Here is a 288,358-nt window from a genome sequence, read left to right as displayed (position 1 = left end):
TGAGGATTATACAAAGTCAATTGCATCACTGTGGGCCAGAAGTCACATATAGACCCTGACCAGATAAGAATAGCAGATTTATTTTCCTAAATAGCATCAGTAAATCAGATCAGAGTTTACAACAATCAGGGCATTTCATGATTAGCATTAGTAGTACTGTGTTTAATTGCTGATTTATTTAATTAGTTGAATTTAAATTTCCCAGGTGCCTGGGTAGGTTTTGTACTCGTGCCTCTTGACTAGTGACCCAGGACGTTGGATTACCAGACCAGGAATGAAACCACTATGTTAGAATGGGGAACAGGATGTGCTGCTCTGTAGAGTGGAGAATAATATCTAAAATAAATCCTTGGAATCAAAGCTGGGGAGGCAGAACTACATTTGAACAATGGGAAGTAATTAAAGTGAAGATGTTTCAGCAATAATCTAGGTATTTACCCATGAAGAAACAGAGGAGGGGAATTAAAACCAGAGCTCCTTGAACAGCCAGAAAGAGAGTAAAACGAAGTACATGTACAGTATATGAGAGTGCCAGGTTACAAACATATGAAAGACAGTCTGATTATGCGAGCTAAGAAGGGAAGCCAAGAATAAAGGAAATGAGAGCAAAGAGTAAGACTGGCAGCAAATATAAAAGGGGACCTAAAGATATTTTATGATCAGGATAGTAGTTGGAAAATGAGATACGGGACCAATCAGAGACTAAAGAGGAAATCTACTCATGAAGCAGAGGTCATAGCTAAGATACTAATAAAAGTGCTTTGCATTAGTCTTCACCAAGAAAGATGATGAACTACTTGGTACACCGTAAAGAAGATGTTGTCAAGATTCTGTATCAGCTAAAGATGCAATTTAGAGGAAGTACTGGAGAGTTTAGCTACATTTAATGGACAGATCACCAGTTCCATCTGGAATACATCCTTTGTTGCAGAGGGAAGGAAGAGAGAACGTTGCAGAGGGAAGGAAGAGAGAACATTGCAGAAACCATGCCCATAATCTTCCAAATATTTATAGATTCAGGGGTAGTGCCTGAGGACTGGAAATGTGCAGAAGTTACATCTTATTCAAAAATCCAATAACTACAGACCACTCTATTTCACTGGTGGTAGGGACAGATCTGAAAACAATAATTAGGGACAGAAAATTAACAGTTATTTAAACAAATGTAGATTGATTAGAGAAAACTGGAATGGATTTATTAAAACTAAATTATCTATAACTGACCGTGTAAGTTTTCTTTGACAAAGTTACAGAGAGAAATGATGTGTCGATTGTTATAAGAACATAAGAAATAGGAGCAGGAGTAGGCCATTCAATAAGATCTTTTGGAAATTATGATTTCCAAAAGATGTTTGATAGGATTGTCAAAGTTGAAAGTTCAAAGTAAACTTATTATCAAAGGTTGTCACCATATACAAGCATGAAATTCATTTTCTTGCGAGGATTCATAGTAAATACTGTGCAAGAAACACATAGATTCAATGAAAGACCACACCAACAGGACAGACAACAATCAGAATAAGAATCAAATCAGAATCGGGTTTAATATCACTGACATATGTTGTGGAATTTGTTGTTTTGCGGCAGCAGTACAGTGCAGACAACAACAACAAACTGTGCAAATACAAAAAGAAAGAGAATAAGTAACTAAATAAATAAACAGTAAATATCGAGAACATGAGATAAAGAGTCCTTGAAAGTGAGTCCGTAGATTGTGGAAAAAGGTCATTGTTGGGGTGAGTGAAGTTATCCCCTCTGGTTCAGGAGCCTGATGGTTGAGAGGTAATAACTGTTCCTGAACCTGGTGGTGTGGGTCCATAAGGATCCTGTACCTCTTTCTGAATGGCAGCTGTGAGATGAGAACATGACCTGGGTGGTGGGGGTCCTTGATGATGGATGCTGCTTTCCTGCAACAACACTCCATGTAGATGTGCTCAATGATGGGAAGGACTTGTCATGAAGATTCTAGCCATGGAATAAACATAGAAAACATAGAAAATAGGTGCAGGAGTAGGCCATTCGGCCCTTCAAGCCTGCACCGCCATTCAGTATGATCATGGCTGATCATCCAACTCAGAACCCTGTACCAGCCTTCCCCCCATACCCCCGATCCCTTTAGCCACAAGGGCCATATCTAACTCCCTCTTAAATATAGCCAATGAACTGGCCCCAACTGTTTCCTGTGGCAGAGAATTCCACAGATTCACCACTCTCTGTGTGAAGAAGTTTTTCCTAATCTCGGTCCTAAAAGGCTTCCCTTTTATCCTGAAACTGTGACCCCTCGTTCTGGACTTCCCCAACATCGGGAACAATCTTCCTGCATCTAGCCTGTCCAATTCCTTTAGGATTTTATACGTTTCAATAAGATCCCCCCTCAATCTTCTAAATTCCAACGAGTATAAGCCTAGTCAATCCAGTCTTTCATCATATGAAAGTCCTGCCATCCCAGGAATCAATCTGGTGAACCTTCTTTGTACTCCCTCTATGGCAAGGATGTCTTTCCTCAGATTAGGGGACCAAAACTGCACACAGTACTCCAGGTGTGGTCTCACCAAGGCCTTGTACAACTGCAGTAGTACCTCCCTGCTCTTGTACTCGAATCCTCTTGCTATGAATGCCAGCATACCGTTCGCCTTTTTCACTGCCTGCTGTACCTGCATGCCCACTTTCAATGACTGGTGTATAATGACACCCAGATCTCGTTGCATCTCCCCTTTTCCTAATCGGCCACCATTCAGATAATAATCTGTTTTCCTGTTTTTGCCACCAAAGTGGATAACCTCACATTTATCCACATTAAATTGCATCTGCCATGAATTTGCCCACTCAACTAACCTATCTAAGTCACCCTGCATCCTCTTAGCATCCTCCTCACAGCTAACACTGCCGCCCAGCTTCGTGTCATCCGCAAACTTGGAGATGCTGCATTTAATTCCCTCATCCAAGTCATTAATATATATTGTAAACAACCGGGGTCCCAGCACTGAGCCTTGCAGTACCCCACTGGTCACTGCCTGCCAATCTGAAAAGGTCCCGTTTATTCCCACTCTTTGCTTCCTGTCTGCCAACCAATTCTTTATCCATATCAATACCTTACCCCCAATACAGTGTGCTTTAAGTTTGCACACTAATCTCCTGTGTGGGACCTTGTCAAAAGCCTTTTGAAAATCCAAATATACCACATCCACTGGTTCTCCCCTATCCACTCTACTAGTTACATCCTCAAAAAATTCTATGAAATTCGTCAGACATGATTTTCCTTTCACAAATCCATGCTGACTTTGTCCGATCATTTCACCGCTTTCCAAATGTGCTGTTATCACATCTTTGATAACTGACTCCAGCAGTTTCCCCACCACCGATGTTAGGCTAACCGGTCTATAATTCCCCGGTTTCTCTCTCCCTCCTTTTTTAAAAAGTGGGGTCACATTAGCCACCCTCCAATCCTCAGGAACTAGTCCAGAATCTAACGAGTTTTGAAAAATTATCACTAATGCATCCAATATTTCTTGGGCTACTTCCTTAAGCACTCTGCGATGCAGACCATCTGGCCCTGGGGATTTATCTGCCTTTAATACCTTCAATTTACCTAACACCACTTCCCTACTAATATGTATTTCCCTCAGTTCCTCCACCTCACTGGACCCTCTGTCCCCTACTATTTCCGGAAGATTATTTATGTCCTCCTTAGTGAAGACAGAACCAAAGTAGTTATTCAATTGGTCTGCTATGTCCTTGCTCCCCATAATCAATTCACCTGTTTCTGTCTGTAGGGGACCTACATTTGTCTTAACCAATCTTTTTCTTTTCACATAACTATAAAAGCTTTTACAGTCAGTTTTTATGTTCCCTGCCAGTTTTCTCTCGTAATCTTTTTTCCCTTTCCTAATTCAGCCCTTTTTCCTCCTCTGCTGGACTCTAAACTTCTCCCAGTCCTCAGGTGAGCCACTTTTTCTGGCTAATTTGTATGCTTCTTCTTTGGAATTGATACTATCCCTAATTTCCCTTGTCAGGGGCTGTAGCAGCAAAAACAAAGTAATAGGAAACAGTCATAGTGAGAAGTTGTTTTTTGGACTGGAGGGCAGTGGAGTTCCACAGGGGTCAGTTCTAGGACCACCACTTTTCTTAATATAATGATTTGGACATTGGGTACAGCATTTTCCAAATTTGTATATGATACTTGGAGGAGTAAAGCACTGTGAGGATAGGAATGTGTGTCAGGGAAATATAGAAAGACTGGTGGATAGGGCAAACAGATACAGATGAACGTTATTGCTGAGAAATTCAGGGCATGGAATGAAGGTGAAGGTGTAAGACAAAAGAACCAAAAGTGACACAAGGAAATCTTTTTAAAAATCTTTTTTTACGTAGCAAGTGGATTGGTGTCTGGAATCTATTGCTAGGTTCAGTAGTGAAGTCATATTCAATTGTAACATTCAAAAGGAAGCTGGATAAGGATTTTAAAGGGAGGAATTTGCCAAGATTTGGGGAGAAGGCGGAGGAATAGGGATTACCCTTACTTAGAACTGGGAGAAACTCAACAGGCTGAATAACCTCCTTCCCGGCTGTAATTATTCTGTGGTCCTGTGAACTGACAAATATGTAAATGAAAGAGTGGGGCAGAGAATATAAATTAATGGATGAGGACAATGTGAATTAAAGAGTGCAGTCAACATTGAAATTAAAGGATAGATAGCAAACATGTGAAAAATGTTCTGAGTGTCGTGTGTTTTTGGTCAGTTGGTGGTATGTAGAAAAGCTAACTTTCCTCCCATGATTTTGTTGAGAGCACGTATATGTCTGGCACAAATGATCCATGCATGTTAATGTAGGTCTTTGCTAGAATGGCTTTGGAGCTGCAGAATTAGCTAAGAACCATGGACTGTAATTTGTGGTGAATGATGGTTTATGAAACTGGAGGAAGTTTCCCAGAGCGACATTTGGTTCACTTCTCCTTTTGATCTATATTAGTGATCTGGGTTGAGTTATTGGAAGCAAAATGTTAAAGTTTATAGACAACTCAAAACTTGGAAATGCGGTAAACTGTAAGAAGGTTAGTTCCAGACTTCAGGAGGGTATACACAAACCACTGAAGCACACAGTGTTTTCAGATTTTTTTTGTCCAAGACAGATGTCTAGGAGAGCAGGGGACAAGCTATTCAAGCACAAAGCTTTAAGGATGTCTACATATTTGTTTAGCAACATTAAGCATGTAGATATTTAAATTTTCATTCTTAATTTCAGTCACACACTCAGAGATTCAAGAACAGCTTCTTCCCCTCTGCCATCCGATTCCTAAATGGACATTGAACCCATGAACACTACCTCACTTTTATATATTATTTGTTTTTTTGCACTATTTTTAATTTAACAATATACACACACACACACATATATATATGTATATACTTGATTTATTTTTATTTATGTCTATATTTATCGTGTATTGCATTGTACTGCTGCCATTAAGTTAACAAATTTCATGACATATGCCAGTGATATTAAACTTGATTCTGATTTATTTTCTGTCTGTCTTGCACAAATGAAAAAATCTGTCTGGTCTTTTTCTGGCTGATAAGAAAATAACCAACATATGACAATGCAAAGAAAGCATCTGAAATATTATAAACAAGCAAAAAAATGTATACTTTGAAATATGTATAGTATCTGAAGGAATGATAATCCACAGATATAACTAAATACTTAAGGTCAGAGAGTTTGCTGAACTGCAATTGTAGCTTAGTACGCCATTAAAAACATACTTCATGCTACTAAGGACAACAGTAAGAGTACCCGACACACTCATCAGATCATTGATTTAGACCATAAGACCATATGACATAGGAGCAAAATTAGCACATTGAGTCTGCTCCACTGTTCAATCATAGCTGATGCATTTTCCTTCTCAACCCCATACTCCCACCATCTCCTCAAAAGCTTTGACGCCTTGATAAATCAAGAACCTATCAACCTCTACTTTAAATATACTTAATGCCTCCACAGTCATCCATGGCAATGAATTCCACAGATCCATTGCCCTCAGTCTAAAGAAATTCCTCCTCATCTCTGTTCTAAATGAACGTCCCTCTATTCTGAGGCTTTACCCTCTGGTCCTAGACACTCCCACTATCAGAAACATCCTCTCCACTTCCACTCTATCTAGGCCTTTCAATATTTGTTCGCTGTCAATGAGATTCCCCCCGACCCCATTCCTCTAAAGTCCAATGAGTACAGGTCCAGAGCCATCAAGTGTTAAAACATTAACCTTTTCATTCCTGGTATCATTCTCATAGATCTCCTCTGGACCCTCTCCAATGCCAGCACATCCTTTCTTAGATATGTGGCCCAAAGCTGCTCACAAATGTTCCAAGTGAGGTCTGATCAATCCCATCTAAAACCTCCACATTACATCCTTTCTGGAAATTGCACTGGAGTAGAATGCAAAAATTGTGAAAGAACAAGAAGTCATTGACAGCACCTTCAGGATTTTCATGTTCATCTGATTTTCACATTTTACTGTATGTGGAGACTGAAGATGATGTCAGTTTTGTGGGATAATGTCAGAGGGGTAGCAGTTGTACTGATATTGGTTATTTGAATAGTTTTTGGCTAGGGTAACTCAAGAACTGCCCCTACTATTCTCATGGTATCATTAGATGATTTACATCCACCTAACCAGGTAGACATGCTCATTGGCTTAACATCACATTTTAAAGTTTCACTTTAAACTGTGCAGTACTCTGCTGGGGCCTTAGCCTGGATTAAGAACTCAAATTTCTGGACATGTGTTTGAACTCACAATCTATTGATCGAGATATGGCTAACATTTTAGCACTGTAGAATGGGGTTTGATGTGTTTTTTTTCCTGATTGTTTGTCAATTCCTTGCTATTTTTTTCAATTTCTTGATTACTTGAGCTAGTTAGACTTAACAATGTCTATGAATCTGCCATATTTCATTGCCACAGTTCACTTCTATGTACTGTAATAAATCTGGATATTGTAGCCCGGGCCAACATCTGATACTAAACATAACGAAGAGATAGAATGTAACCAGTAACCAATGGTAATTCAAAATTGCCTGATTATTGGGATAGTAAATGTTATGCCTGGAACTCAGCAATTGAGGAATTGCCCATAACAGTGGTATGAGACCTTGAATTAGGGGTGAAAATATCACAATTTTATTACATTACAGAAACAGGAAGTGCTGGAAGCACTTGGCAGGTCAAACAGCATCAATGAAGAGAGGAAAAGCCCTCCCTACCATTGAGCACATCTACAAGGAGTACTGCACAAGGAAACAACATCCATGATCAAGGGCCCCTGCCGTCCAGGCCATGCTCTCTTCTTGCTGCTGCCATCAGGAAGGAGGTACAGGAGCCTCAGGTCCGACACCACCAGGTTCAGGGACAGTTATTACCCCTCAACCATCAGGCTCCTGAACCGGTGTGAATAACTTCACTCCCCTCAACACTGAACTGAACACCTGTTCTACTATGGATGCCTGCAAGAAAAATGATTCCCAGGGCATTTTATGGTGACAGATACGTACTTTGATAATAAATTTACCTTGAACTTTGAGAAACAGAGTCAATGATTCAAGTCCCTTCATTGGAACCAGAAAAATGAGAGAAGTGTATTTAAGTTGTACAGAGGGACTGGGTAAGGAAATTAGAGGGAAAGGCTGTGAGCAGGTGCGACCAAAGTCAAAATTACAACACTAAAGAATAGCAGTTAGAAACAAAAAGAAACACTTTGAAACAGAGAAATACAGCCACATACTGTACATGGAAAGAAAGAAACGTAATAATCTGAAATAGTTAAAATCAGTACTGAATATTTATCATCACAGGGTTTGCCTGTTTTACCCACTTGTACTGATTGCAATGACCACTTTTTCATTATTGCCCTGCTATCTACTGGGCCACTCTGCCTTAAACCATCTGGAGGAAAAACCTGTAGGGCAGTTAAAATACGAGGGGTGATTGATATGCTGCTTTCATCCGGGAAACGGTACCGCAGCGTAAAAGCCAGGACAGCTTCTTCCACCCGACCATCAGGCTGATTAATTCATGCTGACACAACCGTATTTCTATGTTATGACTGTCCTGTTGTACCTAATATTTATTACAAATTACTATACATTGCACATTTAGACAGGGACGTAACATAGAGATTTTTACTCATGTATATGAAGGATGTAAGCAATAAAGTCATTTCAATTCATTTCATTGGTGAATCTTTTTTCAAACTGAAGTTCTTTTTTTGTGTAGGATTTGAACTTGAATCCTCTGGATTAGTAAACCATTTACATAATTGCTTTGCTGTCATGCTTTCAAATGCAATCCAAGTGTGCATTTATAGACTGATAATAGTTTTGGAGTCTGTAGTGATAACCGTCACCCTAAATGCCCCACCTTTCCCTTCCAACACCACTCAACCATGAGATAAAAGGGACGGTGATAGAGGCAAATTCAAAGGGGAACTGCATGTGTAGAGCGCCATAGCTCTGATGAAAGAGCAGAGGAGTGGGATAAATTTGGATAGCTCTGTCTGAGATTTCAAGAGATGGTAATTAAATTAAATGACGCTTACTTCTGAAGGGGGCAGCAATGGCAAATTTAGATAAAATACTGAAGAGCAGAGACATAACATTGTCTATGAAGATCCGTATAGTCAAGTCTATGGTATTTCCAGTTGTGATGTATGACTGTGAGAGCTGGACTATTTGTAAGGCTGAATACAAAAGAATTGACGCCCTTGAACTTGGATGCTGGAGTGAAGTGTTAAGAAGAAGATCCAACAAGTCAATACTTGAAGAAATACAGCCAGACTGCTCACTAGGAGGTTTGATTATGAGACAAAAGCTCAAATATTTTGGCCACATCGTGAGAAGACAGGATTCCTTGGAGAAGGCCCTCATGTTAGGTAAAACAAGGTAAAAGAAGGAGAAAACAACAGAGGCTACAATGGATAGATAATATTACTCAGACAATGCGTATGACCTTGGGGAATCTTAGAGAGGCAGTTTCCAACAAGAAGGCCTGGTGTGCAGGAGTTCATGACGTCACGAAGAGTCGAACCGACTTAATGACTGAACAACAACAACAATTCTGAGACCCAACACAGGCAAGATGGGCCAAATAAACTCCTTATCTACACTCCACAGCATTTTTCACAATCACAGATGTCCCCAAAGCACTTTCAGCCAGTAAAAGAGTTTTATGTCTTGTTGCCAATATAACGTGAAAAATGCAGCTACTAACTTGCACAGCTCCCACAAACAGCAATGAGGTTAATTATTTTGGCAATTTTAGTTGAGGGATAATTATTGATCTTGGGGACATGGGAGAAGCCTTCCATTGTTCAAAATATGTGATGTGATATTTTACATTCATATGAGAGAGCAGGCAAGGTCTCAGATTAGCATCTCACACAAAGAACAGTACCTTCAAACATACAGCAATTCCACAGTACTGTCCTACTATTAGATCACCTTCTGGAGCTTACATTTTTGGACTGAGATTTGAATGAATTCTACTACTGTGTCAGAGTAGTCTACTGAAAAGGTTTTAGTCACTGAAGAGTGCTGTAGTGAAAGTTTCCTGATTTTGCTCACCTCTTTCAACCTCCCCTTTATTGCTGGAGGTTTTACCTAACCTTTCATCTCTCCCAGAAGATTACATAGTTCTCAGCTGGATGTAAAGCCCAAGTCAGGATATGATGGAGTACATTCCACTACCTTGGATAAATGTGGTTACAACAGCTCTCAAGAGACTCAGTAAAACCCTAAGACATAGGAGCAGTATTGGGCCATTTGGCCCATTGAGTCTGCTCTGCTATTCCATTATGGCTGATTGATTATCCCTCTCGATCCCATTCTCCTGACTTCTCCCCATAACCTTTGATGCCCTGACTAATCAAGAACCTATCAAATTCCACTTTAAACATACCCAATGACTTGGCCTCCACATCAGTTTGTGAATGAATTCCACAGATTCAGCACTCTCTGGCTAAAGAAATTCCTCCTCATCTTTATTCTAAACAGATGCCCATCTATTTTGGGCTTTTCCCTCTGGTCCTAAACTCCCCCACGAGAGGAAACATCCTCTCCACATCTATCTAGGCCTTTCAATATTCGATAGGTTTCAATGAGATTTCCCCCCACCATTCTTCAAAACTCCAGTGAGTACAGGCCCAGAGCCATTAAAAAGTTCCTCATACATTAACCCTTTCATTTCAGGAATAATTCTCATGAACCTCCTCTGGGCCCTCTCCAATGCCAGCACATTCTTTCTTAGACAAGGAGCCCATAACTGCTCACAATACTCCAAGTGCGGTCTGACCAATGCCTTATAAAAGCTCAGCGTTATATCCTTGCTCTTCTATTCTGGACCTCTTGAAATGAATGATAACATTGCATATGCCTTCCTTATCACTGATTCAATCTGTAAATTAACCTCTAGAGAACCCTGCACAAGGATTCCCGAGTCCCTTTGCATCTCTGATTTCTGAATTTTCTCCTTGTTTAGAAAGTAATTTATTCCTTTATTCCTTCCCAAAGTGCATGACCATATACTGTACTTCCCTACACAATATTTCATCTGCCACTTCTTTGTCCATTCTCCCAATCTGTCCAAGTCCTTTTGCTGACTCCCTGCTTCATCAACACTACCTGCCCATCCACCTAGCTTCGTATCGTTCACAAATTTGGCCATAAAGCCATCAATTCTGTCATCCAAATCATGTGACAAGAAGCAGTCCCAACACCAGCCGAGGAATACCCGTAGACACCAGCAACCAACCAGAAAAGGCCCCTTTTATTCCCATTCTTTGCCTCCTGCCAGTAAGCCAATCTTCTATTCATGCTAGTATCTTTCCTGTAATACCATGGACTCTTATCTTGCTAAGCAGCCTCATGTATGACTCCCTGTCAAAAGCCTTCTGAAAATCCAAGTAAACAACATCCATTGACTCTCTTTTATCTGCCCTGCCTGTTATTTACTCAAAGAATTCCAACAGATTTGTCAGGCAAGATTTCCCCTTCAGGAAACCATGCTGACTTCAGTCTATTTTATCTTGTGCCTCTAAGTACCCCAGAACCTCATCCTTAATAATGGACTCCAATGTCTTCTCAACCACTGAAGTCAGGCCACCCGGCCTATAATTTCCTTTTTTCTGCCTCCCTCCCTTGACAGAGTGGAGTGACATTTGCAATTTTTCAGTCCTCCAGAACCATTCCTGAATCTAACAATTCTTGAAAGATCATTACTAACAGCCCCACAATCTCTTCAGCCATGTCTTTCAGAATCCTGACATGTAGTTTATCTAGTTCAGAACCCTGGGGTGTATTCCATCAGGTCCAGGTGACTTATCTACCTTCGAACCTTTCAGTTTCCCAGGCATCTTTTTAGTAATAGCAACCGCACCACTTCAGCCCCCGGCACTCTCAAATTTCTGGCATACTGCTAGTGTCTTCCACAGTGCAGAATGACACAAAATACTTATTAAATTGGTCCGCCATTTCTTTGTCCTCCATTACTACCTCTCCAAAGTCATTTTCCAACAGTGTAATATCCACTCTGGCCTCTATATATGTGAAAAAAACTTTTGGTATCCTCTATTATAATAATGGCCAGCTTACCTTCATATGTCATCTTCTCTATCCTTATGGCTTTTTTGTTGCTTTCTGCTGGTTTTTAAAAGCCTCGAAATTTTCTAGCTTTCCACTAATTATTGCTCTATTACATGCCCTCTCTTTTGCTTTTATGCTGTCTTTGACTTCCCCTGTCAGACATGATTGCCTTCCCTTTGGAATACTTTCTCTTCTTTGGGTTGTGTCTATTCTGCGCCTTCTGAATTGCTCCCAGAAACTCCAGCCATTGTTGCTCTGCCATCATCCCTGCTGGTGTCCCCTTCCATTCAAATTTGGCCAGCTCCCATCTCATCCCTCTGTCATTCCCTTTACTCCACTGTAATACTGATACTGTACACCTGTTTAATTTCGCCTTCTCAAATTGTAGGATAAATTCTATCATATTATGTTCACTATATTATGATCACTGCCTCCTAAGGGTTCATTTACCTGAAGCTCCCCAAATCAAATCTGGTTCATTACACAACATCCAATCCAGAACTGCCTTTTCCCTTGAGAGCTCAACTACAAGCTGCTCTAAAAAGCTATCTCGTAGACATTCTACAAAAACCCTCTCTGGGGATCCAACACTAACCTGATTTATCCAATCTACCTGCACATTTCTCTGACTATCATAACATTGCCTTTTCTATCTCCACTGTAATTTGTACCCCACACCCTGGTTTACTACCCTGGCCTGCATATAATTCCCATCAGGATCTTTTTCCCTTGCAGTTTCTTAACTCTACCCACAAGGATTCTACATCTTCTGATCCTATGTCACCTCTTTCCAAGGATTTGATTTCATTTTTTACCAACAGAGCCACCCCGTCTCCTCTGCCTACCTGCCTGTCCTTTCAATACAACGTGTATCCTTGGATGTTAAGCTCCCAACTATGATCTTCTTTCAGCCACGACTCAGTGACACCCACAACATTATATCTATCTCTCTATCTCCCCCCTCTCTCTCCCCTCCCCCTCTCAGCTCTCAGACTCTCCCTCTCTCACTCTGTCTCTGTCTCACTCTCACTCTCTCTCTCTCTTTCTCTCACTCTCCCTCTCCCTCTCACTCACTCATTCTCACTTGTCCATTATCCCCAAATGGAGATTTTCCCCTCTTGGGCCTCTCAACTTCTCAATGAAGCCAAGCTGGAGTCGTGTTTCTGCCCATTGTGCAGGGGTTGAGTCACAGTGGCTTGCTGGTAATCATATGACTGTCTAGCTGAAATAAATTACAACCAGCACTCAGAATTTAAACCGGTAGCAGCCTGTACCACCCATTCTGCCTCCAGTCCTCCGCTCGCCATAGTCACAATGCCATGTTTTCCGCTGATATGAGCACTCAGCTTGATGCCTGAGAGCAGCAGTAGAACAAGCAGGATATTCGACAATGTTTAGAGCTACTTTCAGTAATTCTATCCTAGTAGAAGAAGTTTAAAGAAAGTTTGCAAATAATTGATGAGAAAACTCACTTTTACTTGCTGGAGTCACCACTGAGGGTCTGATATATTTGAGCACATAGTGAGTGTGACACTCCAGGTCAGTCCTGTGCTTACTAACCTGAACAGGAAGAAGGTTTGGACTCAGGCTTCCCACTGCCAGGATGGAGAGGAATTGGTGTCAGGAAGGATCAGTGTAAGTAGCTATTGATATCTGGTACTAAAGCAGAAGGAGAAAACAATATAGAGAGTTAGCATGTTAGAAACACAAAAGACAAAATACCTTTAAATAAAGTTTTCTTCATCTAGGTCAGGCTAGCAGAAAGGAGAAGGGAGGAAGTTGTGACTGGTGGTGAGATCCTGTTAGAGATGGTAGAAATGGTGGGGTGAAAGGCGAGGACCAGGGGAGCTCAATTTCAAATTCAAGTTTATTGTCATCTGACTGTAGATATATACAACCAAACAAAACAATGTCCCTCCAGACACAGTGCAGCCACACAATATATATTGTAAAATATTACCACAAGTAAGTTAATAAAATATCATTCAAAATGCACGTGAAGTGCTCAGCACAGGTAAACTGTAAACAGCTCGATATCCTATGATGAGGCCGTGGTGGCAGGGTATTCATTAGTCTCACAGTCTGAGGGAAGAAGCTGTCACCCAGTCTGGAAGTCCTAGTCCTGACGCTAGTGGGTCAAAGGGATTGTAGGGTGTGTGGTAGGGATCCTCAACAATGCCTCTGTCCCTTCGTGTACAACACTCACGGTAAATGTCTACAAATAGAGGGGAGGGAGGCCCTAACTTTGTTCTGTCTGCAGAGAGGGAAGGTGAGAGCAGATATGTGGGAAGTGAAGAGGAAGTGAGAAAATGCGCACCTGTTCCTCCCCCTCATTCCTGTATACATAGGCTTAAAATAATTGGTAAAGGAAGATTTTTTTTTTATTCAGAGCGTGCACTACATCTCGAATTCACTGGTTGAAATGGAGCTGGAACTGAAACCGTCAATCATTTGCCACTGCATATGGGTCATACTTTGGGTTAGCAGTATTGCCAAGGCCCATTACTTGAGCTTCAGGCTCTCACCAGAAAAATGCAGCAGAGCTGTTACCAGTCAAATGTTGTCAGCCGGACTCCATGCTGGGGAAAGCAGAATAACTATTAAAGCTAATTTAAGGATGTGGACTCGGCAGTGAGTTTTCCTGCATCATTTTCCATGAAGTGTAATTGATGTGTTATCCCAAATCACTAGCAAGGACGAGATTTATTAGCAATGGTAAACACAAGAGATTCTACAGTTGCTGGCAGTCCTGATGAAGGGTCCCAGCCTGAAACGTTGACTGTTTGTTCATTTCCATAGATGCCACCTGAACCGCTGAGTTCCTCCAGCATTTTGTGTGTGTTATTAGCATTGGTGTTTGGCGTTTTAAGAGCTCCCTCCTGTGAACAAATATGTCAATGTTACTTCCATAAGCACATTTTGATGGATAAAACCTATTGGGTACTTTTAAATATTTATGCAATTTCTTGTTAGCAGGTTTTTAAAGGCTTGATTTTATTCCCTTTTTTAAGTGTCTGGTTAGAGAGTAGAGTTGATACGCAGATACTCTGTCCCTCTGCAAGCAAACTGCTGCATATCTTTTCCCGCTCGGATTTCCAGCATGTTCTACTGTCACCGGGTCAAAATCCTGGAACTCTTCCCGGAGTGCGGTGTGGGTGCATCCGCACCTAAACGAAGGCAGCTAGAGACCGGCAATCAAATGCTGGTTCAGCCTGGGAAGCCTCTGAATGAATTAACGCATGCTCTGCCTGGGTCTCAGATCACATTGCTTTATGAAATTAACTGCCAAACCAAATGATTTGATCATTATTTACATTGCCGTTTGAAGGAGCTTACTGTTCACAATTTGAGGAGTGTGTGTCCTACTTTACACCAGTGGCCACGATGCAAGACAGCTTCTTTACAGGAGCTGTAAAGTACATTGGTATGACCTGAGATCTTGAAAGGCAAGAGGAAGACATGAGACTAGATGCTGGAACTCAGAGCAACAGACATACAACAGGTAAAAACAAAATGTTAAAGTATTCAATTTTTGTTCTCATTAAGAAATACTAGCACTTCACAATTTTCACTCCCATTTCAGAATGTCCCAAGTGCTTTACAGTTTACGAAACACTTTGGAAGTGTAGTCACTTCCATGTATGAAGCAAGACAGTTTGCACAGAGCAATTTACTACAAGCATCAGGGTGATAATGACCAGATAATTGCCAACAAATTAGATGGTGCAATGCTGCACAATACAATCTAATTTCTATGACGATAAAACATGAAGAAGAAACAGCTACTCACAGTTTGAATTGCAAAATATCTAACTTTTTAGCGACTGTTTTTATTGTGTTATCTACATAAAGCAAAGACAACCTAGACATGTACAAGGGGTGTTCAACAGCATTCATCATCAGTTCCAAGGCTTTCATTTACACTGGAATGGCTCGTGCTGTTCACAAGCCCCTTCTGCAGAAGCAGGCTTCCAAATGCCTTCTGTGTGATTTAAGCAGAATGTTCCTGAGGGGATTCCAGCCCTTTGCTGAGCATCTGACTCAGGTAGTTCCCATTAAAATATTTACTTATTGGTCTTCCTTCAGGCCCACGTGTGTACCATGTGCTGAGGTTCTACCTAATGTTGCAGAAGATGGGTCTGGCCCCTCTACCGCGCAATGCTCCTGTTGCTGTACTACCTGTCCTTTCTGGAAGAGTTCTTCCAAGTAAACACAGTTGACCACAAGTCCATCAGGCAGTGGCCAGCACAAAATGTACCACTATGCATTCTATGGGTTTGTTCTCCGAGCAACCAGTTCAAATATCATGGCCGAATGTTAGATCTCACTCCAAACTCACCCAGCTGACTGTCTCCCTCGCCATCTGTCAGTGGATCACAAGCTTCCTGACTGACAGGGTGCAGCAAGTGAGGCTGGGGAGCATCATTTCTAGCACCTGGACAATCAGTACCGGTTTCCCCCCAGGGATGTGTGCTCTCCCCACTGCTCTTCTCCCTTTACACTAATGACTGCACCTCACAGGATCCATCTGTTAAACTCCTGAAGTTTGCAGACGACACAGTTATCATTGGCCTTATCCGAGACGGTGATGAGTCTGCATACAGACGGGTGGTGGAACGGCTGGCCCTCTGGTGTGGTCAGAACAACCTGGAGCTAAATATGCTCAAGACTGTGGAGATGACAGTGGACTTCAGGAGGAGCCCCCCAGTACTCCCCCCACTCACTATACTCAACAGTATTGTGTCTGCTGTGGAGACCTTCTGGTTTCTGGGTGTCACAATCTCCCAGGACCTGAAGTGAACACCCAACACGGACACTCTTATCAAAAAGGCTCAGCAGAGGTTGTATTTCCTACGTCAACTCAGGAAGTACAACCTGCCTCAGGAGCTGCTGATTCAACTCTATTCAGGAATAATCCAGTCTGTTCTCTGTTCATCCATCACTGTCTGGTTTGGATCAGCTACCAAACAAGACAAGAATAGACTCCAAAGAACCGTCAGGGCTGCGGAAAGGATTATTGGTGTGAAGCTGCCCTCGATCTAGGACTTATATAAATCTAGAGTCAGGAAGTGAGCAAGCAGCATCATTGTAGACTCATCACACCCTGGACATCACCTGTTCCAACTCCTTCCTTCTGGTAGGCGCTTTAGATCACTGTATGCCAGGACAAATAGGTACAAGAACAGTTTCTTTCCGTATGCCATCAGTCTTATGAACACTTGAATTTTAGTCTATTGTAAACCAAGTCCACCTGTACATACATAGGTATATCTCGTTGTATATAGTTCACGATTATTTGCACTATTGTTTTGTTTGCTTTTTGATTCTGTACAGCGGGAGCTCAGGGAAACCAGCATCAAATTCACTGTATGTGTCCACCTACTTGGTGATAATAAAGGATTCTGATTCCGATTCTGATTCTGGGCAACAAGCACCAAGACCTCACTTGGATGGTGGCAAGAGGTGCCCTGCCAGTCAGAATTTTCCTCTATAGATGCCATCAACCCCCTCAGTGTGCTGCCCTTGGGATGGCTAATGGCTGCAGTAGGGAAGAAATGGTCACCCACATCTTCGCAGACTGTGTACTTACTAAGAGGGTGTGGGGATGGGTGCAAGGGTCTGTGTCCTGGTTCATCCCCAGTAGTTGCGTAATGGAAACACAGGAGATTCTGCAGATGCTGGAAATCCAGAGCAACACACACAAAATGCTGGAGGAACTCAGCAGGTCAGGCAGCATCTATGACCTCCACGTTTTGGGCCGAGACCCTTCATCAAGGGGACTCTCTGATCTATGGGCAGTTCCCGGGACACACACTAAGACAGGAATCAAATGCTGCTGAAAGGTCATCAACTCAGTGAAGGATATTCTTTGTTGATGGTCTTCCAGCAAAGCGAAATGCCTGTGAGGGAATGCTGCAGATTGGCTAAGTCCAGGCTCGGGTGTATGTACTGAGGGGCACACTGAAACTTGGTGCTGTTGGCCATGAAGGAATTAAAGTATGTAAGAAATCATCAAACTCGAATGGGTCAAGGGCAGTGGAAGTAAACAAACCAACTGTCTTTGTTCTTACCATGTGCTTGAAGGAATAGGGGCTGCCATTTTTTGAAGCTGCTCTGTAACCACCATTTTGTGAGCTGTCTTGTGAACTGGTTTTGCTCAGCAATAGCTCTATCAAAGTGCTTTAAATTTGACACAGTGATGCTCCTGATAATCTGCTGAACTAGAGATAATTTCCAAATAAGAAGTTATATGTAAGGTTCCTTTGGTATTTTAGAACATGGGGGTTTATGAGTCTGTGTCTGACCTGAATAACTCAAGCCGAGTAAGTGGTTGATTCAGAACAAAGAGGTATTAATTTCAAGTCGTAACTTGGAGAAGGGCAGTAAACTGATGCTGGCTTATGGGACTCTGACACAGGTTAGTCAGATGACCTCAAGCCAATGAGATTGAAATGCAACATTTGAACTGATAAGGAAAGAGTATAACAATGAGGGGCTTTGAATGCAAAGAGGCGAGAACTCCAGAGACTAATCATTGGAAGGAAGGCCCCCATGCCAGGGGGTGGGAGAAGAAGGATCAATAGTTTGGCCAATGGGAGAGCCCCTATTTCGGTGTTAAAAACTGGAGAAGTGGTCTGAATGAGTACTGATCCAGAGGAAACAGCAGAATTCATGTTTAAGTTGGTGGCCTGCGGTCAACATAGTTGTTTGTCCAGAGATAATAAAGTGCAAGCTTTGATTAATTAAGAGTTGTTTAGTAAATCAGTTAATAATAGTCAACTGTGCAGCCAACGTTAAGCCCCTCTGGGGAAGGACCACAGTATAGGCTCTTCCGCTATCACACTCGGAGGAGCAGGATTGAGTGGGGAAGCCCCTCAAACATTGAAAGGGATGTTACTTCCCAGGAGCCATGTGATGGCAATGGTGATAGGCATGTTCTCTCTCTCCCTCTCTCTCTTTAACATTTACACTACATATTGTACTGACCAAGAATGTGAAGGTTTTACTACTTCTTGCTTTTGTATATATTTTTTTCCAATCATGAGTGAAGTCTATTGTGGAAATTTAAAAAACATTCTCCACCTTCACTTCCCCAATTTGACAAAGCTGATTCCACCCTCACTGATCGCCCTTTTACCCAACACCGCTGATTGCTAATACTGATCCACCAGTTAGCACCATCCACCAGTTTCCATCATCATCATTGGACCTCAAGCACTACTGAATTTCTGAATGACAAATCCACAATCACGATGGTCATTGGTGGCTGCACCCTAACCATCTATAACACACCCCTGTAAGTGTTGCAGAACTTCCAGAGCAATCTATTTCTAGAGATGTTGAGTGAAGCTTATTGATTGTTCCGGAAGCAGAATTTTGGCTCCTCGGCTCTAAAATAGCAGAGTAGGATCTCTTATGGCACCTTAGATTAACCTCATTAGCAAAATGATATTTCCCTCAGTGTGGTTCCTCCAACTGTACGGCACGGCCTCAGCACTGCCCTTCCAAAAACACAATGCTAGCTCAGTACTGCCCCTCTGACAATGAGGCATTCCTTGAATCTGACCCTCCAGCATTGCTTGTCTCCTGCCTTGGCCATCCCACAACTTAGTGCTCCTTCAGCACTGCCCCCCGTTGTGCACTGTCCTTTCTAACAATGTGATGCTCTCTCGGCATTGCCCCTCTATCAGTGCAGCACTCCCTCAGTCCTGCCATCCCCAACAGATCGGTGCTCCCTGGGTGCTGTATGAAGTGTCAGGTTAGATTTTGTGTTCCACTTGCTGAGCTGGTCTTGAACCCTCAACTTTTGGGCACAACAGCTGCCCTTTGGGCCACAGCTATTCTTCGATATTTGTCTTCCTTCTGTTTTCCTCTTTTAATTATGTATTTGTAGATTTTATTTCCATTTTCCCTCAAATACATTCTCAGTTTGATGTAGGGACTCTGAGTGTGGGGATGAGTTGCTGTTTGGCTCAATGAGTTGGAAATCTATTCAGAATATAATTGAGTTTTGTAAGGTTATTGAGAGAATTGAGTGTTTTTAATTTGACAGATTGGTTCAACCAATACATTAGAGAGAGCCAACCATAGAGTCATAGAAAATTACAGCACAGAAAAAGGTTCTTCAGCCCATCTAGTTCATGCAGAACAATTTAAACTGCCTACTCCCATCAACCTGCACCGGGACCATAGTCCTATACACCCCAACCATCCACGTGCCTATCCAAACTTCTCTTAAAACATTGAAATCGAGCTCGCATGCAGCACTTGTGCTGGCAGCTTGTTCCACACTCTCCTGACCCTCTGAGTGAAGTAATTTCCCCTCATGTTCCCCTTAAACTTCTCACCTTGCACCCTTAACCCATGACTTCTAGTTGTAGTCCCTCCCAACCTCAATGGAAAAAAGCCTGCTTGCATTTATCCTATCTTTACCCCTCAGAATTTTGTATATCTCTATTAAATCTCCCCTCAATCTCCCACGTTCCAAGGAATAAAGCCTTTTCCTGTTAAATCTTTCCTTATAACTCAGGTCCTGCAGTCCCAGCAACATCCTTGTTTATTTTCTCAGCACTCTTTCAGTCTCGTTTATATCTTTCCTGTATGGAGGTGACAAAAACTGCACGTAATACTCCAAATTAGGCCTCACCAACATCTTATACAATTTCAACATTACATCCCATCTCCAGTACTCAGTACTTTGATTTATGAAGACCAATGTGCCAAGAACTTCTTTTACGACTCTATCTCCCTGTGATGCCACTTTCAACGAATTATGGACCTGTATTCCCAGATCCCTTTGTTTTACTACACTCCTCAGTGTCCTACTGTTCACTGTGTAAGACCTACAATGGTTAGTCCTCCCAAAGTGCAACACCTCACTCTTGTTGGCATTAAATTCCATCAGCCATTTTTCAACCCATTTTTTCAACTGGTCTAGATCCTGCTACAAGCTCTGATAGTCTTCCTCACTGTCCACTACACCCGCAATCTTGGTGTCATCCACAAACTTGCTGATCCAGTTAACCACATTATCATCCAGATCATTGATACAGATGACAAACAACAATGGACCCAGCACTGATCCCTGCATCACACCACTAGTCACAGGCCTCCAGTCAGACAAGCAACCATCTACTACCACTCCCTGTCTTCTCCCACAAAGCCAATGTCTCATCTAATTTACTACCTCATCCTGAATGCCGAGCGACTGAACCTTCCTGACCAACCTTCCACATGGGACCTTGTCAAATGCCTTGCAGACAACATCCACTGTCTTGTCTTCATCAACTTTCATAGAAACATAGAAAACCTACAGCACAATACAGGCCCTTCAGCCCACAAAGCTGTGCTGAACATGTCCTCACCTTAGAAATTACCTAGGGTTACCTATAGCCCTCTATTTTTCTAAGCTCCATGTATCTATCCAGGAGTCTCTTTAAACACCCTACGTATCCACCTCCACCACCATTGCCAGCAGCCCATTCCACGCACTCACAACTCTCTGCATAAAAAAAAACTTACCCCTGACCTCTCCTCTGCACCTACTTCCAAGCACCTTAAAACCGTGCCCTGTCGTGTTAGCCATTTCAGTCCTGGGAAAAAGCCCCTGACTATCCACACGATCAATGCCTCTCATTATCTTATACACCTCTATCAGGTCACCTCTCATCCTCCATCACTCCAAGGAGAAAAGGCCAAGTTCACTCAACCTATTCTCATAAGGCATGCTCCCCAATCCAGGCAACAACCTTGTAAATATCCTCTGCACCCTTTCTATAGTTTCCACATCCTTCCTGTAGTGAGGCGACCAGAACTGAGCACAGTACTCCAAGTGGGGTCTGACCAGGGTCCAATATAGCTGCAACATTACCTCTCAGCTTCTAAACTCAATCCCACGATTGATGAAGGCCAATGCAGCATATGCCTTCTTAACCACAGAATCAACCTGCGCAGCAGCTTTGAGTGTCCTATGGACTCGGACCCCAAGATCCCTCTGATCCTCCACACTGCCAAGAGTCTTACCATTAATACTATATTCTGCCATCATATTTGACCTACCAAAATGAACCACTTCACACTTATCTGGGTTGAACTCCATCTGCCACTTCTCAGCCCAGTTTTGCATCCAATCAATATCCCATTGTAACATCTGACAGCCCTCCACACTATTCACAACACCCCTAACCTTTGTGTCATCAGCAAATTTACTAACCTATCCTTCCACTTCTTCATCCAGGTCATTTATAAAAATCATGAAGGGTAGGGGTCCCACAACAGATCCCTGAGACACACCACTGGTCACCGGCCTCCATGCAGGATATGACCCGTCTACAACCACTCTTTGCCTTCTGTGGGTAAGCCAGTTCTGGATCCACAAAGCAAGGTCCCCTTGGATCCCATGCCTCCTTACTTTCTCAATAAGCCTTGCATGGGGTACCTTGTCAAATGCTTGCTGAAATCCATATACGCTATATCTACTGCTCTACCTTCATCAATGTGCTTAGCCACATCCTCAAAAAATTCAATCAGGCTCGTAAGGCGTGACCTGTCTTTGACAGGTCTATGCTGACTATTCCTAATCGTATTATGCCTCTCCAAATGTTCTTAAATCCTGCCTCTCAGGATCTTCTCCATCAACTTACCAACCACTGAAGTAAGACTCACTGGTCTTTAATTTCCTGGGCTATCTCTACTCCCTTTCTAGAATAATGGAACAACATCTGCAACCCTCCAATCCTCTGGAACCTCTCCTGTCCCCATTGATGATGCAAAGATCGTTGCCAGAGGCTCAGCAATCTCCTCCCTCGCCTCCCACAGTAGCCTGGGGTACATCTTGTCCGGTCCCAGTGACTTATCCAACTTGATGCTTTCCAAAAGCTCCAGCACATCCTCTTTATTCATATCTACATGCTCAAGCTTTTCAGTTCACTGTAAGTCATCCCTACAATTGCCAAGATCCTTTTCCGTTGTGAATACTGAAGTAAAGTATTCATTAAGTACCTCTGCTATCTCCTTTGGTTCCATACACACTTTTCCACTGTCATACTTGATTGGTCCTATTCTCTCACGTCTTATCCTCTTGCTCTTCACATACTTGTAGAATGCCTTGGGGTTTTCCTTAATCTTGTCCACCAAGGCCTTCTCATGGCCCCTTCTGGCTCTCCTAATTTCATTCTTTGTCAGTACCTCCAGTTGAACTCTGTCTTGTTGTGTGTTTTCCCCCTAGCTGTCAGTCTGTGGTTTTGTATTTCCATGTGCTCCTGTCCCCACTCCTACTCTACTCCAGCCCCTGTATTACTGAGTACTCCATCTCTCATCTGTTTCTCATTAACACCTGTGTCGCTGCCACCTGTGTCTCATTGTGCTCCACCTATCATCTGCCTCTCTGTATATTGCTCAGTGTATTTCAGTCCTGTGTTTTCCTCTGTTTGTTGCCAGATTGTGCCAGTGAATTTTCCTGAGCCTTGCCAGCATTTGTATCAGTACTCTGTCTGTCTGAATATCGACTCTGCCTGTTTCCTGATTCTGGTTTTTGGATTTCTCTGGATGTTTTGACCTCTGCCTGAACTTTGATGCTGACTTTGTTTGCACCTTGGGATTTGTTACTCAATTAATATCACTGTGGGCACAGTACTCAGTCTGCGATTGGATCCCTGCTCCAGCGTCCTGACATTCTTAAGCTCCTTCCTGCTAGCCTTATAATCTTCTAGATCTCTATCATTATCTAGTTTTTTTTTAACCTTTTGTAAGCTTTTCTTTTCTTGACTAGACTTACAACAGCCTTTGTACACCACGGTTCCTCTACCCTACCATCCTTTCCCTGTCTCATTGGAATGTACCTAAGCAGAACTCCATGCAAATATCCCCTGAAGAAATGTGGCAAATGTTCCATACATTTCCCTGAGAACATCTGTTCCCAATTTACACTTCCAAGTTCCTGCCTGATAGCCTCGTATTTCCCCTTACTCCAATTAAACACTTTCCTAACTTGTCTGTTCCTATCTCTCTCCAATGCTATTGTAAAGGAGATAGAATTGTAATCACTATCTCCAAAATGCTCTCCCACTGAGAGATCTGACACCTGACCAGGTTCATTTCCCAATACCAGATCAAGTACAGCCTCTCCTCTTGTAAGCTTATCTACATATCGTGTCAAGAAACCTTCATGAACACACCTAACAATCTCCACCCCATCTAAACCCCTCGCTCTAGGGAGATGCCATTCGATATTCGGGAAATTAAAATCTCCCACCACGACAACCCTGTTGTTATTACACCTTTCCAGAATCTGTCTCCCTACCTGCTCCTTGATGTTCCTGTTACTATTGGGTGGTCTATAAAAACACCCAGTAGAGTTATTGACCCCTTCCTGTTCCTAACTTCCACACACAGAGACTCAGTAGACAATCCCTCCATGACTTCCTCCTTTTCTGCAGCCGTGACACTATCTCTGATCAGCAGTGCCACGCCCCACCTCTTTTGCTTTCCTCCCTATCCTTTCTGAAACATCTAAAGCCTGGCACCGAAGTAACCATTCCTGCCCCTGAGCCATCCAAGTCTCTGTAACGGCCACCACGTCATAGCTCCAAGTACTGATCCACGTTCTAAGCTCATCGGCTTTGTTCATAATACTCCTTGCATTAAAATATCAATCTGAGTGCGTCCCTTCTCTATCACCTGCCTATCCTCCCTCTCGCACTGTCTCCAAGCTTTCCCTATCTGTGAGCCAACCTCCTTTTCCTCCGTCACTTCAGTTCGGTTCCCACCCCCTAGCCATTCTAGTTTAAACTCTCCCCAATAACCTTAGCAAACCCTCCCACCAGGATATTGGTCCTCCTGGGATTCAGGTGCAACCCAACGTTTTTGTACAGGTCACGCCTGCCCCAGAAGGGGTCCCAGTGATCCAGAAATCTGAATCCCTGCCCCCTGCTCCAATCCCTCAGCCACACATTTATCCTCCACCTCATTCTATTCCTATTCTTACTGTCACGTGGCACAGACAGTAATCCCGAGATTACTACCTTTGTGGTCCTGCTTCTCAACTTCCTTCCTAACTCCTTGTAGTCTGCTTTCAGGACCTCCTCCCTTTTCCTGCCCATGTCATCAGTACCATTATGTACCACAACCTCTGGCTGTTCTCCCTCCCACTTCAGGATATCGTGGACACGATCAGAAACATCCCGGACCCTGGCACCTGGGAGACAAAGTACCATCTGTGTTTCTTTCCTGCGTCCACAGAATCATCTGTCTGCCCCCCTAACTATAGAATCCCCTATCACTGCTGCCATCCTCTTCCTTTCCCTTCTCTTCTGAGCCACAGGGCCAGACTCTGTGCCAGAGGCGCGACCACTGTTGCTTCCCCCAGGCAGGCCATCTCCCCCAACAGTACTCAAACAGGAGTACTTATTGTCAAGGGGAACAGCCACAGGGGTGCCCTCTAGCATCTGACTTTTGCCCTTCCCTCTCCTGACTGTTACCCACTCATCTGTCTCCCCAGGCCCCAGTGTGACTACTTGCCTATAGCTCCTCTCTATCACCTCCTCACTTTCCCTAACCAGACGAAGGTCATCGAGCTGCATCTCCAGTTCCCTAACGCGGTCCCTAAGGAGCTGCAGCTCGACACACCTGGCACAGATGTGGCCGTCCGGGATGCTGGGAGTCTCCCAGATTTCCCACATCTGACACCCAGGACAGAACACCAACCTCACACACATACTTCCTGTCTGTATTCTACACAGGCAACCTAGCTCGCCTCAACCCGCTATCACCAAAGCCCCGTTGAGCCAAAGCCTGGTAACTTCCTCAAAAAAAATTCAAGATTGGTTAGATATGACCTACCGTACTATGCTAAATATTCTTAATCAGTCCATGTCTATCCAAATACTTGTATCCGGTCCCTTTGAATACCTTGTCAGGCTCACTGGTCTATAATTTCCTTGTTTATTTTTAGATCCTTTCTTAAACAGCAGAACACCATTAGCTATTCTCCAATCCTCTGGCACCTCACCTGTCGCTAAGAATGTTTTAAATATCTCTGCTAGGGCCCTTGAAATGTCTGCACTGGTCTCCCACAGGGTCCGAGAAAACACCTTGTCAGGCCCTGGGGATTAATCCATCCTGATTTGCCTCAGGGTAGCAAACACCTCTTCTGTAATCCGTATAGAGTCCATAAAGTTGATGCTGCTTTGCCTCACTTCTATAGACTGTGTCCATTTCCTGAGGAAATGCAGATGCACAAAATCCATTTAAGATCTCTGCCATCTCTTTTGTCTCCACGCATAGATTACCATTCTGATCTTCCAGAGGACCAACTGTCATCCTTTTGCTCTTAACACATCTGTAGAATCCCTTAGGATTCTCCTTCACCTTGTCTGCTACAGCAACCTCATGCCTTCTTCTAGCCCTCTTGATTTTGGTTGCATTTCTTGTACTTCCTAAGTACTTCATTTGTTCCTACGTGCCTAGACCTGCTATGCATCTCCTTCCCTACCCCCCAACTAGGGCTACAATTGAAGTTCCCTAAACCTGTTATCTTTACACAGTGATAGACATGGGTTGAACATTAGGACCTACATTCTCTGACCAGTTGCCTCATTACTGCTTGTGGTAGCTTGTTGTGCTAAAGTAGACAGCCTCATTTTCTGCATTACAGTAGTGACTCCTCTCAAAGTATTTCACTGACTATGAAGGACTATGGAATGTCCTGAGATTATGAAGGGAATCATTGAAATGGTACCTTGTCTATCTTTCTTTAAAATTTAATTATTTTTCACGCAGAGCCCTCGGGGGAGAATTGAATGTGGAAAGAGCTTGTCTGTAGGTTGAAAACTCCAATATCTGTAAATCCTTTTTCCAGGAACAACGCAAATCAAGTACTGTGCTGCCCACCGGAGGAAGCGGAAGCCTGTTGACGTACTCTGACTAATCAGATAGAATTTTCCCTTCAGGGCAGAATGTGCGTTCAATCATAATGCACTGTACTGCATTTGCTTAGATTAATCAAAGGAAGACAGAACTTGTATTCGTAACACCTGTCCCATCTTTGAATATTATCCAAGCAATCAGAAAATTTTGTGGTGCAGTCAAGTTCGTTTAATTATCACTCAAACACACATGAACACAGGCAAATGAACAGTGCTCCTCCAAGGCTGAGGTGTAAAACACAGTACCAACAGCACACTGCACATAGCACACGTAGTCACAATTTCAGAAAATTACAGTCGCAAAGAACAAAAGATATAATATAGCCCAAGTCCCTGAGTGGTGTAACTATAGAATTGATGGGAAGTTGTCCTGGTCCAGCTTGTTCTGCCACTGAGTGAACACTGAAGAGCAGCACCGACGGGAGAGGCCAGACCCCGACCCAAGTACAGATTCCAGCGCATGGGCCCTGCCACACAGCCTTGGCATCTCCTCTCCCAGGCAGCCTAATCCTCACCAAAACCAAGGCAATGCAGCTCGCTCACTGTCAGTTTTGCCAATGATCCAGTGAAGCGGACTTGCAGTATTCTACACTACCAATGTCCAACAGGCTCTTGCGATCATAATAAAAATATCCGAGACAATTACTCACACTGCGTACCATTCAACAGCACACAACAAGTGCAAGTGTATCTACAAGTTGACGGTGCCTGGAGGTTTATGGCAGGGAGTTTCTCCCTTTTGCCGCCTGCTATCGGGGACTCGGGACTTTGAGACTTTTTTTTTACTGTGCCCATGGTCTGTTCTTCATCAAATTATGGTATTGTTTTGCACTGCTGTAACTATATGTTATAATTATGTGCTTCTGTCAGTGTTAGTCTTTGGTCTGTCCTGTTTTCTGTGATATCACTCCAGAGAAACATTGTATAATTTCTTTATGCATATATGCATTTCTAAATGACAATAAAAGAGGACTGAGTGTTCTCATAATCTAAAAAGTGACAACCCACTAAGGGTATGCATTAAGTCTAACTCGGTCTCTATCAAGCAACTCACTGATGGGGTAGTCCTGCAGTACTCGATGTTCTTAGTATCCAGCAATGACTTGTGATCGTAAAAAAGGCACGCAAGACAAACAATGCACCTTTGATTGGACCCAGAGTGGCCGTTGCAGCAAGTGTGCTGCCATCTTAGTGGAAGGAATTGAGCAACTTAGCCAAACACATCAGGCAATGTGCGCCTAATGAAATTCTACAAGGTGCACAAAGGTTGTGTTTTTATAGAGCAACAAGCAATGTGTGGGAGGAAAGGAATTGTTGACATTTTGGATTGAAACCCTGCATTGGGACATCAGGAGTTTTATGGGCTTTTTGTGGAGAATTTTTGTCCTAGGCCTCTGGGACTCTGAGATCATTTGACACACCATCCAAAACTTGATCAGAATGGTTTCCAAGTGTCCAGTTACTTATGTGTTCGGTTCAACTCGGGGCATAACTTTCCCATATGAACTTCAGTTGCTGATAGTTTCAGCTATTATGCATACTCAGTCAAATGTCCTGCCGGTACACATTGTCTGTACTCACCCAGAAAGAACTACATGGATGAGGTGGTGAAGAGGCTTTTAGAGTCTCGTGTTGATCACTGGACATTTTCTCTCCTGGTTTTAGCTGGGTTATTCAGTGATCTACCTAAAGGTGCTCTGGCTGTTCCACATCTAGAGAATCAAATGTGGGGTTGGAGCACAGTCAGATTTTGGTGCAATTCCTGAATGACAGTTCCTCCTTTACTTAGTATGAACACCATCCATTTCCTCTATTGCTTTTTGTTCCCCTTTACGTTTGATTGTTTCCACTATCTGACAAAACCCATTCTTAGTATCAGACTGCTCCTTTCAACCTCCCAGATCAAGAACAGACACTTGAATTTACTGAGATCTTTATTACACTTCTTATAAATTTGTCTTCTACAAACTTTTAAATATAAGCTTGAAAATGTTAGAAACAGTTATAATCATTAATACACTGTAACAAACGCTAGCAAGATTAAAGCTTGAAGCACATTGGTATTAAATAGTTTAAATATATATCAAATTTGTTGTTGAAAATAAATATCTAGATATTCTTACAGTACCTCAAGCTGTCCAATCTCATTTGTTAAACTGATGAGATGAAACAAGTACAAAGACTGTGTGAATATGAGAGCAAAACGTAGAACCAGAGCTCAAAGCAGAAATGTTTTCTTAATTTCTTGCTTAAAAGGCTTTATAATTAATTACCTTCTGGGATCACATAAATATGTTAAATGGGAAGTTAGAAAATGGTGGGTGAAATCAGATAAAAAATAATATTCTTATAAGACCATCAAGCAAAACAATCCAGAATTATCATATCATTGAAATACTATTGATTTAGAAATATGAGATGTATTATAGTGTCACTGACATTCGTACTTGGGAAGGGCTATTCTGTTTCAACCAGATTTTAAAAAACACTGAAAAGAGCCTAATCAAAATATTCAGGTCTGAAATTATGGGGTCAAGAGAGGACAATTTGTGTGCATTTCAATTAACTGGCATTTCCCCATCATATGAAAATATCAACTCAGTTTTGCAAGATAGATGTATGCACAAGTGCACACATGCATCAAAGTGCAAAGGTTTAACATTTGTTTTTCTGAAAAAAGTCAATGCTCAAGGTTTTCACATGCATTTGATTACTTTCCCCTTGCTCACAGGATGTTGGTATCAGTGGCAAGGTCAGAATTTACTGAGTTGCCTAAAAGAGCTGGTGGTTCTTGAATGATTTTCTAAGCAGGGGAGACTGATACAGGAATTAAGTCACATAAAAGCCTATCTTTTTCCTAAAGGGTACTAAGTGAACCAGTTGAGTTTTAACTAACAATTTCATGGTTTGCTTTGCTGAGATGTATTTTTTCCCAAAAAAATATGAATGCAAATGCCAGGATGTGAACTCCTAATTCACTGGATTAATCAAATAGTAACCACTATACTGCCACATGCATTCAAGATGATTATTTATAAAGCAAATTGGTATTGGAAAATTTAGGTACCTTGTATTTCAAATATTTGTGTATAAAAGGGACTGTTCAACACAAACTGGACATTGTCTATTTTTCAGGATGATTCCTGACCCACCTGGTGCCTTAACTATACTCAATAGTTGCCTGTATTAAAATGATTCGAAGGGTTTCCTGTAGGATGTCCAAAGACACGGGCTACCAAAGATGAAAATGACTGAAATCTCCGCAAAGTAACAAACATTGTGCAGTTCAATATCCAATCATTGATCTGGTGCACATCTGTGACATCGCTGTTGGTGACCTTGCTGTCCGTGGCATCAGTGCTGTTATCTGAGGTCTGAAACATAAACGTATCAACCATTAACCAGGTTACAAAATTGCCCTTCTAATACAGCAGCTTGGTGTCTCACATATTGTATTCATTTTTCAAAGTAAGGGTGTTGTGGACATTCATTGCCCATCACCAGTTGCTCTTGAGAAGATGGTTGTAAGGATATCTTCTTGATTAACTGCAGCCCTTGTGGTGAAGGTGCATCCCCAACGTACCATTCAAGAGGACTGCTTTGTCCTCAATGATCTTGAGCATTTTGTTGGTGCTGTACCTATCCTGGTGTGTTCCTTCACACTCCTTCCTGACTTGTACCTTATGGATGGTCAGAGGTTCTGGGGTGCTAGAAGGCAAATCACTCACCACGTGAGCTGGATATTTACCTAGCTGGTGCAACTAAGTTTCTGTTCAATGGTGACCCCAGGATGTTGATAATGAGAGGCTCAACAATGGTGATGCCTTGTAACATCATGGGTAGGTGGTTTAACTCTCTTTTGTTGGAGATGGTCATTGCCTGGCACTTTTGTAGTGAAAGTGTTATTTCTACTTCTCAGCTCAGACCTGAATGTTGTCTAGGTATTACCGCATAATATGAACAGACTGATTAATTTTATAATATTCCATTGTATTCACAACCCGGACAATCATCAGTAAGCATTCCTACTTCTGACCTTGTAATGAAAGAAAGCACATTGATGAAACAGATAAAAATGGTTGGGTTGAGGACATTGCTCTGAGAAACCCCTGTAGCTCTGACCCAGGACTGAGATGACTGGAAGCTGGAAGGTGCAATCGGTTAATACAGTCCTTGCATCTCTGGAAATTGATTTTAAATCTAATGCACAAGTCACAGCATAAAAATCAATCCAAAAACACTGACATTGCAAATCGTTCCTTTTCGCATGCAACCCTCTTAACCCTCTGGCTCACAGCAACACATCAAGCAAGCATGAAACATTTGTGGGTGGAGTATATACAAAAATACTTTATATACTGAAATATAGTTTAAACGGTTGGTTCAACTAGACACAAGCTAGTTTTCAATTTCCATATTGTTCAGGGTTTATGAAGATCCATTTTGAAACAATGCTCCTTCATACATCCATTTTTCCTATCAAGGTACAATATGTTAACAAAGGTAAGACCTCATGACATATTTTTCCTGATTCCTTTAAGAACAGTCCGTTCCTTTAACAAGTTATGACTGTTTACTCCAAAGCTGCATCCCTTAAATAAGACTACTTGGTCCAACTGGTTCCATGCTGTTGCAGGAAGGTTTTATTAGCTTTCTATAATTAATGTTTCCCTTTATCTATGTTTATTTCCACAGCTGCTAAAGTTGGATCTTTATCACCCACAGCTGCCTTCATGGCACTTACTTCCTTGCTTGTGAATCTTCCAGCACAAAAGCAATACACAAACCAGGCATCCTGATTAGCTTTGAAAATCTGTTGCTCTAAGCTATTAAAAAAAAGTTCATTTATTAAGCATCGCTCCCCAGATAATTGACTCTACTCTCTTGGAGTGGAGTCAGTACTATTGACCAATCCTTCAAGCCTTGCAAAGTACCATCCCATCTCCAAACTTCTTATTTGTACAACTATGTATTACCTTGATTGTCTTGAGAAGATCCAAGATCATTTTTGAAAGATTATCTGCAAATGTCCAAACATCGCTGCCATGTTTTGACACACTCACTTTTACCAGTTGGTTAAACTGATTGTGATAGTATAACAAGCCTTCCTTAATTTTCTTCAGGCATGTCTGGAAGAGTCCAAAGGGATATTACCATAAGTAAAACCAATGTGTGCAGTGTTTACCTGTGTCCATGTTAATATCCAGTCCCATTTAGGTTGCTACAATTCAGTGCTTTGCGTCCTGGTCTTCAACGTAATTGGCATCCCTCGTGTTGCGTCTGATGATTGGCAGCACTGGGGTAAGATAATATCTCTGGCGAAAACCACCATAAAACCAGAAAGACCTTTTAGTCATGCTGGGGTCAGATTTATAAGCCCCATGAACTCTCTGACAGCTCTCAGGTGTGTGTGGTTAGGCAGTGAGCAATGCTAGACTATGGTTTCGTGGACAATATCGCAGCCATATTGAAACCCATTCTCACCCAAGATCAAAGCACTCTTTACCAAGGCCCCTGAATAACAATAGGCTGTGTTTTTCAGTCCAAGAGCATTGTAGCAAATAACATGACAGCCAATTGTGGTCATTCTCAAGACATGAACAATGCCTGTTTTTAATTTCTCTGAATAACCAAGTGTGAGCTGTCTACTTGCATCTCTGATAGTGGACTGGTTTAACTCAGCAGGCCACCTTCAGAGAGCAGTTAGGTACTAGGATGAACATGGACTGAGGCAGAGGAATTCTTCACCTGTAGAAATCAACACAGTGGGGCCATATGCAGAGTATTACTGCAGGTATTTCTGTAAACATGGGGTGCCCATGCATGTGAAGTTCAACCCCTCCAGAGGCCAGACAAAGAAATATTGAAGGTCAGCAAAATCAGGAAATGCCTATAAAAGTCTACAAGTTTAATGCAGTGCTACATGGTGAGAAGGTTACACACTGGTCCAAAGGAAAGAAAAGCAGTTCAGAGCATTGGAGAAGGGGAGGGAAAATGGGACTAAAACTCACTGGGTTAGTAGGAGAATTACATTGAATATACAAGTTCAGCCCATCACTTCCAGATCCATCTGCCTGAACATGGGCTATATCCCTCTAATCCTTGCCTCTTCATGTCTCAATGCCTCTTAAATGTTGCTGATATTTGGTACTACCACCTCTCCAGCACCTACCACCTCTTGTGTTTCATAAAAAAGCTTGCCTCATAAATCTCCTTTAAACATTCCCCCTCACCTTCAACCTATATCCTCCCATATTTGACATTTCCACCCTAGAAAAAGACTTTATTTATCCTATCTAATAATGTTATGTGCTTCTCTCATTATTTTGTATACTTCTGAGGTTGCCTCTCAGCCTCCGATGTTCCTGAGAAAACAATCGAAGTTTGCAAGCAATCTCTCCTTATAACAAATATATTCCAAGCAATATCCTGGTGAATTTCTTCTAGACACTCTCCAAAGCCTCCACATCCTTCCTACAGCGGAGACCAGAACGGGAGACAATACTCTAAAATGTAGCCTGATTAAAGTTTTATACAGATTTAACTTTCTTCCTGGTTTATACTCAGTACCCTCGCCAATGAAGGAAAGCATGCTTATACACTTCCTTTACCACCCGATCCAGTTATGTCGCCACTCTCAGCGAGGAATGGACTTGCACCTCTGTATGTCAGTGCTCTTCAGGGTTTTGCTGTTTTCTCTCCATTCTTATACTGGACCTCCAAACGTGCATCAACTTACACTTGTCTTTATTAAATTCCATCTGCCATTTCTCCTTCTAAATGTCCAACTGACCGCTTCCAAGAGCGACCAGAGCAACCTAGGGTGTAATGGGACTGGAGTCATATCTAAGCCTAGACTAGCTAAGGACGTCAGGTGGATTTTCCAACCATTCGACGTGGTCGCGGTCACTTATATGGATTTTAACTTGTCTTTAAAAATAATCATTTATACCACAGAGGCATTTGGTCACAATTTCTGTCATGATTCCAGGAACGTAACCAATCCACCGCTTTACCCTGCCAGCTGAAGCTTACCTCCGGTAAGGTCTTGAGCGTGTCGGGGTCACAGTTGTCACTGACTTCTATGCGTGGAATATTTTCACTGCCATTCAGCTGAAGATTTTCCAAGCAACCCTCCTGCCGGAAAAAAGAAATCGAAGTTCTTGTTACGGTGTTTGTGATTTGAACACCCCATAAGTTGTTCGTTGTATTATTGTGGTTGACGCAGGTAGTGCTCAGCCCTGATTGTCACAACCTGGCCGTAGCGCCGGGTCTGAACTTCCTCGCATCCAGGGGCTATTGAGAATTTCTTCTTTGTCATTCTGTCGCATTCATTACTACCCCATCCTCCGCCTCCCACCGCATCAATCTCCGTCGCACAGACCTCAGCGCAACAATTGATCTTTTAAAGGACCTACAGTTGTCAAACAAAAGAGCTAGATCAGGTGATGTTGGGGAAGGTATCAAATGTTGGGTCGCAGAGAAGAAAAAACTGCAGATGCTGGAAATCGGAAATGAAGACAGAAGCTATTGGAAATACTCAGCAGGTCGGGCAATATGTGTGTGTGTGTGAAGACAGAGAGAGGTGAGAAAGCCCGCTAATATGGGGCGGTGGAGTGAATGTACTTTTGATCTTTCGAACCAAAGCCCTGCGTTAGGGTTAGGGTGATAATATCTGTAGGGAGAGAATGAGGAGAGTCCAAAATTTTGCGGGCATTTATTCGAATTCGATTGAGTTCTGTTGAGGTTTCAGTGAGCATATGCAGACTACCTCCGTTTAGGTTGCGAGGGAATCTTAGTTTATTCCACACCATTGGTACATTTATCTTCGAAACTAATCGTCTGAAGATTTGAGAATTACCATAGGAAATAAGTTATCCCAATATACCATTATTTTGTAATCAGTTTAAATTAATAGTTTTGTATGGATTTGAAAGCTTCATACGTACAAAGCAAGTTCAAAATTATTGAAAGTGATTTAAACCTTACCTAAATTATTGTAAAATTGAACTAATTAAGCTCTAAATAATAACAAATATAATAATGGAAATACATTATTGCGAAGTTTTTTTTGTATATTTAGTTCATTTTCTAAACAATTAAACGCTTAAAGATGCAGTGTAAGTTTGCTTTACAGCACTTAATTGAGAAATATCGATTTCTTCTAGTGCAAACTTTCTTTGTAGTGGGATTACTTATCGATTAAGCCTTAAACAAATTGGGCAAATAATATTTAATTTGCAGCAACTCACCGGTCTATGTGTGTAGTTAAAAATCTTTGAAGTGAGATTCCTGGAAAGAGTTCGACAGGATATCCAACTGGGCCGCTGATCTGATTCTGATTCCGCGACGCCGGCCACGCCGAGTAGCCAGACCAGCGCTAGCACCCCGAAGCATCCCTCCATCACTCCTTGAAAAAAAATCACAGCTAAACACTGAAGCACAGCAGATTGTCGAACACAATCCAATGCAAGGCACAGCAGATCCCGCCTTTATACTGACCTTCACGTTAGAGCGGAATTTCCCAGTTCAAGTTCGGAAAGCGCGGTTTCTTTACAAATAACGTACCTACACCAATGTACCTGTCTCACTCATGTCCACCGCATCCTGAAAAAAAACACCCAACCCACAATTTCCACTGGATAGTCATATGTTTTAAAAAAGATTAGTTGATTGTATTTGGTTATTCGAGCTTGCATCAGCAACTGGATTACGAATTCCTCTAGTCTTTATTGCTTAAGAAATTTCGGTGAGCGATAATTTCCTGCGGACGTTTTATTTCCCTCATCTGCATAAAATTGTCATGGTCTGGATTGGGTTCCCTTTAAATTTACTTTGTTTGTATTATGATCCGGACCGTTGACTCCCTGTTTCCCTTTGATTCCCTGTTTTCCCGTGTCCCTCGGGCTTGGTGATTAGAGGCAATTTACTCTCGGCTGAACCGACAGTTTATAAGTCTCCGGCTTTCAGCTACTCGGGGCCAGAGCGTTAACGAAGTCACCGAAGGTAGTGCGAGTCAGTGTCATCTGACCGGAGCCAACTAAGTTTCTTGCTGGAGCAAGTGCCAGCAAGCCGCCTTCCCTTGTCAGTACGGGTCAAAGTTAACCCGCTGGAGGTGAGTCAGGAGCTCGCCGCGGCTTGGAGCGTACTTGGGCCCAGTTATAGTTCTGTCCATTGTTGTGTGGTCTCCGTATCCATGTCCTGCGTCTAAAAGGGGTCCCGGCCCTGTACCCTGGAAAGGTCCTGACCCTGTGTCAAGAAGAGTCCCAACTCCATCCTGTGTCTAAGGAGGATTCCCGGCTCAGTGTTTTATGTCCTGTGTCTGAGTCTGTCCAATGAATAAGAGGCCCTGGCTCTTGGGGTTTCAAGTATCGAGCCCTGACACTGGAGATCCGTGTTCCGAGTCTTAAGCCCAGACTCTTAGTCCCAGCCGAGTCCAGGGCCTGAGTTCTTGTCCATTACGCTACTCCCGCTTCTGCCTTGCTCTCCTTGTAACGAGCAATAAACTCAATTTAGTTAACCTCACAAGACGTGTTAGTGTCTTGCATTTGGGTCCACCCTTGCTCCCCACCTTGTGACAAAAATAGTTGTCAATTTAAGGGCAAAAGGGAAATCTGATGACAAAGTGTAAAATCTGGAGTTTTGGCGGGAAATTATTTCCTTCTCCAAATTAATAAGTACTTCAAACGAGTTGAGGGTGTTCAAGTGAACATGAAGAATGTGACAATATCCTAATCGTGTGTGAGGAAACTAACATTTCTCTTGAAATGTCATGCATTTTTCTAAAGAAGAGTTTCATCAGAATATTTGCCCGTTTTCTGGAGAAATTAAAAATGCTCTAAATACTGGGAGTCAGATGGAGATTTCACTGAATTTAATTACTGATTTAACTAATTTTACCTTTCACCTTTTAGCTATGAGTATCAAATCATAGGGAAGAAAGCTGAGTAAATTCAATTAAGGTGAAGATCTGCCATCTTTAGCCCCCTTTTTCAGTCTGTAGTTCCATGAGTATCTCTTTCAATGTTTTATTACAACCTGCTGGTGTATAAGCGGCTGAATTTGGGCTGGGTGATCTGTGGTGAAATTTTGAGGATTGAGCAACAGAAAGCTTCACAAAGAAGAGCCGTGGTGAAGAAAGATGAGGTTACTGGACTGGTAATTTGATTCAAAGGCATTCATGGGTAGGCAAGATAAATGCTGACCTTGCCAGCTATGCCCACAGGCTATGAACAAATAAAAAGGAACTGAAAGGGGTTGAAATAAAGCAATTTTGTCAGATTAAAAACAGCATGTAAAAACAGAAAAGGAACTTCTCCCACTTAGAGGCTCCAGCCCATTTTAGATGGACAGATCACCTGTAGACACTTGCAATTTCAGGCACTAACAGTCTTTCCTCTTTTAACATATGAGGGGACATGCAGAAGAGAATAGGCAACTATCCACTGTTGATAGCTGAGCATAGTTAACATTTCCTGTATGTGTTGCTGAGATGGCACAATATGAGCAGGACAGGTTACAGCTCTGAGGTTGAATGATATTTGAGTTGATGCTTTCATGATCTCAGCTAGTCTATTCCTTACAGTAGCAGAGAGCTGGATATTTCCTTATTGGGAAAAGGACTGCAGCATGCTCTCCTGATAACTGCTATGTACCACTCACATACCACAAAATCATGAAATTCCTGAACAATGGAATTCTCTCCCATGCACTCTCTGACTTAGTTATAGTCCAAGGACCAGATAAGTTCCTTAAAAAGACCAAAAATATTTCACCTTGGAAAATTACACATTTCTATGTTCTAAAATTCAAGACAGTAGTACGGTAAGAAGGAAGGTTGTTTGAGACTAGAAGCAAAGAAGTTTTAAGAGTTTATCGGTTTCCACAAAAAAAATACCCAATGAGATTTACCTATAGGATTCCCAATTTATTCTAATTTCTCCTGGCCCTTCATGGAGCTAGGTCTGTGCAAATTTCCTCCATTCAGACTTTTCAACCCAAATTATAAACATTGTTTAAAGCATACTTTCTTTGAGTTTTAAGGAGATTCTGCAGATCATTGAGGACATTGCAAAGCTTCTACTGATGTGCCATAGAAAACATTTTGACTGCTTGCTTCATGGCTTGGTCTGGAAACTACAATGCACAGGAATGCAGGGAGAGTACAGAGAGTGGTGGACTTGGCCAGCTCCATCTCATGTACAGATCTCCTCACCAACAAGGACATCTACAAGAGTTGATGCCTCAGGAATATGACATCATGTCCTCTTCTCCTTGCAGCCATCAGACAGGAGGTACAGGAACCTCACGCCTTAAGGTTCAACAATAGTTTCTTCCCTTATGCCATGAGGTTCTTGAACTGACCTGAAAATTCTTAACACTACCTTGGAATATATTTCTTTCTCTTTTCCTCAACATTCATTAATGTTGTATTTATTTTGTCATCTAATTTATATATAATTTATGTTAACTTCAGTTTACACTAATTCATGTTTGTCATGTACTACGCTGCTGCAAAAAAGATCATTTTCATGGCATTGAGTATGTATGCCTAAGAAAACCAACTTAAACTTGAATAACTAAAAATAAAACAAGAAACTGCAAATCCTGGAGATCTGGAAAAAAAAACAGGAAATCTGAATCAAAAACCGAAAATGCTGCAAAACTCAACAAATCAAGCAGCAACTGTGGACAAGAAAACTAAACGATCGCAAGCAGAAAGATTGACTCTTTCTCAACATTAAGACATGTTCAAAACTATTTGTGGAAATAATGAAGCATGCTACCACACAACAGGAAATTCTGGGACCCCTTTTTTACTTCCTGATATCATCTCTCAGTCCTCTCATTTGCAGTGAGAAAGTGGTCAATTCATATGATTGTTTCCCCATAATCCAATTGTGCATTCCCTGAGTGATTCTGGTCACTTACCTAGATCTCATCAGGAGCTGCAATCTTTTTTGCACTGCTAATGAATTTTCAGTGATTCAGGAATAGCTTCTTCCCCTCTGCTATCCAATTCCTAAATGAACATTGACCCCATGAACACTACCTCACTTTTTAAATATATGTTATTTCTGTTATTGCACAATTTATATTCTGTTCAATATACATAGACTGTAATTTATTTATCATTTTTTGTCTTCTATATTATGTATTGCATTGAACTGCTGCTGCTAAGTTAACAAATTTCACATCACATGCTAGTGATAATAAACTTGATTCTGATCCTAAGTGTGGATCCCTGACTTTTCTCATGTTCCATCCATATTAGTTTCTTTCAAATTAAGTAATGCTCTTTTCTTGGGTGGTTTTCTCCTCGTGTAGAGTGAACTTCATCTGCCACCGGTCTGTCCAATTCCAAAGTATATTCAAACCAATCCTGCTTTGGAATCTATTGCCCTTTATTAGCTTTGTATCATCTGAAAAGTTAGATATTGCACTTGTGCTTGGTATCTTCAGATAATTTACAAAGTTATTAATCCAAATGCATTTCTGCCGATGTGTCACAGGCTTGCTCTTTCCTGGTTTCATAGAAACTTAAAAATTACTGATATAGTAATAAATCATTCAGCTCTTCTAGTTCATGCCTCTTCATCCCACTCATCCTCTTTGTTTCTTAATATCACTACAAAGCTTTCTATTATACTTCCCTTCTCTCATCATATTTGATTCAAGAATTTCTTTCACAGTGCAGAAGTGACATTTAGTAGTAAATCAATCTCACTCTGTGTCATTTTCCTTCATCACCTATAAAGTTTTTGTCTTCCTCTTTATGAGTTTCATGACTGTTCCATAGTTCTTCCAAGCTCCCAGGCATATCCATGTCTCCAAGGACATTTAGATTTGATAAACACTTCAAATTGGCCCTTTGGAAATCTGACAGTTTTGTTTGGGTTTTAGTGATGTCTCCAGTGCCAGATGCACTCATATTCACCAGTACTAAAGCTTCACCTATATCAAACAGAGTGTATGTCATTCTTAAAGAATAGTTTAGACAAGCATTTGGTATAAGGATAACTATTTGGCTGGAAAGGTTGGTTAGTTAATTAGCCACAGTAAACTGTCCATAGTATGTAGGTGAGTGATAAAATCTGTTGGTGGGAATGTGGGAAGAATTAAAACTGGAATTAATGTAATGGTAATTGGATGGCTGATGGCTGGCACAGACTTGGATAGCTGTGCTCTATCTCTACATAACTATAAAACATCAACATGATCAGATTGTTTGGGTGTTTATGTGCTCTATTATAGGTGACAATAGCAGCTTGATTGTAGTACTTCTATCTCTAAGACACAGGCTTGTAGCTTCAAATCCACTTCTGAGACTTGAGCACATATTCCAGGATGGCATCCATGACTGTTGGAGGTGCCATCTTTCAGATGAGACATTAACCCAAAGTCTTGTCCTCTCTCTCAGATGGATGTAATCAATCTCAAGGCATGATTAAAATGTTGTCCTAGTCAATATTTATGACTTCAGGAAGGATGGGTGGGGGGAGGGTGCACATGCTCCTGTCTACATCAACAATACTGAGGCTGAGAGGGTTGAGAACTTCAATTTTCCAAGTGTGAACATCACCAATATGCTGCCCTGGTCCAACCACATTCCAGAAAGCTCACCAAGAAGACTGTTCAGCCTTACCGGTTGTTATCAATTCACCATAGAAAGCATTCTGTCTGGATGCATAATGGCTTAGTATGGAAACTGCTCTGCCTGTGACTGCAATAAACTGCAGAGAGTTGTAGACACAACTCAGCACATCACGGAAACGAGCTTCCCGTCTATGGACTTCTATACTTCTCACTGCCTCAGTAAAGCAGTCAACATAAACAGAGATCCCACCCAGCCCGAACATTCTCTCTTCATCTCTCTCCTATCGGGCTGAAGATACAAAAGCCTGAAAGCAGGTACCACCAGGCTCAAGGACAGCTCCTATCCCACTGTTATCAGACACCTGAACAAACCTCTTGCATGATAAGATAGACTATTGGCCTTGTTGTGATCTTGCTCTTTATTGTTTACCTACATTGCACTTTTTGGTAGCTTTTGCACTTTATCCTGCATTGTTATTGTTTTGCCTTGTTCTACCTAAATGCACTGTTTAATGATCTGATCTGAATGGACCGTATGCAAGACAGGCTTTTCACTGTATCTTGGTACACGTGACAGTAATAAACCAATTCCAATAACTTTGACCAAGATCAATAAATCTAATTTATCTGATCGTTTTTGCATTGATATTAGTGGGAACTTGCTGTACAGATTAGTAGCTATCTCTCCTGCAGTACAACAATGCAGTCATGAAAGGTGCTATAGAAAGTCTTGCTTTTTTAACTAATTGTAAAATCTGCCCCCAATCATCCACAGAAATGGTAAGCCCCAATTCCTGTTCCCAATCTACCCTAATCTTATCAAATGGAGCTTTCCTAAGTTTCATAATAATATTATAAATCATAGCCGATGCACCTTTCTGACATGGATTAAGGTTAATTATCGAATCTAAAATATATATAGGAGGAAGCATTGGAAAGGAAGAAAGTATAGTACTTAGGAAATTTCTAACTTGTAAATATCTAAAAAAATGTATTCTTGATAAGTTATATTTATTAGATAATTGTTCAAAAGACATAAGGGAACCATCTAAAAATAAATCCAAAAACCGTAAAATACCCTTAGTCTTCCAAGTTTGAAAAGCGCGATCCGTAAAAGAGGGAGGAAAAAATATGTTACCTAAAATAGGAATCGCTAACCCGAATTGATTAAGATCAAAAAATTTTCTGAATTGAAACCAAATACGCAAAGCATATTTAACGATCGGGTTAGAGACCTGCTTAAGGCGTTTCGAATCAAAAGGAAGAGATGAACCTAAAATAGAACCAAGTGTATAACCCTGAACAGATTGCATTTCTTACTTTAATGGCGAAAAGATGTATTTTACAACATTGGAAAGAGCTTAATGCTCCAACTACCTTTTTTTGGTTTTCTCAGACGATTTTATGTTTGAATCTGGAGAAAATTAGAAGTAACCTTTATGATTCTTCATTTAAATTTGAACAGATTTGGGGACCTTTTATTCGATATTTTCATTTAATGTAATATTTACCCTTCTTGTTTTTTCTTCACTGTTTTAATGGAGGTCGGGATTGAGGACGTGATTTTAAGTTTAACTCTGTTTGGTTTCAAGTTAGCCCATTGCTTTGCTTTGCTTTTAGTTAGTTGCACGGTGGGTTTTTTTTGGGGGTTTTTTTTTTCTTTTTTTTCCATTGATATATATAAAATCTAGTATACTATTATGTTATCTTGGTTTCTTATGCTTAAATTACATTGTTTGTAGTATTTTCTTTTTGGTATTGTTATCTTTTGGAATTTTATTATACTTTAACATTGTATTAATGTTTATATGGCTTACCTTTTTTGTATACTTACTCAATAAAAAGATTTAAAAAGAAAGAAAGAAAGAAAGTCTTGCTTTTTTAAGGTCAAGAAATACAACATTTTGTATGCTATGTGATACTGTAGAATGTAATTTTAAAACTGGATTGCAATCCAAGGGTTTATTGTGTAGTTCCCATTGGGATGTCAAGTAGCTTTCCGGTCCTCCGTGCATACTGCAGGCTCACTCACAGAGGTACAGGGCAAAACTGGGTACTGAGACAGAATCAGATCTCCACGATGTGATGCTGTTTTGTCACCATGGAGCTCAATACCTGGATCTCCTTGCCAGTAGGCCACCTTGAAAGATTCAACTCACACATTGCATCAAAATCACCCCCATCCCCACCACCTTGGGTCTCCTATGGACTCCCCTTCACCAGACCCTCCAAAATTCTGAACCTCATCTGCTTCTTTGTGACTCCAAAACCTCCACATACCCACCACAATGAGGCACAGAACAAAGCTCAAAGGTGTTTTTGAATGTTAGCTTTCTTGAAGCCATTGGTCATTCCTTAGCATCTTCCAAATGTTATAGCAACAGCCTTTAAATAGACTAAAAAATAAGCTGCTGAAGGAACTCAGTGGGTCAGATTGTGGGTGTTAAGTTTAAGGCCCATCACTCATTTGCTTTAGTGAACAAGTCAACAATGTCCTGGAGCTCCATTTTCAAGTGTGTCAAGACACAAGTATCAACTGCATACTGCAGGAATCTGACAAATATGGGTCTAGGAGGGAAGGGGGATCACTGGAAGCATCTCTTTATTGAGCATAATAGACCCTATATCCTATTACACTGCAAATTTCTGTGAGCATCCCTTTAATTCCTTTATAAGTATTCATTTTAATTTCATAATAAGAATGGTCTGGGGATTGCTGGCAGACTTATTGCTGAAGTTTGATTCACCAAACGATCTTGTAAATCTGCTATGGATGGAACCCATCTTTATCATTTACAACCATGTGCAAATTAGAATGCTTGCTGGCTGCTGAGGGATTTCATAAACCCTTTCTCGCTTAGCCACCACAAGACAAGATCAGTACACTATTAGTTGGCGGTTCACTTTAAAATCATGACTTACAATATCCAAATTTAAACAGCATGTACATAAACAGTTGTTGATGGATACTAATGAAGAGAGGGCTAACTAAAGTATGTGGGTAGATTGTCTGAGTAGTTCAGTGAATCAGTGGTTCTGAAGTTACTATCAGTGTATGAGACCAATATAGTTAAGTAAATTAGTTCAAAGTTTGGCTGTCAAGAGAAGTGAAGAGCATAATATCACTAATTTTCATAAACTTGTTCTGATAATCTGAGTGGTTGAGTTGATGTTTTGCCTCTCCTGTACCTCTCCTTGCCTCTCCAGCATTATAGTGCATCAATTAGTTATGCTAAGCCACAGCTCCAGGGAACCAGGTTTGATCCTGACATGCAGTGCTCTGTGTGTGTGTGTGTATATGTATGTATATATGTGTATGCATGTGTGTGTGTATATATATATATTCTCCCTGTGACAGTGTGGGTTGCTCGGGTTTCCAATCTCAAAGCGGCCCTGATGCTTGAACTGGCTACTATAAATTATCCCATCATGAAGGTAAAAGAATCCCATGGGGTGTTGATGAAGAGAGAATGAGTTAACGGAAAATGGAAAACAATGCGAGGGGAGGGGAAATGGGATAATAGGATTGTTCTACTGGGAGCCAGCATAATCTGAATGGTATCCTTCTGTGTTGTTATAATCTCTATATCTTTTGCGTTGGCAGTCATGCCTTGACTGTTTAGACCAGGGATTCCCACCATGGACCAATACCATCAAGCAAGGGGTCCGTGCATCCCTGGTTGGGACCCCTGGTTTGGATGCAGAATGGAACGTACAGTGCTTACCAACCTTCCCCCCCCCCCCCAAACTTCCTGCTTCACTCACCTTCTGAAGACTCTCACTAAAGCCCACTGCTTTTGGCCACCTGTCCTAATACCTCCTCCTCTGGCTCAGCGTTAGATCTCATTGATTTACCCTGTTTAAGATGTAATGGTTGTTGTAGCATTTTCATTACTAAGAACACTTTACAGTCAACAAAATACTTCCAAAGTGTAGTTTCTGTAGTTATCTTGAAAACGTAGAAGCCAATTATCTACAGTAAGCTCCCAGCAAATGCAATGTGATAATGACCTAAAAATCTGTTTCAGTTGCAGTATGTTGGCAGAGGTTTAAACATTGGCTCTAGAATATTGTTTTATAAAAAAAAAACCCTTTCTCACTTATATAGTGCTGTAGGATCTTTTATCTCGGGCTGAGAGATTGGTCTGGACTTTGGTCCAACACTTCATCTGAAAGACATCACCAGTTCATAAACTCCACTGCATGGCAAAGGAATAATGGCTGTTAGCAGCACTGGTCACAGCACGCTGGAGGAACTCAGCAGGTCAGGCAGTATCTGTGGAAAAGATCGGTCGACGTTTCAGGCCGGAACCCTTCGTCAGGACTGGTAATCTAGATGCCTGGATTAATGGTCCAGAGACATGAGTTCACATACCATCATAGAATTTAAATTTGGTTGATAATCTGGTTAAAAATAAACAATTAGTATTAATAATACTGACCATGTAACATCCAGATTTTCACAAAAGCCAATCTGGTTCAGTAATGTCCTTCAAAGAAGGAAATCTGTCATCCTTATCTGGTTGAACCTATACCTGGCTCTGGAATGACAACAATAGGCTTGGCCCTTTGAAATAGCCCAGCAAGTCTCTCAGTTGTACCATGGTGGTGGCATCCGTTAGTCTCGCGACACCATGAGTCTGCACCTGGAAAGTCTTGCTCCAGTCTGTGTTGGTAGAGCAGCGTCTGTTGTGGCTGTAGAGGCCCACACGGGAGTGACAGTCTCGGCTGCAGCAACTACACTTGAAGGTGCTGTCCTCCAGCGTTGTCTTGGTGCTGTTTTTCCGACGAGTGCGCTTTTCTTCAGCAGCAAGCCTCAGCTTCTCTTCTCTTTTTAGACCTCTGCATAGTTCCAGCCTCCAGCGAGAGCAATCGCTTGCAATGTCCTCCCACCTCTTGACATTCATGTTCAGTGACTTCATGTCTCTCTTGCAGAAATCTTTGTAACCCTGAGTATTTCTACCAGCTAAGGACACAAATCAAAGGTGGTGGTGAATCAGCATAAAGGAGGGAGATTGAAAATCTGACTGAGTGACGCCACAACAACAACCTCTTGCTCAATGTCAACAAGTCCAAAGAGCAGATTATTGACTTCAGGAGGAGGAAACTGGAGGAAGAAGGTACGGGAGCCTCAGGACTCACACCACCAGGTTCAGGAACAGATATTACCCCTCAACCATTGGGCTCTTGAACCAAAGGGGATAACTTCACTCAACTTCATTCACCCCATTACTGAAATGTTCCCACAACCTATGGACTTACTTCCAAGGACTCTTCATTTCATCTTCTCGATATTTATTGCTTGTTTATTTGTTGTCATTATTATTATTTCTTTCTTTTTGTATTTGCAGTTTGTTGTCTCTTGCACGCTGGTTAAACACCCAAGTTGGTGCATTCTTTCACTGATTCTATTGTTATTCTATTCTGAAATGAATCTCAGGGTTGTATATGGTGACATATATGTACTTTTATAACAAATATAATTTGAACTTGGGAGCATGATAGAATACTCTTCATTTGCCTAGACATACAGCAACTATCAAGAAGCTTGGCACCATCTAAGACAAAGTATGCAGCCCATTTGATTGACATTTATCCATCACACTAAACAATCACTTGCTCCACCACTGGTGCACCATGATTTAGTGGAATCACTATGGAACCATCTACAAAATGCACCCTGATTGCATCTCTCAAACCCATGACCTCTATAGCCAAGAAGGACAAAGGCAGCAGATGCACAGCAATACCACAACCTGCAGGTCCCCCTTCAAGTCACACACTATACTGTCTTGGAAATATTTCACTGTTGCTTCATCACTGCTGGATCTAAATACTGGAATTCCTTGCCCAACAGCACTGCAGGAATACCTTCACCAGGAGTGCAACAGTTGCAAAAGACTGCTCACCTCCTCCTTCTCAAGGATAGTTAGGGTAGCCTTGCTAGCAAACCGGAGAATCCAAAAAATTAATTTTGAAATGTTCCAACACAGTAACAGGATACCTAATTATGGGCAGAATGGAGTAGTCCTGGGAGTCCTCAACATTAATGCCCACACCCCATGAAGTCTTATAGCATTTGTACAAACACGGGCAAGGAAATCTCCTCATGACTGCAAGTTACCGTTCTTATTCATCTGATGAATCAGTGCCCCTCCAGGATGAATAGCACTCAGAGAAAAGCACCAAGGTAGCAAGGGCACAGAATGTCCTTTGGGCATGGACTTCAATGTCCATCACTAAGAGTAGTTTGGTTACACCAGCACTGACTGAACCAGACAAGTCCTGGAGGACATACTTGCCAAAATTTCTACAGCAGAAGGTGAGTGAACAACATTAGGGATAAACCTGCTTGGTGCCCGGATCAAAGGCACCACCTGTAGTTGTGAATGGTAGAAGACAATTATATAGCTCGTTGCAAGAGGAAGATCTAGAAATATCCCCACCTCAATAATAGCCCTACACGTGAGTGTTAACAACAAGACTGAAGCATTCAGTCTTGTGAATCCATCTTTGCCTCCTCCTGAGACCTCACCATTACAGAAGCCAGTCTTCACCAAATTTGCTTCACTCCATGTAATATCAACGTAAAACTGTGAGCACTGGATTATGGGGTAAAGTATGAGGTAGTAAATTGGATTGGATGAGAAAGTGGTAAACTGGATCAGCAAATTTGCAGATGGCACCAAGGTTGAGGGTGTAGTGGACAGCAAGGAAGGCCCTCATGGCTTGCCTCCTGAAATGCCAAGATATGACTATTTCCAACAAGAGGCAGTCTAACCAATTGTTCAATGATATTACCATTGCTAGGTCCTTAACTATCAACATCCTGTGTGGTTATCATTGACCAGATATTCTTGGAGCAAGTAACTCACCTTTTGACACTCCAAATCCTTTCCATGCCTACCTATGAGACACATGTCAGGAATGTGATGGAATACTTTCCACTTGGCTGAATGAATGCAATTCCAGAAGTATTCAGGATAAACCAGCTGGCTTGATTGGCAGCCACTCAAAACATTCATTCCCTCACAGTGGCTGCAGTATATACCATCTACAAAATGCACTACAGATGCTCATCTAGGCTACCCTGGCTGTCATTGCCAGAATTAGGTTATTTGGCCCATTAAATCTATTCCAACATTTCATCATGGCTGATTTATTTTCCCACTCAATCCCATTCTTCCACCTGCTCTCCGTAACCTTTTATGCTCTTACTAATCAATAACCTATCAACCTCTGCTTTAAATGTACCCAGTGATCTGGCCTCCACAGATGTCCGTGTCAATGAATTCCACATTTCACCACCCTCTGGCTAAAGAAATCCTCCTCAAATTCTGTTCTAAAGGGGCGTCCTTTTATTCTGAGGCTGTGCCCTCCAGTTCAAGACTCTCCCACTGTTGAAAACATTCTCTCCATGTACACTCTAGCTAGGCCTTTCAGTATACAGAAGCTTCCAATAATATTGCCCCTCGTACTTTTAAACTTCAGTGAGTACAGGCCCAGAGCCATAAAATACTCCTCATTCCAGGGATCATTCTCGTGAACCTCCTCTGGACCCTCTCCAACACTAGCACATTTTTGCTTAGATAAGGGGCCCAAAACTGCTGTAATACCAAAGTCTTATAAAGCTTCAATATTACATCCGTACTGTTATATTCTAGTCGTCAAGAAGGCAGCTCATTGCCACCTTCTCAGGAGCATTAAGGGATGAATAATACGTACTGGCCTCACCAGCAACAACCAAATCCCAAAAAATGAACAATTAAAACAAAAATAATCAATTTTAACCTAAAATGACATATTTACGTGTGGACACAGTGATTTTCCAATGAATGGTAGCCAGAAGCATGAATCTTGGCTAACTTGATCCTCCCTAGCTTTGTGATACTGAGTCCAGTTGTGAACCTACCACTGCTGCACTGGTGAGATCAGCTAAGTGAGCTCAGACCAAGACCCAGTACTGGGAATTGCCTACTCTGTATGACTTAATATATTCACCTTTTGCAATGGGATATGAGGTAGTGATGGTGGGGAGGATATTGTGATAAATTTTCTTGTGATAAGGTGGAAATTCCTCCTGAATTTGCTCCTCAGAAAACAGGTTTAAACAGCATATGTTGGTTTTTACTTCCCATACATTTGAAGTGACTGCATTTGACTGAAGTTTCACAGTCAATTTTAGGGGAAGTGGTTACTGAGTATGATCGAGCAGGAAATAAATTTCAACAATGTGAAAAATAATCCAATCTGGCGAGTGAGCTCACTACCTCTTGTACTGACCTCTTATCAGGGAATCTCAAATTCTGTTCTCTGACATAAAAACTTAATAGACAATTTTTTCAAGCAATATAACCCTCTTCATCTCAAATTGGATTAAATTCAGTAAAACACAGTTCTTTCCCTTCTTTGTCAGGGAAAATATATCAAAATTCCATAAGAATCATGTAACGCTTGTTTCAACAACGCTATAAGGAACAAGTTGGCAGATCTGGTTAATGTTTGTTCAACTATGTTAATCCGGGAAGCATTTTGTTTGGAAGAGCATGATATTTTTTTATATACCAGAATAGGGTTTTACACAGCCTAGGATGTAGATCCATTCAACACTCTCCAACTATATTAACACATGCTGGATTTGTAAAAAAAAGTATGATTTATCAAACTCAAATTTCATCCTGATGCATTTCTGCTGTCTGAGTAAGTCTTTAGAATTAGCAAGCCAAGTAACAGAATGTTAATATATAAACACCTAAATAACTTTACAGGAAACGTTAACTACCTCTAGTCTGAAATGAAGCAACTGCTAAAGTCTGCTGAGGTTAGATCCTGAGTCAATTTGTTCGAATTGTCAGTTTCAATAGTCTCTCCAAATGATTTATGTATCAACAGCTCCTGCACTGAACATTACCCCCAAAATATTCAGAATATAAGAGGATTCAAATAATTAAGGATGTCTCAACAATTTTTTCTGGGAGTTAGTCTGAAGGAGAGGCTGTCTTGATTCTGTCAAGGTAGAACTAGTTCAGTTACTATGGCAACTCAGCTTCTAGTTGCTTTGTGATCTCTCTCAGTGACAGAGGACCCAGGACAAATTCAAACCCCTAAGGTTGTTGCCTGGAGTCCAAATTACTACTTGCGAGCCTCAATTTTGCATGAAGAACCTGAAGGTAGTAAAAGCTCTGGTGCCCAAATAATAAATCATTTCACTCAAGGTCCAAAGGCAAAACTGGAACTGTTTGTTCGGGCAAGCATCTTTCATTTTGCCTTTCTGAAGAAAGATAACTGATGGGTAGAATTGTGGTGATTACGTGAATGAGGTAACTCAAATCTATCACAAGACTAGCTTTATTTGTTACAAGCACATCAAAACATATAGTGAAATGCCTTGTTTGCATCAACCACCAACACAGTCTGAGGATGTGCTGGGGGTGGGGGGGGGCAGCCCGCAAGAGTCACCATGCTTCCAGAGCCATCGTAGCATACCCACAACTTACTAACCCTTACTAACCCATATGTCTTTGTAATATGGGAGGAAACCAACCTCATTAAGACCATTATTAAGGATGAGGTTTTGGGATACTTGGAAGCACACAATAAATAGAATATCAATTTCCCCCGGGATCAATGAAGTATGACTATGACTATCAACTGAGTCTACCTGGTTAAATCTCAGTTCCTCCTATCAGTTTATACTTTCCAATACATATCCAATCCTCCTCTGCCTCAAGTAGTATGTCACCGGATACTACTATAATCCAAGTATATGGACTAATAATCCAAACCAAAATAAGTTCAACCCAACCACAATAGTTTGAGAATTTAAAATAGATGTTTAAAAATCTGGAACTAAAAAAGTTAGTGATCATAAAGTGATCATTAGATGGTGATTAAAACCCAATTGGTTGACTAATGTCCTGTAAAGAAGGGAAAGCTCCATCCTTACTCAGTCAGGACCTACACATGATTTGAGACACTCCTCCACACAGCTGACCTTCAACTGGCCCTGAAGTCAGTCCAGCAAGCCTGAGTTGTGTCACCATTCAGTTAAGAAAATTGGTTTCCACTTCCCCTTTCAAAATCTACAATGGATCCTGTTTCCTTCGTCGTTTCTACTCGGGCATTCCGTCCTCTTAAAAAATCTTACAACAGAAAAACTCCCCAAACCTGTCCCCTTGTGTTCTTTTGGTGGTGATCTTAAACTTAAACTCTTGAATACTGACTCACCAACCAATGGGAATAGTATTCATTTTCCCAATGCACCTTATTAAAACCTCACATTACATACTTCCCACAGCTTTCAACTCAATTTTGATTTAATTGTATGGCAACAGAGCAACAATATTCAAAACACAATCTGTGGTCATTACAATAAAAATTTGCATTTATATAGGACCTTTAACAAAATTCTCCGCAAAGAGCAATGAGATAAATTATCAACTAATCTGTTTATTGAAGTTGGCTGAGGGAAACAGTTTATCACCACAGGAAACTCCCTTACTTATCTTGTGGTGCCACCCAAAAGAGCAAATTCAATCTAAAAGCCAACACCTCTGCAGCACCCCCTCAGCATTCCTGGATTGTGGTTTTAAATTCAAAACCCTTCAGTTTAGTGGTGAGAATCAGAGAGGTATTCAGCATCAAGGCTCAAATTATAAATGGGCTGGACAAAATTTGTATATTATTTTTTAAATCAGTGTTTATTTAGGTTCTTAATCTATTTGAATGTTCCTGATTGCAGACCATTAGACAGGTGTGTGAGGACAGACAATAATTTATCCATAAAGCCTGATTTATACTTCTGCGTACAGGCTAAGCCGTAGGCCTGATTTATACTTCTGCGTAGCTCTATGCCGTAACGAGAATGCGTTGATGTGTCTGCGTCGCTCTGCAATTCACCGCCAAAACGCTAGTTGGCGGTGGGGTTTCTATGCCACTGTGTTGAGTTTCTTCGTGACAGACATGGACGAGGAAATGCATTTCAAATATTTTCGGATGTCGACAGGTAGATTTGACGATTTGGTTCATCGTCTCCAACCATTTATTTCACTTCAGACATGACGGAGAAAAGCAACCGGAAATGCAATGCTACCAAGCGGACCAATCACAGTTGTTGCGGTCTGCATCACCGTGACACGTGAATTACTTTTTTGGGGAGGTGCACGTCACCCTACAGCGTAGGGTACGCAGTACCTATGGCGTAGATTTGATGCAGAAGTATAAATCAGGTTTAACAGTGTATAATAAAAAGCTTCATATAAATTGTCAGCATAAAATATCTACATTAACCAGTGCTTTTTTGGTTCTGTTCGTTTGGCAGTAATGTTACATTCATAATTAAAAATTGAAAACTAGAATAAGAATCTCAGGTCTTTTGTTACATTTACTGGAAGGCACACATGAATGAATTTTGGTTAAGTTTTTTTTGTTGATCTGTGATTGTGGGGTGAAAAATGGAATCCTATTAAGTACAAGTCATATCAGTTTATTGTCAGATTCACAAGTATGTTGAGATACAGATACAATGAAAAACATGTTTGCAGCATCATCACAGGTAAGTAGGTTCAGTCAACACACACAACGTGTACAAGATGATAAGAAGCAAAGGTCGAGTAGACAGCCAGAGACTTTTTCTCAGAGTAGAAATAGCTAATATGAGGGGGGGATAATTTTAAGGTGATCAGAGGAGAGTAAAGGGGGAGGTGTCAGAGGTAAATTTTTTATACAGAGTGTTGAGTGCATGAGCAGAGGCAGCTACATTAGGGACACCTAAGAAACTCTTTGGTAGGCACATAGATGATTGAAAAATGTAGGCCTATGTAGGAGGGAAGGGTTAGATTGGTCTTAAAGGCAGTTAAAAAGTCAGCACAGTATCGTGGGCCAAATAGCCTGTACTGTGCTCTAATGTTCTATGTTAATATAAATTATACATGCATCATGCATAAATTTTACAAGATAGTGAAAGAAAAACACTGTGTAAAGCAAGCCATTAGTGCAAAAATAAAACAAATTAGAGACAAGTCCGTGGTAGTGCGAGAGAGTGTTCCATTGTTGAGGTAGGATTAGGGCTGTGCAGATCAATTCAAGAACTTGATGATGTAAGAAAGTATCTGTTCCTGAACCTGGTGGTATGAGACTTCAGACAAGTGTACCTTCTGCCTAATGGTAGCAGCGAGTAGAGGGCATGAACCCATCTATCATCAAGGTGGCGGTCCCTGATCACAGATACTGACTTCTTGAGGTTGTCCCTTCTGTGATGCTATCTATAGTGGAGAGGGCTGTGCCTGTGTCCACTACGCTCTGAGGCCTCTTCCATTTTATGTTCTTACATTTATAGTACATTACTACCATCAGGCCGGCTGGTGGTGTAGTGGCATCAGCACTGGACTTCGAGGCGGATGGTCCTGAGTTCAAACCCAGCCGGATCCCAACCTGGGCAGCAGCAGTATCTGCGCAGAAGAAAGGCCTGGCAATCTACTTCCGTAGTCAGACTCAACTTAACAACTGAACAACAACAAAACTACCATCGGAGAGGAAGTACAGGAGCCTGAAGATACACACTCAATGTTCTAGGAACAGCTTCTACTCCTCTGCCGTTAGATTTCAGACATTCAATGAATCTATGGACATGTTCTCCTTTGGCACAATTTTTAAAAATATTTATATTTTTCCTTTTATAATTTATAGTAAATTTTATGTATTGCACATAAAACAACTGCTGCTGTAAAATGACAAATTTCATGACATATGTAAGTCATAATAAACCTGATAAACTGTATTCTGATTGTTGTGCATTGGAATTACCATACCAGGCCATGATGCAATCATAAACAAGAGAAAATCTGCAGAAGCTGGAGATCCAGAACAACACACAAAATGCCGAAGGAACTCAGCAGGTCAGGCAGCATCAATGGAAGTAAATAGATAGTCAACGTTTCGGGCCAAGACCCTTCTTCAGGACTGAGAAGGGAAGGGAAAGATGCCAGAATAAAAAAGGTGGGGGGAGGGGAGAGGCTAGCTGGAGGGAGATAGGTGAAGCCAGATGGGTGGGAAAGGGGGAAGTAATAGGCAGGTGAGAAGAGGTAAAAGGTCAGACTGGGGAATAGTGGGGGAATTTGTTTAATAGAAGGAGAAATTAATATTAGGTTGGAGAGTAGCCAGATGGAATATAAGATGTTGCTCCTCCACCCTGTGGACCAGCACATCAGAATGGGAATGGGATGGAAATTAAAATACTTGGTCACCGGGAAGTTCCGCCTGTGGCAGATGGAGCAGAGGTGCTCGACGAAGTGATCCCCCAATTTACGACGGGTCTCACCAGTGTAGAGGCGACCACATTGGGAGCACCGGACACAATAGATTCACAATTGCAGTGTTGCCTCACCTGGGAGGATTGTTTGGGCCCTGAATGGAGGAGAGGGAGGAGGTGAATGGGCAGGTGTAGCACTCTGGCTGCCTGCAGGGTTAAGTGCCGGGAGGGAGATTAGTGGGGAGGGATGAATGGACAAGAGAACTGCAGTGGGAGCGATCCCTACAGAAAGTGGAGGGGGTGGGGAAGATGTGTTTGGTGGTAGGATTCCTTTTGTGACGGTGGAAGTTGCGGAGGATAATGTGTTGTATGCAGAGGCTGATGGGGGATGTGGTAGGTAAGTACAAGAGGGACTCTGTCACTATTATGATGGTGGGAAGATGGGGTGAGCAGGGATGTACAGGAGGACATCTCTGATGTCCTGCAATGAAAAGCTGCATCCTGGGAACAGATGGGGTGGAGGTGAAGAAACTTGAGAAAAGGGAACAGCATCTTTACAGGCGACAGGGTGGGAAGAGGCACACTCGAGATAACTGTGGGAATCAGTAGATTTATTAAAGATGTCAGTTGACATTTTGTCTCCAGAGATGGAGAGAGAGTGATCGAGAAAGGAGAGAGGGGTGTCAGAGATGGACCAAGTGAACTTAAGGGCAGGGTGGAAGTTAGAGGCAATCAGGATACTTCGAACAGTGCATCTATAGAAGTGCATCTTTAGCATTTCTCTTGATGACATGCTAAGTATCCCCAAGCTTCTAAGAAAGTAAAGGTGCAAGCATAGAACCAAAAGGGATATCAACAGAAGGAAGGCAACATGTGCTTGTGCAGTTGGACTGCAGCGAATGGTCAGCAGCTTCAGGAGAGAAAAGGTTAGAGGATAAAAATACAAAGGAAACATTTAAATGACACAAATCATTAAGCAAATGTCACCTCATAGTACCCATTGAAGTGGAAGAGCTTACATCACACCACCAGAGGGTGATTCCATGATTTGTACAGTAACACGGAAATGCTAATCGTTTACATTTTTCCCAAGTATTACAGGTAAATGACTGGGGAAGTCTCATTACCAGTAACTTTGCACCAGGTGTGAAACAAGTTATGTCAAACATATTTAGTAGGCGTTGCTTCTCTTTACAACAGATTTCTGTGAACTGGAGCTTGGCTTGAAAAGAGCCAGAGGAGATGAATGTTTGCTGGTGTGTGGTCACATATTTCAGTTTGGTTCCCTTGCCAAAGGAAAAGATTTGATAATTAAATCGTTGTAACTCTCAAATGCTTTACGCACATTGGATTCTTCTGACGTGCTGTAACCACACTCTGTTGCTATACCTTACGTTTGGTTAGATTCCATTTTGATTAAACGTTGATAAAGGTCACCTCACAGTCACAGATCAACAACAAAAAATTCCATCCTGGGTAACTGAAATTCATTATTAATATGTGTCTTCCATTAATAATAAGATAGGATCTGAGATTTTTTTGTACTTTTCAACTTTTTTCTTAACATACAACATTAAACTAAACAAGTTAAAGCAAGTATGATTTGTTGATTTATGTATAATGTTCCCTCTAACTTTTTTACATTGCTCTGAGCAGAAATTTTTTCATGGCCTGAAAACTACACAGCACTTTAAATTTTTTTTGTAATATGCATACTATGAAAATTTAGAATGAAAACTGAAAAATCACATACTTTTTATTTTATTTATTATTTGAGGGTACAACAACGAAAATCTTTAACATTTTGTAAACTTTTAAACTTAGATGATGCCAGCGTTCGGTGGGCCAACAGTTTATTAACAATGAGTTATGGACTTCCATTCTGTGTTTATTGTTACAATTTGTAACAGTGTTGCAACTTAAAAAAACACTGACAATATAAATACATTGAAGCACTAAAATGTTTCAAAGTGAATGTTGTACGTTTATTATTTAGAAAATTTATGGATTATATTCATTAACACACAATTAATTACAGGGTATTTCACAATTATATGAACATAGATTTCAAAATTATATTAGCATAATATCAAGATTATATTAACATTGTATAAAAAATTCCCACTTCATGGCAACAAAGGCTATATGCGTGGGAGCATTTCAGTTACTGCGCAGCTTAGAGGGAACAATGTTTATGTGTATTTACATTTTTTTATAATCTGCCAGGCAATAACGTAACTCTTTTAATGGTATATTGTCATAGATAAATTACCTGTCCCCATACTTAATTTTTACACTGACCTGATAGTTAAAGTGAAAATGAGGTGACCATTTTTTGCACATTCAGATCTTACAACTGATGTGATTGGCCAGTAAATCTGCTATTAGAGGGAGGAAAATAATGGGATAATAAAATTGTTATAGTACAGAAGGAGGCTATTCAGCCCATCAAGGCTGGAACTACTTCTAGTTGAGCAATCCCTTCAGGTCTTGGCCACAGCCCAACAAATTATTGCCTTTCAACTGCCTTTCTAATTTCCTTTAATTTTAAGATGGACATCATTATTTTTAAATAGTGTCAGACCTGCCTTGATCACAGAATCACAAAATGAATTTGACAATGAATAAGGTTGACTAATGATGCTTTAGGTTCAGTCTCTCTCACCTTGAAACCATTCCTTGCTTTGTGATTATGGGCTTGCAGTGGAAAAGTACCTGCTGTGGCTGCTAATTGAAAATGTGTTCATTTGGATGTTGGAATAAGCTTGCAGTGCAATATAATTTCACATTCCTCCAACCATTTTTTCTGATAAGTGAAAAATATGCAATAAGTGAAAATCAAAGAAGAGCTGCAGATGCTGGAAATTTGAAATAAAAACAGAAAATGTTGGAAAACTTAGCAGATTAGGCACCATCTGTGGAGAGAGAAACAGAGTGCTCCTGTTTCAGAGTGTTTTCAGCAATTTCTATTTTTTGGAACTTTAGCATATTTCTATGTTTAATTTACATTTACATTTCTACAGGTTTCACGTTGTCAATATTCATATAGTTGATGACAATCTCAACACCATATATATGAACCTGAATAATGAGTGACAATCAGCTACCCTGATGAGGTATCAAATCTTAACAGAGCCAAGGAAAAGCCTCCTTGAGTTCTCCTTTTAGCCACATAATATAACAATGTTAAATAACCATAACACTGAATTGTAATCATTAAATCTTCAACCAATTCAGATATGAAGAGAGGAAATCCTTGTTGTAGAAAGTTTAGAGAACCAGACTTCCAAAGTCCTCATTCATCCCAAACGTGCTATGGCTAAGCTCCTCTTGTTTGCAGATGACACAAAGGTTGGTGGAGTTGTGGATCATGTGGAGAGATGTTGTAGGTTGCAATGGAACATTGACAGGACACAGAGCTGGGCTGAGAAGTGGCAGATGGAGTTCAATCTGGAAAAGTGTGAACTAATACATTTTGGAAGGTCAAACTTGAAGGTAGGGTACAGGGTCAAGGACAGGATTCTTAGCAGTGTGAAGGAACAGAGGGATCTTGGGGCTCACATCTATAGATCCCTTAACGTTGCCGCACAATTTGATAGGATGGTTAAGAAGGTGTGTGGTGTGTTGGCCTTCATTAGTCAGGGGGCTGAATTCAAGAACCACAAGGTAACATTGCAGCTTGATCAAACTGATTAGACTACACTGTAAAGTGGATAGCCAGAGACTTTCTTCCCCAGGCCGGAAATGACTAATACAAGAGGGCATAATTTTAAGGTGATTGGAGAAAAGTACAGGGGGAATGTCAGAGGCAAGTTCTTTACACAGAGTGCTGGGTGTGTGGAACGCCCTGCCAGGGTGTATAAAGGCAGCATAGAGGCAGGGGCATTTAAGAAACTCTTAGATAGACATGGATAATAGAAAGCTAAAGGGTTATGTAGGAAGGAAGGGTCCAAAAGTTGGCACAGCATCCTGGTGTAAATGGTCTGTACTGTACTGTGCTGTACTATTCTATGTTTAATCAGCCTCCACAGTCCAGTAACGGTGATCAAATGTGGACACATTTGCTGATGCTTAGTTCACTGAGTTAGGGATCTCGAGGCAAATAGTGACATTTCAATCAGTGCCCTGCCTACAGCTGTTTAATAAGCTAGCTCGCCACAACTTTCTTGAGGGTAATAAATACCGGGCTTGCCTGCAGCAGCCGCGTCTCAAAGAATGAATTAATTCAAGTCAAACAGACAAAAATTTGAATCCAAATCTTTCTTGTTACAGTGGCTCACTCACTTGCAGTCACTTCAGATTTTAACTATGGATGCGTTTATATAATTAGATCCACTGGGTGTTTCTATAAACCGATACACAAAACTTAATTATTCATAGTGCCTATTTGGCAATAATGCTGGAAATCCCTCAAATGACTAAGTAATTGGATCATTGCTTTGTGAGCATTTCTCACTGTGACTGAGCTCTGGCTCGTGAAATAATTTGCTGCAATCTTTTACACAAATAAATTGTTGTCAGTTGGTACCCACACCCTCAGGCCCACTTTCCTCATCACTAAGTTATATTATGGAATCGTATAGTACAAAGGGAGGCCAATAACCTAACAGTGCTTGTGTTGGCTCCTCATAGAACTATCTAATCAGTCTCACTTCCCAGTTCTTCCCCATCAAATTGCTTCTTTTCAAGTATTTCTCCATTAACCTATGAACGCTCCTATTGAATCTGCTTTCACTGTCCTTTCAGGCAACGTGTTCTATCAGAGTAACGTGATATATGGAAACATTCTTCAGAATCAAGTTTATTTTCACTGACATAGATCATGAAATTTGTTGTTTTTCAGCAGCTGTACAGTGCAATACATGACATATACTATTAATTATAATAAGAACTATGATATATATATATATATGAGAAGTGAGACTGATATATATAAAACCAAATTCAATAAGCAGTGCAAGAGGAGTACAAAAATAGTGAGGTAGTGTTCATGGGTTCATTGTTCATTCAGAAATCGGATGGTGGCGGGGAAGAAGCTGTTGCTAAAACATTGAGTGTGTGTCTTCAGGCTCCTGTACCTCCTGCCCAATAGTAGCAATGAGAAGAGGGCATATCCTGGGTGGTGGGGGTCCTTAACAATGGAGGACACCTTTTTGAGGCATCACCTTTTGAAGGTGTCGTGGATGCTGGGGAGGCTGGTGCTCAGGATGGAGCTGACTAGGTTGGCAACTTTCTGCAGCTTTTTCCGATTCTGTGCAGTGGCCCCTCCATACCAGATGGTGATGCAACCAGTTACAGATGCTGTCCGCGGTACATCTGTAGAAATTTAGTGACATACAAAATCTCCTCAAGCTTCTAATGAAATATAGCTGCTTGTGTGCCTTCTTTATAATAGATAGGTCCAGGATAGATCTTCAGAGATGGTGACAGCCAGGAACTTGAAACTGCTTGCCCTTTCCACTGCTGATCCCTCACTGAGGACTGGTGTGTGTTCACTCAACTTCCTCTTCCTGAAGCCCACAATCAATTTCTTGGTCTTACTGATGTTGAGTGCAAAGTTGTAGTTGTGACATCACTCAACCAGTTGATCTGTCTCCGTCCTGTACACCCCCTCGTCACCAAATGAGATTCTGCCGACACCAGTAGTGTAATCAGTGAATTTATAGATGGCCCACTCTCACTTCCTACTCTCTATCCTGGTCTTTTGCCAATTATCTTCGTTGGTGGCTTCTAGCCACAGTGACTGAATTTTGAACGTCACTGGTTTCCAATCATGTGAGCCCTATTTGACCTAACTCGGCAGCAGGATCACCTCCAGGTCAGAATGTTGTAGGTCTAAGACCTAGGTTTTGCTCGTAATCTGGAGCTGACACTTCAGGCATTGCAAAAGGACTGATCCTTTAGGGATTACATTAAACTGGAAGATGACAGTATCTGAACAAGATAGAGAAAGTTCTTTCTACCAAAACGTATTGATACTATTAGAATCTGGTTTGCACTCACTAAACAGACTCTTCCCAAACTGTTGTTGCAGCTCACTATTTCAGGCACAGAACAGGTGTTCCTTTTGCTCATATAACAGCCATGACATGTAAATACAAGAATTACCATTTCACCACAAAAAGACTCCACCAATGATTCTCCCATACTTTTTCTCCATTTCCTGTGCAATCATCCAGTCTTGGACTCAATGCTTCCACCTCATGATCAAGCTGGCATGAGGGATTCACACAGGTTATTTCCTGACTCTAGCTGCAAACTTGCGGCAATCTGGCTGGAATAAAAGCAGAACATACTGTAAAAACTCAGAAAAATCTGTGCAAAGAGGGTCAGAGTTAACATTTTCAACCAAGACTCTTTGTCATGACTCTTGCTGGATCCATCAACACTTCCTTATTCTCAGCTGAGGAATTCCAGCCTCCCAGTTCCCTTGTCAGTTTGGATGTCGCTAGAACATGGCTCAGTCGCTTTGCCTCCTCAATAGATTGAAGAGAGACAATTGCAGATCCTTTGGGTATACTACCTTTGGTATTTTGATCAGTCAGCCATTTTCAAAAAATTCAGTAGCAGAATGTACTGGGCTGTTTAACATGAAAGCATTGGAATAGTGTTTGCTGTTCATTTGCATCGAATTGTCTATGCTTTTCACTGAAGTAAACAATGATGGATGAATCCCTTTAATGCTCTGTTCCCACAGCATCTTTGTCTTCACATTCAATTGACACAGTGCCTTGTCTTGCTGAACCATCTCAAGAGACAAGAATCTGCTGCCAGTACTTATTTTGTGGATACACTGTGCTATCTGATTTGCAAGGTGTTCTGCAATTCTTTTCTTCCCTGGATTGTTTCCCTAGCGATATGTTTTGCCAACTTTGAATGCATGCCCCACCAGTTTACTCCCTTTGAGCTCCCATGGACGTTCCAGATGTTCAAAATATACATGGTCAATTATTTTCTTTGGCTTAATTTGGACATCAGTACTGGAGGATCCCTTGCAGTCATTAAGGCATTCAAAGAAAGTCAAACAAACAAACTGCAGATGCAAAAAATGTGCAGCGAAAAACTGAAAATGCTGGGAACACTGAGCAGCCAGGCAGTATCTGCAGAAAGAAATGGTTAACTCTTCATCTGGAAGATCCTTCATCAGAACGGGCGGAGAGAGAAAATGTGTTAGTTTTCAGTAGCAGAGAAGGCGGTAGAGGGATGGCTAGGTCAATGTGATTGTTTCATGGTGATAATCCTAAATGAGCTCATCCAGTTGATAAATTATTAGAGAGAATGAACAAAGGAACATAAATTCTATGAAATGCAGAGTTGTAGGAAATACACAATGGGACTAATGGTGCTAATAAAGCAAAGAGTATGTGGGTCCCAGGATGAAGGGAAAGAAAGAGGTAAAGAGGACAGATCTTACGTATCCTGTGGCTGCATGTAACAGTGTGTGAGCAGGGGAATGATTGGTGAATACAAAACAGCAGAGCAGTGAGTTGCAAAGGAAAGTAGCCGTTCAGAACAAAGGAGAGGAAGACGTTTCTGGTGGAGGAACCTTGTTGAATGTGGTGGGGATTGTGAAAGATGTTTGATTGAATGCAAAGTCCAATGGGGGTGGAAAGTGAGGACTAGGGGAACTTTATCCTTGCTCTGTCCAGGAGATGGAGTGAGAGCATATGTAGGAAATTGGTGAGATGTGTTCAAGGATTCTGCCATTGTGAAAATGGGAAATCACAATTCAGGAAGAAGGTACACACTCGAGAAACAACTGTGTGGAAAGCCTTGTCATCTGAGCACATATGATGGAGACGGAGGAACCGGGAGAATAAAACCAAGTCCTATGGGAAGCAGGAAGTATGGTCACAATAGCTGTGGGAATCTGAGGGCTTGTATTGGACATCTGTTACTAACCTATACCTTGAGATGAAGATAGAGAAATCCAACGTAAGCTTGAAGAATGGCAGGTAACTCGTGTTTCCTGCTTGTATCAGAAGCGACTGATCTGTTGTAGATCATCAGTCTGTAATATTAGCAGTTTTGTTTTCTCTCTCTTAGCAATGACCCAACCTATTGGATGGCACAGTAGTGTAGCAGATAGATTAACACTTTACAGTGCCAGTGATTGAGGTTCAATTCCCGCCACTGTCTGTAAGGAGTTTGTACGTTCTCCCCGTGATTGCACGAGTTTCCTCCAGGTGCTCTGGTTTTCTCCCACATTCCAAAAACATGCGGATTAGGGTTAGTGAGTTTCCGGCATATTATGTTGGCGCAGGAAGCATGGCAACACTTGTGGGCTGCCCCCAGCACACCCTCAGATTGTGTTGTGATTCAAACAACACATTTCACTGCCTGTTTTAATGTCAAAGTTAATCTTTATTATTTCCTGCAGCTCAGTATTTCACAGTTTTTATGTTCCTTTGTTTGTGGTCTTGTTAACTGCCCTCATTTCATAGCATTGATGGTACTATATTCATGTCCGCTTTCTCTGTCATTAGCCTATCAATCAGATGATTCCATCTACAGCTTATCCCCAAGGCAACCTTGGCCTCACCCTATCAGAGATATTCCTTTTGTCCTATTCACCCTTTCCCCACACTCTCTACAATTTAAATCTAACCTATCCCAGTTCTGATGAACAATCTTTAACGTGAAATTAATGACTTCTCTTTCCACAGATGCTGCCTAACTTATTGAGTGCTTCCAGCAGTTTCAGTTTTATAACTTAATCAAATGTCTTCTTGAAACTTCTTTTCAAAGTTCACGTTGCCAACAAATAGCAAAAGGGCATGACCTCTGGCTATTGTACTGGAGTCACTATTTTCTATGACTCTCAAGCTTTCATTGGTTTAGCTTCATATCAGTCTTTTTTTGCCGACGCAACTTTGATTTTATTTAGAGATAGAGCTTGGTAACGGCCCAATTACACCCATGTGACTAATTAACTTACTAACCTATACTTCTTTGGAATGCTGGGGGAAACTGGAGTACCCAGAGGAAACTCTTGTGGTCATGGGGAGAACGTACAAACTCCTTACAGACAGCAGCGGATCAACTTCCTCTTTGTCTCTTCCTTGCCCTGTATTATGAGGGCATGCGAGCAGCGTCAGTGATTACTGTCGGGGCGGTTACATGTCCTAAGAGGGCGTTAGGGAAAATAGTGATCAAGGGAGGGGGTGATGTTCCAACATTCTTGGGGGACAGTAAGTGGCACCCTAACTTGAGGCCTGAGACCTGACCGACTGTGTCAACTCCCTGCTATTGTCAACATCTGATAGGCATTCCCAGTTTGTGCTAATTTTTAATTTTAATTTAAATGATGGATAAATACATACGACACAATCTCTGTGACTCTGAAGGCAGTGAAGCCTTGAATTCTAATCCTGCTAAGAAGCAGAAACTGCAGAAAGTGCGTCAACACAACGTTACGTACCTGGAGTATGGTTTTATTCCACATCCATCTGATCAGCGACACCCCATGTGTCTTATTTGTAATACTGTACTGTCTAATGAAGCCATGAAACCATCAGGATTGCAGCAACACTTCTGTAAAAGACACCCCGAAAAGACTACTTATGGTATTACTCAGTTCCAGAAGATTAAAGAAGCATTTGAAAAGTGTTGCACACTCAAGTCTTTTGCCAAGGAAGCTAAAAATGACGTTGACCTTCATTGCTTCTTATAACATTTCCAAAATGATAGCAAAGTGTGGAAAATCTCATACAATTGTGAAAGATTGGTAATGCCTGCTGTATCAGAAATGCTCTCCACTGTTCTCAAAATGGATACCAGTATTTTAAAATCAGTTCCTCTGAGTAATAACTCTGTAGCTCATCATATTGATGAAATGAGTGACAATATTGAGTATCAACTATGCACAGAGCTACAAAAAACAGAATTTGTGATGCAACTGGATGAGTCGACTGTGAGAGACAACAAGGCTAATGGTATACTTACAGTGTATCAAAAACTGAAAGGTTTATGGGGAGATTCTCTTTTGTAAAATGTTCAAAACAAATATTAATCTACTACGAGCTCAAAATGTATATTGAGGATAAAAGTACTCTGATTAGAAACATGATTTCTTGTGCAACAGATGGGACACCATATATGACAAGTCACCATGCTGATTTAGTGGCATTTATGAAAAAAGAAATTCCAAGTCTATTTGCAATCCATAGAGAAATTCATCATCAACATCTCATAGCCAAAGACCTCAGCCAGTGACTTTTTTCGAGCATGACTTTTGCAATATCTGCTATCAACATAATTAAAGCTCATCCATTAAAGAGCAGAATATTTCACCAGTTATGCCAAGATAACAATGGAGAGTTTGAATGCTTGCTTCTTCACACTGAAGTGTGTTGGCTATCAAAATGCTGCTGCTTAAGACATTTCTTTGATCTTTTTAACACTGTGGTTGAATTTTTGCTCAAAGTCAATAACAGCTTGGGAAACAAGATTGAACTTTTACGTGGACATGTGGCATACCTAGCCGATCTGTATGACAAAATGAACATTCTAAATATGAAATTGTAAGGTGAGAATTCCAATTTAATCCAGGCAAAAAGTACAGTGTCCACTTTTATCAGAATATTGGAAATATATAAGCAGAACATTGGGAGAAGGATTTTCTCACAGTTTCCCTGCATGGAATGTATGGCACTCTCATTCACAGACAGTGATTTGCAAGAGTACTGCTTACATCTGTAGTCACTGAAGAAGGATTTTCTGAATCAAATCAAAGATTTGAGTGATCTGGAAATTTCAGATTGGGTAATTAACTCATTTCTTTGCAAGATGGAAGAACAGGAAGAGGACTTGCAAGAAGAAATTATCGAAATTCAGAATGATGAAATAGCAAAAATGCTTTTCAAAAATGCCAACTTTTGTGGTATGTGGCTACACCGTCATACAAAGCTTCCTGGTCTTTAGAGAAGAGCCAAACTGTTCTTCATTGCATTTCTATCCTCCTACCTTGTTGAAAGAGGCTTCAATGCAGTGAACCAAGCACTCACAAAAAATAGAAACCACTTGGACATTGTTGCGCATGAGGACTTGAGGCTTTTGCTGTCACAACTTGAACCAGATATTTCAATTCTTGCTAAAAACCATCAAGCTGATATTGATCACATTGAATTGCTGTACAGGACACAGGTAGTGAGTAAAATAGGCTTAAAGACATAAAAATTTAAAGCAGAATACCTTTTCTCATGTTAGCATATGGTAGACATGTTTTTACACTATGGGGGCACAGGAAATTATATTATGCCTAAGACGGGCATTAGGAAGTATGAAGGTGCTTTAGGAAGGTGTTGGCAAGTATAAAAATGCTTTTGGGGTTCAACGGGCTAAAAAGGTTTGGGAAACACTGCTCCGCACATAAATCCAACACCATGACTAGCAGCTTATCTTCACCATGGAAGTACAGTCTTCTTAGGCACTTCATATGGAATGAGGATGACTTGCTTTCACTACGTTTCTGAAGTTAGAGCAACATGGGAGTTTCAAACTCTGTCACTGTTGGGATGGAATCCTGCTGAACAGTTTATTCTACACATCAGTAAGACAAAAGAGCTGATTGTGGACTTCAGGAAGGGTAAGATGAAGGAACCAATCCTCATAGAGGGATCAGAAATGGAGAGAGTGAGCAGTTTCAAGTTCCTGGGTGTCCAGATCTCTGAGGATCTAACCTGATCCCAACATATCGATGTAGTTATAAAGAAGGCAAGACAATGACTATACTTCATTAGGAGTTTAAAGAGATTTGGTATGTCAACAAATACACTCGAAATCTTCTATAACACTTGGCTCGATCAACTCACGTTTGTCTAGGGGAAGCTGCTGTCTGCCCGCCAAACTGTGTCTCACGTTTGCGTAGATACTGTGTAATGCAACCCGGTACAAACCTGCATTGTAAAACATCAGACAGTACACAATATGTGATTAAATAATTGCACTTTATAACTCTTATTTGGTGAAGTGGTTAGTAGAAAAGCAAAATAGTAAAGAAAAAGGTGCCACTGTAGTTAATTTTAATGAGTCTGTGCGCAAGTAAATTTGTTGGAGCTCATGGAACCAGGTCTCCTTTCCACCAATCGTTCTTCTCCGAACTCCGTCGCCCCTCAGATGGGACCACCCCCGGTGATCTACCAGAGCGCTCCACACGCGTTCTTCCTCTTCTCTTCTCCTCGACGAAAAGCCCGCGCACTAACTCCAGTTCCCACAGATACAAGATACAAACGTTTGTAGAATAACATGACTTCCATTGGTTAGTTCCCTGTTATCTGTAGTTATAACCCAAACATCACAGCTACAGAGGAACATTACCTCATCAGTTAACATTACAGAGAAGCCATTTCATTATAACACTACAGAGAAGCCGTTTTATTATTAGCATTAACATTACTGAGAACCCCCCATACACTTCTATAGATATACTGTGGAGAACATTCTGACAGGTTGTCAGGCTGCATCACTGTCTGGTAATGGGAGGGGGGTTGGCGCTACTGCACAGGACTGAAAGAAGCTGCAGAGGGTTGTGAATCTAGTCAGCTGCATCTTGGGTACTAGCCTACAAAGTACCCAGGACATCTTCAAGGAGCGTTGTCTCAGAAAGGCAGCGTCCATTATTAAGGACCTTCAGCAGCCAGGGCATGCCCTTTTCTCACTGTTACCATCAGGTAGGAGTTACAGAAGCCTGAAGGTACACACTCAGCGATTCAGGAACAGCTTCTTCCCCTCTGCCATCCAGTTCCGAAATGGACATTGAATCTTTGGACACTACCTCACTTTTTTAATATATATTATTTCTGTTTTTTGCACAATTTTAATCTATTCAATATACATACACTGTAATTGATTTACTTATTTATTATTGTTATTTTTTTTCTTCTATATTATGTACTGCATTGAACCGCTGCTAAGTTAACAAATTCACAACACATGCCGGTGATAATAAACCTGATTCTGATTCTCTTTCCAAACTTATATCTAAATTGTGGAAAAAATACTTTCATAGTGATCTTAAAATTGCAACTATTTGGGTATGGCCTGTTAAAAAAAATACGCACATTTCAGAATCAGAAGCAGGTTTAATATCATTGGTGTATGTCATGAAATTAGTTTTGCGGCAGCAGTTCAATTATTTAATTATTTTGCAATACGGCATGGAGCTGTGCAGCCCAGAAACCCCACACCCAGGACAATTTATAATGACCAATTCACCTACCCGGAGTGTCTTTAGACTGTGGGAGGAAACCGGAGCAGCCGGGGAAAATCCATGCATTCCCCGGGGAGGACGGCACCGAAAATTGAACTCCGAACTCCGGAACACCGCGAGCTGTAATAGTGTCACGTTAACTGTAACGCCCTAACATTACAATACATAATCAACTATAAATTACAATATATCTAATTATGTTAAATAAGTAGTGCAAAGTGAAAGAGAAAATATTTGTAAGAAGGTGTACTAGTGTAGTGTAGATATTTACCTCAGTAAGGTGCAGAGCTTCTTCATAACCATATCTGGATTCTTGAGGACTACCATTGTCCATTTTCATATTGATGTGTGCAGTCAAAGTGTTTCAGAAGAACATAAGAACATAAGAAATAGGAGCAGGAGTCGGCCATCTGGCCCGTTGAGCCTGCTCCGCCATTCAACAAGATCATGGCTGATCTGACCATGGACTCATCTCCACCTACCCGCCTTTTCCCCATAACCCTTAATTCCCCTACTATGCAAAAATCTATCCAACCTTGTCTTAAATATATTTAGTGAGATAGCCTCCACTTTTTCATTGGATAGAGAATTCCACAGATGCACAACTCTCTGGGAAAAGCAGTTCCTCCTCATCTCTGTCCCAAATCTATTCCCCCGAATCTTGAGGCTATGTCCCCTAGTTCTAGTCTCATCCACCAGTGGAAACAACTTTCCTGCCTCTGTCTTACCTATCCCTTTCATAATTTTATGTGTTTCTATACGATCTCCTCTCATTCTTCTGATTTCCAGTGAGTACAGTCCCAGACGACTCAATCTCTCCTCATAGTCTAAGCTCTTCATCTCTGGAATCAACCTGGTGAACCTCCTCTGCACCGCCTCCAAAGCCAGTATATCCTTCCTCAAGTAAGGAGACCAGATCTGCACACAGTACTCCTGGTGCAGCCTCACCAGTACCCTGTACAGTTACAGCATAACCTCCCTGTTCTTCAATTCAATACCTCTAGCAATGAAGGCCAACATTCCATTTACCTTCTTGATAGCCTGCTGCAACTGCAAACCAACCTTATGTGATTCATGCACAAGCACTCCCAAGTCCTTCTGCATAGCAGCATGCTGCAATCTTTTACCATTTAAATAATAATCTGCTCTTCCATTTTTCCTTCCAAAGTGGATGACCTCGCATTTACCAACATTGTACTCCATCTGCCGGTCCTTTGCCCACTCACTTAACCTATCTGTATCTCTCTGCAGACTCTCCGTATCTTCTGCACAATTTGCTTTTCCACTCAATTTAGTATCATCAGAAAACTTAGATACACTACACTCGATCCCCGCTTCCAGATTGTTAATGTATATTGTGAACAGTTGCGGGCCCAGCACTGACCCCTGTGGCACACCGCTCAACACTGATTGCCAACCAGAGTAACAGCCATGTATCCCAACTCCCTGTTTTCTATTGGTTAACTAATCCTCTATCCATGCTAATACATCACCCCTAACTCTATGCGTCCTTATCTTATACATAAGTCTTTTATGCGGCTCCTTATCAAATGCCTTTTGGAAATCCAAGTAAATAATGTCCATCTGCTCCCCTCTATCCACTGTGCTTTTTTATATCCTCAAAGAACTCCAGTGTTTTTCAAACAGGACCTTTCACCCATTTCACCTTTTACCTTAACCCATGACCTCTAGTTGTAGTCTCACCTGACCTCGGTGGGAAAAAAACACAAGAAAATCTGCAGATGCTGGAAATACAAGCAAAACACACAAAATGCCATCACCCCAAACTCTATGCATCCTTATCTTATGGATAAGTCTTTTATTCGGCACCTTATTGAATGCCTCCTGGAAATCCAAGTAAATACCGTCCATCTGTTCCCCTCTATAAGATCTATAAGACCTCCTCTCATCTTTCTGAATTCCAGCAAGTACAGTCCCAGGTGACTCAATGTGTCCTCACAGTCACAGTCTAACCCCTTCATTTCTGGAATCAACCTGGTGAACCTCCTCTGCACGTGGGCACGTGTCCAAGTGGTTAAGGCATTGGACTAGCGACCTGAAAGGTATGAGTTCGAGCCCCAGCTGAGGCAACATGTGTTGTGTCCTTGAGCAAGATACTTAACCACACATTGCTCTGCAACGACTCTGGTGCCAAGCTGTATGGGTCCTAATGCCCTTCCCTTGGACAACATTGGTGTTGTGGAGAGGGGAGACTTGCAGCATGGGCAGCTGCTGGTCTTCCACACAACCTTGCCCAGGCCTGCACCCTGGAGAGTGAAGACTTTCCAGAGTCAGATCCATGGTCTCGCAAGACTAATGAATGCCTTTAGTTCCCTTCTATCCACTGTGCTCGTTATATCCTCAAAGAACTCCAGTAAGTTTGTCAAACAGAACCGGCCTTTGCTGAATCCATGCTGTGTCTGTCTAATGGATCCTTTTCTTTCCAGATGCCTTGCTATTCCTTCTTTAATGATGCCTTCAAGTATTTTCCCAACTACAGCTGTTAAACTAACTTGCCTATAGTTACCTGCCTTTTGCCTACATCCTTTATTGAACAGTGGAGTGACATTTGCCTTCTTCCAATCCACTGGGACATGCCCTGAGTCTAGAAAATTTTTGTAAATTATGACCAAAGCCTCAGCTATAACCTCTCAAACACGAGAAAATCTGCAGATGCTGGAATTTCAAGCAACACACACAAAATGCTGGTGGAACGCAGCAAGCCAGGCAGCATCTATAGGAGGAAGTAAAGTTGATGTTTTGGGCTGAGACCCTTCGTCAGAACTAACGGAAAAAGAGATAGTAAGAGATTTGAAAGGGGGAGGGGGAGACCCAAAATGATAGGAGAAGACAGGAGGGGGAGGGATGAAGCCAAGAGCTGGGGTTGATTGGCAAAAGGGATACAAGGCTGGAGAAGGGGGAGTATCATGGGACGGGAGGCCTTGGAAGAAAGAAAGGGGGAGTGGAGCACCAGAGGAAGATGGAGAACAGGCTCTTGGCTCCATCCCTCCCCCTCCTGTCTTCTCCTATCATTTTGGGTCTCCCCCTCCCACTTTCAAATCTATTATTATTGCTCGCTTAGTGGTACTTTGTTGCTTTTTAAAGTTTTCCCAATCTTCCAGTTTCCCACGACGCTTGGTGACTTTGTATGCATGAGCTTTTAGTTTGATGCCTTCCTTTATTTCCTTAGCTATCCATAGCTGGCTCCTCCCACATTACTGTCCTTGCTTTTATCTGGAATATACTTTTGTTGAGCACTCTGAAAAATCTCTTTGAAAGTCTTCCACTGTTGCTCAACTGTCCCATATAGCCTGTGTTCCCGTCTATGCTAGCCAAATCATCTCTCATCCCATTGTAGTCTCCATGGTTTAGGCACAATACACTGGTTTCAGATCAAGATATTTCACCCTCCATTTGTATGAGAAACTCAGTCACACTGTGATCACTCTTTCCAAGAGGATACCCAACTACAAGATCACTAATTTTACCTGTCTCATTGCACAGGACCAGATCTAAGATAACACATTCCCTTGTAGGTTCAGTAACATGCTGTTGAAGAAAACCATCATGGATGCATTCTATAAAGTCCTCCTCAAGACTGATTGTAGCAAAAATACACTTATATCTGGAAGGTCCAAGTCAGGCTGTCCTCAAAAACTGAGTGACCATGCAAGAAAGGGATGATTGAGGGAGGTCTCCAAGAGACCTATGACAACTCTGGAGGAGTTACAAGCTGCAGTGGCTGAGATGGGAGAGACTATGCATACAACAACTGTTGCCCGGGTGCTTTATGGGAGAGTGGCAAAGAGAAAGCCACTGTTGAAAAAAACTCACATGAAATCTCAGCTAGAGTTTGACAGAAGGCATGTGGGAAACTGTCAGCAGAAGGAAGGTTCTATGGTCTGATGAAACCAAAATTGAGCTATTTGGCCATCAGACTAAACACTATGTTTGACGTAAGCCAAACACCGCACATCATCAAAAACACACCATCCCTGCTGTGAAGCATGGTGGTGGCTGCATCATGCTGTGGGGACGCTTCACTGCACCAGGTCCTAGAAGGCTTGTGAATGCAGCAAAATGCAGGGAAATCCTGGAGGAAAACCTGATGCAGTCTGCAAGAGAACTGTGACTTGGGAGAAAATTTGTTTTCTGGCAAGACAATGACCCCAAGCATAAAGCCAAGACTACGCAGGAATGGCCTAAAAACAACAAAGTAAATTTTCTGGAGTGGCCAAGTAAGAGTATAGACCTCAATCCAATTGAGAATTTGTGGCTGGACTTGAAAAGGTCTGTTCACTCACAATCCCCATGCAATCTGACCGAGCTTGAGCAGTCTTGTAAAGAAGAATGGGGAAAAATTGCAGTGTCCAGATGTGCAAAGCTGATCAAGACCTACGCACACAGACTCGAGGATGTAATTGTTGCTAAAGGTGCATCTACTAAATATTGACTTGACGGGGTTGAGTAATTACACAATCAATGATTTTGTGTTTAATAATTGTAATAAATTTAGACCAATTTGCAGAAATTTGCTTTTGCTTTGAAATGAGAGTTACTTTTCTGTTGATCAGTGTCAAAAAAAGCCAAATTAAACCCACTGTGATTCAATGTTGTAAAACAATAAAACATGAAAACTTCCAAGGGAATGGGGTGAATACTTTTTATAGACACTGCAAGTGCGAGGTCCAGGACAGATCCTCTGAAATAGTAACACCAAGGAATTTAAAGTTGCTGATCCTCTTCGCCTCTGTTCCTCCAATGATGACTGGCTCTGGTTTCCCTCTCCTGCAGTCTATAATCAGTTCCTTGGTCCTGCTGACATTGAGTAAGAGGTTGTTATGGCACCACTCAGCCAGATTTTCAATCTCCCTCCTATATGCTGATTCGTCACCACCTTTGATTCGGCCAATGACAGTGTTGCCATCATCAAGCTTGAATATGGCATTGAAGCTGTGCTTAGTCGCACAGTCAAAGGGGGAGTGGATTAGTGGGAGGGGAGGAAAAATGAAAAAAGAGGGAGGAGGGGGAACGAGAGGGGGGGGAGGTGGGAAAGGGGAGCGGAGGGGAAAAGAGGGAGGAAAAGGGACTGGAGGGGGAAAGAGGAGTGGAGGGGGGATGGAGGAAGGTCATGTTTTTTGACTTCTCCAGTGCGTTCAACACCATCCGCCCTGCTCTGCTGGGGGAGAAGCTGACAGCGATGCAGGTGGATGCTTCCCTGGTATCATGGATTCTTGATTACCTGACTGGCAGACCACAGTACGTGTGCTTGCAACACTGTGTCCGACAGAGTGATCAGCAGCATTGGGGCTCCACAGGGGACTGTCTTGTCTCCCTTTCTCTTCACCATTTACACCTCGGACTTCAACTACTGCACAGAGTCTTGTCATCTTCAGAAGTTTTCTGATGACTGCCATAGTTGGATGCATCAGCAAGGGAGATGAGGCTGAGTACAGGGCTACGGTGGGAAACTTTGTCACATGGTGTGAGCAGAATTATCTGCAGCTTAATGTGAAAAAGACTAAGGAGCTGGTGGTAGACCTGAGGAGAGCTAAGGTGTTTCCATCCAGGGGGTCATTGTGGACATGGTGGAGGATTACAAATACCTGGGGATACGAATTGACAATAAACTGGACTGGTCAAAGAACACTGAGGCTGTCTACAAGAAGGGTCAGAGCCGTCTCTATTTCCTGAGGAAACTGAGGTCCTTTAACATCTGCCGGATGATACTGAGGATGTTCTATGAGTCTGTGGTGGCCAGTGCTATCATGTTTGCTGTTGTGTGCTGGGGCAGCAGGCTGAGGGTAGCAGACACCAACAGAAGCAACAAACTCATCTGTAAGGCCAGTGATGTTGTGGGGATGGAACTGGACTCTCTGACGGTGGTGTCTGAAAAGAGGATGCTGTCCAAGTTGCATGCATCTTGGTCAATGTCTCCCATCCACTACATAATGTACTGGTTGGGCACAGGAGTACATTCAGCCAGAAACTCATTCCACCGAGATGCAGCACAGAGCGTCATAGGAAGTCATTCCTGCCTGTGGCCATCAAACTTTACAACTCCTCCCTTGGAGGGTCAGACACCCTGAGCCAATAGGCTGGTCCTGGATTTATTGCATAATTTACATATTACTATTTAACTATTTATGGTTCTATTACTATTTATTGTTTATGGTGCAACTGTAACGAAAACCAATTTCCCCCGGGATCAATAAAGTATGACTATGACTAAGAGAATGAGGTTAAGAGAGATAATAAATCAGCCATGATGGAACGGGGGAAGCAGACTCGATAGGCTGAATGGCCTAATTCTGCTCTCTCTCCATTCCCCGATTCCCTATTCATTTTCCTATCTCCGTTATCTTTTTGCCCGACAACTATATTTTGAGCTAAATTCCGGAAACGCGAGACTCATCCTTTATGCGGTATCCGTATACGGAGTAAGGTAAACCCCGCCCTTATCTTACGTCTCATATAAACAATAATGGTTTGCCACCGTTGATTGGCTGAGAGGTTGCTCAAGGCAGCCGCGTTTGTGGGGCCTGGGTAGTATTTGGTTTTGACGCTGCGGCCTGTGGCGCCTCTGCCATATTTTTCATTTTTATTTAGTGCGTTATGATAATTGTTAAAGAGAAAGTACTGGTAGGTTTAATATTGAAACGCATTACGTGGGTTTCCAAAATAGATTTTAGCAAGAACCAACCGGGAAGACGCTTCATTAATGTGGTTGGGCCTGGCTGTCATTTTAGCTTGGGTCTTTCTTTGTCGTTGAATGTCGTTGAAAACATAGGCCATATATTTTTGAGATCTAAAAGTAAGAATACTGGAAAAAATCTGTTTAACTTTAATGAAGTTCAATTGTGAAATACTAAATATTCCGGCATCTCTGCTGGTTCTATGCATGGTAGAAGATTTGATGGGGGGCGGGGGGAATGGGTATTTCTAAGTTTCTACCTGTTTGACGGCCCATGAGAATTGATGTATTTTTCCTTTGTAGCTCTTTCTCAATGGGTGTCACTCTTACCTGTAGATTCTTAGTTCAGGCGCCTCGTCGAGAACACGAATCTGGGCTGACATTGGTGCTGAGGCAACCGCACATTGTCACAGGGACTATCCTTGGGATAGGGTTTTAAATCCGCCCAATTTGGTGCAGTCTTTCATTTGTTCTGTTATTTTTATTATGGATTTATTGAGTATGTCCGCAAGAAAATAAACTTCAGTGTTGTGTATGGTGAGATATGTACTTTGATAATAAATTTACTTTGAACTTTAAATCCTGTTTGCTTTTTTGGGTGGACTTAAAGGTTCCTTTATTTTGAAGAACAGGGGTGTTATAATCTCAAGTATTGGAGCCAATATGTGCCCTTAAATTAACACTTCTTAATTTAATCTGGCAAATAGCTTCTAGTGGGAGCTTGCTGTCACCTGCTATGTTTCCTTGCATTGTAAAAGGAATTATGCAATTCTCTATTTTCCGTAGCTTTTCCCAGTTGAGCTCCTCCTTGAGCAAATGCAGCAAGTTGTCAAATTTCTGTGCACATTTGCCCATTTTTGTCTATTTAATTTCCTGTACCTAAAATACATAAGATTTGAATAGATGAAAATGTCAGTTACTACATTTAAATGTGACAGAGCATTTGGATGTCCATGATTTCTTAGTATTTGTCTCTGTGGTCTTTGCAGTGGGTATTTTATAAATGAATGGCCTGTTCTTCCTGAATCATTACAATGCTTCTTCCATTTAAGGAATTTTTCGTTCTCTTATGAGACTTAAATTAATGGCAAATTGAAGTTGTTGATTTTCGCCTAGTTTCCTGAAGCAGTTTAGAGGCACTTCATTTTGAACCCTGTCTCATTCATTTCCTGAATCTTTTTATTCTGCTTTCAGTTGTATGCTTTAATTGAAGTTATTTTACTTTAAACAATTCCTTATAACTTGTTTATGCAGCAAACTAGTAACAGAGGTAGTAAGTTGACATCGGTGAGCTTATCTCAGGCAGTATAGCAGTGTTCAAGAATTTGGTTCAATGTCATTGTGTTCAAAATTGACAACTTGGTTAGAGTTTCCACTCCTGCCTACTATCTAGTAACCTGCCCCTAAAAAGATATGCAAGTTAGGCTGTTCAAAAGTTAAAAGATTAGTTTAAAAAGTTAAGATAAAAAGATAGGCTATGATGCTCTCTGTTAAATTCCTTTTCTTTTACAAATGCATTCTGGTCACTTGATCAGGAAGCACCAATTGCACAGTAGCATTACTTGGGAAAGTCAAGTCACTTTTTATTGTCATTTTGACCAGAACTGCTGGTACAGTACACAGTAAAAATGAGACAGTGTTTTTCAGGACCATGATGCTACATGAAACAATACAAAATCTACACTGAACTACGTAAAAACAACACAAAACTACACTAGACTACAGACCTACCCAGGACTGCATAAAGTGCACAAAACCGTGCAGGCATTACAATAAATAATAAACAAGACAGTAGGCACAATAGAGGGTACAATAGGTTGGTGTCAGTCCAGGCTCTGGGTATTGAGGAGTCTGATGGCTTGGGGGAAGAAACTGTTACATAGTCTGGTCGTGAGAGCCTGAATGCTTCGGTGCCTTTTGCCAGATGGCAGGAGGGAGAAAAAGGGAAAATGCTAGACTTGTGTTTTCATATTGTATTGAGGAAATGTGCACATTATATGGACATGTTTCTTCTCTAGAATAGTTTTCAGGTGATCACCTTTTAATAAGAAATTGTTGTAATATGGAATGATTTTTATTCCTGCTATTCAAAATGCTTTTGAGCACTTGTCTGCACCTTGCCCGTTTGAACTCCTCGTCTCTGGTAGGGTTATGGTGGTTTTATGTTCAAGTATTTTCCATAGTGGATTATGACTCACATTTTACTTTGTAATTCATGCATCATTTGTGTTTTGTTGCATAATATATACAAACACTTTCACTTTTTAAAATGTGAAAACTTCTGAAGTTAACATCTCCCAGTGCTTGGCAGATGTGTGAGTGAAAGAGTCCATCCTTTGTCTGGTCTGCATACAGTCCAGTAATGCAATTTTATAGCTTTGGAGCTTGTAGGGCAAGGTATTGTCAGATAAGAAAACTTGGTGCTCCTTTTACTTATGCATGCCTATTCTAGTTTATAAGACTGAAAATCTGTTATCTTTTCTTGAGTTGCTTCCTATTCTATGTGCCTTTTACTTTTCATCCGCAGAGTAAACCATGAATTTTAATGGTCTTGATTCTGGTCTTGGAGAATACGCGTCGCCCCTGCACCCTGGCATCAGTGCTTCCCTGGAACGCTCGATTGAGCATTCACTCGATCCCAGGCTTGACGCGGCGTTGTTGCAGAATATGGACTTGGAAGCCAGTGGGGTGCAGTTAGATGGCATGTCTGAATCTGTACATCTTCTGGAAGACATGTATTCCGAGCTGCACACAGTTGTGGCAGAAGTTGGAGTCCCTGTAACGACTGCGCATTTTGACATTCAGGATGAAATGCTTTGGGTGGGAAGTCATGGGGTAAGTACTGCTTCTGCAACTAAGAAAGATTGCTCATACCTACTTTAGAATGGAGATTTTGGTGGTCTGTGCTAGATAAGGGGTTGCCATCTTGTGCTTCCATTGTGTAGCTGGGATGATTGCTCATCACAAGATGACAATTTGCAATGCTGTATTATTACAAATTTGTCACCTGCTTGTTCTTGTCTGAAGCAGCAAATTTAGGTAGTTTGAGAGTCAAGAACAAGAAAAGAATGATTAGATAACACAGTTCAGAATCAGGTTTAATATCACTGGCATATGTCAAGAAATTTGTAATGCAGCCGTACAAAGTAATACAAACAGGCTCTAGGTATTGAAGAAATGATGTATTACATATCAGCTGTTTAGAAATTGGAATTTCCCCTTTAAGTAATTAATTGAGTTGATTACTTCCCAGTACTTGGATAGCACTTTGCCTGGTTACATCCCTAAATGTTTGAAATGTTATTTGACATGGAAACAAAACGCTTAATCCCAGGATGCCCCAATACCGATGCACGAGTGGCTGTGTAGAGATCAAAAGTAAAGTACCTTTTTTTCCACCCTGCCAAAAAATAATTTTCTTCCTTTTTATTAAGGAAATCCCCAAATCCCATTCAACTTCTTCCCACAGCAGCTTGTGTGTGACATGGGGATGTTATTGGCTCTGTTTTTCAGAAAAGGTGTTTCCTTGCATTTTCCCTTGTTTTCCCACCCTTAATCTATTTCCTGTTACCCCTATTAGTGGAAGGTTCAAGAACAACTTCTCAAAGTTAACATGGAATATTACAACACAGTATAGGTCCTTTGGCCTGTAGTGTGCTGACCTCTTAACCTACTCTTAAGATCTGTCTGTCCGTTCCCTCTATTTTTCTGTCATTCTTGTGCCTATCTAAGATTTTCTTAAAAGTTGCTAATATATTTGCCTCTACCACCATCCTTCACACTGCCACTGCCCAGAAGACAGCAATGGCAAACTACTTCTGTAGGAAAAATTTGCCAAGAACATTCATGGTTGTGAAAAGACCATGACTGGCCATGTCACATGACAAGGCACATAATGAATGAGCGAACCACCACCCTTGGTAGCACATACCATTGATGCACCATTCTGTGTCAAAACTTGCCTCTGACATCTCTCTACAACCCCCTCCCCATATTTTTCTCCAATTACCTCAATTGTGTCCCTTTGATTTCGTCATTTCCACTCCAGGGGCAAAAGTCTCTAGCTATCCACTCGATCTATGTCTCTTATCTTGTACACCTCTATCAAGTCGTGTCTCATCTCCTTTTCTCTAAAGAGAAAACCCCTTGGCTTGCTCCACCTATCCTCGTATAACATGCTCTCTAATCCAGGCAGCATTATGATAAGTCTGCTGTAAGCTATGACAACCTTGTACACTACCACCTCTGCTTTCTGTGGGCAAGCCAGTTCTGTATCCACACAACCAAGTTTTCTTGTATTCCATGCCTCCTGACTTTCTGAGCAACCTACCATGGGGCCTTACTAAAATCCATATACAGTCGGCCCTCCTTATCCGCAAGGGATTGGTTCCGGGACCCCTTGCGGATACCAAAAAACACGGATGCTCAAGTCCCTTATTCAACCTGTCTAAATGCAGCGGACCTTATGACCCAGCGCAACCCCGGACTTTATTTAACCTGTCTCAGTGCGGTGAGCGGAGCTCTGGATCCGCAACACACACAAAAGTTGCTGGTGAACGCAGCAGGCCAGGCAGCATCTATAGGGAGAGGTACAGTCGACATTTCGGGCCGAGACCCTTCGTCAGGACTAACTGAAAGAAGAGCTGGTAACGGCCCAAAATGTCGACTGTACCGTACAGTCGACGTTTTGGGCCGTTACTAGCTCTTCTTTCAGTTAGTCCTGATGAAGGGTCTCGGCCCGAAACATCGACTGTACCTCTTCCTATAGATGCTGCCTGGCCTGCTGCATTCACCAGCAGCTTTTATGTGTGTGGCTTGAAATTCCAGCATCTGCAGATTTCCTCGTGTTTGCGCTCTGAATCCGCAGTGTTTCTGTTCACGAAAATAATCACGATCACGATTTAAAATAAAGTGGAAATAATAAAGCGATCAGAAAGAGGTGAAACATCATTGGAAAAGCATTAGGCTACAGTTGGTCAATGATCAGAACAATTTTAAAGGATAAAATGAGAAAAGCCCTGCCCTGATTAAAGCTACAATTATTACTAAGCAACGCAGTGGTTTAATTATTGGGTTTTGGGGTTTTGGGTTTTGGGTTTTTGATGCTCCACATCAACCCGGCAGGGATGGAGAGCGCGCTCGGGAGCGATTTGTCACTGGATTGAACTTGGGAATTTCCGTTCCCAAGCCCGGCGCTGAAACATGCGTTTTTTAAGTGTTTTATATGCATAGAAAGGTAAAATATATACTATATACTAAGACAAACGTTTGACTAACTGACGCTAAATAATACCGGATGTACCTGTTCTGACTTACTTAGTAAGAGAACTTCTGGTTTTTTTCCGATCTCGATCCACGATAACCTACGCACATCCTCCCATATACTTTAAATCATCTCTAGATTACTTATAATACCTAATACAATGTAATTGCTATGTAAAATAGTTGTTATACTGCATTGTTTAGGGAATAATGACAAGAAAAGTCAGTCTGTACATGCTTGAACAACAAGTGCTGGAAGAGCACTTCCGGGTTTTCTCGATTCGCGATTGGTTGAATTCGCGCTTGCGGAACTCGCGGATAAGGAGGGCCAACTGTACACCACATCCACTGTCTACCTTCAATGTGCTTTGTTGCTTTCTCAAAGAATTCAGACAGGCTCGTATGACCTGATTTTCAAAGCCATGTTGACTATCCTAATCAAACTGTGCATCTCCAAATGCTCATAAATCCTCTCCCTAAATCTTTCCCAATAACTTGCCCAGCACTGAAATAAGGCTCACTGGTCTATAATTCCCAGGGTTATCCCTACCTCCTCCTTTCTACAAGAAAATTTAATGTTTCTCCTAAATCAATTGCCTGTTCTATAAGGTCCCTTCAACCCATTAAGAATAACAAGAACTTCAAACAGATCTAGGAATGTTTTGCAATTTAATAATCTATAAGCACTCAAAGCTGCATTAAGACAATTTGCATAGGATGCCTTAACCTGACTTGCCAAGGCCTTTTCATGCTCTTTCTAGCACTCCCAAGGTGGAAATGGCTAATACAAGGGAAAGAAATTTTAAGGTGATTGGAGGAATGTATAGGGGGAATGTCAGAAGTAAGTTGTTTTTTTTAAACAGTGGGCGGTGCTTGGACCACCCTGCCAAGGATGGTGGTAGAGGCAATTGGTTTAGGGACATTGAAGAAACGGGCACAAGGATGATAGAAAAATGGAGGGCTATAGTGCCTTGAAAAAGTATTCGGCCCCCAATCTTCTGTTCACATAAGTGAGTATTACAGCTGGGGGTTTTGATCAATTTAATTGAGAATTTTTTTTTTTGTAATTTGCATGCTTTTTTTCCCCCCACAATGGAGCCCCAAAAAAGGGGGAAAATAGTAAAGCATGAAAACTAAAAATTCAAAAACCAAAATGTCAGTAGTTCAAGAAAGTATTCATCCCCCTTTGCTCAGTATTTGTTGAACCACTTCTCGCAGCTATTACAGCTAGTAGTCTTTTTGGATAAGTCTCTATTAGCTTTGCACAACATGATGGAGCAAGATTTGCCCATTCCTCCTTATAAGATTGCTCAAGCTGTGTCAGGTTAGTTGGGGAGCGGCAGTGGACAGCAAACTTGAGGTCTTGCCAGAGAAGGTCGATCAGGTTAAGGTCAGGACTCTGACTGGGCCACTGAAAGGACATCAATTTTCTTCATTTGAAGCCACGCCATGGTTGCTCTGGCAGTGTGCTTTGGGTCATTGTCCTACTGAAAGCCTAACTTCTTGCCCAGTTTAAACTTTCTGGCAGAGGCGAGCAGGTTTTCATCCAGGATCTATCTGTATTTAGTGGCATTCATCTTCCCATCAATCCTGACTAGATTTCCAGTCCCTGCTGCTGAAAAACATCTCCACAGCGTGATGCTACCTCCACCGTACTTTACAGAAGGGATGGTGTTACCTGGCTGATGTGCAGTATTAGATTTATACCACACGTACTGCTTAGTGTTGAAGCCAAGTAGTTCCACTTTAGTCTCATCTGACTTTTAGATCTTCCTTCGCGTCTTTACAGTATCTTCTAAGTGATGCTTTGCAAAGTCTTTACGAGCAAGGATGTGTTAGTTGTTTTTTTTTAAAACCAAGGCTTCATCCTTGCCACCCTCCATAAATACCCTTTTTGTGCAAGGCCTTGGAGATTGTGGAGCCATGAACTGCATCTCCAGTTGCAGTCACTGACTTCTGCAGCTCACTCAGTGTGTCTGTTGGCGTCACAGTAGCCTCTCTTACAAGTGCATTCTACTCCAGCGACTAAGTTTAGAAGGGGCGGCCTGACAAGGGAGTGTGGCTGTCGTTTCGCCTTCACGATGGTTTGCACTGAACTCCAGTATATTCAGTGGTTTTCTGCTTCTCTATTATCATTTCCATGACTTGTCTTGAATATGTTTTTGTCTTCATTTTGGTTTGGTCTGTTGAATATCTACTATACTGCTGGACCTTATAGAGAGAGGGGGTATTTATTCTCATGAATTTATTAAAAATAGGTGATCTTCCAATTTTCTACATCCACAAATTGGGTGATTTGGTAAGGTAATACTGTATATTACACCAGAGGAACATTAGTGTAGTAATTGCAAAGGGGGTGAATACTTTTTCAGTCTCTCAATTTTGGTTTTTAATTTAATATTAAATTGTTGACAGGTTTTGGAATTTTTCTGTAGATTTTACATGATGCATAATGTAGATTAGCTCAAAATCCGACATCAATGTATTTTAAATTTAGGAAATGGGGACAGTAAACTGAAAATAGTTGTGGGGGTTGAATACTTTTTCAAGGCACTGTATTTGTAAGGGAAGGGTTAGATTGATCTTTGAGTAGGTTAAAAGTTCGGCACAACATCATGAGCTGAAGGGCCTGTACTGTGCTGTGATGTTCTACATAAATTTGAAATTTCTAAATCTTTTAATTGTCATTGGTGTAAATAAAGTGTTTACTGCTAATCTGTTTACTGTTAGTTGATGTTTCCTTCAAGAGTGAGGGAGCACTTTATCTTCATAGATGCATAACTAAATTTAATTATTTATCTTTTTCTCTAGGGCCATGTAACATCTTTCTTTGGTCCTACCATGGAACGATACTCATCCTTTCGAGTTAACTCTACAGATGATATACGTCAGATACAAACCTTAGAAAGTGGGATTCTCTTTTTGAATAAAAATAACCTGAAGTGTTTTACTCGAGGAGGCCTAATAATGTTTGATTTCGTGTAAGTTTATTTTGTATATTTGGTCTGTTATAGTTTTGAAGTGAATTCAGAGTTGAACAAGTTCATGATGGTTGTGCAGCTGCAGTCTATTACCTTTCTCCCCCTCACTCCAAGTCTTCATCCCCCTTGTGCTGGCGTTAACTAGAATATCTTGGTACTCACTTGAATATCTATTCCTGTGTGCACTTGATTGTGACATTGTCATGTGCCACCATTAATTTGGTTGCATGCCTGCAGACATCTGTCGGGGTCCAAATTAGATGGCTGCAAGACATTCCTGTCAATCTAGTATTGATGAAATTGCTATTTGTCACTACTAAAACTTGTATGAGGAATGGACATTTGGAAAATCTGAGAGAGGCTGAAATAAGGTCAGCGTCAGCAGTCCTCAGTGCATTGTATTCCTAAATGAGTTGGCACCACTAAGGAGGAAGAGAAAACTTCAAGTAAATAAGTGTTGATTTTGATTTTTTTTTTGTTTAATGCCTCTGCTTGTTCAAATACTTAAACTAATGCTTTGTTTCCATGTTTAGTATGGATGAAGCCGAGGATCTGCACAGCCTCCTCCTCACTGACAATAACTCAGTTCTGCTGGGGAGCCTTCAGAATCATGTCAGAGAAATAGACTTGAATGCAATACAAGAAACTGAAAAGGTAAAGCCTAAGAACAAACCTTTAAGGTATTTTCAGGTTTTAAAGAAAATAAATGTATGTTTAAATGCTTTAAAGCTGAACTTCCTACTAATAGCCATTATGGATGAGGTATATTAGAGGATGGAATTACCAATAGCAGGTTTCCAATTGCAGTAATGATAAATCGTAACCCTTGTTTTAGGCACTTGGGGTCTGTCTTTGATTCAATGTTAGAAATAGTTGAGGGTCTGGTTCATGACCATCTCTAAGTGGTTTTGATTTCCTTAGTACAGATAACAGATGAGTGTGGCATTCATATAATACACATCAATTCTCATAATTTGATTTTTTAAAAATATTATTTTGTACATTTTAAATTCTAGTTAGTGTGACTTGAAATCTTCCTTGCTGTTTCTTTCTCATCTTTATTGCCATCTCCATTTTCAGCCTATCACTTTAAATGCAGTTTAAAACTGGATTCCAGAGTTTAGTGTGATTAATCCAGATTTTGTGTCCATAGATCAAGGATTTATAAATATCTTGGATTTTTTTTCTTTTTAACATGTTTTGAATGGCAATGATTTGTATTAATATTTGGAGTTTCATTTTTGTCTCTTTCAGTACATTGTTGAGGTTCCAGGTGTGACAATTATGCGCCAGTCTAACCGCTCCTTCTTTTGTGGACATTCATCAGGAAAGGTATTTGTATATAAAGAAGCTTCTACTGAATATTGAATACTTTCAGAAGCTACTGAATTTAAAATAATTTGTAGCAACAGGAAAAAGACAGAAGCTTGGATATACTAATCTTTTCTAATTGTTGCTACTATCTTGCCATGTCTCTTTTTCCCTTCACAATCCTAAAATGTATATAACTTGTCCATGCAGTATCTTTCAGGTAAATGTGAAATTAGCTACTTGTATTTGGTGTTATTTTAATGATAGACTGGGAAATGTTGATTGTACAAAGAGCTGAGTGTTTCTGTATGTCAGTTCACAGAAATGCAGGTGCAGCAAGCAGCGAAGAGGCAAATGTTGCGTTGGCGTTCATTGCAAATTTTCAGTAAATCAGTAAGGATGTTTTGATACAATTATATAGGGCTCTGGTAAGGCAGTTCTGTCTCCTTGCCTAAGAAAAGATGTCATAGAAGGAGCCTAGCAAAGGTTCACCACACTGATTCCTGCGATTGCAGGACTATGCATGAGGAGAAATTCTGTCAATTTTGCCTATATTCGCTATGGTTTAGAGGATTTGCATGAAACATACAAAATTCTGGCAGAGCTCAACAGGCTGGATGCAGGGTGGATGTGCTTGTAGGGGAAGGTTTTAGAACAAGAGGTCACATGATGTTTGGAGTAACATGAGGAAAACGTTCTTCACTGGTGACCCTGTGGAATCTCCTCATAGAGGCCTGTGGAAGGTCACTATGCTAATGGCTCAAGGGGTCTGGGGAGAGAGTGAATTATGGTATTGTAATAAAGATCAGCAGTGATCATACATGGAATGTAGTTTTCCTTCTTACTTGCATCCATTTTCTACTTTTAATTTATAATTTGTATAACAATAAGTGAATATTGGGGAATGACTTCACTTGGGTTTGATTTAGAAATGAAGTCAGTAAAAATGTTTTGCTACAACTATACAGGGCCCTGAGGAAACCACACCTGTCAGACTGTGTAGTTTTGAAAGGATCTACTTGCTGTTGAGGAATATAGAAAAGACTAACTGTAGTCTATTAAGCAAACATTGCTTTTAAATTTAAATTCAGAGTTAATTTTTTGTTTAATTAGTTCATTACTGAAGGGAAAATGTTTGAGTAGTTAGATACTGATTGCCCCACAAAGTTCTTCCAGCAATCTGTTTATGTTGTGGGAAAATAGCACAATCTGGAAAGACATTGTAATCATGCAATAGTTTTGCTATTGACAATATTGAACATTTTAGTTATTAAATAACTCCCCTGTAGACATTTTGCCTGGTTTCAGAAGAAGGAAGCAACTTTTTCAAAATATTTCTTTATTGGATCACTGGGGAAAGCCCTAAAAGGTTTCAATTCTCGCTGGATTTGATGATCAACAGCTGGGGATTACCTCTGTTATTAGTAAGGTCAGCACAAGCTCTCCTCAAACAACTTTCAAATGTATTGCACTGGAAAGTCAAAAACATTTACTGATACAAGATATAAACATGAGATTCTGCAGATGCTGGAAATCCCAAACAACACACAGAATGCTGGAGGAATTCAGCAGTTCAGGCAGCATTAATGGAAATAAATAGTTGATGTTTCAGACCGAGACCCTTATTCCAGAGACTTGAGTGAAATAATCTAGAATGATTGATTCTTCCAGTGTAGGATAAGGTACTGCCATTTACAAATGGAATATTAAACCTTGACCCCCACCCTCTTTGGTAAATATAAGAGCTCCAGAGGCTCTGTTTGGAAGAAGTGCTGGAGAGTTCTTTCCACTGTCTCAGACAATGTTCCCTCTAATTTATAATGACCAGAGTACACGAAAATGTTGTGCTGTGCAAGTTTTTTGCCCAGTGACAATACGTGCGCACTGAATTTTTAAGTGGAAGTAAACCTGAAGCTATTCCAAAGATAATGAGCCATTCCGATTTAAATGAACTAGCAGTTCTTTTTGCGCTTCACACCCTTTGCTTCTTTGGAATTCAACATAGTGCATCAATAATTTCCTCACAAAAAAAACAGCATAAATAAGCCAGTTCTAAAATCTGCAGACAAATCATCTCAAACTCCAATTTGTCAACACCGTCCACATCAGAAACTAGAAAAGAAAATGTGATTGTGAATAATAGTGAGATATACTTAACATGCCAACAAGGGTAGAGGGTGACAACCTTCTGTGCACAGTTTTAATTCCTTTGTGCGCTAGAAGCAAAAGGTAGGTGTGTGTGTGTGTGCACATGCACACACCCACACCTTAGAGGGAACATTGGTCTCAGCTCAGCATCATTTGACCTATTGAGCCTATGGTGAATTTTGTATAACAATCCAATTAGTCTCATTTCTCTACTTGTATCCCATGGTTTTGCAAATTCATTTCTCTGAATTTCCTATCCTATTTTGAACCTCTGACTGGATTTCATCAGCTATAGGTTGTGAGTTTGGTTTATAACTGCTATACAAATGTATTTTTTTTTTAAAAATCCCACAGCACCTGTATCTTTCCCATTGCTTTGAAACATCTATGTGAGTTCTGAAACCATCTGGCAACAGGAATAGCTTCCCTTTATTTACTCTTTCTAAATACAACATGATCTTGTACAAAAACAACACGGAGAATGTTCAGCAGGTCAGGCGGCATCTTTGGGGGGAAAAGAAATGCTGAATATTTAAGTTCTTGGATTCTTTGTTATAACTGAAAACAATTTTTTTTGTTTCAGATCTTCAACATCAGTTTTTGACTTCAATTACATTGTACAACTCTTGAATTTTCGATTTAACGTGCTGTTTTGCAAGAAACCCTAGTTTCTCTGATCTTATGATTGAAATGCCTCCTTTAACTATTCTGATCAAACCTGAAATAAAACAATACTGGAAATACACAGTACATTGGGCAGCACCTTTTCTGCTCCACCCCATGGCCCGCTCCCTCTCTCCTGTATCCTTGTAGCTAAAATCCTCCAGTTCTGGCAATGCCCTGGTGAACTTCTTCTACACCCTCCCCAAAGTTTCCACACCCTTCATAGTGGAAGATGAGAAGTACTCCAAAAATGGTCGTGCTACAGAATGACTTGCCAATTTTTATTGTCACTGCCCAGGCTGGGGATGGCAACTAATGCACCCACAAGTAATGCACTTGCACCTGAAAATCCCTTGTCATGCTCCTAAGAATCCTGCCGTTTACTGATACTTGACTCTTGCATTTGACCTCCAAACTACATTCCCTTACACTTCTGATGAAACCTCATCTGATATTTCTTTGCCCAAGTTTGCAACTGATCAATGTCTTGCTGTATCCTTTCACAACCATGCATTCTCACCTTCTTCATCAACCCATGCCAAACCTTGCTGAAACTTTTTTTTTGGAAACCAGGTTTTTTTCACCCCCATCTACTCTACCACACTCATCCTCAACAAACTCCAGAGGATTAGTCAAGCATGTTTCCCTTTTCAGATGAAGGGTCTTGACCTGAAATGTTGACTGTCTTGTTTCCTCCATGGATGCTGCCATCCATAGGATCTTCTGTTCCTCCAGCATTTTATGTATTGTTCCATGTTTTTTGTTGTCTGCAAATTTGCTACTTGGGCCACCTGCATTTTCATCTACATCGTTCATGTGTATTAAAACAAGAAGTCTCAGCATCGATCACTACAGCACACAGCTGATCGCAGACCTCCAATCCGTAAAGCATCCCTCAACCACTACCTTTTGTCTTCTATGGCCAGGCCACTTTCGGATTCAGTTTATCAGCTCTCTGAGTCCCATGAAACTTGATCCCCTGGACCAGCCTAGAATGAGGGGTCTTGTCAAATTTAAGTTTGTTAAATTATTTGTCATGTTTGTAATGTACTGTGCTGCTAGTGCAAAAAGTTAATTTTCATGGCATCTATACCCTGTGTACATATTCTTATGACAATAAACTTGAAATAGAACTTGAACTAAAATCCATATAGTCAATATACTGCTAATACCCTTTTCAATTATCTTTTTAAAAAAAAAACATCAATTGAGTTTGAGAGACAGAACTTTCCCTGCATAGAACCATTCATCCAGACCTTAGAGAATGGAGGGTTAGCTTACTCAATCCCTACCCACAATAGACGTTGAATCTTCACTGCACTCCTATGATCAGGGCATTCTTTTTGCATACAACCAACATTGCTCACAGTATTTAGATGTGGTTGAACCAAATTTGTAATAACTGTAGTAAGACATCTTTACTCTTGTATTCAAAACCTTTTGCAGTAAGTGTGCCCTTTGCTTGCATAGTTCCATATTGCACCTGCATGTCAGCTTTCAGTGACCTTTTGTACAAAGGTACCTGTGTCCCTTTGAACACAGTCATTTTCCAGTCTCTCGCCATTTTTAAAAAAAGGATATTCACATTTCTACTTTTCCTTTTGAGGCGGATTGCATGTTCTTACACCTTGTCAGAGCTGTATTTGTCACACTCACAAGTTGCATGTATGCACTAATACAATGAACATTTTACTTGCAACTGCGTCATAGGCACATAGCATCATGTAAGCAAGAAAAACAAATTATACACAATTTTTTGCAACAAAAAACACAATTAGAATAAAGTCCATTGTAGTGCAAAGTGATCATGGTATTGCTAATCTAGTAATTAGGGTTTTGATGGTTGATTCAGGAACCAAATAGTTAAGAGAACTAGCATGTCCTTGAGCCTTGTGGTGTGGGATATCAGGCTTCTGTACTTCCTACCCAACGGTAGTTGCATCTTCCATGTTGTCACCTGCTGACTTGTCTGCATTCCCATGAAGTTTCTTCACATCCCCTCTCCCCAATTAATTTTGTATCATCAGGATTGGAGCTTATGACATTTAGGCCCTTCAGCCAAGTCTTATAGATTATACAAGGTCAAAGCACAAGGACTGGTTCAGGTAATTTGAGAAAAACTAGTTTATTCCTGCTTTGTTTTTATGTGAATCAGTTTGTAATCCGTTACAGTATTTTGCTGTCAATTCCATGCATTCTTACCTTGTTCACCAACCCATATGGAACCTTATTGAAAGCTTTCTGAAAATCCAGGTTCACAATTTCTCCTCCCTGCTGCCCGCCCCCCCCCCCATCTACTCTACCACACAGCTCCTCAACAAACTTCAGTGGATTAGTCAAGCATGTTTTCCTTTTCACAGATCCATGTTTACAATGATCAGCTCGTGATTTCTAAGTGTATAGACATCACATTCTTAATAATAGATTCAAGCATTTTTTCCAATTACTGACATTGGGTGAACAGGTTATTAGTTCCCTGTTTTCATTTTCATTCTCCTTCCTTTCTTAAGTAGGTAGCTCATAATTGGAATTGGTTTATTATTCTCACATGTACTAAGATAGTGAAAAGCTTGTCTTGTATACTATTCATACAGATCAAATCATTACCCAGTTCAAGGTAAACTAATAATGCAGAAGAAAGTGTAAAAACTACACAATGTGCAGTTCAGGTAAACAATAAGGGGCATGATCATAATGAGGTAGATTGTGAGAACAAGAGCCCATCTTGTACGAGGGAACCATTTAATACTCTTATAACGGCTACCCTTAAGTATCCAAGAATCTTTCCCCAATTTATAGAATTTTTATAAGATGATAACCAGGACATCCACTATTTTCATAACCACCTTCTTTGAAAACTCTAGATTCTGTGTCATTAGGATTTATGAATTCTTAAGCTTAATAACTTTACTAGTGGTACTTTATTTCCAAATATGGTTCCTTTTATTTCCTCAGTTGTACTGGACCCTTGGTTTCCAGATTATGAATACAGATGTGAAGCACGTCATTCCTCTGCCACTTTCTTTTACCAACATGTTCTCCCATGTTAGTTCACTAATCCCTTCCTTTTAGCATACCCATCAAAGCTTTTGTAAACACGAGGAAATCTGCAGATGCTGGAATTTCAAGCAACACACATAAAAACTGCTGGTGAACGCAGCAGGCCAGGCAGCATCTCCAGGAAGAGGTACAGTGGATGTTTCGGGCCGAGACCTTTTGTCAGGACTAACTGAAAGAAGAGTTAGTAAGAGATTTGAGAGGGGGAGGGGGAGATCCGAAATGATAGGAGAAGACAGGAGGGGGAGGGATGGAGCCAAGAGCTGGACAGGTGATAGGCAAAAGCGATATGAGGGGATCATGGGATGGGAGGCCTAGGGAGAAAGAAAGGGAGAGGGGGGAAGCCCAGAGGATGGGCAAGGAGTATAGTGAGAGGGACAGAGGGAGAAATAGGAAAGAGAGAAAAAGAAATTTATATATATATATATATATAATTTTTTTTAAATAATGGATGGGGTATGAGGGGGAGGTGGGGCATTACGGAAGTTAGAGAAGTCAATGTTTTTGCCATTTTTTTATTTACTGGTTTAATTTGTATTCTATTTTTCCTTTCTTTATCAATGTCTTTGTCATCCTTGGCTTTAATGTTCTCATGCTTCAGAGTTGTTGCTTTATCTAGCAACTTTTGTATGTCTGTCTTTGCATTAACTACTGTCCTTAATTTCCTCTATAATCCATAGTTGGTCCACTTTTTCTGTCTATCCTGAATCTAGGAACATTCCTTCTGGACCAAATGACTTGTTTTCTTTAAACACAGCCAGTCAACCTTTTGTAATGCCTTTCATCTATCTCTGTTTTGTAGTTACTTCTACTTGTACCTTGCTTAGCATTCAGGATTCATTTGCAGGAATAAGAATGCTAATAGAATCATCACTGAAAGTGGTCATAATAACATGGTATTCAGTGAGATGTGTTACTGATGGTGCTGCTGTGCCAGGAGCCTGCCGCAAATTGATGCTCTTTGCTGAGCTCCTGCAGAAAATAGTTGCCCACAGCTTGATGGGCTGCCAGTTTAAGCTGGATTTTGATGGTCCATATTTGCGCTGTATACTCTTGGGGTCCAGAGAAGGAAAAAATAGTAATGAGACAGATCAATAGACATTTTTAGCAATTTTGTTTTACTAATGATATTTGAAAAAGTTGTAAAAATGCTGTGCCAGAATTTATGAAGTGGTCACAAAAAGATAACAACTTAACAATGCAAATAGATTTGAATGGAAACAATATAATTGCAATTACAAAAAGTGGCAGCATGATAACGAGGGTTGGATAACAGGTTATTTAATAAACACAGGCAATAAGGAAAAGATGGTGATATGGTGCTGTTAATAAAAGGATGAAATCTAAACAATAATGAGAAAGGATATTGTCTCACACAGTCAAAGGGCAGAATCAGTTTCAATGGAGCTCAAGTAAATAGCAGCTGAAGACTTTGGGGCTTTACTGTAAACCTCCAGTTTGTTGTAGTAATGAAGGGGATGACATCAAATAGGATGTTAGAGATGCATACAACAAAGGCATGAATTTAATTGTGGATGATTTTAATCTACATGCAAACACTTCAAACCAAATTAGCAATTATAGAGGCACGTGAATTTCTGGAGCATGTGATGGATTTTATTTTAAATCTGTACATTAAGGCACAGGCTAGGTGGTAGGTTATTGGTTACTCTACAATGAGATCAAGTTAATTTATTATTTGAGGTCCTTTCAGGAAATGTGATCATAACTTATTAAAATTCATTATTGAGAGGGAAAGGGAAGTGGCAATTCTGGTCTTAAATTTAAAGAAACAAAACTACAAAGGTATGAGGTGCAAGTTGCCTATGATAGATCACAGTGTTCCATTGAAAGGAAAGATGAGCAATGACTTGCATGCAAGGAACAAATGTAGAATATAAAAAGATCTGTTCCTTGGAGCATGAAAGCAAAAGGAAAGGCAACCTAATTATTGCTAAGAATAAGAGCTAAGAGCCACATTTTAGATCCAGAGAGTAAGCAAAAAGTAGTGTGTCTGAAGGTTGAGAGCAGTTTAGTCAGTTTAAAAAATGCACCAAGAGATCAAATAGATCATAAGAATAAGGTGCAAGGTGTAATGTAAAAACTTCTACAATAATGTAGGGGAAAAAAATCATCAGGACATGTCAGTTACTTTTGGTCTAAGGAAGGAGAATTTGAGGAACAAAGAAATACTAAAGGAAATTTTTAGAAATTACTTTGAATTGCCAAGAAACTAAGTCTAATGAAAAGGAGAAATTAAATGGAACTATTATAGTATTGGAGAAATTAATAGAATTAAAAGCAAATAAATCTCCGGGGCCTGGTAATTTGCATCAAAATGAACAAGATGAGGAATAGTGGATATAGTAGTGGTCATATCCTGAAGTCCTATAGAGCATGGAATAGTTCCCTCAGATTTAAAGGTATAACAGTGCAGGAACCACAGATGAATTGGTCAGACTGGGAATGAGAATTAAAGTTCTCACATTGGTTTAAAGGAATGTTAGGCCATTCCTCCTTACAAAATTGCTTCAACTCTGGGATGTCAGTGGGCTTCCTTGCATGAGCTGCTTGCTTCGGGTCCTTCCACAACTTTTCTATAGGATTAATGTCAGGATTTTGACTCAGTCAATAGACAATAGGTGCAGGAGTAGGCCATTCAGCCCTTCGAGCTAGCAGCACCATTCACTGTGATCATGGCTGATCATCCACAAACAGTACCCATTTCCTGCCTTCTCCCCATATCCCTTCACTCCGCTATCTTTAAGAGCTCTATCTAACTTTTTTTTTAAATAATCCAGAGAATTGGCCTCCACTGCCTTCTGAGGCAGAGAATTCCACAGAACCACAACCCTCTGTGTGAAAAAGTTTTTCCTCAACTCTGTTCTAAATTGTCTACCCCTTATTCTTAAACTGTGGCCTCTGGTTCTGGACTCCCCCCCCCCCCCCCCCCCAACATCGGGAACATGTTTCCTGCCTCTAACGTGTCCAATCCCTTAATAATCTTATATGTTTCAATCAGATCCCCTCTCATCCTTCTAAATTCCAGTCTATACAGCCCCAGTCGCTCCAATCTTTCAACATATGACAGTCCCGCCATCCCGGGAATTAACCTTGTGAACCTATGCTGCACTCCCTCAATAGCTAGAATGTCCTTCCTCAAATTTGGAGACCAAAATTGTACACAGTATTTCAGGTGTGATCTCACCAGGGCCCTGTACAACTGCAGAATTGTCATTGTTGTGGAGCAATGAAACACAGTTTAGCAGCTCAACATTTTGCAGCATGGCAAAGAATATATACATAAAATAAACTCTAAAACCTCAGGAGTGCAGTCCAAAATTAATAATATATGGATGGGGGGCTAGGACTATTGCACACCTGCCATTCCTAGAAGTGTGATGCATTTAGCTGCCGCCGTCTTAGGAGGGGGACAGGAGAAGGGAAGGGGGTGTTATACATTTCACTGCTTGTGGGTAGAAGCTGTTAAGGAGTCTCTTTGCTCCTATACTCAATTCCCCTTGTTATGAAGGCCAGCATGCCATTAGCTTTCTTCACTGCCTGCTGTACCTGCATGCTTACTGTCAGTGACTGATGAACAAGGACACCTAGATCTCGTTGTATTTCCCCTTTTCCTAACTTGACACCATTCAGATAGTAATCTGCCTTCCTGTTCTTGCCACCAAAGTGGATAACCTCACATTTATCCACATTAAACTGTATCTGCCCACTCACCCAATCTGTCCAAGTCACCCTGCATTCTCGTAACATCCTCCTCACATTTTACACTGCCACCCAACTTTGTGTCATCTGCAAATTTGCTAACGTTACTTTTAATCGCTTCATCTAAATCATTTATGTACATTGTAAATAGCTGCGGTCCCAGCACCGAGCCTTGGGGTACCCCACTAGTCACTGCCTGCCATTCTGAAAAGGACCCATTAGTCCCTACTCTTTATTTCCTGTCTGCCAACCAATTTTCTATCCATGTCAGTATCCTACCCCCAATACCATTTGCTCTGATTTTGCACACTAACCTCCTATGTGGGATCTTATCAAAGGCTTTCTGAAAGTCCAGGTACACTACATCCACTGGCTTTCCCATGTCCATTTTCATAGTCACATTCTCAAAAAATTCCAGAAGATTAGTCATAGTCATAGTCATACTTTATTGATACCAGGGGAAATTGGTTTTCGTTACAGTTGCACCATAATAATAAATAGTAATATAACCATAAATAGTTAAATAGTAATATGTAAATTATGCCAGGAAATAAGTCCAGGACCAGCCTATTGGCTCAGATTGTCTGACCCTCCAAGGGAGGAGTTGTAAAATTTGATGGCCACAGGCAGGAATGACTTCCTATGACGCTCTGTGTTGCATCTCGGTGGAATGAGTCTCTGACTGAATGTACTCCTGTGCCCAACCAGTACATTATGTAGTGGATGGGAAACATTGACCAAGATGGCGTGCAACTTAGACAGCATCCTCTTTTCAGACACCACCGTCAGAGAGTCCAGTTCCATCCCCACAACATCACTGGCCTTACGAATGAGTTTGTTGATTCTGTTGGTGTCTGCTACCCTCAGCCTGCTGCCCCAGCACACAGCAGCAAACATGATAGCACTGGCCACCACAGACTCGTAGAACATCCTCAGCATCGTCCGGCAGATGTTAAAGGACCTCAGTCTCCTCAGGAAATAGAGACGGCTCTGACCCTTCTTGTAGACAGCCTCAGTGTTCTTGACCAGTCCAGTTGATTGTCAGTTCATATCCTCAGGTATTTGTAATCATCCTCCATGTCCACACTGACCCCCTGGATGGAAACAGGGGTCACCGGTAGCTTAGCTCTCCTCAGGTCTACCACCAGCTCCTTAGTTTTTTTCACATTAAGCTGCAGATAATTCTGCTCACACCATGTGACAAAGTTTCCTACCATGGCCCTGTACTCAGCCTCATCTCCCTTGCTGATGCATCCAACTATGGCAGTCATCAGAAAACTTCTGAAGATGACAAGACTCTGTGCAGTAGTTGAAGTCCGAGGTGTAAATGGTGAAGAGAAAGGGAGACAAGACAGTCCCCCGTGGAGCCCCAATGCTGCTGATCACTCTGTCGGACACACAGTGTTGCAAGCACACGTACTGTGGTCTGCCAGTCAGGTAATCAAGAATCCATGACACCAGGAAAGCATTCACCTGCATCGCTGTCAGCTTCTCCCCCAGCAGAGCAGGGCGGATGGTGTCGAACGCACTGGAGAAGTCAAAAAACATGACTTCCCCTTCGTAAATCTATGCTGACTCGGACCTATCCTGCCACTGCTATTATATGCCGCTATTACGTCTTTTATAATTGATTCCAGCATCTTCCCCACCACTGATGTCAGACTAACTCGTCTATAATTGCCTGTTTTCTCTCTCTCTCCTTTCTTAAAAAGTGGGATAACATTAGTTACCCTCCAATCCGCAGGAACTGATCTTGAATCTATAGAACATTGGAAAATGATTACCAATGCGTCCATGATTTCTAGAGCCACCTCCGTAAGTACCCTGGGATGCAGACCATCAGGCCCTGGGGATTTATCAGCCTTCAGTCCCATCAGTTTACCCAACACCATTTTGTGCCTGATGCGAATTTCCTTCAGTTCCTCTGGCCACTATTACATCTGGGAGATTGTTTGTATCTTCCCTAGTGAAGACAGATCCAAAGTACCTGTTCAGCTCGTCTGCCATTTCCTTGTTCCCCATAATAATTTCCCCCATTTCTGTCTTCAAGGGCCCAACTTTGGTCTTAACTAATTTTTTCCTCTTCACAGTCATTCCAAAACACAAATTTTCTTTTTAAACTTCTCTGTTGTTGATTTACTCTTGTCTTTCAGATCAATGTCTTGTTGCATTATCCAATTTCTATTAAGCTTCAGGTGACAAACTGCTACTCTGACATTACCCTGTAAAATGTCTTGATACAATTTTGAATTCATTGTTCCCTCAACAATTGTAAGCTGTCATGGCCCTGAGGCAGTAAAGCAGCCCCAAATCATGATGCTCCTTCCACCATGCTTCACAGTAGGTATGAGGTGTTGGTGTGCCGTGCCCCTATTCTTCCAAACATAGCAATGTGCATTTCTGCCAAAAAGTTCAACTTTTGTCACCTCTGTCCACAGAACATTGTTCCAGAAATGTAGAACATCCAGGTGGTTCTTTGTAAACTTGAGATTTGCAGCAATTTTGGGTTTTTTTTTCCCTCTTTCTTTTGGAGAGCAGTGTTTTTCTTAGAGTGGACACATGAACAGAGACTAGCAATATCTAGAGGTTTCTGCAGGTCTTTTGCTGTTAATCCCTTGGGTTCTTTTTCATCTCCTTCAGCATTGCACTTTGTGCTCTTGGTGTGATCTTTACAGGACACCCACTCCGAGGGAGAATAGCAACAGTACTGAATTTCCTCCATTTGTAGGCATTTTCTCTTACTGTGGACTGATGAACACTCCGGTCTTTAGAAATGCTTTTGTAGGCTTTTCCAGCTTCATGCATCTCTGCAATTCTTCTGAAGTCCTCTGAAAGTTGTTTTGATCGAGGCATGCTGCACATAAATAGATCTTTTTTGAGAAGAGCAGGCTCTGTCAGTAACCTGACTTTGTGTGTCTTTTTTTATATAGGGCAGGGCACCTCTACAATCCATAACTCTAATCTCATTTCATTGGTTGGAACACCTGACTCCAAATAGGCTTTTGTAGAAGGCATTATCCCCAGAGTTTCACATATTTTTTCCAGTAAATACATGTTATATTGGATCATTTTTCTCAATACATGAACAAGTATAATGTTTTTGTTACTTATTTAATTGGGTTCTCTTTATTTAGTTTTTGGACTTGTGTGAAGATCTGATCACTTTTTAGTTCATATTTGTATAGTTCTACATGATACACAAACATAGCAGCACTGTATGGGAAGACCAAAGCTATTGTCTTTAAGACCCCACCACAAGTTCCACTTTCTGGATAACCATGCCACCTGGTAAAACTGAGCTAGAATATGTGCAGCCTCATTATATCTTGGCATCTGATTATTCTTTCACATTTTGTTTTGAAATGTCACTGACCTTTGTGAAATCTAGTTCAAACCACTTGGGATCAAATATTTGTTGTCATTATTTCCACCTCTAACATTATAGATTCTATCTGTGCCTTTGCAACAGATGTGCTTTGAGGTAACAAAGTAATAGAAAGTTATTTCAACAGGAAATGTGCAAAGTACCTCTGGCTGAACTGCACCCTGGCTCCTTTGCAAGTCTAAGCTCATATAGAATTTGGTGATCCATGTCCTAATTTGGACCTGTCTCGCTTGTCTGCACTAACCTACATTGGAAATGAGAAAAACATTATTCTCCCCCAATACCCATGCTAGTATAATTTCTAGCAATAATGGGTGTACTACTGATTTTTTTTTTACTCTTTCCCCTCTTTATCTTCATCCAATTCTGTGTTGAATTGAATATGAAATATTGCCAAGCTTGTGGTTGGAGATGGAGTGGTGCAGTCAATTGGTCACAAACTTTCTACTTCTATGTTCTGGGTTTAAATTTAGCCCAGTACAATGAAAAGCTAGTCTTCCTGGCTGCTTGTATTTCCTGCCGCTTTATTTGTCCTATTTTCCATCCCTATCATTTAGCTATTTTTCAATAATTTCCAATCTTGGGCAGGGACTGGAAATCAAAGGAGGGGCAAAAATCACTTTCCTTCCATCCATACTTCTAGTTTTATCCAAAGAAGTTCCTTTTAGTAGTTTTTTTAATCCTGTTCCTCTGAAGCAGATTTGAGGAAACAGTATTGGTTTTTCTTTATGTAGTTCAGCTGAATCCAATTTTGTGGTTTTGTATTTGATGTTTTCATGGAGGTAGCAGCTCCAAAACCACCAGCATATCCAGGGCAAGTACTTGTAGTTTTCCATGCTGAAGTGAGACTTTTATTTGTATACAGTATATGTTTCCACTTAAGGGTAATGAATCGTGGTAAGGATCACGCAGTCTAGCTGCACCCTGTTGGTCACGACCCACAAGTGAGACCAGTTTGTGGTATTCCAACTGCTAGCATTGAGGCTGGGACTTTCCTGGATTGTGTAACAAATGCCACAGTGGTGATGTGTTAACTATTAGTAAATAAGAATGTGAAAATTGCTTTTATTACATAACGATTCTTTTGTTTTTCAGGTATCTGTCCGAGATTTAAGAAACTTTAAGTTAGAACACGAGTTTGATGCTTACTCTGGAAGCCTCTCTGATTTTGATGTACATGGGAACCTGCTGGTGACATGTGGTTTCTCAAATCGAATAAATGGGCTGTCATGTGACAGATTTCTGATGGTATATGACCTACGCATGATGCGGGCTATTAGCCCCTTGCAGGTTCACGTGGATCCTCTCTTCCTGAGATTTATTCCTACATATACTTCAAGGCTAGCCATCATCTCCCAATCAGGTATCTTACAAAAGGCTAGAATTATAACGCAACTTTATAGTACTATGATGTGCTATACTGAATATTCAGTTGTAATTACCATTTAACACACATTATTATTCTGCTTCTTAGATTAAAGTATGTAACTTGAATGCAAAAATCAGAGGTTAACTAGTGGAGAAAATATATTGTGGTTTGTAGTTGTTAAGAATCCCTAATTTCTCCATAAAATCAGTTGAAACCAGCAGGCAATGAGTAAATTTCCTTCTTTAAAATATATTTTGCATTTGATTCATTGCTAAGTTTTTCTTTATAGTTTAGTTATTGCTCTTTACTTCAACTACACTGAATAATAATGATTGACACTTCATTGAGCACTTACGATTGAAGCTGTTTTTAAGATGTTTGTTTTATCCTTTTTGTTCAAATCCAGTACTGTTTATTCAGTTAAGTTTTTTCCAATTAACATGGCTATATATTAACTCTGTCAAGGTTCAATTAAAACAAAATCGTGGCATCTGGTGAAATTGGATCCATGATTGTAGTAATCTAGCAATATTAAAAAAAAACAGTTAATATAATCAGTCCCAGCAGCAAGTGTTAACATTTGAAAGTTGTCTGTAAATGGGGAAAATGTTTTGGGAATATAAGACTGTTATACACCTGAAAGGTCTGGATAGTGTTTACAAGAAAACTGATCTCTGCTATCAGGGTTTGACATTGTATGAATGTTTAGCATTGTCCTTCTAGTTAAATTGTCAGGTTTTAAAGTTGAATCCTGATAATATTAAAGCTGACTGCATCCTCAAACAAGCTACTGCTTCAGATTGCCATTTAAATAGTAAGTATTTCTGAATTGTGTACTGGGTGGAATATCGGTTAAAGGTAGCAGCCAAGCACATGCTTGTATTGTTGGTAAAAGATCTCATTTGGGCTACAGTTTGTTGCAGCAGTCTTTTTTTTTCCTTATTGCAGGACAATGCCAGTTTTGTGAACCAACAGGCCTCGCAAGTCCTGCAGATATTTTTCACGTAAACACTGTGGGGCAGTTGGTTATGTCATTTGATGTATCTTCTAGCAAGCGAGCATTGCTGTTTGGAGACTCTGGAGGATGTGTGCATCTATGGGCAGACTCACCAAGTGCTACATTCAATGCGTACTCCCGTGAGACTGAATTTCCGATGCCATGCATGGTAGATACACTGCCACATCTGGACTGGAATGATGAGCTCTTGCCTTTATCCCTCATTCCAGTACCTCTCATCACAGATTCTCTGTTGTCTGACTGGCCAACAGCAAATTGTGTTGTCACACCCAGGTAATTAAAAATTTGTAGAATTCTGATAAATGGAGGCACACAAAGTATTGCTTTAATTTATTGAATTTGCTAGTGTGAAATGTGTTTACTCTTCACAACATCTTGACATTTTGATTGCTTTTATTTCAGTGACTTCCATCTGAGCCATTTTCCTCCCATTGTTGATATTCTTGTTTTTTTTCCTCCCAATAGATAAAAACCAAGGCCACTTCATCTCTTCCCCCCCCCCCCCCCGTTTGCTTCTGGGTCTTACTTTTCAGTGTATGGGCTATACCAAATGCAGCACTGTATAATCAAAAGCCATCACATTGTAAAGGGTGTTCACGAGATTGGCATGTTCACAAGACTTTACACAACTGTTCCTCATGATAGCTATATGGACAAGAAAAGAATGGAGGGTTATGGGCTGAGTGCAGGTCGGTGGGACTAGGTGAGAGTAAGAGTTCAGCATGGTCTAGAAGGGCCGAGATGGCCTGTTTCCGTGCTGTAATTGTTATATGGTTATATATCCATTCCTCCTAGATGTGTTTTTTACATTTATTATCCATGAGCATGGTTCCTCCTCTAGTATCCAGGAGATGTATGAGACCATCTTTCTGTGAATCTTCCACTTCCAATCAAGAATTAAAACTACCACATGCAGTATGTTCCCTCTCTATCCTTGATCCTCACACCATCTCTGTACCCAAATGTGCCATGCCATTTGTATGCTCTAACTTTGGAAAAAGCTTTGAATTACTGTTGTATATGATGTGATGTGAGGGGGAATTAAATAGTTTGAACTCATTTGTTACAGATCATATCTGTTTAATGTGGTCGTACTAAAGGTGAAATGAATACAAACACAAAAAAAGATATTTAGTTTGAAGCAATTTTACTATTGTGGCTAGCACAGTATCAGATTCTTTGGTATCTTTGGTATTTTCCTTACAGTTTGTTCATCTAACCTTTTTGGGTGATCATAATGTTGGAGGAAATCTCATATTTTCATATCTATCATGGCATAATATTGCTTGTGCATTAGAATTAGTATCTAATTTAAGGCTGAAGTATTTCTGAAATGGAGGACAAAACAAATCAAAATTGATATAGAGTACTAAAATGCCCTGCTCTCATCTCTTGAAGATGTACAGTTAAATTTGAAGATTTTGTAAACCCCCTCCCCAAGTCAAGTCACTTTTTATTTTCTTTTCAACCATAACTGCTGGTGCAGAACATAGTAAAAATGAGACAATGTTTTCTAGGACCATGGTTCTACATGAAACAATACAAAAACTGCACTGAACTACGTAAGAAAAAACACAGAAACTACACTAGACTACAGACCTACCCATGACTGCATAAAGTGCACAAAACAAAGCAGGCACTACCATAAATAATAAACAAGACAATATGCACAGTAGAGGACAGTAGGTTGGTGTCAAGCCAGGCTCTGGGTATTGAGGAGTCTGATGGCTTGGGGGAAGAAACTGTTGCACAGTCTGGTCGTGAGAGCCCGAATGCTTCGGTGCCTTTTTCCAGATGACAGGAGGGAGGAGAGTTTATATGAGGGGTGCGTGGGGTCCTCCGTGCTGTTTGCTTTGCGGATGCAGCGTGTGGTGTAAATGTCTGTGATAGCGGGAAGAGAGACCCCGATGATCTTCTCAGCTGACCTCACTACCCGCTGCAGGGTTTTGCAATCCGAGATGGTACAATTTCCGAACCAGGCAGTGATGCAGCTGCTCAGGATGCTCTCAGTACAACCTCTGTAGAATGTGGTGAGGATGGGAGAGGTGGGCTTTCTTTACTATGGAGCTGGTGCAGGTGAGATTCTCCACCAGGTGAACACCAAGAAATTTGGTGCTCTTAACGGTCTCTACGGAGGAGTTGTCGTTGTTCAGCGGGGAGTGATCGCTCCGTGTCCTCCTGAAGTCAACAACCATCTCTTTTGTTTTGTTCACATTCAGAGACAGGTTGTTGGAGTCTACCATGTCCTTTTTGTATTAACTCCTCTCCGGTTATTCTTTCAGACGAGCCCCACCTGTTGAGCTTGAGATATTGCGTACAATGAAGAAAGTTGGGTTTATCGGTTATGCCCCGAATCCCAAAACAAGGCTGAGAAATCAGGTAGGAAAGAAAGATTTTAATTTTGTACTTGTAGTTTAGTGATATACTTAAGGTATGTAGGCATGATGATCAGGAGATTCAGAAGTTAATTAAGCACAAGTTCATGGAAACCATTGTGCCTCAAGGTGAACAATAGTTGATTTGGGGGGGGGGAGAAGATAAGGGAGGCAACTCTCTACAGAACCCTGTAATCCTAAGGTACAGCACAATAACTTGTGATTTAAGGAACAATTGATAGGTGGAAAGATCACAGGAGTCTTAACAATTTACTAGTACCAACTGGTGGACAGAATTCACACTGTGATTAAGGGAATAGCATTTTGTCACTTGGAAGTAGTTGAAGAGGACCATTATGATTACTTTCCCTGTGGACAATTGTGAGGGGACCTTTTTATCATGACCACAATCGGATGCTCCTTATCAAGATGGTGGTCATGATCAAAGCATCTTGGATACCCCAGAGTAGAAGAAAGTTGCCCTTGATTCCAAGGTAGTACCCAAGAAGTGTTGAGCATATCAAGTACATTATAAACACGAGAAAATCTGCAGATGCTGGAAATCCAGAGTAGTGCACACAAAATGCTGGAGGAACTCAGCAGGACAGGCAGCATCTATGGAAATAAATAAACAGTCAATATTTTGGGCTGGGACCCTTCTTTGGGACTGGAAAGAAAAGGGGAAGATGCCAGAATAAAAAGGTGGGAAGGGAAGGAGGAGATGGGTGAAGTCAGGTGGGTGGGAAAAGTAAATGGCTGGAGAAGGAATCTGATGAGAAAGGGAGGGAAGAGGGGCACCTAGGGAGGTGATAGGTAGGTGAGAACAGGTAAGAGGCCAGAGTGGGGAATAGAATTGGGAAGGGGGAGGGGTAAAAATTACTGGAAGGAGAAATTGATGTTCATGCCAGCAGGTTGGAGGCTACATAGACGGAATATGAGATGTTGCTCTTCCACTCTTCATGGCAAAAGAAGAAGCCGTAGACTGACGTGTCGGAACGGGATTGGGGATAGGAATTAAAATATTTGGCCACCAGGAAGTTCTGCTTTTGGTTGATGGAGTATAGACACTCAACAAAGTGGTCCCTCAACTTGTACCAGGTCGCACCAGTGTGGAGGAGGCCATATTAGGAGCACTGGATACAATAGATGACCACAATAGATTCACAGGTAAAGTGTTGCCTCACCTTGGAAGGACTGTTGGGGGCCCTGAATGGAGGTGAGAAAGGAGGTCAATGGATGATGTTTGCGGGGATAAATGCTGGGAGGGTGATTAGTGGGGAAGGGTGAATGGACCAGGGAGTCATGGAAGGAGTGATCTCTGCAGAAAGCAGTGAATGGGATGGAGGTAAAGTTGTGTTTGCTGGTAGGATCCCATTTAAGATGGCAGAAGTTGTGGAGTCTCATGGGATAGTAGGTGAGGCTGCGGGAAGATGGGGTGAGTGTAGATGTCTGGAAATAGAGGAGATGGAGGTAGCCTCCAACCTGATGGCCCGAATGTCAGTTTTGCCTTCTGATCTTTAAAAAAAAAACTTCTCCCACCGCCTTTTTCTCACTCTGGCCTCTTGCCTCTTCTCACCTGCTTATCAAGTCCCCCTGGTGCCCCTCCTTCTTCCCTTTCTCCCATGATTCACTCTCCTCTCCTTTCAGATTTCCAACCCTTGACCTTTCTCACCCACCTGACTTCACCTATCACCTTCTCTCGCTGGCCCTCCTTCTCCTCCCCCCCCCCCCACCTTTATATTCTGGCATATTCCCCTTTCCTTTCCAGTCCTGAAGAAAGGTCTTGGCCCACAATGCTGACTGTTTATTCAATTCCATGAATGCTGCCTGACTTACTGAGTTTCTCCAGCATTTTGTGTGTTTATCATGTTCGTTGTTATTATTTAGTAATTTGTAAGCTATGAACTGAATAAACTAACTTCAGTTGAAGCAACAGTCCTAATTTTTAAAAAAAACTGTGCCAAGCTCGCTCAATCCCCTGAGCAGAAAGGACATGATCCACTTTCAGTCTTTTTTATAGAGTTAAAAGAATAAGGGTAAATACAAACCAGAGGAGAGGTTATCTCAAATACATAATTCAATAATAATACAAACAGAGAAAGGAGTATACACTGTCAAAATTATGTATAGTATTAAGCTAATATAAAGAGAAAAGAGAACCACCTCTCCTCTTAACAATTCATGGAGGGGGAAAAAAAAGATTCAAAATTTTCTATTATTGGAGGGAAAAAAAAAACCCACTAAACTAACCTAAAACAAAAAAAAGCAACTGGGCAGTCCATTTTGAGGATACAGCTTAAAAAAAAGGGAAGATCCTTCTGATCAAATCTAAAAATTCACGGAGAAAAAAGAATAATTAACTATAAAAGTATTAAAAATTAGATCATATGAAAATATTGAATAAAAGGTCATCAAGTTTGCTCAAATTTAAAAGATGTATCAAAAGTCCAACTTATTTTCTCCAAAGTTAAACAAGACATAATGAAGGAGAGCCAAAAAAATACAGAAGGTGGATTGGGACCCTTCCAGTACAGTAGAATAGCTCTCCGAGCCAATAAAGTTGAGAAAGCTATCATGCGTTGAGCAGAAGCAGGAACGTTTCCTGCTTCTGTTGGAATAACCCCAAAGATTGCTGTAAGTGAATTAGGTTGTAGGTCCAGACCTATGACTTTTGATAACGTTCTTAAAAAAAAAATCTCTCCAAAGGTTATTTAACTTTATGCAGGACCAAAACATGTGAGTTAAAGTGGCCACCTCAGTGTTACATCTATCACAAGTAGGGTTTATATTAGAAAAAATATGCGCTAGTTTATCTTTTGACATCTGCGCCCTGTGCACTACCTTGAACTGAATCAAAGAGTGACAGGCACAGATAGATGACTTGTTAACTAAATGACAAATTTTATTCCATTGATTATCTGAAAATGGTTCTTGAAGTTCCAATTCCCAAGCACGCTTAACCTTATCACTAGACATCATTCGTAAATTCAATAGCCGTTTATGACGGCTATCAATCCTTTTTGGAATGGTTTAAGCTGAAAGATAACATCTATCATACTTGGTAAATGAGCAAATGGGTAATTTAGTAACAAATCACATTTTAAAAAAAAATTCCTAACTTGTAAATATCTAAAAAATTGTGCATTAGACAAATCATATTTGTCCATTAGCTGAGAAAAAGACATTAAACAATCTTCTAAAAACAAATCTAGAAAAGTTATTATTCCCTTAGTTTTCCATGTTAAAAAGGCCTTGTCTAAACTTGATGGTTTAAAAAATAATAAAAATGGATATTACTAGACAGAACAAAGTTATTTAAGTCAAAAGATCTATGAAACTGAAACCAAATTTTTAATGTATGTCTAACAATGGGACTAAGATCTTGTCTACCAATCTTAGAAAACAAAAAGGGAAGAGGAGCTCCCAGCAAAGAAGCCAAAGAGAACCCCTTTACTGAGTTCTCCTCCAAGTCCAACCATGAAGGACAGTCCTGTATATCTATACAGTGAATCCAAAAAGTAATATAACGAGTATTGATTGCCCAGTAATAGAGCCTAAGGTTTGCTAAGGCCAAGCCACCATCTTTTTTTAATTTTTCCAATGAAGGTTTACTCACTCTGGAGTTTTTATTATTTCAGATATAGTTTAAGATCATAGAATCTATTCTATCAAAAAACGTTTTCGGGACAAAGGATGGAACAGCTTGAAACATATATAAGAATTTTGGTAAAATTGTCATTTTTATAGCACTTATTCAGCCAATTAATGACAACGTCATAGGTGACCATTTGGAAAGCGTTTGTTGTGTATATTCAATTAAAGGAAGAAAATTATATTTGTATAAATCTTTAAAATTTTTAGTAATTTTAATACCAAGAGGTAAAATAATTTTAGCAATATTACAAGGTATTAGATCATATTGATCTGAATAGTTATTAATAGGAAACAATTCACTTTTATATAAATTTAAGTTGTATCCAGAGAAAGTACTAAATTCAGTAAATATGGGTAACATAGAAAGGATAGATTTCCCAGGGCTTGAAATGTAAACTAATAAGTCATCTGCGTACAACGAAACCTTATGTACTTTATCCCCTCTCTTAATACCCGGAACAGAGTTGGAATCTCTAAGAGTGAGAGCAAGTGGTTCTAAAGCCAAATAAAATAATAAAGGACTAAGAGGACAACCCTGACGGGTTCTTCTATATAGTCTAAAATAAGGAGATTGATTGTTAGTTATAACCGCAGCCATCGGGGCTTGATAGATCAGTTTGATCCAGGAGATAAATCCTGGACCAAAGTTAAATCTCTTCAAGACCTGAAATAAATAGGGCCATTCCACCCTATCAAAGGCTTTCTCTGCATCGAGAGAGACATACATTCAGATTCTTTAACTGAGGGAGAATAAATAATATTTAACAATCTTCGAATATCAAAATGTAAATACCTATTTTTAATAAATCCAGTTTGATCATTTGAAATAACAGTAGGTAAAATATTCTCAAGCCTATTAGCCAGAATTTTAGAAAGAATTTTGAAGTCCAAATTCAATTAGGCAATTGGTCTATAGGAGGCGCATTCAGATAGATCTTTTCCTTTTTTTTAGGGATCAATGAGATTGATGCCTCATAAAAAGTTGTCCCAGAGAATATAGAATCAGTGAAAGTTTGACATAGATGTGATGTAAGCATTTCAGTAAAAGTCATATAAAATTCCACTGTATATTCATCTGGTCCCGCAGCTTTTCCTAGTTGCATAGAGGATGTAGCCCTAGCTATTTCCTCTTGTTTAATAGGTGCATCTAATGTGTTAATACCTTGAATAGAAATTTTAGGTATATTTAATTTTTGAAAAAAATCTATTCTTAAAGATAGTATTATCAGAAAATTCAGATTTATAAGGCTTAGAATAGAAATCCATAAATATCGTACTAATTTCATGAGGGTCTGATGTTTGAGTTCTATCTGGTCTACGTTTTTTCAAAATCTGTCTTCTGACCATATTTGCCTTCAACTGACCAGCCACCAATTTACCTGATTTATCACCATGTATGTAAAATTGACTTCTGGATTTAAAAAGTTGCTGCTCAATGGGGAAGGTCAAAAGCAGATCATGCTGTGTTGTTTGGAGTTCAACCCTTATATAGATCTTCACTAGGTCTTACTGAATATGTTTATCAATCTCTTTAATTTTATTAGTAATCACCAAAAGTTCCGCTTTGGTTTTCCTCCTTAAACCTGAATATGAAACTATCTGTCCCCTAAGAAAAGATTTCATCGTATCCCATATAACCAAATTTGGCATACCTTCAGTTGTATTAAGTTCAAAAAATAAAGAAATTTGCTCCTTGATAAAACTAACAAAAGTTGGGTCTTGTAACAATACGGGATTCAATCTCCACTGTGACATTTTCGAAATATTATCAGAAAGCTTCAGAATTAATTTCATTGGTGCGTGGTCCAGCGGCGCAATGATGTCATATGCACAGCCGGCAATGGAATACAACAATCATGTATCCAGAAAAAAATAATCAATTCTTGAAATTTTATGATGTACATGTGGGGGCGGGGGTGGGGGGGGGGGAAGAAGACTCTCTCATTCGGGTTTCTATATCTCCAGATATCCACCAAACCATATTCTAATAGAAAAGAATTAATACAAGTTGCCGCTTTATTAGGAAGCAACGGATTGGTTGATGACCTGTCAATCAACGGGTTAAGACAACAGTTGAAGTCACCACCCATAATCAACTTGTATTCATTTAGATTCCGGAGCGCGGAAAATAGTTTTTTAAATTCAGGACTGTCTGAATTGAGTGCATAAACGCACACCAAAGCCACCTTTTGACCACATAGCAAACCAGTGACAATTAAATATCGTCCAATCAAATCAATAACGGTATTAAAATGTACAAAAGGGATTTTAGAGTTAACAAAAATAGATACCCCTCTAGTTTTATTTATTGATGAAGAATGGTGTAAAGGTCCCTTCCAGAATTTAAAAAAGCAACTTCCATCCTGTCTCCGTACATGAGTTTCTTGCGCGAAGATAATATCCGCATGAAGTGTTTTTAATTTCTTAAAAATCTTTTTGTGCTTAATAGAATGATTCATGTTGTTCAAATTCCAAGAAATTATATTAATTTTATTAACATCCATGTTTAAGATTTAATTTTAAATTTTATAAAGGAAGCTATTGCACAAGCGCAAACTAGATCCAAAGGAAAAAACGGCACTGACTTGACCAGAAGTGATGACATGATTGATACAAGATAAAACCCCTCAGAACTGCCCAGTGGAGAAAAAACTACTCTTAATAGCCCCACCCCCTTCCCCCAAAGAGCAAAAAAAAACACTATCCAGTAAGGGGATAGCATGCTATGACCCTAACCCCAATCTCCATTTTGCAGCTTTGTTAAGAAAGTTGTATACTTACTCCACCGATTGTAGACATAATAAAAGAAATGAACAAATTTCAAATATTGTAATGTTATGTCTAACTATAGTTACATAGAACATAGAATAATACAGCACAGTACAGGCTCTTCGACCCACAATGTTGTGCCGACCCTCAAACCCTGCCTCCCATAGAAGCCCCCACCTTAAATTCCTCCATATACCTGTCTAGTAGTCTCTTAAACTTCACTAGTGTATCTGCCTCCACCACTGACTCAGGCAGCGCATTCCACGCACCAACCAATCTCTGAGTAAAAAAAAAAAAAAATCTTCCTCTAATATCCCACTTGAACTTCCCACCCCTTGCCTTAAAGCCATGTCCTCTTGTATTGAGCAGTGGTGCCCTGGGGAAGAGGCGCTGGCTATCCACTCTATCTATTCCTCTTATTATCTTGTATACCTCTATCATGTATCCTCTCATCATCCTCCTCTCCAAAGAGTAAAGCCCTAGCTCCCTTAATCTCTGATCATAATGCATACTCTCTAAAGCAGGCAGCATTCTGGTAAATCTCCTCTGTACCCTTTCCAATGCTTCCACATCATTCCTATAGTGAGGTGACCAGAACTGGACACAGTACTCCACGTGTGGCCTAACCAGAGTTTTATAGAGCTGCATCATTACATCGCAACTCTTAAATTCTATCCCTCGACTTATGAAAGCTAACACCCCATAAGCTTTCTTAACTACCCTATCCACCTGTGAGGCAACTTTCAGGGATCTGTGGACATGTACCCCCAGATCCCTCTGCTCCTCCACACTACCAAGTATCCTGCCATTTACTTTGTACTCTGCCTTGGAGTTTGTCCTTCCAAAGTGTACTACCTCACACTTCTCCAGGTTGAACCCCATCTGCCACTTCTCAGCCCACTTCTGCATCCTATAGTTAAAACGTAGTTGGGGATGGCCATCTTAAATTCATCTGAAGTATATTAATCGTGTATTCAGAAAAGGGTAAATCCAAGCAAATAATATATTACAACTGAAGTTTTTTTAAAAAAACTTACAAATCATAGGATGTGTGTGTGTGTGTGTGACACACACACACACACACACACACACACACACACACACACACACACACACACACACACACCCACGATATTAATATTAAGGCAAGCAAGAAAAAATTAAATCAACCAGGTCCTGTGCAGACATCCATAAAATGTGAAACAGACTTTCTTCAGAACAACTATAGATATATACTAACTGTTAACAAATAATAAAATAAAATTAAATCAGCCAGATTCTGTACGAACATCCATAAAACGTAGAACAGACTTTCCTCAAGGCATCTATAAACATCTCCCAGCTCAGGATTGTCTACTTAAGTTGCATTCAACATAGACTTAAACTCCTGAATAAATTCCCAACCTTATTCTGGAGAGTTAAACTTTTGTGGCTGAGAGTCAGGTGGAAAAATCATCAAACGTGCCAGATAACAAAGCGACAGACGACAATTCATTTTATATAATTCGGCCATCAATCCCTGGTATTTCCATCTTTCAGCATAGATTTCCAGGGCAAAGTCCTCCACCATATAAATTTCTGTTGAATTGTAGATTAGCTTACCCCTTTTTTCTTGCCTCTTGGAGAATAGCTTCTTTGGTTGTAAAATAATGCAGGGATAGTACCAGTGGTCACGGACGTAGCTTGAATGAGAGCTTGGATCGTGGGATTCGAAAAGCTGTATCGAGTACAGGGTTCGCTTCAAGAATCTCATTAAAAAGTGAATACAGCATATCTGAAAAGAACTTTAACAGGTCACCAGTTTCAGTATTTTCGGGCAAACCCAATGTACGTAAATTCCTCCTGCGCATGCTGCTATCTAAATCGGTCGTTTTTTTCTTCGTTCTTGATAATTCCGAAGTAACTTCATTAAATTTCTTTTCCATAGATGACATCTTCAATTCTTGTTCGTTAATAGTTGCTATTGTAATTTATTTTGACTAGATGGGATAGTTGGCCACTTTGGGATTGAGTAACTTAAATTATTACACATTCATATTAGTCGAATCAAACAATATTTACCGGTTAAAATGTATCGGATTTAAAATTTCCAACAGAACCTAGTGTTCTACTTTGATCTAGAACCAAATGTGCCTCAACTACTCTATTCTCAAGATGGTCAGGGACAACTGTGAATCAGTAAGAAACCCCTGGAACAAACGCCAAATGGCTATTCAAATTTTCATTTAGTGTGAACAAGCAGTATAACTGCCAAACCTGATTGTGTATGCACCTTTCTGGAGAGATCACTGAATAATTAAACTTTTGTCCTTCCCTTATTTAGCTATGATAATTTTAAAGCTGTTCCCAGTTTTGTGTCAAGTGAAGTTGTCAAATACAGCACATCTCCATACACCTGCTTAACTATTGCTTACTAAGCCATTTGCAGATCTTAAAATGCTATATTTTTATACAACATTTTCATTAGATACATCTGCTTTTTTAGGTTCCATATAAATTAAAGGAGATGGATGTAGAATGTGACAACTACAATCAAATCCCAGAGTCTCCTATTGGAAGGGAGGAAGATACTCATCTCTACATGGTCCCAAAGAAATATCGAAAGGTCTGATGCAAGAAAAAGCCATAGAATAGCACAGCACAGTACAGGCCCTTCGGCCCACACTGTTGTGCCGACCCTCAAACCCTGCCTCCCATAGAAGCCTCCACCTTAAATTCCTCCATATACCTGTCTAGTAGTCTCTTAAACTTCACTAGTGTATCTGCCTCCACCACTGACTCAGGCAGTGCATTCCACGCACCAACCACTCTCTGAGTAAAAAACCTTCCTCTAATATCCCCCTTGAACTTCCCACCCCTTGCCTTAAAGCCATGTCCTCTTGTATTGAGCAGTGGTGCCCTGGGGAAGAGGCACTGGCTATCAACTCTATCTATTCCTCTTATTATCTTGTACATCTCTATCATGTCTCCTCTCATCCTCCTTCTCTCCAAAGAGTAAAGCCCTAGCTCCCTTCATCTCTGATCATAATGCATACTCTCTAAAGCAGGCAGTATTCTGGTAAATCTCCTCTGTACCCTTTCCAATGCTTCCACGTCCTTCCTATAGTGAGGTGACCAGAACTGGACACAGTACTCCAAGTGTGGCCTAACCAGAGTTTTATAGAGCTGCATCATTACATCGCAACTCTTAAACTCTATCCCTCGACTTATGAAAGCTAACACCCCATAAGCTTTTGTAACTACCCTATCTACCTGTGAGGCAACTTTCAGGGATCTGTGGACATGTACCCCGAGATCCCCCTGCTCCTCCACACTACCAAGTATCCTGCCATTTACTTTGTACTCTGCCTTGGAGTTTGTCCTTCCAAAGTGTACCACCTCACACTCCTCCGGGTTGAACCCCATCTGCCACTTCTCAGCCCACTACTGCATCCTATCAATGTCTCTCTGCAATCTTTGACAATCCTCTACACTATCTACAACACCACCAACCTTTGTGTCGTCTGCAAACTTGCCAACCCACCCTTCTACCCCCACATCCAGGTCGTTAATAAAAATCACGAAAAGTAGAGGTCCCAGAACAGATCCTTGTGGGACACCACTAGTCACAATCCTTCAATCTGAATGTACTCCCTCCACCATGACCCTCTGCCTTCTGCAGGCAAGCCAATTTTGAATCCACCTGGCCAAACTTCCCTGGATCTCATGCCTTCTAACTTTCTGAATAAGTCTACCATGTGGAACCTTGTCAAATGCCTTACTAAAATCCATATAGATCACATCCACTGCACTACCCTCATCTATATGCCTGGTCACCTCCTCAAAGAACTCTATCAGGCTTGTTAGACATGATCTGCCCTTCACAAAGCCATGCTGACTGTCCTTGATCAGACCATGATTCTCTAAATGCCTGTCGATCCTATCTCTAAGAATCTTTTCCAACAGCTTTCCCACCACAGACGTAAGGCTCACTGGTCTATAATTACCCGGACTATCCCTACTACCTTTTTTGAATAAGGGGACAACATTCGCCTCCCTTCAGTCGTCCGGTACCATTCCCGTGGACAGCGAGGACATAAAGAGCCTAGCCAGAGGCTCAGTAATCTCTTCTCTCGCCTCGTGGAGCAGCCTGGGGAATATTCCGTCAGGCCCCGGGGACTTATCTGTCCTAATGTATTTTAACAACTCCAACACCTCCTCTCCCTTAATATCAACATACTCCAGAACATCAACCTCACTTGTATTGTCCTCACCATCAAGTTTCCTCTCATTGGTGAATACCGAAGAGACTTATTCATTGAGGACCTCGCTCACTTGCACAGCCTCCAGGCACATCTTCCCACCTTTATCTCTAATCGGTCCTACCTTCACTCCTGTCATCCTTTTTTTCTTAACATAATTGAAGAATGCCTTGGGGTTTTCCTTTACCCTACTCGCCAAGGCCTTCTCATGCCCCCTTCTTGCTCTGCTCAGCTCCTTCTTAAGCTCCTTTCTTGCTTCCCTATATTCCTCAATAGCCCCATCTGATCCTTGCTTCCTAAACCTCATGTATGCTGCCTTCTTCCACCTGACTAGATTTTCCACCTCACTTGTCATCCATGGTTCCTTCACCCTACCATTCTTTATCTTCCTCACCTGGACAAATTTATCCGTAACATCCCGCAAGAGATCTCTAAACATCGACCACATGTCCATAGTACATTTACCTGCAAAAACATCATCCCAATTCACACCCACAAGTTCTAGCCTTATAGCCTCATAATTTGCCTTTCCCCAATTAAAAATTTTCCTGTCCTCTCTGATTTCTATCCTTTTCCATGATAATGCTAAAGGCCAGGGAGTGGTGGTCACTGTCCCCCAGATGCTACCCCACTGAGAGATCTGTGACCTGACCCGGTTCATTACCTAGTACTAGATCTAGTATGGCATTCCCCCTGGTCGGCCTGTCCACATATTGTGACAGGAATCCGTCCTGGACACACTTAACAAACTCTGCCCCATCTAAACCCTTGGAACTAATCAGGTGCCAATCAATATTAGGGAAGTTAAAGTCACCCATGATAACAACCCTGTTATTTTTGCACCTTTCCAAAATCTGCCTCCCAATCTGCTCCTCTGTATCTCTGCTGTTACCAGGGGGCCTATAGAATACCCCCAACAGAGTAACGGCTCCCTTCCTGTTCCTGACTTCCACCCATACTGACTCAAAAGAGGATCCTGCTACATTATCCACCCTTTCTGTAGCTGTAATAGTATCCCTGACCAGTAATGCCACCCCTCCTCCCCTTTTTCTGCCCTCTCTATCCCTTTTAAAGCACTGAAATCCAGGAATACTGAGAATCTAGTCCTGCCCTGGTGCCAGCCAAGTCTCTGTAATGGCCACTACATCATAATTCCATGTATGTATCCAAGCTGTCAGTTCATCACCTTTGTTCCTGATGCTTCTTGCATTGAGGTACACACATTTCAGCCCTTCTACCTTACTGTCTTTACACCGTTTATTCTGCTTCTCTTTCCTCAAAGCCATACTTTGAGATAGTTTATCATTCAGCATCTGGCTGTCTTGAGTACTGAGGTTTAAAGTTAAATCAATACTGATATCACCTTAAAGAGAACGAAGATGATGTGATAATTCAGTTTTGAAAGCTAAATTATTTTAATAATAAGAATAGTTTACTAGGATATGTTCCTGTTCCAGCATATTATGCTTTAAGAAATTTGTCACCCTGAAAGTGTGATGTGATTTGACCTGGGCTGCTTTCTAATGCTTGGCAAACTTCTGGCTATTTTGTTTTCCATAAGTCAGCCACCCAGATCTCTTTCTCAGGTTTCCATCGCAGTGTTTGTCGGCCCACTGTCCTGGCATAAGAAGATTGAAGATTATTCAGTGGTGGAAAGCTCACAGACATGGATATGGAACTTTGAGGCATCTTGCGCTGTATTTTGTCAGGGAGAATATATGGATGTGTTGGCCAAGTTTCTGAATTAGCTAGCACTCTGCTTCTTCATTAACCTGGATTTTTTTTTGCCTGATCTTCAACCAGCATCTTTTTCCACTCTTCCCCTTCCTCCTCTCCTATCTTCCCTTCCCTACTCTCCAACTCCAACCCCACCCACCTCCACCACCGTCACTTCCTTTGAGGTAAATATTTTTTCTCTTCCATTATTAATTGGGCAATGCAATAGCTGTATGCATTTTGGTTTTAACTACGAGAATGATTATAAAGAACTCTTGGGCATCTGTCTAAATTATACAACAGTTTGATTGTAAATGTATTTGTTTAGGTTACTATCAAATATTCGAAACTTGGTTTGGAAGACTTTGATTTCAAGCACTACAACAAGACTTTGTTTGCGGGGCTGGAGCCACACATTCCCAATGCTTATTGCAACTGCATGATTCAGGTCAGGGGCATTCTTCCATTCTTTCATGGCCTTCCCATAGTTAGCACTAATACATATTAAATGAAAGTGCATTAACACTCTGGTTATGATAATGGAGGTTGTGATTTTAATGGGGGAAGTTTGCATTCTAGTTTTCTGTTACCGTGGGTTAGTACTCCATTCTGCAATTCATAATATTCTTCCATGAGGCCTTGGCCAAATCATAATTTTTGCAAAATTTACAGATTCTATGATCAACGAATTGCAAGACTTTTACAGCATGGGAAAGGCCATTTGATGTGCTAGTATTGTACTGGCTGTACCCAAGAGCAATCCAGCTAATCCAATTCCCCTATCCTTGCCTCATAGTGCTGTGAATTCTTTCATTTCGGGTAGTTATCCATCTACCTTTTGAAAACTACTACTGAATTTACTTCTGCTATCAGATCATAATTACGTTTTTAAAAGACATTTTCTTTTGCCTTTCATCATTTTTGTTGTTCTTATGTTTTCTTTTTGGTCTTCCACTAGTAAGGCATCTCTTTCTATTTATTCTGTCCCCTTAATGCTTTTAAATACCTTTAATCTCTTTGCAACCGTCTCTCTTTACTTGAACAACCTGAGGTTTCAGTCTCTGCACATAACTAATGTCCCTCATCCCCATAATCAGCTTAGTAAGATTCTTCACCTTCTCAAGTCTTCATATTTAAATATTTGTTGCCCAGAAATTGATGCAATATCAAGTTGTCATAGAGCCAGTGTTTTTTTTTCCCTGAGGAAAAAGCTCTCAGAGGGAGCAGGTCAGGATCAGAAGTCAGTCGAATAGGGGGAAAATGGTGGGTGTGACTATGCGCATGCCTTATCATCACACTTAATTCACTGAGGTGCTCAAATTGAAACAATAGTTAATTTATTGAAATGTAGCACGGAATAGGTCCTTCTGGCCCTTTGAGCCGCGCTGTCCAGCAACCCTAGATTTAATCCTAGCCTAATGACAGGACAATTTACAATGACCAATTAACCTACCAACCAGCACTTCTTCGGACTGGGAAAGGACGTCGGCACACCCAGAGGAAACCCAAATGGTCATGGAGACCGTACAAACTCCTTACAGACAATGGTGGGAATTGAACCTGAAATGCTGGTTCTGTAAAACATTGTGCTACCATGCCACCCCTTTGTAGTGTGTTTGAAGTTCATTTATTTCCCTGTATAGAACTAGTTCATTTGCAAATTCATTCTTTTTTGCTAAATGGACACCACTAGTTTCATTGTGCTTCACTTTGTTGTGCACATATTAATGAGAAATTTATTTGTTTCCACGGCAACTGTTTTTAAAAAATCTTTGCAGTTTGCAAAAGTGAGAGAGTAAGTGGAATTAAAGTATTTACTAATGTAGATGTAGGTAGACTGCTAATTGAATCATTATTGCTGAAAAGTGAGGGATAAGCAAATAAATTGATTTTCTTTTCCCAATCGTGTGTGTGTGTGTACGCTTTATGCAAGTGTGACAAGCCACAAAGGTCAGTTATGGTTTTGTGACCATAATCTCTATGTACTACGCCTTCCCAATTTCCAGTTACCGCTGCCTGGTAGTAAATAAATGGCAGGTCTTTCTCCATAAACAGGAAGAAACAGTAGAAAAAATAAGGAACAAAAGTGTGAGTATGTCATGAAGCCACCTTGGTTTTTACGATTTTGGCTGATCTTGTTCATTTTCCTGTCAAAATCCTTGATTCTCTTATCATTCAAGTATTTATCTTGAATATCTTCAATAACTGCATCCACAGCTCTTGGAGAGAAAATTTCAAAGATTCACAACCCTCAAATGAAGTGCTTCCTTATCCAAATCGGAAATGTCTGAACCCTTGCCCTGAGAGTGTCATGTGTATTTAGCCAGAAGAAAGTGCCTCAGCATCAACCTGTCTGTTCTTTTCAAAATCTTGTTTTATTGCGATAATAATATAGAATAGTACAGCACAGTACAGGCCCTTCGGCCCACAATGTTGTGCCGACCCTCAAACCCTGCCTCCCATAGAAGCCCCCATCTTAAATTCCTCCATATACCTGTCTAGTAGTCTCTTAAACTTCACTAGTGTATCTGCCACCACCACTGATTCGGGCAGTGCATTCCACGCACCAACCACTCTCTGAGTAAAAAACCTTCCTCTAATATCCCCCTTGAACTTCCCACCCCTTGCCTTAAAGCCATGTCCTCTTGTATTGAGCAGTGGTGCCCTGGGGAAGAGGCGCTGGCTATCCACTCTATCTATTCCTCTTATTATCTTGTACATCTCTATCATGTCTCCTCTCATCCTCCTTCTCTCCAAAGAGTAAAGCCCTAGCTCCCTTCATCTCTGATCATAATGCATACTTTCTAAACCAGGCAGCATCCTGGTAAATCTCCTCTGTACCCTTTCCAATGCTTCCACATCCTTCCTATAGTAAGGTGACCAGAACTGGACACAGTACTCCAAGTGTGGCCTAACCAGAGTTTTATAGAGCTGCATCATTACATCGCAACTCTTAAACTCTATCCCTCGACTTATGAAAGCTAACACCCCATAAGCTTTCTTAACTACCCTATCCACCTGTGAGGCAACTTTCAGGGATCTGTGGACATGTACCCCGAGATCCCTCTGCTCCTCCACACTACCAAGTATCCTGCCATTTACTTTGTGCTCTGCCTTGGAGTTTGTCCTTCCAAAGTGTACCACCTCACACTTCTCCGGGTTGAACTCCATCTGCCACTTCTCAGCCCACTTCTGCATCCTATCAATGTCTCTCTGCAATCTTTGACAATCCTCTACACTATCTACAACACCACCAACCTTTGTGTCATCTGCAAACTTGCCAACCCACCCTTCTACCCCCACATCCAGGTCGTTGATAAAAAATCACGAAAAGTAGAGGTCCTAGAACCGATCCTTGTGGGACACCACTAGTCACAATCCTCCAATCTGAATGTACTCCCTCCACCACCACCCTCTGCCTTCTGCAGGCAAGCCAATTCTGAATCCACCTTGGCCAAACTTTCCTGGATCCCATGCCTTCTAACTTTCTGAATAAGCCTACTGTGTGGAACCTTGTCAAATGCCTTACTAAAATCCATATAGATCACATCCACTGCACTACCCTCATCTATATGCCTGGTCACCTCTTCAAAGAACTCTTATCAGGCTTGTTAGACATGATCTGCCCTTCACAAAGCCATGCTGACTGTCCCTGATCAGACCATGATTCTCTAAAGGCCTATAGATCCTATCTCTAAGAATCTTTTCCAAAAGCTTTCCCACCACAGACGTAAGGCTCACTGGTCTATAATTACCCGGACTATCCCTACTACCTTTTTTGAACAAGGGAACAACATTCGCCTCCCTCCAATCTTCCGGTACCATTCCCGTGGACAATGGATAAAGATCCTAGCCAGAGTCTCAGCAATCTCTTCCCTCGCCTCGTGGAGCAGCCTGGGGACTATTCTGTCAGGCCCCGGGGACTTATCTGTCCTAATGTATTTTAACAACTCCAACACCTCCTCTCCCTTAATATCAACATGCTCCAGAACATCAACCTCACTCATATTGTCCTCACCATAATCTCTCATTCTTTTAAACTTCACGGAATTCTGACAACTCTTGCTTGGATTGTCCTCTTCAGATAACTCCTTTATTCTGGGAGGAAAGTAATTAGACTTTGACTTTTCTTTTTGCTGGCTCTGAAGGATCCAACTAAAAGATTTAATTTCATTTCCTTTTGGCTTTGGGTCTAGTCCCACCGTATCAAAATGTTCCAAATTAGATATTTCTGGATGTTGAACTGTCGATCTCATTCCTGCATTGGGGAGATGGGACAATTGAGCTGGTGTAGTAGTGAGTGAGTTGTTTCTTTTTTATTATCCTTGAAGTACATTGTTTGGACAGGGTAGAATGAGCTGTGCTTTCTAACAGAAATAGGGGAACTTTGTGGAAGGCTCTATTTTCCAGGAAAAAAAATCTATTACATCCATGTGAAAGCTTACAATCTAAGATGTATACAATCCAAATTACAAAAATTATTTGTCTTAATTTTTTATGGATTTGTTTTGTTTCCTATAATTTCTTCTCCCATTGGAAGGTGTTGTATTTACTGGAGCCCATCCGCTGCCATGTTCAAAACCATCTGTGTCAGAAGGAGTTTTGCTTGGGATGTGAACTTGGATTTTTATTTCACATGCTCGATCTCTCAAGAGGTGACCCATGTCAGGTAAATGAACATTTGAGCTAGTAAAATAGACCTGACTTGTATTTACTTGATGTGATCATTGGCTGTAATACATATGATGGGGATTGTTTTAAATGCATCGCCTTGGCCAGAATTGCCATCCATATTTTGCATACTATTAGAACCAACAGCTGCTGGAAACACTCTTGGGCAGCATCGATAAAGAACAGGCAAAAGCTGTATGGAAAACACTATCATAAAAATTGTCCAGTCAAAAAATTCCCATCTCATTTTATTAATTCACAGGATGTGGATGTTGGCTGGGAAGGCCAGCGTTTATTGCTCATTCTTAGTTGCCCCTGAGAAGATGATGGTGAGTTAATTTCTTGAACAACTGTAGTCCTTCTGGTGAAGGTGCTTCCACAGTGCTGGTGAAGAGAATTCCATGATTTAGACCCATTGATAATAGAGGAACAGTGGTGTGTCTCTCAAATCGCTTCCTTGGAAATCAGCCTGTCTTTAAGAAGATACTTCTAAAAATTAAAGCTGTCCTGTAACTTTAATGATTAAATCCAATCAAGAATGTATTGTTGAGCTTTAATTTAATTGTACTAGACAAGGTTAGTTCTGAAATGTGGTTTATTCATGATGCGTGAATAGACTTGGAGCAGTGTTTCATGATGGCTGGTGGTAGGCACTACAAGTAGTGTGAATCATTCAGGAAATTCGCATTAAGCTGATAATTTTAGTATAATGAAGTGTATGTTGGTGAATTTAATAATCGTATGAACTTGGATAAAGGTGAAATAACTAATTTCAGTTCTGCAATTTTAAAACAGGAAATGATGAATTTGCAAAGCAGCTGAGTGTCTGAAAGAAGATTTCCATCCACAATGTTAATTTATCTTTCAGATGCTGAATGGTGTGCTTTATATTTCTAGTTTCAATTTTTTTAAACAAATTCCTGATGTCCAATATTTTTGTCACCTTTTTTGCAATTAATTTTTATTTCAAGACCAATCTATCCTTCCTTTGGTCTCTCCCAGTTGCAATTATGTTGTAGGTCAGGGTGCCTTAGATGCTTCCAAGGCAATTCTATCTAGTTTGTTCAGGTTAATCGCACTGATTATTCGATATATTTGCCTGGCTACCTGCTGTGCCAGTGGTGAATTGCTAGCTTTTAGTTGGTGTTTGATTCCTGCTACGATTAGCAGCATCAGGAGTGGGTCTTTAAGTTTGTATTCTACCATTTTTGCCAATATTGTATGTTGCATTTTGCTATTATCAGAACATGAAACTTAAGACACTACAGCAGAGGAACAGGCCCTTCTGTGCCGACCATGATGTCCATCTAACCTGCACATGGTCCATGTCCCTCTACTCCCTCCATGTCTGTTCTGTTCTGTCTGTCTGTATGCCTCTTAAACATTTGTCATATCTGCGTCTTCCACTTCTGCTCAAAGTGTATTCCAGGCACCTGCCTCTCTGTATTCAAATATGGCCTGAGCAATTTTATGCAGCTTCAACATGACTTTCTGACTTTTGTATTTAAGTGCCCCGACCAATGAAGGCAACCATGATGTATCACACAAATACTGGAAAAACTCAGCAGTTCAGGCAGCATCTATGGAGGGGCATAAATGATTGCATTTTGGGCAACAACCCTTCATCTGGACAAGCATGATGTATGCCGCCTTTCACACTATTCACTTGTGTTGCCACTTTCAGAGAGTTATGCTTCCAAGTTCCAAGCTATGTTTCAAAGCTTATTGTGCAGTTTTTTTTAAACAGAAAATGTTCCAAAACTGAAGTGGAATCTTGTGTCTCAATCTAGGGCTCATGCCTAATGCCACTTACCTAATTCGCTAGCTACTAACTGCTTACTCTTGGTCCTAGATGCCAAAATATCTCTAACCAAGATGGCTAAGAAATATGCCCATGTGGTCAACCTGTCTTCCAGAATGCCTAGTGACATCAACTTTAGATTTTCCTCCTGTCTTTATTTTCAAAACTCTGGCACGGAGTTCAATCCATGGGGAAGCTTACCTTAATCCCACTACACTAGCTTAATTACTACTGAGACTTCCTTGTAACTAAAAAAGAAAGACCAAAACAACCTTTTCCAGCTTGGCCTTACAATTTATCATGGGTTCAATATTTTAACATGCCTGTATCCTCGAATGTTGAAACAGGTGAATGTCAGATTTGTGTCCTCTAATTCAGGGGTCCCCAACCTTTTTTGCACTGCGGACCGGTTTAATATTGACAATATTCTTGAGGACCGGCCAAATGGGGGGGGGGGGGAGGAGGAGGGGGGGTGGGGAGTGGGAGGGGTGTTCAAGTAGGGTTGTCAACTTTGTCACTCCCAAATAAGGGACAAAAGTAGCAGTCAAATAGGGGACACTTGTGTTTACCCCGAGAAAGACTACCATGACCATGAAGCCTTGCGCGGGCACCTGTGTGTGCATGCGTGACGTGCGCATGCGTGTACGTGCCGTTTTTTTTTCTCTCTCTCTCTACAAATTGGTTTTGGTGTAATCTTCTCAATTCTGTTAAGTGAAACTACACTGCACATTATTTCTACTTTATATAGGCTGTGTATTTATCATATAATTCCTGCTTTTACTATATGTTAATGTTATTTTAGGTTTATGTTTTATTTGGTATGATTGGGTAGGTTATTTTTTGGGTCTGGGAATGCTCAAATTTTTCGCATATAAATTAATGGTAATTGCTTCTTTGCTTTATGCCATTTTGGCTTACGAACAGTTTCATAGGAACACTCTACCTTAGCGGGGCAAATACAGGACAAGGACGGTCCCATATGGGACAAACCAATTTAGCCCTATATACGGGTTGTTCTGGCTAATACAGGACAGTTGGCAACCTTGTGTTCGTGTTCAAGTTCAACAGTGTGTGACAAGGAATGAGGAAAGGTGCAGCTGACTCATATCGTTTCATATTGCCAAATCATATTGTTTCCTCACGGCCCGGTAGCACATGCTTTGCAGCCCAGTGGTCAGGGACCACTGCTCTAATTGGTCCTTTCCAAATGATCTCTCAAGCCATAAAATGACATGTTAGGAGGTATGCACAAATAATGTTCTTTGTATAGTCTGTTGTTGAAGAGTTCTTCTCTATCTCTGGCACATGCCCTGTCAAAAATAAATAGCAGGCAAAAATCATTGAATTCAAGAAAAAAAAACTGCTACCTACCAGGCTATATAATACTAGTAGTCCCAGCATTACGCAAGGGTTCAATTTCAGTGAACTGTGTAGCAGGGATAATTAGGAAGGCTAACAGAATTTTGCTGTTTATTGCCATAGAATTGAATGTTAAAAATGGGGGCATTATGCTTCAGTTGTATAAGGCATTTTGAGAGATCTTATCAATACTGAATTACAGTATAGGTCTTGTTTAGGGAAGGAATGTAAATGTGTTGGAAGCAGTTCAGCAAATGTTTATTGGGTGAATACCTGGAATGGGGAAGGTTGTGTAATGAGGAAAATTTTGGACTGAGGTTTCTCTCTGGAGTTTGGAGCACAAAGAGGACTTGATTGAAACACAAGATCTTGCAGGGTCTTGACAGGGTCAATATTTCTTGTGGGGGAAAAGTTAGAACTAGGAGTCACTGTTTGAAGATGAGGGGTTGCCTATTTAAAATGGGTAAGACAAATTTATTTTTCGATGGTCATGAATCTTTCAAAAGTGTGTGTATATATTGTATATTATGGTAGATAAGGTTCTTGATAATTAAGTGGGTGAAAAGGTTGCTGTAGATGAATGGTCTCACTGCTGTAAAGAAGTGTGCTAAGGACGCAGGCCCTGTAGACTGCAACTTTGGTGTGCGTCGTCAGCTTTCTGTTCTCGCAGGCTCTCTTTGTCAGCCTGGCGAATGTTGAGGCTGCTCGTCCGATCCGTCTGTTGATCTCAGGGTCTAGGGAGAGGCTGTCCGTGATGGTGGAGCCAAGGTATGTAAACTCTTGAACTACCTCCAGCTCGTAGTTGTCGATGGTAATTGTAGGGGGGTGCTCAATGCCTTGGCCCAACACGTTGGTTTTCTTCAGGCTGATGGTCAAGCTGAAGTCCTGGCAGGCTCTTGAGAAGCTGTCCATGAGGCGTTGCAGTTGCTCTTCAGAGTGTGTTGCCAGTGCCGCATCGTCTGCAAACAACATGTCCCTGATGAGTACTTCACGAACCTTGGTTTTTGCCCTCAGCTGGGACAGACTGAACTGCCTCCCGTCCGATCTGGTGTGGAGGTAGACACCATCAGTTGATGTTCCAAAGGCGTGCTTCAGCATGACTGCGAAGAAGATGCCAGACAGGGTGGGGGCAAGCACACAGCCCTACTTCACACTGCTGCGGGTGTTGAAGGCCTCCGAAGAAGAGCTGTTGAACTGAACAACGCTCTTCATGTCTGTGTAGAATGACTGAACTATCCTGAGGAGCCTCGGGGGACAACCAATCCTGATGAGGATCTTGAACAGGCTGTCTCTGCTCACAAGGTCGTAGGCCTTTGTGAGGTCAATGAAAGCGACGTAGAGTGGTTGTCTTTGCTCTCTGCATTTCTCTTGTAGCTGTCGAAGGGAGAAGATCATGTCAATTGTGGAGCGTTCTGACCTGAAACCGCACTGAGACTCGAGAAATACCCTTTCGGCTATTTTCTGCAGTCTGTTCAGGACCACGCGGGTGAAGACCTTCCCAACGCTGCTCAGCAAGGGGATTCCCCTGTAGCTGTTACAGTCGCTTCTGTCCCCTTTGTTCTTATATATGGTGACAATGTTGCAGTCTCATGTCTTGCGGCATGACCAAGCCTCTGGAGCTTCTACTACAGACAAGAGCGGCGTCTCAATGCCTTCCACCTTCTCAGCCTGAGACGCATCCTGGACATCACGTGGACTGACCAAGTCACCAACAATGAGGTCCTGGCCCGTGCCCAGATACCCAGCCTCTTCACCCTGCTCCAACAACGCCATCTCTGCTGGCTGGGCCATGTACACCGCATGTCAGACGGGAGAATCCCGAAAGACCTGCTGTACAGGGAACTGGCCTCCGGCAAGAGAGCACAAGGGTGGCCCCATCTTCGTTTCAAAGACGTTTGCAAGAGAGACATGAAGTCACTGAAAATGAACGTCGAGAGGTGGGAGGACATCGCAAGCGATCGCTCTCACTGGAGGCTGGAACTATGCAGAGGTCTAAAAAGAGGGGAAGAGAAGCTGAGGCTTGCTGCTGAAGAAAAGCGCACTCGTCGGCAAAACAGCACCAAGACAACGCTGGAGGATAGTGCTTTCAAGTGCAGTCACTGCAGCCGAGACTGTCAATCCCGTGTGGGCCTCCACAGCTACAACAGACGCTGCTCTAACACAGACTGAAGCAAGACTTTCCAGGCGCAGATCCATGGTCTCGTGAGACTAATGGGCATGAATGGGAATGAGGTGTTGAGGTTATAAACCAGGTCACTGAAATCTTGCTGAATGGTGAAGCAGGCTTGAGGGGTCTTCTAGCTTCTCCCAGTTTATACATGTTTGCGTTGGTATGTTTGTTGAATGGTAGACCAAAACTGAGGAAACATTTTGTAATAAGATTGGAAGTAACAAATTGAATATTGAACTCATTGTCAACAGCTAAACCAAGAAAACAGATTGATTGGCCAGAAACACTTCAACTCATTGTGACTCGTCTATCCATCTAGAAATCTGCACGTCATGGGAAGAACTTTGGGGGGGGTGGGGAGGGTGGACATGCGAGAGAAAGCTTCATTTTCCTCCATTGACTTACAAATACTGGAAATGTACAACAGGCTTCTCGTTGGGGGGGTGGGAGAAAAACAAGTGTTTAATATTACGGTTGTAAACCTTTAAAAGGCAGGGAGAAGAAAGGAATTCTGCACTTTGACAGGTTGAGCCACTTTCCTTTGTGTTGATGATTAGTGTGATGGCTTCTCTTGAATAGAGGTAACTCTGTAGAATTAAATGATGATTAACACTACTCTTCTCTGCTGTCAAACATCTTGCACCTAATCTCAAAAACAGATGACCACAGTTGCAGTTAAACTATGGGTGGCTATAAAGTTGGGGATTTTAAAAGTAATTTTTTGTTTCTTTTTATTTTGTCTAATAGGCCAGCAATTTCCTTCGTGCTTTCCGAACTATTCCTGAGGCATCAGCTCTGGGCTTAATCTTGGCGGATTCAGATGAAGCAACTGGAAAGGTGAACCTTGGCAGACTCATACAAAGCTGGAACCGGTTCATATTGACACAGCTGCACCAAGAGACACAAGAGCAGGAAGGACCACAGGCCTATCGGAGTGTCATGGGGAGGTGAGGCAGCACCTTCTGTAAGATAGATTCTAGATTCAGTTACATAATGTCCATGCTTCAGATACATTGCCCTGTGCAATGGGAACTACTTGTACTTCAGGGGAATCTGTCATTGGTATCTTTTCGATTGTTATGAACAGAGCAGCCATTTCTGAAAATCCATTATTTGACAGATTTTTTTTTGTACCACTGCATAGCTGATGTTATGTGTCTTGTATTTGGACTGCTGTAGGTAACACTGTACCTGAGAACCAAAGGAAGATATTTTGATGTGGTTTTGCTTCTATCTTCACTGTTCACTCTACTGCATTCTAAATTGTAATACTGTAGTGAATGGAGAAAAGACTTCATGGTTTGTGATACCCCCTTGTCCTTCATATGCCAAAATTCCTGGTCTGTTTGTATTATGTTGATCATAATGTTCTATTTAAATGCAACACTCTCATGAACAGTTTTGTTTTCAACTTCAGTACATTTGGATCCTCTGGTGAATCTGTAATAGGGAAGCTGTTTGGTTGTGAAGTTGAGAACTGTAGCACTTGCCGTTGTGGGAAGGAAACTGTTCGAGTTTCTTCAAGCCTGCTTTTTACATTGCAGTATCCTGATATAAATATTGTTGGTGAGTAATGCATGAAAACTTTGTTTTGCCATCACTATTACCCCTTTTCACCAGAATAATTGTCTTGTATGAAACTCAGTTCCCTATGACTTTGTGTAGTTTTTGTATTTCATTTACAGAAGTGTCAATTTAACTAGATGTCAGTAACTCATGAAATGCATTTGTCTCAAAATGCTTTGTATGTCAAGAAAGGTTTTTAAAAAATGTTTCAATGTACTCTGCCAGCTTTTCCCATTCATAATTTAGAAATGCTCTATGTAAACTTGCCACATAGTAATTTCAGTGTTCCACTCATATCAGAGCTTTGTGCCTTTCAATCTGTACCATAGAGAAAATCCTAGGTTGGAACCAATTCCCAAATTGCCACATGTTTTAATCAAGAAGTTCAAATTCTGAGAAATCTGTATTGGGTGAAAATGACAATGTTTGACTTGCATTCTTACACCTGGATCCAGTTATCCTCCATTCTCTAACCTTGTTTTACCTGAAGTTTACATTGTCTTGTCTTCCCAAATGGTAATCTACTTGTAATATATTGCTCATTGGGTACAGTGAGCACTCCCTATTGGTCTTTACTTTAATAATCTACCCTTAGAATTGGCTTAAGCTGAAACAATAGTGTATCAGAAGAGGTACAGAACATCTAAATCAAACTGCTGTGGATCCTATGATGATCTTATGAAAGTAACCAATTCTGTAAGACCATCAGATAAACCTATCAACATAACTTTAAAAAAAAATACTAAGCAGATTATGTGAGGAACGGAAGTCATTCCCTATTTCAGATTCAGATTTATTTATCAATATACGTGGAAGCATACAGTGAAATGTGTCATCTGTGTTAACAACCAACACACCTAAGGACATACTTAGCAGCCTGCAATTGTTACGACAGATTACAGCACTAACATAGCATACCTATAATGCTCAGCAAAACAAAACAGAACAGAAGCAACATACCAACACCAAAACAAGCCTTTTTCTCCCTCCCACCCATTCAGTGAGGTTTTGATGAAGAAAAATTTTTTTTAATATTAGAATGTGCTAAATTCATAAATAGAAAGGAGCTGATATGGGGGAGAATTGTCTGCTTTGTATTCTGTGAATTTGCTTCTCAAAAACCCTCTGTATTATACTTAAAGAGGTACCTCTTTTTACTTCAGACAAAACTATGCGACAGTATGAATTTGCTGAAGTGCTGAAAAGAAGTATTTGCCTTGAACAGAACACCCAGGCCTGGTGTGAAAATTGTGAGAAGTACCAGCCCACGGTTTGTATAATTAGATTGGGGAAGGAGCAATTTTGGCAGTGATGTCTTATTATATCTATTTGCAGCTGTGTAGAAAACCAGAATGACACTGACTTTGCACATTGAGAATGATGAGTTGGTTTGGAAAGGAGCAGCCTCGGACCAGGAGATAATTTCTGAGAACTTAAGGAGCTTGTAGTTGAATTGTTCTCAAATATTTAACTTGTAACAGTGCATTGAGCTGTCTAATATCAAACAAGAATTTCAAAGCTACCTTTCATTAATGTATGCAGTTTAGCATGGTCTGACTGGAGATGTTTAAAGATTTCCTGTTAGGATGTCCTCTGCAACATCTGCTGTGTTGTTGTCCTGAACTTCCATCACCTGTTCTTTGACTTAGTAGGTTGCCAAAGTATGGTTAAGTTTTCAATCATGAATTTTGCAGTGCCTGTGAGCAGGACACTCACTTCAGAATGGTCTTGGGACAACCTGTCTCCAGCAAACTTAAAAGCTTATTTCCTAATTCTGTTTCCCTCCCTCTTTCCCCCCCGCCAGCCCCCCCAAAAAAGCTTACTAAATACAGTGATCCAACCTGGAGGATCATCTACCATTTTTTTTGTGTGGATGCTCCAAGGCCAGTACTGAAAAGTTATTGTGTCCAAGGAGATGCAAATCTCTGGAAAAAGCTATTGTACTTGTAACCCATTTTAACAGTTCTAATGCTGGTGAAAATTTGGTTACGTTATGGCAAGCATTTAAAGGTTGCATGGATGAACTATGGCAAGCATTTAAAGGTTGCATGGATGAACTACAACAATTGTTCATCCCAGTTTGGCAAAAGAATAAATCAAGGAAGGTAGTGCACCCGTGGCTGACGAGAAATTAGGGATAGTATCAATTCCAAAGAAGAAGCACACAAATTAGCCAGAGAAAGTGGCTCACCTGAGGACTGGGAGAAATTCAGAGTTCAGCAGAGGAGGACAAAGGGCTTAATTAGGAAGGGGAAAAAAGATTATGAGAGAAAATTGGCAGGGAACATAAAAACGGACTGTAAAAGCTTTTATAGATATGTAAAAAGGAAAAGACTGGTAAAGGCAAATGTAGGTCCCCTGCAGACAGAAACAGGTGAATTGATTATGGGGAGCAAGGACATGGCAAACCAATTGAATAATTACTTTGGTTCTGTCTTCACTAAGGAGGACATAAATAATCTTCTAGAAATAGTAAGGGACAGAGGGTCCAGTGAGATGGAGGAACTGAGCGAAATACATGTTAGTAGGGAAGTGGTGTTAGGTAAATTGAAGGGATTGAAGGCAGATAAATCCCCAGGGCCAGATGGTCTGCATCCTAGAGTGCTTAAGGAAGTAGCCCAAGAAATAGTGGATGCATTAGTGATAATTTTTCAAAACTCGTTAGATTCTGGACTAGTTCCTGAGGATTGGAGGGTGGCTAATGTAACCCCACTTTTTAAAAAAGGAGGGAGAGAGGAACCGGGGAACTATAGACCGGTTAGCCTAACGTCAGTGGTGGGGAAACTGCTGGAGTCAGTTATCAAAGATGTGATAACAGCACATTTGGAAAGCGGTGAAATGATCGGACAAAGTCAGCATGGATTTGTGAAAGGAAAATCATGTCTGACGAATCTCATAGAATTTTTTGAGGATGTAACTAGTAGAGTGGATAGGGGAGAACCAGTGGATGTGGTATATTTGGATTTTCAAAAGGCTTTTGACAAGGTCCCACACAGGAGATTAGTGTGCAAACTTAAAGCACACGGTATTGGGGGTAAGGTATTGGTGTGGGTGGAGAATTGGTTAGCAGACAGGAAGCAAAGAGTGGGAATAAACGGGACCTTTTCAGAATGGCAGGCGGTGACTAGTGGGGTACCGCAAGGCTCAGTGCTGGGACCCCAGTTGTTTACAATATATATTAATGACTTGGATGAGGGAATTAAATGCAGCATCTCCAAGTTTGCGGATGACACGAAGCTGAGTGGCAGTGTTAGCAGTGAGGAGGATGCAAAGAGGATGCAGGGTGACTTGGATAGGTTGGGTGAGTGGGCAGATTCATGGTAGATGCAATTTAATGTGGATAAATGTGAAGTTATCCACTTTGGTGGCAAAAATAGGAAAACAGATTATTATCTGAATGGTGGCCGATTAGGAAAAGGGGAGGTGCAACGAGACCTGGGTGTCATTATACACCAGTCATTGAAAGTGGGCATGCAGGTACAGCAGGCGGTGAAAAAGGCGAATGGTATGCTGGCATTTATAGCGAGAGGATTCGAGTACAGGAGCAGGGAGGTACTACTGCAGTTGTACAAGGCCTTGGTGAGACCACACCTGGAGTATTGTGTGCAGTTTTGGTCCCCTAATCTGAGGAAAGACATCTTTTCCATAGAGGGAGTACAAAGAAGGTTCACCAGATTGATTCCTGGGATGGCAGGACTTTCATATGAAGAAAGACTGGATGAATTGGGCTTGTACTCGTTGGAATTTAGAAGATTGAGGGGGGATCTGATTGAAACGTATAAGATCCTAAAGGGATTGGACAGGCTAGATGCTGGAAGATTGTTCCCGATGTTGGGGAAGTCCAGAACGAGGGGTCACAGTTTGAGGATAGAGGGGAAGCCTTTTAGGACCGAGATTAGGAAAAACTTCTTCACACAGAGAGTGGTGAATCTGTGGAATTCTCTGCCACAGGAAACTGTTGAGGCCAGTTCATTGGCTATATTTAAGAGGGAGTTAGATATGGCCCTTGTGGCTACGGGGGTCAGGGGGTATGGAGGGAAGGCTGGGGCGGGGTTCTGAGTTGGATGATCAACCATGATCATAATAAATGGCGGTGCAGGCTCGAAGGGTCAAATGGCCTACTCCTGCACCTATCTTCTATGTTTCTATGTTATTAACTTAAGTAATTCTAGGACTGTTGACGTCCCATTTTTGTAGCCAATGCAAAAAGTTAAATGCACCAAAATAGGAAACTTGCTGCAAAAAGGTGTGTGTGTGTATGTACGGAGGGAATAAATTAAAAATGAATTATTTTCCCTTGAATTCATTAATTGATAACATCAGAGTGTTTTGTCATGGCACCTGTGAATGTATTTTAGATTTCAATTTAATAGGGCCATGTATAATGGCTATTCTACAGAATATAATTAAATTATTTCAGAAGTGTTTTAAATCAAGGCTTCTGCTTCAATAGCTGTACCCTGAAAAAGTAGCTAACTGTTTTTGGTCTTTGAGCTGAGTGAGTGTTGGTGACTTTCATGTCACTGCATTGCCACCTTTTGGTGCCCTATCAAAATGCTCCACACACTGACTCTATTGAGCTTCCAATGTTGATTAGATATTGTTTTCCTCCAGATTCAAACCAGGAATATTCGATGCTTACCAGATGTTCTTGTTATTAACTGTGAAGTCAATAGCACCAAAGAAGCTGAATTTTGGAAATGCCAAGCAGAGGTCTGTTGTTATTTCAAATATTCATCCTATTAGATATCTGCCAAATGTATTTTCAGGGTTTGCATCCTATTTGCTAAATAGGAAGTTTTCCCTCTTTCAAGAAGATTCTGGAGTTAATTAATAAACAAATTATTTGGTTCAGACAGAAGATAATTTCAGTGATTCCCTGATTTTGAAGAGAAAATTGGTGGTTGTAATTGCCGATTGTTTTAGAATTCTTCTTTAGTGGCTTGAAGTACTATTGAAAGGTGCTAAGAGCAGTTTGCCTGAGTGATGAAATGTGTGATGATCTTAAGTTAACTTCAATAAGAGATGAGATTTGTACTCTGGAAAAATCAAGATTAGTTAGTACTTGAAACACCATTTGAGATTCTGAGTTTGCTTTCAAGTTCAAGTTTATTGTCATCTGAGTATATGTGCAACCAAGCAAAACGAAGTTCCTCCAGACCAAGGTGCACCCAGACAACATGTATCACATATGCACATAAACCAAAATATTATACTATAAGTTAATAAAATATAATTCAAAATACACATGAAGTGCGCAGCCCAGGTAAACAGTAAACAGCAAACAGCTTGCTGTCCTAGTGACGAGACCTCAGTGGTGGCAGGCTATTCATTAGTCTGACAGCCTGATGGAAGAAGTTGTCACATGGTCTGGCAGTCCTAGTCCTGATGCTTCTGTACCTCCTTCCTGATGCTAGTGGGTCAAAGAGATTGTGGGATGGCTGGTGAGAATCCTCAACAAAGCCTTGGGACCTTCATCTACAAATCTCCTGGTAAATGTCACAAATGAGGATGAAGGAGATCTTGATCCTCTTATTAGTTTTTACTATGCTCTGTAGGGCCTTGCTAACCGATGCCTTGCAGTTTCCGAACCACCCAATGATACAGCCAGACAGGACATTCTCAATGGTACTCCTGTAGAAAGTTGTTAGAATGGAGGTGGGGAGCCTTGCACGCTTCAATCGCCTCAAAGTGTAGATGCTGCTGTGCCTTCTTGGCTGGTGAGGAGGTGTTGTGGGTCCAAGTTAGATCGTCTGTTCTGCTCACACCAAGGAACTTTGTGCTCTTCACTCCCTCCATGGCAGAGCCATTGGTGTGCAATGGAGAGTGGTTGACCTGTGCCTTTCTGAAGTCTACAATCATCTCTTTTGTCTTGTCCACGTTAAGAGTCGGGTTGTTGTTCGTGCACCATTTGACAAGCCTCTCTGCCTCCTCCCTGTGTGCCGACTCATCCTTGTTGCTGACGAGGCCAATCGTCAGTGAACTTGATGTGGTTTGAGCCCCCGATCTGAAGGCACCATCCTGATCCCAAAGCAGTGCACGAACCTCTGCAGTCAGTCATGGTTTCTGGTTTGCCCCGGTAGTGTAGTGTCTAATCAGGGTAACGTCCCTGATGCATTTTCCTATGTAGCCAGTCACCGATCCTGTCATCAGTGTTGACGTGATGATTGTAGGTAGCCGCCTCCCTGAACATGCTCCAGTCTGTGCTTTTGAAACAGTCCTGCAGTGGCACCTTCTGACCAGGGTTGAGTGCATTAGGGTTGGGGTGAGCAGCATCAAGGTTGCAGATTGCGCCATAGAACTCTTGCAGTGCTTCCCCAGCACAAGCTCAGGGTGGAGGGGGGATGTAAGTAGCAATATTCATAATGGCAGTGTGATTCTACTTACTCCCTCAATAAGTAGAAGTGCCTGCACTTCACCATTTTAAAAACTACCTGTGGTGAGTAGTGGGCTGAGGCATTCACACACCAGTTCGAGACCAATATATTTTTCTGAGGTTTGGTGCTACAAGTTGTACCATTGAATTGTATTGATGAGGAAAATGTTAAATTTAATATATTAGCTTTGTAACTGGGATAGGAATTGGGGCTGTATTGTTTGTCTGCTTTCTATCCTATCAGCAAGGGGCCCCAGGAAGTGAATATGAAGGCATTGTAAGGTGCTAATGGGCTTGAACTTCACTCTGAAGTCCTTGGCGAGCACTTGTGCATGACTATTTAGCAAGAATAGGCTAGAGCAACACACACAAAAAATGCTGGTGAACGCAGCAGGTCAGGCAGCATCTATAGGAAGGGATACAGCTGATGTTTCGGACCGGGACCCTTCGTCAGGACGAACTGAAAGAAGAGCTAGTAAGAGATTTGAAAGGGGGAGGGGAGATCCGAAATGGTGGGAGAAGGCAGGAGGGGGAGGGATGGAGCCAAGAGCTGGAGAAGGGAGAGGATCATGGGATGGGAAGCCTGGGGAGAAGGAGAAGGGGGAGGGGAGCCCGGAGGGTGGAGAGCAGTCAAGGAGTTATAGTGAGAGGGACAGAGGGAGAAAACATATATAAAAAAAATATATTAAATAAATAAGGGATGGGGTGTGAAGGGGAGGAGGGGCATTAATGGAAGTTAGAGAAGTCAATGTTCGTGCCATCAGATTGGAGGCTACCCCAGACGGAATATAAGGTGTTGTTCCTCCAACCTGAGTGTGGCTTCATCTTGACAGAGAAGGCCATGGATAGACATGTCAGAATGGGAATGGGATGTGGAATTAAGATGAGTGGCCACTGGGAGATCTTGCTTTCTCTGGCGGACAGAGCGTAGGTGTTCAGCGAAACGGTCTCCCAGCCTGCATTGAGTCTCACCAATATATAGAAGGCCGCACCGGACGCAGTATATCACCCCAGCTGACTCACAGGTGAAGTGTCGCCTCACCTGGAAGAACTGTCTGGGGCCCTGAATGGTAGTGAGGGAGGAAGTGTAAGGGCATGTGTAGCACTTGTTCCGCTTACAAGGATAAGTGCCGGGAGGGAGATCGGTGGGAAGGGATGGGGGGACGAATGGACAAGGGAGTCACGTAGGGAGCGATCCTGCGGAAAGCAAAAAAAGGGGGGAGGGAAAGATGAGCTTGGTGGTGGGAGCCCGTTGGAGGTGGCGGAAGTTACGGAGAATTATATGTTGGACCCGGAGGCTGGTGGGGTGGAAGGTTAGGACAAGGGTAACCCTATTCCTAGTGGGGTGGCGGGAGGATGGGGTGAGAGCAGATGTGTGTGAACAGATGAGCAGATGTCCCATGATCCTCTCCCTTCTCCAGCTCTTGGCTCCATCCCTCCCCCTCCTGTCTTCTCCCATCATTTCGGATCTCCCCCTCCCCCTCCCACTTTCAAATCTCTTACTAGCTCTTCCTTCAGTTAGTCCTGACGAAGGGTTCCGGCCCAAAACATCAACTGTACCTCTTTCTAGAGTTGCTGCCTGGCCTGCTGCATTTACCAGCGTTTTGTATGGATTGCTTGAATTTCCAGCATCTGCAGATTTCCTTGTGTCTGAGGTTTTAAGAATAGACTAGAGTTTGGTTGTAAGGTTTTCTATGCCCAAACATTTGACTTGGTTGCATCAATTAAATGAAATGTGAGATATTATGCACGACTCAGCATCAGTGGAGTTGGGGGGTGGTATTCAAATTCAAATCCCACTGTAGCTTTAATTTGTTGCTTTTGAATATTCCAGCAGTAATATATTTTCTATTTATGATAGTACGAATTGCACAACAAAATGAGGAAGGAAGATTTGGAAGCAATAAGAATGAAAGAAAATAATCCAACTGAATGGTAGGGATTTTTAAAACTCACTTTTTGTCAACATGAGGCAAGTTCAGTTCAAGGTTTTATGCAATAACTGTTGTTTTCTCTGTTGTTCCCAACACCTGGTCACGGAACAAAATTTTCTATCCAAAATTCAAACAATTTTAAAAGATGCTTGCAAAGTGACTTAATAGTAAAAGATTGATACCCAAGGGTAGATATTTGTGCTTGTGAACTGAAAATTACTCGGCATGTGCCTTCCATTTGGAGGTTTAAAGATAACAGTGCAGAATAGGCCCTTCCAGCCCTTTGAGCTGTGCTGCCCAGCAACACATGATCTAACCCTAGCCTAATCACAGGACAATTTTCAATGATCAATTAACTTTCTAACCAGTACATCTTTGGACCAAAACACCCAGAGCAAACCCCTACATTCCACAGGTAGGATGTTTAAAATAAATAAATAAATAAATAAATAAATCAGAACTGGAATTGAACTCCGAACTCCAATGCTCAGAGCTGTAATAGCATCGCGCTAGCTGCTGTGCTACCGTGGCGCCCAGGGTAAATTACAGCTTGGGGTGTCAGAGTTCAGAGTTCAATCCCAGCATCCTCTGCAAGGAGTCTCTGTATTTCCATCCTGTGGGATGCGGGGGTTTTCTCCGGGTGTTCTGGTTTCCTCCCACAGTCCAATGACCTACTGGGTAGGTTAATTGATCATTGTAAATCGTCCTGTGATTAAGTTAGGGTTAAATTGGAGTTGTTGGGGGTTGCTGGGCAGCGCGGTTCAAAGGACAAGAAGGGCCTAATCCGCGCTGTGTCTCTAAATAAATAAAAATAAAAATCAATACGATTATACCTGATTTCTTACTTCACCACCACTTTCCTGCGATGCTCCCATATCCTGTGACTACCTAAATATCAAATATCCAGCAATTTTTGTTTTGGGTTTTACAACGAAGGAGATCAATCAGACCATTGAGCTTGCAGAGCAATATCATTAATTCCATTCTCCCACTTGGTTCCTAGTAAACTACTCTCTGTTGTGTATCCATTGCTGCCCCAATCCCCCAATTACATGAGGGGAAAGTTACAGCAGCCAAAGAAACTCCGTGGGATGTGGGAGGAAGCTGGATGTCAGTGCCTACTTGCTAAGTTGAAACACAAATATTTTATGTAATGTTTCCATCAATATACACATTCCTGTATCCTGTTCTTGTCTTTGAATAAACTACAATCACAGGATTTTTGTAAAATGCTGTATCAGTCTGCTGTTCCTGTGGATTCATCAGATGCATGGAGAGGGGGAGCCTGCTACATGGGCAACAATTTTCTCTCCATATCGCACTGCCTTTGTATATCAACTGGCATCACAGCTAGGATGCAACATCCATCGTCAACCCCAACCAATGGAGGTGTTCTCTGGCTTTGAAGTCAAACATTTTCGTATTGGTAATTTTACAATGCTTGATCTTGCAGTCCTGCACTGAAAGGGAAAAACTGACCAATTTTGTCCCGATTTGTTGAGTGATAATCTGTAAAGTTCCATTTAACAGTAGGTGCTTTCATTTTGTGTTATCAGGGAAGCACTTTGTAATGCTGAAGGTCTGAGTTTCTATACATCGATTGAGGAATTGAAAAATATTTGGATACCAGATTCCATCAAGATGAGGCTGACTAAAAACAAGGAGTTGGAAGTCACAAACTGGACTGAAAATGAAGGCGTATGTAATTAAAGTTTTATCTCTTGATGTATCTTTCAAAGCCTTCCCTTAAGAGATTGATTCTGGTGTTTGTAATATTTTCATGAAGATCGTAGAGGCTATCATAATTGAAAAGCATGTGGTGGTTACTGGATCTGTAATCAGGAAGTTCAGATAGCTGGGTTTTATCGTTTGATAGCATTGGGAAGTAGGGGCTAAATAGTTCCCTCTTTAGTTGTGGGGGGGGGAGAGACACCTGTGGATGAACTGCTCAAAGTAGGGATGTGGAAGCAGATAACGTGCTTTCTTGAGGGAGTTGATTTCTCTTGCAAATTACACTTAACTAAAAAAAATTTGAGGACTGTAAACTTAAGGAAAGACAGTTTGGAAATACTGTACCAGCTCACTCTGGGTCCCATATGATCTAACCTTTTTCCAGACAAGTCTACCTTGCCGGACCTTGTCAAATGTCTTTCTAAACTGCATGTAGGCAAGGTCTACCACCCTGTAATGCAATGCTGACCATCAGTAATCAGTCCTTGCCTTTCTAAATGCAGATAAATTGTCTCCCAGAATCCCCTGCAATAACTTTTGCACTATTGTTACTTGGCTTACTGCCGTGTAGTCACTTGCATGTCTTGCAGCCCTTAAAGGCACAACATTAGCCATCCTTCAGTCTTTCAGTTCATAGGGCTAAGGGAGGTACAAAAAATCTCTGCCAGTTCCACGCAGCAGTTTATTTCTCTTGCTTTTTATATGCCCTACGATATACTTGGACATGCCCAAGGATTTATCCATCTTTATGCACCTCAAAACCACTAACATCTCTTTTAGATGTTAAAATGTCCAGACCTAATCAGTTCCCCTCTACCACCACTCTGCTCCGTCTAGCGGAATTAGTCCTTACTCTTAATAATTTCTCCTTTGGCTCCTCCCACTTCCTCCAAACTAAAGGTGTAGCTGTGGGCACCTGTATGGGTCCTAGCTGTGCCTGCCTTTTTGTTGGCTTTGTGGAACAACCTATGTTCGGTACTTATTCTGGTATCTGTCCCCCACTTTTCCTTCGCTACATCGACAACTGAATTGGCGCTGCTTCCTGCATGCATGCTGAGCTCGTTGACTTTATTAACTTTGCCTCCAACTTCCACCCTGCCTTCAAGTTTACCTGGTCCATTTCCGACACCTCCCTCCCCTTCCTAGATCTTTCTGTCTTTGTCTCTGGAGACAGCTTATCCACTGGTGTCTACTATAAACCTACTGACTCACAGCTATCTGGACTATTCCTCTTCTCACCCTGTTTCTTGCAAAAACGCCATCCCCTTCTCGCAATTCCTCCGTCTCCGCCACATCTGCTCTCAGGATGAGGCTTTTCATTCCAGGACGAGGGAGATGTCCTCCTTTTTTAAAGAAAGGGGCTTCCCTTCCTCCACTATCAACTCTGCTCTCAAACGCATCTCCCCCATTTCACGTACATCTGCTCTCACTCCATCCTCCCGCCACTCTACTAGGAATAGGGTTCCCCTGGTCCTCACCTACCACCCCACCAGCCTCCGGGTCCAACATATTATTCTCCGTAACTTCCGCCACCTCCAACGGGATCCCACCACTAAGCACATCTTTCCCTCCCCCCCCCTCTGCTTTCCGCAGGGATCGGTCCCTACGCGACTCCCTTGTCCATTCGTCCCCCCCATCCCTCCCCACTGATCTCCCTCCTGGCACTTATCCTTGCAAGCGGAACAAGTGCTACACATGCCCTTGCACTTCCTCCCTTACCACCATTCAGGGCCCCAGACGGTCCTTCCAGGTGAGGCGACATTTCACCTGTGAGTCGGCTGGGGTGATATACTGCGTCCGGTGCTCCCGATGTGGCCTTCTGTATATTGGCGAGACCTGACGCAGACTGGGAGACCGCTTTGCTGAACACCTACGCTGTGTCTGCCAGAGAAAGCAGGATCTCCCAGTGGCCACGCATTTTAATTCCACATCCCATTCCCATTCTGACATGTCTATCCACGGCCTCCTCTACTGTAAAGATGAAGCCACACTCAGGTTGGAGGAACAACATCTTATATTCCGTCTGGGTAGCCTCCAACCTGATGGCATGAATATTGACTTCTTTAACTTCCGCTAATGCCCCACCTCCCCCTCATACCCCATCCGTTATTTATTTTTATACACATATTCTTTGTCTCTCTCCTTTTTTTTCCCTCTGTCCCTCTGAATATACCCCTTGCCCATCCTCTGGGTTCCCCCCTCCCCCTTTTCCTTCTCCCTGGGCCTCCTGTCCCATGATCCTCTCATATCCCCTTTGCCAATCACCTGTCCAGCTCTTGGCTCCATCCCTCCCCCTCCTGTCTTCTCCTATCATTTTGGATCTCCTCCTCCCCCTCCAACTTACTAACTCTTCCTTCAGTTAGTCCTGAGGAAGGGTCTGGGCCTGAAACGTCAACTGCACCTCTTCCTAGAGATGCTGCCTGGCCTGCTGCGTTCACCAGCAACTTTGATGTGTGTTGCTTGAATTTCCAGCATCTGCAGAATTCCTGTTGTTAACATCCCTTTTAGACCTAATATGAAATTTGAGAGATGCCTTTAGCAGTTAACTATAATCATGCCAGTAACTTGTCCTTGCACAGGAATTGTGAATAGAACTTGAAATATATTAGTAAGTTTAGTTGCTAAAGGAGTATTCTTATTTGCATAATTCTGTGCCAACTGAAATGGCAAAAGCCTGGAATTTGAGTTGGATGCAAGGTGGATTGCTGAAATGTGCTGGAGAATTGAAATGTTCTATTCTGCTCTCCATTGTCCCTTTCTCCTTCAAGACTGACTATATCAGATTTGGGTTTCAAAATTGGCATTCATTAATTATCTGAGTAAGAGACTTGTCTTATCTGAGTAAGAGACTTGGGATTTTAGAACAATGTGTAATAATTCACCGAGTGGTTTGAGGAAGGGAAGGGAAAAGACCTGGGAAACATTAATGATGTTTTGGAAGATGCATGCTATTTCAAGATTCCATTTTTACTTCTAACAGTGAAATTTTATGCTGACAACAAAACTTTTAAGCAGGAGTTTTTTTTTTAACCAATGCTTGTAATAGCACCAGAAAGGATTTTTATTTCTGTGTAAAGCAACAAATTGATATTCATTCAGTATTTATTATATTAAATGCTTTAAGTTCATCAGTTAGTCGTTATGAAGTTATTGAACAATGTTTTTACTGACTTGTTCTGTAGCTGTCCTCTTTAGAAGATGAAGAGAACACCTACCTGTATGATCTGGTGGTGACCGTGGCCCATATTTTAGATCCTCGGACTGGAGGCAGTCTTGTGGCCCACATTAAAGTTGGAGAGACTTATCACCAGCGGAAAGAGGTATGGTATGTCGAAATATGGCTTGATATTGAGGAAACTTAGTGCGTCAATAGTGATAGTATGAAGAACAAAAGCATTGACACTTCAATCTCAGTCTTTGTAATGGACTAGTTCAATTTTTTTTTTAATTTAACATAATCAAGGATTGCTGTTATTGTGTATTCTAATATGCCTAATTGTGTTTGGCAGAGTTTGTTTCAAATTCTATTAAACATTAAAGAAAGCTTTTCAAATGTGCAAATGCTTTCTTTCCCTTCCAACACCAATGATCCACAACACATTTTAAACAAAAAAAATTGTAGAGAACAAAGAATTTCAGTTTTATTTTTACTGACCAGCATCTCAGTCTAAGATCAACATGGAGAGTAATGGAAAAACAAAGTTGTTGCTGTAACCTTCCTTTCCTGTTGCAGTTATTAACTGTAGGCAGATATTTTCTACACATCTAATACCATGGGCTGGTCTGCAGTGAATTATATTTTGTTGGTTTCAAATTGAGCCACAAAATGCAAAGCAACTACAGGTAATGCAAAGTGCATCAATTTAGCATCTTGGCAGATTATCACTTGACCTTAATGCTCTTTTGAAATTAATCTCAGAACCATTCTATACAAGATTTTAGTGAACAAACATTGGAAAGGTTTAGTGATCTGCTTGAGCAGAAGTTATAACCTGACCTGATCATAGACGATCTAAACCCAACCAGAGCTGAAGGGATTTAGATTTTTTTTTCCTCCCTCCCTCATACTCGATACAACTATTTCAGTAGATGGGTTTGTCTATAGTATCCTGTTCTGGGCTCTACGTAGCAGGTAGGCATTGCATAATGCTGGCTAAAATGTGGTTGGTGCATTGCAGTATGGTAAAATTTTGATCTGGAAGTTGAAACATATTAAAATAACACAACTTTCAATCTAGGTTCCGGATTCAAATTTGCAGTACAACATTACTGAAGATATCTTTTTTTTTATTGATATACAGTTTCAGTTTCTTTTCCTTAGTTAATAATCCAAGCAGTCTGTGTGATTAATGGAAGGAAAAACAATGCATAATTTGTCTTTTGTAAATGTGTGATATTTGTAAGATGTCACTAGAGAATTAGTTTGAAAACTGCTGTTTAAAATGTGGTGTAGCATCTGTAACTTATGCAATGTTTTTGTTTTTTAGGGTGTCACTCATAAACAGTGGTATCTGTTTAATGACTTCCTCATAGAACCAATTGACAAGGTAATTGACATTTATTGAGTTGCCACAGTTCTCTATTAGTTTTCAAGAACAATTTAAAATGTGTTCTATGTACATACTTGGCTTAAGTATTGATCAGACATCTGCCTCTAATTGTTGCACAAATAATTTTCCCATTTTTCTCCTGTAAGACTCGCACCCCATGCCTTCCACCCCATCGCAGACTTCTTTGTTCTCTTTTCCTTTGCATCTCATACCTAACACCAACCACACACACCTTTCCCTGCATCTTAAAAATTTGTTTCGTTTCTAGTTTCCCTCATGATTGGTCATTGATTTGAAATGTTAACTGTTTCTCATTCCATGGATGCTGCCTTGACCTACTATATCCAATAGTTTTTTATTTAAGTATGTAGGTATCCTAGTGATTCAAATTCAAAGTACATTTATCAAAGAATGTATAAATTCTTTGTACATGATGTGGGTCAGATTAAGGAAACGTGCTCCTTAGTTCCATATACAGCAATCTCCATGCTTGTTGGTTTGGGATAAGGTGAGGGATTATTGTTGGGCATTACCCAGAAATAGGTTACAGAACAGCATTAGCACAAACCCAGCAGAGTAGTTTATGACTATCATCTTATACCATATTGAGGGGAAAGTGGGGAATTCTTTTAAGTAGGAGACCAGTTAATTAAAAAAAAAAATAATTTTGAAGCAACAAACAGTCTGCTGGAGAAACTCAGCCAACTGAGTAGCATCTATACTAAATTAGAGGGTCTTTTTGATAATGAAGCAGGTTACAGTGAATTACAGAAATATTAGGGAAATGGGCTGAGGAATGGCAAATGGATTTTAACTTGGGTAAGTGTGAGGTGATGTATTTCAGACATTCAAACAAAGATAGACAAGTGTTGTGGAACAGAAGGACTTGGGAATACAAATGTATACTTCACTGAAAGTGGCCTCAAGTAGACAGGGCAGTGAATAAAGCATTTAGCATGCTGCCCTTCATCAGTCAGGGCATGGAGTTTGAGTAGGCCCATTATGTGGCCGTCGTTGGTGAGACCACACTTGGAGTATTGTGTACAGTTTTGGTCACCCTGTTATAGGAAAGACAGTGTCAAACTGGAGGGGATGCAGAAGAGATTTGAGAATGCTGCCTGGACTAGAGGGAGAGGTTAGCTCCAGGGATCTTTATTCTTTGGAGCATAGAATGAGAAGTGACCTCATAGAAGTGTATTAAATCATGCGGGGAATGGATAAGGTGGACAGTCGGTCTTTTCTCCAGGGTTGGGGGAGGACAACACTAAAGGACACAGATACAAGATGAGATGGGAGAGGTTTAAGAGATCTGAGAGGTAACATCTTTACACAGGGTGGTAAGTACCTTGAATGAGCTGCCAGAGGAAGTGATCAGAGTGGGTACAATTGCAGCTTTTAACTGGAATTTGGATGGGTACATGGAGGGGGAGGGGGGAAGGACTTGGAAAGTTTTGTGCTGAATGCGGGCAACTGGGATGAGCAGGGAGGATACCATGGTCAGCATCAACCAGTAGGACTGAAAGGCCTATTTGTGCCTTATTACAGTGTGACTGCGGGAGGAAAGGAATTCACATTTTGGGTTGGAATCCTGCATCAGGACTCTGATTAGAATTTTTTTTGAATATTGTTCAGATTGTGGTGTGTTTAAACAGTTGCATTTTATTTTTGCAGTGTGAAGCTATGCAGTTTGATTTAAATTGGAAGGTCCCCTGCATTCTGTATTATGCTAGACGAAATCTGAATTCCAAGTATGACTTAACCAGTAAGTAACACTTTGTGATTCATGAATTCTGAATGAGGGGTGGCTAAACCGATCTACTCCATCCTCACCACAGGAGAACTGGAACTACACTTTCCTTGCTACAGTTAACTGCCTACTTGCTAATAGTACATGTGTAAATGTGGTAAGAAAAACATCCTGCTATCTAATAGCCATTTTTTTAAAAAGAAGAGGAAGCCTTGTCATGGTTAGGGTAATAAAGGGCTTTGCAAGCCAGGTTTAAACCCACAGATCTGCATTGGTAAGTTGCTAAATAAAGTGGTTTCTCTTGAAACAATAAACTATCTCTTCTGAGATGGTTTTGAATAAACTATTCCCCAAAATCTATTTAAAATGACACAGCTATAAATAATTACAATGTTTTGCTGAATTATGTTAATTGTGTTCCAACCATTCAAGCCAGCAGTAATATAATTTGGACAGTTTGTACAATTTGCTGCTCTATTCTTGGTGTGGAATGACTCAACCTGGCTCATTAGTAATGGTGCCTTCTTGTTAATTCCTGTGAGTAACTTGGGGATATTCCCCCCCCCCCCCCACATAGGTGAGAGATTGTTAATACTTTATGGTCAGTGCACATGCACTGATTAGCTTGCAACATGTATGCATTGTTAATAATCTTTTTTTTCCCCCTCCTTTTCAGTAAAGAATCCAATTGAGGCCAGTGTTTTGCTGGCAGAAGCGTCTCTGGCTAGAAAACAGCGAAAATGTCATGCAACTTTCATTCCACTAATGCTGAATGAGATGCCTCAGCCCAATGATTTAGTGGGTTTGGACGCAGAGTTTGTCACACTAAATCAGGTATGTTTTTTTTCTTGAAATGGAGGAATTGAATTGAAACAAATCTCACATGCATGAGTAAATATCTACATTATGTCTACATCTGAATGTACAATTTATAGTAATTTGTAATAAATATGTACGGTAAGATGTACAACAGAACAGTCAATATAGCAGAAATACAATTGTGTCACTGTGAATTAATCAATCTGATGTCCTGGTGGAAGAAGTTGTCCTGGAGCCTGTTGGTCCTGGCTTTCATGCTGCAGTACCATTTCCCAGACAGTATCAGCTGGAACAGTTTGTGGTTGGGGTGACTCGGGTCCCCAGTGATCCTTTGGGCCTTTTTACACACCTGTCACTGTAAATGTCCTGAATAGTAGGAAGTTCACATCCACAGATGCGCTGGGCTGTCTGTACCACTGTGTCAGGGTGATGACTTCTCTGCAGGGTGCCTTGTTATTATTTGAGATGAGGCCAATTAGTGTAGTATCATCTTATCAGCTGCTAGTGATCTGACAGGAAATCCAGGATCCAGCTGCACAAGGCAGCAACGATGACTTGCTTCCACGTGGATTTTGAGGTGGCTGATGAAATCATTGTAAGACTGTTTCACAGATAGGGGTGGCCATGTTGATAGTTTCTGAGCTGGTGTGCTTTTTTTTTGCCATTTATTCTGGGCTTTTGTGTACTTAAACAAGAGAAAATCTACAGATGCTGGAAATCCAAGCAACACACAAAAAATGCTGGAGTTTACAAGCTGACTGCCAAGTTCCCTGGCCCCCATCAACTTATTTTCACAATGGATGTCCTGTCCCTATACACCCCCATCCCTTACCAGGAAGGCCTCAAAGTGCTCCGTTTCTTTCTGGACACCAGACCCAACCAGTTCCCCTCCACCACCACTCTCCTCTGCCTAGCTGTGCCAGCCTTTTTGTCAGCTACATGGAACAGTCTATGTTCTAAGCCTACACTGGTGCCCGCCCCCCCCCCATTTTTCCTACGCTACAATGACTGCATTGGTGCTGCTTCCTGCACCCATGCTGAGCTTGTTGACTTCAAAAACTTTGCCTCCAACTTCCACCCTGCTTTCAAATTTATCTGGTCCATTTCTGACACCTCCCTTTCCCCAATCTCTGTCTCTATCTCTGGAGACAGCTTATCTACTGACGTCTACTATAAACCCACGGACTGTCACAGCCACCTGGACTATATCTCTTCCCACCCTGTTACTTGTAAAACCGCCATCCCCTTCTCGTAATTCCTCAGTCTCCACCGCACCTGCTCTCAGGATGAGGCTTTTCCTTCGAGAATGAAGGAGAGATGTCCTCCTTTTTCAAAGAAAGGGGCTTCCCTTCCTCCACCATCAATGCTGCCCTCAACTGCATCTCTTCATTTTATGCACATATGCTCTTACCCCGTCCTCCCACCACCCTACCAGGGGTAGGGTTCCTCTTGTCCTCACTTACCACCCCACCAGCCTCCATGTCCAGCGCATAATTCTTTGTAACTTCTGCCACCTCCAACGGGATCCCACTACCAAGCACATCTTTCCTTTTATTTCTCTCTCCTCCCCCCCCCCTTCTGCTTTCTGCAGGTATCTCTCCCTAGTTGACTCCCTTGTTCATTCATCCCTCCTGGCACTTATCCTTGCAAGTTGAACAAGTGCTGCACCTGTCCCTATACCTCCTCCCTCACTACCATGCAGGGCCCTAAACAGTCCTTCCAGGTAAGGTGAGACTTCACCTGTGAGTCTATTAGGGTCACCTACTGTATCTGGTGTGGCCTCTTGTATATCGGTGAGACCTGATGTAGATTGGGAGACCACTTTGCCAAGCACCTACGCGCTGTCTGCCAGAAAAAGTGGCCACCCATTTTAATTCCACTTACCCTTCACCTTCCCATTCCAATACGTCAATCCACGGCCTCCTCTACTGTTGCAATGAAACTACACTCAGGTTGGAGGAACAACACCTTGAATCCTGTCTGGGTACCCTCCAACCTGATGGCACGAACATCGATTTCTCGAGCTTCTGGTAATGCACCTCCCCTCCCCCACCAGTCTCCATTCTGTTTTTCTCTCTTCCCCCCCACCTTATCTCCTTGCCTGGCTATCACCTCCCTCTGGAGCTCCTCCCCCTTTTCTTTCTTCCATGGCCTCCTTTCCTTTCCTATCAGATTTCCCCCTTCTCCAGCCCTGTATCTTTTTCACCAATCAACTTCCCAGCTCTGCTCTTCATCCCCACTCCCTCTCCTGGTTTCACCTATCACCTTGTGTTTCTATCTTCCCTTCTCCCCCCCCCCCCAACCTTTTAACTTCGACTCCTCATCTTTTTTTCCAATCCTGCTGAAGGCTCTCAGCCCAAAACTTGACTGTACTCTTTTTCTTTTACCGTGGATGGTGCCTGGTGTTCTGTGTACTTGGTTCTCATGCCTTATGGAATGTGTCTTCGCTCCTTTAAGTGGTCACAGCCAGGGATTCCCAAGGGTCAATGGAGATGTTAATTTTTTTTCTCTAAGGAGGTTTTGAGCAAATTCTTGATTGATTGATTTATTTATTTACTGGCTTCCTCAGCAATCTCTTTGTTATAGTGTGTCTGTTTCAGGATTAGTATCATGTATATGAGTGATATGGCTTGCTAACTGTAACTAGAACCTTTCTGCTTAGGAGGTTGGCCTGACAGAGGGCACTGATGGTTCACTTATCCTTCCAATTAACTTGGAGAATTTTGTAACAATGGCATTGTTGGCATTTTTCCTTGAGATTTCTTTTTTCTTTCTTTTTAAATCTTTTTATTGAATAAGTATACAAAAAGGTAAGCCATATAGGCACTAATACACTGTTAGAATATAATAAAATTACAGGAGATATAAAAAAAATGATACAAACAATGTAATTTAAACATAACGTACCAAGGTAACATAATAGTATACTAATTTTTATATACATATCAATAGAGAAAAGGAAAAAAAAAACCCACCGTGCAACTAACTAAAAGCAAAGCAATGGGCTAACTTGAAACCAAACAGAGTTAAAAAACTTAAAATCACGTCCTCAATCCCGACCTCCATTAAAAACAGTAAAAAAAAACAAGAGGGGTATATATTACATTAAATGAAAATATTGAATAAAAGATCTCCAGGTCTGTTCAAATTTAAATGAGGAGTCATAAAGATTGCTTCTAATTTTCTCCAAATTCAAGCATAATATCGTCTGAGAAAACCAAAAAAAGGTAGTTGGAGCATTAAGCTCTTTCCAATGTTGTAAGATACATCTTTTCACCATTAAAGTAAGAAATGCAATCATTCTACGGGCTGAAGGAGAAAGATTACTGGAAATTTTAGGTAGTCCAAAGATAGCAGAGGAGAGATATCTATATTCAATACCTTGGAGATAATATGAAAAATGTCTCTCCAAAAAGTTTCCAGAGTAGGACAAGACCAAAACATATGAGTTAAAGAGGCTATCTGCCCCGGACATCTATCACAAAAAGGATTAATATGAAAATAAAAGCGAGCTAATTTATCTTTGGACATATGTGCTCTATGAACAACTTTAAATTGAATTAGGGAATGTTTAGCACAGATAGAGGAAGTATTGACTAATTGTAAAATCTGCCCCCAGTTATCCACGGAAATAATAGATCCCAATTCTTGTTCCCAATCTGACCTAATCTTATCAAATGGAGCTTTCCTAAGTTTCATAATAATATTATAAATAATAGCCGATGCACCTTTCTGACATGGATTAAGGTTAATTATAGTATCTAAAATGTATGTAGGAGGAAGCATTGGAAAGGAAGAAAGTATAGTACTTAGGAAATTTCTAACTTGTAGATATCTAAAAAAAAATGTATTCTTGGTAAATTATATTTATTAGATAATTGTTCAAAAGACATAAGGGAACCATCTAAAAATAAATCCAAAAACCGTGAAATACCCTTAGTCTTCCAAATTTGAAAAGCACGATCCGTAAAAGAGGGAGGAAAAAATGTTACCTAAAATAGAAATCGCTAGCCCAAATTGGTTAAGATCAAAAATTTTCTGAATTGAAACCAAATACGTAAGGTATATTTAACTATCGGGTTAGACACCTGTTTAAGGCGTTTCAAATCAAAAGGAAAAGAGGAACCTAAAATAGAGCCAAGTGTATAGCCCTGAACAGATTGTATTTCCAATGCTACCCATTTAGGAATGGATAGTATATCCTGGTTCAAGTAACCAAAATTTCATATGTTGAATATTAATTGCCCAATAATAAAATCTAAAGTTAGGTAATGCTAAGCCTCCATCTCTCTTAGCTTTCTGTAAATGTATTTTACCCAGTCTCGGGTTTTTAATTTGCCAAATAAATGAAGAAATTTTGGAGTCAACTTTATCAAAAAAAGATTTTGGAACAAAAATTGGTAATGCCTGAAATATATATAAAAATTTTGGCAAAAAAAAATCTTAACTGCATTAATACGACCAAAGTTAAATATAAAGGAAACCATTTAGATGAAAGTTGAATAATATGGTCAATTAAGGGTAAAAAGTTAATCTTAAATAAATCTTTGTATTTACAAGTAATCTTAATCCCAAGATATGAAAAATAATTATTAATCAATTTAAATGGAAAGAGATTTCTACTGCAAATAGTTCAAGTGTCAGAAACGGATAGGCGGGGCCATTATCACTGCTGCCTGGTAGATCATGGGTTCTGTGCCAAATAGTCAAACACACTTCTCAATTTACAAAGGCTTTGCTGGTGCATTGAAGCTGGAGGTTAATTTCATCATCAATTTCTGCCAATGCCAAGAGATGGATCCTGAAATACGGCCAATGGTCTGATTTCCAGGGTCTCGCAGTGATCCCTTGTTGACAGAGGGCAGTGTTAGGCAGTGGGTCAAGATGATAGAGGATCTTGCTTTATGAATGTTGAATGCAAGGCCCATCCTCATGAATGCTTCTGTGAATGCGTCAACAATGGCTTCGAGCTGTGCCTCTGACCGTATGCAAATACAAGTATCATTTGAATTTTTCTCGATTATTGACTTTCAGGTGACTTTGGTTCTGTAGTGCAGGTTGAACAATTTGTGTGATATGTTATGGCACAAAAGATTAAGTAAAGTATTAGAGCAATGACCATTATGCTTGACAATGGTCTTTGCTGAGATTAGCTCTGTGATGACCCTGTAGATTAGAGTTGGGGCTTATATACCGTCATGAAGCAGCCATAAAAATTATATCTAATTTCTGAAGGCAGCCAAATTTTAGGTTCCATGGTCTCTCAATTGATGGACTCAAAAGCTTTAATGCGGCAAGGAAAGGGCATGTGTAGTGGTTGATGGTGCTTGTGTGTGTTGTGGAGTTATTCTGTGGGGGAGTGATGATGTCCACTATGCCTCTAGGTCAGGGGTTCCCAACCTGGTGGGGTCCATGGACCCCTTAATAGTATTGGTCCATGGCATAAAAAGGGTTGGGAACCCCTGATCTCGATGGAGAGTGGTCAACTTGGGAAGCGGCTGTCCTACTGGGAGGAGGCAGTTAAGGACTCTAGTGATGTCTTCGGCAGAAAAAAAATCAACAAATGGTCTCCAGTAATTGCTACAATTAGACTTGTCTCATTACTTGAAGGTGGTCATTAAGAGGACAAGCCCAAAGCCTCCTCGTACTTCCATCTCCTCTTAGATTTGCAGGTTAAGATTGTTCTAAAGCCAGATTTTAGAACTCTTAATGGGTGTAATGTCTGATCCCGAGGGCTTTTTGTTGGATGGGATATGGCCACCTTGTCGGTCAGGAGTGGCCACAAGGCTTGACAAATTTAGTTGCTGTGTGATGGTCAGGAGCAGTTGTATCTGGAGCAGACTCTCAGTTGTCTTCAGAATGTTTCTCCTCATGGGTGTTAACTGACTCTCCCGCTCAATTCTTGGCTCTCTACAGAAAGAGAATTTGTGTGCTTGTGCCATAGATTATCTTGATAGAGCCAAAGAACCCCTTCATGTGATGGCTGTCATTGAGTTGCTGAGCTTCCTGTACACTCCTATATAGAACACAAAACATTGAATAGTACAGCACCGTACAGGCCCTTTTTGCCCACGTTGCCATGCTAACCTTTTAACCTACTAATCTAGACCAATCTACTCCTTCCCTCCTAGACAGACATTTGTGGTCCTTGAATTACGATTTATCTTAACAAGTGCCAATACTTGAACTGAGGTGTCATGAGGTCTTGTGCTTGTCCTTGTGACAAAATAGTGTTAGCAATGACAAGCTTGTCAAAGGTGGTCAAGTTCAAATTTTCCTGGAAAAATGTTCTTGATGCAATTAACTTTAAAACAAAAAAAAAAATTATTCTCATGTTTTAATTTTATTGTACTATTTTTTTTCCCCAAGCAAATGTTTTCAATTTCCCTTGTCCTCATCCTAAAAATCCAGAATCTGAAATAATGTGGGCAGTGAGTTTTCCAAGTAACTATTAGAACCACCAATCTACAATTGGGGTGAAGCAAGCAAAAATGGCTAAATTTGGTTAAATTTTACTAAGTTTAAGTCTATTTATTAATAAACTTGTAATTTATGTAATTAGACCTGATATTTTTCTTTTTGGAAGGAAGTCTACATGCTGTGTTAAATATGTGCATCTTTTTGCTTTCTGTATCCTGTTTGCTGTCAGTTGACATTGTTTCATTTGCTAGTTACATTGTTCATTCACAAACGAGAAAATCTGTAGATGCTGGAAATCCAAGCAACACACAAAATGCTGGAAGAACTCAGCAGGCCAGGCAGCATCTATGGAAAAAAGTCCTGCTGAAGGATCTCAGCCCGAAATGTCAACTGTACTCTTTTCTATAGGTGCTGCCTGGCCTGCTGAGTTCCTCCAGCATTTTGTGTGTGTTATGTACTTAATTTGGTTGATTTTTTTTGAACTGCTTTGTTACTACTTGCTCACAGGAAGAAGCAGAGCTGCGAAGTGATGGGACAAAATCCACCATCAAGCCCAGTCAAATGTCGGTTGCAAGGATCACATGTGTACGAGGTCAGGGACCAAATGAGGGAGTTCCCTTTATTGATGATTACATCTCCACACAGGAGCAGGTAATGCTATGAGTGATAATACCGTGGACTTTACTGCTGAATCTGGGGTCTTCTGTTTTGTGGTTGATCAAATATATAGTTTTTTACCAATGAAAGTTATTGCAGACATAATCAGCTATGAGGTGCTCAGTGCTCATTTCATTCCTGGGTTTTAAGTCCACCATGGTGGTATTAATTTCTCTTTGTTAAGCAGAGGGTACCAGATAGAAATCAAGCATCTTGTCTTGGCAGGTGGGGAAATCCTGGCAGTTTGTTGTAAATCTGGTAATAGGTTGTGCACATTCCAGCTATAGGACCTGCACTGTGTGGGAAGGAGGAAGTAACTCTTCTTTTGGATAAATATTATTTGTAGATTCTACCTGAAAATGATCTTGTGTGCTTATTCCACAAGTTTGTCTTTTGGGAAAAAACAAATAGGTTGTGGATTACCTGACTCAGTATTCTGGAATCAAGCCTGGGGACCTTGACGCCAAAATCTCATCCAAACACCTAACCACCTTGAAGTCAACGTACCTGAAACTAAGGTTCCTCATTGATATTGGAGTGAAGTTCGTGGGACATGGGCTGCAGAAGGACTTCAGAGTCATAAATCTTATGGTAAGTTTAGAAAGTTCACATAAACAAAATGCTTGGGATAAGCAACATACATATTAAAAAAAAATGCTGGTGAACACAGCAAGCCAGGCAGCATCTATAGGAAGAGGTACAGTCGACATTTCGGGCCAAGACCCTTCGTCAGGACTAACTGAAAGAAGAGATAGAAAGAGATTTGAAAGGGGGAGGGGGAGATCTGAAATCTTGGGATAAGTCCTGATTTGTATATATTTCCATTGTCTCTTCCCCTTTTCATCTCCATCCTGTCAAGACTTGCGATATTGGTACCTGGTCACTTTCCTCTATCATAATAACATTGAAAAGGGTCCTTTTCTGATGGGCTGCCGGTGACTAGTGGTGTTCTGCAGGAGTTGGTGTTGGGACCACTTCTTTTTCTGCTGTATGTAAACGATTTAGAAAATGGAATAGATGGCTTTGTTTCAAGTTTGCAGATGATACGAAGATTGGTGGAGGGGCAGGTAGTGTTGAGGAAACAGGTAGGATGCAGAAGGACTTAGAAAAATTAGGAGAATTGGCAAGAAAGTGTCAAATGAAATACAATATTGGAAAATACATGGTCGTGCACTTTGGTAGAAGAAATAAATGTGCAGACTATTTTCTAAACAGAGAGAAAATTTTAAAAATCAGAGATGCAAAGGGACTTGGGAGCCCTTGTGCAGAACACCCTGAATGTTAACTTGCAGGTTGAGTCGGTGGTGAGGAAGGGAAATGCAATGTTAGCATTCATTTCAAGAGGTTTAGAATACAAGAGCAGGGATGTGATGCTGTGGCTTTATAAGACACTGGTGAGGCCTCACCTTGAGTATTGTGAACAGTTTTGGCCCCTCATCTTAGAAAAGATGTGCTGGCATTGGAGACGGTCCAGAGGAGGTTCACAAGGATGATTCCAGGAATGAAAGGGTTATCATACAAGGAACATTTGATGGCTCTGGGCCTGTACTCGATAGAATTTAAAAGAATGAGGGGAGAATCTCATTGAAATCTTTCGAATGTTGAAAGGCCTAGACAGAGTAAATATGAAAAGAATGTTTCTCATGGTGGGGGTGTCTAGGATAAGAGGGCGCAGCCTTAGGATAGAGGGGCATCCATTTAAAATAGATGCGGAGAAATGTCTTTTGCCAGAGGGTGGTGAATTTGTTTCACAGGCAGCTGTGGTGGCCAGGTCATTGGATGTATTAAGGCAGAGATTGATAGGTCCTTGATTGGTCATGGCATCAAAGGCGATGATGAGAAGGCTGGGGAGTGGGGCTGAGGAGGGGAGAAAAGATCAGCCATGATTGATTGGCAGATCAGACTTGATGGACCAAATGTCCTAATTCTACTCCTATGTCCTATGTCTTATGGTCTAAGTAATTAATCTCATTTCCTTTGCAAGTTGAGCTTGATTTGGCAATGGTTTGGGACAGGTTTCCTATCCTTTCTTTTGCTTTCTTTCTTTCTTGATTTCGTGGCTACCCAAAGATAAGAATTTCAGAGTTGTATACTTTGATAATAAATAAATGAATCTTAAGTTTTATCCCCTACCATCCTCAAATGTTTTAACTGATCTTAAGTTGGTGTTGCCTTGTTACTAACTCACTGTTCTCTTTGGCTATGCAGTAGTTTTGCACAATGGTGTTGCTTAGTGTGCAATCTAATCATTGCCAGTCCTTTCTAAATGTTGCAAACCTGCAAGGGTGGCCACTGGTCCTTGATAACTGTCTGATTTTTGCTGCACTACATGAACAAGGTTTTCTTTACAATAACTGCAAGCGTTGAAGCAGGTCTGCCAGCACCAAAAAGATTGAAATATAAAAAGCCCCTGAAACTGTTAACTTAATTAAATGAGAATACCTTGAGTCATATTCCCTTTTCCTAAAGGAGACCCACACACTCTCCCCAACTGTTTCCCTTTCATCTTATAATGACTGGCAAATACCAGGAAAACAAACTGGTAATTTTTAGGGGGAGCCCAACCCACTCCATTCTCAAATGTGGAAGTTAGATAGGTTTCGGTATGATCTGTGTTGTGTTTGATGAATTTGTTATGTCATGATGTGACATAACTTTTGTTTTCATTAGATACAGTGGGAATTATTACCCTGGAGAGTTTGAGTGTCAACCACGTGAAGGCCAGACCAGGGAATGGGTGTTGTCTCCTTCCCTAAAGGCAGTACTGAACCAGGTTTTTTTTTTAAACACAACAATCTGGCAACTTTTGAAATTTTCTTATGCAGATCCACAGATGGTCAAAGTTATTGAATTCCCTCTCACAACTTTATTTGGGGTTTGAAATCTTGGCTTCTGAGATACCAGTCCTGAACCAGTATCACTCAACTATCTTTAAAGTTGAAGTACATTTATTATCAAAGAGTTGCAAGAAAGTTTGTGAACATAAAATGTGGTTTGATCTTCATCAAAGTCACAGTAATAGACAAACTCAATCCACCTAAGCTAACAGCACACAAACAATTGAACTTGTCATGTCTTTATTGAATACATTGTTAAATCATTCATAGTCCACGCTGGAAAAAGTATGTGAACCCTTGTGTTCAATAACTGGTTGAATCTCCTTTAGCAGCAATAACCTCCACCAAAAGTTTCCTATAGCTGCTGATCAGACTTGCACGGTGGTGAGGAGGAATGTTAGACCATTTCTCCATACAAAATTGTTTCAGTTTGCATATATTTCTGGGATATCTTGCATGAACAGCCCTCTTCAGGTCGTGCCACAGCATCTCAATTGGGTTAAAGTCTGGATTCTGACTTGGCCATTCCAAAATACAAATTTTCTTCTTTTTAAACCATTCTGTTGATTTACTTTCTGTTTGTGATCATTGTCTTGTTGCATCATCCAACTTTTATTAAGCTTCAGGTGATGGACCACTACCCTGGCATTCCTTTGTACATGTCTTGATACAATTCTGAATTTATTGTTCCCTCAACAATTGCAAGCTGTCCAGGCCCTGAGGCAGCAAAGCAGCTCCAAAACCATGATGTTCCTTCAACGATGCTTCACAATTGGGATGAGGTTTTGGTGATTGTGTGCAGTCCACTTTTTTTCCCTCCAAACAGTGGTGTGCACTTCCGTCAAAATGTTCAACTTTTGTCTCGTCTGTCCACAGGAGATTGTCCCAGAAGCGTTATGGAACATCCAGGTGGTCTTTTGCAGACTGGAGATGTACAGCAATGTTTTTTTTTGTTCGAGAGCAGTGGTTTCCTCTGTGGAGTCCTTCCATTAACATCATTATTGTTCAGTGTTTTCCTTATAGTGGACACATTAGCAGAGACTTTAGCAAGTTCTAGAGACTTCTGCAGGTCTTTTGCTGTTGCCCTTGGGTTCTTTTTCACCTCCTTCAACATTGCACTTTATGCTCTTGGTGTGATCTTTACAGAACGCCCACTCCTAGGGAGAGTAGCAACAGTACTGAGTTTCCTCCATTTGTAGACAATTTCTCTTACTGTGGACTGATGGACACTCGGGCCTTTAGAAATATGTTGCCGCGCACAGTTCCAATGTGCTGATCAAATTTGCAGGTGACAGGATGTTGATGGGCCTTATTTCCAACAATGGTGAGAGCCTACAGAGGAGCAGTCAATGCCCTGACACAGTGGTGCCAAGAAAACAATCCTGTTAATGTCAAAAAAAAATGGAGCTGATCATGGATTATAGGGAGAATGGAGACAGGCTAGCCCCTATTGACAACGATGGGACTGCAGTCGAGGGGGATGGGTAGTTTCAAGTTCCTTGGTATACATGTCACCGAAGATCTTGCCTGGATTTTGCATACTGGCTGTGAGGTGGAAAAGACTCAACACAGCAGCTCTTTCACCTCAGATGGCTGAAGAAGTTCATCGTGAGTGCCCAGATCCTCAGGACTTTCTACAGGGGCAACATGGAAGGCATCCTGGTTGGCTGTGTCATTGCCTGGTACAGGAACTGGACTACCCTCAGTCACAGGGCACTGCAGAGAGTGGTGTGGACAGCCCAGCGCATCTGAGAGTGTGAACTTTCCTCTATTCAGGACACTTACAGCAGCAGGTGTGTTAAAAGGGCCCAGAGGATCATCAGCAATTCCAGACACTCCAACCACAAACTGTTTCAGCTGCTACCGTCTGGCAAACAGTACCACAGCATTAGGGCAGGACCAACAGGCTCTGGGATAGCTTCTTTCACCAGGCCGTCAGATTGATCAATACACGTTGATCTGATTGTTATCTGACTGTGCATGCATGTAAACAGGGCAATTGAGTGTACGATTTTAGTGTTTGGGTAATATCCTCCCATGTTTCCCCTCTTTATTGCTTGTACATAGTGACGGAGACGCTACATAAAGATTTTTACTCCCTTGGGTGTAATAGATAAAATAAACACAAATAAATGCTTTTGTAGCCTTTTCCAGCTTCATGCATCTTATCTAAGGTCCTCTGAAAGTTGTTTTGATCGAGCTATGGTGCACATAAGCAGATCTTTCTTGAGAAGAGCAGGCTCTGTCAGTAACCTGAAGTTGTGTCTTTTTTTATAGGGCAGGGCACCTCTGCAACCATATCTCCAATCTCATCTCATTGGTTGGTCTCACCTGACTCCAAATGGCTTTTGTAGAAAGCATTACCCCAGAGGTTCACATGCTTTTTTGAACCTAGACGAATGGTATACTCAGTATTGACAAGAAGTACAATTGTTTGTGTTATTAGTTTAGGCAGGTTGTGTTTGTCTATTATTGATTCAGCCCTAACGTGTCACAATGCAACTGTCCTGCACTACCTTTGAGACTTCAGTTGACACTGCAAAAGTGCTAGGTTGTACAGGCAGTTCAAAAGCTTGACTCCAAAAGGGAAGTTGCAAGCTATCGATTGCAGTGATTGTTTACCAGAAAGTGTGATTAATAATTTTGTTTGCTGCCAGTAAGGTGTCGCTGTGTTTCACCAGCACCATCTTGAAGTTGTGTAAGTTGAGTTCATTTGCTTGTTGTGGGACAAGTTGGTTATTTTCTCACCACTCTGCCTCTCAAAGGTGCTGATTCATGTTGCAGTGATGTTCTGTCGGAGCCACTGTGATCTAATTTATCCCTTTTTTTTTCAATAGCAGTGAATGGTAATCAAACTATGCGGGAGGGCATATTGGAAAATGAGGCTGGTCTTGCTTTGCATTCCCTCCACAATTTAGAAGGAACCCTACTTTTAATATATGCTTGTGCAGACAAGCTGAGATGATTCTCATGCTTGAATTGCTTGAGCATTTCACTCCAGCACATTGCAATACTTTTAACTAGATACCCTGGGAGTTTTGGAAGCAGAAATCCTTTTTATGATGAAAATTAGCTGTAGTGAGGCTAGTTTTCTGACCCCACTGCCTATACTTGCACCCACTTGGCTAAACATTTTGTAGTTGCCTGGCTACCAACAGCCTCAAGACTTTGGCTCCTTGATAATCTCATGAACAGAAAAGGCTAAGAGGGCTATGTTGGCCTCTAATAGCTTGTGCTGTTGAAAGCTCTTTCACTGTTTCTAAAGATCCCATTTAAAAAAAAAAATAAAATGAAAATATTTAAAATATTAAATAGAAACATGCATGGGGGGGCGGGGGGTAAAAGTCTCAAAAACTCAATAAACCTGTTAATGAAGATTGGCACTCCTACTTGCATCAATAGGATCTACACCGTGTGCCAGCTGCAGCTTGTTTAAGAACTGGTGCAATCCAAATACATTTGGCTCCTTGGTTCAGTACTTATTGAATGCCTCAATGGTGAGTCCAAGTTTGGCCATGCCTGCATCTGACTTTCAGTACTTTTGCACTGTAGTACGGAGGTATGGAAGTCAGGAATGTACTGGTATGCATGCTGCAGCTGGCTGGCAGTTTCTTCAGTGCCATCTAGCCCATTTTGGACAAATTGTGCTTAGAAAGCGTAACCCAACAGCTTTATTCTTTTGGAGTTGATGTTGCAAGAATTTATTTTCTTTTCAATGGATTTGTGCTCTGTGAATTGTTTATTGTGAGTTAACTGGGCCATGTTTTATTTTGCAGATAAGAGCACCTAAATACAATACTATTACAATGATCATAACATTCTATAAATGGTGTTAACAAAGATTAAAAGAACACAAGTTGAATAAATTCCTCGCAAGTGGGAAGACTTTATATTATAGGTTGCCATGGTCAGGTTATAGATTCATCACCAGATCTATTTAGTAATTCCAGGATTAAAAATTACTTTCAAAAATTTTTTCTATATCTGTTCAGCATGATATAAAATTGATGATCCAGTCCAAGAAAACTGAGTTGGTTATTTTTTTTTAAAAAGTATTTTTTCTTTCTTTTTCCATCTTCAGATTCCAAAGGAGCAAGTGATAGATACAGTATATTTATTTCACATGCCCCGGAAAAGGATGATTTCACTGCGTTTCCTTGCATGGTATTTTCTAGGTTTGTATATGTTATAATTTTAAGATTTTGATATGTTTGATCAGTATGTTTCTTTCAAAATGTGATTTATCATTAAGATTAAGAGATTAAGCTTGCTGATTACATTGAAGTTACAAAGAGTTGGGGGGACATGTTGCAATGAGGATATTTGTATTTTGAAACTATTTCAATACATAGTGAGTTGATGAAAGTTTGGTAAATGGAAATTAATGTGGGGAAAGTGTGCGGTCATGCATTTTAGTAAAAAGACTCAAAAGGCAGACTATTATTTAAATAGAGATTGCATATGCATAGAGTAGAGAAATTGGGTGTGCCTGTGCATGAATCTCAAAAAGATCATAAGACAAGAGCAGAATTGGGCCATTTGGCCCATCTGGTCTGCTCTCCCATTCCGTCATGGCTGATTATCCCTCTCAATCCCATTCTTCTGCCTTCTTTTCATAACGTATGACACCCTGACTAACCAAAAACCTATCAACCTCTGCTTCAAGTATAATGATTTGGCCTCCACAGCCATCTGTGACAATGCATTCCACAAATCCACCAACCTCTGGCTGAAGAAATTCCTTCTCATCTGGTCTAAATGGCTGCTGTCCCTCTATTCTGAGGCTGTTCTAGACTCCCCCACTTTATGAAACATCCTCTCCACACCCACTCTATCTTGGCCTTTCAAAATTCAATAGGTTTCAATGAGGGCCCCCATCATTCTTCTAAGCTCCAGTGGGTACAGGCCCAGAGCCATCAAACACTCTCATATGATGACCCTTTCATTCCCAGAATCATTCTTGTGAACCTCTCTGGACACTCTCTAGTGCCAGTATATTGTTTCTTAGATAAAGGGCTCAAAACTGCTCTTAATACTCCACATGTGGCCTCGCCAGTGCATTATAAAGCCTCAACATTACATCTTTGTTTTTATATTCTAGTCCTCTCAAAATGAATGTTAACATTGTATTTGCCTTCCTCACCACCTACTCAACCTGCAAGTTAACCTTTAGGGAATCCTGCACAAAGACTTCCAGGCCCCTTGGCACCTCTGAATTTCTGAATTTTCTCGCCATTTAGAAAATAGTCTACGTCTTTATTCCTTCTGTCAAAGTGCATGACGTACATTTCCAGAACACTGTATTCTGCCACTTTGCCCTTTCTCCTAACCTCTCCAAGTTCTTCTGCAGACTCCCTGCTTTCACAACACTATCTGCCCCTCCACCTATCTTTTTATTATCTGCAAACTTGACCACAAAGCCATCAATTCCGTCATCCAAATCATTGATATATCATGTGAAAAGTGGTCCCAATTCGGACCCCTGCGGAACACCACTAGTCACCAGCAGCCAACCATAAAAGGCCCCCTTAATTCTGACCCTTTACCTCCTGTCAATCTTCTATCCATGCTAGTATTTGTCCCGTTATACCACTGGGTATTGTAAAGCAGCCTCATGTGCAGCACCTTATCAAATGCTTCTGAAAATCCAAGTACGCAACATCCACTGACTCACCTTTGTCTAGCCTGTCTGTTATTTCCTCAAAGAATTCCAACGGGTTGGTCAGGCAAGATTTCCCCTTTAGGAAGCAGTATTGACTTTGGCTTGCTTTATTATGTGCTTCCAAGAACCCTGAAACTTCATTCTTGATAATGGACCTCAACTCCTTCCCATCCATTAAAGTTGGGTTAACTGATGTATAATTTCCTTTTTTCTGCCTCCCTCTTTCTTGAAGAGTGGAATGACATTTGCAGTTTTTCTGTCGTCTGGAACCATTCCAGAATCTAGTGATTCTTGAATGGCTCCCAAATCTCCTCTGTGATCTCTTGCAGAACCCTTGGGTGTAGTCCATCTGGTCCAGGTAACTTATCTACCTTCAGACCTTTCAGCTTCCCAAGCACCTCCACGCTCAAAAACAACTGCCCTTGACACACTCTAATTTCTGGCATAATGCTAGTGTCTTCCACAGTGAAGACTCACACAAAGTACTTAAGTTCATTTGCAATTATTGTCCCCATTACATTTTTCATTTTTAAAATCTTTTAATTGATATATAATCTTCTACAGCTATAAAATACAAAAGTTCAACAAATTAGTGTGTGTGTATATATATGTGTGTGTGTGTGTGTGTATATATGTATATGAAGGGAAAAAAAACTTGTATGCTAATAGAAAAAAAATTATATAAGAAAAAGAAGGAAAAAAGAGAACCCCAACTGACTTTTTAAAAAAAAACCACTAACTACAAAAGAGAAAAAAATAGGAACCAACTCCTGGAGCAATACGTCTTACAATTTTTTAAATATATATTATAAACAACAACAGCCAAATCACATTTATATAACATAAAATTGGAAGGAAACCATATAAATTAATTCAAATTAAGTGATAATATTTGGCAAAAGAGCCCCACCTTCTCTCAAAATCGAATCGGGGATCAAAAGTTCTTCTAATTTTTTCCAAACTAAGTCATAACATTACTTGGGAAAACCATTGAATTAATGTAGGAGCAGAAGTATCTTTTCACTTCAGTAAAATAGCCCTTCTTGCCAACAATGTAATGAATGCAATTACGTGTTGGTTTGAAAATGAAATACCCTGAATATGTGACAAAGTAGCTACTTCATTTTTACACCTATCGCAATAGTTGTCTATATTAGGAAATATTTTGGAAAGCCTTTTGTTTGTTAAATAATAACGGTGAACAATTTTAAATTGAATTAAACAATAATTGGCACATATTGAAGAATTAGCTATTTTCAGAACTCGCAACCAATCTTCATTAACAAAAGTCCTATTAAGTTCTCTCTCCCAATCTTGTTTAATCTTTAGTGAGAGGTTATCTTTTTGTAGTAAAAATAAATTATAAATTCTGCTCATGGAACCTTTCACTAAAGAATTCATATTCAAAATAGTATCCAACAAATCAGATTCTTGCATATATGGAAACGTAGAAACATTTTTGTAAGAAATGTCTAACCTGAAAATATTGCAAGAAATGTGTATGAGAGAGAATATTTGCTAATTAACTCTTCAAAAGTCATCAATTGACCATCACTAAATAAATCTGCAAAAGAACAGATCCTCTTATTTCTCCATAAAAGAAAAATGGGATCAGTAATTGAAGGTTTAAATAGCAAATTTCGAAATACAGGGCTAGACAATTTAAATTTCTTAAAATTGAAAGAGTTGCGAAACTGAAACTAAATCCATAAGGGCTGTTTAATAACAGGGTAGAGATTTAAATTGGGAATTTTAGCAAGTTGTAAAGGTAATGGAGCTCCTAATAATAAAGTTAAATGAAATTGTTTAATAGATTTTAATTCCTAATCAATCCAAGCTGGTTTTTGGCTCTTATCGAGCCAATATAACCGAAAACATAGTTGTCGAATATTAACAGCCCAATAATACAATCTGAAATTAGGTAGCACAAGTCCACCATCTTTTTTGGATAAATGAAACTTATTAACTCTTGTTCTTTTATTATTCCAAATAAAAGACGAAATAGTAGAATCAGTTTGATCAAAAAATTTTTAGTTAGAAAAATAGGTATATTTTGAAAAATATACAAAAGTCTAGGTAAAATCATCATTTTCACGGCATGAATATGACCTATTAAAGAAAATGTAATAGGATTCCATCTAGAAAATAATTCTTTTATAGAGTCCAATAAAGGAACTACATTAGCTTGCTTTATAAAGATCTTTTTTTTGTAATGATAATACCCAAATATTTAAGAGAATTTGCAATTCTAAATGGAATATCATTATATATAAAAACAGGAACATTTAAAGGGAACAATTCATTTTTATTTAAATTAAGTTTATATCCTGAAAATTTTCCAAAATCATTTAATAATTCCAAAAGATTAGGAATAGATTCTTCAGGATTCGAAATATAAACCAAAAGATCATCTGCATAAAGAGAGATCTTATGTACGGTCCCATTTATAGAGATACCATGAATGTTTTTAGCTTCACGAATTATTATAGCCAAAGGCTTCAATAGAGATTAAATAATAAAGGACTTAATATGCACCCTTGTCGAGTACCTCGTGAGAGTGGGGGGGAAAAAGGGAGACCTGAGATTATTAGTAATAACGGTAGCAATAGGGTTCTTGTATATCATTTGAATCCACTTATTAAAATTATTACCAAAGCCAAATTTCTCTAATACATTAAACAAATAAGTCCATTCAATTCTATCAAATGCCTTTTCTGCATCCAGAGAAATGACACATTGGGGTGTTTTGGATAATGGTGAATATGTAATGTTCATCAATCTCCGAACATTAGAAAAAGAATAATGGCTTCTAATAAAGCCTGTTTGATCCATAGAGATAATTTTAGATAAAATGTTTTCCAAACGATTAGCCATTATCTTAGAAAGAATTTTAGCATCCACATATAATAACGAAATAGGTCTATAAGATGAGCATTCAGTAGGATCTTTATCTTTCTTAAGGATTAAAGAAATAGAAGCTTCATAAAAAGAAGGTAAATTACCTTTCTCAAAAGATTCATGAAATATTTCCTAAAGGTATGGGAAAAGTAATTTTTCAAATTTTTTTTGTAAAATCCTACCAAATAACCATCGAGTCCAGGAGCTTTACCTGATTGCATTGATCATATAGCTTTCTGAATTTCATCCTCAACAATTGGAGCATCAAGGGTCTGTTGATCTTCAACAGTAATTTGAGGAAATTTAATCTTGCATAAAAAAAGCTTATATTTTGGAGGGATCTGCAGGAAACTGAGATTTATAAAGATCCGAATAAAAATCCTGAAAAATGTCTTCATAATTACTTACTATATCTCCATTATCTTTATGAATCTTCAAAATTTGTCTTTTAGCTCTAGCAGCCCTTAATTGGGAAGCTAAGAGCCTACTATTTTTATCCCTAAAAATATAAAACTTTGACTTTTTACTTTAAGCAAATATCCTTCAATAGGATAAGTTAATAATAAATTATATTGTGATTGTAATTCCACTCTTTTAAACAAATCAACATTTGGAAAGATTGCGTTGATATTATCTAAATCTTTAATTTGTTTAGCAATTTTATCTAATTCCTTTCTTGTCTGTTTCCTTAACTTAGCTAAATAAAAAATAATCTGACCACGTAAATAAGCTTTTAACGTATCCCAAATTACTAACTTTAAGATGTTTCCTGTATTATTGAAGAGAAACTCTTATCTGAGTTTCAATAAACTCAAAATCTGAACTTTGTGACAAATGTTCTGGAAAATGCCAAGGTGGTCTTGTAGAAACAACATTTTTCAAATCAAATATTAAATTTAAGGGAGCATGATCAGAAATAACAATTGCATCATATTCACATTTCTGAACATTAAATAAAAGTCGAGGGTCGGCTATAAAATAGTCGATTCTCGAATATTTATTATGAACATGTGGGGGAAAAGAAAAGGAATATTCTCTGTCGCTAGGATGCATATGTCTCCAGACTTCAATTAAACCATAATCAATTAAAAAGGAATTAATAAGTGATGCAGAGCGATTAGGGAGTTGATGTCTAGATGATTTATCTAATAAAGGATTTAAGCAAGTATTAAAATCTCCACCCATTAATAACATATATTCATTTAAATCAGGTAATAGAGAGAAAACATCTTTAAAAAATGAAGGATCACCAGCATTTGGTCCATATATATTAACCAAAACCATTTTCTTATTGTAAATTGTTCCTTTAACAATCAAAAATCTACAAACGTACCATTAATATCAGATATAATATCCTCCTGATTAAAGGAAATATTAGAATCAATAAAAATGGAAACACCCCTAATTTTACTTAGAGAGTTTGCATGAATCTGAGAGACCTTCCAAAATTTAAAAAATCAATTTTTATCGCATAACCTGACATGCGTCTCTTGTACAAAAATTGTATCAGGTTGGAATTGGTTAATAATTTTAAATGTTTTCTTGCGCTTAATAGGATGATTCCAACCACAGACATTCCAACTTAAAACATTTAACTGTTTAAATAACATCATGAAACTTTATATCTAAAGAAAACAATTGGACGCATGTCAGGATAAGATAGTCGTGAATGGGGGTAATAAGCAACAATAATAACAACTTGCGTACGCTCCGTAATTCCATAATGGGAATAAAAAATAGAAATAGAAAAAAGAAAAAAAAAACCACCCAACCTACAAAGCCCAGAAATAAGTCGATATCTATCAACACAAGCCCCAAAGAATGCATAAAAAGCAATTCTGAACTCCACCTGCCTAAATAAAAGGTACAGATGAAAAAGGCATCTGTCTCCCTCTCCCAAGTATACAACTCATTACAGTCGACATACAACCCATTACAATTAAATTTTTAAAAACAGTTAACAGAAACGACCTTCAGTTTAGAAAGTAAGCTTCATAACATTAGATAAAAAAAGCAAGACATCCAAAATTTGAAATATTTGCTCAGAAGAAGAAAACAATCGCCATCTTTAACTTATTACATCTATCTATAAAACGTGAAAAAAAAACCCGAATAGTAAGTTAAAAGTTCTTAAAAAACCTACAAAGCAAAAAAAAACAATTAGTTCATAAATGTAGCAAACAGAAAGAAATTCTAAATGATTTAAAGTTTCTATAGTCTTTTAACAGATCCCATACGATATCTTCTAAAATTAAAACCGTCCAAACCAGTCTATATCAAAGATAAAGGTACATTTTAATACCAAGACTTTCTATACTCCTCAATTCTTCCGATTTCATCATTCCTTATATCACGAAACAATCAAACAATTGTAAATCCTTTAAACTTCAGATTCATCAGGGAGAGAATTAATAAAACGCAATGCATCGGCTGGGTCCTCAAAAATACGAACCCCAGAGTCTTTAGCAAAATGCCTTAATTTAGCTGGATATTGAAGAAAGGGATATATCCGTCTTTGAAAAGCCATATGCATTACGGCAGCGAATCCAGAACGTTTTTGAACAATTTCACGTGGAAAATCTTGAAAGAAACGAATCTCAGAGCCTTGAAATTTAAACAGTCTTTGTTTTCTTGCCAGCTTAATGATACAGTCTTTGTCTCGAAAACAAAGAAAACGTACAATAACTTGTCTATTTTTGCCTTGTCCCGAAGTTCCAACCCTATGAGCTATTTCAATGTCGGGCAATTGTGGTAAAGCCTCAGGAAATAGAGATTGAAACATTTTAGCAAAATAGTGGCAGTGTGTCGGCTGATTCTGATTTCTCTTTCGATCCAACAATTCGAATATTGTTCTGACGAGAGCGAGCTTCCAAATCAACAGTTCATTGTTGAGCCTTTTCCAGACAAGAAGAAATATCAACCGCGTTGCAAGTTACCTCCTTAAGATCCAAGCTCAAAGAATCAATTTTTTCCTCCAAAGGGAGAAGACTTTCTTTTAGTTGAGTTAATTCAGCGACGATAGAACTTATTTGAGTCTCTAATCTATTAACCCAGGCTGGCTTCTCTGCAGCTTCGTCAGTTTTTTTAGGCTTACCATTATCTGTATCGGGATTTCTTTTAGTGCTTCTCAAGGTAGCCATAGCTATAATTATCACTCTGCAAGATCTGACTGAATAAAGTTAAAATTTCAAAGTTTAAGTTGGGAAAGGGAGAAATTAAAGGCAGACAGAAAGACACTATGTCTTACATATCCACAGGCGGAAGGCGGAGTTCGTCCCCCATTGCTACCTCTCTCTCCAGTGTCATTTTCCAAAACCCACTGTCACCTCTTTTACTTGTATATCTGAAGAAACTTTTGTATCCTCTTTAATGTTTTTGACTAGCTTATCTTTATTTCTGCTTTTCTCTTCTTACGGGTTTTTTTAGTTGCCTTCTGTTGGTTTTGTAAAAACTTCCTCATCCTCTAATGTCCCACTGATTTTTACTCTATTATATGCCCTCTTTTGCTTTTATGCTGCCTTTGACTTTCCTTGTCAGTCATACTTGCTTCATCCTCCCTTTAGAATACTTCCTTATCTTTGGGGTGTATCTATTCTGCGCCTTCCGAATTGCCCCCAGAAACCCCAGCCATTGCTGTTCTGCCCTTATCACTGCTAGTGTCCCCTTCCAATCAGCTTTAGCCAACTCTTCTCTCATGCCTCTGTAATGCCCTTTTCTCCACTGTAATATTGATACATCTGACTTTATCTCCTCCACAAATTCTATCATATTATGATCACTGTCTCCTACAGGTTCCTTAACCTTGAGCTCCCTAATCAAATTTGGTTCATTACACAACACCCAATCCAGAATTGCCTTTCCCCTAGTGCAGCGGTCCCCAACCACTGGGCTGCAAAGCATGTGCTACCGGGCAGCGAGGAAACTATATGAGTCAGCTGCACCTTTTCTCATTCCCTGTCACACACACTGTTGAACTTTAACGCACGCGAGGTCATCAGTGACCCAAGACGTGCAAAGGAATGGGTCAGTGACCCATTTGTGAATGTTTTCGGTGAATCTTCCATGTCAGCACGGGAAGAAGATCCAATTCCTCGAGCTTGCAAGTGACGGTGGGCTGAAAAGTATGTTTGTCATAACATCTCTGCCGGCATTCTGGATCAAAGTCAAGGCTGAATGGAGTTATTCCACCAGTGGACACAATTACAAGATAATAGGGTGGTCATTTAAAACTGAATTGCCTGGGAACAACTATTTCTATAGGGTGTTGAATCTCTGGAATTCTCTACTGCAGATGGTTGTGGATGATGGATGATTGAGGTTGCCTGACATGTGGAAGTTGTAGACAGAAGGTCCCATATCTCATTTGTTATATTAACTGATCTTGGCTGGGGCAACAGCAAAGACAACCGTTGGCCTTGATACACTGTCTAACATCCTAACCTGGGAAGTCCAATTGTGGAAGACCAAGCTTAGGCAATGAAATTCTCCCAGTTGAAACCTTCTGCTGATGCTCGCTATTTGGGCTCAAGTGAAAAATGTCTGCTTTGTTAATACGAACTGCTGACAAAGCACAACTGGGAGTCAGTACTTGCAGGATAGGTGGTAAGAATTAGAGTAGGATGTACAAAATGAAAAGCTGATGGAGTAGTGAAGAAGTCTTGCTGGTTAGGCCTCTGCTGGCAGGTGGTGTCTAGCCTTGCAAAATGTGCAACTGATGGTTGCCGTATCTAAAGAGATTGGATTCTTTTTTAGAACTTAAAATGAAGGATAACCTTACTGAAACGCAAGTGGTATGTCAGGGTAGATGTAGTTAAAGGTGGAGAAACTGATTTGGCTTCTACTATTCTCAAACAGAGCTTAAAATTCAGGGTGAAACACATGATAGCATAGAGGATGCACGCACAGCACTGCAGCTGTACCGCAAGTATCTGGAGTTGACAAAGCATGGGATGGATGTTGATGAATTCCGAAAAATACTCAAAGGCCTATATGAGAAAGGCCGAAAGATGGACTGGAAAGTACCGGAGTCTGAAGAAGTCCAGAGTAGTCCCAAAAGTAAGTACCTTGTTTATTTCCTATTTTTGTGCAATGGCATTTTATTGTACAAAGCTAACATTTAAGATGTTATGCTTATCAAAATATTATGCTGAAGCTTTAGAAAATCTTGCAGTTGGACAGCTGGGTGGACATTGACCTTGCCCTGCAGTACACTGCTGAGGTAAAACTGCCTGTTTGACTATGACAGTTTTGTGAGATTTGGATTTGGACTGTGAATCTGAGTATTTTCTGGAAAGTGGGCTCAGGCCAAAATCTTCTGAAATTCAGCACTAATTGGCTTTCTCAATGAGACCACAAGGTGGCCAGAGTAAGGGAAATGTCATGTGGGGAATGTTTTTCAGTGTCTCATTGTGCTTGCTTTATCTTATTGCTTTGGTTTCAGGCACTCTTCATCTTCTGATCATTGATAAAGGTAGAGCAGTGGACGTAACGTGTGTGGATTTCAGTAAGACATTTGCTAAGGCTCCTTCAGAAAGTAAGGAGGCATGGGATCCAAGGACATCTTTCTTTGTGGATCCAGAATTGGCTTGCCCACAGAAGGCAGAGGGTGGTTGTAGATGGTTCATATTCCACATGGAGGTCAGTGACCAGTGATGTTCCACAGGGATCTGTTCTGGGATCCCTCCTCTTTGTGATTTTTATAAATGACCTGGATGAAGAAGTAGAAGGGTGAGTTAGTAAGTTGGCTGATGACCCAAGGTTAGTGGTGTTGTGGATAGTCTGAAGGGTTGTCAGAGGTTACAGCAGGACATCTATAGGATGCAGAACTGGACTGAGAAGTGGCAGATGGACTTCAACCTGGATGAATGTGAAGTGGTTTATTTTGGTAGGCCAAATTTGAAGACTGAATATAATATTAATGGTAAGACTCTTGGCAGTGTGGAGGATCAGAGGGATCTTGGGGTCCATGTCCTTAGGACACTCCAAGCTGCTGCGCAGATTAACAGTGTTGTTAAGAAGGTGTTTGGTGTGTTGGCATTCATCAACCATGGGATTGAGTTTAAGAGCTGTGAGGTAATGTTACAGCTGTATAAGACCTTGGTCAGACCCCACTTGGAATACTGTGTTCAGTTCTGGTCACATCACTACAGGAAGGATGTGGAAACCATAGAAAGGGTGTAGAGGAGATTTACAAGGATGTTGCCTGGATTGGGGAGCATGCCTTATGAGAATAGGTTGAGTGAACTTGCCTTTTCTCCTTGGAGCAACAGAGGATGAGAGGTGAAGTGATAGAGATGTATAAGATGATGAAGGACATTGATCGTGTGGCTAGCCAGAGGCTTTTTCCCAGGGCTGAAATGGCTAGCACGAGAGGGCATAGTTTTAAGGTGCTTGGAAGTAGGTACAGAGGGGTTGTCAGGGCTAAGTGTTTCACACAGAGAGTGGTGGATGCATGGAACGCACTGCCAGCGTCGATGATGGAAGTGGATACAATCGGTTCTTTTAAGAGACTCTTGGATAAGTACATGGAGCTTAGGAAAATAGAGGGCTATACTGTAAGGTAATTCTAGACTGCTTCTAGAGTAGGTTATATGGTCGGCACAACATTGTGGGCTGAATAGCCTGTAATGTGCTGTAGATTTCTATATTCTATGATCTGTTGAGATTTTTTTCTACTGTTGTCAATGCACTTGGAAGTCCCCTCTTAAATACCTCTTAATGCATCACTTTTATGACACCCACTTGCAAATTTTTTCTTTTTGTATCATTGGCTCAAATTAGTGATTTATTTTGTTCCCCGCTTCCTTCCCACCATGCTTTGTCAGAATGTTTTTTATTGCTTATTTAAAAACCCTTCAATGGCTTTTCTAGACATCCTGCTAATGCTAAAACAGAAGATATCCACTTCCCTAGCAATGATACTTGCAGTCCTTTATTTTATTTAGAGAACAAAAACTGAAAGTTTCATAAACTTGAGTGCTTGTTTATTTCATTCTACTTTTAAGATCTACTTTGTTTGAATAATGAGTGCAAGATGGAATGAGTACAAAGATGTAAACAAACTCAAATCTAGCAGTTAATCTGAGATGCAGAATATTTTTGTACAGGTCAACCTTCACTAATCCGGCACCATTGGGACCTGAGGAGTGCCGGATTAGTGAAAATGCGGAATTACAGAAGGATCACATTAAGCATAATCAGTGCCGGATTATCGAAGGAACCGGATTATAGATAGTCGGATTAGTAAAGGTCGACTGTAGTTACTGACAAATGGCTTAAATTTGTATGAGGATAGGATTACTTCAGCCATCTTGATGTTCCAGATAAATAACTGCTCTGAACTAAATCTTCTCAAGACCAAGAGGAGAATAATGCAGATCAGAAGGCTGCAATTTGGGCGATTATGGTGGTTCTAAACAGTATTGTCTTAAATGTTTTTGAGACTCAACATGTGGTTCATTCCTCAAACTTTTTTTATTCTATAAGGAATTTTTGGCATCCAGACTAATCATCAACTTGCCTAGGCTTGAAGTGAAACTCTGTGGATCAAGGCATTTCTTTCCCTGGTAATTCATTCTTGTCATAATCTGTCTGGAGTGATCTTTCATTTATTTTATTGTGTAGTTAGTGAAAGATTTTTACAGTATTGAATGTATATGGTTTTTGAGTAATTATGAAATGCTATTTCAAAATAAAGCATTTTGGCTGGGTTGCAGCATAGAGATGTACTCTAAATTTATGTAATTAACAGCTGGATTTATAGCTAATAATATGCTTAATTACTAGTTCTTCAGTTTTAGTCAGTAGATTGGAGGCTCAAGCCCTGCTTCAGGACTCTAGCTCTCCCAATGTCTTGCTAACTAACATTCCTATAATCTCAAATTGCCTGTTTATAGGACCTTGCGATGCGCAAATCGGTTGCTGTGTTTGCCTGCATACTGTTCTTTGCACTATTGCAGTAATCCCCCACAAAAAAAATTACATGTGCTTTCAAAGAAATCTATGGGACTTTCTGAAAATCTTAAAAGGTGCTACTCGAATGTGCATAGCTTGTTCTTTGGTTAAACATCTTTCAAAACTTTAAATCAATTGTTTCCATTTTCTGAATATCCCCATACCAGCATGTATGCGGCTGAGAGGGCTGGGTGCCGAGCTACAACAACTCTGCTGGGTGGGTAGCTAGCACATGTGTAAGAATGCATGATTATGGTGTCCATTCCTGCAGGAAAGCAACTCGCCTGTTTTGTTGCAAACTTGTAACATGATTAATGAATTTGCATTTGGGTCTGGCTTTGAATCTACTGCTGACTAATGAAATGAAAGTTTCCATTGATAATTCCAGTGAAATTGTTTAGGCTGCCTATAGGACAGCTAGCCATAGTTGGTATCAAATCAGCAATGCTACGCGAGGAGAGAAATGGGTGGCCAGCATAGGAAATGGAAATGTCATGTTATGCACTTAGTGCAAAGTAGAGGGAGCTCTACATTATATTGGGTCTAAAACTTGGAAAATGTTCTATTTCTCAGTATCTCTTTCGTCCTGATGTGCATACAATATTGGAATGCACTTTACATTTTCTTCGTCACCCATGATGGGTTTAATCGTGATGTTTTTTTAAAATGTCGATTCTACACCTTCAAGCTTGTTTTTTCTCTTAAATCAGGCTCCCAATTTTCCCACCTCTGAAGGGTTAAAATGTGAAGACATCTGAATGAACTATCTAACCTAATGAGGAGTGAATCTGCAGCATTTGAGGGGAAAAAAGTTTGTATTTTTCACAGATTCCAGAAGAAACCCGTTTCTAAATGGAGACGGCTTGCACTGGTGCTTGACTGTTGTAGTATTTTAACCATGGAACACTGATCTGACAGGATGAAGAATGGGAAAGGACGACAGAATCTTGAGAAAAGAACTGAGTCACTTTGAGGAAAATGGCAACAAACATGTTAACTAGAGAATGCTGGAAATGCTCAAAACCAGGCAGCCTCTGAGGGGGGAAGTACAGTTGGTATCATCAACCGTTGCGATGATTGCCCGTCACGCGAGGACCTGCATTTTGTCAAGGCTTCCAAATCTCCAGAGGTTTCTTGGTAAACATTCCATGCTTTTTAGTGCTTTTTAGGAAGGGGTTCATATTCTCCCCTCTATTTTCTTAAGTTTCTCCTTCACTTTTTATTTGCTTACTATAAAAACAAGTGCCCACCTGGACAGAATAGCCTTCCTGTGAAGGCAGTATGCTTAATTCAGATAGTGCAGACATGGTTGGTAGAGTTTGGCTGCTCTGAAATTGAATGAAAATCTTTAATATACCCCAGCATTACCCAATATTTTCCTATTCCAGGAAGAAAGCACATAGGGTTAATAAATATGGTAATGGAAATATCATCATACAGTACGTTGTTACCAGGTTGCCAATGCAGTTACTCAGTAAACTCATTGCTTTCTAAGAAATGGTTGTCTTCCCCTTTGTAGATATTGTTTTGTATCCTGTCATGTTGAATAAGGTATTCCACAGTGATTTTAATACTTCAGTTTTTTTAGATTGTTTAATTAAACAATCAGGATATAGGATTGATGTCAGGACGGCAGTGTCATCAAATGTAACAGTCCACATTCTTCCGAGATTGTATTTGTGCTATTCAGTCTTTCCAGACAGCCAGCAGGTTGATGTAGAATCTTCAGTTACACTGCCGAGTTTCCTGAATTTTCAGGTTTTTTGAAACTTAAAAGAAAATGTGGCCTTGAGTTTACAAATCTCCGAATAGCTAGCAATCTTTATTACAGTATTTTACATATGTGTTCATGTGGTGCAAGACACTGTCAATATTCGGCATTATGTTACTCAAGTACCTGCATTGGAAGGAAAAACATTTGCACTTCCTGTATATACTATGTATATACAGTTGTAAGAAAAAGTTTGTGAACCCTTTGCAATTGCCAGATTTTCGGCATTAATTACTCATTAAATATGGTTTAATCTTCCACTAAGTCACAATAATAGACCAACATAATCTGCCTACAATAATAACACACAAACAGTTGTATTTTTTATGTCTTTATTGAACATTGTTTAATTATTCATAGTCCAAGCTGAAAAAAGCATGTGAACCCTTGTGTTTAATAACTGGTAGAACCTCCTTTAGCTGCAGTTACTGTATCGTCACCAAACATTTCTTGTAGCTGCTGATCAGACTTGCAGAATGGCGAAGAGGAATTTTGGACCATTCCTCCATGCAAAACTGTTTCAGTTCATCAATATTTCTGGGATACCTTGCATGAACAGCCCTCTTCAGGTCACACCACAGTACCTCAATTGGGTTAAGGTCTAGACTCTGACGTGGCCATTCCAAAACATTAATTTTCTTCTTTTTAAACTGTTCTGTTGTTGATTTACTCTTGTGTTTCAGATCATTGTCTTGTTGCAATATCCAACGTCTTTTAAGCTTCAGGTGACAGACTGCTACCCTGACATTCCCCTGTAAAATGTCTTGATACAATTTTTGAATTCATTGTTCCTCAATGATTGTAAGCTCTCCAGGACCTGAAGCAAAAAAGCAGCCCCCAAATCATGATGCTTTTTCCACCATGCTTCAGTTGGGATGAGGTTTTGATGTTGATGTGCAGTCCCCTTTTTCCTCCAAACATAGTGGTGTGTATTTCTGCCCAAAAATTCAACTTTTGTCTCATTTGTCAACAGAACATTGTCCAAGAAGCATTGTGGAACGTCCAGGTGGTCTTTTGCAAACTTGAGACATACAGCAATGTTTTTTGTTTTTTTTTGAGAGCAATGGTTTCCTCCATGGTGTCCTTCCATGAACACCATTCTTGTTCATTCTTTTTCTTATAATGGACTCATGAACAGAGACTTTAGCAATTTTTAAAATTATTATTATTAAAGATTTCTGCAGGTTTTTTGCTATTACCCTTGTGTTCTTTTCACCTCCTTCAGCATTTCACATGCTCTTGGTGTGATCTTTGCAGGATGCCCACTCCTAGGGAGAGTAGCGACAGTACTCAATTTCCTCCCTTTGTAGACAATTTCTCTTACTGTGGACTGATGAACACTCAGGTCTTTAGAAGATCAATTGTAGAGATGTATGAAATTGGAAAAGACTGCAAAATCATTTCTAAAGTCTTCAAAGTTGTTTTGATCAAGGCATGGTGCACATAAACAGAACTTTCTTGAAGAGCAGGCTTCATCAGTAACCTGATTTCGTGTCTTTTTTTTCCCATAGAGCAGGGCACCTCTGCAACCCACTCCTCCAATCTCATCGATTGGAACACCTGACTCCAAAAGGCTTTTGTAGAAAGCATTACCCCAGAGGTTCACATACTTTTTTGACCCTTAACTGTGATTGTTTAAATGATATGCTCAGTATTGATGAGAAGTACAATTGTTTGTGTGTTAGTAGTTTAGGCAGATTGTTTGTCTCTTACTGTGACAGATGAAGATCAGACCAAGTTTTGAGTAATAATGCAGAAGACCAGGTAATTGCAAAGGGTTCACAAACTTTTTCTTGCAACTGTATATTTCGAGAGAGAAAATGGAAGCTCTTTTTAAAAAAAAAATCAGTTGAGTAATTTCTCATTTACCTTGCTTTTCTGAAGGTAATAAACTTTATTTTTTAATGAAATTCTTGGTCTGTATTTTTTCCTAATTAACTCCATTCTACTCTTAAAAACAAAAAGAATTGCTGTGATTGAGCCAGCCTGACCTTGTAAACAAAACATTCCACCTTGTTAGTTGACTTGGTTATCCTAGTTCATTGTTTGAAAGTGGTTTAGCCCAGTCCAAAACTAAGGTATGATGATGGGATGGGGCAGAAGTTGACAGCAGTTGATTGGTTAGCTGTATTAAAAGATTACAGTGCATAGGTAACAATACTGAAAAATATTAATGATTTTGCAAAAGCCATGTATTTTGAGGAACAAAAATACAACAGGACGAGGGGTCTGCCTGTAACTAATGGGAGAAATTAAAGATGTTAAATGAAAGGAAGAGGCTTATAAATTTGTCAGAATAGCAGTAGGCCAGAGGATTGAGTGCGTTTTTGATCTTGGCAAAGGCAGCCCAAGAAATTGATAAAGACTGGAAAGGTGGAATGAGAATAGACTAATTAAAGTTATATATAACCTGTGTTGCTGTAGAATGCAGTACCATATTTATAGGATGGCATTGGAGGAAGCTTGGAATCCAGTGATCAAGCATGCCCGGGTGTTAAATACTGCACAGATCAGAAAGATCTCAATATTGGGGTGGGGAGGATTTTTTGCTTGGTATTTGACCTTGGATCATTTTACTTTTGTTAAGAAGATAACTTATTGAATATTTCAAATCTGTATCCTAGGGTTGACCATCAACTGCTATATGACCTCAATAAGATCAGAATTGGAGATGTTTGCTGAAAATTGTTCAGTTTCATGTATAACTCCAGAAGAAGCAGCCATCTATGTTGCACATTTCAGGCATAAACTGGTAGCTGGTGATTAACATGCATCATTTTGTACCTCCTGATTTGTCAAAGCCTTCTAGCTATCCCCATTTGTCTGAATGAGCAGAGCCCCAACAGCACTTGAAGCTTGACCCCATTCAGGACAAAAGGCTGTTTGATTGGCATCCCATCCTCCACCCAAAAGTTGGCAATCCAAGGTAATGAAGGGAGACACCATTGTTCATAGGAGCCATTAAACAGAGGCCCTGCCTGGTTCCTGGAGTAGAGAGGAGTTCTTCGTATCCTGGGCCTCTTGTCTCAGTCAATCTCATTCGAGTGGATTACCCGGTCATGACTGCATCACTGCTCGTGGAAGCTTGTCTACCAAGTTTCATAAGTATTTAATCAGCTATGATGTACTCTAGAACAACTGAGGTGGCAAAGGCATAATATGCTGTAGGTGCTTATTTTTTAGCATACACTTCACCTATCACTTGTGCAGTATGGCTGCAGTGTATGGCATCTGTAAATGCACTCCAACAACTCACCAAGGCTATTTTAACAGCACCTCCCAGGCCCATTATCTCTACTGCACTGAAAAGAGGGCAGAGGGTGCATGGAAATGCCATGCATGCAGGCTCTCCTCCATGTTGCACATCATCCTGCCTTGGAAATAATGTTGTCAGTTCTTCTTCACTGCTGTGTTTAAATTGTGGAAGTCCCCAACAGATTCTTTAGCAGGACTGCAAAAGTTCAAGATGGCTTAGTACCAGCACCACCACCACCTTCAAGGCAGTTAGAGGTGGGCAAAAAATTCTGGCCTTTCCAGTGATGCCCACATCCCATAAGTATTTTCAGAAGATATATCAGTTCGGAAAACTGTTGGTAGTCTGTAATGAGACCTCGAGGCACAACATGATTTTTTTCTTCCTTGCCATGTTAATTTCTAAGAATGCATAGTCATCAAATTTGCTTTGAATGTTGTATGTGAAACCTGATGTGAACCAAATGCTGCTAAGTGTTACTCCCACAGTGACACGAGATAGGAAATTCCAGGATTGAACTTGTCAGTGACTTTAAATAAAAACTCTTAATTATGGCATAAAACATGTACAGGTTTCAAAATGACTTTAGATCATGGAATCAGCAGATAAATAGTCTAGAACTATTTCAAAACTTATTCAATAGCTCATCCTCACCTAAGAATGCATCGTGCAGATGTATAGTCCAAATACCATTGAGGTTGCAAGCTCTGCGCTCCAATTCTGTTGTGTCCTGTCTCCTTTATCAATATTGGAGAAATAGCTATTGTTTGACAAAAGGTCATGCCACTCACAATACAAAGTAAAGCCTGCAGCCAGTTAACCTAAGTAGACTTAACATGCATTCCTGAGTTTAACACACCTTGATTGTTGTCACAACAATGTCTAATCCCTGATCTCACAGCTCTTGTGTTTATTCTATTAGTTCGTTGCACAAAATGCAACACGTTTTAATATTCTGCAAATATAGTCCAAAATATGTGAAGAAATTGATCAGTGGAACTTTCTTATTCCAGTCATCATAGCAGGCAGTATTCCAGTCAGGTGTTCCCAACCTGGAGTCCATGGACTTCTCGATTAAGGGGTCCATGGCAATTAAAAAAAAGTTGGGAACTCCTATGCTAAGTGGTCTATTGTGTCTTCCTTCTCTTCCACCCCCCCCCCCCACGCCCTTGCTTGTATTTATTCTCTTTCACTCAATTCCTCATTTAATTTGGCAGTTATGTGTAAATTGTATTTGGATGTCCTATTTGGATCATCAAATAAAACTAATGTCTTCTGCTCTTCCTGGTGATTTTAAAATATTGATGCTTTATAATTAATTCTTCCCCTCTCTCCCAGGATTTGGATTAGCTGTCTTGCGGGAACCATGTTTTCTTTGTCTTTGCCCTTATCTAGTACTCGAGGCGTAAGCAATAGTGAACAACTCAATTTTTGTTTATTTTTTTGTCCTGATGAAATACCTCAAGCAGCTAAGGCTTTTACCTGGTGAGATTATGATGACTTGCTGTCTGTCTGTCCATGAATTTCTTTCGCTCCCAGTTTGAGGTTGACCATTCCCTCTCAGTTTATACAATATCAGTTTGGTTTTTATGGCTTGGGTCTTCCTGTTGATATTGGCAGTTGTCCATGTGATAAAATTCATGAGGTCAGTAACTATGCAACTTTTGTTTATATCACTTGGAATGTACTTTATGCAATTTGAACAGAGCAAGTTTGGGAGGCCATTCTCCTATGTTTCACAGCTGAACTTTCAAGCATGAGTCCTGGAAAATGGCCTTCCTCACTACACCTTAAAAGTTTAGAACAGGTGTAAAGAAGAATTTTAAACTAAGAATAGCATGATGTGAATTCTGATCAGATGAGAGCAAACTAGGGTTTAAAAATGTTGCATGAAAAAGGCAAAAAATGAATTCTACAATTTTGAGACTCTGAAAGAATAAGCAGATTAAAATGAGTAGATCATTACAACTTTTGCATCTGCTCTGCTGCTTAATAAGGTCACAACCTGATCCTCTGCTTCAATTTAACTGTCCTGCCTAGTCATAGTTTTGCAGATTCTCCCAGTGTCCAACTATCTAATGATCTCATCCTTGGATAAACTCAATGACCAGCCTTTTACTGCTCCCTGGAGTGAAGAATTCTGAAAGTTCACACGGTGAAGTGTCTCCTTATTCATAGGCCAGTATGGCCAGATCCCTTATTCTGCGTGCCTTTGTTCTAGAATCTCCAGCTATCACTTTTGCTCAGAATCCTGAAAGTGTCAATTAGAGCCCATCTTGGGAGATGGAAAATGAACATCAAAGGGGTATTGTTACGAAAGTCATGGGAGATTTCAATCTGTAGGTAGGGGAGAATCAGATTGGTGCTGATTTTGGATCATGAGAGAATTTGTAGAACCCCTACGAGATGGCTTTTTAGAGCAGCTTGTGGTGGAGACCGTGATCACAACGTGGTAGAATTCGCCCTGCAATTTGAGAGGGAGGAGCTAAAGCCAGGAAGTGCCAGACTGTATCAGTATTACAGTGGAGTAAAGGGAATTGGAGGCTGGCCAAAGCAGGGATTACGGCAGAGCAGCAGTGGTTGGAATTTCTGGGAGATATTTGGAAGGTGCAGAATAGACACATCGCAAAGAAGTATTCTAAAGGCAGGTTGACAGAACCGTAGCTGACAAGGGAAATCGATGCCAACATAAAAGCAAAAGAGAGGGCATATAATAGAGCAAAAATTAGTGGGAAGTTAGAGAATTGGGAAGCTTTTAAAAACCATAGGGCAACTTAAAAAAAAAAATGCCACAAGGAGTGAAAAGATGAAATATTAAGGTAAGCTAGCTAATAATATCAAAGAAGATACCAAAACTTTTTTCAGACGTATAAAGAATAAAAGAGGCAAGAATAGATATCGGGCTGCTGGAAAATTATGCTGGAGAAGTGGGGGGGGGGCAAGGTAATGGTGGGTGAACTGCATAAGTATTTTGCATCAGTCTTCACACTAGCACTATGCCAGAAATTTGAGTGTCGGGGAGGAGAAGTAAGTGTTGTTGCTATTACCAAGAAGGTGTTTGGGAAGCTGAAAGATCTGAAGGTAGATAAGTCACGTAGGTATATACCCCAGGGTTCTGAAAGAGGTAGCTGAAGGGGTTGTGGAGGCATTAGTAATGATATTTCAAGAATCATTAGGTTTTGGCATGGTTCCAGAAGACTGGGAAATTGCAAATATCACTCCACTCTTCAATAAGGGAGAGAGGCAGAAGAAAGAAAATCATAGGCCAGTTAATCTGACCTCGGAAGGGAAGATGTTGGAGTTGGTTGTTAAACCTGAGGTTCTGGGGTACTTAGAGGCACATGATAAAATGACCGAAGTCAGCATGGTTTCCTTGAGGGAAAATCTTGCCTGACAAATCTGCTGGAATTCTTTAAGGAAATTACAAGCAGGATAGAGAAAGGAGAATCGGTGGATGTTGTTTACTTGGATTTTCAAAATGCCTTTGATAAGGTGCCACACGTGAGGCTGCTAAGCAGGGTAAGAGCCCATGGCATTACAGGAAATATTCTAGCATGGATAGTATTGGCTGGTTGGCAGGAGACAGAGTGGAAATAAAGGGGGCCTTTTCTGATTAGCTGCCGGTGACTAGTTCCGCAAGTGTCGGTGTTGGGACTCTCTTTATGTTGTATGTCAATGATTTGGATAACGGAATTGATGGCTTTGTGGTCAAGTTTGCGGACAGTACAAAGATCAGTGGAGGGGCTGGTGGAGTTGAGGAAGCAGGGAGGTTACAGAAGGACTTGGATTAGGAGAATGGGGAAAGGAGTGGTCGATGGAATACAGTGTCAGGAAGTCTATGGTCAAGCACTTTGGTAGAAGGAATACAAGTGGACTTTTCTAAACGTGGAGAAAATTCAAAAATCCAAGTTTTCAAAGGGATGTGGGAGTCCTCATGCAGGATTCCCTAAAGTTTAACTTGCGGGTTGAGTTGGTGTTAAGGAAAGCAAATGCAGTGTTAGCACTCATTTCAAGAGGACGAGAATATAAAAACAAGGATGTAATACTGAGGCTTTATAAGGCACTGGTGAGACCTTACTTGGAGTATTGTGAGTAGTTTTGGGACCCTTTTCTAAGAAAGGATGTGCTTACATTGTAGAGGGTTCAAAGGAGGTTCACTAAAATGATTCTGGGATTGAAATTATGTGAGGAGCGTTTGATGGCTCTGGGCCTGTGACCAATTTAGAAGAATGGAGGGTGGGGTGGGGGTTATTGAAATTATTGAATGTTATAAGGCCTAGATAGAGTGGATGTGGAGAGAATGTTTCATATAGTTGGGGAGTCCAGGAACAGGGGGCACAGGCTCAATAAAGGGACATCCAATTAGAACAGATGAGGCATTTCTATAGCCAGAGGGTGGTGAATCTGTGGAATTCATTGCCACAAATGGCTGTGGAGGCCAGGTGATTGAGTGTATTTAGGCATAGTTTGATAATTATTGATAAGTCAGAGTGTGAAAGGTTATACTTTATTGTCGCCAAACAATTGATACTAGAACATACAATCATCACAGCAATATTTGATTCTGCACTTCCCACTCCCTGGATTACAAATCGATAGTAAATATTAAAAATTTAAATTATAAATCATAAATAGAAAATAGAAAAATGGAAAGTAAGGTAGTGCAAAAAAAAAACAGAGATGCAGGTCCAGATATTTGGAGGGTACGGCCCAAATCCGGGTCAGGATCCGTTCAGCAGTCTTACCACAGTTGGAAAGAAGCTGTTCCCAAATCTGGCCGTATGAGTCTTCAAGCTCCTGCGCCTTCTTCCGGAGGGAAGAGGGACGAAAAGTGTGTTGGCTGGGTGGGTCGTGTCCTTGATTATCCTGGCAGCACTGCTCCGACAGCGTGTGGTGTAAAATGAGTCCAAGGACGGAAGATTGGTTTGTGTGATGTGCTGCGCCGTGTTCACGATCTTTTGCAGCTTCTTTCGGTCTTGGACAGGACAACTTCCATACCAGGTTGTGATGCACCCTAGAAGAATGCTTTCTACGGTGCATCTATAAAAATTAGTGAGGGTTTTTGGGGACAGGCCAAATTTCTTTAGTTTTCTCAGGAAGTAAAGGTGCTGGTGGGCCTTCTTGGCAGTGGACTCTGCTTGGTTGGTCCAATGGTGTTGAGAAGGAAATGGATCAACCATGATGGAATGACAGAGCAGACTCAATGGGCCGAATGGTCTAATTCTGCTCCAATGTCTTGTGGTCATTCTTCAGAATCCAAGGCCAATCTAGTTCAATCACCCTTTAAAGGTAACCACTCATCTGCAGAATCACTCCTTGCATGGACTGTAAAGCAAGTCTCTTTAGGTATTGTGAGAGTACAACATGGTGCTGTGTGTTCTGATTTCAACTGTAATGATACTTGATACTTACACTCAGAATAGGGAAGAACATCAGAAGCTTTTATTGTTATAATACAGAACTTCACAATATCAAATATTGTTACCCTTAATCATTATTACAAAAGCCTAGCACACATTTTTCCAGTTTAAGTTCTGCTTTTGAAACATTACCTAATTTGCCTCCATAGTATTTTATTCGATATTAACATGGTAATCATAATGCCTCCCAACAACACATAACAAACGTTTAACTTGCACTGAGTTAAAATAATATGTGAACTAATTTAAAATATTTTTGGAAAAAGCAAAGCCCAATTGTCTTTTTTGAAATTTTAGTTGTAGAATACTGGATAATGAGGGGGCCAAAAATGCCTCTCTCGCATCCAGCTCTGTCCCTTCTTCTTGTCACCCTACTCTCTTGTTCCTCCAAGGAAGCCAGTGAAATCATTCTGTACCTGTATCCTCACAGTTGACATAAACAGTTCCTAGTGGGTTTTTTTTTCCGTCCAGAGCCTTTCACATGATGGAACTTATCTCCTGGTTTCCCTCGATCTTACAATCTTGGACTTTGCAAAACCTTGAACCTGGTGTTGCCCTAATTACTAATTACTTTATCTATTTTCAAAACTGTCTTAAACTATGGGCTTTGTGTCTGTTTTGTTTTTTAGATCACACATTAAAGACATTCTGCAAATTAAAAAGCTCTAACAATGAAAACAATTTTTTGTACATCAGATCTTTAATTCTACAGAAAGTTATGTTTTATTACTTTGTGTAACAAGGATACAAAAGGCAGTTTAACTTAATACTGATTTGCTTACTGTTATTTAGGCTCAAATTAAGAGATTTGCTTTAGTTATTGTCTGATTTAATTTTAACTAATTGTCAACAACTCGAGGGAATGGAATGCTTTGTACAGAATTAATCTTGTTGAATAAAGCAGAGGTATGCTAAACAGCTGTACTGCCCATATATTTGGTGATGACAAGAACTAATCTTTTGTCTGGGCTTCTCTGCCAGATACTGTGACTATGTAGATGTATTGAGCTCTGTAAAATCATAATCAAATAAGTGTGGCCACTTGGGCAAATTGTCAGTGGCCTGATGGATTCTTGCCTCAGGAATCAATGATTTCCAGAGGAGAGGAAAGAAATTATCTCAATTTAAATGAATGGAGCATGCCCACAATTGTTGGATGTTAGTCTTGGGCAAAATTTGTGGTTTGCCCTCTTTCTAACAATGCAAGAGGCCAAAGGGAATATTAATGATTTTGCAGAATGTGTAAAACCTGCAATAAGACCATAAGTCATAAGAGCAGAATTAGGCCATTCAGCTCATCGAGTCTACTCTGCCATTCCATCATGGCTAATTGATTTATTATCCCTCTCAACCCCATTCTCCTGCCTTCTCCCCAAAACCTTTGATGCCCTTACTAATCAAGAACCCATCAACCTCCACTTTAAATATACCCAATGAATGCTTAGACAGCTATCTGTGTAAATGAATTGCAGATTCACCATCCTCTGGCTAAAGATATTTCTCATCTGTTCTAAATGCTTCAGAACTTTCCATTGTTTTACAGCTGCTTTGCCAGAGATATTTAAAATAGTAAGAGACCTGTTGCATAGTAATACACACAAAATGCTGGAGGAACTGAGCAGGCCGGGCAGCATCTATGGAAGAGTACCATTGACATTTTGGGCCTAGACCCTTCAGCAGAACCACTGTACTCTTTTCCATCGATGCTGCCTGGCCTGCCGCGTTCTTCCAGCATTTTGTATCTGTTGTTTGGATTTCCAGCATCTGTGGACATTCTCATGTTTGTTATATAGTTGCTATTTAATTTATTTTGAAGAACACTGTCGATCTGATTTCTGGTGTATTGTTTCAATGCTCTAAACGTCTTTTAAATCCATTTTACTTTTGTGAAAAATAATTGGCTGGGGCTAGGGCAATTATATTCTTTGTTTAATAAAATGCATGTTTGTAATCTTTTGCATTTAATTTTAGTGTGAAGTAAAACTGTACCCCAAGTGTGTAGAATTAAACCAAGAGTGCATTAATAATGGCCTCTAGGTGCTGTTGAGACCTGTAAGCCACAAGGCCTCCTCTGTTGGCCCATTTCTCGGTTTCTTTTGCCCCTTCATCAGGCATCTTGTATTGGAGTTCTGGAATAGCACCAGGGCCCCTCTCCTTCACTTCAACCAGAACTTTGGCAAGGTTTACAATGCCCCCTCCTAAGGATTTCAAGATGGCATGAGGGCCACAGGTATCCCATTTAAAGGTAGTGTCTGTTGTGATGACATAAGCATCTGCCAAGCCAAGGATAGTACACAAGATCTTGTATCCTGCTCCTGAAGCATAGTATATTCTTTCACCACAGAGAGGAGTTAATGCTTTCTTGATGCTATCCTTCTCACTTGAGCTCATGACTATTGAAAGTTGATTGTAATCTGCAGGAAGCTGCTTTGGAATGGAGTGGATATTGATATCATTGTAGGAAATGCCCCAGTAATATTTCCCCTTCCATCTGCAAAAAGAAAAGAAATCTGCATGAGAGGAATAATTTTATACCTCAACAGACTAAATAAGAATTATTTGCTTTAATGGAATTCTTGCTTCCATCAAGAAGCCTTGAAGAGGTTTTGGGTACCGCTTAATTATAATCAGTGTTTTTTATTCCATTATTTCCTGGAATGCAGCGTCACTGACAAGGCAGCATTTATTATCCATCTCTAAATGCCTGTGGTGTGGTAGTGAGCCACCTGTGAACTGCTGTGGTTGTATGATGTTACTCCCACAGTGCTATTTGATCGGGAGTTCCAGGGTATAGGCCTGACTGATGAAGAAATGATTATGTATTTCCAAGTTGGGATGGTCTGCAACTGGGGAAATCTGCAGGTAGTGGTGTTCCTATCTTCCTACTGCCCTCACCTTCCTAGCTAGTTGAGATCACAAGTTTGGAAGCTTGTGTTGAAGAATCTTTGGCCAGTTGCTCCATTGTATCTTGCAGAATTTTACAAAATGTGAAGCTTTTTCTCCATGGAGCTGCCCTAAAAGAGGATAATTCTCTTCAACCTATGCTTATTTTGATAATCTTTCCAACAATTACTTGTTCGGGGTGCAGTATTTAGATTGGACTCTCACTACTTGAACTACCATTCAATTGGACACATGGGATAAATTATATTATTAGGTCAGAAATACTGAAAATTATTGTACCTTAAATTGGGGTCAGCTTCATTAAATGGGACATTAATGACTCCCATGATTGGCTGCCCTGAGTTTCTGTCGAAGACTCCAATAAGTACGGCAGCAGATTTCAGACCATATGGGTGGATGCCAGATTTGAACTTCTCTTCAAGCTGCCCTTTGATGTACTGATTGGTTGAATCTGTAAATGGAAACGGAGTTTTAAAAATGTATATTTAAAAAGTTCTTAAAGGACAAAAGAGCAATCTTATGTTTCATCAGTTTGACCTCATTGAAATGTACAGACCCAGTAAATCTAAGGCATTTGTACAACTTGCTTTCTTTTTCTCTCTCAGGATGTAGATGTCACTGGCAAGATTATCATTTATTACTCATTCCTAATTGCATTTTGGGAAGATGCTGGGTGAAATACCTTCTCAAACAACCCCATGATGCAGTGAAACTATTTGGTTGAACTGAACAGTTTGCTGGGCCATTTCAGAGGACTTCTAAGGATCAATGTTACATAGATAATGAAGTTCTCACATTTCAGTTTCAATACTCCTTAAAGGGGTTATTTTCCAATTGCCATCAGTAACTTGCTCGAGTAGGGTCTGTGGAGGAAGAAGTGAAAGAGATTTGGGTGATGAAGGGAGAGGCAGGGAGCAACTCTATCTGCTCACGTGGGTGCCTTGAAGACAATTGACTACTTGATTTACCTTGGTGTTTCCTGTCAGAAGGGGCAGTTGTACTGAAAGGGAAACTCTCAGTGACTGATGAACAAAATCAAAGGAGTCCCACCTTCAGGAAACTTGAACCCCCATAGTTAACTGTAGGTTGAAGAGAATTTTTTTTTTGGCAAGATGATTAAAGGTTTTGCTTACCAATAGGATCAACCCATATCCCTATGGTATCCATAGGAATGTCAATATTTAGTTTTCCCAAGACTGGACCAGCGATGTGTACATCTTCATGAATGCACTTGGCCAGAAGGTTAGCAGCTTTCAGATTCCCATCTAGCACTTTACTTATCAATTCTGCAGTTTCTTGCTCTGTCTTGCAGACTTTCACAATAATGGTTTCACCTGCAATGGAAATAAAGAGTGGGAGGATTGTAATACATCAGAGAGTACAATGTAGAGTTTTGCTCTCATTATTTAAGGAGGGATGTACTTGCTCTGGAAGCAGTTCAGGAAAGGTTCACTAGGCTGAGGCAAAAAAGCTCATGCTGGAAATCTGAAACAAAAATATAATATGCAAGAAGCACAAAATGGGTCAGGAGGAAGGGAAATAGACTCAAAGTTTCAGGTTGATAAATCTTCATTAGGTGCTTTCTGGCTGGCTGAGTGCTATTTTCTGTTTTTGTTTCATTAGGTTGAGTTCTGGGTTGAAGGAGTTGTCTTGTGAGGAAAGGTAGAGCGACTTATGCCAATGCTCTTTAAAGTTTAGAAGAGTCGGAGATTATCTTATTACAATGCAATATTCTGAGGGGGCTGAACTGGATGGGTTCCTCTCGTAGGGGAATCATGATCCACTGGGTACAATTTACAGAGATGAGAAATTTCTTCCCCATAAGAAACACGTGGAGGCAGAGTCTTTGAATATATTCAAGGCTGAGGTAGATAGATTTTTAGATTATGGGGAACAAGTGGGGAAAGTGGTGCTCAGGCCAAGATCAGATCAACCACAATCTTAATGATGGAGAAGACTTTATGGAACATATGCGTGAATGCTATCCCTATTTTTTTTTCTTTGTGTCCTTCTAAGTGGTAATCTCAATTTAAAAATTGAGGAAAACCCAGTTTGTCCATACTGGTATACTGTACTTGTGGAAATTCATATTCCATTCAAAAATGAATACAAGTGCATCAAGGCAAATCAAGAGTGTGGCCCATAACATCAAAACTGTTTAGTCTTGTGTTCTGATCGTAGTTCAGCCACTCCAGTGAAACTAGTTTACTCTTGGACAGGATCTGGTGCAAACTCAATTCTGAAATGAACAACCTCCATGTCAGCCAATTGTCAAAGTAAAACCTCATTTACTAATGGGTGTGCCCCAGGATAACTTGCTTTTCACAGTTTTGTGGGCTTGAAAGCAACTGGTGAGGTCAATAGGAAAGGCGGACTCTTCCACAGATGGGACAGGAAGTGCTTGGTGGGGCAGTAAGCAGGCAGCTTGTGAAGTAGGATGCTCTTTCTGCTGCCTACATGGGACTTCAGTGCATTCTGTTGCAAGGTTCTCAACACCATTCCAAATACTCCTCTACTGAGCAGTTGTGGGCCAGAGATTCCCAGGATATGTTGCATTTTATCAAGAAGGCTTTGCATACATCTTTTCATCAGTCCACCTGGTACTCCCTTTTGACCCATCTAGTCTGTGCTGAACTATTATATTGACCTGCATCTGAACCATAACCCTCCCATTCTTGTACCTATCCAAATTTCTCTTAAATGCTGAAAATGACCTGCATCCACCACTTCTACTGGCAGCTCATTGCACACTCGCAGAAGTAACCCCCTTATGTTCCCTTAAATAATTCACGTTTTACCCTCAACCTAGACCTCTAGTTCTAGTTTTCCCAAGTTCAGTGGATAAAGCCTGCTTACATTTACCCTACCTATACAGCTGTCTGTGACCTTATCTACCTGTGATGTCACTTGACTTGTATCGATTATGGATCCATATTCCCAGTTCTACCACACTCCTTAGTGCCTTACTGTTCACTGGGCAAGTCCTACCTGGTTTGTCCACCCAAAGTGCATCACCTCACACTTGTCTGCATTAAATTCGATCTGCCATTTTTTTTCAGCCTATTTTTCCAGCTAGTCCAGATTCCACAGCAAGCTGTGATAGCCTTCCTCACTGTCCACTAGACCCCAAGCTTGGTATAATCCACAAATTTGCTGATCCAGTTTACTGCACCATCATGCAGAGTGTAACTATAGGTGACATACAACAGTGGAACCAGCACAGATCCCTGCAGTACACCACTAGTCACAATAGTCACAACTGGCCTCCAGTCAGAGGCAACCATCTCCTACCACTTTCTGGCTTCTTCCATGAATCCAACGTCTAATGTAATTCACTGCCTCATCCCGAATGTCAATCAACTGGATGATCTTGACTAACCTCCCATGTGGCACCTTCCAAAAGGTCTTGCTAAAGATCTCAGAAGAGTTGTCAATTTCAGGAGTTTGAAGTTGGGTTCGCAAATGATGTGGGCTGCCCAATGTAGCAGACCAAGTGTAACTAGGTTCTCAATGTTGGTGGTGTTGTCTTAGGAGAGGATGTTAATTTAATTATTTAGAGATACAGCACAGAACAGGCCCTTCCAGCCCAACGAGCTGCACTGCCCAGCATCCCACCTGTTTAACACGAGTCTAATCATGGGGCAATTTACAATGACCTATTAACCCACCAACCAAGTATGGCTTTGGAATGTGGGAGGGAACCAGAGCACCCGGAGGAAACGCATGCATTCACGGGAAGGGATGTACAAACTCCTTACAGACAGCATTGGAATTGAACTCCAATGCCCCAAGCTGTGATAGCATCATGCTAACCACTACGCTACCATGGATGTTGATATTAGTTGACTTGCTCTTTCATTGAATTTGGAAGGTTTTGCAGAGATGATGTTGGCAGTATATCTCAAGTGTCTTGAGATGCCTGCTGTCCAGTTCTCAAGCATAAAGGAGGATAGGGATAACTGTACCTGGTTAGACTATGGTTTTGTGCCAGGTCTGAGATTTGATCTTCAAATGCCCTTTTCTTCAATTAGCCAAAGATGTATTGAAGGCAGTGGTGACGTTCATCATCAATATCTGTCTTCTCTGAGAAATAGCTCCCAAGAAGTTGGAAGAGATCCATGTTTTAAGCCCATAACATCAGAGTAAACCAGTACCCCATGCAATCTTGATGCTTGCAATTAATTTTATTTCAATCCTAAGTTTGCAAAACAGGGTAATTCCTTATTACAACTAGTTGTTATTTTGAGATTTGTGATACAACTAGCTCAAGAATCCACTAACTTTTATGTGAAGATTTACAAGCCTGATTTTGGCAACAACTGGCCAAAAGTATGTTACTTTCTAGTTAACCACTCTGAAATTTCAGCAGAAATATTTCTTGTGATTTGCTGATTTATATGCCAGTTTTGTAGTTTAGGGACAGTTTTATCCATCCCTGGAATCACTTCATATTGTCTGGAAAATTAGACATTGAAGGAAAAGCAGAAATGTTGCAGCATAACTTGATACACTGAAAGCAAATTATGGCAGTAAAAACTGCCATTGAAAATACGAAAAACAGCTTAAATATTTACAGCCCAGACATTACATTGGAAAATTATGCAAATAGAATGTGTTTTGTCTTTAAAAAGCTTTAATAACCATATTCTAATACTTCCACTAAATATATTCTGTTGACTCAGCGATCAGTTTCAACATTGATCTTTTGATTGCAAAGCATCCTTGTAGAGTCCTCAAAACAAACATTAGATGGCCCCAGTTTGAAAATGGTTATTGTGGCACAAATCCAGACAGATGAGGGCTATAGTTTGGACCAGTTTACCCGGTGTTATTTGATTCGGGGACTGGCACTTGCTATGCAGGGATAGAAATCAGACAGGGATGCAACTCATCAGCCCATCAAACCTGACCCAAATAGTAATTATGCAGGTAAGCATTGTGATCCCAGGTGTTCCTGTTCCACCAGTGTAACTAACAGTTTTAAGAACAAATTGGAAAGTGAATGAATAGAAGGAAGGGGTTTATTATTTCAGCTCCCTCATTCTTTAAAAGCTGACTGCATTCTATGCATCACAGAATAACTTAAGTGTTTAGCAACGTACCCAAGCCATTTTCAAAATGATTGGATTCCTCTCCAGCGATGTGAAATGCAAGCTCTGGAAACTAATTGAACAGAAAAATAACAACTAAAGTATCTGGACATTATAGAGTTAATTTAAGCATATTACCCAGAAGAATAACAGATTTTAAAAGAAACTTTGTATGAGTCTGTCAAAGACACCAACCCAAATTCTCTCCAAGCCAGTACACCCAATGAAGCAAAGCAGCAGTTGAGGGTGAAGTAGAAGCTGGGTTCTCTCGCTCTTTCCTTTCTTTCCAATTAAAATTTAAGTCTCATCTGAACTCGTATCAACATTTCATATATTTTCACTTTTGAAATGTAACAATTAGAGCTCAAAATTTAAAAAAATGCTCCGCTTTTATTTACAGCAAGATTTGGTATCCGTTATTACCCAGAACAACTTCCAGTGCCATTTGATGGGTCAGGTAAGATGCTGTGTCAATGTATAATCTTATGGTTACACTCCCTGAATAAATGTAATCTATTTCCAGTAGTTGAAACAAATTTATACACCCTCCTGAGTAAACTGCAAGGAAAACATATTTATATGCTATTATAAACCTAAGCATGACTTTTTTTTACAATCTTTACATTTTTTCAGCATTACAGTTACAAACAGAACAATTAATTGTAAAAGGTATGTGACAATGACAACCTTTCTCCCTTTCACCTCTCATTAATTTCACAAAGACAGAAACAGGCCCTTTAGCTCACCATGTCCATACCAAACATCAAGTACCCATTCTATAGTTGCATCATTTACCCACATTAGATCCACAGACTCTCCTGCCTTGGTGCTAGTCCAGATACGACTTAAATGTCGTGAGTTTCTGCCTCCACCACCCCCTCAGGTAGTGTTCCAGATTCCAGCCACCCTCTTGGTGAAAAGAAAACTACTTGAGCTCTTGGACTAACTTCCTTGTTCATTAAGATGAGAATGTGGTCAGCTGCACCTCCTTCTTCCCCCCCCCCCATATAAAAAAAATGTGGGATTAAACCATTCATTAACCACCAACCTAGGATTCTAATGAATCGGCTACAAGGCAGATATACTGTTGTACTTCAGTCACATTAGGTTCGGATGTGCCTCAACCTCCGACCTTCCACTGTGGATAATGTTTCCTGTTCTCACTCTGGTCTGATAAAAGTGCAGATTTTGGATGAATTATACTAAGTGTGTGACTTGTGAGCTACAAAGTGATTGCTGGTTGCAGGAAAAGGATTTTTTTTTTAAAACCTTGACATGGTTTGGGCATCTTTCTCCCAGCCTACCTTTCTAGCATATTCAGTACCTTTTTCCCAATGTCATGCTTAATCACTTCCTGAATGATGACATCTGCCAGAGTCTTGAAGTCTTGCACAAACTTCTTGTTTTTCTCTGGCCCTTTCTTCTCTTCGATCAGAAGCTGGAAGAGTGCGTCTTCTCGTTTACAAGCCCGAGCTATATTTGCAGATTTCTCAGATGCACAGATCAAGGCAGTTAGGAGATCAGCCATAGCGTGATGTGGCAATCTTTTAAGCACTGCTATATAAAACAAAACAAACAATTGTTCAAGCACATGTTGCAGACTGCTGATTTATTTATGAAAGGAGCCACATACTCAAATCTTGCCCACCAAAGCTAAAGTATAGGAAATAAATCCATCTCAGTGGTCATCTGGTTTCTAGTGTAATAGTCTTAGCCAAATGGAATTCTTGGTAAGTATATTCTTTCAGAACCAGATTTGATATCACCAGCATCTGTCACGAAATTCGTTAACTTTACGGCAACAGTACAATGAAATACATGATAAATAAATATGGAGAAAAACCCTGAGTTATATTAAGTGTGTGTATATGTATATATGTGTGAGAGATAGATATAGATAGTTAAAGATAATAGATATATTATCTCTATAAATAGTTAAATAAGTAGTACAAGAATACCCGAAATAAAAAAAGTAGTGAGGTAGTGTTCATGGGTTCAATGTCCATTTAGAAATCAGATGCCAGAGGTGAAGAAGCTGTTCCTGAATCACTGAGTGTGCACTTTCAGGCTTCTGTACCTCTTTTCTGATGGTAATAGTGTGAAGAGGGCATATCCTGGGTGGTAGTTTCCCATGACTAATAAAAATGGACTTCCAACTCCCATGCAAGCCTCTCCTCGAGGTGCATGTACTTTAATTGAGTACCAGATTATTCATGATGGATTGGGTGCAAAAATTACATAAATTAAGACAGACACAGCAGGGAAGCTGATGTGTTACATATACAGTATGTGCAAGCCAATTGAAACTTAAGCTGATCCACAATGAGCACATCTGCAGCAAGTGTCTGTAACTTGAACTTTGGAACAGAGTTGATGGACTGAACAATGAGATGTTGAGGAAAGTTGCATGGACAGTTTGTTTTACCTGAAGGCAGTCACATCCCTTGGATTAATTAGCATAGAGCTGGTAAGTGAAAAGGAGCAGAAAGGTGTAGCAAGGAGTGGGGCAGGTGTGGGGATCAAAGGGAGTGTTAGAGGAGCCTCAGTCCTTGCACATGTCCAACAAGAGCACAATACTTGTGGCCTGCTTGAACAAGAACAAGGAGCTTATGGTGGATAAGCAAACTGGCCATGGCACAGTGGGCAATTCAATTTAGTGGTGTGAAGAGCAACATGGTGGTAATTAGGGTCACAGTTAGAATACTGTGCAATTTTGAGCACAGATTCCAAAGGCAGTGTACCAAAGTGCTAGAATTAAGAACATGCCCTGGGCTTAGAAGGGAACTTGAAGTGAAAAGGGAAAGATGCAATTTTCATGGTCCACATGGAACCCAATAACATGGACAGGACAAAGGAGGTTCCGCTGAAGGAATATCCATAGATGCAGTCCAATTAAAAAGCAGAGGGAGGAAGGAAATAATGTCTGGATTACTAATCTGAACAAGGTGCAAAATTACTGAAAATCAATAAGATCAGAGAGTTGAAAGTGACTCAAAGATTGGTGTGGGATGAATGGATTTCAAGTCATGGAGCATTGGCATCAGTACTGAGGAAATGGAGAGTTAATGAATCAAATAATTTGTGTAAAGGGTGATGGGAGGGGTAGGGTGGTGAAGTTCACGTGAGAAGATTTTGAAAGTTAGAGAAAAATGACAAACAATGGTCCTGAAATATGTAAAAAAAAAATAATCAGAGTATACAAACATAGGAGTATGTATCAGAACAGGGAAAAATGTCAACAAGACAAAACTAGAAGCCCTTTACCTGAATGCAGTCATAACAAGATCGATGAATTAATGGCACAAATGGAAATAAATGTGGTTTGATGCAATATCCTTTGTAGAAATGTGGTTGCAGATTAACTAAGGATAGGAATTAAGCATTTTGGAATACTTTTGGAAGTAATAGGAAAAACGGGTAGTCTTTATGTTAAAGAATTCAGTAAAGCCACTGGAGAGCAAGGATCTTAACTTTAAAAGGGTATTCATGCAATGTACAAGAGAGTGTTTTTTAAAATCAGTATATTGAGGAATTAATGGGGGAAGAGACTATTTTATATCCACTATTGTAAGAAGGGTTAATTGATTATCCTTCTGTTAGGGAATCTTTTGGGGAAAGTGAACATAATGAAGAATTTTGTATGAAGATTGAAAGTGATTTAATTCAATCTGCAACTAGGGTGTGAAATGTTTTTAAAAAACTACAAAGATGTGAGGCACAGGTTAGCTATATTAAATTGGGAAATTACTCCCAAGGAATGAGAGCAAATAAGTAATTACATTTAAAAATTAATGCATGTTTTACAGCAAATGTATATTACTTCAAGGCTAGAAGGTGGTCCAGGTATGACTAACAAGAAAAGTTAAAAGCAGTTAGAGATCAAACCAAAAATCTTATTATGTTGCCATGATGAGCCCAAGGACAAAGAAAATCCCCAATTTCAACAAGTGACCATGAAATTGATGAGGAAAGGTGAGAAACAGACGGTAAAATTTATATTGATATGCTAAAAGGAAAACATTAGCAAAATTTAATGAAGATCCCTTAATTGGCTGAGATAGGATAATTTACAGTGGAGAATAAGAAAAAGGCATAGATACTAAACAAGTATTTTGTTCTGTCTCTGTGTTCTGTAATGGAGAATAAGAGCAAATGAGCAACTTAAATCAGTGGGACTGGTGGACAATAAATTGCAGGTCATTTGGTCCTTGAATCCTAAAGTTTTGAAAGAAATGACAGAAGCAGTGGTTGCCTCCTTCCTAAATTTCATAGATGTCAGAACAATTCCCAGATTTATAATTTAAATTTTTAATATTTAGTATCAATTTGTACTGCAGGGAGCGCAAAGCGCAGAATCAAATATCACTGTGATGATTGTACGTTCTAGTGTCATTTGTTTGGTGACAAAGTGTAAAGATAGGAAGGTAGCAACTACTGTATAATCCCATTGTTTAAAAGGAGAGAGAGATAAAAATGTGGTACCACAAACCGGTTAGCCAGACATCAGTAATAGAGAAAATACTAAAATACTACGGACTGTTAGCAGGGCACTTAGAAAATAATAATGGGATTGGCCAGTCAACATCGGTTGATGAAAGGGAGCTTCAACAAATTTGACAAATCTTCTGGGGTCTTTTGAATTGTGACTAGCAGAATAACAAAGTAAATTAGTTCATGTGTTTGGATTTAAGAACACCTTCAATATAGTACCAAACCAGAGGCAATTGTACAAAATTTGAGCAAACTGTTTGGGGTTAATGTTCTAGCATAGTAACAGTTGTAATGGGAGGAAGTGACTAGTGGGTGCCACAGGGATTAGTGCTGGGGCTCCAGCTGTTCACAATCTACATCAATGATCTGGATGTTGGGACCCAAAGTATTATAACCAAATTTGCTGATCATACCAAAATAGATGGCAGTGTGGGCTGTGAGAAGGATCTAGAGAGGCTTTAAAGGGCCATAAAGAGATTAAGAGAAAGGAGAAGGAATATAATGTGGAATATGTGAGACCATTCACTTTTGTAGAGAAAAATAGAAAGACGAAAGTTTTTTTAAAGCAATGAGTGGTGTCCAGAGGAATCTGGGTACACAATGTACAGGTACAGGAAGAAGTATGGAAGACAAATGGTTTAATGGCTTTTATTGGATGAGGATCTGGATAAAAGAGTAAAAGATGTCATACTGAAATTATATTAGAGCCCTGAAATACTGTGTATGGTTCTGGTCTACCCTGCTGATGACATACTTACAAATACAAAGAATGCAGAGAAGTTTCAATCACGTTGTTACTAAGGTTAGTGAATTATCCTGGGAGATGAGACATTAAGTAGAATGGGTCTATACTCTTCAGAGTTTAGAAGAATGAAAGGTAACCTGATTGAAACATACAAAATTTCCCCACAGTGTTTGACATGGTACATGATATTGTAAGGATTCATCCAGAAGGTAGTGAGGCACGGAAACTCTGGTTAGAGTACACTTGAAGTATTGTTCAGTTCTAGTTACTTCATTAGAATATTACAACACAGTACAGGCCCTTCGACCCACAATGTTGTGCGGATCTTTTAACCTCTAAGGTCAATCTAACCCTTCCCTCCTACATAACCCTCCATTTCACTATCATCTGGATGCAAATCTAAGAATTTCTTAAATGTCCCTTGTGTATCTCCCTCTACCACCACCCATTCTGTGTAAAGAACTTACTTCGACATCCCCCCCCCCACTTACTTTCCTCTAATCACCATAAAATTATGCCCCTTTGTATTGGCCATTTCTGCCCTCATAATAGGAAGGATGTGAAAGATTTAGAGAGGGTGCAGAAAAGATTTACCAGGATGCTGCCTGGAATAGAGAATATGTTTTAACATTAAAGGTTGGGAGAGCTAAGGCTTTTCTCTTTGGAGCGAAGGAGGATGAGGGGTGACTTGAAAGAGGTTTATAAGATTGACAGGCATAGATAGAGTAGACAACCAGCACCTTTTTTTTTCCAGGGCAGCAGTAGCCAATACCAAAGGACATTTGTTTATGGTGACTGGAGAAAAGTTTAGGAGAGATATCAGAGGTAGTAATTGTTCTTTTAACATAAAGATCATGGGTGCCAAACACACTGGGGAGTTGGTGGTAGAGGCTGAGACAAAAGGGATATTTAAGAGACTGTTAGATCTTAAATTATAGATGTAAGAACATTTGAGGGTTCTGGGTTCTGTGGGAAAGAAGGGTTAGATTGATTGTGGAATATGTATATACAGTGGCATGCAAAAGTTTAGGCACTCCTGGTCAAAATTTCTGTTACTGTGAATAGCTAAGCGAGTAAAAGATGACCTGATTTCCAAAAGGCATAAAGGTAAAGATGACACATTTCTTTAATATTTTAAGCAAGATTACTTTTTTATTTCCATCTTTTACAGTTTCAAAATAACGAAAAGGAAAAGGGCCCAAAGCAAAAGTTTGGGCACCCTGCATGGTCAGTACTTAATAACACCCCCTTTGGCAAGTATCACAGCTTGTAAACGCTTTCTGTAGCCAGCTAAGAGTCTTTCAATTTTTGTTTGGGGAACTTTCGCCCATTCTTCCTTGCAAAAGGCTTCTAGTTCTGTGAGATTCTTGGGCCGTCTTGCATGCACTGCTCTTTTGAGGTCTATCCACAGATTCTCGATGATGTTTAGGTCAGGGGACTGTGAGGGCCATGGCAAAACCTTCAGCTTGCGCCTCTTGAGGTAGTCCATTGTGGATTTTGAGGTGTGTTTAGGATCATTATCCTGTTGTAAAAGCCATCCTCTTTTCATCTTCAGCTTTTTTTTTTTAAAGAGACAGTGTGATGTTTGCTTCCAGAATTTGCTGGTATTTAATTGAATTCATTCTTCCCTCTACCAGTGAAATGTTCCCCATGCCACTGGCTGCAACACAAGCCCAAAGGATGATCGATCCACCCCTGTACTTAACAGTTGGAGAGGTGTTTTCATGAAATTCTGCACCCTTTATTCTCCAAACATACCTTTGCTCATTACAGCCAAAAAGTTCTATTTTAACTTCATCAGTCCATAGGGCTTGTTTAGATGCTCCTTTGCAAACTTCTGATGCTGCATTTTGTGGTGAGGACGCAGGAAAGGTCTTCTTCTGATGACTCTTCCATGAAGGTCATATTTGTGCAGGTGTCGCTGCACAGTAGAACAGTGCACCACCACTCCAGAGTCTGCTAAATCTTCCTGAAGGTCTTTTGCAGTCAAACAGGGGTTTTGATTTGCCTTTCTAGCAATCCTACGAGCAGTTCTCTCAGAAAGTTTTCTTGGTCTTCCAGACCTCAACTTGACCTCCACTGTTCCTGTTAACTGCCATTCTTAATTACATTACGAACTGAGGAAACGGCTACCTGAAAACGCTTTGCTATCTTCTTATAGCCTTCTGCTTTGTGGGCATCATTTATTGTAATTTTCAGAGTGCTAGGCAGCTGCTTAAAGGAGCCCATGGCTGCTGGTTGTTGGGACAAGGTTTGAGGAGTCAGGGTATTTATAAAGCTTTTGAAATTTGCATCACCTGGGCCTTTCCTAACGATTGTGAACAAGCCATAGCCCTAATAAGCTAATTAAGGTCTGAGACCTTGGTAAAAATGATCTGAGAGCTCAAATCTCTTGGGGTGCCCAAACTTTTGCATGGTGCTCCTTTCCTTTTTTTCCACTCTAAAATTGTACAAAGCAAAAATAATACACCAATCTTGCTTAAACTGTTGAAAAGAATGTTTCATCTTTAACTTTATGACTTTTGGAGATCAGTTCATCTTCTACTCACTTAACTATTTACAGTAACAGAAATTTTGACCGGGGTGCCCAAACTTTTGCATGCCACTGTACAATTCAGCACAACATCATAGGCTGAAGAGTCTATACTGTTCTATGCATACATTTTCTTGTGATACTGTAGTCACAGTATCAAAACCTGGGCTGGCCATGCAAGACTGAAATAAGGAATCAGCTCTCTGGGATAGAGAATTCCAAAGAGAGTGATGAATCTTCGGAATTCTCTACCCCAGCTATCTATGGATGTGGGATTAGAGCAAAAAGAATGGTGCTGAGGTAGATCAGTCATGATATGATTGATTAGAGCAATGGAGGGGAAGGTTTCTATTCCTTATGATTTTATTTGTGTAGGTGTAGATTTATAGGGAGATTTATTCACTATATTATAGTGATCTGCAGATTTAAAGACTTATTTCTAAAGAAACTCCTCCCATCTATTAACATGTTAGCACTTCAGGTACAATTCCTGACTTTGAAATGAACAACAGAGATAAATGATTAATTGATTTGATTTTTTTTTGTTGGATAGAGTTGCAATCGAAGGAATGTTGGCTTGGACACTGAGAGAACTCCCTACTACAAAGCACAAAATAAAAAAGAAATTGCTGTTTTCCAAATCCAAGTACAGAGGTCTTTTCTGATAATATTTAATTATTAAGTGGCATTCTAAATAATTACAACTTCCTTAAATTGTGACAGCCATTTAAACCCAAGGATTAGAGTTCTTTCCATTTTTAAGTCTGTAATAAGGCACCATCTTATTTGGGTTTTAAGGCATTTGTATTATGAAATGAAAAATGGGTTATATTTGCATTGCAAACTCAGTGCCATTGGATGAGGATCCTGTATGGAGAAATCAAAACAGGAGCTACAAATATGTAAAATCTCAAAGTTCAATATGAGGGATTAAAAACAGCATGAGGTGCCAATGATGATTGCAATATTTCTCAAATATCTGCCACACATGTAGTGTGCCCAGCCCAGAAATGTTGTGAATCACTGCACCAATCACCAAATGTGTCCTCACTAAAAGATTTTCCAGGATTGTTTTTATCTGCTTCCCTCAGATACTACCATATAATTTTTCAACTCAGAAGAACAGAGGTTATTCCTTCCTCCATACAGTAATGGGCTGAAACCACTAATGCACTTCAGTGGCAATTTTCTTAAAGTACATTTTAATCATGGAATAGCTTTGCATTGCAATTAAGGGAGGAATTCTTTGAATGAAGTATAGTCTAGTTACTTTGGTTCAATCTGCAGTGCATTGTGATGTTGAACATTATTTATCTCTATCCACTGTTTATGTGGAATCTTCCTATATTCTACTGTGTGTTTCAGATTAGGACCCAAATTAGCTCATTAGAGATTTCAGGTTAAAATAAATTTACAAATAGGGTTAATGCTAGAAGTCCCATTTACTCTGCCACATGTCTGAAAATCAAAGTAAAGAAGTTCATTCATCCATCATGAAAACTATTATTAAATATATAAATGCATAGAAATCCATCCCTGTCAATAAGGCTGAATGATATATTGTACTGTCAGTGTATTGTAATTTGCCTCAAATTCATTCCATTGAACACTTCCAGCGCCAGAGTATAATGGTCCAAAAAGAATGAACTTTTGGGCAAAAGTCTCAATTTTATCTGCTGGAGTTTAGCTAAGTGGAACTTGCTGAAATATACAAGATCTTTAGGGTTCTTGGCAGGGTAGATGAGGAGAAGATAATTCCTCTTATAGGAGAATCTATAAGTAATGATAGCCATTTTTAAGGAAAGGATCACCCATTAAGACTGAGATGAGACGAAATGTTTTCTCTGATGTCATGAACTCTGGAACTCTTCCTCAAAGGGCAGTGGAAGCAGAGTCTTTGAATATTTTTAAGGCAGAGGTAGATTGCTTCCTGATGAGCAGAGTGAAAGTCTACTGGTGTAACAGAAATGCACAATTGAGGTTTGCAGTAAGATCAGCCATGCTCTAAGAGGCTGAGTGAGCTACTCCAATGGACAAATTTGCATTCAGGGTGTCCCAATGCATTTATAGAAAGTGAGGGCCTTTTGAAAGTATGGTCACTTCTGTAATGTTGAAAGGCAGCAATTTACAGACAGCAAGCTCTCTAAGACAATGATGTGATTACCTGTTTTTGTAACAATCCCCAGGACAAAATTGTCTTGCTTTTCTCAGTTCTGTGGGAAATTTTATATGCTTTATTTTCTCCATCTGACATCTCATCCAAAACACAGCTTTTATACAAGTGCAATCCTCTCTCAGTACTGGACTGTCAGCACTGATCTTTATCCTCTGATGTCTGGAGTGGGACTTAAAACGGCCTTTGGACTCAAAGGCAAAAGTGGTATGCAAAAGGCAATGAGCCACAGCTGTCTGTCATCTGGATGAGGAAGTGGAGGGATGGGTTAGTAAGTTTGCTGATGACACGAAGGTTGGGGGTGTTGTGGATAGTATGGAGGGCTGTCAGAGGTTACAGACATTGATAGGACGCAAAACTGGGCTGAGAAGTGGCTGATGTAGTTCAACCCAGATAAGTGTGAAGTGGTTTGTTTTGGTAGGTCAAATGATGGCAGACTATAGTATTAATGGTAAGACTCTTGGCAGTGTGGAGGATTAGAGGGATCTTGGGGTCCATGTCCACAGGACACTCAAAGCTGCTGTGCAGGTTGACTCTGTGGCTAAGAAGGCATACGGTGCATTGGCCTTCATCAATCGTGGGATTGAGTTTAGGAGCCGAGAGGTCAGACCCCACTTGGAGTACTGTACTCAGTTCTGGTCGCCTCACTACAGGAAGGATGTGGAAACCATAGAAAGGGTGCAGAGGAGATTTACAAGAATGTTGCCTGAATTGGGGAGCATGCCTTATGAGAATAGGTTGAGTGAACTCAGCCTTTTCTCCTTGGAGAGACAGATGAGAGGTGACCTGATAGAGGTGTATAAGGTGATGAGAGGCATTGATCATGTGGATAGTCAGAGGCTTTTTCCCAGGGCTGAAATGGCTGCCACAAGAGGACACAGGTTTAAGGTGCTGGGGAGTAGGTACAGAGGAGATGTCAGGGGTAAATTTTTTTTTTTTTTTTTTTACTCAGAGTGTTGAGTGTGTGGAATGGGCTGCTGGCAACGGTGGTGGAGGCGGATATGATAGGGTCTTTTAAGAGACTTTTAGATAGGTACATGGAGCTTAGAAAAATAGAGGGCTATGGGGAAGTCTAGTAATTTCTATGGTAGGGATATGTTCGGCACAACTTTGTGGGCCGAAGGGCCTGTATTGTGCTGTAGGTTTTCTATGTTTCTATCTGTATCCACCATAATTTACCTGACTAAGTGAGAAAAGTCCTTAATATTTTAACAACATTGTACACACTCTATCCAAGCCTGTACTTATCTGATGTAAGCTAATCTAATTCTTGGAGTTGAACTACATAACTGTTAAAATTTGTTGTTATGCAGATCGTTCTTCTCCATATTCTCTCCAAAGCCCAAATCATTCCCCGTATTTGGTGACTAAATGCTTCTGATATTATTTTCTTTTAAATACTATATTTCCTGATAGATAAGTAGAGTTTAACATTAGGACCAGTGCAATGTACAAGATGTTTTCAGAGATTTCCCTTTTACAGTGCTGTAGAACTTGATGCTAGGGTGAGGGTTCATCTCAAATTCAGAGAATGAGACCCAGGATTTTAGGATCTGCCAGAACCTCAACTTGGCAATCAACTTAATTCAAAACCATCTCTCTTCTGATTTGATCATATCTAAACTAAACAAGGCCATTAAATACACAATGGAGTGGAGAATTTATTAAATCTCAGTCCACCTAACTGCCACTGCTAGCTAACACAGTCAACACAAGCAGCTGCTTGTAAAGGGCCTTTGTATATTTCCAGGATGTAGGCTTGGAAAAAAAATACCAGAGATGTTCTGATGGAATGCAACAGGAAAAGTTTTACAATAACATTTATTCAAACACATACTGTGGTTCTCTGAAACAACATTGCAGTGGGTAAAAGTACACAGGAAAATTTTGACAACAAAAAAGAAAATCACAGTCAAGGCACTCTATCCCAGAGCATGATTTGCAAACAGGCAGAAGAATGAAGCTTCAGTCTGGCTGGTACACATGGAAATCATGTGACATGACTTGAGGTCCGATCCCTCCATGTCAGAAGATCGTTGTTTCAAGCTCCCATAATTCTGGATTGACATCTCAGAGGACTGCTGTTTCATGAAAGGTTTGTTTTTTTTTCCCAAAGTAATGTTAACTCAAGCCTCCATCCCACTTTTTAGGCAGACTTTAAAGATTCCTAGCTCCAGTTGCAGTTCAAGGAGTTTTCTAAACCCCTGACCCAGTGATTCAGCTGAATTGATCATCTCCCAAAACAAACCAGTTTATTCACCCTCTTTATTCATGTTGTGGTTTAGAACTGGTGTGGTCATTCTCTGCAATAATAAGCACTGTGTAAAATGCATGAGATCACTGCAAACTTTGATGAAGTATAGAAATTCAAATAATAGCAGATGAGCAGTTACCTTTTGGTTCATATTCAGTTTCTGCTGCCAGCCACAAACAGGCATGAATGGTGTTAAACCAGTCTCCTGGAGGCCAGCAGTAAACTTATGAACCTAGGAAAAAATGTGGTTAAAAATTTGGCACTGCTAATATGGAAAGTGACTTAACAACATAAACATGGTTTTGGACTCACAGGATCCCTTCAATCTGGAGTAACAATCATTTCATTCTCCTTTACACTCGTGTACTGAAGAATGACAATAAACAACCTTGAATCCTTTAAAATTGTTGGGTTGAGACACCCTAGAGACATAAAATAACTGCAATTTTTGTTTCTTATGCTGTGCTGGATTCAGCAGCATACTAGTCACCAGACTTGTGACTCAAATAAAGGCAACAAGTTCAAGTCCCATGCACCAGCTTGGGTACTTAAATTAGCTTAATTAAATTAATCTGTAATTAATGGGTCTACATGAGTGATGATCACCATGAAACTATCAGATTGTTGACAAAAACTTCCATTAGCGAAACTTGCTCCTTTTACAGAGTCCAACCTACATATGGCTCCAGTAATAAAAGTTGAAAATACTTGGGTCAGGCAGCAACTGTAGAGAGAAAATGAGAGCTAACGTTTCAGATTGATGGCTTTTCATCAGAACTGTAAATCTAATATGTTAACTCTGTTCCCATTTTTGATCTGAAATTTTAATAATGTTCTCTCTCCATAGAGTATTACACGTTTTTATTTCGTTTCCAACATTTGCAGTGTTTTGTTTTGCGACTCTAGTGGTTGACAGTGAAATGGCCCAGTGAGTCACTTGGTTCAGGGAAAGTTAGGCATGGACAATAACTGCTGGCCCAATCCATATTCCATCAATGAATTAGAAACATACACTCGGTGGTACACCCACTCGTTAAAGCAACCAACTAATCAGCCAATCGTGTCAGCAACTCAATGCATAAAAGAATGCAGACATGGTCAGGAGGTTAAGTTGTTGTTCAAACCATACATCAGAGTGGGGGAAAAATGTGATCTAAATGACTTTGACCATGGAATGACAATTGGTGCCAGACAGGGTAGTTTGAGTATCTCAGAAACTGCTGTTCTCCAGGGATTTTCGCGAACTCCAGAGCTTACAGAGAATGGTGCCAAAAAAAAATCCAGTGAGCGGCAGTTCTGTGGGTAAAAATGCCTTGTTAATGAGAGAGGTCAGAGGAGAATGGCCAGACTGGTTCAAGCTGACAGGAAGGCCACAGTAACTAAAATCACCACTCGTTACAACAGTGGTGTGCAGAAGAGCATCAGTGAACAAACAATAAAAGTGACCACTGATGGTACATAATTGTCCTTCCATCACCACTGACCACAACCTCAATGCTTCACAAGAGCTCAAGTCTCTGGAGTGGAACTTGAAGCCAGAACTTTCTCACCCAAAGGTGAAAGTTTCTGGAATGTGTGGGGTTATTCAGATTTGAAATGCACTGCCAGAAATAACTAAAGTCAGAATCTATTATCAACTTTAAAAGGAATGTGCATAAATGTTTTTAAATGTTCAAAAGTTATAGGAAAAGATCTGGGCAGTGTAGTGAAATGAATCATTTGAAAGAAGCACTTTAAAAAATTTTGTTTCACTTACAGGCAACACAGATCTGAGATGTACAAGCCTACAGGCTTAAACTTAAATACATTAGGGGCAATGTGAGGCACAGACTGTTTAGAAAATGCTACATTCCATTGTAATTATAAGGCTGTAAATACAGGCATCCATTAGTCTCATGAGACCATTGATTGCGCCTTGGAAGGTTTCCAGGGCACAGGCCTGGGCAAGGTTGTATGAAAGACCAGCAGTTGCCCATGCTGCAAGTCTCCCCTTTCCACACTGCTGATTTCCACACCGCTGATGTTGTCCAAGGGAAGAGCATTGGGACCCCTACAGCTTGGCACCAGTGTCGTCGCAGAGCAATGTGTGGTTAAGTGTCTTGCTCAAGAATACACATGCTGCCTCAGCTAAGGCTCCAACTAGCGACCTTCAAATCACTAGACGAACACCTTAACCACTTGGCCACGCGCCAAGGCTGTAAATAAAAAAGCACTAACCAGCCAGAGTGCAGATATTTCATATTTCTCCTTTTTTGAATGTGGCTATTGCTAGTATTCTGGCATTTATTACCCATCTCTGTTTGCACTGACTGAATGTCTTGTTAAAACCACTTCAGGGAACTATAAGAGTAACCTACCTTCATGTCCAATGGAATTACATACAGTCCAACCCTCTGGGCTGTGATGCTAATGACATAACCTATACAATGTTGTTTTATTATAATTGGAGACATCAATATAAATCAACAGTCATGAGTTAAAACAGTTGCCTCACTGAGATAAGAATTCTCTTAACATTATCAGTCCAAGGTCAAGGTTTGGTAAGCAAGTATGCTGCTGATAACTTGTAAATCATTTGTATTCACCATCCTTTATAACATAATTGCAATATACTTGGTGACAATGTGACATCAGCTAATGGTTTGGAGATAAGACAGAAATTTATTCACAACAGTCTATTTGTAGAGCAAACAAAGTCAATTTACTCAATCTAAGCTATTTAAAAGAGCAGAGGAAACAAACTACAACTTTTCACCCGTTAAAAACTGGGTAATTTATCCAGAAAGATGCAGTGAGTGGAGCAAAGTTACATAGAACATGCAAATTACGTACCTAAGATAATTATAGTCAACTATAGTGGTGTGGTTACCAAGCCTGAGGGAGAAGAATTAAAGAATCTATGTGGGGTGATAGAAATTGATGATGGTCAAGAGGCCATTGGAGGAACACAGGACAAGGAAGGTGGAAGGGCTGGAGGAGCTTACAGAAATAGGGAGGAGCAAAGACTGAAAGGAAAGAAGAACCTGGAAGAGAATGTTGAAGGTGGCATTGTTAAACCATGAGCCATTGTGGGTCAGAGGGACAATGAGTGAATGGGACTTGGTGTGCATTACAAAACAGGGCAGCAGATGTCTGTTTGAACTGAAGGTTAGAGGGGCTGAAAGATGGAACTAAAGTTGTATTAAAACAAAGTATGACTTTACCCTTACAACTTTATTCCTTGGAGTGTAGGAGATTGGAAGTTGATCTTAGATGAGTATGTAAAATAATGAGGGGCATAGATAATGTGAAAGTTGGGAAATAAAGAACTAGCGGGTAGAGATTTAAGGTGAGAGGGGAAAGTTTTGAGAGGAACTTGAGGGATAACTTGTGTTACACAGCATGTAGAACGAGCTGCCAGAGGAAGAGGTTGAGACAGTACAATAACTACTTTTAAGAGACAGTTGGACAGATTACACGGATTAGAGGGTATGGACCGAACTCAGGCAAATGGGATTAGCGCGGATGGGACATCCTGGTTGCATGGACCAAGTGGGCCAAAGGGCCTGTTTCTGTGCTGTGCCCCGACACTGACTGGAAACAAAGGTGCTCCTTATGCAACTGCATCAATTTTCTCCACTGCAGTGTGTGACGCAGACGCGCAGAACCCGCTTTCAAATGAGGGGTTGGCAGAAACACTGGAGCTACTCCACGGCAACGCAAATGGGCTGGGCAGAATGCACAAGCAGCACCAGTGCATCAAGAGCGCAATTGCATGTCCTGGCACAGCAGCTTTGCGCTGTCTCGCTGTGTCCACTGAGCACGAGACCAAACCCACGTCACACAGGATATAGACACATTTCTCTTGCGGAACAGCTTTTGTTCACAAGGCCTGTGCATCCCCAGCACCTTTCATCCTCACTTAGACCTGGCAAGGTGGTGGTTGTGGAGAAAGAGTGGCTGTGCTTTCACAAGTAGTACATGTTATATAAATGTGAACTTTGATTTTCCAATGTATGTTCTGCAAATGATCATTTACCTAATGGTCTCATTGAGTTAATGCAATACAGGCAAGCCTCTTGTAACAGCCTGTTAACCTGTTCACCTGTTTTGTGTTGATAACTAATGGCAACTTTAACCAGGAAGGAGAATGTCCTTGTCCTTGGCAGCTACTTTGAATCTTTTTTTGAATTATAGACAGGACTGTAAATATTTAATTGTAAATTGTGAGCAATCGTGCTGCATGTTACTGATTTCAAAGTGGGATCACAAACTCCACAGTAGGTCATGCACCACAGGTAACTAACAGCAGGACACGGTCAAATCCTGTGAATTTAATGACAATCCTTTCAGCTCCAATGTCCAGACAAATCAATAATCCCACCTGTTATAACCCACATTTCCATAGAGATTCAGGGACACATTGCTAAGTTGGTAGCATTCTCATGTGAGTGAGAAATTACGGATTCAAACCCCACTCCAAAGATTTGGGCTCAACGATCAGGCCATCATCTACTGCAGTACTGAGGGTATGCCATGCTGACTGAAGACGTGTTGAACGAGGGCACACAGGAGTTAACAAATGCTGTCTGGAGGAAGAGCTGGGGATTTCCCCACTAGGGTCCTGGATTAGTGAGCATGTCTTATGAGGATAGGCTGAGTGAGCCAGGGTTTTTTCCCTTCAGAGCAAAGGAGAATAGGGGTATACAAGATGATAAGGTGTCTGGAGGAAACTATAGATGGGATGTTAGAGGTAGGTTCATGGAACTGTCAGGGGTATGTTAGTGGTAGAGGCAGATACATTTGGGACATTTAAGAGACACAAGGATAGGCACATGGATGAAAGTAAAGTGGAGGATAATGTGGGAGGGGAGGGTTAGATTGATCTTGGAGTAGGTTAAAGGGTCAGCACAACATCATGGACCAAAGGGCTTGTGCCATGCTGCACTGTTCTATGTACAGACTTTGGCTGGTTAGTGCTGTTCTACAGTTCCTTGAAAAAGTATTCAGCCTCCAACCCTTTGTTCACATAACTGAGTATTACAACCTGGGATTTTGATCAGTTTCATTGAGAATTTTTATTTGTAAATCACATGCTCCTTATTTCACAGTAGAGCCCCCCCCAAAGGGAAAATTGTAAAGCATGAAAAACTAAAAATTCAAAAAGTGAAATGTCAGCTGTTCAAAAGCATTGAACCCCCTTTGTTCAGTACATAGTTGAACCACCCCTTGCAGCTATTATAGCCAGTAATCTGTTTGGGTAAGTCTCTTATCAGCTTTGCACAATGTGATGGAGCAAAATTTGCCCATTCCTCCTTGCAATTGCTCAAGCTGTGCCATATCAGTTGGGGTGCACCAGTGGACAGCAATCTTGAAGTCTTGGCAGAGATGTTCGCTTGACTGACTGGGCCACTCAAGGACATCAATTTTCTTCATCTGAAGCCACTCCATGGTTGCTCTGGCAGTGTGCTTTGGGTTGTTGGTCTGCTGAAAGACAAACTTCCTACCCAGTTTAAGTTTTTTGGCAGAGGCTAGCAGGTTTTTATCCAGGATCTCTCTGTATTTAGCAGCATTCATCTTCCCATCAGTGCTGACCAGATTTCCAGACCCTGCTGCTGAAAAGCATCCCATGACATGTGACCTCCACCATACTTTACAGTAGGAATGGTGTTACCTGGCTGATATGCAGTATTGAATTTACACCACACGTACTGCTCAGTATTGAGACCAAAAAGTTCCACTTTAGTCTCATCTGACCACAAGACCTTTTTTCACATCTTTACAGTATCTTCTAATTGACATTTTGCAAAGTCTTTTCAGGCAAGGAAATTTTTTTTTTAAGTGGTATGACTCACAAATAAAAATTCTCAGTTAAATTGATTAAAATCCCAGGTTGTAATACTCAGTTATGTGAATGAAGGGTTGGAGGCTGAATACTTTTTCAAGGCACTGTGTGTTTGAACTAGCCATATGCAAACTGGCTTTACCTTATCATTTCAGATTAAGCCTATCCTTAAAACTTGTAGTAAAATCCTTACCCTTACTTTGTTTTATACCAGTCTTTCTTCAGTTGACCCCAGGTGTTTGCCTCGTCTCTTTATTTTCAACATTTGTTTTGGGCTTTATTTCAGTATTAACATTTGATTTGTCAGTTGCCTCATTTTAATTTTCTTCTCTGAGAAGCTCCTCTGTGAGCTGCATTTTACCTGTGGGAATTGCACCTATTCTTTTCTGGTTTAAGTCTTCTCCATAATTGGAGGTCATTATCCAGTATAGTATCTTTTCTCCCAATATAGCCACAATTCCCTTTGTAACAGTGAAATTTCCCTTATTAAATTAAACTTATCATTAACTATTTATCTCCTTTTCATTTACTATCCATCAAACAAAGAGATTGAAGTAAGGAATACAACTGCCCTGACCATACAGCTGCATTTTATACCAATAGTTCCAACCCTACCTCCTGCTTATTAATGTAATCAAGATGGCAAAGCAATGTTCCTGGCCACATTGTCAAAATCTCCTCTTCTTAAATCATTGGTATCACACCCCATCTCTAATTCATAACCATTAGAGAAGATACTGGGGTAATTGGTTTATTATTGTCACATGTAATGAGATATAGCAAAAAGATTTTCTTTTATGTGCCAACCAGACTGGCATTATGTAGGTTGAGTGATCAAGAGATCTCTTTAGCGTACAAGAAGTTCGTTGAAGAGTCTTATAATAGTGGAATAGAACTTGTCCTTGAGCCGAGTGGTACAGTTTCAAACTTGTATCAATTGCCCTTTGGAAAAGGGCAGAAGAGAGAATGACCAGGGGCCTTGATTATGTTGACTGAGGCAAAAGGAAGTGTAGACAGAGTCAGTGGAGGAGAGGCTGATTTGCATAATGGACTGGGCTGCATTTAAACTTCCTGTAATTTATTGGGTTAAGCAGTTGCCATAGCAAGCTGTGATGCATCCAGATAGAATGCCTTCTATGGGGGAACTAGGTGATGACATGGTAAATATAACTTAGTGAGCAAATTTCAGTGTCAAGATATGTGCTAGCCTTTTTTTTTGCAAGGATTTACAAACCTTGCTCCAGTTGAGGAGTACACTTTATTGGTGTAACTGAGGAATGACATACTAACAAAAAAAAACACAGAAAATGCTGGAAACATTCATCAGGTCAAGTAGCATCCATGCAAGAAGAAACAGAGTCAATGCTTCAGGTCAATTACCTTTCAAAAGAATTGGAGAGGTGGGGGGGGGGAGTGCTTCGACTGCTGAGAGGGGTGAACAGAAGCAGGAAATTTCCCTTGGAAATAAAGTCAGTAGTTAGTTGAGAGATTGGCTTAATGTTCAGTGGTGGATTCATGGTCTAAGGGGAGGCATAAAGAGGTATCTGACAGCTGCCATTCAGTTTATGAAAAATAGAGGTCAGTTCACTAAATCACAACAGCATCATCCTTGTCAGCAGATTTGATGATATCTGGGTTGGTCTTGAGTGAGAAGAGTAGTGCCACTGGGTGGGGTCCAGTTTGACCAGGAATCTGAGGCACAGTTGTGGATTGAGGATGTACTTGTAGGTGAGGAAATAGCATGGGGAGGGTTATCCAATGGACAAAGGGGATAGTCACACAAGCTTAGAGAGGAAAGAGATGATGTATTTGAAATTCGAAAGAAAAATAATTCAGATAGTAAGTACAACATCTTTACATGAAGAGTTACATTAGTTCATGCCAAACTCTTAATTCTGTCTAGTCCCATCCACCCACACCTGGCCCATAGCCCTTCATACCCTTCCCATCATTTACATACATATTTTTTTCCAAAAACAAATATGCATTTTAAGTGATGTGGAATAACGTTAACCTATTGGTGGTAGTGGTGAATAAATATTACCGAGAACACAGGAACTTGCTTCTCAGACCAACACCGTGCACTGTTTTATTACATCAACCCGAGAGGGCAGACCTCTCTCTTCCTAAAGATGTCACCAGCGACACTGCGCTGCACCCACAACACTGGCCGAATTAACCTGGATTTTTATGCTCGTGTTTTTGGAAGCAAGGGGTATAGTCCTCGGATAAGGACGGTGTCATTTAGCACAGAGCTCATTCTCATTAAGTGCAATGCATCAGTGAGGGATTTGGAGGCACAGTAAATCATTGACAATTTTCAAGGCTTAAACAGGTAGGTTTGTGCATTAAGGTATCGCTGGTTGTGGATAACAGCGAACGGAAGAAGTAGGTTTCAGCGGTCGCTTGTCATGACTGTTTTCGTTGCATCCGGAAGAACAATGGAAGAAGCGGCCTGCGCTCGTGGTGGGCACAGCTTCCCCTCAGCGCCCAGTCCCGCTCCCCAGCCGTCCCTGCGCCACTAACAGTACCGGGTGCCGCCGATTTACAAGCAGTCTTTCCGGCTGTTCCAGCGTGGGAGATCCACTCGATCGCAGTTCATCCCGTACTGAAGCCCTGACACGTTACCTCTTACCTGCTTCTCGCCGTTCGCCGCAAACCTTTCAACAACTCTAGTCCCCGTCACTGCTGCTAACCAAAGAGGGGAGGAATAAGTCGATAGCGCCCACCCAGAGAGAATCCCAACCTCCCAAGACGGCCTCAAACGTGGCCAGTGCTTTAAAGGCACCGCCACCCCATATTCCAGAAAAGTGGACAGAATATTTCAGGCGTGGGTGTGGTTATATTTAGCTAGAAGGCAAATACCAGAGGGAGCGCTGCGTTGAGTGTAAATTTTTATGGAACACCGCGCTGTAACGAGTGGCGCTGTTAGACTATAGCACCATTAGAAAGGTGACTCTTAAGGGAGTTACACCCTTCCATCTGGCAGATGATAAAATGTGATCTTTCTCGTATGAGGGTATAAGATCCAATGACAAAATATCGAAGAGGACTGGAAGAGCTCTCCCACTTTTTGGGAGCCATATTTATTATTTCTTAAAAATCACTTAACATCTATTGAATATTATTCGTTGTTTGTGGGAGATTTGTTAAAATTGGCTGCCCATTTGTTTTTCAGTATTGCTTCTAATATAGTTTATGGCACATTGAAAGTGACATATAAAATGGCAAAACACCTGATCCTGATGTCCTGATGAAGGGTCTGGGCCTGAAATGTTGACTGTATTCGTTTCCATAGATGCTTACCTGACCTGAGTTCCTCCAGCATTTTGTGTGTGTTGCATAACATCATAAGATTTAGGAGCAGGATTAGGTCATTCTATCTATTAAGTGTTTCACCACTCAATCGTGACAGATTTTTTTCTCAACGCTGTCCTCCCTGGAATCCTTAATCCCCTTTCCAATCAAGAACCTATCAGTCTCTGCCTTAAATACATACTTGTTTTTCACAGTACTCTGTGGCAACGAATTCCAGTTTATCCACCGTCTGGCTGAAGAAATTCCTCCTCATCTCAGTTTTAAAATGATGTCCCTTTATTCTGAGTCTGTGCCCTTGGATCTTGGACTTTCCTACTGATGGAGACATGCTCTCTACATCTGCTCTGTCCTGGCCTTTCAGTATCTGCCAGGTTTCTATGAGATTCCACCCCACCCCCCATTAACTCTATTGACTACAGGCCCAGAGACATTAAACACTCCTCATATGTTAAGCATTTCATTCTCAGAATCATTCTTGTGAACTTCCTTTGGACCCTGTCAAGGGCCAGCAAATCTTTACTGAGATATGGGGCTGAAAATTGTTCACAGTATTTTAAGTGTGGTCTGACCAATGCCTTATAAGCCACAGCAGTACATCTTGCTTTTATATCTAGTCCTTTGAAATGAATGCTAACATTGCACTTGCCACTTTGCCTACTAACTTAGCTACAAGTTACCTGTAAGGATACATACACGGCTTTCTCTCTCTGTTGATTAGCAGTTAGGATGAGTAAAACAACTGGAATTAAATTAACACAAAATATGCCTCATGATTAAAAGAGAAGGAAATAATGAGACATTGTGGTATTATCTTTCAAGGCAGGTGGACATGATTTACAGCTGCAACCACATTTTAATGTCCAAGTTTCATTTAAGTGGTTTATAATTTACGCTCTGCTGTTTTCATCCCCTAAAAAGTGTGGGAGTGCATTAACTCTTTACTATTGTAACATCAGTCATCCTAATTGAATATTTAACATCATTCTCTGTTCCCAAGAAACCCTTGACAGCTTTCCAATTTCACATTTCTACATCGTGTAAGTGTTCAAGCACAAACTGTTTGTTGCCTTTGACCTGATTCAACAGTTTGAATTGAAATTCTAATTCCTTAACACCCCCCCTAAAAAAAATTATGGCCAAATGTGCTGCATAGGCCAAAAAGTAATTGATCCTTGGGTCTAAATCTGCTGCAGTGAAGATCGATTATAGGGACCAATGTTCAGAAAAGGCCAACTGACCCGATATGAGTCATGCTGTTTTTCAGGATTGTCTGCTAGCTGCCTAAAGCGGCCATAAACCCCTTCCATTGTTAATAAAAGGCCTAAGTGTTAAACCCAGACCCCCAGTTGGGCCTTTTCAGCTGCTGCCATCAAAATGTAGGTTTTTGGGTTAACAGGGAATAGAACTAGATGCAAATAATTTCACTCTTAACCCTCCAAACTTCTCAGGCTCATTTAAATCTATAATTGTAATTCCCTATCCCCTTCTGTCAATATCCTCATTCTATTTCCTCTTATATGCTGCTTTTTCAAACTGGAAAACCCATCCCTGAACAGAGGGGGTGGGGTACAACACCACCTATCAGCTACATACATGCAATCCTAACATCTCTACCTCCATTCTTGCAAAGATAAGACAAATAACCCGCTCATTACCTCTATGACTCTTAACAACCTTCATGTGCTTGCCATATCTTTAAACAACTCACAGAGTGTGTAAGCTGGCTCAGAGCTGAAGAAGCCTCTTGGATGTGTGGTGAAATGTCTTTGAAACACAGCAAGTCCAGTTGCCTTGATTTACTACTGCTTGGTATACAGTGATCTGGATGACTGAGAACCTTCATAGACATGTTCAGTTCAACCATTCCTAGTGGGAGTGAGTTTTGCATTCTTGCCACTCTTTGGATGAGGAAGTAGCTTCTAAATCCCCTAGCGACACACACAAAATGCTGGAGGTACTCAGCAGGTCAGGGAGCAACTATGGAAATGAATAAATAGTCAATGTTTATTCTTTTCCATAGATGCTGCCTTTTCTGCTGAGTTCCTCCAGTATTTTGTGTGTGTTGCTTTGGATTTCCGGCATCTTTCTTGGGTTTCTGAATTCCCTATTGGATTTCTTGCTATCTTATAGTGACTTGGAGTTGTGATTTTCCCCACAAGTAGACACATTCTCTCTGTATCCAACATATAAAGATCTTCAATTATTTTAAGACTTCTACTAGGCCAGCCTCAACACAGCTTTTCTTTCTGAAGAGAAAATGTGATCCAAACTGTTCATCCTTTCCTGATATGCACACCCTCTCATTTCTGATATAATCTTTGTAAATTTTTTAATGAATTAAGGGTTTCTGTCTTCACTACCTTGTCAGGCAGTGAATTCCAGTCCCTCATCACTCAGCAAATAAAGCTTCTAATTGTTACTGTGTTGAATGCTTGCCATTTTCCACAATGAATGGATATGATTATGGCACTGTATACAAATTATCAAGAAGACAGAAATATGGATCCCACTACAGCAACTGAAGAATATAAATTCAAATAATTAAATAAGTGACAATGAAAGCACCAGATTGTCATAAGAATCTGGTTCATTTATCCCATTTAGGAAAGGAAATCTGTCATCCTTACCCATACTGGCATCTATGTGGTTCCAGGCCCACTCCCATGTGTTTAATAACTGCATCTTCTGTTCAGGAGCAATTAATAATGGACAATAATCGCTAGTGTTGTCAGAGATCTAGATATCCTGTGAATGAATGAAAAGGCGGCGGCGGCGGCGGCGGCGGGGGGGGGGGGGGGGGAGGGGAACAAGAAGAAAAGGAATGACTAGGCAAGTGCAAAATAGCAGTTACAGCTACCCTTGAAGATTTCCAGGTGAGTGTCTTCATGGAGAGGTATCACAGAACATGGTATAGAAGAAAGTCATTCAGATCATTGACATCTATGCATTACGTCCTCACAGGAGACATGTACTGTATAACTTTAGTAAGTGGCCTCATGATTATATCATAAAATGTAAATTAGATTAAAACATAAACACGAGGAATTCTGCAGATGCTGGAAATTCAAGCAACACACGTCAAAGTTGCTAGTGAACGCAGCAGACCAGGCAGCAATCTCTCATGCTGCCTGGCCTGCTGCGTTCACCAGCAACTTTGATGTGTGTTGCGTAGATTAAAACATCACTACTTTATTGTCAAACAGGTAATCTGTAAAAAGTTTATTTACTGCCAAAAGAAACAACTTAAAGCTGCTGGCACATTACCAAGATTTGACTTTTAGGTTCAATTTCCAGCTGGGAGATACTGTTAAATATATTTTGCCTCATTAATGCGTTCAATTCTTCATTCTTTTTACGCTAGGTCACCCATAGCAACGGTGAATTGAGTTGTCGTCGCTATCTCACAGGAACCAATCGCGAGGTGGCTTGCTGTACGTCACTAAAGCAGCCAGGGATTGGGCAGTTGGTGAGCGTCGGTGGGAGGAGAAGAGTCTGGCAAAATGGCGGACAGGGCATTGGTGGATGTTAACAAACTGAAGGTATAGGGAGCTAGCGTTCATGTTGGGTGAGGGGGGTCTGTGGGACAGGCCGGGATAGGAGTCGATCAACCAGGGACTAGCTTCTGATGATGAAGTGGTTGCCACGCTTCAGCTTCTCCTTGCTTTTCCTCCTGGAGTTTTATCCCCGGAGATGCATTGAGGGTTTCGCGTCGGTCAATTTCCCGCCCCGACTATCGTTCCATTAACTTTGCCTTTTGAGGGTGGGGTTGTGTTACTGTTTCAAAGTTTTCCCCTACCATTACTGCCTCCTGCCCCACTGTTTCAAGTAGTATAAATGTCGTGCTGAGGACCAACACATGGCTCCCACACGGCCTAGTGGATAAATGGAACACCGGAACATGGTTCAATCCTGGCCTGTATCATTATTGGGTTACAGCCGTATCGTATGCGGTATAACTCCCGAAAGCGAGGGGTGTTTAATTTTTTTTGTGAAGAAATAAGACCAGTGTAGTGTAACGGTTGTTATTGGACTAGCATCCAGAGGCCTGGACCATGAGTTCGTACAACTGCCGTGGCTGCGTGATGTAATTCAATAAATGTGGAAAAAGTAGTTAGGGTCAGTAATATCATAAGTCTGCTGAATTGTAAAACCCATTAAGGTCCTGTAGAAAAAGAAACCTTCATCCTTCCTTATAGACTAGATTTTATGTGCATCCAGCCCCAGCAATCTGACTCATAATATCCCCCTGAATTCAGAAGCAAATAAAGATGGATGGTAAATGCAAACGTATTTTTTAAAGAAAAATTGTTTTGAGGCAGAAGGAGAAATGTGTAAGTGCAAAATATTGTACACACAATTGATCAATCTTCACTGCATGTTGTTCTGGATACCCCATTTTAAAATGGGCCACTAAAGTTTAGTGTATATCTGCTAGGATGACAACGGATTTGGAAAATTAGGAAAGACACAGATACTGTTTTGACTAGAGCAAAGTATTAAGGGGTCATTTTAATGCTTTGCTCTTGTATAAAAGGCTGTGTCGCAAAAGGCTTTGTCCTGCAGTTTAAATTTTGGTGAATGAGTAAAGCAAGTAAACACTTTAGAGTAGGTCCATAATGTAGTTGAGACAGAAACTATTGTATGTCAAGGGAGTTAGGGTAAATTTGGATTTTTACAAAGTTGTGGGCAGACAGTGGGATAAGATGAATTAAAGCCTCCATAGTCCTAATCTTTTGTTTTTATGTTGCTTTAGTTGACTGAACTAAGACAAGAATGTGCTTCAAGAGGATTAGACACTAAAGGAAATAAGCAGGACCTCATTCAGAGACTGCAGGCTTTCCTAGAAGAACATGGTAAAATCTTGATTGCTATTTAATCTCTTGTTTTGAGGATTGTGCAAACTCTGTTATTTAATATATAATTATGGCTTGTGTATTTTTGCTTATTAACTGGAGGTATTGAACTTCCAAGAAAAGAAAGTTCCATTGAAATCTGGTGTTTCTAAACTTCACTCTGGATTAAGTTAACTATAACAGTAGGTGGGCCAAACTGGCCGCATCAGCAGTAGTTAATCAAGCTGCTCAATATGCATTCCTCAAAGTTGTAATGTATGATTCTCCTGTTGCCAGTTGTTGAAATACTGTTATGATTTACAGTGGTTTTGTTAGTGTAACTTTGTTCTAGCTTTAAGCATATCTATTTGCCAACTTAAATGTAGACCTTGTATCCAGTCGTCTTTCCCACAATATTCTCTTCAACCCAATTCAGTGGTGAAAGCAATTGGTGTTATATATTGCGTGTTTTGGAGGAGTCAGAATCAGGTTTACTATCAGACATATGTCGTGGAATTTGTTTTGTGCAGCACTACAGTGCAAGATATAAAAATGATTGTAATTTACAATAAAAATACTGCAGAAGAGGGTAATAATGAAGTAGTGTTCATGGACTGGCCCGCATAGTGAAGGTCCTTAAAGATGGAAGTCAATTATTCAAGGAGTTCTTGGGTTTAGAGCAAAGTAGTCAATGTGAAACAGGTAAATTAAGGATTTGAGTGAACTATGATTAGAAGTGGTTTTCTTTTCAAGCTAATGAAGCCAAAATTTCTGGCATCACGTTTCAAAAGGCAGTCGCTTTGATAGGACAAGGCAAATTTGTTAAAATGAGTCAAACAGTTTGCTCGTTTTTATTCTCATATGCCTGTCTACACTGCATGTTGGTGGGGATTTTAGATGCGATTGCAGTTCTTGCAGCTCACCTCTGTTGGAAATGATCAGAATGGAAGATAATGCTTTTTAATGTTTAAACTATCGTCTGTTTCATGTGGCTATCTACTATTTTTTCATCTATCCTAGACATTAATATGTGTAAATGAACAGGATTGTAAAATGAATTCTTTTGTACTGGGATTCTGATGGTGAAAGTATTTGATAGCTGTATTTTATTTTTAATGAAAATGTGGATTTGCAATTCTTTCACAGAAGATTGTTTTGTAGTTAGTAGTACTTTGGGCTTGCTTTGAAATGCATTCAGTTGCAATATGGTTTAATATTAAACATTAAATTGACATAATTAAGATTTCTGTATCAAGCTAACTGTACTCAGCCATGTGGATACTTTGGTATTTCAACAGAAGCTCACCAGTTCAGACTGTATTCGCAGAGAGTGGGGGAATAGTTAACATTTTCAGTGCAGTTGCCCTTTGTACTTCAGGCTTAAAGTACAAAATTGGTCTTGTTCTGAGTTACCTTCATTTTGTATGCATGCCCCTTTTTAGTTGAATATCCAATAAAACTGATGGAACAACTAAATATAATCAATGCCTTAAGAAACATAGGCAAGTGAGTGAAACTGGTTAGTGGTTAATATCTTGGATCTGTCTAAAACATTTTTTCTGTTGCGTTTTAATATACTTGTTGAAGTGATTACATCGTGTTAGCTTAATGTCATCATTTACAGCAAGCACAGCATGTTGTAAGACTCTTTTGGAGATACTTATACATGTCCTTGAACTTACCTTACAAGAAAAGTACTGAACTTTAAACTGCAATGTTGTAGTGCTTTATAGTCAGGCCTTCATTAGAGTTAGTAAACTGTAATATCTAATTCTTTTGTAAGTTAAAACTAGTATAGGTCCAGTATCAATTTGCTTATTTCTGTTACAGCTGAGGAAGAAGTGAATGAGGAAGATGTTCTAGCTGAAGATACAGAGGTAGATAATTTTTTTATTAGAATACAGCGCGGAATAATCCCTTCCGGCCCTTCGAGCCACGCCGCTCAGCAATCTCACAAATTGATCCTTGCTTAATCAAGGAACAATTTACAATGACTAATTAACCTACCAACTGGTATGTCTTTGGAAACACGCAGTCACGGGGAGGACGTGCAAGCTCCTAACAGACAGTGGTGGGAATTGAACCCAGGTCACTGGTACTGTAAAGTGTTGTGCTAACCACTATACTACCATGCCACCCCTCTGTATCTTAGTGTGTTGTTACTTTAATTTTAGTGACCCCAGCATAAAAAGGCTTCAATATTCAGCAATTCACTTCTGGGGTTCTGCCATGACTCGCAGTTTACTGCTAGTACTGCAGTTGTGGTAATGGGTAAGTTAATATATCTGTAGTCAATGCACATGGGTCAATTTCATTTTCTTTTTGAATATTTTTTCTTCAAATATAATATTGAAACAAAATTCTCGAGCCTAGCCAAGAAAGTCTTGAACTGGGTGTGCAATGAGAGCAGTCTCAGGATAAGGGTTTGAAGAGCTATAGAGTAATTTCTTCACACAGTTGTCAGTCTTTTGAGTTTGAAAGATTTGGATGCTTGCTCAATCATTGAATATGTTTGAGGCTGAGATTCTTACAGTTTTGAGCACTGGGGTGGGAGGAGGGTTTAAGTGGAGTTGGGACATATGATTGGGCCTGGGTTGCATATGTGAATTCTCAACAGAACCACACTCTTTTATGTTAGACCATAAAGATGTAGCAGAATTAGGCCTGTTGAGTTTACTCTGCCATTCCATCATGGCTGATTTATTGACCCTCTGAACTCCATTCTCCTTCCTTCTCCCTGTAACTTTTGATGCCCTGACTAACCAGGAATCTATCAACCTCCACTTTAAATATACATACTCATTGACTTGTCCAGCACAGCCATCTGTGGCAATGAATTCCACAGATTCACCACCCTCTGGCTAAAGAAATTCCTCCTCATCACTGTTCTAAATGGATGTCGCTCTGTTCTGAGGTTATGCCCTCTGGTCTTAGACTCCCCCACTATAGGAAACATCCTCTCCACATCCATTTTACCTAGGCCTTTCAATATTTGATAGGTTTCAATGAGATTTCTCCCCAGCCCCTCTCATTCTTCTAAACTCCAGCTGACTTTGGCCTACTTTATCCTCTGAGTACCCTGAAACTTCATACTTAACAATCAATTCCAGCATCTTCCCAACCACTGAGGCCAGACTAACTGACCTATAATTTCCTTTCTTCTGCCTCTCTCCCTTCTTGAAGAGTGGAGTGATATTTGCAATTTTCCAGTCCTTCAGAACCATACCAGAAACTAGTGATTCTTGAACTATTATTACTAATGCCTCCACAATGTGATTTATTCAGATCTTTCAGCTTCCCAAGCACCACCTCCTTAGTAATAGCAACAACACTCACTTCTGCCCCCTGGCACACTCAAATTTCTGGCATTCTGATAGTGTTTACAGTGTGGTCACCAACCTTTTTAAGCCCAAGATCCCCTACCTCGACCTTAGTGAAAGGCAAGATCTCCCTCCTAAATCATTTAGAGAAGAAGCAGCTCAGATTGTACTGCCAATTTGAGGCCTTTTATTTGGGCTAATTGTATTTGAATTACACAAAATACTTTTGTCAAACTCTTAAATTAATTCAGACAAGAAAACACTGTAACTAGCATATCAAACAGGCCATAGCTGTCTTTCTTTTTCAGACCTTTAATTCTAAGTTTCATTATTTAATTTTATTTCAACGCGAAAAGTAAATGAATAAAAATTGACTGTTGCACTCAGTGTGATGACTGGGGCTGAATACTTTTTGCTAGTTCCCTGAAGTTTGGCTCATAACTACAGACAGCTAGTCTGAGACAGTCTGTGAGATGTCTGTCAGTAAGACAGCTCCTGTACTTAGATTTAATAATTTTCATCTGTGAAAATGCAGTTTCACATAGATAAGTTGACCCAAAGTAGGCACTGACTTTTAGTGCTATAAAATCAACGCGCACACTGCGCATTGCTGGGGCCCCATCAGTAGTAATTGCCACCAGTTTATGAATGGGGATGTCATTTTCATGGACATATTTTTTAAACTCATTGTAAATATCCTCACCTCTCATTCTTCACTCTTTTGCAATTAAAGGAGAGAAGTCCTCCTTTGTTGTAAAATCTTGGAAAGCCATTCTGACAAATACAAGCTGAGCTGTTTGCATTACATCCGGGATTCATTGAACTGTAGTGAAAAATATTCACAGAGTGACAAGTCGATCCACGTCCTCTGACAGTGATTCTACCCTCCTTGTCACTGTTGCAGGGCCAAGCGGTATATTATGTATTGCGGTTGTGATGCCGTTTTTGTTTTTAAAGTCGTTAAAAACAGTCTCTGCGGTAATGGCTATTGCTTCCTTGAATAAATCGCCATCTGTGTTCAGCCAAAAGGTGACTTACACGAAATGATGCTTCAATAGCAGCCTTATTTTGAGCAGCATGTTTTGTGAAAAACGATTGCTGGGCTTTCAACCCCGATTTCAGCTCCTCAACTTTCCAGGCACAAATTGCGCTCTTTGGGGGGTTAAAGTTGAAGTCTGTCCCGAGCTTTGTGACCCATCAGGCCGGTGCTTTTGCTGGTTTCTGTGGCGATTGCTGATTGCGTCGCCTCTGATCTGGGCTGACATTTACGTGCCAGGCGGCACCTAATTAATTAGCTTGTTTATTTCAGCTTCTTTTCTTAAAGATGTGCTGGGTGGGTTCTGGATACCGCTGCATCCCTGCATGCTTCGCAGCCCGGTATCGGTCCATGGCCCAAAGGTTAGGGACATTGCCGTATATTGATGTTTGCGACAGTCTGTACTCTTATCTAATCTAATTGGTCACTTTGATGCAGCACAGGCTACGCTGAAAACGCGGTGCATGGTGGGGAGCTACATACATGCGCACTGGGCAGAAGGAACAGAACTAAACCCCCGCAACCCGGAAACAGTCGCTCTTTATAAACAGCGTTCAATAGCAAAAGTATTGCTAAATTACCATTATCCTAATTAGTGTTACTTATTTTTATGATGCTCACATTACAACGGTATTTGTGTATTTATTTTTGATTTTTTTCGGGATCTACTGGGAAAGTCTCAAAGATCGACAGGTTGGCGACCCCTAGTTTACAGTAAAGACTGACTCAAAATACTAAGTTTGTCTACCATTTTTGTACCCCATTACTATCTCTCCAGCTTAATTTTCCAGCAGTCCAATATCCACTCTTGCCTCTCTTTTACTCTTTATGTATCTGAAAAAGAAACTTTTGATATCTTTGATATTATTGGCTAGCTTACCTTCATATTTTTATCTTTTCTCTACTTATGGTTCTTCAGTTGCTACCTGTTAGTTGTTAAAAGCTTCCGAATCCTCTAACTTCCCACCAATTTTTGTTCTATTATTTGCCCTCTCTTTTTGCTTTTATGCTGTCTTTTGCTTTCCTTCTCACCCACAGTCACCTCATCCTCCCTTTAGAATATTTGTTCAACTTTGGATTGCATCTATCCTGTGCCTTCAGAATTACCCCTAGATGCTCCAGCCAACAGTTCTGTCGTCATCCCATTCTGGTGTCCTCTTCCAGTCAACTTTGGCCAGATCCTCTTTAATGCCACTGTAATTCCCTTGACTCCACTGTAATACTGATATATCTGACTTTAGCTTCTCCCTCTCAAATTGCAGGGTAAACTCTATCATATTATGATCACTGCCTCCCAAGATTTCTTTTACCTTAAGCTCCCTAATCTCATCTGGTTCTTTACACAACATCCAATCCTGAATTGCTCTTCCCCTAGTGAGCTCAACCACAAGCTGCTCTTAAAAAAAAAACATCTCACGGGCATTCTACAGATTCCCACTCTTAGGATCCAAAATCAGCACCTACCTGATTTTCCCAATCTACCTGCATATTGAAATTCCCCGTGACTATCATAACATTGCCCTTATTACATGCTTTTGCTAGTTCTTTGTTGAAATTTATATCCTACATGGCTACTGTTCAGAGGCCTGTAAATAACTCCCATCAGGGTCTTTTTATCCTTCCAGTTTCTTAACTCTACCCACAAGGCTTTTACATCTTCTGATCCTACAGGGATTCTGATCCCTTTCTCAGGATTTAATTTCTTTTTCTTACCAACAGGGCCACCCCACCCTCTCTGCCTGCGTCCCTGTCCTTTCAATACAATATGTATCCTTGGGTGTTAAGCTCCCAACGATGACCTTCTTTCAGCCACGACTCCGTAATGCCCGCAACATCATACCTGCCAATCTCCAACTGTGCTAGAAGATCATCTATCTTGTTCCATATACTGTCTGTATTCAAATATAACACCTTTAGTCCTGTATCCATCACCCTTTTCAATTTAGTCCCCCTTTTACACTTTACCTCATCCCACTGCCTGCAATTTTGCCTATCATCTGCCTGTCCATCCCCACAGTCTCACTAAACACTGTATCAAGTTGTATACCAACTGCCTCACCCTCAGCCCTATCACTACTGTTCCCATCCCCCTGCCAACTTCATTTAAACTGGGGGTTCCCAACCTGGGGTCCATGGACCCCTTGGTTAATGGTAGGGCATCCATGACATAAAAAAGGGTTGGCTTAAACACTCCCTAACAGCTCTAGCAAACCTGCCGAAAAAGGTATTTGTCTCCCTCGGGTTCCACTGTTGCCTTAATTTCTAATAGGAATAGATCAGTGAGGTTTAACTTTCCAGTGTATTCTTCATTGGTTGGATAGTTAGTGCTTTGATAATGGAAAATTTAATAGCTAGTCAAAATGTCTCTGATATATCAGGAGAAAAAAAACCTTTTTAAGAAAAATGGCCTCTGGTTCCATTTAGTTGTTGGAGTTATGGAATATCAAATTCAAAGTTCACATGGGAAATCTATAAAACCAGAGTCAAAATTACAATTGTTTATTCGAGATGTCCACCGAAGGTGGAACAAAAATGCTCCTTGTGCTTAGTTGACCTCTGCCCTGCCACTGTTCATGGAAAGCAGTTAAAGTTCTGTTGGAGTCAATTGTTAAGTAAGAGCTTTGTCAAGGTTATAGAGCAGTTGGAAGCCAGTATCCCAAAGTTTGATATTTTAATTGTAGAATATAAACGCTTAATTTTTTAAAACATTCTTTTTTTTCTTTCATTTTCCTCATAGGAGGAAGAGCAGCAGCAAAAAGTTGAACCAGAAGTTAAAACTCAAACTGTTGCTGTCAAGGAACCAGAAGAGTAAATATTTGCTAATTACAGTTTTGCATGTTTTAATTGAAATGATAGTATGTATATTCTAATAACTCTTAAGGTGCAGTTTCTTAGGGAAAATACTTTATAATTTGGCCTGGTCTGTGTTCATTTTTGGCTTTGGCTACTGAGCACTTCTTTGCAAAGTCACCAAGCTAGTCATGTTCACAAATAAATACCTGCACTTGTGCTACAAGAATATATTGTTCATAAATTAAATTGCCAATGCAATGCAAGTTAGAAATAATCTTATAGACTTTGGTTATGTTTTGACCATATGATGTTTAAAACTGTAGAGATTAATTTATCAAAATTGCTTTATATTCCTGCTTGCAATTAGTCTTAATTTAGTTCTAACTAAGCTATTATTTGAAACTTGAATAAGGGGAGCTGTGCAACATATGTTGACCTGAACATTGTTCTTTATAGGTTGATTAAAAAACACTAGTGACTAGTAAAGACAGCAGCTTGATTTCTTGTCTGACTTTTATTTGAGCTACCTGCATATAGGTTTCAAACTGGGTCTTTAGAAAATGAATCATTGTCCCATTCCTAGAACTGTTGTCTTAATGAATGGTATTTCTAGATTGGGTGCAAGGAGTTTGCAAATTGTAATCTCAGTTTTTTCTTAAATGTTGTGTTTTCTTCAACCGTCTGGGGAGGGGGGTGAAGTTGATATTTGAGATCACATTAATTTTACTTAAATTCTAAAAGTATTTCTTTTTCAGAACTGTAGCAAAGAAGTTGGTTAAAATAATGGCACCAATGACAGAGAGTGAGGTTAGTATCAAGGGACTTTTGCAAATATCCATGACTGTGTTTTTCTTGCACTAATTATGCTTTGTATGAAGGTTATGGCAACATCTGTCTGCCACTAAAATATCCATTTTTTTTTGTAACTGTAAACATGAGATTCTGCAGATGCTGGAAATCTGAAGCAATGCGCGCGCACAAATTCTGGAGGAACTCAACAGGCCAGGCAGTATCTATGCAGAAAAATAAATAGTTGACATTTCAGGCCTAGTCCTGATGAAGGGTCTCAGCTCAAAACATTACCTATTTATTCCTCTCCATGGATATTGCTTGACCTGCTGTGTTCTCCAGAATTTTGTGTGTGTGTTGCTCTCATCCTTTGTAAATAGTTTGACCCTCTTGGGCATCTACTGGTTTGCCATTCAGGACTTGTGTTTTTCTGTTTGGTAAAGACACAATGGTATCAATAATACCAGTATCCATTTATTACTTTACATACTTTTCACTCATTTGTACCACTGACAACTGAGGGTGCTGGCACTGTCCCCATTATGTGCAGCAAGTATGTTCATTATACACTGACTGGCATAATCTGTACAGTCTGTGGATTGTGTTCACAATGCAGTACTGCTGATGAGTGACACCAGATGGATAGTCAGCATAAGATGCTTGACTCCTTCGCGCACCTGTAGCATGCTTATGGCCTTGCTGACACACTTTATGTGGTCCGTGTCAGACCCATCTTGCTAAATTATTTTTGTTCATATTCATCTTTACAAAATTTTGAATACTATTTATTATACAAACTATGTAAGAGATATGAAAGGCAGAATCTAAGATTGGATAAGGGGGCATAAAACTGCTAGTAGCAGGTATAGCAATATTGAACTCTGGACAAGAGCATCAAATCTTAAAACTGGCCAGTGCAATCAGGAGTTGCGTATGCAAGTCTGGACGATGGCTTCAAGTAAACCTGCCAAATTCTGGGCACTGGCAGCAGATTAAAACGGCGCTAAATTCTGTGAAATGGCAGCAGTAATCTCTGGGTTATGGTGGCAGATTGTTAAACACTGAACACCACAATGGTAGCAATTAGAGCATCATTAAACTCTGAACAAAAGCAAGTAAATGCATTAAATTTTGGGCACTTTTTGCCATTAATAACAGCACTAAATTCCGGTCACAGGCAAGAGACCAGTGACAGCTGAATGCGTGACAATGGCAGCAGATTATAGAAACATTAAATGCTGGGCAATGTCAGTGGGTATTAACAGCCGTAAACACTAGGCGGTGGCAGCAGAACAAATAGGCGCTAAATGCCGGGCAGTGGCAGCGGAGCAAAATGGCGCTGAATGCTTGACGGCAGAATTGTATCACCAGTGAACTTGGCAGTTGTGGCGGCAGTAAACGAAATGCGCAGATCTTATTGCTATTCCAATGGTGGCAGATTATGGCAATAGTTATTACCGCACTGAACTGTTATGGGTATGAGTCTATAACAATGTAAACACTATTCCATCAGGACCAAACTCTGAAAACATGCAATGACAAGTATGCTAAATTCTGATCATTCGTTGGCAATAAGTTATAATGGCGCTAAACTTCAGATTCAACCACTTTTCTCCCTATAGTGCATTGTCTGATTGTTATATAGTTTGTTTTCTAATGAACTTTTAACTCTACTACAAAGAAATTTTAAGAAGTGTATTTGTATGTCATGTCAACTTTGAATATGATATTACAGGTAAGTGAGTACAGTTATTTCTGCCCAAAATAATTTAAGCTTTTAAGATATTGTAGCAACAAGTTTTAAAGTTGATGAGAGGTAGGTGAGAGAGGTTTTGTCAATATAAATTTCTGTCTGGTTTAAACATGGATATGTTGAGAAGTAGGGATTATTTCAGGTTTTTTGCATATTCTCACCAGAGTTCTTCCCTCAAGCTTATTTTTAAAATGGTAAAGTACTGAGGTGATGTCGGAGTGCTAATTTGGATGTTCTCTTAGCAGTTGTTTTGTAAGAGACTAGAGATTCTTGGGTACAAGGTTGTGTTCAGTATCTAACTGAGCCATTGTAGAACTTGATTGTGGCCCTCTTGTGATCAAACTGGGGTGGGGGAAAGGCGAGCAACAATGTCAATATACTTGAATCTAACCCAGTCCTTCTGTCTAAAATTAGATTTGTATTTGATACATTTGGGGTTACAGTATTATGATTATTCCTCCACAATTGTTAATTTTTCTCTCAATAAACTTGGTGTTATTAAATCTTTTTCTTCAAATACAGAGGTTAAAGAAAAGAGCAGAGCGCTTCAATGTACCAGGGACAGCTGAGAGTAAGAAAGCTGCTCGTGCTGCACGGTAACTATTGCAAATGACATTCCAACCTTAAGTCACTGTAGTGTGGATCTTGGTGGGAAATAAACTTTTGGGCTTCTGGGCAGTGAATGTGTGGTCATGTGATGCTGCTGCAACTCCTATAAGATTTTCATTGCACTGTGCACATACGGACTTATGCATATGACAAACTCCACATTGACTTTTGACTTTGATATTTTGTGCACATGTGAACAACAGTTATCACTCTGTAAAGGTGGTGTTAGGAGCAATTAAATACACATTGCATCACTTGGCCCCAAAGTCATTGTTAGGCAGTAATGGTAAATGTGCTTCTTAATTCTTGAATCCCTTTTATCCCATTTCCTTGTATCAGTTAAATAATTAAATATTTGTAGTCATTTCAGTACTCAGCTTTACACAGAAAATTTAGTTGCCATAATTCCGTAAGTGGAAGTGTAAATGTTATTTAAGCAATATGCCATTTAAAAGAATGATGAGAGGGCTTGGAATTAATATACATGTAGCTAACACTGAAAATGTCACTGGGCAGCATATAATTGATGTAGAAAAAGAGGTTGGCAGGAATGTAAAGTTTCAATATTTTTCACAACTGTTGTTTAAACCCTAAGCTATTCTTTATTCATTCTCCAATATTGTGTGTGTGTGTGTGTGTATGTATATATATTTTGGCTTTTATCGTTGGATTGGAAATACGCTTTTCCATTTTTGATTGTGATACTTTTATCCTGATTTTATCAGTCTAGTGAACCAGTTTACCTTGGTGTCTTTGGTAGAAAGACTAAATCAGTTTCTGAATGCTAAAGAATGCTAGAAATGTGTGCATGCTTTGGTAAAAACTGAATTGGTCTGGGGTGGTGGTGTGGACAAGAAAAGAGAGGGGAGAAATCTGTAAAAGTGGAAGATGAGTGTCCATTCATTATCTGCCTGCAAAATATTAGTAGGTTTCGTGTCTCTAACTTGTGAGGCGCAGCTAATAATTAAATTCTTAAAAGCAGGAAACTAAAAGTTAGCGATCACTCTAATGGTAATGATTTAAAGATCAATTTTATTTGGCAAATATGCATCAAAGCGTAGAGTGAAATGTGCTGTTTTTTGTCAAATTACATCAGTGTTAAGCTTCATGGATTTAGTTTTAATCCTAGACTGTTCAATTTTAAAGTTTTTCTTGCATTCTCTAGCAATTATATAGAGCGGGGTTCCCAACCTTTTCTTTATGCCATAGACCAATACCATTAAACGGGATTCATGGACCCCCGGTTGGAAACCCCTGATATAGAGGATATTAAAAAAAATGGTTCCAGGGATGTGGGATTTTGACTACCAGGTTAGATGGGAAAGGCTGCAGTTGTTCTAGAAGCAGCAAAGGTGGTGGAGGTTTGATCAAACTATACTATATTGTTTAGATGGAGTAAATAGAGACTGTAATTTGGTAGGTGATACAAAACCAAGGCCACATGCTTATAAACTTTGAGCAAAGGGGTTAATGGGAGGAAAAATATTTTTATGCCCAATGGTTATGCTATGGAACTCTCCACCTGTTTGAGTGGTGGTTAATTTGGATTATAAAAAGGGAATTAGATAGACACTAGGAAGGGAAGTGCAGTGGAATAGGACTGATATGATTACTTTGTGAAGCTAGCACAAATGGCTGCCTCCTGTGCTGTTATAATTGAGTTATTCTCCTCCAAATCATTCTTAATATTTTAATTACTCTCCAGCAGATGGCAGCATTGATGCAGTAACCAGCTGTTTGAATGGTCTTTTGGAGCAAGCTGAGTCTAGGAGTGACGCAAACATTGACCTATCCCATAGTACCTTTATATGTTTTTGAAGAATCTAACCATTTTGTTTATAATTTCTACAACAGGTTTGGACTGCCTATTGTAACAAAAGGTGAGAACGAAATCATGAGTTCGAGTATTATAGATATGGTTTAACCTAAAATCTACCTAAGAAAGGAGAAACAAGCGCAAAAGTATCCATTCCTTCCCATGCGTTAGTAGTATCTGTGGAGGAAAAAGGAAACCCTGTTATTATTCCCGAGTCAATGTCTGTTAACCTTTCCCTCCACAGATGCTGCTTAACCTCTTTATCTAGTAGTTTGCTTTTTCTTGCTCCAGATTTCAGCATCTGCAGTCTCTTGTATTTCTAATGAGTACTGCATACTTTCCCATTCTTCTCATTGTGTCTCTGACAAAATAGATTGTTTTGTTACAGAATTTTAAAAAAATATTTCTGTTGGAAGCTTCATTCACTGTTTTGTTTTTAGTGTTTTGCTTCCCTGCAACCTCCTGTCACCAACAATCAGTTCCTTTGTAATAGAGTTGTACATTTTATTTTCTGAATCTTGAGGAAAAGCTGGTGACAGCACTTGATTCTGGTCTATAAAAGTGCTATTCTCTTGCACTATCTTGAGTTAGAAATATATTTTCATCAAGTCCAAATCCTGATCCTCCTTGCCCACTAATGATGTAGGATTATCTCCAAGTTGCACTTCATGAAGTTGGTTCATCACTACCTTTCTCAAAAGCTATTAAGATTAATTTTGCTAGTATTACCCACATTGCCTAAATGATTTTTTAAAAACAGTTCTAACAACACTTATCACCACCACCCCGGTTTCAATTCTGTTCCACTAGGGAGGGGAAAACAATCTAGTTGACAAGCCGCATCTTGATTTCTTGCCATGCGTCTACCGTGTTGAAAATGTGCTCACCAATGAGAATAGAAAGGTGGAGTATGTTTTAATTGTTGAGAAATTGGAACATGTTGGTGTTCATAAAAACCTGAATGTCATGCATGGATCTTTGGTTAACATGCTAAGTTCAGCAAATAGGGAAGCAAGCAGTATGATAACTTATTTTTGAACTGGGATTTGAGTGCAAGGGTAAAGATGTCTTGGTCCAAGTACATAAAGCCTTTAAAGAAACAGCATCTGGAATATTGTGTATCGGTCTGGTCTTCCTACCTGAGGAAAGGGCGCCACTGTAGCGTAGCGGTCAGCGTGACACTATTACAACTCAGGGTGTTGGAGGTCAGAGTTCAGTTCCAACATCATCTGTAAGGAGCCTGTAGGTCTTCCCTGTGGAATGTATGGGTTTTCTCCAGGTGCTTCAGTGTCCTCCCACAGTCCAAAGACATACCAGTAGGTTGATTGGTCAGTGTACATTGTCTCGTGATTGGGCTAGGAATAAACTGGGGGGTTCTGGGTGATGAGGCTCGAAGGGTTGGAAGGGCTTATTCTGTGCAGTATCTCAATAAATTGATTGAATAAATAAAGCTATGAGGAGTGCAGCTGAGGTATACCACATTGAGATCGTAGGTTTATGAATGAAGAGATTGGACTATACAGTCTTGAGTTTAAAAGAATGCAAGGTGATCTTATTGAAATATACAAAATTCTTGGTGTTTGACAAAGTAGATGTTAAATGAATATCCCTCCTATGGTCAGAGTTCATGATCTCAGTGAAAGAATAGAGGTGTGAAAATATTTCTTCACCCAGAAAGTAGTGAATTTTTGGAATTCTGTACCTGAAGGTTGTGGTGGCTCTCAGTCATTGAGAGATTTTTAGATGTTAGGAGATTAGAGCAATAAGAGTTTAGTGCAGGAGAGCATTGTTGAAGTGAAAGGTCAAATGTGATCTTACTGAATGACAGCAGATACACAGGTGTAAAAGGCCAAATCCTTGTGCATGACTCCCTGTATCTACACTTGAATTAATTCCATTGCTATTGCGTTTCGTATATACCAAAAATCTATTTGTTGATAAATAGTCTTTAGCTGCTTAACAAAGGATCCTATTGCTGCCAGCTTAATTATGCTGATATTGGTCATCTATGAAACTTGCATAGAAACATAGAAAACCTACAGCACAATACAGGCCCTTCAGCCCACAATGCTGTGCTGATCACGTACTTTAGAAATTACCTAGGGTTACCCATAGCCCTCTATTTTTTGAACTACTTGATCAATAGTTTTGTCAACCTACAAATTAGTTTTTGTGTCTCTCATTAAAGTCATTATTTAATGACATTTTAGTACTTGGAGGCGTTTGTCTGCTCTTGCAATTCAAATTGCATTATTGTGTCCCATGTAATTCTAGCATACTTAATCTACATAATACAGTACTTGGTGTCAATGCTGCACAAAGCCATTGAATAACCATACAGTAACGTAGTCAGTATTTGAACATGTCTGTACTGTTTCCCGTACTTAAAACTGTTGACCAGGCTGATGGGTAAATCACTTTCTATTTCAGTTACTTCTGGGAATATCAAAACTGCGGTAAGTTTCTGAATATAATTCAGTCTCATCCAGATTTTCAATTTTTCCTCTATATCTAACTGTTGGTCAAAGTTTTTGAGTAATTGTTAATATGTTCCCTCCAAACTTGCCTGTGTCCTTATGGACTCAAATGTGGTCACACATGCTTTTAGAGTCAGTTGTATAGCATAGAAATGGGTACTTGTCTCCATGCTGGCCAAGCTACTTATCTGAGTTAGTTTCATTTTTGTCTATCCCATATCCCAGGGATCCCCAACCTTTTTTGCACCACGGAACGGTTTAATATTGACGATATTCTTGTGAACTGGCAGACGGGAGTGGGGGGTGTTCAAGTTCAACGGTGTGTGACGGAATGAGGAAAGGTGCAGCTGACGCGTATCGTTTCATATTGTCAAATCATATCGTTTCCTCGCAGCCCGGTGGTTGGGGACCACTGCCATATCCCTCTAATTTGAAACCTTTCCTCTGAATACACCTGTCTAAATATCTTTTAACCATTGCAATTGTACCCACAACCACCACTACTTCTGGCAGCTTGTTTCATTACCCACCTCACTCTGTGTTGAAAAACTTGCCTTTAAATCTTTTACCTTTCACCTTAAACCTATGCCTTCTAGTTTTAGAATTTCCTACGCTGGGATAGACTGTTACCATTCAACTTGCCCATGTTTCTCATGATTTACACCCCCTCAGTTTCCTACACCAATGTCTTGAACAGCTGCATTGTGACATCCCAATTGTTATACTCAATGCCCTTACTGCTGAAGGCCAGCATGCCAAATGCCGCCTTCACCTCTCTGTCTACTTAGGTCCCTGTAAGCGGTGACACATGTATTTGTATCCTGAGGCACCTCAGTTCTTTTCGCTAAGGTGTTGACCAAAATGCAACACCTTGCACTTCTCCAAGTTAATTCCATCTGTCATTCCTTGGCCCATTTTCCCAGTTGATCTTGATCTTGTAATGTCATTACCACTACCAATGTTAGTGTCAGTCGCAGAGATTAGTTTTGGAGTGATTTAGCTTTGCTGCATATAGCTGCAATGAGCATTGAGTACTGTTTAAAATAGCTTCCAGCTAGAACAACTGGCAACCTGTGGTCTAAAAGTGAAGTCAGTCATCTGCAACAATGCCTTAAACTGATTAGGCTTTTGTTTGTATATGGATTTGATGGAAGTGTGTGTGATGTACAGTCATATATTTAACATTAGTCTGGACTGCATTTAGGTTTTTTAATCACTTCCACATCTCATTGGGCTATCTCTGATCTTTCCAAGCTACAGTTCTTGGCTGTGTCAAATTTTGTATATGTAACTGCAGAGTACCATAATAAGATCATGTACTTTCAAAACAATTGAAAATTTTCATTAATCTCTGTCACCAAGAGATTGATTAGATTTAATTGTCACATGTACATCGAAATATGCAATGAAACACGTCATTTATGTTAAATCAGCAAGGATTGTTCAGAGCAGCCTGCAAGTTTTGCCATGCCTCTCGCACCAATGTAGCATGCCCACAACTCACTAACCCCGACCTATGTCTTTTGGAATGTGGGAGTAAATCAGAGCACCAGGAGGAAACCTATGCGGTCATGGGGAGAATGTGCAAACTCCTTACAGCGGCAGGAATTGAACCCTGATCTGACAGCTGGCATTATAAAAGTGTGGCAATAACTGCTACGCTACTGTGCCACCCCAAAAACTAAGAATTTTGGGCTGTTAAGCATCAAGTTTCCCCTGTGTTTATGGCTGTGCCCTTTATTCTCCTGTGAAGTGCTTTGCTTATTCTACAGTGTCATGGGTAGTGGGAATGAGAAGTACTATTTAATTTCATTATGTATCAAACTTAAATATTCTGAAGGATAACTCTTAATTTTCAGATCAGTGCAGAAAAATTGAGAGAGAGGGCTGAAAGATTTGGTATGAATGTATCATCAATCTCAAAAAAGGTATGTGCCAGCTCTCAATTTAAGATACATACTGGTGTATCCCTTCTTTTAGTTGGGATTTCAAAACATTGGAGTTTTGAGTTAATTTTGAGTTTTTTCCTTTTCATGTTCCTTTGGTATGAACAGTGTTCAAACCAAGAAGGAGGAGGAAATACCCTGTTTAATTTTGAGCTAAATAATACTGTACTGTATAATTAAGATGCTACGTTCACTGTGTCATAATGTTTAAGTGTGGACCCCTTCAGTGGCTGTTTTTAAATATTATCACTTGCAAAGAAGTGCACACCGTAACAGGTTGTAGTTTCCATGTTTTTTAAAAAAAATGTAATTTGTGTCTATTCATTATGAAGAATTGTGAAAAATCTGTTGATAGATTTATCCCCAATATTTTGTTAAGTCGGGCAATCCAGTAAACATCGCTGCTTGGGTAATTTGTTCAAATGCTTCTGCACTTGGTGCACTAAGTCTGGCCCCGACAATTCGTTAGACTGGCTCTGCTTGGGCCGTTTGTTACCGAAGTCGGCTTGGACCCACCAGGCAAACAACAGCATACGCCCGACCTCAAGCCCGATCATGAAACGTTTATTTTTACATATGTTTGTGTTAATGAGTGTTGTGGGAATTTTGAATAAGCGTTCACTTCAGTAATATTATGAAACCATTCTGAGTGTTATAAATTGTGTTACTGAAATGATTCATTATATAACATGTTGCTTAAGTTTTTAAAACTTAATGGGTAAATAAAAGAACAGTAGTTTTATTATGCTAATGCAGGCATATTGGCTCTGCATTTTAAATCCATCTCAGTCCAACTTTGTTAACCTGAGTGTTATTCAGTTGGAATCTTTCATTAACCTTGTTACAGCTGTTGTTGGTGCACCTTGCAATTACAATATTTGTATGATGACTTACAGTGACCAAGTGATGATGATACTTCAGAAAATATAAATGACATTTGATAAATTTTAAACATTTTGTTTGCATTGTTGGTTGTAGTATTACTAGTTGAGATAATGGGTAATGTAAGTGGGAGAAAGGAGGAGATGGACTGATCTAGTTTATAGACTGCAAATCACTTGTCTTTATTTGGCAGACTGGTGAATCAGATTCTACTGTACTTGGCCTTCATTGGGTATAAAAGTGTTATTATAGTTATGTATTTGATACAATGCCCTCTTAGAGAAAATGCACATGTGGAACAAATTGTAATCACCTCCTTTAGGTGGAAAGTGTTTTGATGAACAAAGTTAGAAAATTTCATTATCATGGGGTGTTTGAAGCTTTGTACAGATTTAGAACTGGGCTTCCTGCAGCATATTGTGAGATAATGATCCTTTTGCATAAAACTGGAGCCACAGTCATCTACCTTAAATATCCAGTTTGCCATTTCTTTAAAACTACACACATCTCAGTCATCATCCAATTTCATTTTTGCAGTGAATATAAACTTTTATTATACAGCTCCATCTGTCACCTGGGCTTTTGTCTGCAAACAATTTGGCTTTGTGGTAAGAGTGCTGCTTGTGTGAGCCTCTTAAGGCAACAATATGTTCATTCCACCCCCTCCCAAGTTCTTGTGGAGCTCTCCGTCAAGCCATGCTAGTTAACATAATGAGTGTTGACAGCAGGATGAACACAACTGGCAGCTACAAAAATTGTAGCCGAGTGAAATTGTCATTGGCTTGTGATTGATGTGTGCACCATCTCTTTGTCTGCTCACAGCTCTATATCGATCTGCTTGGCCCCACTCCATAGCAGAATGGTAATGGTGTACAATTAAAACCTGCAATGCCAGGGATTACAATATCTAAGCCAATGAACAGAACATGGTCATCATAACTAGGCACAAGCATCCCCATGTGTGGATTTGTACAGTCCTGCTTTCCTTCCAGGTTTTTCAAAATAGGTCTTATGGAGTCATTTTTTTAAAAGGAATTTCATGGTGAAATGGGTCATTTTATGCTTGAACACATTGTAATTATAGATTGTTTTTCCTCAGTGGCTTTCTATTTTTTAACCTGAAATTGAATCCTAGTTCTTATCTTGAGATACACTAAAAATATACTTTAGAATTAATATTTTGTAATTATGGTAATTTCTGAATAGATCTTGACAACACAAATAGGGTGTTCAAATGGTTTACCAGTTTTAAATGTCACTTTCTTGGAGCTTAATGGCTGTAATTTACAATGTTGAATTGACTACAGCATAGGAGCTATTTGAATTTATTGAATGTTTCCTGCTGCTACCAACCAGATGCCCACCTTCAGAGCTTTAATGTCATTGCTTTTAACTTGACAAGGATTTGCTTTGCACATTATTTTTGGGTAATGTTAGTCAATTAACTTGAACAGATTACTTTATTATTTTAAAAATCTCTAATTATATTCTGTTATGAGCCTCTAGATTCCCTGTTTAAGATTGGTTAAGGGGAGCGAGTGAAGTTTACATTGCTGATGAAAGTAAATTTTATCACCAATGCAGTTTAGTCAGCTAACTCAGACAGTGAAGCAGAGTTTTAATTTTAAAAACTTTTTTTTAAACTCGGATTGCTGTTAGAATATCTAGGTGCACCCTCAGTGAAGACCAGGTCATTGAAGTTGTTGCAAGAATTCTTTCCAAGCTGTTTTTTTTGTGTGTGCTGTATTTTCTCTTCCCTTTCATTTCTGCATGTTACAGCAGACATTCTCTTGACTCTAAATTTGCTTATCTTTCAGAATTGACTGTAGTCTTTTGTCTTGAATGTGTACTCAAAGCTTTTTGCTGAATGTCAATACATTGGCCATAGGGGAACACGTGATTTTTCTCCTTGTCTCACCCTTGCAAGTTCTTTTCAGCAGGTATTACCAAGGAGGAATTGGTGGGAGCCTTTATTATTTCAATCTCTACTACACCAGTCTAAAAGCAGGGAATGTTGTACACTTAAGCCCTGCTTTGTAATTCACAATGTTTTCTTGTCTCTTTGTTTGTCTTTACTCACATTTGGAAGGTGCTTTTCAAATTCAGTTGCTTGGACTTTTTTCTTTTGTACATAGCATCTTTACACCACTTTGTACAACAGTTCTCTTGACAAATTTATTGTCATCTATGTTACATAGTGCCTATAAAAAGCATTCACCCACCCCACACCACCCCCCCCCGGAAGTTTTCATGTTTTATTGTTCTGCAATATTGAATCACAGTGGATTTAATTTGGCGTTTTTTTTACATTGATCAGCAGAAAAGACTCTTTTGTGTCAGTGAAAACAAACTTCTACAAATTGGTCTAAAGTTATTACAATTATCAAACACAAAATAATTGCATAATTACTCACCCCTTCAAGTCAGTATTTAGTAGATGCACCTTTGGCAGCAATTACAGCCTTGAGTCTGTGTGGATAGGTCTCTATCTGCTTTGCACATCTGGACACTCCAATTTTTTCCTATTCTTCTTTCCAAACCTGCTCAAGCTCTGTCAGATTGTGTGGGGATTGTAAGTGAACAGCTCTTTACAAGTCCAGCCACAGATTCTCAATTGGATTGAGGTCTGACCTCTGACTTGGTCACTCCAGGATATTAACTTTTTTGATTTTGAGCCATTCCTGTGTAGCTTTGGCTTTACGCTTGGGGTCATTGTCTTGCTGGAAAACAAATTTTCTCCCAAATCACATTTTTCTTACAGTTTTCTTGCATCAGGTTTTCCTCCAAGATTTCCCAGTATTTTGCTGCATTCATTTTACCCTCTTATAGGCCCTGCTGCAGTGAAGCATCCCCACAGCATGATGCAACCACCACCATGCTTCATGGTAGGGATGGTGTGTTTTTGAGGTGCGGTGTTCGGCTTACGCCAAACATAGATTTTAGTCTAATGGCCAAAAATCTCAGTTTTGATTTTTTCAGACCATAGAACCACTTTCCAGTTGACTTCAGAGTCTCTCACATGCTTTCTGGCAAACTCCAGCTGAGATTTCATTTGAGTTTTTTCAACAGTGACTTTCTCTTTGCCACTCTCCCATAAAGCTATGACTGGTGAAGCACCCGGGCAACAGTTGTTGTATGTGCAGTCTCTCCCATCTCAGCCACTGAAGCTTGTAACTCCTCCAGAGTTGTCATAGGTCTCTTGGTGGCCTCCCTCACTAGTCTCCTTCTTGCACAGTCACTCAGTTTCTGAGAACAGCCTGCTCTCAGCAGATTTACAGCAGTACCACATTCTTCATTTCTTGATGATTGACTTAACTGTACTCCAAGGGATATTCATTGACTTGGAAATTTTCTTGTATCCATCTCCTGACTTGTGCTTTTCAATAACCTTTTCACTGAATTGTCGGCGTGTTTTTCTGTCTTCATGATGTAGTTTTTGCCAGGATACTGACTCACCAGCAGTTGGACCTTCCAGATACTGGTGTATTTTTACTACAATCAATTGAAACACCTTGACTGCACACCGATCTCCATTTAACTAATTATGTGACTGGTAAAACCAATTGGCTGTACCAGTGATGATTTGGTGTGTCATTTTAAAGGGGTTGATTACTTATGCAATCAATTATTTTGTGCTTATATTTGTAATTAATTTAGATCACTTTGTAAAGATCTGTTTTCACTTTGACATGAAAGACTTTTTTTCTGTTGATCAGTGTCAAAAAAGCCAAATTAAATCTACTGTGATTCAATGTTGTAAAACAATAAAACATGAAAACTTCTGAGAGGTTAAATACTTTTTATAGGCACTGTAAGCATTTGAGCTTTTAAAAAGTGAAGGAATAAGGTACTACATTGAATCCTCCTGTACTAGTTAGCTCATTGGTTTTTATTTTGTTTGTGCAGCATTTTTTTTAAACTTGTTTGGTCTTGCAAAGCAGAGTGCAACAGTAATTCACATTCATATAGTGCCTTAGCATCTAGGGCTTGAATACCATTAATATGTACCACTGGGAGGGGTGACCAAAAGCTAGGTCAACAACAAAGGTTTGAGGAGTTGAGAAAACAGCTGTCGTTGGTGAAGTACTTTCAAATTGGCGCAAATATTTTGGATGTGAGTCGTCTAAGAAAAAGGGTAGATGAAGGCAAATTAATAGATAAAATGTGAGTTTTCCAACAGGTGCCATGCACACTTCAGAAAGTGAGAAGTTATAGTATAGTTAGACCAGATATGATCAAGACATAATCAAGACATGAAACAGAGTGGTAGAAAGTGGAGAGGGACCACAAGAGTCAATGCTGGAACTTGGTCCAGTTTTTTTTTTAGTTTTTGGAATCAAAAACTCCCAAAATTAGCATGTAGAATTAAGTTGATGGGATAGGCAGTACCGAGGAGGAAGTAAACATTGGAGAATGGTTGTATGATTAATATATTAATTTCTTTTATTATTGCTTACTTTTAAGAAAATGAGGTTATGATTGACTTGGAAATTGATTTATGGGGTAAAGAAAGGAATGAGAGATCCCAGTACAGATACACATCACTAAATGTAATACTGCAGGGTAAAAAGGCCATTTCAAAATGCATATTAAACTTTAGGTTTCTTTCCACAGAAAAGGTGGTTAAGATTTGTTAAACCTGTTTCTAACCTTGGTTAGACCATTCTACATGCAGACAATGGAGAGGATACAGTAAGGAATTGTATGCATGGTTTTGGGTATTCAGATTATACCTGTTGATCCTTCAAGATAAAATGGAGACTGAGGGATAACCTATGGGTCTTTTAAAGTTCTGAAGTGTTTAGAATAGACATCGTAATTCCACCTACAGGGAAAAGCAAAACTAGGAGACTTCATTGCGTGACCTGAAGCCTAAAGGGTAAGTCAAAAATATCTGAATTAGAATGGCAAGACTATGGAATTTACTAATGCAGGAGTGATTTGAGGAAATAATATAGATATATTTAATGAGAGATTAGATAAGTATGTGAAAGAGAAGGAAAAGGGGTTATGTTGTGAGTTGCTGAAAGATGGGAAGAAACTCGAACTCTGCAACTGAAATAGTTAATTTGACCTGCCCAGCCCAGACCATTGTTTATAATTTTATATGGAAGTAGATGGTATTGGTGTTGAATGACTGTTGATTAGTGGTACATCTTGGAGTAAAATTGGATGTGAGAGAGTAGATACAATATGGGATAATTAGCAAACAGTTAGGCTAGGGACCAAGAACGTAAAGCTCTGGCTTTCCCAGTATTAAAGTGGAGGAAAGTCTGAGTACTAGTAGACAAGGGAGGGGCTCTGCCAGTGAGCATTTGAAACGCAGCTTGTAGACTAAAGAAATGCTGGTAAAGCTACAGAGGGAAAGCTGTTTTGTTTTCTGAGTCTAGCTTAATGTATTTCTTTTAAATTGAAAAGTGCTTTTTAGGACACTGAATGTAATCTAAAAAGTCAACCTATCACATTGCAGCTGTTACTTGTTGATGTAGGCAACACTAAATCATTTGTTATCACTGAGATTGATTCTTGGCTGCTGGACAATCCCAGCCCTCTGGAGCTTAGCCCAAATGTGCATTGTTAAGGTACTAATGTAGTGCCTTGTACAGTATTGTATTGTGTGTGCACATTGTGTTGAATCTTGCTGCCCTCTGTCAATTTTGGTCACTTTAAACTTCAATGTGTGTTTTCTTGCAGACTGAAGATGACGAGAAGATGAAGAAGAGGAAGGAACGATTTGGAATTGTGACTAGTTCGGGAGGAGGTGGAGATGATGTTGAGGTAATCAAATTAGCACAATTATCCAGCGCCTCAAATACACCAGCTCTAACCTCTAGATTTGTTCATGATTGGTTACATAAATGTAAGGATCTTAATTTTTGGATATTTTGCTCCTTGGGAATCTGTGGAGTGGTTTAAGTTACATGATTATAATTGTAACTGACAAATTCCCAATGTAATCATCTTAAATCCAAATTGAATACACTCTTGCCATTCCAGGGGAAATGGAGGTGAAACATTTAAGATACAGATCACCTCTGCTGTCATTGAATGGTGAAACTAGCTTGAAGGTCTCAGTGGGCTCCTCATGTTCCTATGTTCTTAAAACAAATTGAATTTAATTTTCTTATGGTTAAGTGGCTATAAGTTATGGTATCAGTATGCTATATACAGTGATGCTAGAAAGTTTGTGAACCCTATAGGATTTTCTCTCTGCATAAGTATGACCTAAAATATGATCAGTTCTTCATGTGAGTACTAAAACTAGGTAAAGAGAGCACAAAAAATAAATAACACAAAAAATTATACTTCATTTATTTATTGAGAAAAATGATCCCACTTACATGTATCTGTGAACCTCTGGGGTAATGCCTTCTACAAAAGCTGTTTGGAGTCAGGTGTTCCAATCAATGATATGAGATTGGAGGTGTGGGTTGTAGAGGTGCCCTGCCCTATATATAAAAAAAAAGACACACAAAGTGATGTTACTGACAGAACAATTGTTGAGATGTGTGAAGCTGGAAAAGGCTACAAGGGCATTTCTAAAGACCTGAGTGTTCATCAATCCACAGTAAGAGAAGTTGTCTACAAATGGAAGAAACTCAGTACTGTTGCTACTCTCCCTAGGGGTGGGCATCCTGCAAAGATCACACCAAGAGCGCAACGTGCAGTGCTGAAGGAGATGAGAAAGAACCCAAGGGGTTAACAGCAAAAGACCTGCAGAAACCTCTAGATATTGCTAAAGTTTCTGTTCATATGTCCACTACAAGAAAAACAATGATGCTCTTGGAAGGACACCACGGTGGAAACCACTGCTCTCCAAAAAAAAAACATTGCTGCATGTCTCAAGTTTGCAAAAGACCAACAGAATGTTCTACAGTGCTTCCAGGACAATGTTCTATGGACAGGTGAGACAAAAGTTGAACCTTTTGGCAGAAATGCACATTGCTATGTTTGGAAGAAAAGGGGCACTGCACACCAACATCTCATCCCAACTGTGAAGCATGGTGGAAGGAGCATCATGGTTTGGGGCTGCTTTGCTGCCTTAGAGCCTGGACAGCTTGGGATTGTTGATGGAACAATGAATTCAAAATTGTATCAAGACATTTTACAGGGTAGCAGTCCATCACCTGAAGCTTGATAGAAGTTGGATAATGCAACAAGACAAGGATGCGAAAGTCAAGAGTAAATCAACAACAGAATGGTTTAAAAAGAAGAACATTTGTGTTTTGGAAAGGCTGAGTCAAAGTCCTGACCTTAATCCTATAGAAATGTTGTGGAAGGACCTGAAGTAAGCAGTTCATGCAAGGAAGCCCACCAACATCCCAGAGTTGAAGCAGTTTTGTAAGGAGGAATGGCCTAAAATTCTTCCAAGCCAATGTGCAGGGCTGATCACCAGTTACTGAAAGCAAAGGTTCACATACTTTTTCCAGCAAATATATGTAATATTGGATCATTTTTCTCAATAAATGAAATAAGTATAGTACTTTTTGTTATTTAGTTGTTTTCGTCCAGTTTTAGGACTTGCGTGAAGATCTGATCACATTTTGGATCACATTTATGCAGAAATAGAGAAAATTCTACATTGTTCACAAACTTTCTAGCACCACTGTCAACCTTCCACAGGTTGTGCGTAATAAATCCAATCAGGGCCAGAATTATGGTAGATGCAATCACCCGCCATAATTATAATGGTTATCATTAGAGTGTATCTGTATAATGGGAAAATTGTTCCAATTATAATTCACCTTTTCAATCCTCTTTCATCTTCTCTTCTACCACCCCCCCTCCCCCCCGGCCAGGCAAAGAAAAGGAAAAGAGCAGAACGTTTTGGGATTGTCTGAACCTTGCAGTTTTTTTTACCAAGAATATTTTAAATGTTATCAAGTAGATTTTTTTAGGATACTTTTTAAACTGAAAATGTTCTTTATTTCCCTATTGTATATCAGTTTGCAGTTATGGTGTTTGCAAGGTGTCAGAAATTGGATGACTATTTAACTAAAACTGTTAGTTTGTACAATTGGATGCTGCGATGGCATGGACCGCACATCACTGTTGCAATCTGGAGATGATCTTAGTGAAACTTTGTGCAGGTACTGTACAACTGAGTGAAATTTGTGAATTAAAGAGGTTGTGTTTTTGTTTAGTAACATTGCAAGCTGAAAAAATATCTAATTTGTAAATGCAAGTGTACGTGAATTTTGTTATACTATTGCCTATTGCTTAAATGATTTTAAACATTTAAGTGTAGTAAAGCCTTGATGGACAGGGTGGGAAGGGGTAATAAGATTGATGTGGGAATCCCTTCTATGTGAGATATGCCAGAGACATGATGCAAGCTGTTCCAGAAGTTAAGGCTACTTCAAGAAGATGCACCATACAACCTCTTCCTCAATCCATGACTGAAAAATTTAAATTCTATTGAACACAAAGGGTAATTGGTGTTTTTAAGACAAATGTTTAGTATTTTCTGATTGAGTTTGAGCATTGAACAAAATGGGCTTGGAGATGTTAGTAGCCATCATGAACATCAACTGCCATCCATCTGGTCACTTTCTAATTTATACTGCACAGCTCATGACTTTGTGACTATTCATCCACTGTCCAACCAAACAATGGTGAAAACCCAATGGGCAGGGTGACTCAATTTAATTTTTTTTTTAATTGGGAAACTAAGGTTGTGCACAGGTGTTTGTCTTGTTATTATACACTGCCAGCTATATTTTCTAGAAACACCTGAAGTGATAGGGACTCCAAACTTGTGCATGCAGTCAAGAAATGAAATTGATTTGTCTCTTGCTCCTTTGCTTCATTGTAGTTTTACTTTGATCCCTAAGATGAATAACAGCAACCAGCATTAAATATATTTTTAATGGTGGGATTTTTTTTAAAGTTTACTTTACTGAAGGACTAATGGCAGTTTAGCTGGTCTATAGGAACCAGTAGTAAAATAATATTGGGTGATATCCAGTGTGCCCTGTCCAGATGTGAAATGACCTGCTGAACCCTGTTTTTTCAGAATTTTGTAATTCATTTGACCCAAAGCATTTTAATCTGCAAGCACCTAACTATTCCCTTTTAAAATTTTAAATGAAAGGGCAGAAATGTGACATTCCATTCTCTCATTTCTTTCCACCTCTGCCTTCCAACATGGCTTGATTTACTGGAACAATAAATATTTGATCTTTAACTGGTGGCATGTGATGTAAACCTGGTGACTTGTTTCATACAGACTGACAGGTGGTGTGATGTAATATAATGCAAAACTCTTGTCTGCACATGATTTCACATCCAGCTACTTAGTAAGTTTGCATTTTTCCTGTTTAAATGTATTCACACATGAATGGTTTGGTTTGTATTTGTTCTGACATTTGTTTTCTCATTTTAAAAAAGTCCTTCCAATTCCAAATAAAATCAGCTTTTCAAGTTGTTGGACTACATTTTCTACAAATGCATGTGTTTTTTTTAAACACATTGTCATTGTCTTTTTAAGGTATTTTTTATTTCAGCTCTAATATAAGATGTGCAGTGAGGGATTTCATTCTCTGTGCATATTCTCTTACCTAGTAGTGCTGATGCTTGTTTTAACTTGATTTCGCAGCCGAATTTTGGACTATAGAGGCATCATAGCAAATCTTCTCTTGCCTGACTTCCGCATTTAATGGCTGTATTCAGCCTACCTGTTTTAAGTTTTTTCCTCCAGTGTTCATCCAAGCATGTGGATAAACTTTAGTGTAGCGATGGTTAAGTAAAAAGCAGCTGACCTCCTATGCTTGCACTGCAAACTTATAGCAGAGATCACTGAACAGAAATCTGGAACAGAGGGTCTGTGAATACTGAGATCAAGTGGTGTTCCTACAAACTCAATACAAACCACTTCTTCAGTGACGCCTTGACTCCATAGTGAAAGAGTGCTTCCCTGTGTCTTGAAGTCTTGGGGGGTATCAATGTATGTGCTGGGAAGTGGTTATTATAAAACAACTTTTAATGTCCTTTGACTCCAGTTTATCCCAGGCGTGGTGTGTAAGTATCTTAAAATGCAGTTGGACATTCTCAGCTTGGTTCCTTGTGGGGGATTGGCCTACAGACCATTGTTTACTACTAAATAAACTATATCTAAAGATGAGAAGATAAGTTATAAGGGAACTGGGGAAAATATGCTGGTGCAGGAGTGCTCTTGAGATTTGAATACATTTTTATTTTACTTTGATTCTATCTGAACTGTGGAAATTTACATTATAGAATGGACCTTACTGTCCTCGTCTCAGTGTGGAGCTGTATGTTTCCACTTTCCCCAGCTGGAGAATGGCTGGTCTTTGCTTCAAATATTCTTTAGGACTGCATGCTGGGAATGTAAAAGGTGTTTGATCCCCCAGTACCAGTCTTTTGTGAACAAATGTCAGCTGATCTACCTGTTATGTTATTTTGGAACAGAATTGAATAACTGCATTATACTGAATTGAAGTAGTGGATGTTACTTAATTACAATGATGACAGTATTGTAAATAAGTGCTTTATCTCTTGTGTGTCTTGCTTTCCTGCTCAAGGAAACTTGCAAACTGACTTAGAGTGCAGAGGTATCCAGGGCAGCTTAAGCCTATGAGCAAAGGCACTTCAGGGCCGTGGGATAATACATTTTGAGAAAGGATGGTGAATATTATCACTTGACTTCAGATGGATTGGGATGGAATGAGTTTCCATCACAGAGGAATAGGTTGGTTTGATTCTACTGTTGTGAAAAATGAGCCTACTGATCCCACAGTTCTGCATGCTCTGGCTCTAGCAATGTATTTTTGGATGTATGTAAAATAGGGAAAAATGTTCCCAGTATGTGATTTGGCACAGAGTTCTGTGACACCTTTGACCTTGTGTAAAATACTCAACAGTACTCTTGTAGCAAATTGTGGCATGTATAACAATCATCAATTTGTCCTGCTGTGCCAAATTACTTACCCTTCCTATCACGTTCCTGCTGTTAAAGTGTACTCCTTCATTAAGGAAGTGGATCAATGGCAAATAGCGTGTCCAAACAGTCCTGATGTTACCCTTGCTTCTGAGCCTTAAATGTGTATTGTTCCTTTTTTCCACAGTATCTGCAGGAATCCTGTGTTATTGCTTTTCAGTCTGGTGTTACATGGCTATCTTTATAAATCTGCTTAGATATTTGATTGTAAAGATTCAAAAAAGAAAACTTTTTTCAGTTAAAACCAATCTTGCAGTATAAAAATCTTCCTGCTATCCTTTAAAATCAGAGTACAGTTTTTAAAGTGTCAACTTAGGAGAATTGAAGGAAACTAGGATGTGCAGGGTGGCTTGTGTTGTCTGTTCACACATCCCTACTAGTTCCGCTTGCTCTATTAAAGAGCTCGTTACAGGTAGATGAGAGAATGGAACTGAGTTTCCTTTCTCACAATTCCCTTTACAACCAAGTGTTTAACTCTTTTGAGGACAACACCAGCTCTTCCAACTGACATCTTCAAGCTCAACAGCTCTTTTCATGCTCCTAATGGTACTTTTTTTTGCTTTGTTCCTTGCCCACCCTCAATTGCCAGTAAACTTTATTCTATGATTCACCTCATGTTAAAAGGCTACGTTAACTGTTGCTCCAATTTTCTAACCACGTGGTTCAAATTAAAAATTTGGATTTTGTTTGGAATTTTACAATATTAACAGGATACATTTTAAGTCTAAAAACGTTGTAAATGTAACAGTTTGATTCAGAGTAAAGAGCACCAGTTACATCTAATAAAATCTACTTAACAAGCTGTCAGTTGCTTTCCCAGGGCTCTGCTTCCAGTGCACAGATCTCACAGCTGTTTCAATTCCATGCAGCGTTGCCCACCCTTTTTTTTGGGCTATAGTTATCAGTGCTATTCCTCTGGAGCTTTTATATTTGTTCTTTTCTCCCAACCCCCAGCCAATTCTCTCGTTATCAGAGGCCAGTTGTAACCACTTGCAAATTGGAAGGGAGGGTCACAGAACAAGCAGCTGATCTATTGCCACTAACTTTGTACCTGTCCAAGGTGAATTTTATTCCCTTCCACACATTCATAGCGTACAGAGCTGGGTGTCTCTGGCCCACTTGTCATACAGTACTAAATGTTTGTTTCATGCCGCAAACTAACCCACTAATGCTCTCAGCCTTCCTCTATCTGATGTGCATGTTCACACTGGTGTTCTTTGAACAACAGTCAGCTGCAACAATAGATAAGAGGTCGTGTGTTAAATGCATTGGTTTGTTTGCGATATTTGACAGCTTTTAGTCAATTTTGCAATGACACGGTCCAATACATGTATTTTTAAAAATCCAGTATTTGCTGAAGTAAGAATATAGTAAAAGCCTTGGTAAAATGTTGGAAAGCTAACAATTTTTTAAAAGAAGTTTGGAGTATCTATCCTCCCTTAAACTTGAGAAACATTAAGACAAGAGTGATTAGCCTTGGAACTACTCCCTCTCCTAACAAACACTATGCCTTTTTAATAACCGTGACTAAAGATTTGATATATGAACATCAAAATCCTATGTGCAAGACCTGGAAAAAGAACTTTTTTTAAAAGTAAATGTGAGTCTGGGTAGGTAAGGGTTAAAAAGTTTAGCCCTATTTTGTCACCAGAGGAGAATAAACAGTAATTAGAGAGGAATTCCTAAATGTGTTCTTGTGTTATCCTTGGTTTATGGAGAACTCGTAGGGGGTCTTCCTCCTCACATCTGTTGTATGTGGGAAAAACCAGGTCTTAAAACAGAAGGAATCTTAAACAGTTTGCATCTAAAGGGCGTGGGATCAAACCCTATGCTTTTCCTGTCACTAGGTCCTTTGTGAAAATTTTGAGTGATATTTCATTTACTTTTTAATTGAATGTGTTCCAAATGCATTCTTCCCATTAAAGGTGAAGCTAAAGCAAGTACATAAGAGGAATTTGCTTTTCTCAGTTGGTCATTCTTTCTGCCTCTTGCATCTTTGTCCTCTACTAAAGTAAAAGTCCATAAACTTCCTCCTATATCCCACTTGGGTGAGATTTGATTGAGGGGAAACTGTCAAGCACAATAATAAATTTGAGTGCCTGAAGCTGCAGCAAGAATAGGTACATTTAGAGATGCTGTTAGAATGATGGTACCACTTGTCATAATGTCTTTATTATCGGATATGAGCTGTATAGCACAAGCCTGCAGACTGTTACTGGCAAACCTCAATTTGAAATTTTCTCTACCATATAGATTACTTTTCTGTTTCTCGCTCTGAGCTGGTTGCTTTTATCCAGAACAGGAATTACACATGGTGGATCAGTTAGAAAGGGGAGAATCAGTTCTGTCCCTGGTTGCTGTCCAGCTGCCCCTCTGGGAAGTTGTGTAAGCACATGCATGGTTTTCCAGTAGGCCTGCCAATGGGGGGAAAATGGCAGTTGTTCATGAGGGCCATTGCCAATTACAGAGCTGCAATAGATGGTGCTTCCTGGAGAGATGAGACAATTTTCTTTTCTAATGTAAATAAGTCACAAAGTGAAGGGCTTCAGCGGGAACAACCTCACTGTTGAACCTTGCAGGTGGTGTCCATTGATTTATATCTTACCCTGTTGGACTCTATGAAGCTCGAATGCTGTTGCGTGACTTTGAGAGCCAGTAAAAGTTTGCTTCCTCCTACTTCAAGGTCTTTACATTTGCAGAAATTATTTGAAGAAGGAATAGGAGGCTAGCAAAAGTTCCAAAATGAGCTCATAAAGAATCCGTGCCTGAGGCAGAGAAAGGCCAGGTATGCAAGTTTCAGTTGAGATTTATAGCACAATGAAGATGGCTTGGCCTGAGGACCGAGTCGGAAGGATACAAATGCAATTTGGCTTTCTTGTTCGTGCAGCTAGAGGGGATGTGTATTGAATGAAAAGCTGCTCCTCTAGTGCCTGCAAGTGAAACCACCAACTAGTTTTGTGCTCTACACCTGTACCCATGAAGTAAATGATTGAGATTACCTAAATTACCTTACTTGCAGTAGGAACGTAGCTTTTTTAAATGCATGCATATCTGGGGTGTGTATTCTAGTGCACTACTATGTAATCTATGACATTTTTTTTGCCGTGAATCTTCCATGCATCTTAACCATTCCTATTACGTCTCTTAAAGGACTTTGGCGTTTTGGTTCATCGTTGGAATGCAAAATCAGCACTGTGTTCTATATAAATGTTTTATTGTTCCTCAAAGATGTATTCCAAACAACCACAAACTAAATCAAAACAAGTGTTTCAAATAGTTAGCAGAACATTTTTCTGCAACTCAGATTTCAAAGACACAACACTTTTATCTTTTATCTGTGTAAATATTTCATTGTACTGAGCAAAATTCAATAGATTTAAAGGGAATAATGCACAGAATATGAACAGAACTAATTCAAGCAACTATATTAACCAGTTTATACAATATTGTACTACATATGTAAAGCTTACATAAGATTTACAGCTCATTTAATTTTATCCTCAAATAGTTCAAGATGATTATTAATGTGCCTAGTCTATCGTATAATGGTTACAATATTTGCTTTGCCCTCAAAAACTAGGTAGCTGTTTGAAATCTGAATTGTGCCTCTAGGCTGCTTTCCGGATACATGATGCCAATCTTGCTCAACACTCTGTGCTGAACCTTTTTTTTTCTCTTTACTATCAGAGTCAAACAGCCTGCAGGCTAGCTCTGTGGTTCTGCATCCTCACTCTATCAGTCCAAACACTGTCATCTACAATAACACAAACTTAATATGTACGGTCGAATGGCAACTGAGCATTTATAACATTTGACATCAATGCACTGAACTGATTCATGCAAACTCAAAAGGGTAAAAAGTTAGCAAACATTGGTCTTTTAATTGTGATGGTGCTCATGTTGGAATTTTGCCATTACAACCAAATGTTCAACTTTTTGTTTCCATTAACCTGATCCAATATAGTTAAAATCACCACCTGGATTCTAACACACCCTTATTTGCAAGTGTTAGTTTAATAAACGATTGTACACAAGTTCACAAAATCTGTGTGATTATGTACTGTATTATCAAAGACCTTACCTTAATATACTTAGTTATACTTGTAAATGCATAGTAAAAATGGCTTAACCCCTTGTATTTCAGTTTAGTATGGGATGATAACTTTTCCTGAAAAGCTAGCTAAAATTGAGGCTGTTTTGGTACTTCAAATCATATTGCACTGGAGAGCTGAATATGCACAATGTTTTTTTAATTGAAAGACTCTCTAGGAATGGTCGTGAATATAGTACACTTGTGAAAGTTGGTGTAGTGTGCCACTCCCCCCCCGGTAAAATACAGACTTGGTAAAAATGTATTCACTCGAGTACTTAATTAGCATAATTGTATCCATGATCAAACTTTGCACTTGTACCATGAGCTCTGCACATTAGGAGTGTAATGCAGTTGTGTGATAAGCATCTCATTTCTTTAACTTTCCATAGTGCAACAGTTATTCCCAAAATAATCTGAACATGCTTTCATACATTTCCAAACCACGTTCAATGACAGAGTACTTCTATTGCAGCACAACTATCCCATGTAATTTTAGGGTATTTTTAAGCTTCCGTTATTACCCATAAATTAATAAAGATGTGTACAGATGCTGAAGGAAGCAACTAAATATGCAATAGGGTGAAATTGGAAGTAAATGTCAGAAATGGGTGCTGCTAGCCACTGTTGTCTTCAGGTTACAGTAACCTGATAAAGGGAGGCATTGTTTCCTTTAAAGTCGATGGAGGACCCTTAAACTTGAGAAACAAAGGTTAATTAAAAGGTTTTAAACTCTAATTAACCTTGGAACTACTACTACTCCTACGAACACTGTACCTTTTCAATAACCATGACTAAAGATTTCATACATAAACATCAAAACCCTATGTGCGAGACTTGGAAAAGTGCTTTTTTTTAAAGCAAATATTAATTTGTCTAGTTCTTTTAAAGAAGGGCCAGTTATAATTGAACTGAACCTAAGAAAGAGTGTTGTGCTCCCAAAACTTGTCAGATTTTGGATCTCTAAGTACTTTGAACAATAGGAACTACCTTTCTGCAGTGAGGACAGTCGCGATTTTCCAGATGAGCCTTAACCTGAGCAGGATCAAAGTGTCATGAATATTTTGGGCAAATTAGGCAGTTGGACTTGTTCACATCTTGGGTGCATTGCCTGTGATTTTCATCCTCCCCTTACAGTTCAGTAGTGTCCCTTCAAGGTTCTCGTATTGAAATGAGCTTCCTTTTCCTTTTTCCTTTGCAAACCTTGAGGTCCTCCATCAGAATCCTGTTCAGTTATATACAGTATAACACTTCCTCCAATGCAGAAGACATTCAGAAAATGGTTTCTAATTTGAAAAGTTACTACCTCCTCTAGTAAGACAATAACCTGAGGTAGGTACTGAAGTTCTGATTTGTATATAATGCATGAATTCAAAACAACAATCTAGTCCTGGAGTTTTTTTATGGTAGACAAACACCTTCAGTTTCCAAACATTGCAATCTCACTACATCCTTGGTCGAATTCCAGACCAGGTACTATTCACCTCTTCAGTCTTGCTAGGTTTTGCTTTTAAATAAGAGACTATTTGAAAGAAATTTTCGGCAACAACTTGTGTGGGTTGTACTAACATTTCAATAATATCCGTTCCAATCAGCGGGGCATTGGTCTTTTCTCTACAATTAGAAACAGCACTTGTATTGGAGAAGAAGGAATGTCCATCATAATCCATTACAAACTTTGGTGACACGAGCTATTCTGGAAGCTCCCAGACCTTAAATGTTTTTACTTGCATATACAGACTTCTCCCTATACGTTCCCTGTGCTGAAATCATACTCCTTCACATAAATTCAGAACTGTCGATAACTCCGCTCCTTTATCCCTTTCTCCTGCAATCTATTAGCTTTTAAAACCCAAATTTGGTGCCATCCAATTGCTAATCCCAATTTCTCTCCTCTTTCCAGTTCTGGGTGGGGTCCAGCACTTCACCTGTTAGGTGGCTTTGTTGTTGCGAGCAAGGTTGTGGTGGTGGTCAGAGTAGTTGTAAGGTGTATCTGTGGTGGGGGTTGGTGGTTTCAATGTGTGAGACTGGCGATAGGGGAGCAGTTAGTGCGGTAGTGAGGACAGGTATAATGTATGAATCTGTCAGGGGCTACAGTAATGGACTGAATCATGTTATACCCACTATTCAGTGGCCTGTAATTAGGACTGAGTGATACATCTAGATACCCGAATTTGAAGTTCTTTGGGTCAATATTATCGATGATCAATAGTTAGTGTCAATAATATTTTAAATATAATCCCACCTAGCCCCAATCCCGTAATTTTAGTGCTGGTGGTATTTCCAACTTTTTGAAAAAAACCAAGTCCGGTCAGATGGCATCTGAAGAGTGTGAAACTGTTACATTTCATGTCAATAATCTTTCATTGGAACTAGGAAGAATTAAAGAACCAAATGCTTTAGCAAAGAAGACAAAGGGGTTGTTTGTGTTAAGGTAGAGTCCAAGAGACACTGGAAAAACATAAGTGGTGGTGCCAGCATCGTAGGCTTAAATAGGATGATGAAAGAGGACCGGTGAGAGGGGAAACCAATTCCTAAACAGTGAAACGCTAAATAGCGCAGTTGCTGGAAATCTGAAGTAAAGGAGAGTGCTGGGTGCTCAAGACCGCTATTGTGGAGATACAGATGTTGTTAATATTACCTGTTGATTAGATCAGAACTGCCCAGCATGTATGAAATTGTTAAGAGTTAGTGTTGAGTTTTGAGGGTCGTAACGTGCCCGATGGATGATGAGGTGCTGTTGCTCGCACTTCTACGCTTTGTTGAAACATTGAAAGAGTCCAAAGACAGTCGGAAGGGGTGGGGAATTAAGATGGGGGGTAAATGAAGCTCAGGATCTACAAGTTGGTCACCCAATCTGCACCTGGCACCTCCAAATAGATACCACCACATCGTGTATATTGAAAGCAGCACACAAAATCTGTATTTCAGATTTATTCTGACTACAGTTTTGTATTTTACAACTCCAGTATTTTTCTCATTTGTCTCACATTTACACTGCCTCCAGACAGATTGGCTGCATTCAACAAGCCAGACCCTTCCTTGCTCAGGCGGTACCACCTACACGCGAGTTGTTCCGTTTCCTGGGTTCCATCCTGTCACAGACACTCGCTTTGTTCTATCCACCCCTCCCCTGCAATGTCTAACTTTTTGAAAGAACTGTTTCGAGTTCTGATGAAGCATTGACTATTTTTCTTTCCACAGATGCTGTCTGACCTACTGAGTGTTACCACTTTCTGTTTTTATTTCAAATTTACGGGATCTGCAGTGTTTTGTATAATACTGCACTGAAGAAAGTAATTAGCCCAGTTTGCCCCTGTAGCAGACCTGTCAAATGGTTTCACTCCCTCCTTCTTTTCCTTTTATTAAATACAGATTCATTAACACCGCCCTCCCTTTTTAAAGGTTTCTATGAACCTGTTTCCACCACCCTTTCAGACAGCGAGTTGCAGAGCTCGACAACAATTCCCCATCTCCCTTCAGCTCTGATGTCCTCTGGCAACCGCTCCTCCTGCCTGTTGAACCAGTTTCAGCTAATTAACTCTGCCAGCGCTTGTCTTAATTTTTCCTTTTTGCTATCCCAATTGCAGTTCTACACAACTGAGGTCACTTTGGGCTGTTTGATTTTTTTTAAATAAATGTGGACGTATTATATTCTCGGCTAGGTTTTTTTTTTCGGTCCCTCTCTCTCTTTGAGTTCCCTCTGCTCCAGCATACAAAACAAAGTGAGCTGGCATTTTCCTCAACACCCTCTGCCAGTTCTATTCTTATTTGATTGCTAGGACACACAAGAATGACAAATAATCCAAATTGGTTCATCCAAGGTTGTTTGTATGACGATAAATAGCTGCTCTTTGCTACAGAGCCTGTTTACTGACAATTTCCATGTGTAAAGCGCCTTTAATCTAGCCAAACACCCCCAAGGTGCACAAGGAGCTACTGGGGCAACTGACTAAAGGTTCAGTCAAAGAGGTAGGATTTGAAGAGTTATTTCAGGATGGACAGGGAAGCAAAGACCTCTAAGCAAGGGAAAATCTGAGTTTGGGCAGGACTGTCAATGGCGCAGCAATTAAAATCAAGGTAGGGCAGAATCGATTCTTTAAGAGAAATCACAGTAATGGTTAATCGAAGAGCAAGCTTTATGCTTATATGCACAAGTAGCTGATTTATTATGCACAGAGTGTTGCTGATCTCCAAGTAACTCATTAACATTCTAACATTTTCATCACAGCCCAAAAAATGACAGTCAGGAAACGTGCCGCAATTCGCTGCAAGCTAACAAGCCTTCTTGCAACCTTTGGAGTTTATTTGGTTGCAATGTCTGTCAACACTTTCCATCCATTCAGGCCGTTGTTCTCTGATCGGCATATTCATGAGTGGTTTGGCAAGTCAGCAGCACAGTGTGCATATTAAAAAGATATCCTCATGAATATTGATGACCTAAGGAAGCATTCTGCTTGCAGAACGAGGAATTCCTGCCTCAGCCACCCGGAATGTTTTAAAGCACCAGTCTTGGCATCAGTTGTAAGTTCCTGATTGACTTGGGAACATAGGTTGGTGTGGTGATAACCCAAGGTGTGATCTTTTAACTTAATTCATAATTAGAATATAGTAATGAGAGTTAAGTTCAATGCTCTACATTTCCCCCAGTCTTTCACTACATGTTACCTCCCCAAAATATTACGCACTGCATCCCATTTAGCCTTCCATCCAACAAATCTAGATTATGAAGGATTTAAGCTTGACATTTGCAAGGAACTAGTTCAGTCCCCCTCTGCCCTGGTTCAAAATCTGCTCCCCTAGGCTTTGAAGCTTTTGATAACTTTACTGTTTGTTAAATCAATCTGTTAGTTAAATTCTTGATTGACACCTGATCACAACCGTTTTGTTGCAAGAGACAGTTGCAAATTTCCTCTGAATTTGAATTGTTAGTTCTGATTTTAAATGTGTGTGTCACTCTTCTATATTTCTCTCACCTGAGGGAATAATTTTCCATCTACTCAGCCATCTCCCTTTATCACCTCTGCTGGCTCACCCCCAATCCTTATTCATCGGGGACATGTGCATTTAAATGAACTATTTACCATCTACTTCTTGACTTTTTTTGCACAGTTTCATGTATGCAGGTTGGTGCATACTTTGCACAGACTTTGGCAGTATCTGTGGTAAATTTAAATGAAGATTTCAGAATGGGGAGGAGTATCTCACATCAATTATGACAACAAGCACATGAATTAGCAAATGCAGCAGCACCTCCCACTGTGACTGTAATTTTTCATTGATTATGGTGCAGTCTTAATGATGTTGATGTATATTGTGCTTCTTGGGAAAGGATGAACTATAGGACAAGATGAGGCAATGTGGGCTTTGTAAATCAAAGGTGAGAGTACAGAGAGTAAAGTGCAAAACCTCCCCTAGTCCAGAGTTAGATTGCAGTGCTGGTATTGTCTGAGTTTTGATATATTGTTCTTGCTGCTCTGTAATTTTACTGGCTTTCCTTTTACTGACCCATAAAATTATGAAGGATACTTGGCACAGAAGGAGCTTATGTGTGAGTAGAAGTACTGTTGGTTGATGGCAAGTGTCTGGATGAGATAACATTCTGCCCCAGTATCAAGGTGGAGGTTCACCGTTACCCAATCATTGTTCATCTATCTCTATCTTGAAAGTTCCCCCACCACAGTCCACCCCCACCTGCCTCCCAGTTCCACAGCTCTTTGGGGAGATAATTCCAGATTTCTGCTGCTGCCAGTATAGGGAAGTGTTTCCTGACACGACTCTGAACTGCTTAGCTCGTCCTTCTTGTTCTAGAGCCACTCACAAGAGGAAATAATTTCACACTGCCTACCCTATATGCCACTTGCGTCATTTACACCACCTTAGTTATAGTTCACACCTTAATCTTATCTCCCTGAGAACTCCAGTCAATGTAGCACGTTGTGTTTACCCCCAGTGTCATTCTGGTGAATCTGTGCTGTAACCCCACAGAGAAGTGTGAATGCAGATACTTCAGCTTTATCCATCCTCTCCGAGGTATTGCCAGAATGGGTAGGCTTTGGGCCAGGTCAGACCATAAATGTGTACCCATACAGTGTAGCAACTTCCTAAGTCAAAGAAGCAGAGAGGGGCTTTTGGCTGTTATGGTTATCCAGTAATAACTTGCAGTTTCTGCGTGTGATGGTGGGAGAAAGCTTTAAGCACTGGGTGTCTGAAGAAAAGGCTGTAATATATTGGACTCACACAGGAGGTCAGTCGGTATCAGCAAAGGAAAGGTGTAAGTTAAAATTTCACGAGAACTAGGCTGAGCCTCATCCCAAACTTTTATTGGCTGTACCTTGTGCCTTCTGCCATTTTATCTGTCAGATTGATAAGTAGGTCAGCTATGTAAGGAACAAGCGCAACACTTTCTCTCTTGGCTTCTCTTCATTTATCTACAGCTCATTAAAATTTTCATTTAGACATTGTTGAAGATGACTTTGCAAACTTTAACAGCTTATGTGTAGTTTGACTGTTTCCTTTTAAATAGGTGCTCACTATTTCCTTCCTACCTCTCCAAATCAAACACATGACTAATGGGATTTTAATGTTTTAATTTTTTTTTGTTTAAACAGCAAAATTAAACGGGGCCACTGCCTAGCAAGGTCGTGCATCTGCAAAATCTGTTGAGTCAAAACTGACAAATTGATCCCAATTATCTTTTGTTTTTGAGTATAATTCGTTTCACTGGTATTGGTGGCCTCAGCAACTCCTCCAAGATTATTTGCTCTGATATTGTGATCAGTGGTTACTGTTTCAGTTGTGCAGTTGGGGGTTAGGAGAGAGGATCTGGGATCAGTTAGTCCTAGTTATTAAATGGCTTTTTTTACAGGGGATGTTTCTGATGCATGAGGTTCTCTCTTTCTCACTCTCTCTCTAAGAATATCTCTCGAGCTCTCTCTAGATCTGTCTCTCTGTCTCTCTCTGTCTGTCTGTCTGTCTCTCCTTATTGCACAGTGCATGGCATAGTTTGGACACATTCTTGAATCATGAATGTTTCAGTGGTGGGGGATGGGGGGAGACATTTGGCTGTTTTTTCGCTTTAGGAGCAGCCACATCGATCAACCACCATGCCTGGGATTTGCCCGTTGATGATCTCTTGCTTGTCATTGAAGTAAAGCATATTGATGGGCGACATTTTGGTTGGCGTGCAGCAGGGGCCTGCTGACCCTCGGGCATTGGCGTGATGCACCAGGTGGGTATGCGGGTATTTCTGCATGAACATGTACTCGCATTGACCAGAGCAATAATTGGCTTTATATCGTTTGGGAGCAATAATCCAGTCCCAGCCAAAGGCCTCAAAATCAACGGTTAGCGGAAAGCGGCAGCAACGGGACTCTGTGGAGTGCTCATCACAATCTAGCCCCAGGTTTCGGCGGGTGCGTTTGTTTGTTTCTGCCACTTTGACTTCCAGAAATGGTTGCTGTCAAAAAGAGAGAGAGTTTTTTTCATTCAAGTGTATCTATACATTTTCTTCATGTCATTAAAACTCTTAACTCTTCTCTGCTATGGTGGAACAAAGGACAAAATATGGAACCAGAGACATAAATGCTCAGGGCAGGACACCAAGGGAACATCTCTGCTGTTCTGTCAGTGGTGTCCTCTTGATACTACTGTGCTTTACCGACTGAAAATCAGTGGTGTACCATAGGGATCGGTGCTGGGACATCTGTTGTTTATGATGTATATAAGTGACCGAGAACGTAGATGACCTGACCAGTAAGTTTTCAGACAACACCAAAATTGGTGGAACTGTAGATGGCAAAGAAGGTGGTTGCCTCAGGATACAGAGGAATATGGGTCAGCTGGAAAGCTGGATAGAGCAGTGGCAAATGAAATTTAATGCAGACAAGTGTAAGGTAATGCACTTTGGGAAGTCATATTCCAGTAGGACATAAAAAGTAAATGGCAAACACTTTAGGATGTACAGAAAGGGTGCAAGTCCATTATTTCCTGAAAATGGTGACACAGTTGGATAGGGTAATGAAGAAGCTATTATTTGGTATGTAGGCCTTCAAAGACCATAATATTGAGTACAAGAGTTGGGACCTCATGTTGTAGGTATTAGTGCAACATTTAAAAGGCACTGGACAAGTGTTTTGATAGGAGAGGTGTAGAGGAATTCAGGCCTACTGCAAGCAAATGGGATTAGTGTAGTTAAGCATCACATCTATCATGGATGAGGTGGCTGAAGGGGCTGTATGAATCTTTGATTGTACATACATTCATCTTCTAATTTGCACTACTTGCACTATTTATAGTGCAAGAATTTTTTAAATGATCATGGGCATTTTTGATGCACAGTTAACCATCTCACAAACCTCATAGCAATTTAAAAACCACTCTCAGTATTGATATTTAACCAGCAGGTGCTCTAAATGCACTGACAGGTTACCTTTGTAGCCAGTTTAAGTGTGGATGAAATTCACCTCCCACAAGCAGCCATTTTAAGCACATTATCAGAATGCAGTCAGATTCCTAGAAATTGGCTGAAATTCGCTGAGTCTATTTATGGAAATCCAGTAGTAGTTTTGATGTTTTTTTTAAAAAAAGCAAATTAACCAAATGCTGGAAGTTTAGAACAAAATTAGAAAATGACAGAAGTGCACAACAAGCCAATGGGAAGTCCTTTCTCAGATTTAAGTCCTTTTGAATGTACAGGCAGATTTCAAAGATGCTTAAAATTTATAAAGTAAGTCTATTACTGCAAATTACCCAACCCGAGCATCCATTTTAAGTGCATTGATAAATTTGCCCTAAATCCATAGTTTAAATAATATATGTGCCACAGATATTTTAGACTTGCTTTTCAAATTCAAAGTTACATACTTAAAAGTTGTCAAAATTCATATCCACTGAGTTGTCAGTTAGAATGCAACAGGGACTTCGAGGAGTAGATCAGGAGACAGATTCTAGAAAGGTGTAATAATAGCAGAGTTGTCGTGGTGGGAGATTTTAATTTCCCAAATATCGAATGGCATCTCCCCAGAGCAAGGGGTTTATATGGGGTGGAGATTGTTAGGTGTGTTCATGAAGGTTTCTTGACACGATATGTAGATAAGCTTACAAGAGGAGAGGCTGTACTTGATCTGGTATTGGGAAATGAACCTGGTCAGATGTCAGATCTCTCAGTGGGAGAGCAATTTGGAGATAGTGATCACAATTCTATCTCCTTTACCATAGCATTGGAGAGGGATAGGAATAGACAAGTTAGGAAAGTGTTTAATTGGAGTAAGGGGAAATATAAGGCTATCAGGCAGGAACTTAGAAGCATAAATTGGGAACAGATGTTCTCAGGGAAATGTACGGAAGAAATATGGCAAATGTTCAGGGGATATTTGCGTGGAGTTCTGCATAGGTACATTCCAATGAGACAGGGAAAAGAAGGTAGGGTAGAGGAACCGTGGTGTACAAAGGCTGTTGTAAGTCTAGTCAAGAAGAAAAGAAAAGCTTATGAAAGGTTTAAAAAAACTAGGTAATGATAGAGATCTAGAAGATTATAAGGCTAGCAGGAAGGAGCTTAAGAAAGAAATTAGGAGAGCCAGAAGGGGCCACGAGAAGGCCTTGGTGGACAAGATTAAGGAAAACCCCAAGGCATTCTACAAGTATGTGAAGAGCAAGAGGATAAGACGTGAGAGAATAGGACCAAGCAAGTGTGACAGTGGAAAAGTGTGTATGGAACTGGAAGATGTAGCAGAGGTACTTAATGAGTACTTTGTTTCAGTATTCACTACGGAAAAGGACCTTGGCAATTGTAGGGATGACTTACAGTGGACTGAAAAGCTTGAGCATGTAGATATTAAGAAAGAGGATGTTCTGGAGCTTTTGGAAAGCATCAAGTTGGAAAAGTCACCGGGACCAGACAAGATGTACCCCAGGCTACTGTGGGAGGTGAGGGAGGAGATTGCTGAGCCTCTGGCAATGATCTTTACATCATCAATGGGGACAGGAGAGGTTCCGGAGGATTGGAGGGTTGCGAATGTTGTTCCATTATTCAAGAAAGGGCGTAAAGATAGCCCAGGAAATTATAGACCAGTGAGTCTTACCTCAGTGGTTGGTAAGTTGATGGAAAAGATCCTGAGAGGCAGGATTTATGAACATTTGGAGAGGCATAATATGATTAGGAATAGTCAGCATGGCTTTGTCAAAGGCAGTTCATGCCTTACAAGTCTGATTGAATTTTTTGAGGATGTATCTAAGCACATTGATGAAGGTAGAGCAGTAGGTGTAGTGTATATGGATTTCAGCAAAGCTGAGAAAGCCAGGAAGCATGGGATCCAAGGGGACATTGCTTTGTGGATCCAGAATTGGCTTGCTACAGAAGGCAAAGAGTGGTCGTAGATGGGTCATATTCTGCATGGTGGTCGGTGACCAGTGGTGTGCCTCAGGGAATTGTTCTGGGACCCCTTCTCGTTGTGATTTTTATAAATGACCTGGATGAGGAAGTGGAGGGATGGGTTAGTAAATGTGCTGATGACACAAAGGCTGGGGGTGTTGTGGATAGTGTGGAGGGCTGTCAGATGTTATAGTGGGACATTGATAGGATGCAAAACTGGGCTGAGAAGTGGCAGATGGAGTTCAACCCAGATAAGTGTAAGATGGTTCATTTTGGTTGGTCAAATATGATGGCAGAATATAGTATTAATGGTAAGACTCTTGGCAGTGTGGAGGATCAGAGGGATCTTGGGGTCTGAGTCCATAGGACGCTCAAAGCTGCTACACAGGTTGACTCTGTGGTTAAGAAGGCATACGGTGCATTGGCCTTCATCAATCGTGGGATTGAGTTTAGGAGCTGAGAGGTAATGTTGCAGCTATATAGGACCCTGGTCAGACCCCACTTGGAGTACTGTGGTCACTTCTGATCGCCTCACTACAGGAAGGATATGGAAACCATGGAAAGGGTGCAGAGGAGATTTACAAGGATGTTGCCTGGATTGGGGAGAATGCCTTATGAGAATATGTTGAGTGAACTTGGCCTTTTCTCCTTGGAGCGACGGAGGATGAGAGGTGACCTGATAGAGGTGTATAAGATGATGAGAGGCATTGATCGTGTGGATAGTCAGAGGCTTTTTCCCAGGGCTGAAATGGCTAGCACGAGAGGGCATAGTTTTAAGGTGCTTGGAAGTAGGTGCAGAGGAGATGTCAGGGGTAAGTTTTTTATGCAGAGAGTGGTGAGTGTGTGGAATGGGCTGCTGGCAACAGTGGTGGAGGCAGATACGATAGGGTCTTTTAAGAGACTCCTGGATAGGTACATGGAGCTTAGAAAAATAGAGGGCTATAGGTAACCCTAGGTAATTTCTGAGGTAAGGACATATTCAGCACAGCTTTGTGGGCCGAAGGGCCTGTATTGTGCTGTAGGTTTTGTATGTTTCTATTAAAGTTTATGTACACCTAACAGCCACTTCCTATTGCATCTTTTGACCTAATTTTCAGGATCTGGATGGTGCTAGCAAGGTAGTCATTTATTATCCATCCTTAAAAGTCCTTGAAGTGGTGGTGAGCGGCTGCTTCCTTGAACTGCTGCAGATTTGTGTGTATCAATGTACACAGGGCTGTGGGTGGATGGGTCTGTTCACATGATAACATGTGGGGCGGCAGAGTTTGCTTTCTGGACATTGGATTGAGAGAGGTCAGTCAGAGTCCATTGGAGTAGCAAGTCCAGACGTCACAGATAATTGGCTGAGGGTTTCAGCAGTGGTTGCTTGGAGGCAGAGTTTTCTGGGTATCCAGAAAATGAGTTAAACATATGTTGAGTTTATGGAAAATTAAAGAAGGGCAGGAAAGCACTGAGCTTGAAGATACAACTTGATAAAGTGAGATGGAGAATGAAATTACCAAGGATGAGATATTGATTACCACAGAAGCAGAGGAAGCTACACAGTGGGAAAATCAGTCAGCCTTGGTATTGGGGAAAGCTATCACTGACCTACTTTCCATTAAGACAACGTTGTCAACGTGACAGTCCATAGTAAGGTGGTGAAGGCTATTCTTTTTTCCCAAGTGAGCAGACGTCTACAAGGAGGTGCCAGGGACACTGGCACAGAGAACCAGGTCAGTAGTGGGTGCAGTGAGTTGGACAGGGAGAGTTTGCTGAAATGAGTTCTCAGTGGTCCTGTGGGGTAGGGATGTTGATGAAAATATAGCTTGACACAATGAGAGCTGAGGATGGAAGCAGGAAATCAAGACTGCAATGCACCTGAGTGACAAGTTTGACTAGAGTAAGGAGAAAGGGGGTGGGAGGGGAGGGAGGGTAAAGTGGACACAGAACCAGTGGGTTCAGGTCCAGCCCATTCTTGGCTAAACTGCTTACAATGCTCATTTCCTTGGGCTCATGTTTGCAAAGTAGCCAATTGATCCTGGTCACACAAGTAGAGTCTTATAGGAGCTAACAAGTTGTGCTCAGGTTGGGTTGGAGCAGGTAATGTTCTGGTCATATATTTAGGTTCTGGTTGGGTTAGCTCAGGCTGACTCAGTACTTTGCAACAGCAAGGCCTTCTTTCCAACTGCCTTCCAAAAATGACTTCCGCTATCACACAATCAATAGTACATTTGAACTTGTTATTTATGGCTATAGTTGATCAGGTATGAAAAACAAATATCTCCACAGGCCAGGTCAGGTTTTAATTTTATCTGCAAGTAAACCATTGGCAAGCTATACCTTGTTATCAATCAAACGCCTGCAGGAGTGGAAGGTCATGAGCGTATTCCAGCCAGTCACAATTTATAACAGAAAGCAAAGCAAACTGATGAACGCAAAGAGCTTTCAGCAATTATAAACAAAAAGCACTTTTATAGCACCTTTTGCGACTTCAGCTGTCCTAAAGCTGTTCAAAATTGCAGCAGCCAATTGCGCATAGCAAGCTTCCACACATTGCACGGAGAAAAATGACTGGCGATGTCAGATTTAACTGTGGTGCTGAGGTTAAAGGGCCTGCTGCATCGCCACAACTTTACAACGGTGAGCTTTCCCCATGACTGTATCACTTCCATTTCTCACCCCACCTACCATGGTCACCTTGCAAGGCAAGATTAGCAATCATGGGAGAGGTTTAGCTGGCTGAAACTGTTTGTTTCTCCCCTTTGCGCTCTTCGCATTCTCTTTCCAAAAATGAGAGATCTCAAAGCAACTTTTATACTCTGAAAAGTGTCTGGGAGAACAGTTTATGCCTCCTTAATATCCCTTGAGAGAAAGATGGACTGCTGAGGAGAGTTGGGGTGTTGAGGAAATTGGACAACCCACTGAACTTAACAGCGAAGCAACTGGATCCTCGGGATGTGCTTTGCACAGGTTCTGTGGCACATAACAAGTCCAGAGAGCAGGCACATTGCACCAGTCAGCACTCCAGTGCCAATTTCCCTTCAGAACAATTAAATAGATTTTGACAGTGGTAAGCTATTGGAAAAAAAACTCAGCCATGATAAGAACAGAAAAGATAGATGCAGGAGTGAGCTTTTCAAAAACAACCTGTTTGCTTTGTCAGAGTAAAGATGATCTTTTGCCTCAGACCCAGTTTCCCACAGCAACTTCTTAAATGTTCAAAAATCTATCACTCTCTGTTGAATATATTCAGCAACCAAGCTTCAACAGCCCTCCTGGGGAGAGTGTTCCAAAGACTTACCACTCTCTGGGTGCAGAATTTTCTTCTTGTCTGTTCTCCTTATTTTGAGACTTTGATCCCTGGTTCTAAAAACCTGAGGCAGGAGAAACATCTCACCTGCCAAGCCACGAGTACCTTTTAAGTGAGATGGCCTCTCATCCATCCAAACTGGAATGTCAATCTCTGCCCTCACAATAATTCTGCCAGCCAACATCTTTCAAAATGTTCAAAGTAAGAGTAGGAGCAAGCTGTTCAGCCCTCAAGCCTGCTCTGACATTTAGTAAGGTCATGGTAAATCACGTACCTAAAATCTACTTCCCCATCCAGTGCCCATAACCTGCTATACCCTTGGTGCCCATAAATGTACAAGTTTCAGCTTTGCACATGCTCAGTGACTGAGGACACACAGACTCTGGTGGGGGAGATCTGAATGAAGAAATTCCTCCTCACGTTCATACTAAAGAGTCGGCCCTTTCTCCAGAGACTCTGCCCCCAGGTCAAGCCTCTCCACTCACAGGAAACAGCCTCTGATTATCTTTGGTAGTTTCTCTGAAAATCTTTCATGTCTCAATGAGATCTCTGCTCACTCCATTGATTTTTAGAGCAATTTTATTCCTTCTTCATAGTACAACCTCCTTGTTTCAGTCATCCATCCAGTAAATCTACTCTCAGCAGACCTGTAGACCAGCATTTGGGTATGGAGACCAAAACTCCACGCAGAACTTCCAAAGGAAGTCTTATCAAAGTTCTGTCCAATCTCCTTACTCTTGCACTCTAAACCCCCTTGCAATAGAGGCAACACACCATTTGTCTTTATCATTGTTTACTCTGGCTACCTGTTACCTTTGTGTCTTGTGAACCACCACACCCACATCCCTCTGTACAGCAGCAATTATTAATCTCCTACCATGTAAAAAAATATTCACTCCAGCAGCATCTTTTTCTTTAGCTCTTTTCCAATTATCGCCATTTACCAACTGTCCTCCCATTAGATGCTTAATAATGCTGTCTTCAGTCACTAATCACAGGCTCTATTTGTGTGGGTTTCTCTGTAAACCAGGAATACCTGTGCCTCCTTAACACAGGACGTAACGTGAACCGTACTTACCAGTCCCTTCTCTCCATTTCCTGGAGATGTGATGGCCAAGTCATTCCCATCCATATCAAAGACGTTGATCTCAATACCCCAGTTGGTGTGCGGTTGCTTGAACCAGTTCTGCAGCACGTGCTTAAAGTCGATGCTTTGCCAGCGCCCATTGCGGGAGTCCATGTCTATTTTTAAGGATCGGATCCGCGAGTGCCTGCTGCCCTTTTCCGTCACAGGTTTCAGCCTGAGGATCTGCAGATACACCGTGGAGGTGTGCAGTACTGGTCGCAGGTAAACCCACAGGTGAGCTCGCACCACATTTGTAAATGTGACTTTGGGGCTAAATTTAAAAAAGCAACATTTTGGACTCCCATCCACTTGGACACAGGGGTCAGCTACAAAAAGAACAAATCAAGAAACAGAATCAAAGCCAACTAATATATATCTGGTTGGATAGAACTGTAGCCATCTAGTAAATTTGGATAGTGTTATAGACAGCTAACCCATATCTGATTGGATAGAATTGTAGCAACTCATACAAGTGATTAGAAAGAATGGAAGTCAAAAATACATACGTATATGACTAGATAAATTGAAGCAATTAAATATTTGATTACATAGAATCTTACCAACTGGTATGCTTGATTGGTTATGATCATTTCAATGGGTTTCAATGGGTACATTTAATGTCAGAGAAATGTATACAATATACATCCTGAAACAATTCTTCTTTGCAAACATCCACAAAAACAGAGGAGTGCCCCAAAGGATGAATGACAGTTAAACGTTAGAACCCCAAAGCACCCCCCAGCTTCCCCCTCCCACGCACAAGCAGCAACAGAGCAACGACCCCCCTCCCCCAGCAGCAACAAAGCAACGGCACACCCCCCCCCCACCCACCGAGCAGTTAAGCGTGCAGCAAAGCATCATTTCCAACTAATGTGTGTCTGATTGGATAAAATCTCAGGGAACTGGTACACGTGACTGGATAGAATTAGAGGCAACTAATAATTTTGACTGATAGAATCATTACCAGCTCATATATATCTGCTTGGATAGAATTAAAGCCACTAGTATATAACTAATAGGACAGGATTGTAACCAACTAACACATCCATGATTGGATTCATAGCCAATAGTACACTTGGCTGATGGAATTGATACATATCTGGTTGGGTAGAATTGAAGCAAATTAGTTCATTTGATTAGACAGTTTCATCACCAGCTGATACATATATGATTGAAACATTTGCAGCTAACTAATATAATTGGCTGTTTGGAACTTTGACCTAAGCACTGAATTCAGTTTTATGCTGTGAAAGAGAATAAACGGTTAGTTAAGAAAAAAATGTCACTTTTAACGGAAACCAAACTGATCACAAAGTTGTCTCTCTACTCAGAGTGTACCTTTACAAAGTGAAATAAAAAGCAGTTGTTATGCACTGTGTTTCTATGGTTTTATGGTAGCTAAATTACTGAACTAGAATCTGGAAGTAAGCCAGTGACAGGATGAATCTCAACATATTAGCCGACGAACTTAAAGCTGTCATTAAATAAGCATTAAATTTCTTGGTAAGATAAAATCAATAATAGCGACCATTAAATTAATGTTGTTGTAAAAATCCATCTGGTTCACTAATATCCTTCAGGGAAAGGAATCTGCCATCCTTACCCCATCTGGTTAATATGTGACTCCAGACCCATCAATATGGTTGTCTACTCTGAAATGGCCAAGATGGAAATGAGAGATACCCAATAAATGCCAGCTTTACTAGCATTATCTACCTCCCAGGAGCAAATAAATAAAATAAAATTTGAGCAACACACCCTCCTAAAATTGAATTCCAGCCCATTAAGATGAGAGTTGTTGCTTCACTGTTTTGTAGTGATGTAGGACTAGGTTCCACCTGGTGTTGGCTCTGCTTCCATGTGAAACTACCAGCATTTCGCACTTAGACCAAATAAATACTTTATTTGAAAAGCAATTTAATCATCGTGAGCCACAAAGGTGTTTCGTAGGGATGGTCACTTGGGTACAGTGATGCCATCTTACCGAGGATGCCTCACTGCAGGGTGGTGGAGTAATGGAAGATTCCTTACTTGTGGAAATGCATGAAGTTACAGCAGAAAATCTGTCAGATACTAAGAAACTGGAGCATTGGAGCATTAATCAGTAAGTATTGATCATTATATTTTCTGTTTTAAGAATTTTATCTGAAAGGTACAATGAAGAAAAATGGCAGGGGGATGCAAAATGATTGGGATATTACAGTAACGATGTAAGGTGGCCTCATTTTGAATATCTTGGGTATAAGATTACCAAATTTTTTTGTCACTTGTACACCCATTACCAGCAACACCAGTAAATGATGTGTACTGAGCGGTTTTGCGTCAATAGAATCGATCGTCTCAGGAGTAAGGCTCATTAATGGAAGCGCTAATCACGTCAAGACAGCAGGACACCAGATGTGTTTTGATGAAAAGTCATTGGCCTGAAGCATAAACTGTATCATGAGGAGCCTAGATAAGGTGGATGGCCAATTGTTTCCCCAGAGTAGGGGAGAATAAACCCAGAGGGCATAGACTTAAGGTGAGAAGAAATATTTAACAGGGAGCTTATTCCTTACAGAGGGTGGTGGGTAATGGAACCAGAGGAATGTAGAAATGGGCACAGTTACAACATTTAAGACATTTGAACAGTGCATGGGTAGGAAAGGTTCAGAGGGTTATGGGCCAAATGCAAAAGCACATGCATGGGATGAGCTGAGATGGAAATCTTGTTTGGTATAGATGAGTTGGGCTGCAGGGCCTGTATCCATGGCGATAACTCTATGGCTCTAAAGATGGGCGACTAATATAGACAGAGAAAGAAAAGGACTTGAAGTTGTAGAATCGAGTACTGGCTGCAGAAGGCTGAAACGCTCCCGGACAGACAATGAGCGTCTGTTCCTGCAGCTTGCACTGGGCTTCACTGTAACAGTGCAGGAGCTCAGAGCCCAATAGGTCAGACAGGAGTGGGACAGGGAATTCAAGTGGCAGGCAACGGAAAGCTCTGCATCACTCCTGCAAATTGAATGCGGGTGCTCTGCGAAGTGGTCATCCAATTTGTGCTTGGTTTCTACAGTATAGAGGAGAGCACATTGTGAATCTAGTCCACCAGAGTGAAAGAAGACTGCTCCACTGGGGGGGGCGGGGGGGAGTGGTGTTCAGAGTTTGAAATTATGGGTCATCTTTTCAGAACAGAGACGAGGAGACAATGGTGAACCTTTGAAGTTCTTTACCAATTACTGAGCATGTTCAAGATAGATCAATAGATTGTTAGATATTAAGGAGTGATGAGATATGAACTTAGTGCAGGAAAATGGTGCTGAGCTAAAAGATCAGCCATGATCGTACTGAGTGCCTCTTACTGCTTCTGTTCCTTGAGTTCTTATGTCGTCCCCTCATTTGGTAGTTTCCATAAGAGGGAGCTCTGTGTGGGGAATGAGGGCATATTGGACCTTAAGTCCAATCCTCTGTTTCCAGGATGAAACACAATAATTCAGCCGGTATTAATTCACATTGAAGCTTCTGCTTAAGGCATGATGGATCACAGCCTGGCAGCTCCTCTAGCAACATGCCCCTGGATCTCATGGTCGTTGAACAGGAGGGAAGGCTTATTTCTCGGTTCTCCTGAAGAGACTGTCTCTGCCAGAGGTACCTTGCAATGCCCCTCAAGCAGCCTTTTCTTCAACTGGCAGAGTCTAGATTTTCCATTCACCACTATTTTAGCGCTGGACTGAAAGAAATCCATTTGATTGGGTTGATATTATCATTATAATAGAGTTAGAAAGGCTTGGCTGAATCTATGAATGTGGGGCAGAACCGTCAAGTCTAACCTTCTCTTCCTAACAAGCACTGTCAAGACCTTCTCTAAGTGGCTTGCTTACGTGTGATGATCCTATTTGTTTCACACTCAGTTCCTGTATTATCTCCAATTCATTATAAACCACACCATGGGAGAACTGTATATCTACAAGTAAATACGTTGTCTGCTTTTACGATCTTTTTTTTCCCCTTTTGCACCATTCTTTGAGCTTTCTATACTGATGAAAATACTCCTCGTTCCATTGTAGGCTTACTGCACCCTTTCTCTATTTCACACTGGTTCTGCCCGTTAGAGTGATTAACATCCCATCCAATTATTTCTGATTGCAATACAAAGAATCATTCATGAGACGCTGATGTTGTTAACGGTGCCAGCGTTTATTGTCTGCTCTTAATTGCCTCTAAACTAAGAAGGGTAGTTGAGTTGCCTGCAGCCCAAGCTGGATAAGGACATTAGTGAACCAAACTGCTTTCCCACATCTCAGAAATTTGCCTCCATGTTTGCTTTCCTATTACCCTCTGCCTGAGTACTCTGAGTTCTTTTGCACAGCATGAACTTCCCCAGTCTTGGCTCACTTGAGAGAGATCAGTGAGCACCTGGTATCCTGGTATCACACCTCACCTTGTTTGTTCATCTTCCGGCAACACTCTACTCAGCTATGATAGTCTGTAGCGATCTTGCCACCCTCTCCCAACACCTTTCCTTTATCAATCTCCATCTTTATCTTGCCTGAAAAGCATCTGTAGCTAGTTCTCAATTTGGGCGAAGCTAATTTTCCATGGCTACAATACCCTTGACTGTCACATGAAGAATTCAGGAAGTTTGAAACCTTTACCGACTATTTGATTTTTGGTTGCATTTTTTGTTTCTATATGTTTCTGTTACACATTTCAGAAAATTTAATTTCCTAGTAGCAATGTGAGCCTAACTGGCTTTTTTAGATCTTATGGACTTGCTCTAAACTCCCATTACGAATGTAGGAATCACATTAGCTATCCACCAGCTCTCAGACACTCTCCCTTTCTAAGGAATTTCTAAATATGCATTAACAATTCCTCTGCTATGTTCTCTTTGTGTTAATCAATGATATCCTCTTTTCTATCTTAAGTTTCTTTAACTACCTTTTTGATCTTTTCATCTTTTGATCTTGATCGGCACAGCTTTGTGGACCGAAGGGCCTGTATTGTGCTGTAGGTTTTATTTATGTTTCTATCTCACTCCATGGTCCCATTGTTAACAACAGCATCAAAGTTCCATCTATTGCTTTGCTGTCCTTGCCTGTGATTGATTTTACTTGTCCTTCCTTTTGTGACCCTGCTTGGTTACTGATTTTCCCTTTATTATTTACATGTCCATCAAATACTTTATTATCTTGCTTTTTTTTTGTTAGGAAATGTAGAAGAGGTTTGACCCAAAAGCAGAGCAGTGGAGATGATTTAGCGACGAGCAGTAACTTTAATAATTAACTGCAAAATAACAGGCCACGAGGGGCCACAAAACAAGAGAGAACAGATAACTGAAGGCTAAGAGCCACAGGTTGAGCTGGGTTTAAATAGGCTGCAGGTGACGAGTTGGAAATCAGTGACAGGTGATTCCTGTTAGCTGGATGGAGACTTGGAGATGCCTGCCTGGGCAGGCCTGACAGGACCCCCCCACCATCACCACCACCACCACCCCCACCACCCCCAAACTTCCATGGCTGTCACCTGACAGTCCAGGACAATCTGGATGGGTCCAGTGGAACTCCTTGATGAGCAATGGATCCAAGATGACAAGATGAAACTGGATGGCAGTCAAGACCTCTCCTCTGAGCTGTAACCTTCACAGTCGACTGCACACCCCGTCCATGACAACATGAATTCATTAACCAGTGAACCGTGTACACTGGACTACCTTCCACCATCCTAGGTTCCAGAGGTGCAGGCTTGAGTGGGTTGAGTAGCCCGTGGACAACAGGCTTAAGGCAGGACACATGGAAGGTAGCTGTGATCCTAAGGGACTGTGGCAACTGGAGATGGAAAAATGACTGGATATATGAAGCAGGACGAGAGCTTGTGAGAGATGGTGCGTAGGGAAAAGATCTTGGGGTGGACAGCCAGACACAGCCCCAAGGCCGGAGAATTCTGGCTGGACTTCAACAGCAGATGGCCTGGTGGCAGTAGGCATAGATGGCGGCTAGGATGGCCCTCCAAGCATTCCAGCAGTGGTGATCCAGGATCCTGGTGGATGTGGCCTCCACTGTTGGCTCCTCCAATGGGAATAATGGGGGTTGGTAGCCATAAAGCACTTCAAAGGGTGACATACCTGTGGCAGAGGAGATGTGTAGATTGTGGGGACAGTTCAGCCCAGAGCAAATACTTCTTCCGTGTGGAAGGGTTCGAGGAGGTGAAGTATCACAGAAACTTCTCCACTTACTGATTAGCTCTTTCTGATTTGCCCATTGTTCTGTGGATGATAGCCAAAGGACAAATTCACTGAGGTGCCAAGGAGGGAGCAATGGGAGATGAATTGTGGGCATCGCTCTGACAAAATGTCCTGGGGGATGCTGTGGAGGTGAACTACATGTTGGAGAACCAGGTCTGCAATCTCAGTGTCTGATGGAAGTTTGGAGAGAGCGATGAAGTGGACTGCCTTGGAGAACTGATCCATTGTCATCATGATCACTGTGGCCCCATCGGAATGTGGCAAACCTGTGATGAAATCTATGGCAATGTGGGACCATGGGCATCGAGGGATAGGCAGGAACCCAGAGGTCTGCTGGAATTGGACTGGGCACATTGAGGGCAGGCAGTGACGAACTGAAGTGCATCTGTGATCATGGTGAGCCACCAGAACTGGCGTCACAGGAGGTCAAGAGTCCATCATGCACCTGGATGACCAAAAAGGGTGAGGAGTGGACGCACTGGAGTGCCTCAGGGTACACTGTCGCCAGTGCGCACATGCAGCTGTCAGGTGTGTTTCCCGGAGCAGCCTTGTGCTGCAGGGCCTGACAGATCTGGTTCTCAAGGTCCCAGATGATCAGGGCGAGGAGCTGGCAGGATGGAATGATGGGCTGAGGGTCGGTCTCCATTTCCACTGGGTCAAACTGTCATGATGGGGCATCCACCTTAGTGCACTATTAGAGCCAGGTCAGTAGAAGACGGTGAAGCTGAATTGCTCAAAGAAGACGGCCCAGCGAGCTCAACATGGGTCAAGTTGGTGGATCTGTTGAATGGATATGAGATCCTGGTGGTCAGTCCAGATCAGGAAGGGCTCAGTGTTTCCCATCAGCCAACTCACCATTTCTCCAAGGCCCACTTAAAGGTGAGTGAATGAAGCCGTGCTGTAGCACTTTGATGTAGTCACTCATGGCTTGTGTCCCAGGAGGGGAGAACAGATGACTTCAGGGAGGGATGGTGCTGGGGAGGAGGTCAATCGCCCAGTCACGTGGTCTGTGTGACAGCATGGTCTGGCTTACCTTTTACCGAAGGTGATGGCTATATCGTGGTATTCCTGCGGGAATTCGGTGAGGTCAAGGATTTCCTCTGTCTCCATGGATTAACGGGGTGAATTCCTCTGAGGGTGCAGGCAGGTGGTCCAGCTGGAGGGTCCCCAACTCAGCAAGGGACTGGGAGGAGATTACCAGATAGAAGGTTCCTTCTCTCTACCTGGTGGTGCTGGTTCTTGAACAGAGTGAACATTTGATGTGTGGGTGATCGCCTACTCTGCAATAAACACACAAGTTGTTTCTCCACTGACAGTCCCACTCTTGGGGGGTTAAGGGAGCTCTCCCTAACTGCATGGGTTCCAGGGGTGTTGCTGATGAGGGTCCTTCAGCCTGAAATAGTCCTGGGAACCGGGGTTTTGGCTGACAATTGAGGGTCTTTCCATAAGACGCTTGTCAATATGGAGAGCTAGGATGATGAGGTTTTCGAGGTCGGTGAGCATCTCCCAGGTAGACAGCTTGTCTGAGAGGCCATGATGGTAATGGGCCAGCAGTACTTCCATATTCCAGCTGCACTCTGCGAGAGGGCCCGAAATTCCATGGTGTAAACCACCACAGAGCATAAGCCTTGATGTAGGTGAAATATCTGATCCACTGCCTCGTTTCCACGTCTCGGGTGGTCAAAATCCTGATGCATCCTTATAATTTCAGGAAATGTGGAAGAGGCCTGACCCATACACAGGGCAGCGGAGATGGTTTATCGGTGAGCAATCTCTTTCATAAAAAAAACTTCAAAATAAGAAGCCACGAGGGGCCACAAGGCAAGAGAGAACAGATACTTGACAAGGTAACTGAAGGCTAGGAGCAACTGGTTGAGAATGGCTGGTTTGATGAGTGAACAACGGACTGCGGATGAGAGGTGGGTTTAAATAGGCTGCAGGTGATGAGTTGGAAATGAGTGACTCCTGTTAGATGGATGGAGACTGTGACTGTGGTGGGGGTGGGGGGTACCAGCCTGTGCCGGACTGACAGTTTTTTTGATTTGATCTAATAATTTCTCTTTCATATCATTTTATAAGTTATTTCCTCTGTCTCAAACGCTTTATTCATTTTAAGTACTTTTGTACCTTTTATTCAATTTGGACTTTAATCTCTTGGCTTCGTTCCTTCCTTTGTAGGACCCCATTTGCTGATTTCTTTTTAGAATCAATCCCTCTAATTCAAAAACCTTCTAATATGTTATAAAATGCTGGCATATAAATATACTCAACATATTACAACCTTTCAAATACTTAAGCATTTCCAAATATTTACCACTGCTCCTCTGACTACTTGAAAAATATTTATTTCCTGTTTACCTTCCCTGATCTATTGTCTCCATTTTATTATTATGGTCTTTGTATTATTTATGTCATTGTCAATTATTAAATTAAATCTTCTTATGTTGTGATCATTATTGCTTTCATGTTCCCCATACACTTCTCCTATCTCCTCTGTTTAATTCTCTATTATTAGAGCAATAGTGATTCCTTACTTGTTGGGCTACTTATACATTGGTTAAGAAGCCCTGAAGACATTGTAAAAGTTCTTGTTTATTTTCCTATATTCCTATTTTTTCTTAGCACTTTATTTGAGGTTGTTTGCCTACATAGTTCTTCCTTCTGAGTTTAGAGAGTTTGTATAAAACCCATAATAGAATCACTTCTTGGACTTTATTCCAAATCTACTTGTTTCTGTTTTCATTTTAATATTAATTTTGGCCTTCAGTTTAAACTGTTGGTTGTTATTGCTAACTATGAAGTTGGCAGTGAGGGGACCTGGATACAAGGCGACTAAATGTTAAATGCAAAGCTCAAACAGCAACTTGGAGAGCAAAGCCAGAGCCTCCCACTGCCCCTTCGCACCCAGTACATCAGCTGGCTGAGCTGAACCATGCAGGCTCCAAGAGTCCCAGGTTAGATTCCCACTGAGTGTTAGCCAGAGCAGGGCAGAGACCCTGGCTCATACTTGCAGCTCGAAGAACACAAATGAGGAGGGACTGACACAGCAGGGAACTGCACCCAGGAGTGGAGGGGACCACAGAGGCACATACTTATTAAAAGATTTAAAAATTGCAGCTGTGCATTACTGCAGGCTCACAGAGGAACAATTACAAGAAATCTAAGCCATCAATTAAAATAATAAAATTTGTGTTTTTGTAAAAAGAGACAGGCAGTTCAATACACTGTTAAGCCTTGTGCTGAATTAAAGAATACGTTTTGGAAGCAAGAACATTCAGTATTAACTAATAATCCTTAAAAATCAAATTCAAAATAACATGATTTTAATACCTACTGTTTTCATGTTATGAAGAGCTGATCTTGTCAAACTCACAGCTGTGGAGAATTGCACTGGGATTTGCATTGCCCATTATGTGCTTTTCTATTTAATAGTGTCCTGTGGCCATAGGGCAGTTAGTCAGCTGCAGTCCAAACCCATTTGCAGTTAAATGGCCCTGTCCTAACAGACAGGGGTCACAACCCCATATTTCTGTCCCAACATAACATCATCTGCTTCCCAAAGGATTTGGCTCCAACTGCAAACAAACACTTCACAATGTAGAAAGGGCAAGAACCCTTTTAAGCAACTCCAAAAGGTTATTTGATGCACTGTTTTTTTAAAAAATAGAAATCCTGCTGCCTAAATTCACCCGAAATGAACCTTTATATTTACTCGTACAGTGGAAGGCTTTGACTGTCCATTGGCATTGCAGGGTTTTTGTTTTGTGGAATGAAGGTTATATATAGACAGGCCAGACCAGACAGGGACAGCACATTGTTTTCCTGAAAGAAGAATATTTGGGTTTTTATGCAACCCAGCAGATTCAAGGTCACTATGACTAAGAGCAGCATTCTCAGATTTAAACTGAATATAAATTCTGAGAGTCTCTGGATAATTAACCCAGTAATGTGCACCTTACACAATGCCTCTCCTTTCCCTGCCAGTGGTAGAGGGACGGCGTTTGCTGCTGAACTTGGAATGGCCCTGTGCAGTAGACCTTGCCTTTGGGGTCAGGGATCCATGGAGGCCAATAACAAGATACTGGCAGGCTGCTTGAGCCACCAGCCAGGTTGTAGTATTCTGCCTCAGCAGTCCATGAAGTAAAAGCCTTTTTAAAAATTTTAAACATCTTACAGGGAAGAAAATAAAGATCAGCACACTAAACAATGGGTTTCCTCTGGGTACCTTGGTTTCCTTCCACAGCTCAGAGCCATCTGGGTCGGTAGGCTGATTGGCTACTGTGAATTGCCTCCAGCGTGCAGGCAATGGGTAGAACCTGGAGGGGTTGGTGGGAACGTAGGGAGGTTAGTGTAAATATAGGTGCTTAGTGGTTGGCGTGGACTCAGTGGGCTGGAGAGCCTGTTTCCTTTCTGTGATGTACAGAGAGATTACTGAAGAATTAACTAGGGAGCTGTGAAGGTATTCACTTCAGAATGCTGAAAGGGGCGATGAAGGCGTGATGGTTAATATAGTTGCTTGAGTTAATTCTGTTCATATTCTGTACATTATTCCCTTTAAGTCTGTCGAATTTTGTTCTCAGTACAATGAAATATTTACACAGATAAGATAGACAGACACCGTGTGTAATACTACCATCACTTCTTATCTGGACAGTGTGAATGTGCACCCATTATTGCATAATATTACAGTAATTCTTGCACTACCATCTTATCAGTCTGAACTTGTAAATCTTGTAAATGTTGTCATATTTGACTTGTAAATCTTGTACTGCTTATTTTTAAGGTAACTTGTTTTTGTTATTCTTTCTAATTCTTTTCTAATATTTGTAAATTTGCGCACTTGTAATGCTACTGAGACACCGTAATTTCTTTTGGTATCAATAAAGTATTTATCTATCTATCTAAGGACTATTCATTGAATGTAGAGAGCAGTGGGGTGAAAAATGATGTCCAGGGTATCCTTTATCTTGCCGTGTCCAGGAGAAGTCTCACCTGCCCTGTCCAGGAAGAGAGGGTTTGAAAGCAGAGGTGGGAAATAGGTGAGATATGGTAAACTCTGGGTGGAAGCCATGGCTCAGGAGGAATGAAGCACTTCAGGTGCACCTGTATGGAAAGTCTTATGATCAGAACAGATACAACAGAGATGGATGGACTGGGAGAATGGAATGAGACAGGGTCAAGTATGATCGCGGTAGCCATGAGAGACTATGGGCAAGTATCTGTATTCGTCAATTCATCCTTTACAGTTTCTGCCATCTTTAATGAGCTTCCACCACCAGGCACAGCATCTCCTTTCAGCATTTCCAAAGCACTGCTCCCTCCACATTTCCAGGTCTGCTCTTCCACCTCCACCAACCACTCCTCCTCCCTCCCCTCACTGCACTTCCCCAAGCTATTCAAGCGATGCAACACTTTCCCCTTCACCTTCCCTTCCACCATCCAGGGAGTCCGAACAGTCTTTCCAGGCAAAGCCGTTCTTGCATTTCTTCCAGTCATGTGTACTGCATTCAGTATTCATCGTGTGGCCTCCTCTACACTGAAGAAACCAAACATAGATTGGGGGATCACTTTATAAAACGGGGGCAGTCCACAGGGGCAACCGTTACCTACCACTGTAATTCTCCATCCCACTCTCACTCTGACCACTCATGGCCTCCTGAAATTTCCAACAAAGCCCAATATAGCTTGAGGAAGTGCACCTCGTCTTCTGTCAGGGCATGTTGCAGCCTTTTGGACATATTAAATTCAATAACTTCAAGTAACTTGCTTTCTTTGCTTCTATCAGGTGTGGCCTGACTGCGGTGGGACGTTGATCTGTAATGCTGGCTCTGTATTTTTCTCACCATCAGCAACACTGAAGTTTCCTACTCTCCACAGTCCCTGTCTTTGTGTTCGTGCCCTCATTTCATTCACATCTACATTCCTTTGTTTATGCTTTCATCAACCTTTTAACTACATCTACAGATTCAAAACCCTCACACTAGTACGAGTGAGAAATATTTTAAGCGTTGGTTAGATCTGACACAGGATCCAAGACCCCACAAATTTCGAAAAGAATTGTGGGGCTGCAGATATGAAGGAAAGGGTAAGTTACTCAATTATTTCAATTTAATTTAATGGTTTTATTTATTAATAGGTAATATTGGGTGATTTTCATTAACTTTACTTTTAAATATCTAATTTCTCACTAACAAAGTAAGCTTCTTCCTCCTTTTCCATTTTAGGAAGTGTCTCAACAGCTTATTTCAAAATCATTTGCCTCACTTAGAGACATAACTAGAAACGACTGCTTATTTATGAACTAAAACTCAGGAGTTTGATATAATTACTGAACATAATATTGATGTTAGATTAGCATGCAATGCTACAGTCTAAAGGTTCCTAATATGCATATCATTGCATGAAAAAGACTTAGAAATGACACCATGTCTTGGAAATGACTTGTGCTTAATATTTGCACATGACCTGTAGCTTAAAAAGACAGTTTGTATCGCACAGAGTACACACACACACACACACACTTGTATGTTAAGTTGGAGGTTGCACAAACAATAGTTTAAACTATTTATAATTTATGTGCAAGCTTTAATTTGAAGTGATCAATTGCGAATTGCACATGTTTAACAAGCTGAAAATGATTTTGCGATTTGCACGTGCAGGCTACATGGATTGCAAACTGATGTACTGACTATAGTCTAGAAGCGGCTGATGGACATGTTTGCAATGAAGAAGCTTATGTAGAAATGAAAACCATCACTTCCGAGATATCTAGCGCTTAATATGACATTTTGCAATTTACACAAATGACCATTTGTGATTTGCACAAGCAAGAAAGATTAGTGTAATTTAAGTTGACTGCAATTTACGTACATACTCTACAGCTTAAAATGATGGATTTCAATTTGCACACGTGATCTATAAGCATAAATGATGGACTGCAAGTTACATTAATAAATGATAGCTTAAGACGATAAATTACAATGCACTACAAGATTAAAATGTCTTTTTGCAATTTATATTCATGAAAATCATGTACATCTGTAGCTTAAGTCAACCATTTGTGACTTACAATCTTTAAGCTCAAAACAACTATTTGCAGTTTAAATGAGTAATCTATAATTTAAATTACTTTGTAATCTACAGATGCAAATCTAGTTATTCTCCCAAGATCACTTTGGTCTATCTGCATCAAGCATTTATTACTCTATTATTTTTCTCTTTCTGTGCAAACTGTTTAAGTTAGCATTTATAGGAATATTAGAGCTATGCAACTTGGGGGAACAGAAAATTCCTTTGGGTAGCATCTACAAACTGTGAAGACACCACTTGTATCTTGGTATTTTTCTCCTGCTTAGCCTGTCAAAAGAGCCCTGGGGAACTCCCTCTTCACTATCATCTCCTGTATACTAATACCTGTCCTGATCCTTTGATCTCAGATTACTGGTTACATCAGCTCTCCTCCAGTTGTCTTCCTGAGCTTGAGACTCTGGAAGGCATTTTCACAACAGCTTCTCTAGACTATATCAGTGATGAACCAGGAAACAGCCGGATTCACTCATTAATGACTAACAGCAGACTCACAATACTTACAAAGTCATCTATCTCTTCAATTTGGTAGACAATGATAGTCAAGTATTTGTTTTATTTCGTTTCATCCTCTTTCTCTCTCTGATAGATTTAGAGAAACTGCTCAAACTTACAAGAGTGAGATATGATTTCTGAAAAGTTATCTTACCAAATGAAATGTAAATAAAGGTCCATTAACCCCTCCCCAAGAGTTGTCAATCAAGCAATATCAGACAGAACCTCTGTGATTATAGTGGTTGGATTACATTCAGGAAATGCTGGAAATACTTGGCAGGTCATGCTGCATCTGTGGAGAGAGAATCTGTTAATGTTTCATGGTTGATGGCCTTTTGTCAAATGAAAGATCATCAGATTGAGGTGTTTGCTCTTGTGTTAACCTGTGGTATGTGGTTTTGCTGGGGTAGGGGTTCTTTCCCCTCTATCTCTCTCCTTTGCAGGGGATATTGACCTGAAAGTATTGACTCTGTTCCTTTCCCTGCAGACACAGCCTGACTTGCAGAGTGTTTCCAGCATAGCTCCTACTTGCTGACATTGTAAATTCAAGATTAATTCACAAAAAGTTCCAGAATCATTATAACCAAACCTAATCCTCTCAGGCAGACAGTAGAGGGAGGACTACATTTGGTTATAATTATCCTGGCACTTTTTGTGAATTAATCTTGAAGTTACAATGTCAGTAAGTAAGACCTGTCTTGATACAGCATCAGTCATGACCTCCTGATGTCCCCAAGTGCTTTCTAGCTAATAGAGTTTTTGAGGTCCTGCCACTGTTGTGATGTAGGAATAACAAGCCTCTACACTATAAGTGCTTTCTGTCACAGGCACAACAGTCCTGATTTAATAATCAATGTTATGTGTACCTGTTGTGTGTGCTGAGTCAGATACTGTGAAAGAACTCCGTTGTAGGGCCATGGCCTGGACTAGACTTGGCCGAAGACCTTTACAGTCAGCATGGGTGATCGATGATCCGGGAGAGCTGGAAACTGCACCGAGGGAGGACGCTCCTATTCACAAAACCAGTTTCTAATTCTGATTCTGATTACATCCAAAAGCATTGCAGAGGTGCAGCTGTCGAGGGCTTTCCCAGTGGCTCTACAGCCTTGGATGCAGGGAGTTGTCCATCCACCCAAACCTCCCTTTCAGGTGACTCAAGGGGCGGGGTTGTCAGGCCACTGCCTTAGATATCAGCCACTGCTCTGTGTGGTGCCTCTACCAATATACCTTGAGAAGGATTGACATGAAGAGCTGTGATACCCATAGAGGTGCCATGCTCACCCTGAGCATCTCCAAGCAGATCCTTGTGACCCAGTCACCAGCCCCCCTGGGCTTAGCCCATTCCAGGCTGACATGGTAATGGTGGTTGTGGAAACACCGAGAGCTGAACTGGGAACTGCTATCTCCACCGCTCTGCAGTAGTGTCCACTGGCCATTGTTCTATGCCAGAGTACAGCAACATGCTGGGATCTTTTGGATCTTCTGTGGTCAAACAACAAGCATCCATACAAAAGATTGGACACCTTGTTGTGTGAGATAATTTTTTGGTGACAAGATGAAGACGTTTGCAGTGTAATTGTCCAAGTAGGTAAGTACGGAGGAAAGCTTTAGTTTGCAAAAGAGATCAGAAGCATTTTATTATCACTGACATATGTCATGACATTTGTTGTTTGTGGCAGCAGGACAGTGCAATACCAAGTGGAAGTTAAAATTCAAAGTAAATGTATTGTCAAAGTACGTATACCTTCCTGAGATGCATTTCATGGCAGGCATTCACAGAAAAGAAACAATAGAGTTTACATAAAGCTACATAAGCAGACAAAGTGACAACAACTGATGTGCAAAGACAGACAAACTGTGCAAATGGAAATAAATCTGAGAATGTGAGTTATAAAGAGTCCTTGAAATTAAGTCAAAGTTGTGGAATCAGTGCACAGTAGTGGTGAATGAAGTTATCCATGCCGGTTTAAGGGCCTTATGCTTGTAGGGTAGTAACTATTTCTGAAGCTTCTGTACCTCCTTCCCAATGGTAATGGCGAGAAGATGGTATGGCCTGGATGATGGGGGTCTTTGATATATTTCTTTCAATCATGCAAAATGCAGGGTAATGCATTTAAGCTGGTGCAACAAGGCAAGAGAATGTCCCCTTGAATGCAAGGAATATTGAGTGGCGTGGAGGAATGAAGGGGCCTTGGGGTGCAAGTTCACAGATCGTGAAAGATAGCAGGGCAAGTCAATAAGGTGGTTTAGAAAGGCATATCAAAGGTTTTCCTTCATTAATTGAAGGAGGTGATGCTGGACCTGAATGCTGCCTACAGTTCTTGTCACAATACTACAGGAAGGATTTGATTGTACTGGAGAGGGTGCTGGGTAGGCCTGTGAAGATGTTGCCAAAAGTAGAAAGTCGTAGCCATGAAGGAAGGTTGATTGATTCCTGAGCAAAGGAGACAGTGGAGATTTAGTTGAGGTGTATAACATTGTGAAGGGCTGGGTATTTTGAATAAGAAGCAGTTGAAATCCTTTGCTGAAAGGTCAAGAACAAAGAGATATAAAGTTATTGCTAGAAGGATTCGAGGGGAGGTGAAGTGTTTCCTTCGGAGGGTGGTGTGGAACTCACTGCCTGAATGGGTTGTTCAAGCAGAAACTCACACTTAGAGGACTGGTTGTACACGTGATCTGCAGGGATTACAGACCCATTGTGGGGCAGAGATGGCTAAACCGCCCCCTCCTGTGTAAGAGATTTTCTGCATGATTCTATGACGTACCTCTGTTGGGATAATTTCTTTCTCGTTTCCTTCTAGTTGTGATCCTCCTGCACAACCCTTGGCACAGTTTCCGCCTCAGACTCCAGAATGAGAATATCTTCTGCTCCATGAAAGTCGGCCCTACTTAGCCACAGCCTGAATGCTACGGCATTGCTACTGAACTGCATGATTGTTTGGGTCACTTCATCAGTTACCATTCCCAAAATATTTCAAACTTAAAAAAAAGGCAAAGGAAAAATCCTGATGTGACACGTTTATATGATTTCTTGCCTTGCAAAATTATTGTTGGATTGAGAGTCTAGGAATCACAACGCAACATATCTTAGGATAGAAATTGTGATGTGAAATTTTAAGAATAGACAAGAAATTACCTTTTCTGACAGTTCATGAACTCTCAGTGGCAAATTACTGTTTCATAATAGGCTGAACAGCCTCTGACTGTGCTGTAACCATTCTAAGATTTTCCATAATTCTACAGTTCATTTTCTGGATCAGTGCTTCTGTCATGCATTAAGCATGAGAAATTACTGCTTCAGATATTTTCCAAACTACAGAGCAGTTGTTGTTGCTCCTGATCATTTATGAACTGCAAATTGCTTCTATTATTTTATAAACTATAGTCTGAAAATTGATGTTCTTGATATTTTATATATTTTAAGCAAAAATACTGTTTTTGATATTTTCTGGTTGCTGAAATTACTGCTTCTGACCAGCAACATTATCTCTGTTTCGTTCTACAAAGAGGCAGCCTGATTCGCAGAGTATTTGCAACAATTTCTGTTCTGGTTTCAGATTTCCAGCATCTGCAGATGTTTTTTTCTTGCTTCTGGTGTTCTATCAATAAAAAGAATGGAAATGACTGCTTCTGGTCATTTATGATGTGCATACAATAAATATTAAATTACTATTACTGTAGATCTTTGTGGATGTACATGTGAAATCAGTGCTTCTGGTACATTTTGTGGACTATTGTCTGGAAATTAATGCTCTGGACATTTTGTGGATGAGCACTTCAGATAGCTTATGAAGTATATCTGCCATTTTCTGAACTTAATAGTATTTTATAGACCATATCATATAACTCTTTTGGATATTTTATGGACTGCAGTCTGGACATTACTGCTTCAAATGATTTTGTATCACAGACTGGTATTCACTGCACCTGATATCATGCACAATTTATTTATTTTTAATATATATTTCTTATTGTAATTTAGAGTGTTTTATTATTATGTATTGTACTGATACAAAACAACAAATTTCATGACATATGCCAGTGATATTAAACTTGATTCTGATTCTGGATCAAAAACTGGAAAATTATGTTTTTTTAATTTTATGGACAAAAGAGTGGAGATGAATGCTTTCAGTACCTTATGGACTTTAGATTGCAAATATTTTATGGACTAACAATAAATTACTGCTTCTGCTGAAAGGAAAATGGCTCCTTTTGAATATTTTATCGACTGGAGATATGACTGTTACATTCTTTGTGCAATAGGAAAATTTCTGATGTTTTCTAGACGATATTATAGAAAGTATTCATTCTAGTACTTTGAGGCAGAAATCACTGTATCTATGATTTATCGAGATTTTATGCAGGAAATTGGTGCTCTTGAGGTATGGATAAAGACCCGCACTAATGCCACTAATATTTTAAAGACTCAAATCAGGACCCTAATTCTGACATTGTTTCTGACAATTCCTGGATTACCGCCTGGAAATTCCAGCTTTTTATAATTAATGGAGCAAACTAAATAGAAATAACTTATGAAATGTTTAGGGCTGAAATTGGAAACTTCTGTTATTTTATTGACTAAATATTGAAAAGTGGTGCTTCTAATATTTTTTAAATTAGAGATCGGAAGTTACAGCCACTAATATTGTTTGGACTATGGTGGGGAATTTGCAACTTCTGATACCTAATGGATAATAAGAAGGAAATTGCTTTTTCAGATATCTTCTGTAATATAGTCTGGAAATTTGCTGTTTCTGGTCTAAGCATTGACCAGAAATTTCTGCTTCTGGTGTGTAATTAACTGTAGACTGGAGAGGACAGCTGATATTTTATGGGCTAAAATTCAAGTTCCTGCTGCTCATATTTTAAGGATCCTTGGCTGTAAATAACTGCATGTGACACTTTGTGGATGATAGACTGGAATGATAGACTGGAATTAACTGCTCCTGATACTTCCTGGATAATTGACAGCAGTTTACTGTCTCTGATATTCTATGCTTTAGAGTGAACATTATGTCTACCAATGTTTTACCAACCACAGAATGGAAATTAATGTTTTTAATGCCTCTAGCATTTTATGAACAGTGGACTGGAATTTACTGAATTGAGCAACTCATGGGCAAAGGATGGGAAATTATTGTTTCTGGGGCTCGAAGGGCTACAGATTACTAATTACTGCCTCTGATATTTTATGTGCTATAGATTGAGTGATACATTGAAATATGTTACAGACTCCAGACTGAAAATAAGAGCTTCTCATCTCTTCTTGACTGTAGGCTGACTCAAGAGGGTTATGTCATATTGGCAGAAGGGGTGATGTCGCTTAAACATCATGTAATAAATTGTAATCTTTAAGTGTGCCTGCTGCTATATCGAAAGCCTGAAATATCTCTCTCCAGGTGACAACAACCTCCTGGTTGCTTCAAACTGTGCTGACACTGCAAGGGCTATAAATTAGTATATAATTGCTCCTGATATTGTATGGATTTGGGAATTACAGCTTCAGTCCATGGAATATCATAAATTTGGATATATTTGTATTTTGTGGACTGTAGCCTGGAAATGACTGCTTCTGACGTTTTACGGTCTATGAACTGGGGATTACTGCTACAGATTTTTCTGATCTATGGGAGGACATTAATGCTTTTAATACTTTATTGGAAATTACTGTTTTATATAGATAGATATTTTATTGATCCCAAAGGAAATTACAGTGTTACAGTAGCTTTACAAGTGCACAGATATACAAATATTAAAATATTAGAAGAGAAGTAAGAGAGAATGAAAAATAAATTACCTCAAACAGTCTGACAGGAGGATGTCATCACTTCTGGGGCTATAAGTTGGCTCATTATGGAGCCTGATGGCCGAGGGTAAGAATGACCTCATATAGCGCTCTTTGGAGCAGCACAATTGTCCAGTCTATTACTAAAAGTGCTTAGGTGGCATACAGAGGCTGAGAGACATTGTCCATAATTGCCAGGATTTTCCACAGGGTCCTTTGTTCTACCACAATTTCCAGCATGTCCAGTTTGACTCCTATACCAGAGCCAGCCTGTCTAATCAGTTTATTGAGCCTGTTGGCATCACCCATGTTGATGCCATTGCCCCAGCACACCACCGCACAGAAGATTGTAGTGCCGGTGAGTGATTATTTCATGGATATTACACCTTCAATTATAATAATTAAAGATAAGAAACTGGAAACTACTACATATAAACAGAAAAGTGACACCCCAACATTTTGTGGAAGTCTAGATTGCAAACTATTTCTGCTACTTTATGGACTATAAGCAGAAAATTACCACTGCCTAAAAGGCAAAACTACCTCCAACAGCTGGAAATCTTCTGATTGCTGTTAGTGTAAGAGTGGAAGTTTCTGTTGCTGATATCATATGGACTATCAAGTTGAAATGACGGTTTCTGATTTTTACACAAGTTGTAATCTAGGAGTTACAGATTGAACAATTTCATGGACAACCAACAGGAAATCACTACCTTTGAACAAACTAACTAGCAAATTGTTGTTACTGATATTTTAGTGATCATGAACTGGAAATCATTCCTGGTATGGACTATGGGTGAGAAATTATTGCTTCTGATAATATAATTGCAGAAATCTGCAAGTCACTGCTATTGTTCACCGGTATTGTTTGACTATAAAGAGGAAATTACTCCTGATATTTTGTGTATTATAATCTAGAAATGACCACCACTGAACCACGGTGTAGAAATGAATGGCTCATACATTTCCATTTATGAAATGACTTCCGGATCATTTTTGATGTTGTATCTTTCAAAGTAATAAATAGCGCAAATATAAATTATAATCCAATTACATAGGTTAATAATAGTTCTATCAGTAGATACATTTATTGTTAATCTTCATTGAGGCATTAAAATCGTTAAGTTTGGTGTTAGTTTTTTTTAATTGTATTAGTAATATCCATGTAGGCTTTAGTATTTGCATCAATAATAGTGATATTAGTTCCTTTTCCATATATTCTCTTTTATTTAGGTTTTCTGTTATGATCTCCAGTCGCTGTTGTATCAGTTATAACGTCTGATTTATTTCTATTCTCTGTAACACAGACTTTATTGCTAATTATACAGCAACTTCGAGTGGAATATTTGGAATATTACAATGTGACCTGGAGACTGACTGCGTGTATGTTAACCTGAGATCCCTATCATGTAAGCCGATGTTTTGAGTTAGTTACCCGTGGAAACAGATAAGGGATTGGCCCAAATGTCGCTCCATCAAAATTGCAGCGTGTAGTGCAGTTTGAACCAACCAGGAGGTTGTTGTCACCTGGAGAGAGACATTTCAGACTTTCGATACAGCAGACGCACTTAAAGATTACAATTTATTACATGATGTTTCAGCGCCCCACCCCCTCCGCCAGTGTGGCATTGCCCCTTTGAGTCATCGATAGAATTTTCGCCCAGAGTTTGAGATGGGACGGGGTACTCACGTTCAGCGGCCATGGTAATGACAGTTTCTGTCGTGGCGTGATACTCGTCATCTTCCAGAGCAGGCTCTTTGGCTGAGCAGTCATCTCCTTGGATGTCATAGCGGTCCAGCAGTTGTTGCAATGGGGGAGCTTTCGGCAGGAGCTGATTGACAATGTCGCGGCTGATGTTGGGGGCTTGCTTCAGGCGCAGTTTGCTCAGGATTTGGGACTTGATGGATTCCAACCTCAGTGCTTTGCTGTGCTCCCTCCATAAACAAGCGGAACATTCTTGACTCTCAGCTTCCGCATGGTCTGAGACGCTCTCTTCTGCCCCCAAATCCTTCTCCAAGGCTGGCTCGCTGCTGCCTGTCAGTCCCAGAGAGATCAGGAGGCAAAGCAAAACGTGTAGTACTTGCATGGTCTGCTGGCGTGTGAGTGTGTGTGTGCGTGTGTGTGAGTGTGTGTGTGCGTGTGTGTGAGTGTGTGTGTGCGTGTGAGTGTGTGTATGTGTGCGCGCGCGGCGCGCCCTGTTGAGAATGAGGAGACGTGCTGGATCCCAGATTGCAGCCGGGACTGAGGAGAGGGCAATGGGTGAGTGACACGCTGGTGTATCATAACTGATCAACTGGGTCGCCCCTTTTTATATTATAACTTTGACCAGAACTATTGCGTAGTAAAAATCCGGGATTGGCTAAACAGCCAAAGGGGTTTTTGGCTGCCAAGATGGGAGAGAGAGAAAAAGATTAAGATGTTGCATATGTCAGTTCTAGTTCTGATTTGCAGGTTTCCCTCTCTGCCTGCAACTCCTTGTAGAGCTGCTCCGGGATATCATTCCTTGTATTTGTACTCGTTCTTTCTCCCATTCAGTGGACACAGTTTGGACTATCCTGTCCATTTAGACACGCTAATACTTTCATTCACTAACCTTATTTCAATTAACAAACCGTTTGTTTCCTAAACTTTTTTAAGTTTATCGTTGTTAGACAGAAATCACCAGCCGTGCTTCTGTGTTTAATTCTCATGATTTATTTCCATATCTTAGATCTTTTGTGTGTGTTACTGTTCTTTGTATTGTTTATATAAATGTTTGCTTCGCTTTTAAACCAATTAGGATCGACGGACAAGCCATTGTGTGGCTGTGAAACTGGCCAGCAGTTAACATCACTGAAGTTTCTGCTGATTGCACTGAGAGCTTAGGACTCTTGGGCTGTTTTCCGAAAAGTGTTTATTTACACGTTTTATCGGATGTTCTTATAAAATAATCGATTGCCGTTGTTCTACTGGGGCGATGGAGTACCGTATCATTCGCTTCCTCGAAGCCGTCATGGAGGTCTCTAACTTCAATTTTTGCTTCCTTTTTAGGTTCTGCTTATTGTAAATTCGAAACGTTTAAAGCAGTACCAATGAATAAAACTACTAGGTTTACTAATCTATTAATAAAAATTAGTAAGCACCAGCGTGGGGAACAAATTCAAATAATTAATTTTTTAATTAAAAAGTATTAGTGATAATGACCATAAAACAACTGGATTGATGTAAAAACGAAACATCTGGTTAGCTAATCGCCTTCAGGCGCAGAAATCTGCGGTCCTAACCCCGGTCAGGTCTACATGTAATTCCAGACCTACAAATGCGGCTGACTTTTAACTGCCGCATCAATTCAGGGGCAGTTCGGAACAGACATTGCCAGAGAACGGATAAATGAAATATTTTAAAGACGGTCGTAATATTGCTCTTGCGTTTATTTGCCGTTTCTCGCGTCAGTTTCTGGTGAGTTTCATCGTCTGATGAGCTGCAAACGGAGAGGAAATTGTGACGGTTTTCTGCCTCACTTCAACGAGAAGAATCGACAGCGCGATTCCCAAAGACTGATCATGATGAAATAAGTGGTTCTAGCGAATGTACCCGACCCGAGGGAACGCGGTACCTAATATTAGACCGCAAGAAATGGACCCTGTATCACCATAGAGAGATAAAACATGAAAGTGAAATCGGTTAAATTTCTTGGTTAGTTTCTGGATATAAATTAAGAGAATTTGGGAAAATCGTAATTTCGTCAATCCAAATTCAAAGCTAGATACTATTAGTGATCGAAAAGTTAGAGCAAAAAAAAATCTCATAACAAAGTTATATGTATCAAAAGCCTTAAACAAGCCGGTTGTAGATCATTCGATTTAAATTAAAGCGAGATTTACACATTAACCATCTATATTGTTCGTCTGCGTTTAACCTGGGTTGCAATTGTAAGTATAAATTAAAAGGAGCGGCGACTGACGCAATATTATACGCGTAAAATCATTTGTGGTTGTCGGGTCGAACTGTTGAAAGAAATTGGTCAGCTTCATTAAGAATATTCGGGGTTTTTTTTTGCCAGAGACAATCGAAAACAATTTATTTTTTGAGACAGGGAGATGAGGTCCAACAGAGTGAAATGAAGACGTATTTGTGCTCAGCGTTCACCCCTAAAACGGTCTGATTTAATCAGTGTTTGCCGACTACTCTATTATCAAACATTGAACAGTACAGGCAGTTCTACCCACGATGTCGTGCGGACCTTTTAACTACACGGAAAGTTTCCCGCCGAGCTTTTCCTGTGTAATTTCACCCCCAAAATACTGAAAACGAAAAATGCTGGAATCACTCAGCAGGTCAGTCGGCGTCTGGAGATGAAGAAACTGAGATAAAGAGTCTCTGATCCGAGACATCAAAAGTTTCTCTTCCTACAGTCGCTGCCTGACCCGCTGCGCTATTCCGGCGTGTTCTGATTTTATTTCAGATTTCCAACATCTGCAGTTTTTGGTTGAGTTTCATCACCGAGTTTGAAGGTATCACCTATCAATAGAGGCAGGCGCTGTCCGTGCGCCGAGTACCATAACCCGCAATAAAATAAAATAGAACGCGATTTCCTCATATCGCCAGTGAGAAATAACTGTGGGACATTCTGGATCTAACAAACAAGACGAGAAAAAAGGGGGAGACTAATGCGAAAAACCTTTGGGATAGAAAGAGCAAGCCGATTCGCGCCTAGAACTTCGTCCGCATCCGACCACATCATGGTCGGCCTAAATTTCAACTCAGCTGCCCACCCCACTCCCAACACTCCTGAGTTCATTCTGAAAATACTGAACGGATTGCCTGTTTCATACGCACTTTAGGGGTCGGGTGGGGTGGTTGCATATTTCGGCTGCATTCACGTACCGAAATCATTTCGTTCTCGCACATTAACTAAAACAAATTGCACGGCTCCAAGTGAGCGGACATTACGGAGAGGGACAGAACGGTCTCAGCGACAGGAGGTGTTTTGAGCGAGGATTTATGACACTGAACACTTTCAAAGGCGATTTCCATTAGGACCTTTGTGGAAACACAGGTGTTAGGATGCTGGAAACGCGCCCGATACGGAGTGATTTAGGTTTACTGAACATAATATGTCGAGTGAAAGGGATAGTATGAATGATTTAAAGACGTGTTTGGCTCGCTTCTGGATTGTGTCTCTGTCCGCTTTCAGTTGTGGATTGCGTGTGTGTGTGCTTAGCGGCCAATTTCAGACTGGTTTGTGCTGTTCATTATGTACTTACACAAGGTCCTTAAAACAATCCCAAGGCGCTTCACAGGAGCGAGTGTCAAATGATATTGGACACCGAGGCACGACAGGAGGGCTAACAATGGCTCCGTGGACGAGGGGGGTTTGAAGGAGCATCCCAAAGAGCAGAAGGATGCGGAAAATTTGTGGAAGGAGTTCCGGAGCTCGGGGGACCTGGCCGTCTGTGGGAGAGAGGTCGGCGGGATGTCCGAGCGACGGAGGGGTGTAGGGACTGAACGGTGCTCTAAACCATGGTGGGATTTGAACAATGATCATCGCTGGTCAGGGAAATAGCATGAGCCAGCGAGCACTTGGGTGGGAGGTAAGGGATTTGGTGTGAGGCGATATTTGACATGTATAGGAGGAAGTGGATTAGAATAAATTGAAAACTGTCTCATAAAAAAGAGATGAATGAATGGGTCCTTTACAGACTGAAAAGAGATAACTAGTGAGGTACCACAGGGATCAGGTCTTTGCCCTGCAAGTGTTTACCACTTCCATTGTTGATCAGAATGAACAGTGGTAAACTTTCTAAATTTGCCAAATGATTCGAAAGTAGGTGGAAATGCAGGCTGTGAAACGGATCCTCTGATTCTGCAATGCGATGTAGATAGATTGAGTGGTAAAGAAATGAAGATGGAATTCAATGTGGGGAAGTATGAGGTCACACACTTCGGTAAGGGAAATCTAAGTGAGCGATGTTCAGAGGGAAAAGAGCAAAGTCGACGTTTCGGGTCGAGACCCTTCATCAGGACTTAGCCACATCGGGTCTCGGCCCGAAACGTCGACTGTTTACTCTTCTCCATAGATGCTGCCTGGCCTGCTGAGTTCCTCTAGCATTTTGTGTGTGTGTGTGTGTGTTGGATTTGCAGCATCTGCCGATTTTATCTTTTTTGTAATGTTCAGACGGATTGGCTATTCTCGGGCATAGACCACAGAAAGCTAACAACAGGTCCAACAAGTAGTTGAGAAGGAAAATGGCACTTTGGCCTTCGTTGTAAAGGCGCGGGTTCAGAAGCAGGGAGATTTGTTGCAGTTATATTTATTCAATGTAGTTGCCCCAGCAGCCCGCCAACCCCTCTTAACTCTAACTAATTAACCTACCCAGTAGGTCTTTAGACTGTGGTGGAAACCGGAGCACCCAGGGAAAACCCACGCGTTCCATGTCGCTGCCACGACGCCCTTGAACCCTTACCTAAAAAGAGTATGGCAGTTTAAGAGGCAATCCAAAGGAGATCCACTGGGCTAGTTCTTGGGACAAGGGGATTATTCTACCAAGAGAAGTTAAGTAGTTTGGACTTAAGACATTGGAGCAGAATTAGGCCATTCAGCCCATCGAGTTGCTCGACTATTCAATCATGGCTGATTTTATTCAGCCCCATTCCCTTGCTATCTCCCTATAGCCCGCCCCCCCCCACACACTCACACTTATACATCAAGAAACTATCAATTTCTAGTGTAAATACACCTAATGACTCGGCCTCCATAGCCGCCACTCTTTCAAAGAAGAGTTAGATAGAGCTCTTAAAGATAGCGGAGTGAAAGGATATGGGGAGAAGGCAGGAACTGGATACTGATTGTGGATGATCAGCCATGGTGAATGGTGGTGCTGGCTCGAAGGGCTGAATGGCCTACTCCTGCACCTTTAAAACAGAGGTGAGGAGGAATTTCTTTAGCCGGAGGGTAGTGAATCTGAATTCCACAGATTCACTACCCTCTGGCTAAAGAAATTCCTCCTCACCTCTGTTTTAAAGGGATGTCCCTCTATTCCGAGGCTGTGCCCTCTGATCCTAGACGTCCCCTCCACATCGGCTTTTCAACATGCAGGAGCGTTCATTAGAAGTATTTAAAGAGGAGGTGGATACAATTTTTAAAATACTAAGGAGTAGAGGGAAATAGAGAAATGGTACAGAAGAGAAGTTGAGGCCACTGTAGAATAGCCATGATCGTATTGATCGGCAGAGCAAACTTGGGAGGCCTGAGTCAGAATCAGAATCAGGTTTGTTATAACAAATGTTAAATGTTAAAGAATGAGGTAGGCAGGGGGTGCCTTGAGGTCCAATTTGCTAACATTAAGCAGCCCTTCAACCAACTACTGCTCCAGACATTCCAGCCACAGTATTCACTCTGCATTAGGCTTTAAAAAGCACAAGTATTATAAATACATTTAGTCTGCATTATCTCATATTATAATGCAAGGCTGGGACATAGTCAACTCAAGGAGTGGAGAACATATCAACTCCTTACTGAATGCTGCCCTCTATCCTATATTGCTAGATGCAATAGTGTCCTGTTGTCATTAGGGTTCACTCATCACACTTTTAAGTGGCCTCAATAGTAAGTGAACTATGTCCATGTAGGATTGGATTAATATTGGCAAGGCAGGACAAGGACAACAGGTTTCCACCCCTAATTTATAACGACACCTTAACTTGAGTTATTTACAAAGAACAGCTCAAACTCTCAACCACCATGGTGCGGCCTGAATGCATGATCAGTAGAATAAAAGTTTACTTACATTATACTATATTGTGTTGAAACAGGGAATGTAAACAGTAAACGCCAAAAACATGAAATACTGAGACATGTCACTTACTCAGCATTCCAACAGGATTTTTGCTGAAGACTTTCAGGTGAAACCTGACCATTCCAATCCCAGAGGATTTTTTTTTTTTTTTTTTGGTTACACTCAACATAGCTTGCATTTTATCAGGTTTATCAGCCTCCTTGTGGCTACTGAAATTGCACATAATTCACTGCTCCCTGATGAATTTGCATCATTTTCTACCATCACTGTACATCTCCATCACTCATAGTCCTTTCACTCCATCATTGTGATGTTACAATGGTGTTATCACTGACATGTTTCATGAAATTTGTTATTTTGAAGCAGCAGTACAATGCAATACATAAAACCAATTACTATAAGAAATATATTAAAAGATAATTAAGTAGCTGAAAAAAGAGAAAAATAGCGAGGTAGTGTTGACGGGTTCACAGCTCATTCAGAAATCAGATGGTAGAGGGGCAAAGCTATTCCTAAAATGTTGAGTGTGTGTCTTCAGGCTCTTGTACCTTCACCCCAATGATAAAAATGACAAGAGGACATGGTGGGTGTCCTTAATGATGTACGTTGCCTTCCTGAAGGACTATGTTTTGAAGGTATTTTCGATGTTGGGGAGGCTTTGTGCCAATGATGGAGCTGGCTGAGTTTACAACCCTCTGTGATTTATTTATAGCGATCCCAATAGGATGTCCTATTTCTAGCGAAAATTGTGCAGCAGAGTTTTAGAACTCAAGCTAATGGAGCGTAGCGATGTTGAACATTGTTCCAACAACTTGGATGCTTTGGAAGAAAGGGGGAGGGAGGAGTGGGTGAGATCAGCGTACGCACTGAAAGTGACGGACGGGCCTTCACGGGAGCTGATGTCGAGGGGCTGCACGTAGATTAGAAGTAGGAGAAACAAGAGGTAATGGGTGGGAAGAAGCGTCGTTCCTGGGTATTCCCTGAC

The 288,358-nt window shown here is 40.5% G+C and overlaps 5 protein-coding genes across 10 annotated transcripts; 2 read left to right on the top strand and 3 right to left on the bottom strand.

Moving 5' to 3' along the window:
* Window positions 1-29,528: 29,528 nt before the first annotated feature.
* On the bottom strand, window positions 29,529-34,966 carry LOC134340192 (interleukin-23 subunit alpha-like). Its single transcript, XM_063037163.1, has 4 exons — window positions 34,814-34,966; window positions 33,597-33,698; window positions 31,538-31,690; window positions 29,529-29,935 (listed from the first exon to the last, which is right to left on the bottom strand). The coding sequence occupies exons 1-4, from the start codon at window positions 34,964-34,966 to the stop codon at window positions 29,732-29,734; spliced, it is 612 nt and encodes a 203-aa protein (XP_062893233.1). The 3' UTR covers window positions 29,529-29,731.
* A 38,156-nt stretch (window positions 34,967-73,122) lies between these two features.
* Window positions 73,123-211,410, top strand: pan2 (poly(A) specific ribonuclease subunit PAN2). 6 transcript variants are annotated; one of them, XM_063037227.1, is made up of 27 exons: window positions 73,123-73,258; window positions 75,838-76,145; window positions 81,384-81,553; window positions 82,087-82,207; window positions 82,808-82,885; window positions 96,936-97,203; window positions 98,158-98,500; window positions 100,510-100,606; window positions 109,511-109,630; window positions 113,311-113,430; window positions 117,523-117,651; window positions 123,731-123,930; window positions 124,401-124,549; window positions 125,713-125,819; window positions 129,164-129,262; window positions 132,787-132,860; window positions 134,416-134,557; window positions 137,773-137,910; window positions 139,078-139,137; window positions 140,812-140,902; window positions 141,564-141,721; window positions 148,634-148,777; window positions 149,195-149,374; window positions 155,702-155,795; window positions 165,035-165,235; window positions 186,972-187,028; window positions 194,894-194,988. In XM_063037227.1, the coding sequence occupies exons 2-27, from the start codon at window positions 75,846-75,848 to the stop codon at window positions 194,926-194,928; spliced, it is 3,675 nt and encodes a 1,224-aa protein (XP_062893297.1). In that variant the 5' UTR covers window positions 73,123-73,258; window positions 75,838-75,845; the 3' UTR covers window positions 194,929-194,988. The 6 variants fall into 6 exon arrangements, with proteins under 6 accessions (XP_062893297.1, XP_062893298.1, XP_062893296.1 ...); XM_063037228.1 differs by lacking the exons at window positions 73,123-73,258; window positions 194,894-194,988 and adding exons at window positions 73,268-73,430; window positions 211,271-211,410; XM_063037226.1 differs by lacking the exon at window positions 73,123-73,258 and adding an exon at window positions 73,268-73,430.
* inpp1 (inositol polyphosphate-1-phosphatase) lies at window positions 172,368-207,457 on the bottom strand. The gene is made up of 6 exons (XM_063037233.1): window positions 207,227-207,457; window positions 187,896-188,128; window positions 186,584-186,644; window positions 182,615-182,815; window positions 181,761-181,932; window positions 172,368-181,068 (listed from the first exon to the last, which is right to left on the bottom strand). Exons 2-6 carry the CDS (start codon window positions 188,097-188,099, stop codon window positions 180,582-180,584), a joined length of 1,125 nt encoding a protein of 374 aa, XP_062893303.1. The 5' UTR covers window positions 188,100-188,128; window positions 207,227-207,457; the 3' UTR covers window positions 172,368-180,581.
* On the top strand, window positions 211,410-249,235 carry sarnp (SAP domain containing ribonucleoprotein). Its single transcript, XM_063037811.1, has 9 exons — window positions 211,410-211,448; window positions 212,663-212,762; window positions 214,572-214,618; window positions 219,835-219,905; window positions 220,646-220,697; window positions 222,955-223,028; window positions 227,259-227,313; window positions 235,857-235,940; window positions 249,122-249,235. Exons 1-9 carry the CDS (start codon window positions 211,410-211,412, stop codon window positions 249,233-249,235), a joined length of 636 nt encoding a protein of 211 aa, XP_062893881.1.
* Window positions 249,236-251,783: 2,548 nt separating this feature from the next.
* LOC134340540 (growth/differentiation factor 11-like) lies at window positions 251,784-281,681 on the bottom strand. The gene is made up of 3 exons (XM_063037901.1): window positions 281,285-281,681; window positions 259,955-260,328; window positions 251,784-252,671 (listed from the first exon to the last, which is right to left on the bottom strand). Exons 1-3 carry the CDS (start codon window positions 281,679-281,681, stop codon window positions 252,291-252,293), a joined length of 1,152 nt encoding a protein of 383 aa, XP_062893971.1. The 3' UTR covers window positions 251,784-252,290.
* Between the last annotated feature and the right edge of the window lie 6,677 nt (window positions 281,682-288,358).

The sequence above is a fragment of the Mobula hypostoma genome, chromosome X1 (assembly GCF_963921235.1).
Source record: "Mobula hypostoma chromosome X1, sMobHyp1.1, whole genome shotgun sequence".
In the NCBI taxonomy this organism is placed as follows: domain Eukaryota; kingdom Metazoa; phylum Chordata; class Chondrichthyes; order Myliobatiformes; family Myliobatidae; genus Mobula; species Mobula hypostoma.
This window is presented reverse-complemented; position numbering and strand designations above follow the sequence as displayed.

What these genes read in the sequence shown, in the direction of transcription:
- LOC134340192 (XM_063037163.1), bottom strand. Translation starts at nt 34,966, where the DNA reads ATGGAGGGATGCTTCGGGGTGCTAGCGCTGGTCTGGCTACTCGGCGTG. An exon ending in TTAACTACACACATAGACCG is followed by an intron (nt 33,699 to 34,813) that starts GTGAGTTGCTGC and finishes TTTTTCCGGCAG; the next exon opens with GAGGGTTGCTTGGAAAATCT. An exon ending in ATCTTCTCAAGACAATCAAG is followed by an intron (nt 29,936 to 31,537) that starts GTAATACATAGT and finishes TTTATGTTTCAG; the next exon opens with ACCTCAGATAACAGCACTGA.
- pan2 (XM_063037227.1), top strand. Translation starts at nt 75,846, where the DNA reads ATGAATTTTAATGGTCTTGATTCTGGTCTTGGAGAATACGCGTCGCCC. An exon ending in TCCCAAAGAAATATCGAAAG is followed by an intron (nt 109,631 to 113,310) that starts GTCTGATGCAAG and finishes GTATTTGTTTAG; the next exon opens with GTTACTATCAAATATTCGAA. An exon ending in CAAGAGGTGACCCATGTCAG is followed by an intron (nt 117,652 to 123,730) that starts GTAAATGAACAT and finishes TTTGTCTAATAG; the next exon opens with GCCAGCAATTTCCTTCGTGC.
- inpp1 (XM_063037233.1), bottom strand. Translation starts at nt 188,099, where the DNA reads ATGGCTGATCTCCTAACTGCCTTGATCTGTGCATCTGAGAAATCTGCA. An exon ending in TCATTTTGAAAATGGCTTGG is followed by an intron (nt 182,816 to 186,583) that starts GTACGTTGCTAA and finishes TTTCCATTGCAG; the next exon opens with GTGAAACCATTATTGTGAAA. An exon ending in GATATGGGTTGATCCTATTG is followed by an intron (nt 181,933 to 182,614) that starts GTAAGCAAAACC and finishes TTCCATTTACAG; the next exon opens with ATTCAACCAATCAGTACATC.
- sarnp (XM_063037811.1), top strand. Translation starts at nt 211,410, where the DNA reads ATGGCGGACAGGGCATTGGTGGATGTTAACAAACTGAAG. An exon ending in TTCTAGCTGAAGATACAGAG is followed by an intron (nt 214,619 to 219,834) that starts GTAGATAATTTT and finishes TTTTCCTCATAG; the next exon opens with GAGGAAGAGCAGCAGCAAAA. An exon ending in CTGGGAATATCAAAACTGCG is followed by an intron (nt 227,314 to 235,856) that starts GTAAGTTTCTGA and finishes GTTTTCTTGCAG; the next exon opens with ACTGAAGATGACGAGAAGAT.
- LOC134340540 (XM_063037901.1), bottom strand. Translation starts at nt 281,681, where the DNA reads ATGCAAGTACTACACGTTTTGCTTTGCCTCCTGATCTCTCTGGGACTG. An exon ending in CATTACCATGGCCGCTGAAC is followed by an intron (nt 260,329 to 281,284) that starts GTGAGTACCCCG and finishes TTCTTTTTGTAG; the next exon opens with CTGACCCCTGTGTCCAAGTG. An exon ending in GAAATGGAGAGAAGGGACTG is followed by an intron (nt 252,672 to 259,954) that starts GTAAGTACGGTT and finishes TCTTTTTGACAG; the next exon opens with CAACCATTTCTGGAAGTCAA.